General features: G+C 40.0%; 1 protein-coding gene across 2 annotated transcripts; it reads left to right on the top strand.

Moving 5' to 3' along the window:
* Positions 1-112840: 112840 nt before the first annotated feature.
* Positions 112841-251791, top strand: LOC110083896 (bifunctional heparan sulfate N-deacetylase/N-sulfotransferase 4). 2 transcript variants are annotated; one of them, XM_078376626.1, is made up of 13 exons: positions 112841-114189; positions 162187-162274; positions 174040-174194; positions 187668-187853; positions 189787-189915; positions 224279-224461; positions 227947-228043; positions 237850-237973; positions 239652-239826; positions 244526-244696; positions 246923-247032; positions 248846-248948; positions 250961-251791. In XM_078376626.1, the coding sequence occupies exons 1-13, from the start codon at positions 113209-113211 to the stop codon at positions 251078-251080; spliced, it is 2622 nt and encodes an 873-aa protein (XP_078232752.1). In that variant the 5' UTR covers positions 112841-113208; the 3' UTR covers positions 251081-251791. The 2 variants fall into 2 exon arrangements, with proteins under 2 accessions (XP_078232752.1, XP_078232753.1); XM_078376627.1 differs by lacking the exon at positions 187668-187853.
* The last annotated feature ends 36567 nt before the right edge of the window (positions 251792-288358 follow it).

The raw sequence follows: 288358 nt of genomic DNA, 5'->3' as shown, positions 1-288358 counted from the left end.
GCAGCACCTGACAAATAGGTCTTGAAGCTTTTGCTTACATTTTTGCTGTGACAGGGGAAATAGGATGCTAATATGAAACAAATCCTAGAAACTTATTTGAGTCCCAGAAACAATTATAACCAGAACATGTGCTTTTAGGATCTGAAAGGTGCCTAAATTATACATTTCAAAGTATAGTGCATTCTTATTTATTCCAGAAAATATTACAGGAGTCATTTGAGGACTCTAATATTAATTTGTTATGCTAACATATTCTGTTTCCCCACACTTCAGATTGCTGGATGTTTCCTAAGACCATCGTTTCACTTAATGTGCTGTTTCTTTCCTATAAGTTGTTAAAAGCTGAGAGACGTTTCTGTTTAGACCCACTAGGAAGATCCCATTCATGTTTCATCACAAAAGCAGCCTCTTTTTTTAAAAAAACATTTTTATACAGTTCCTGTTTTTCTCTCCTTTCTTGACTGTATCTGAACTTTGGCTCCACTTAAGTGGCATACATTCATTTATCTAAAACCCAATAACTCAACACTACCTTCATTCAAAATGGGTTGCCATGCTTGTTAAATATGAACAATCGTTCTGTCTAAAGACATTCCATCCATAAGATAGCTGCACTGGGAACTTAACAAAACCTGGAACTGGGGAAACATTAGGTAAAGGTAAAGGTTCCCCTTGACAATTTTTGTCCAGTCGTGTTCGACTCTAGGGGGTGGTGCTCATCCCCGTTTCCAAGCCATAGAGCCAGCGTTTTGTCCGAAGACAATCTTCCGTGGTGTCATGGTCAGTGCAACTTAGACACGGAACGCTGTTACCTTCCCACCGAGGTGGTCCCTATTAATCTACTCGCATTTGCATGCTTTCGAACCGCTAGGTTGGCGGGAGCTGGGACAAGCGACGGGCGCTCACTCCGTCGCGTGGGTTCAATCTTATGACTGCTGGTCTTCTGACCCTGCAGCACAGGCTTCTGCGGTTTAGCCCACAGCACCACCATGTCCCTCTGGGGAAACATTAAGCATGGTTTTAAATCAGTAGGGTTTGTTTTTTAGATAAAGATAATGTCTAGTGTTTTCAGCCATTTTGCTTACCGTACAGGAAATCTTTAAGGTGAACTTGGGAACAGAGCGGGTGAATCTGTTTTGTTTTCTAAAGCTTTTGCACATGTTGGCTAAATCCCATTCCCACATCAGTTTGACACAAAGTATTTAAAGTCCACCTGGACACAGAAATTCACACACATTTTCTGTGATCAACCTCTTTTGATGCACAGACTTCTGCAAGATGTTTTCACTAATGTGTACCTTTAAAACTGTTTCACAAATGCTGGAGAAGTGAAGGATAATTGAATTCTGGCTCACTTCTTAACACAGAAATTATATATTCAGTTAACTCTAAAATGCTGTCTAAATAAAACTCTTCTCCATCCATATTTTCCTTTTAATTAAAAAAACTGAAATAATTTTAAGGAAAAGAATCATAATAACATTTTGGACATTTCTCAAATGCATGCATTGCTGTTGCCTTGTGACATCTAAAATGCTGGAGCCGTGGCTGAACCGTTCTTCGGCAGCATGGCTCAACTTTGTCTCCCTCCCTGGATAATGCGAGACTTGCTGTCCCACAAGAACAGTGTGGGAGGAGAGGGGAAAACATTAGGTTATTTAAGGGATGTTCCCCCCATCCCCTCCCTCTTCCTTTGCTGGCACCATTTATTAATTTCACTAAATCCCTTTGTGCTGTAGTCTAAAGAGAAGTCGAAGATCTTCCAACCTAGTCACCTTGTGGTTTTCTCCATCCTTTTCCTTTTCCATCCACTGGGCAGGGGAGGTCTGCAACTGGCAGAAATCCCTTCAACTTTTACTTATTTTCCAGTAGGAGATGGGAAATTCCAAGCAAATAGTTATGCCAGTCCTCCCCTCCCCTTTTTGGAAGGCCTCCTTACTCAGTCTTGAAAGTACAGTAGTTACAACAAAAGAGCCACTGTAAATGGACTCAGAGGGGCTTATGGCCAATTTGCCCCTTTGTAAAATCCTTATCCTTAAAAGGGCCTGAGGAAACATGTCTCTTGTAAACATTTCATTGTCTAATTCAATTTCAACCTGCCCTGAAGAGTGGGGATGATGGGCCAACCCCTCCAACGGTCCATTCCGGAGTCCTGTAACCAAATTATCACAGGCAGATGCTACAGCCTCAGTCAACGATGCAAACTATCAAGCAATGCAGTGGCCTCTGCATGTGTGCGTCTATGGGGTCCCCACAGAAAGTGCCTAGCTAATGATCCTGGCAGCACAAGCAGGCCATCCCTGATATGAAACCAACCCCCCCTGCTCCACAGGTCCCTTTTCCCCCAGTATCTTACAGTTCTGCCACTTTGTGCATCCTGGGGGAGCAAGGAGGAGGATGGCTGGAACCAGAACAACAGCCAAGGCTGTGTCTGGAGGTGGAGTGTTCTTGGCAGTGCTGTGTGCCATCTCATCCACTAATCTATTCCCTTCTCCCATCCTTAAGTCCTCTTCCTTTCCATTTCCCTCCACATGCACCACTGCCACCATAGTTGGCAAGTGCACAGCTTCCAACAGAGCCTTGACCTCCTTCAAATGTTTTATCTTTTCTCTCTCTGCTGTCCTGAATCTCCTATTTTTCCAAAGTCCCCCCAAAACAGGCAACACCTCAAAAGCATAACGGGAGTCTGTATAGACATTTACTTTCCGGCCCTGGGCCAATGTTAGGGCGCGGGTAAGTGCGACCAATTCAGCGTTCTGGGCTGAGGCCTGCGGCAGAAGGGCTTGTGCTTCAACCATATCAGAGTCTACTTAAGGCGAGAGCAAAAGGGTGGCAGAGTTCAAACATCTACTCATAATGAGTCGTAGCTCTGGGCTATCCAGAAGCAATGCTTGGTATTTGCTAAGGCAAGCATTTGAAAGCCAGACCCCCCCCCCATTTTTGCTCCAGCACCGTCGCTACAGCGAGGGGCACATGTACTGTTACCAGCGCTCCCAAAGAAAATTAGTGCACCTCCTTTGTGAGAAGGACAGCGACTGCCACGGCTTAAAAACATGAGGGCTAGCCCTTGGTCACTGTGTCCAACAACTTTGAAAGGTAGGCCACCGGCCTCTGCCAGCTGCTGATCCCTTGCATGAGGACCCCAAGTGCCATGCTGTCTCACTCATGAACAAACAATTCAAATGGCCATTCTGGATCAGGCAGCCCGAGTGCTGGAACAGAGAGCAGCTTCTGCTTTATGAGCATAAAAGCCTTTTTCATGCATGGAGTATTTTCCACTCTGTCCCCTGGCCCTTGATGTGCCTCATGGGGGGGGGGGTGTGCCAAAACAGAAAACTTTGAAATCCAGATTTTTGCTGAATCCCGCCATGCCTAGGAATGTACGCCAGCCCCGCTTATTGTCTGGTAGGGGAACTTGGCAAATTAAAAAAAATCCCAAATAATTCACCTCTGTTCTTGCAACTTGTGCTTTGTCCTCGAAACTCTGAAGTCTTTGTATCCCAAAAAGCTGAGGAGGTCAATAGAGGCTTTCAAACACATCCTCTGGTCCTCTGCTAACAATAGGTCATCTATATCCTGAATGACCCTGCATGTGTCTGTGGGATTCCATAGTTTAAAATTTTTTCCTAGCGTCTAACCCCCCCCCCCCCCGGAATGTGAACTCATGTGCCTTTCAAGACTCTCCTTTTTCACTCCTGGCAAGGTTTCCCCTTTCTTTCTCACCTGCCTTGTCTTTTTCTGTTTCCTTATATTCGTTAAGAGCTGCCACTAAAACGTTATAATATTCTTGCAGGTTCGGTGTCAGTGGGGGGGAGCTACATAATCCATAGAACCATACAGGCTCTTGGTCTTCTCAGAGCGACTAACTTTAAATCTCCCTCGTGTCTTTCTGGCTGAGCTGCTACTGAAGCAAAACATCCTGCATATTTCAAATGGTCCTCTTCCCCCTTTTTGTTGCCTCCTCAGCCCATTCCACCAAGGGGAAAATCTCCCATCTGAGGGCCGCTGAGGTGACAAAGAAATTGCAGTAGGCCAATTTCTTTGCATTACAGTCCTGCATTTTAGGATCAGGCCATCTGCCAGGTCAAAAGGAGGATGGGCAAAATGAAAGTGTTACAATGACATCCTATACTATGTGTGAATGTTCCTCTATTTGCCTAAGCTATGTGTGAATGTTCCTGGGCCTAGTTTCTCTGAGGCCTGTGTTTTCTCTGCTAAGGGTTATACTAAAATTTAGTTTGATTCTGCTCCGGTATCAGCCTTGCTGACAGAGGTCAGCATAGTAAAAGCTATGGTTTTTCCAGTAGTGATGTATGGAAGTGAGAGCTGGACCATAAAGAAGGCTGATCGCCAAAGAATTGATGCTTTTGAATTGTGGTGCTGAAGGAGACTCTTGAGAGTCCCCTGGACTGCAAGGAGAACAAACCTATCCATTCTGAAGGAAATCAACCCTGAGTGCTCACTGGAAGGACAGATCCTGAAGCTGAGGCTCCAATACTTTGGCCATCTAATGAGAAGTGAAGACTTCCTGGAGAAGACCCTGATGTTGGGAAAGGGTGAAGGCAAGAGGAGAAGGGGATGACAGAGGACGAGATGGTTGGACAGTGTCATCGAAGCTACCAACATGAATTTGACCCAACTCCAGGAAGCAGTGGAAGATAGGAGGGCCTGGCGTGCTCTGGTCCATGGGGGCACAAACAGCTGGATACGACTTAATGACTAAAAAACAACACGAGTTAGTAAATAGTATCAAACTATTCCAGAATTAAATATGCAGTAAACTGTTTGAAAACTGTTTCTGAGTTGCATAAAATTAAAATAGTAGATATAAGATAGACATACAATAGCTTCTGAGAGGTAAGCAGGCAAAACAAGTATTAAGGTTCCACTTTGCTGAGTTCAAGAACTTCAGCTTCATAGTTATTTCTTATTCACTGTAGTGTAACTAACATAGATGACTTACTATCACCCTTTCATTACATTCAGTATGTAGTGGTCCTAACTGTGAAACCTGTGTCAAATAATAATAATCTTAGAACTGCAGAGCTGGAAGAGAACCCTATGGATCACTGAATCCAGCTCCTGTCAAGGAATCGCAGTGGGGGAACTGAACTCCCAACCTCTGGCTCAGCAGCCATATACTTAAATCATTGAGATATCCAGCATGTTTGATTAAAGCACAACACATGCAAAGTTCAAACTCTTTGGAAATTTATGCTAATATTAAGGAGTTCTTCCCCTCTATATCTGCCACAATGAAGACATCACTAGTGGCAATTATGTTGTTTCAGCTCTGACAATGTGACATTTCCAAGAGAAACACCTCTGTCATGTATGAACTATTTGGCTTTCCTCAACACATCAGCAGATGTCAACTTTTATTTCTCTATTTGCCTTAAAGAGTGCCTGCTCTATGCCAGGACTTTCACATAGTGGTCTGTGAATGTAACTCACATGCATTTCGTGTTTTCTTTATGTACATGTGCACATGCTTTAATCCTTGCCTTCACATTCAGTGGCATTTACAAGCCTACAAGCAGGAGGAGGGAAATGCTCAGAACATGAAATTTACAGCCCAAATGCAGACCGCCATTATGGACTCTGGCAAATGTCCACCTGGAATGTTCTGAAACTTTATAATAATAATAATAATAATAATAATAATAATAATAATAATAATAATAATAATAATAATAATAATAATAATAATAATAATAATAATAATAATAATAATAATAATAATAAAAGGAAAAGGAAAAGGAAAAGGAGGGGAAAGCCTTATGAACACACTACTTAAGAATATACTGGATATTTTCTGCCGTCACTGCCATCAAAATTTGTTGTTACAGTGGTGCCCCGCTTGACAACGATAATCTGTTCCATTAAAATCGTTGTTAAGCAATATCATCGTCAAGCAAAAGAAAAAACCCATTGAAATGCATCAAAAACCGGTTCAATGCATTCCAATGGGTGAAATACCTCATCGTCTAGCGAAGATCCTCCATCGGGGAAGCCATTTTCGGTTGCTTTCTTCCAGAAATAGGTCCGGAAAACAGTGGGCGGCCATGTTGAAACCCAACAATCAGCTGTTTTTGATTGTCGTAATGCAAAGAATTGGTTCTCGAAGCAGGGAACCGATTGTCGTAAAATTGATTTTCCCCATTCAATCATCGTTTTGCGATCACAAAAACCTCATCGTGAAGCGATTTCGTCATGGAGCGGGGTAATCGTCAAGCGGGGCACCACTGTATTATGTGCCATCAAGTTGAAACTAATCTACAAAAACCTTAGCAGGGCTTCAAGGTAAGTGAAATATTCTTCATTTATTTATTTGTATCAGAATGTTGCACAGTTTAAAATTATAGACACATATGAAGTATAGGTAAACTTGAAAACAAATTGGAATGTTAGGATAATTAGAATATTTTTTAACTAAAGTTGAGGTACTTCAATGCGATTATCTCAGCCATTTGCTAGATCTACTTTTGTACATGTGGAGGGGCATAAATTGCATACAGCATACTTTTTCTTCATTGATTGATTTTCTCCACAGTCACATAAAATATGTCCTGCATCCAAGTAGCCCATTTTACTTGATTATTCTGTGATCTCTCTACATCACTTTCTAGTTGATTAACAGACTTCCAGATGGTCCAACTAGAGTCTTCTCCTGGTGGGAGACACACTTCAGTATCCATCATAATTCTTATAAAGATGTTCCTGCTATGTTTGCTGAGACCTCCAAATAAGTGGACTAAAGTTTTCAGTCCTAGATTTCAAAAGACACAGCACCTTTGTGACGTTTACCCTCATGGCCAGTTTGTCTCCCCAAACACAGAGCTCACGAAGGCAAACTAAAAACCTCTTGACACGCTGCCACCAGTTGATCTCTTTATCAACTTATTTTCCTTAGCAAAGACGAAGGTCTATTCAGTACTGACTTTTTAATAGAACAGGTTTATTGATTACAGTTGGTTTCTGGAACAATTCATAAGCGCAATCTTCAAGTTTCATCAAACTTCAGTATTAACCATCTATAATAATTATCACAGTTTACACTCAGACTAATCACTCCCCAAACTATCCTTCTCTCTCTCTGATTCCTAACACAGACCGAACTCAGACTCTGACTGACTTAACTCCTCCTCTCAGGCTATGCCTTTTAACATTTCTTATGGTTCCACCTCTCCACCATATTAGCATAGAATGTGAATAATACATGACTTATTGCGTAACAAGGGTGAATGCTACAACCCTAATGAACCATGTTTCTTTCTGTAATTGAAGTTATTTTCCTAAAAAAAAAAAAGTATGTGCACTGATCTTAGCAACAGATTTTAGATTTTAAAAGACCCCTATCTTTGGGAGATAATGTTTTCCATCGGTCAAGTTTGGAGAGAAAGAGTTAACTACAATAGTTACATTTAGCTGGGTAGATATAGACAACTATTTACTGATCAGTAACTATCTACAAAATGGCTTAGCAAGGAATTGCAGAAAGTGATTAATTCAGTAGCATCCTTCCTGTCAATGGGGGGGGGGGGAGAAATTAACCATTCGTATTATTTTCCAAACATTTCATTTTATCTACTATAAGTATGCAATGCACTGATAAAGTATATAATACAACAAATTTCTTTCATGGGTAGATAATGATTTAATTCTTTTAAAAACCTCTGGTTTGTGAATGTGGGATATTGTAATTCTGTACCCATGATTCAAAATGCCAGGGAATGGTTCAGTACTGTTGCACAATATCATGCCCATTTTGCCGGTAGGCAGAATTGATGCCGAGCTTTACATAGCCAAGGGCAGCCTGAATGTTGGCACCACCAATGGCAGCAGTCAAGATGGTCTACAAGATACCCTCTTCTGTTCACTATCATTCACAAAGTGACACACACACACACAGACACACACACACACACAAACCACAGAAAATCCCAGAGACTGACTTCTTTTTGCATTAATTACTTCTCATCCCAACAGAAAGCAATTGCCAGGGTTGTTTTTCAACAAGTATAAAAAAATTTAGTTTAAAAGGGGGGCTGTTTATTTTAACTTGATTATGAATGTGATTTAGTTTGCATTGTGTCGGCATATGTGAATGCTTCTGTTGGAGCAAATTGTCTCTGTGGGGCTTGTATTGCAGGAGCACAGGATTCAGACTTCAGCTATCCTGCAGTCTGACCTCTTAATTTCTTTTCCCTTTCCATTTCTGTTTTATGTCTGAGTCGTGTAGGTGCTGAAAATTGCTGACAGCTGCCTTGCTGATGTTTTATTGTACTTTGCCATTCCCTTAGGATCTAGCACTATTCCAATTTGAAATGTAATTTTTTTTAAGTAAATAAGGTAAATCATTAAAATTACTGAAAACACAGCAGCGAAAGAAAAAGCAGCAGCATGAGTCCTGGGGGGGGGAAGTCCCCTCATCACCTGCCTCTTTCTGCATGATGCCACCTGCCCACCTGCTCTGATGAAGGGCTGCTGAGTATGCTTTCACACACACACACACTGATGAGGAAAATGGGAAGAGAGGGGGTGACTAGTGACAAATACACAAATACAACAGATTAAAACTAGTCCCAATGGGAAACATATACTTACCCCCAAACCACATGACTTTAAATCAATTTCGAATGCCCTGTTTCACCTCCCGATTCATTTTCATAGTGTAACCAAACTCATACTAAGAGAGCAAAGGAAGTTGGCATTTATACCTCTTTAATAATGAGGCCAATCATGCATCCTGCTCCCTGATGAGCAGGTGGTGTTCTGCTCAAAATATCCTCCCAGCGATGCACATTCAGAATAGGGTATGTTCCCTGGGTGGGGGTAGAAACCCACAATTTTCACCTCATTTTTGCCCTTCTACATTGCCTTTCTACATAAAAGGCACAAATAAAGACTTCAAGTTTTTGGCAGGCTCGAGAGATGAAACTGCTGTATCAGGGATTAACAGATATAACAAAAAGAAAACTAAAAAACACAAACAAAACTGTGCCTGTTACCTTGAACGAAGAAGGTAACAGGAAAACCTCTTATTTATCAGAATTATACCGTGAGTAGAGTCAATTTGGTGTATCCATTCAGTGTAGTATAATGGATAAAGTGATGAACTAGAACTCAGGAGACCTAGATATTCGGATTCATTTGTATGGCTTCAGGACATGCCCTTCAGACATGTTCAGAAGCACATGTTTCTTTTTAATTACCTTCCGTGCTCTACAGCAGTTTCTAAATCTTGGAATTCCCACATTGGCCTTATAGTTATCTTTAGGTCTCAAGACTGTCTGTCTGTTTGTCTTTATCTCTCTCTCTCTCTCTCTCTCTCTCAATCACACACACCTTTTTGTCAATGGTGCTGATGAGGTTCCCTCTGTGGCATCACAAGGGATAACTTCCTATGGTATCACAAAGATCTTCCCCTTAGTCTCAGACGTTGACTCTGATATCTCAAGGTGTGACATGCTGATGGCTTGGCAACCCTAGACACTGTCATCCACCTGTTGAGTGTAGATGTGTGAATCTGGAAAGACATATGTAAACCTCTGTACTCTTTGACAAATGTTTCTTAGAGCACGTTACACAAGTGTGAATGCAGTTGCACTAGCTTCTATTCTATTTCTGGGCCCTGCCTGAGGCAATAGTAATTAGCTCTAAAGTCTTAAATGGCTTCATGTCAGATTGCATAAGAGAAGACTTCCTCCAATACAAAAAAATTCAAAGGTTATCTTTAAGTTCCTGTTATGTGGTTTGGATGGTAGTAAATGGCAAGGCCTTCCCAGAGGCAGCACCCTGCTTATGGAATTCTGTCACCGAGGAGATGAGAATAGATCCACTCCTGACAGCTTTCAGCCAGACAGTGAAAACCATTGTGATTTGCTATAGCTAATTTTTTTTGTAACTATGTAGGAATTCAATCAATGCAGCAATTATGTGCATGCAATTTATGCCCCACCACAGATGCAAAACAAGATTTAGCAAAAAGCCGAGAAAATGCTATTGAAATAGCATGCCTCTGGTCAAAAGTAGTCTAATTATCTTAAGATTTTAATTTGTTTTTAATTCTCACATTTCATATTTCATATACAGCCATAATTTTAAATTTTCCAACACACTGATATGAGTAAAGAAAGAAAAATGGAACTGGTATATGATCAGAGATATTAATTCGGTTCTTCTTTATTGGAAGGTTTTTGTTTGAATCCTTGTTATTTATTATCATCTGTTTTGATGTCATTCTCTTATGTTCACTACTTTGAAAGTGGGGACTTCATTAGGTACAAAAGTTGGAATAAAAATGCTTACTGCTGTTTGAAACTTCTGCTTAAAGGTTGTAGCTGCATTCTGTTCCAGTGATGTGCAAACACTCCTGGCAGGAAGCGGTAGCTGTCAGCAGGCGAGCTAATCCCTTCTTCTGCCCTTTTGCTTAGAGGTAGAGCATAAGATTAAAGGGTTATTTTAGCCAATCCTAGTTACGATTAGGTAACTAATACCATATCTGTTTCTCTCATAATATGTAACCATGCTAAGTAAATAAAAGAACTCTCAGTGCATTGCCAGTAGGCTCCGCTGGCTTGGACATCCACTGTTGACACCTTTGTTCTAAGACAATTAGCCTTCCTTTGTTCTGTGATCTCCCACATACTGCAATTAAAATAAGTTAAATTTCAGCATCTTCTAATGATAATTTGAGAATCATGATGTCTCCAATATAAATTTCCTCAGTTTCCATGCTAGTACACAAGAGTATTATCTCTTAAGGAAGGAAGGAAGGAAGGAAGGAAGGAAGGAAGGAAGGAAGGAAGGAAGGAAGGAAGGAAGGAAGGAAGGAAGGAAGGAAGGAAGGATATTAAAAAGTGTGCATTCCTGATGAGTATTCCTTCTACAAATGATCAATAGTTATGCTTGAGGTACCTATATGCACTACAAGGATGGCACAGAGACTCTGTAGCATTTGCTTTTATGCAGTTATTGGACTGCTTGTTCTTATCATGCCTCCTGCCCCTGGAATTTTGAGTGTTTTGATATACTTATTGTATGAAAATGCTCTATCAGTTTTAAGTGCCTCTCCATGGAGAAACACACACAATTCATTCCCAGCCAGTGCATTTCCCAGCTATTGATTCTTCATGCTGAGAAGCCGACCTCCTGGTGTTTTCACATCCAAAGCACCTGTTAAGTGCACTTAGTGTTATTTCTGCTTTTGTGGTGTTCAGAACCTGACTTGCCTTCATATCCTCAGACCTGAGGCTTAGATTCTCAGTCTTTTTTTAATAGACTGACTGAAGTTTTTTATAATCAAATAAATAAATAACATGCAAAAAAAGGTTCAGGAAACTGAGCAAGTGTACTTGCTAGGTCCTTCGTGCCAATTTAAATAATCCCTAGTCCTCTAATGCTATTTTCATTTGCTTTGATCCAGGTTATTGTCACTGTCTCTGACACATATGGCAGCTTAACAGTGTTAAAGGAGCTGCACCTTAGAACATCATTATGGAATCTGGTTAGCTGTGATGTGGAAAGGGTTGGCTCTCAGGGGGTTGTTTCCTGAGGGAAAGGACCAGATAGCACATCTCCCGGTCACTGTTCCATGTATCAAAACAAAACACACTCAAGCTATTTGTATATTTTCATCTGATATAAAGGGGAGGGAGCTAGAATGCTCCTCTCTATGTGTGGTGAATATACAGAAGGAGGTAATACCTAACTATACTGCACTGACAATGAAATTTATGTTGACATTGGTCACGGCGTCTACAAAGCACCAGCAAAAACAAACTAGTTTAAGATCTCAGTACAGTTTATTATTATTATTATTATTATTATTATTATTATTATTATTATTATTATTATTATTATTAGTAGTAGTAGTAGTAGTAGTAGTAGTAGTAGTAGTAGTAGTAGTAGTAGTAGTAGTAGCAGTAGCAGTAGCAGTAGCAGTAGCAGTAGCAGTAGCAGTAGCAGTAGTAGTATTTCTTAAGGAAGGAAGGCAGGAAGGAAGGAAGGATATGAAAAAGTGTGTATTCCTGATGAGTATTCCTTCTACAATAATAATAATAATAATAATAATAATAATAATAATAATAATAATAAAAACAACTGAACTGAGATCTTAAACTAGTTTGTTTTTGCTGGTGCTTTGTAGACACTGTGACCAATGTCGACATAAATTTCATTGTCAGTCAAGTATAGTATATCTATGAGAGAGAGAGAACACAGGGGGTTGCATTGATGTGCAGGTGCATGGATCAAGATAAATAAGATCACATGCTTATCTGTGTGTTTTCATGAATAGATTATGTGGTGGAAATGAGTGGATGATGGAGGGGAGAAAGTGCAAGAAAAAATGAGTAACTGAAAAGGATAACAGAAGGCATCTTCCGGCTCATTTTTCATATGGCCTTCCCCACCAATTTTAGCACTGCCTACCACTAGTACTTGGCCCCAACCAATCTCCCATACTGGAATCTGGGACCACAACTTCGGAAGCATTACCCACACTCCTGATGCACCAGAAGCCTGTATCAAAAATAGAGACTCTTTCCCCCCACATTTGCTCAAGGTTTAAGAGCAGTCACCTTGAGTGCCACATTGACTTCTAAAGTTAGCTTACAAACAGCCAGAATGCTCGAAAATGCAGAATACATCCTCTCTTGTAAATAATGCATCACATAATGAGTTTGACAAGTTCAGTCTGAGGAATTATTTGTCAGGTTTAAATTTAGCACGTAAAATACCACATTGCCATTTAGCAAAATCAAACCTATTTTTGTTAAAAGTGTGGTTGGATAATAGCACAAGACACAAAACATGACTTTTGCAATGAAATGAGGAAAGACAGAGGCACTACGAGTCACAATCACTTCACATCAGTCAGGTAAATGCACAGCACTGGAGGTTGCAATATAATTTTACACATGTGTTAAATTGAACTTTGAACACTCTTTCAAAAGAACTACTGCATATCTCTCTGAGTTCTGATTTAGCCCATGATAAGACTAGAATCCTATAGTCCCTCAGAACATCCTGGGGTCATAGGATTCTTTTTGATCACCTCCTCTGAAGGTGGACAGAGAGTCCCATATACAGACTAGAAGTTGTGATCCTCACCAATTTCATGTGCAAAAGTGAGCAAAGACTACATGTATCTTTGTCTGCAAGTCAATGCAACATTTTCTGTCAGTATTAAGAAGACTTATCACATTTGCAAGAAGCATTTTTTTTTAAAAAAAAATGCACTGTTGCATAAAAAAGGGATGTGGTGGCGCTGTAGGCTAAACCGCAGAAGCTTGTGCTGCAGGGTCAGAAGACCAGCAGTTGTAAGATCGAATCCACACGACGGAGTGAGCTCCTGTCGCTTTGTCCCAGCTCCTCACCAATCTAGCAGTTCGAAAGCATGTAAATGCGAGTAGATAAATAGGCACCACCAAGGTGGGAAGGTAAAACAGCATTCCCTAGTCACGCTGGCCACATGACAATGGAAGCTGTCTTTAGACAAGCGCTGGCTCTACAGCTTGAAAACAGGATGAGCATCGCCCCCTAGAGTCGGACATGACTGGACTCAAAATGTCAAGGGGAACCTGCAGAAAGTTATGTCAGCTGCTTTCTTGTTAAATAGACCTTCAAATATTAAAATCATCACATGGGCTGCTTGGAACTTTTTGTTCAACCAGCCAGACCTTCTGTGCTTCCTATGTGTCTGCTTCACAGAGGGAAAAAGACACTTGGATAGGGATATTTTGCTCAGGACATGGACATGTCAATGGGGAAGCAGCACTAAGAATTTTCATTGGGGTCTCAAACGCATTTCTAATGAGTCTGTTTTTATTTGTTGAGCTAGTCAGTCTCATCAAGAATGTATCATTCTGTGAGAATTCATCACACCAGTATCAAAGTGATGCCCAGTCTAGAAGTCTATCAGAAGCAGCAGATCCATGGCTGGTGATTCCCTAATATAAGAGGTCAAACATCAGAAAGCACAAAATGGGACCATTGTAGCATTCTCTGGCATGTCAAGGGAAGCCTCCTGTGTCCCCAGCATGCTTTTGGAAGCTGGCAATAACTACCTTAGCAATGAAGCTGGTGTACTGTACTTCACTTCTCTGCCCCTGGCAACAATGTTTGCAAAGCTGTTTTAAGAAGGGAAGGGAAAGAGGGATGTGAAGAATATGACACTGTTCTCTACCTTCTACCCCTGTGACTATGAATCCCAGAGGGCTTTTGTGGAACTCTAATATTGGAGCACCCCATCACCAGCAGAACTCTCTGTGCTTTTATTGTTTGTTTGCATCTGGGATATGTCTGGGACAGCTCAGACTCTAATCCTAGCAATATAGAAGCACAGGCCCGGGTAATGCTCAGGAGTAAGGAGGTACCAGCACAGTCACAGATCAGACAAGAGTCTCCTAAAAAGGGAAAAGGTGAATTGGACCTGGACCAATTTACTGGAGGGAGGGGGACATGCACAGCCCGGTGTATATTTACAGTATATCAGAGGAGTACACCCCCTCATATTTCATAAATATTTTAATATATCTTCTTATGTGACAGCACTGAAGAAAATACATTTGGCTACAATGTAAAGCAGTGAGGATACAGCTTGTATAACAGTGTAAATGTGCTGTTGCCTCAAAATAATGCAACACACAGCCATTAATGTCTAAACTGCTGGCAACAAAAGTGAGTACACCCCTAAGTGACAATATCCAAATTGGGCCCAAGTAGCCATTTTCCCTCCCTGGTGTCATGAGACCTGTTAATGTCACAAGTCTCAGGTGTGAAGGGAGGGCAGGTGTTATCTCTTTCACTCTCTCAGACTGGTCACTGGAAGTTCCACATGGCACCTCATGGTAATGAACTATCTGAGGATCTGAAAAAATGAATTGCTGCTCTACATAAAGATGGCATAGACTATAAGAAGATTGCCAAAACCCTGAAACTGAGCTGCAGCATGGTGGCCAAGACCATACAGCAGTTTAACAGGACAGGTTCCACTCAGAACAGGCACTCAAGCTGAGTGCCCATGCTCAGCGTCATATCCAGAGATTGGCTTTGGGAAATAGATGCATGAGTGCTGACAGCATTGCAGCAGAGGTTGAAGTGGTGGGGGGGTCAGCCTGTCAGTGCTCAGACCATACACCGCACACTGCATTAAATTGGTCTCCAGGGCTGTCGTCCCAGAAGGAAGTCTCTTCTAAAGATGATTCATAAGAAAGCCCGCATACAGTTTGCTGACACAAGCATACTAAGGACATGGATTTCTGGAACCATGTCCTGTGGTCTCATGAGACCAAGATAAACTTATTTGGTTCAGATGGTGTCAAGCATGTGTGGCAGCAACCAGGTGAGGAGTACAAAGACAAGTATGTCGTGCCTACAGTCAAGCATGGTGGTGGGACTGTCATGGTCTGGGGCTGCATGAGTGCTGCTGGCACTGGGGAGCTACAGTTAATTGTGGGAACTATGAATGCCAACATGTCCTGTGACATAGTGAAGCAGAGCATGATCCCCTCCCTTCAGAGACTGGGCCGCAGAGCAGGCCAACATGATAACAATCCCAAACACACTCCAATACTACCACTGCCTTGCTAAAGCAGTTGAAAGTAACGATGATGGACTGGCTAAGCATGTCTCCAGACCTAAACCCTATTGAGCATCTGTGGAACATCCTTAAATGGAAGGTGGATGTGCACAAGGTCTCTAACATCCACCAGCTCTGTGATGTCATCATGGAGGAGTAGAAGAGGACTCCAGTGGCAACCTGTGAAGCTCTGGTCAACTCTATGCCCAAGAGGTTTAAAGCAGTGCAGGAAAATAATGGTGGCCACACAAAATATTTACACTTTGTGCCCAATTGGTACATTATCACTTAGGGCTATACTCATTTTTGTTGCCAGCAGTTTAAACATTAATGGCTGTGTGTTGTGTTATTTTGAGGAGACAGCACATTTACACTGTTACACAGGCTGTATACTCACTGCTTTATATTGTAGCCTAGTGTCATTTCTTCGGCGTTGTCACATGAAAAGATATACTAAAATATTTATGAAATGTGAGGAGGTGTACTCACTTCTGTGATATACTGTATTTCTTTGGCAAGAAATGCAAGCTATGGAGACATTTCTCTTTCTTAACCAACAGCAATTATATTTTTGGAGAAAATGAGTCATTAGCTTTTTGTTTTTTCTTTGAGAGATTACTAGTATCCCTTTGCCCCTTTGGTCTTTTTTAGTTAATTGCCGCTATCCTGCTTTTACTAGATAACAACTCATTATTTCAGGCAATTTGTTGCAGGATCTGCTGAAAGCCATCCTATCTCTCTAAAAGAAGAAATTATTTCATTAAATGGCTAAGGTAAAAGGAAGACTCAAACTTAGTTCAGGATTCAGCAAAGAAGTTGGTCATGAGTATAATTCGAAGACTGAATACAGAACTAGGTAGACTTTCGCCCTCAATTAAGCATGGACTGCATTGTGTAAGTTGCAGAATATCCTCGATCTTCTTAGAACTTAATGAGACAAGAGCACCAAGAATAAGATGTGGAGTGGGCAAGGGGCATTGTACATTATCCCCAAGCTTTCAGTGAGCTCCACCTCAACTTTCCTATACTGAGTTAAAAGGACTGAGAATCAAATCATCTTGTTTTTGGCTGAACATGCCAAGAATCCTTCCAAGACCAGGAGACGTGCTCAATCTAGTTTTTCTGTAATAATCACTTTCATCCTCATCACCATCAGTGGCATCTTCGCTTTCTATCATATGGTGCAGGCAGGGTAAACATTTCACTAAAACCACAACATGTGAGGAATTGGGTTGATGCATGTAACACCACCAAGATGCATAGCATAGTTAACAAAGGGGTTAGGGGAAAAATCAAGAAACATCTACTTCTAGGGCAGACATTCTAAAATGACAGAACAAATAAGAGGAAAAGGAAGGGACAGTGGAGAGAATCCTGTTGGTGATTATCCCTGAGTAAGTTATATTGTATAACTTGTTGCAGTGAATTGCTACTGACTAACAAAACACTGGTATCTTTACCAAGCACATGTCTAATTACTCAACATGCATTTATCTAATAATGGTACAGTACTTCATTAGTTAATGCCAATTCACTGCAATGCTGTATGTATGCATAAATTATCAATAAGATTCTGGCTATTAACAGAACAAAACAGCACAAATGAAACCAGTAATTTAAAGTGCATAATTCAAATACAAGTAAAAAAAACATTACATATTATAACAAAGACAGCAAAATGAAAAGTTCAGAAACAGAGATGGTCATGAATCACCAGTTTGGGAGTTGCCAGTTTGTTTAGCAGCCAAACTGGTGTTCAGCACTTCAAAGCCTCTCCTCCCCTGGTGGGCGCCCAGTTTTAGGCAGTGCACGGAGGAAGTGGGGCAGGGAAGCCAGGTGGCTGCCACCAAGCGGGCAATTGCCAGAAGGGGTGAGGCTTTGAAGTACTGAACACCTTTATCTAATTTAATTTATTTAAATATTTTATCCCACCTTTCTCCTTTAAAAGAACCACCTATTCGGATGGGATAGGCAGCTCAGCCCCATCTCTATTCAGAAAATAATAATGCTTCCTAGACGGTTTCTGTGTTGCACAAGGAGCTAGTAGAGAACCACTATTTTGAGGGAGCAATTTTTTTAAAAAAATGGTAGAGCCCTTACATCTGTGCCCAATGTCTTTCCTCTGACTTTTATATGTAACATCCTACTGTCATTCCCCTTTAAACAAAATGTTTTATTTAATTAATTCTCTTTCCTCAAACAAAATGATGAAACATTAGTGAAGATTTTTCTGTAATTTGAGCAACAGAAATAGCTTCACAAACACCCACTCTACCAACTGGATGATACGAGAGTAGATGGAAAGGATTAAATTTGAAAATGACTGTTCCAGGAATAAATGATTTCATGTAATAGCAACAGAGTAAATTTTCCCCTGGAGGGGAAAAAGAGGGGAGGGGTGACTTTGTAGAAGAATACATTTGGTAACATACACTTTTTCCTGAATCGGTCCATGGTATAATTATCTTAGGTTCCTCATTAAAAGTTCCATATTGCTCACTTCAGTAGATATTGAAAGGGTGTGTGTTCTTTACTTCCTGTGTAAGTGCACACATTAGAATATTTTCATCAATTCAATGTCTTTCCTAATCTCTAGTGTGAATACTTAATTCTTCAACATAGTCAATGAACAATGATGTAAACATATTAATTCAATTGCATTCTTTTGACTTATATGGCCTCTGTGAGATTTGATTTTAAACCATTTTCTGCCATCTGATCTGACATGTGACTTTAAAAAAAAACCTGTTTCATTGAACAAGTGATGTATGATGGTAACACTTTCTTATTATATAAAAACTCTCTAAAGCATTAGTCAGAAGAAAGTCCACCTTACTTCATTAAGCTAACAAATATAATCAATTTGAACTTGATTTACAGATTTTACTCTGGGAAGAAGACAGTCTTTAACTTTATTTTTAATGGATTTAAGATGTACATCATACAATATTAAACCTCCTTTGCACAGTGTGTGAGAGACAGTAATCAAAGTAAGAGTTCTTGTTAAATAATTCTAGCCTCAACCTGATCTGCGTTTCACATTATGGGTATTAATTTCAAAATGCACTTCGGGCTCCTTTTGCATGAAAGCACTAGGTAGTTATAATTGGCAGGGAAGAGTAACCCTTGGTTTTCTCTGTGATGGGACCTTAATGTATCAACCTTATTTGAGAGCTACAGGAGTAGAATACAAATCCTGCATGAGTAGACTGCTAATCTTAAAAGTAGTCTTCTTCTGGTCAGGGCACCCTGTAGAAAAAGTAAGAGGACACTGTATTTGTGAAGGATTTCACTCTGTGCTGTCCTCTGAAGATGCCGGCCACAGAGATTGGTGAAACGTTAGGAAGAATAACCTTAAGAACACGGCCAAAGAGCCCAAAAAATCCAAAACAACCTAAGAGGGCACCTCAGTCCAAAATGGTGGGATGGATGCTCCTCACTGGACCACTAGCAGGGATTGGCATTGCTTTATTTTCAGTTGCTTAGAACACCTTGAGTAACCCAGGTATTCTTGGACTCTAGTTTCCAGAATCCTTTACCACTGGATGTGCTGGCTGGGGTTCCCGGGAGTTGCACTCCAAGAACATCTGGGTTACCCAAGGTTGGGAACCCTTGGCTTAGAAAAATCCTGATTAGCCCACATGGCCAAGGGCCAGCTGAACTGACAGCTGGTCAGTGAATGTGGTGCTGAATCCAACATCATCCCAGCCTACTGGCAATATTAAGAAGAAGAAAAGATAGAGAAATATAAAATGCTGTGGTACTATAAAGACTATTAGATTTATTTCAGTGTAAGCTTTTGTGGATCAGAATCCACTTCTTCAGACAGAAGGTTGGCAGATATGTCTAGAAGACGCTTGGAAATCCTAGCCTACAAACATATGGAATTACTTAGAAATATTCTTGTGCCACCATTATGGCTATGTCTGTAGGTTGGGGAAGATATGGATTTGGCAGACCTCAGCTCCCTTTTCACCCTAATCCTTCTTTACCTTTTTTTTAAAAATATTTTTGACTGTTCTGCATATTTTGGTCAACAGCACAGTTTTGGCAGCAGATTGCAACCATTCATTTAGTATCTCTCTTTGGGGTCCTCAAATGCAAAGTACATAATGCAGTATGTCCATGGTGAGATGCATTTAACCATAACTTGATACTGGTGGTCTTCTGCATGGTTGCCCAACACACAAAGAGTGGACTGTGTTCCTTTGTCACTCATGTCCCATGAAAATAGACAGATTTGAAGAAAAGCACTTCAATCTGTTGAGGGTCTTCATATAAGTAAGATCAAGTGGGGAAAATCATGGTTCTGGTTCATGTGGAGAATCTCCCTGGATAGATTTTCAAGAGAAATTTAGACAACTAGATATCTTTTGATTTGAATTCCTGCATTGAGCAGGAGGTTGGACTCGATGGCCTTATAGGCCCCTTCCAATGTCATTATTCTATGATTTTCTCTTGTTCACACCCATTACTTTTCACATCAGCAAAGTGTCAGTGAAGAGGGCAGAGCTGAAGCATTCTCATCCTTGTGCTATGTGCACCACTGTCCATTTTATCTACTATCTAGGATGGGCACATAGAGATGGCACTGTGTTGGAAAATGCTGCTATTGAACCCAGGAACAATCTGACAGCTATATTTGCAATGTGAATGTGAACATATTACTTACATTTAACCCTCGTGCATCAGAATGGATATTTGATTCTCCCAATGGCACAGTTGGCTGCCAAATCCAGACAGAACTAGATCTGCCATACAGGCACTTTGTGGCTTTGGAACTGGCAGAACCAAAGTGAACCTAAGAAAATAGGCCATTTGCATTAACACAATTCTTGGCAAGTACCTAGACGTGGTGGCGCGGGTGACGTGGTGGCACTGTGGGCTAAACCACAGAAGCCTGTGCTGCAGGGTCAGAAGACCAAGCAGTCGTAAGATCGAATCCATGCGACGGAGTGAGCTCCCGTCGCTTGTCCCAGCAACCGCCAACCTAGCGGTTCGAGAGCATGCAAATGCAAGTAGATAAATAGGGACCACTTCGGTGGGAAGGTAACAGCGTTCCATGTCTAAGTCGCACTGGCCATGTGACCACGGAAGATTGTCTTCGGACAAAACGCTGGCTCTATGGCTTGGAAACGGGGATGAGCACCGCCCCCTAGAGTCGAACACGACTGGACAAAAATTGTCAAGGAGAACCTTTACCTTTACCTTTTTACCTAGAAGAAGTAGAAGAAGAAGCTTCCCACCTATGTCAGTTTACCCTATCCACCTTAACATAAACTATGGAGATTTTAATGGATTCTAGCTTCTCCAAATGCTATTGATGTTGCACATTTTGGAGCAAAATTATTTGATAAATTTATTATTTGTTCTGTACTTTTCTGACACAAAGAAAGAAAGAAAGATGGCTTTGTCACCTGATGACTCGTAACCAAGGTTCCTGACCTTCTGCCAAAGGCCACCTATAGGTCTTGGGCTGATGTAGTTGCTGTTCTTGTTCTTGTTGTGATTTTTATTGTCATTGTTGCTGTTTTTATCAAAGAGAAAATGGCTGGGGAAAAATTGTCCCAACAAATATTTTTGCCACTGGGGTAATTTATTGTCCCAACAAATCTTTATGCCATTGGTGTTTAGGGCTACGCGCGCACACGCACGCACACACACACACACACACACACACACACACACACACACACACACACACACACACACACACACACACACACTCAAACACATAGACATACACACACATGCAATTTTTTGGTGAACAATGATGTGATAAGCAGAAACGACATGGTTGTTGTGGGTTTTTCCGGGCTCTTTGGCCGTGTTCTGAAGGTTGTTCTTCCTGACATTTCGCCAGTCTTTGTGGCCGGCATCTTCAAAAGACTGGAGTAGGAATTTTGTCCATGTTCTGTTGGTGTTTGTTGGATAGTATTTATAGCTGTGGGAATGGCTTTTTTCTTTTTTCAGGAGATAGGGTGATCAGCATGTTTTTGTTGTGGTGAGGGAACATGGAGATCACTGTCTCTCCTGGAAAAAAAGCAAAAAAAGCCATTCCCACAGCTATAAATACTAGCCATCAAACACCAACAGAGCATGGACAGAGTTCCTACTCCAGTCCTCTGAAGATGCCAGCCACAGAGACTGGAGAAACGTCAGGAAGAACAACCTTCAGAAGTTGGCCAAAGAGCCTGAAAAACCCACAACAACCATTAGATACCGGCCGTGAAAGCCTTCACGAATACAGAAACGACATGTTCTGGTTTTTATTAGCTTGGCCCCATTGGAGAAACACCAGAATTCTCTGTGGATTCACGAGACATAAGATGGGGACATTAAATCCTAACTATTGCATTAAACCCTAACCATCACCCTAATCCTACAGCTAATCCTCAATAAAATGGAATTCTCATGGGATCAGAAAATACCCCACAACATATTCAAAGGGCAGTTTATGTGTTTGTCTTGATGGATGAAAGTTTTAAAAGTCTGCAATCCCCCCCCCCCCCCGCTTAAAGAACTGCAAATGCACCATAAAACCAACTTTGGATGAGACTGCACTTGTAGATATGTTACAGAAACGTCTCGAAACAGGTACCCCTCAAACAGTGTACAAACAGAGACTTCCTCTAAGTGTTTTAGTTTGGGGCCTGCTGCTTCTGTTTCAAACAGAGACAAGGAAGCAAGTGACATTGATTGTTGGCAAAGCTTTCTGTGCAGAGGCTTAGCAGCTGCATCCCATACAAGCACTCTCAGGATACTGAGAGAGTGAAAGCTGAAGTGTAGCAGGAAACAGGCAGCCGTAGAGCTTTTCCAGCTGGTCCAGAATGGCTTGATTGCTTCTCATCTGCCTTAATATTTCCCTGATGACGAGCCGTACTTGGGAGTAATAAGTATAGCATGAACTAAATACATCACAATTGACTGCCAGCATTAGTGGCACTGGTGAAAAAGAATAAAATGGACTTAGGCTTCATCAACTTCCTGTTATTGTTTTTTTTTTTCTTTCACCCACTAATAAAGGTGAACTTATGAAAAAAGAGAGAGGCTTTTTACTTTCAAAACCGCTCTGTATGGTGTTTTTTTTTATTTAATGGTCCATTATACTTAGTAGCACTTGGTTGTTTTAAATGCTATAACAGCCAGTAGCATGACTCCATATATATGTATATAAGTGGTAGCAAAGAAAAAAAGCCCTCCTTTTAGCTCTAGAAGTAAAGCGTTACTTCTGACATATTTTAGAGGAAATAGTCAATCCATCAAATTTGTACTAAGTTGGTTGCCTTAAAAAAAATACTCAAGAAGTGTAGTGGTGTCCAGTGTGATGTAGTGAATGCGGTCATGGACTAGGACTCAGGAGACCTGAGTTTGAATCCCTGTTTTGCCATGGAAACTCAGGGGGCTGTGGCAGAGCTAACCCGCTGCTTAAATATCTCACTTATCTTGAAAACCCTATGAGGGTCACTATAAATCAGCTACAACTTGACAAATAGAGAAGTCTGATGTATGCCATTTCCTCCCAAAAAGTAGACCCCATTAATAAAATGCATATCTCTTACTTGGTGATCAGACAAACTCATACAGAGTGAGAAATGGACTTATAAAATTAAACAATTCCCACACAAAACAGGTCAAACAAGAATACAATGTGCAAAGCAAAGCTGTCCCAAGCAGTGAAATAATCTACTGAACATTTTCCCATCTGATTCACTCACATGGGGGTGAGGGTGGGGGTTGGGGGGGTCAGTAGAGCTATTTTTGAAAACTATAGGCATCCTTCAGTCTCGAGAGACTATGGTAACATGCTCTGAATCGAGGAGTGTCCTCTCCAGAGCATGAAGCCCGGGTAAGGTAATATGGAGGATAGGCTGTTACCCAAGCAGCGGATCCCCCTTTCCACATTGCTGAAATGGTCCAATGGAAAGGCAAGAGCCAATACAACTGGTTCCAGCAACGTCGCAGGAGTTGGCAGAATGACACAAACTGCCTTCGGGACTCCAGCTCCGGATTTTGCCTCAAGGTTAACTCCTGAAGCCTTTTCCATCAGTGGATATAGCCACAAGGCAGTGGAGGTTTGAAATCAGAGTTTTCCTTCTCCTAGATGGGCTGCCTTCCATGGCTGACGAGTCCCACCTACCCGGCCTGCTCTTTAATAGTGCAGAGGTATGATCTTGAAAAGACTGGCTTGAATAAAGAATGTTATTTTATTTGAGTGTCAATTTGGTTCAGAGATTGTTTCATTCAGGAGATCAGCCGATTCCTTCATTTTGGTACTGTTCAAAGTCTTGCTCGGCAGGGTTAGAGCGGCTGAAAGAAAACAACCATCTCTTGTGTTCTGTGACTAAATTGCAGGTGAGCAGTGTTTAAAAGTTACTTGAGAGTGTGGAATTGATGTTTCTCAGCACCGTCCATGACCATTACTTTTCAAATGTATTTTTTGCCCTTCTGTTTTCTATCAATGGTGTGTCACCCTCAAAATGTACAGACCCAGGCCACTTATCTCTTCGTTTCAAGCTTATCACTCAGAATTAAACACCAGAATCTGCATAATTAGAAATAACCTCAACCTGGAAAATGGCATAATGACAGAGTCCTTGAAATCAGTGAAGGTGAAAGCTGTATGTTATTGCAGGTTTCTATAAGCTTGAGAAGGAACACTGATGAGGGCTTTGTCTCAGCATTAGAACCACAAAGTTGTTTATTCCTGTAAGTTTATTTTGAGCACTGTATGATCTTACATAAAGCCGTCGTTGCCAAAAATGAAGTACAAAACACTTTGTTCAGCTTTACCTTAGATTCATGCAATTTTTACAAGCAATCACCCCAGGCTATTAACTGCTTCTGAGAATGTGGTAAGAATAAACATTTATAATGCCTTTTGTGTGCAGCTCAAGAAGCCCAAAGGTTTCCAGAAGGTTTGACAATGTGACTACTTTCCCCTACATTCCAGAGAAAAAGAAAAGATGCTTTATACTGGGTTAACTAAGGCCACCAGTTATTAACTTTTAAAATGAAGGAGATGTCAGAATCCAATAGACGAAACCATGTGGGCATTTGCTCAGGCAAGAAGACTCGCAATACTCAGGCAGAAACTGGAAAAGTTACTATTTTGGACTACAGCTCCCAGTATAACGATAGTCTATATGGTCATTGGCCAGGCTGGCTGTTTATTTGGTTCCCTCTAGTCCAAAAGAGTAATTTTTCCCCATCTCTCTCTACACCTGACACATTTGTTGGGTGTGTATTTTAATGAAGGAGGAGCCAAAAGTAATTTAATATCAGAAATTGGTACACTTCAAAAATTGTGGTACAATTTTTTAAAAAAAGGAAACCCCCACAGACTTATGTATAAACTTCAGTGTGCAGAGTGAATGAACTTGGCACTGGAAAAATTATAAACTTGAAGAGGCAGAAAATGAGAAATTCATACATCCCTGAAAATGTCTCTTCACTCTTTACTGGATGATGTGAAGCTGAGCCTATAGAGCATGGACATACTACGTTGGTGTGAGTCTCACCACTCCTGCCCAGAGATAGGGCAATTGTGGGAGTTTCGGTAGATGGGACCACCATAGGCTCAGTATACCTTGTAAGGTGCAACAAAGATTTCATTGTGGAGCTTAATCGTTCCAGAACAGGGTTTACATCACACACTCCTGGCCCATCCCCAGGTTAAGTCTCTGTTACAAGCCCAGAACCCCTCCAGTAAATCTAGCCATCTCTAATTAGTGTGACTAGATTTGGCAGTCCACAATCCTGAGTCCAACCAGCCCTTAAGGATGGGTGGCACTGTTGTGTGGCTAGGTCTCTCAATGTTTTCCTGGAGACATCACTGGCATTCTTTCTGGTGCTTGCTCGTCCAGCATCTCTTTTGGGTAGAAGGGGGGCAGGGAGGTAATCAGTTGCAAGGGTTTGTCTCCAATGATGTCAGGCATTAAGCCAAAACTGACAAGCAACCTAATCAAAGCCCTTTCTTCCATCCCTCCCATGAGGTAAAAACTCCATGAGCCCACTGATCCAGGTGCCTTCAGCTGGGCCATAGTCATAGACCCCCTTCCCCCAGCAAATCCTTTTTCTGTTCCTCCCCAGTGCTCTTTCCTCCTTGGAGCTGCCCTGGCCTGATCCTGACCTCATAGCTGCTATGACACCAGCCCCGCTTGGCCTTTTGAAATTCTCCATCTCGTTTGTAGGAAGAGAAACTGGTTGTTCAATTTCACTGAATTTCTCCAGGGAACAAAGCTTTCTGTAACAGTTTCTCACAGGTTAATCTCACCATGAGTAGTGGTTGCAGGATGGCATGCCCCCCCCTACAAAAGAGCAATGGCACCTAACACGTATTTATAGTCCCCTTTACTCCATTGGTTAAAGGCATAACCCTGAAGGCTATATTGCAGGTCTACAACAAATGTGTCATGTTCTACTCTTCACATCTACTTTTTAAAGGTATCATATAGAATAAACAACACCAGGATGGATCAGATACCATGACCATCACCCCAGTCTCTGCTCCTGTTCCTTTTGGGGATTACCAACTCCAGAAAAACTTCAGAGGAGTGTTATGGGTGTGTGTACGAAGGTGACATTTCTAAATCAGCAGTAATATATTTGAATGTGCTGTTGTTATCCATCACTTTCAGCTTATGGCAACCTTATAAATGAATGTTAGTTATGTAGATCATGTAGTTAACAGCCCTGCTTGGGGCTTATAAATTCAAACCCAGCTTTTTAAGAGCAATGTACTCAAAGCCCTGCATGGAGGTCTGGATGTCCATCGCACTCTTTTCTATGTCTGATTTTTTAAAAGAAAAAAGACACATTTTCCCTTCAAGCCAAATGAGAATGAATTTGTGAATTTTAAAAAAATATTATTATATTCAACAGAGTTGAAACAAAATTTTCACTCAAAGCCATGCCAGATGTGAAAATAATGGGGAAAATATGTGGAATCTCCAGAAAGCAATGTCCTGATGTCATTTTATTACAAATGTAACATTCTCAAAAGTCAAAGTCTTCCCAATTGCACACTCCAATCATGGTAGTGAGGAATATCTGCAGTCAGTATGTCCCATTATAGCAAGAAAATCAGATCAGTACTTGGAAAATGGTCTCAAGTGCCCTGTTTTGTCTAGTCCAATGGAGTCTCTTGACTTTTTCTTGACATCTGTGATTAATTGTCAGGAGTTGCTTTCCACTCAGGTTCCCTTTCACTTACATTGTTCCTACTCTGCTCTTGAGCTGCCACAACACATTTCTCTGAAAAATTGAAATATGTCTTTGTATTTCAAGTAAAGCCTTAGATCAAACATAACCTATCCCACACCAACTAACAATGGCTAATAATAGCACAACCCCAGTGAATAACGGAACTTATGGGTGGATCCTGAATCAATCTTCCCACTGCTACTTTTTCTCAACTTAAAACAATTTAACCTTTTTAATTTTGGTGGGCTAGTTTCACCAATTATCTGACAAAACCTGTTCCATCCAATGTATTTCCAAAGTCCCTTATATCTAACCCTCTTTTAGAAAAGGTAACATTTGAAATGCAAAGACTTGTTTGTTTGTTTGTTTTAAATCATCTCTGGCAAATAATTATACTACACAAAAGGGTTATCTGCTACAAAGCTTTGCAGATAACACAGAAAATAGAAAAGTACAGTGGTTGAATACATTTAACCCTCTCCCTTTGAAATCAATGGAACTGAAACGTGCTTAACTTTAGTTGCTTACAGCAAGTCTTTGTAACTCCAGAAATATTGTACATGATTTTTTAAAGAAATTCATTGTTAGCATACAGATTTAGTTATATAAGTTCTGGTTAGATCATTGTTTGCATGATGAAGAAATAAAATGGACTAGAGAAACTCTCCTCCCCCCCCCCTTTATTCCTCTCTTCCCCTCCACACTCAAGAAAAACTGCACTATCTTGGTACATTTCACAAAATGTGCAGTATTGGAAAACAGGACAACTCTTGCCTTAGCTATGTGAACCAGAAGCATTAAATGTATTTTGCATACACTGTCTTTATTGAGCCTATACTGAGTTGCCACCGGTCTGAGAAAGTGCACTTGTCCACAAAAGCTCACATATGTAGCAGTTAGTCTTTTAAGGTGCCACAACTTTTTGTCATCTTTATTTTTAAATTATTTCTTTTGTTTTTGGCCTGATATATTGAATCTTCAAACTACACTATAGGAAAATCCTGGTCTTAACATCTAAAAAGTAGCCCACTCTTATTTTCTGCATCCATGACAGTTTTGTGCAAATTATCTTTAACATTTCTGCAATTCCATAAAAAAAAAAATCATCACACTCATGCATACAGGTTGTCAACTTGCTTTCACTTCTGAGATCTTTTAAGGAGAGTTTATGAATGACTGAAATGCAATTTTATCATGCCTATATCAACAAAAATCTTAGGAGCAGCAAGATTCTTTCATATCCAGTACTTGGGTTTGCTAAATCTCAAGATGCTGGCTGAAGTCTCAGGGAATATATTTCTCTAGGTCCCCAGGCAGAATAAAAAAATCACAAGGCAAACAAAATTACATGGGGGGGGGGAGGTGAGGCTGAGTTTTGTGCTAGTGAAATTAAAGCATCTTCACCCCTCCATAGCAGCAGATGTCTGTATGGGTCCTGTCCCTGTTTCCTTCCCAAACCTCATCTGTGTGAAGAGTGTTTCAGGAAGTTCTTCAGATTAATCTTCCATCTTGATACTTCTTTGAGAATGCTTATGTTATTATTTTAAAGCACTTTGAACTAGGGTGGCGCCTTCCTGATGAGGTGGCCTCTCTCAAACCTCTCATCCTGTGCAGGCCAGGCTGGCATCATGATCTGAAGCCATAAACCTGGGTGTGTCTCATCCTATTGCATGTTCACATGTATTGAACATTTATATGAACATTTTTATCATAGGCCAACCAGGTGTGACCCAGGAAGTCAACATAGGCCCTGTATCAGGTCTAGATACTGCACTAAAGACGGAGCATACCAGGGTTGTGACTTAACTATTATACCAAAGTAAATTAAAAATCCCAGTAACAAGTTAGCCCATTTCGCATTGGGACAGCATCTATTGTAGTCATGCTTGGGTACAGCCCAGACGAGATCAGGAAGGTAGGGAGATGGTCGTCTCATAGATTCAAGCTTTACATGCACAAAATGCCCCAGTTGTAGGCTGTCACCTGACTGTTTGTCTGTTATTGCAGGTTCAGAGTGACACAATCGGCAGTGGAGGATCATGTTGCTGGGTCACAGCTTTATTCATTGTGCAGCTGAATATACTGCCAGGATAGCATGAGGCTGTGGTTTGGGGCTTCATCCCACTGCAAGATTGGAATGGTTTGGCCAGAGGGGCATGCTCTGAACCAATTTTCCCAGCATGGTAGATGCAATGTTGGCAGGCGCACCCCCAGATGTTTTGTTGCTTCATCTGGGGGGGGGTAATGATTTGGCCAGAAGAAGTGGCAAGTCACTGGTGTTGGGCATCTTGGCTGATTTGAGGAGCTGGAATGCCAAGTTTCCATCTTTGAGAGTTGTTTAGTCCATGATTATTCCATGGCATACTTGCAGAGCCAACGGTGATCCCAGTTGTATAGAGCACGTAGGAAGGTTAATAAGGAAGTTTGCAGAGCAGTAGTTAAGGGGATGGGTTTAGTTATAGGACACCCAGAGATCTGTTTGGACCAACCGGAGCTATACAGAGGTGATGGAGTCCATTTATCTGATGCTGGATTAGACGTTTTCTTGAATAACTTATATAGGGGCCTGCATGCCAAAATTTTTGCCTTCATGGGGGGAATGGGGCATAGCTATGCTTGCCCATTCAGTGGCAGGTAATGTGGGAGAAAACTGATTCGGTGAGTGCCCATGGAGTTCAAGCAACTGGATAGTGGGTCTAAACTTTTGGCACTGTGGATTGTGAGGTTACAGTGCCGAGAGGAAAGACCTGCTGGGGCCCTACCCAGGCTGAAGGCTACCAATCAGGGCGCTTGCAGGCCCGGGGGGGACTTGATATTTTGCCAGCTGGGGTATGCTGTGTTAAGGACAGTGTGACAATGGGGCATGGGATTCACCCATATAAGATAGGTGAGGGGGTCTTTGAGACCTTTGGCACCAAACCTGAAACCGCACTACCGCAGGGCCCTGGTTACAAAAGTTAACGGCATGTAGATTTAATAAAGTGTGGCCCTAATTTAACCCATCACCTGCCTCTTGCCTCTTTATTCCAGGGTGGGAGGGCAATAGCAGCTCCGCCTGCACTCGTCACCATGTGGAGCTCCTTTGCCCTTCCCCCGGGATAACGCGAGATGCACTATTCACATCTTTCCCCAAGGGGAGGGGAAGCATCCTTAAAAGGACGCTCCTCCATGTGTTCAGCCTCTTTCAAGGCTTTCATCCTACCCACCCTCTGTATATCCAGTGTGAATCTGACTGGTCGTCCTGTTGGGGGCTGGATAGGAATTTTTGACCCACTAGTCAATGGGCAGAAGTAGGTACAGGGATCTTTCGCCTATCCCACATTGGCACAGATTTATATTGTCCCCACAATGTTTCTTAGCTAACTTTTAGGTCACATGGTGGTTAGTGTGGAAGGAAACTGAATTGATGAGTGCCCATAGCGTTCAAGCAACTGGATAGCAGGTTGCTATCAGAGCTTTTGGAGCTGCAGATCATGAGGTTACAGTGCCGGTTACAGGCCCCTGGTTACAAAAGTTAATGGCATGTTGATTTAATAAAGTGTGGCCCTAGTTTAACCCATCACCTGCATTTTGCCTCTTTATTCTGAGGTGGGAGGGCAATGCTTTTTCTTTCACAGCAGATTCATATTGGTTGCAGATTGTTTTTCCAATCCTTTGGGTTTGGCAGGTAGGTCTTCCAGCAGAAGTTACCAAAATGTTTCCAAGCAACATCACCAGGCTGCCTTGGCCAGTTTTTGGGGACTGCATTTCAGCAGTGGGCATAGCATATAAGCGGAACCTAAAATACAAATATGAGACAATTATGGGTGAACTGACTCCCGTAATCAGGATTCCATCAACAAGAAATCCCTGCTATGTGTGGTAGTCCTCACAGTCCTGCTGTGGCAACTAGGATACAAAACAGGGAAAACTGAGAAGAAAAATAGCATTGAAGGATCTGGAAAACTATAGTCCATCTGCAGTTCTAGATGTGTCAGTGTTGGACCAGGTGGTCATTTAAGTACATGGTTCAAAGCCAGTTAGAGCTTTCTGCTGTTGTATTCCTGCAAGAACATTGACACAGCAGCAGCCTCTAGTGGAGAAGATATGCTGGCATAATGGCTAAATTTGGGTACAATCATGGTTGTGTTATTGGTAGCTCAGGGAAAAGGCACAATTACACCTCTGTTTCTTAGAATGAAACATTACAATATTCTGACTTTAGTTATCAGAAAAAGAAGGATACAGTTGTTGTGGATCAAATTACACATCGTGCAGGGTGCATAGAGAATAAATCATACTAGAATTGAGGTTATCCATGCGAGATGATTATTAGGTGATTAAGGATATATGAAAGGAAAGGCAATATGAAAGAAAGACATTATAAAATCGAAGCACATTATTCAGTTATGGAATTAATTGTTGCAAGATGTGATCGAGGCCAACCATATAAACAGCTTTAACAAAGAAATAAGACAAATTAATGGTCTATCTAGCTATATGCTACCTTCAAAGAGAGAGGCAGTATATCTCTGTGAATACTGCCAGGAAACAACAGTAGGATAGAGTTGTTCATTTTTCCTACTGTCCTTCTGGGCTGTCCATATGCATCTTGTTGGCCACAATAACAAACAGGATGTGCTTTGGGCTGATCCAGCAGCATTTTGACTATTCTTACATGCTCTGGACAATATACATTCTTTGGCATATCCAGGCAGAGAGCCAACTACCACTTGATTTCTTGTAGGGTTTAATTTTTAATTTTGGCATTTGAATTGAAAATGCCACGTGTCTCCGCCTTCTAATGCATATTTCAGCAAACTCACTGTTCCTCTCAGCTTTGTGGCTCCATTCTTCAGCTCTTCTGGCAGCTTCACTGTCAGCCTTTTGCAATCCCAAGCTGTAACAGGTACATGGTGTGCATTTTAAAAGTCATCACTAACTAGGTCAGCATGAGCTTGTTGTAGGAATGCGCAAAAGCATTAAGCTCTATGGATTTTGTTTTTTATTAAAGGATGATAGTCAAAGACTTAGAAAGTCATCTTAACTGAGTAAGAAGTCAGGAATAAGGTTGCTTACCTGGAGTTTTGATATATGCATCTTGGATCAAAGTGACTTTTGATTTCAATAGAATCTTTAAAAATATATACATATGTGTGTGTGTGTGTGTGTGTGTGTGTGTACATATACATGTGTGTACACACACACACACACACACACTTTCTCTTTCTCACACACACACACAAAATCAGATTGATTCTTGACAACAAAATTCAGATATGAATTTACATTCTAATGCTGAGCACAAAACCAGGATTGATGAAATGGACTTGTCATTCCCATGACCCATGAAATAATTAAATTGATAGCATAAGAATTACGTAAGATTATATTTTAAAGTGTGTGTTATTTTTCCCCCCCAATATATATACATTTTCCCCATCATGAGCAAGGATATTTTTCTGACCAAATGCTGTCTATTATATGAAAAAGCCTAACTTGTCTGGGAGGAGAGTGGTTAAAGATCTGTCTCTTCCTCAGGGATATAAATTGTCACTTGTCTCATGTTCACAGATGAAGATGAGGGATCAGTGCACTCTTCTCATTAACTGCGACAACCAGTTTGCTGGTGCTTTCAAATCCCCCTCTCAGTTTTTGTGTGTGTGCAAAACTGCCTGCAATTTGCGTATTAAACTAGAAAGACCACTCCTTAGTTTTAGGAATATTTCCCAATTCCATATGTTGAACTGGATTATTTACATTGTTTTTGCAATCAGCTAATCTATCCATGCTTGCTGTATTTGCACACTTTGCTTTTCAAGGAGGAAGGATACTAAACTATGTAGATGATTTTCACTCAAATTATTGAGATTTTAAACCAGAGAGAGGCAAAGCGCAGCCCACCACCTGTATGTGAATTTGAAGAATATTTATAAAGTGCCACAAATGAAAAAATTAAACACAGTTATTTGGAGAGGTTTAAACATTTTTAATGGTTTTCCATCGCAGAGTCTTTAAAATGCAGTTGTTTTTTAAATTGAGACTCACGGTGGTGCCTGCAAATCTTTCATCTACCTAAAATAGAACACAAAAGTGGTTATCTAAACACTTCTATATATTTTTGTCTCTATTTGAGGGAACAATTTCTAGGCATACAATTTCTAGACCATAATTTGAGGGGGGGGGCAAATCTGGACCTTGGACTCACTAAACATGACCATATGTCTTAAAAATAGCAGGACCCCCCTTGTATTGCTCTTGAAAGAAGGTGAGGAATCTTTTGTAGCTGTTAAATTCTTCACAGAGACAATCAACACCAGATGGGCAGTAGAGAAATTAAATTTAATTAACAGTTACAACAACAACAATGGTAAATTGTGAATTTGTGTGTATTAATTACATCCTTGCTTTTGCCACATGAACCTTCCTATCAACTGCACCTGTCTTCAGAAGCACTTTTCTGCATTCCACGACCAAGACACATATAATTGACTAGAAGACAGACCAAGAGTGTCTTTGTTGTGTTGCAGAAGCACTTCCCAAAATAGGTTAGATTTGCTCCCTTACAATGTTTTGGTGCGTTGGAATTACTCGGTATTTTTACTTCCATCATGCAGATGCCTGGTCCTAAGGTTTCGACTATTGAAAATGAATATTTATTATGTAAGCTGAACAGAAGATTTGGGAGGTGATGATGACAGCCTTCTTCAAATAGTTTGTCACAAGGAAGATAGAGCAAGCTTATTTCCAGGGGCTTCAGAAAAACAGGATGGATTTAAATTACAAGATGGGAGGTTCTGACTAAGTATTAGTAAGACATTCCTGATACTAACAGCTGGTCAATAGTGAAATGGACAACCTCAAAAGATAGTTGTTTTTTCATTGGAGGTTTGTATACAGAAGTTAGACAGCTATCTCTCAGGAAGGCTTTTCCTGAACCTTTCTTGCTTCAGCAGTGGATTGGGCTCAATGATCCACATGATTCTCTTCTACATGTATGATTCTATTGTTACATCATAATAAACCAAAATAGAAAACTTATTGATCAGGATCTGTTTGATTCAAACTACTTATACAGTTGATGTAGCATACAGTAAGCAGCTTAACTCTTTTAGCACTTGAAAAAAAGTATGCAGGTCCTTCTAGTGCAAATATAAACTCAGTATTCAGAGTAGGGATCTCAGCTTGCATAAGGACAACGGTTACAAGAGCTGGACTTCTTATCATCCTGGCTATTGTTTACTGACTTAGAGAATCCATTGTAGGATAATGCAGTAGGGGCAAGGATCACAGCATTTGATTACAGAAATCTCAAAGCTGAGTACCATGCATGTAATACCTACTGGAAGCTATTGCCTGACTTTCTCAAGCTGGAGAGAAAGCAGAACCAAAATGCCTCCTTAGAAGCAAAAAGGAAGGAAGCCTAAGCATATCAATCTGCATGTAGAATCAGAAAAGACATGGAGAAATACATTCAAGATGTCTGTGCCCCTATTCCTACCTACCCCACTGGTTACATGTATTGAAGCTGTACTCCAATAGAAAATAGGTTTGTTTTCCAGAGGCACCAGATTTCAGTTTTGTGTACTAAAATCAGTGGTGGGAGTGTTGAAGGCCATCCAACTGGTGGGTGGTGGGGATTCTAAGGAAGCCCCAAGTTATGGGTTGTTCTATCACTTCACTACTGCTTTACACACTGTCATTACAATTTTAAAAAGATATATTCCACAGTCTGCGGCAGTCTGATTAAGATTTAGTGGGTGCTGGGGAGCTATAGCAGGGAAGGAATTTTTGTTGTTAATGGTGGGCTTCTGAGTATCCCTGGCTACTGCAGGAAGCAAGATGGGAAGACAGTGAATTATTCTCCTCAACTCATAGAGTTTTGCTGATGTACTTGTACCTCATGGAGTTCCCAGTCTAAATTTTGACAAATAGCAACATTTTAGGCTTGCTTTAGCATGTTCATATGGTGTCAGGAAAAAAATTACAGCCATATCATATCAACTTCTTAACTTTAATCACTGCAAGATGAATCAGATGTAGACTCACTGTGATCCAGCATTGCATAAAAAGAGACCTATCACATGAGAGTAATTCATCGACATTTTGGGAGGCTATAATTCAAGAGAGTTTTCATGTAAATGAAGCAGGGACTACCAATACTTCAAAGAATATTGTAATGTAAGAAACGTGGCTGGCTCGTATAAATACCTGTTGAGAATTTAAATGAATAGTATCATAAAATGCTCCAACTTTCTTTTGGCAGGTTCTGCTGCAAATTCTATAGCTAAAAGTTCCTTCAAAGTCTTGGTGAAATGAGATATATTTTACATGTAATTGTTTCCAAGCAACTTCTCTTTCAAACTTGAGTTTAGAGGAGAGAGAGCTGGAGGTACAGGCTCTTTTGCAGAAACACATTTAATTTAGCATCATTCTAGCCTAAGGAATTGGCAGGTAGAACTCCTGCTGAGGCAATCACTGTAATAGGTTTGGCTGCGGCCCTAGGTTTTTATATTCGTTAAGCTTATGTCATGGTTTGGAATTTAAACCTTTTCCAAGCAGTGACCAAATAGGCAGACAAAGCTATCAATAAAAAGGCCAAACCTCACAGACAAGCTTATTGATGAGGACATTAACCCAGGCAGCCAAGTTGCTCAAGGTAGATTTAAGAGGGCTCTTGGGAATCATATGTGGATGTAAAAAATGGCTGTATTCAGGCATTCACCTGAGCACAGGTAAGGGTTAAAATAAGTATGAGGATGTATGTATATATATGGCCCACCCATTAAATGGGTTCACACACAGGGTGTAATCAAATGGGTGTTAGTCCAGTGGTTTGATCTGTATCGAGGATGAGCTGGTTCATTCATTTTCTTGACAACCACACAATGTACAGTAAAGCCTCCATATCTACAGGGCCACTATCCACTGTTTCATTTTCCTGAGGTTTACCACACCCCAATATACAACATACAACAATGCCCCCTTGTGGCCTTTGTCCTGCTACCTTATGTGTTACATATATAGGGCTCATATAACCATGGTTTCATGTGTCCACAGTAGATTGTTTCGGAAGAGGTAGCCATGCTGGTTTGTACTACCATGTCAGGCGAAAACAAAACAAAAATTAAAAAATAAAGACGACAAAAACATTGTGGCACCTTAAAGACTAATTGCTATATTTTAATGTGACCTTCTTCAGACTTGTCCAGAAAAGCTCACATGATCTCATGATTGTTAAGCAGCTTAAGCAAAGCATGGAAGAGACAGGAGAGAGGATTATTGTTGCGATGATATTCTTTCCCTTTAAAAGGAAATAAGAAGAGTCTAGAATAGATCATGTTTGAGATGTAGTGTGGATGATCCTTGCATAATACTTCTCATAGTGACCTTGTTTAGCATGATCTTCTCAATCCAAGACGGGATAACTGCACCATCTAGTCCCATCCAATGTGAGAATCCTTTGTTCTTTGAGGATCTTCTCAATGTTTTTAACGGCGTTTTAAGATATTGTATCTTTAATTGATTTTAATATGGTGTTTTTAATTGTGTTTTTAAACATCAAATATGATGCTTTTAATTGTGACTATTGTGTTGTTTTAAATAACTGTGAGCCACCTTCAGTCACCTATGAGGAGAAAGGCAGCATATTAATTCAATTAATCAATTATCTTACATATGAATACTTTCTGAAAATTTTGCTTAAATATTTAAAGAAACTTAGAGTTAAAGAAAAACTTGGGTTCCTCACCTACGTCACTTGCCACCTATTCAGGCATAAAGCCTAACACCTGAAAACATGTACAGTAAGGCTTCAGTCATAGATGGACACAGCAGTCTGCTTCTGAGCCGTGCCCCCATATCTCCACCCTGCCCCAAAAATGTGGACTCTTGGGTGTTCACAACAAAGTACAGCAGAAGTCTCTGTAAGCATATTCAGCTGAACATGCCTACAATGTTCCCACGTTCGCAAGATCTGAGGAGACAGAGATCCCAATCTCCAAAATGCTGGAGGCATGTTCCTTGATTGTGCTTATAAGCAGAGATAGACGCAAATATATAAAAAAAATGAACCAGGAAATTAATCAAAAAATTGTGATTTGTCGATTCAGGTTGGTTTGGGTTCATCCAAACTGGAGAACCTGAACTTTCTTGAGCCAATGATTTTTTTCTCAACCTAATGAACTTCCTGGTTCATTTCCTTTCCCACACTGCCTGCCTCTGCCCCTTCCCACTGCCCCCCATTGCTTCCTTATTTTGTCTTGCCACTTCCTCCAGGGAGGAAGTGGCAAGACAGGGAGCCAGCTGGCTGCTTAAAATATATATATATTCTCAATGTTTTGTTAGCTGGCTTGTCAGCCCACCAGGGAGGCCTCTACACAGCTCCCTGGGCGGGTAACTGGCTAAAGGCCCCCTGGTGGGCTGACAGGGCCACTAGCAAAACAGTTTTTTTTTATTTTACTTTTTCATTAACCAGCCTGTCAGGCAGCCTCTGTGATGTCCCTGCCTATCAGCTGAGAAGTGGGAAGCTGTTCAGAGGCTGCTGGCCTGCAGGAGCCAGAGCCTTTTCAAGATGGCGGCAGCATCAGCAGAAGGAAGAAAATGTAGAGAGGCAACAGAGCAGTGGGAAGGGGGTAGGGGCAGGCTGCGGGGGAAGGGAGGCAGCTAGGCTGGTTTGTTTTTTTTTTTTTTTAGTTAGCCACTAGGCTATCTTTTAAAAAAAAATCCTGAATGAATTGACGGCTCAATTTGTGGTTCATTTGGGAATAATTCCTAAATTTGTGGTTCGTGGATGTCCAGAAACCACAAACCAAGGTGAACTGCCATTGTGGTTGTTCATGCCCATCTCTACTTATAAGTGGTCCTACAGATCTTTATGTTACATACACAAAGGTCTGCCTGCTTCCAGGTGTGGACATGGAGATGTGACTTATGTGCACACCCGTCCCTCCCCATTATGTTGTTTAGTCGTTAAGTCATGTCCAACTCTTCATGACCCCATGGACCAGAGCATGCCAGGCCCTCCTGTCTTCCACTGCCTCCCGGATTTGGTTCAAATTCATGTTGGTTGCTTCAATGACACCATCCAACCATCTTGTCCTCTGACGTCCCCTTCTCCTCTTGCCCTCACACTTTCCCATCAGGGTCTTTTCCAGGGAATCTTCTTTTCTCATGAAATTGCCAAAATACTGGAGCCTCAGCTTCAGGATCTGTCCTTCCAGTGAACATTCAGGGTTGATTTCCCCATTATAACATTTGAACTGCATTGTTAGACGAGACCCTATGTATCATTGAGTCCAGCTCCTCTCAAGGATGTGCACTGAGGAACTTAACTTCCAACCTCTGGCTTCACATCTGGAGATCTGAGCCACTGAGCTATCCAGCAGTTACATGCCTTCAGGTTGAACCCCCACACAAGATTTGTGTTTTGCTTCTTTTCTTCCTAATAGGTCCACAAGAACTATAATACACCCTTTCTTCCCCACATGCACTGATCATAAGCAATTTTTTTAAAAAATCAATTTCCCATACTTTCTGCCTGCCTGTCTTATCTGCTCCACTGTATTCAGTAACCTTGCTGTGAATGTGTTTTAATTAAGGATTTGAAATCATAGTGGGGCGGTGCTATTATAACATAGAGGTGTGTGGGTCTGGAGAAAAATAGCACAGAAAGGAATAATTATTTTCAAAAGCTCAGCTGGAATTTTAAAAAGCCCTTATGGTCTTTCTGAACCCCCCTCCCCTCGTCCAATTATCATTACCTTTTCCCATTCTTGCATGCTTGTTTTGTGAAAGGTTAGGTGCTGAGCTTCAGATTTTATGAGGCTTCCTCTAGTTCAGGACTTATTTATTTTTTAATAAACTAAATTTAAATGGCTTTTGCATAGAGGGTCCTGTCTGGACTATAATATTTCACTTTATTTGGAAATTACACTGAAACAGAGGGGAAAGTAGTTTAATTCATAAAGATTTTGCAAACTCAATGTGTCTGCTTCTGTAAAATAATATATAGTATGAAAACAGGCTTTGAGTCCAAAAGGTTAAAAAAAATCCATATGTAACCTCCAGCTCTAGCTTTCTCTAACAGGGTCATGCAGAAGCATGGTGAATGTCAGAATGCAGCATCCCAGTTGGACATGTTCTGTCACAGTGGTTGGTGGCATGAATGTGGTCAGGCTGTCAGAATATAACAAGCAGATCCCCTTGGTAGTGCATGCAGAAAGATCCAAGAAACAGAAGGAGTCTCTTCCTTAAGGGAAGTGTCCTATACAGTATTAATGGAATGCCAAGGGTTGTCTGTCTAGCTTTCGAATTCTTTTGTTGACTAGTGTCTAAGTTACAGTCTTTTTGGTGCACATTAAGACAAGTTGGCCAGAATCCTATTGGTAATTTAAGCTGGTGTAAGTGCTCTGTTATCCATCTCAGCAGCTAGCTACCAGTAGTTAATGAGTCACTGCTTTTATTCCTCATTGTTTATCAATGAGGTGCACAATGAGGAATACAAGTTAACTTACTAACTCGTGGCAATGGACTGCTGAAATTTATCATTGCACTTATGCTAGCATAAATACTCAACAGGATTCTTGCCTTTATTTTAACCCTGAAATTTTAATTTGTGTAGTGACACTTCCGTTAGAATTTAATTTTTAATTGCTCTTTTTTATTGTGGCTGTTGGGTACAAATCTTCTAGTGAAGGTAAATCCTTTTTAAAAATACAGGCAGTCTTTGTTTAACTGGCTGGATATGAAAAAAGAGTTTTAATGGATACGTCTGTAACTTTTACAAAGTATTTTCAAATATTATTTTAATAATGAGAAAAATCCATGTGTGTAACCTTACATGCATAAAACCCAGACTAGGCACCAGGAACATTTAATTCAAATTCATTATGCTCACATCATGGCTCTGTCCTGGGTTAGAGGAGGTTTGGGTCTGGGTCTCTGCCCTAACTTCGCTTCCCCTCTTTCTGCTTCTTTGGCCTGTCTATAGATCTTAGCCACCAGAGCTGTTCTGCCAGAACTTTGAGATCAGCTAGCAAAGGAGGATTCTGGTAGCAGAAAGCCAGTTATTTGGGCAAAATTCATTTATTTATTTAATTTATACCCCACCCATCTAGACCAAAGTCTACTCTAGCAGAGTATTTGCTGACAGAGTATTTCTGCCAGGACAAAAAGACTTCTGCATATTTTGACCGTGCTGCAGCTGGCACACCTGTGAGTCAAGATTGTATTGTTAAATGACTGCCACACACCACTGTGCACTGGCAATTTAGGATATGCATTTTGGGGGAGTTTGTACAACAATTGGGCCATAATACATTTCTGTGATATTCTGCCCCTGTTAAATGAAAATGGATTCAGAAATTAAATCCTGAGAACAGACAGGAAAGGCAGACATGGGGACCCTTGAATAGGAAGAAGCATAACTACAGTGTTTGTTCATGTGTGAAAGGAAAGTGGCAGCTGTATCTCAGTGGTGGCAAAGAAATATGGTAAGGGAGAGAAGTGTAGGAGCTTTCCCTTACACACTGGTGTAAAGGAAAAGAGGGAGATTAGAAGAGGGAGGTATAAACACCCCACTGTATCTCATATTTTCTTTTGCTTTGTCTCAATAAGCTGTCTTAGAGCAATTTGTTAGCTATTGGATCAGTTGTCTTGAGGTTTTGGTGGGAAGGTCAGACATGCTTTGGAATATGCATGCCATCCTGAATTTAGACCTGTTTCCCACTCTTATTAATGGTCCCTCAAGGTTTGCCTATGATTAGAACTGGGGGGACAAATTTATATAGACTCAACTCTGCCTGAGCTAACATAATCCATGCCTGGCAGCTGTTGAACGTGACTGACATCCAAGAAAAGCGCCTCAACCTCTCCAACCATTTTTGAAAGGATGAGATTCTTCAGAGCATCAGTTGAGAGGTAGCTTGCAGCTGTTGTAGCACTCCGGTTGCAGCATCTGTAGGAAAGAGAGAGAGAGAGAGAGAGAGAGAGAGAGAGAGAGAGAGAGAGAGAGAGAGAGAGAGAGAGAGAGAGAGAGAGAGCACTTCACACCTAAGGCTGTGCCCCTCGACAACATAGATGTGACAGCTGCAACTTAATGTATGATATAATTAGTGTGTGTGTGTGTGTGTTTTAAAGGAGGCTCAAGCATGGCTGTTTTCTGCAGCATTATATCAATGACTTAGAGAAACATTTAGCTTTTGTCAGGGTGGGATTGTTTTACACTGAAAAAGAACCTGGGGTTAGTAATCCTTGAAGAATTTGATATTCCTGGATTCTGACATGAAATGGTCAGATTAATCATAAACCAGCTTGCTTGTCAAGTGCTCCATGTTTTATACTTCACAAAGTTCCAGTATAGTTCTTAGCCTGGAAAAAAAAGTATCAGGATGTGTTTTTATGTTTGTTTAGAAACGATAAATAGACCCTCTTCATCACTGAAGGATCTGAGGTTGCTGTATAAAACATTTTTAAATAATAAACAGGGCTTGGAAATGTTATTTTTCCAGACAACTGTAGCGTTCCCCTTTATTAGGTCAACGGCTCATATTTTGTTATGTAATTGTTAATGCATATTCATGTTGCTGAGAGGCGGAGCCGAGAAATATGCTATAAGAGGCGGAGTCAGAGAGTCAGTCAAGAGGTCAGAGAGAAGGAGAGAGAGTAAGAGTGAGAGAAGGGAGAAGGAGATACTGTGTGGTGTTTGGGGAAATCTGAGAGGTGATTAGAGTAAGGAGTGTATTGTCAAATAGAAGATTGTTGTTAATAAACTTACTTAAAGAAGATACAGTGGTGCCCCGCTTTACGACGATAATGCGTTCCAGCAAAATCGCTGTTAAGCGAAATCGTCATCAAGCAAAAAAAAAATCCCCATTGAAATGCATTGAAAACCGGTCAATGCATTCCAATGGGGGAAATACCTCATCATCCAACGAAGATTGCCCATAGAGATCCGCCGATCAGCTGTTAAAAATCGCTGTACTGCGAAGTTTCCATCCGGAAAGCAGCCATTTTGAAAAGGGAGGGAAGCTATTTTGTGAAGTCGGAAAAAATAGGCTCCTAATCAATATAAAGCAGATTTTCCCCATTGGAACCATCCTTTTGCGATCGCAATAGCGATTTTGATGTCATGTGGGGTAAGCGTCTAGTGGGGCACCACTGTATTCATGAATCACTATCAATTTCTGTAATCAATAAACCAAAGTTACATTTAAAAGACTTTGAAGTGTGGACCTGAATCTTCATCTTCCTGAAGTAATGGTGATTTAGTGATCACCTGGTGGCAGCAGTGTAAAAGAGGGGATTATTTGCCTTCATGTGCTCTGAGTCTTGATGGTCAAGCAAGGGGCATGAGGGGTGAAGGCCACAACAACTCCCAAGGTACACTGGCTAGCACGTTGTAATATTTAAGAAAGGATTTTTCTTTTCAAGCTCTGGGACACATCCTGTATATAAAAAAAACACCTATATATACACACACCTCGGTTTACGAAATTGATACATTCTCCAGAATGTTACATAATGCAGAATTTTGTAAACCAAAACGTGGATTACCGTAGTAATGGCGGTGACACTACAAACCTCCAGACATGGGGAAACTTCCTTCGCAAACCAAAAGAAACCAAAAAGCCACAAAAAAAAAAACATAAACTGAGGCATAATTTCAAATGGATTTCCGTTTGTAAACTGGAAATTACGTAAACCAAGGCATACATAAACCAAGGTACTACTGTAAATTTAGAAAGAATGAATCAAGAGTTGATGTCATGCCTTCCTCATTTGATTAACAAATAAAGAGGAGTATGCATCTTGAAAAAGTGTGGTTAGATAGTTAGTCAGTGGAGTAGTGGAACCATGGCTCACAAGTATTATAATCATTATAGCACATGTGGTCCAAAACCCCATTCCCATACAATTCTTAGGAAAATGTGCTGCAAGGCAAAACTGATGCCCACAGACTACCAAGAAACTAAATTTAATAAAGGGGGAAAGGAAAAGCTTTCTTTATGTCTCTTGGCAGCCTACTCTGTTGAGTATGAGTGATTTTGCAATTATTATTTTGTTATTTATAGCTCTGCGAGTTAGATATCTGGCTGCAGAGCCCGAGGTTGCAAGTTTGATTCCCCGCTGTGCATCCCTGTGTGGCCTTGGACAAGGTACATACTCCCAGGATGTCCCTAGAAGAAGGGAATGGCAAACCACTTCTGAGTACTAGTGCCTAGAATGCCCTGAAATGAGGGGTACCATTAGAGATGGGCAGGAACTGCCAGTTCAGAGATTTATGCCTGTCTGTCCTTCAGATTAAATTGTTCAGCATTTTCAGCACTGCTTCTTCTGACAGATGCCCACTCAGAAACAACACATGGAGGACATGGGGCAGGAAAGTTGGGGTGCTATCTCTGAGTGGGTGCCTGCCAGTGGAGACAGGACTGGGAACACCTGTTCCTTAAAAGAACAAACTGGCACGAACCACCAAATCAGCAGCAGTTCATGCCCATCTCTAGTCACCATAAGTCAGAATTGCCTTGATGGCACAAAATTATTATTAATATAGAATGGCTTGGACAAATTGAAGTCTCTTTGGACTCAGATGTAAGTTGGGAGGACAACATGAAAATGAATTTAGCCATTGGCTGGTCTTCCTTCCTTGTAGTCTTTGAGATACTGAGTCAGCAAGAAAGACAACAGAGTGCAGTTTTGCAAGAATCTAAAGTAGTTAATGCACCAAATGGGTCAATGCCTTCCCACTGAAAGCTTGTCTTTGGGCTGGGGATAGTTTGGCCCATTGCATTTGAGTGGGAATAGCTGTAAGCCAACAATGTAAGACCTTGTACACAGAAGGTCACAGCTTCGGTCGGTGTCAACTTTGATTAGATAGATAGATAGATAGATAGATAGATAGATAGATAGATAGATAGATAGAGAGAGAGAGAGAGAGAGAGAGAGAGAGAGAGAGAGAGAGAGAGAGAGAGAGAGAGAGAGAGAGAGAGAGAGAGAGAGAGAGAGAGAATATCCAAGGCAGCAGAAATCTTTTCTGAATCCCTAGAACTCTGCTGCTAGCCAAATTAGACTATACTCCACAAAACATATGACAGTTACTTCTTTTTATTTTACTTTTCCTTCCATTCTTCCCTCACTGTGGCCAGAGACCATGATGGTTGAAGAATCCGAGTCGCTGTGGATTCAGAACTCCATTTTACAAGCTCTTATACTCTTCTAGATGTGCAGAGGGTCTCTCCCATTATAACGTAGCATCTTGAGCACATTAAATATAGGTACTATTTGGCCTTTTCTCTGGTGGATGAATGCAGTAGAAGGATTGCTGCGGAATCCTTTTTTACATTCTTGCTATTACTATATTTTTGGCTAAATTAGAATGCAGGAGATGAATGCAGCTGCATTCATAGCCAAAGGGAGAGGGAACTTTTTTTGCATATGTTTGATATGTGATCTTATCACCAGACCACTTTTTCCCCTTTTCTTTTTGGCTCTGTACAATAAATCCTTGTAATTCCACAGTGCAGAAACCTGACAGTACAGAAAGTAATCTTTATGATTGCTACCCGTCTTCGAGCAGTATATATTGTAGATCACAAGGGCTGCCTATTACAAGCATAATCATTACAGAATGCTTAATTTGCTTCTGGACAGTGGGCAGGAGTAGGTGATATGGAGGAAATTATAAAATGAATGCAGGTTAGATTTCAGTGTTGCAAGGAAGATATAATATTTTCTCTGCAACACATTAGAGATCTTTTAAAAAATTTAGCAACATGGAAGAATAACATATGGCTCTTGGGATTCATCTAGTTAAATTTATCTGCCTAGAATTTTAACAACCATTGAAGTCTAAATACTAGGGTTTTTAAACAGAAGAGGCTTAAAAAAATATATTAGATTTCCAATGTCTTACTGCTGCAAAATGGCTCCCTAAAGAATATCTTCTAGTACTGTCTTCCTTTACAGTATTTCCCCTCTTTTTATTTCTAATTTTCATTTCATTGCCTTACTATGTAACAATGTCTCATTTATTTTCCCTGGTTAAATTATTCCATTGCCCGATTGACCTGAAGATTAAGGGAATTTAAGATTAAGTGGGGTTGGGAGGTGGGATTTTTTAAAGCTAATGATACAGGTGAATTTTCTCTCCTACCTACAAGCCATCACGCCTTTTAAGTATCCAACTTTACTCTTACTACGCCTAGATACTAATGGCCCCTCTGTCTTACCACCTTTAGGTGAGGATATAAAATGACAAACCCCAAAGTCATATTATGATTGGAAAACATGTATACAATAAAATTCATTGCATGATCCTATATTGTTTTATTTCTGAATACATGCTTCTCCTACTCAGACACTTAATTGATTTACTTAAAACATTTTATAACACCTGTCGCATGGAGAAAACATTTCAAAACCCATTAAAAACATACTTAGTCCAGAATCTTCACCTGTCCTGTGTGCACAGTCTGTTGGAGGACTGGTTGAGTACACTATTTACATTTTAAAAGGTTGTTATGGTTAAAGTTTTTTTTAAATTAATTTTAAAAATTTAAATTAAATTTTAAAAAATAATTGATTTTTATTCATCCTGGTTGAGTTTTTCCAAATCTTGTTCTAGGAGTTATCCAGGATTTCTTCAGGCAAGGATAATCCCTAGGCAATCTCTAGTCTATATAATAGGAGGCTACAGATCATTATCATCACTACCACCACCATCATTGCCTTAGAATTGCAGAGCTGAAAGGGGCCCTACGGATCATCAAGTCCAGCCCCTGTCAAAGAGGCACAATGGGAAACTCCCAACATCTGGCTACCAACACCCACACCCAGATGCCTAAACCACTGAGCTATCCAGCATTTCTGCAGACCATTATGCCAGCAGGACACTGGCTTTAGTACTACAAGATCTGAATCAGGATAGATGTTGACAAGTGTCAAGAGTGGTAGGATTATTACAAAGATATCCAAAAGTTTAGAAAGCAATTGGTTGGACTACATTGTTGGCTCAAACCAGGGTCTACTGATTTTCAAAAGTCATGCACTTACATCATAGTAGTTACCCTTTTTCATTGCGGATATGCTTCGCTGGGTCTCCAAGGCAAGGGGAAAAAATCTCAAGTTGAAAGACAGTGGAGGAGGATAAAGTTTGATTTTTGATTTTTTTGTAGAGTTGTTGTGGATCCTCTCTGGCTTGGTACGGAGGTGTTTGTATGTACATTGTATATGCACAACACAGGAATACCAAAATGTTAGCAAATGGAGTTGGTGACTTCACTTGGTCCCATCATGGCTTTTGGAGTAAGGCAGGAAATCAGTTGCACTATTGGAGTTTGAGAGATTTTTGATTGCACAAGCCCTAGCTGGAATACCACAGGGATAAAGAGAAACAGCTTAGGAGCTGGTAGTAAACTTTCCACAAGCATCAGCAAGACAATAATGGCTGGAGAAACTATTTGCTTGTCACGTGTGCTATCAGGAAGGCCTCATAATATGTGAGCTCCAGCAGAATTGGAAGCAACCACTGCAACCTCTGGATGTATTTTGATACATTTCGTTTTCTTGGCTCTGGGTTGTCATGTTATCTCATGAGTTGGGTTTAATCCAGATATTGGGTCCATTTATTGAGATCACTCAAATATCCATTTCCACAATGAACTAGCGCAGATGCCATTCTGCACCTCTCCCAATGCTTGCACACCTCACGCCTCGGTATTTCAGAGCCTGGCACCATGGCATCCCCAAAAAGGATGTGAGAACCTCTGTCATGAAAACAATGGTAGATTAATGTTAATTACACTGAATGTTAATTATACTGAGGTTGCTAATGAACTTTTCTTTATAGGAGGTTCTCTAGGGTAATTCACACATCACAATGGATGACCACAAGAGCACTGTTTGCTGTCCTCTGAAGATGCCGGCCACAGAGACTGGCAAAACGTTAGGAAGAACCACTTTCAGAACACGGCCAAGAAGCCCGAAAAACCCACAACAACCATTTGGAGATATTGTTCCAACCTTAACTTTTTTTGCCTTTAATAAAAATTTGTTTCTTTGTCCTGTTTTGGAAATTTCCTTGCTTTTTAAAATATTGGAACATTAACGCTGCGAGAAGAAAATCTTTTTTTACTGAACAGCCTAAGAGAAAAACTTTTAAAACCCACCATCAATGTAATAGCAGCAGCATAATATCTTAAACTGGCTGCAAATAGCCAACCAATTAGTTCTATATCTATATTTTAAAGGAAATTACACCCATTTTTAAGAGAAGGGAGTTGGCATTTAAATCTTTCTCTTAAAGAAATATGTTCTGAATACTGCAAGTTGTTAACTCATTAATCTGTTGCTATAGGGTATTGGTGTGCTGCCCAAGGTATCCCCCAGGAAATGCATTGCAGGATCAAATTTCTCTTTCCAAAAGCTAATATGAGTGGTGATAGAAAACTACAATTTTCGCCCTATAATTTTCACTTTTTATTGTTTGCTTAAGTAAATGCACAAATAGAAACTTTATAGTATCAGAACTTGTTGATACTAGTTAGGTAGTTAGAAGTTAGGTATAACTGTAGTACTAGTAAATAAAGCCATAATAAAATATTGCCGAAAGAAAAAAAAATCCACCACAGAGGAGACAAGAAGGAAACCTTTTGTTCATCATAATTATATGATGAAATCAGCCATTGTATAGTAAAAACCTTAGCATAACCTATCTTTGAAGGGTGAGATCTCTCTCTTTTTGCCAAGAATATGTCCTTTTTAAATGTCTGGAATATATTTCCTAGGAAAAGGATACAGAAAGTCCAGGGGATGCTGTTAGAGCCTTAGAACCCTCAGTGGTCATTCTGCCACTTCAAATGAAGCCAATGAACATTTACTGATATTCCTTCATTCCTTCATTCCTTCATTCATTCTATACCATCCATCTAGTGGCCTTGCTACTACTCTGGGCAGTTTCCAACAATGAACTAAACATCAAGTCTATAACTGTACCTCACCCAACCAACAGAGATAAAAATATACAATTATGTATTTATTTTATCTTTTAAATTTTTAATTTAATTTTTAATTTAAAATATTAGAAGAACTACAGAGATAAACACTTAAGATGGCAGGAACAGACAGAATATAACTACAAAATATAACCAAAAATACAACCGAGTAACAAACTGTTATAAAGGGAGGATATCTCGAATGTCTCCCTGAAAAGCAATGCTTTAATATTTCAGAGAAATGGTCCTTATGCATTCTTCTGATATCCAATTGAATATCAGGAAAAACCTCCCAACTGTTAGAGCAGTAAGACAGTGGAATGCATTACCTTGAGAGGTGGTGAGTGTTCCAACACTGGAGGCACTCAAGAGAAATTTAGACAACCACCTGGCAGATATCCTTTAATTTGTATTCCTGTATTGAGCAGAGAGGTTAGACTTGATGACCTCATAGGCCCCTTCCAACTTCACTATCATATGATTCTATGATCTCCACAGGCAGAGCATTGCAGCACAGAGAAGGCCTAATAGTAAAATACTTCCTGACTTCCCTCAGGGTGTTCCCTTGATGCCTGAGATTTGTGAGTGTCACAGGAAGTTGATCTTAGGGAAAGGTGTTCCAATAGTAGTGAGATCCCAAACCATTCAGAGATTTATAGGTCAACATTAGTACCTTGAACATTAGACCAGATGGGTGGGATATAAATCAAATAAATAAATAAATAAATTGAATTTGGACAAAAGCAAACCAGCAGTCAAAAGCAGGTTAGCCAGGGTCAGGGAAATATGACTCCATCCCAATGTTGCTGAATTTGCCTGGCTCTATTTGCTATAGCTTCTGTATTGCCTTCAAGGGCAGACCCACATAGACGGCATTGCAATAGTCAATCCTCAAGATTATCAATGTGTGAACTAATGTTAACAGATACTCGTTAAACTAAAACAACCTGGGAACACACCTTGTTTTAGAGGAGAATTGCATCTCCTGTAGGTATGCTTCCTCTGGAAGGTTTTGAGGGAGGGAATCCAAATTTGTGGGGAAAGGATCTGGAGAAGGCAGCTACAGGGGATGCAAAAAGGGCTTTATAGATATAGACACTGCTAGGCTGCAGTGTTCCCACTGCTCTCTTAGACAAATGGCTTTACTGCTGTAGTATGACTGCTGGCTTGACTAAGATTGAATCAGAAATGATGATGTTATGATTAAGTTACTATTATTTTATATGTCTCTGATGCCTGATTCAGAGCAAACTCGCACATCATTGCTATCCTTCCCACATGTTGCTTCTTTCTGTAAAATCTTCCACACATACAAGCAGTTAACTTTCAACAGGGGGAAAAAAAGCTCCATATGAATTGATTTGTGGACCGGCCTTCTTGAATCTGCTCTAAAATTACACAAATTCATGCAGACCTTGATTTGCTTCTCAGCCAAGTTTCCAGTTCTCTTTCATTTGCTTATTTCTTTCATGAAATTTAATATTTTCCCTCAAGCCATGCATACACCATTCAAGGTAGAGCTTTTAGGGAGTGGGAAGCCCACTCTGGAGAACATTTTAAAAAAAAAAGAATGTGGAAAGTGAAAAGCAAATCAGCTGAAAATATGAGATCAGCAGCAGCTCATCAGTAAAAGCAGATGGAAAATTAAAAGACCTGGGTAAATAACAAGGTCTTTGCCTGGAGCCAGATGGATAAAATCCCAAGTATGTTTCTCTACATCAGTGGTTCCCAACTTTGGTTAACCTACTAGATTGCAACTCCCAGAAGCTTTCACTACTAGCTGTGCTGGCTGGGGTTTCTGGGAGTTGCAGTCCTGGGTTACCCAAAATGGGGAGCCACTGATCTACACAGAAAAGTCCATCAGCAATAAATCAAATTGAAAAGCTCTTTTCCTCTTGTTGCCATCTTGGAGATAAAAGACCACAACAGTGTCTCAGAAGATGATCGATTTCATGCAAATATTTGTTGTTGTTTAGTCGTTAAGTCGTGTCCGACTCTTTGTGACCACATGAACCAGAGAACGCCAGGCCCTCCTGTCTTCCACTGCCTCCCGGAGTTGGGTCAAATTCATGTTGGTAGCTTCTGTGACATCATGTAGATGTAGGGAGGGCTTTATCAACCAATTAACTGTCACTGTTGATTAACATTAACTAGCAACTGTTTTATCACAGAAATGATCAACAACAACTTAGCATGACTGCAAAATCAGCTTCTGATGAGCAAAAACGATGGAAATTGGCTTTTTAAAATACATACTATACAGTCAACAGTCATGTTTCCCAAATATTGCACACTCTGTTGCTTTTGTTAGGAGGCAAAAAGTGCTTCTGACAAGACTCAGGGCAATTTTGCTGCTTTGCCATTGTTATTAAATAACTAGCTTTTTGAAGCATGAATTTTAGTGTCTCTATTAAGTGACACAGTTATAAGCAGCAGCACTGTTTAATGGGAATTTTTCTTGTAATGTATCTTCCAACCTGACAGTGACATTTAATTTCTTTGGGTTGACAAGCTTCCTCATGTATATATTCCTCCTTTAGTTAACATAAGGGATAAGGAGTGGGGGGTTGGCTGCGCCATGCATATGTGCTGGTGCAAAATGACAAAAATTGTGAAATATGAGATTGTTAATCCTAATTCATTTCAGTGGAAGCAGATTCCAATTAACTGCCATTGAATGTGTTAATCCAGTGGTTCTTAACCTGAGTAACCCAAGATTAAGAACCACTGTGTTAATCCATAAAAATATATATACAAGGGCCAAAATCCTGTTGCTTCTTATAGTGAACTGTGCTACAATAGGCCCACTGAATCAATGGGAATTCTATGAATCAATTTCTCAATAAGTTCCATTGATCTGAATGTGATTTGCTTTTGTGATTTACTTTAACATAGCAAGATGCAGTTAGAGTAGATCCATTTGAATCAATGGAATTTATGGAGAATTTGACTCATTAAACTCCCATTAATTCAATGGTCTTACTCTTGTGCAATTTACTGCACTAAGCAATTTGGGCCAATACCCGAACAAAGCCCATTCTGCTTTAAAACTTGATTATAGCACAATCATATTTCTTTCACTCATATGTCTCTACAATCCAATATAATCTGTAACATGTTACTTTTGATGTAATGTGATAAACAATTACAGGACTATCTGGTAATAGCTGTGGGTTTTTCGGGCTTTTTTGCCATGTTCTAAAGGTTGTTCTTCCTAATGTTTTGCCAGTCTCTGTGGCCGGCATCTTCAGAGGACAGAGACTAGCGAAACATTAGGAAGAACAACCTTCAGAACATGGCAAAAGAGCCTGAAAAACCCACAACAAACATGAGATCCCGCCTGTGAAAGCCTTTGAGAATACTGTACATATCTGGTAATATTTTGTATAATTCATAACACTTGCTGTACCTAAAATGTTACTGGGAGGTGTCATTTGGAAGCATCTTTGGCTATTTATATTTATCTGTCTATCCATCTATCTTGTATTTTAAGTAAATTTTTTAGAAGTAATAAAAACACAAATTAACATGGTACTATCAAGTGATGTAAAATGCTACTTTTATGTAATAAGTAACTATAGAAAGTTACCTTTTAAAACAAACAAGTACAGAGTAAAAAGTCCCTTTTTAAAAGTCCTTTTCCCAGCTTTAATCAAATTATTAAAACTAAGAGCTGATAAGAGATACGCCAGAATAAAAAGAGATGGCACAGATTAAAACGAAACACAGTAGGCTGAAGGCAGAGAGCCAGAGGCCTGCAGGCACTGGAATATATTTGAAGGTTGGAAAAACGCTAACAGAGATGGTGCCATGAAGGTCCAGATCCTTTAAAAGCTGCTCTTTAGAACTTGGTGGGACACTCCGGTAGCTTGCTCTGCTCTGTACTGTTTTAAAATACAGCTCTGATTTTACATTAAAGGCTTATTGGAAGGTGTCCATCTAACTGTATCCATGGAGAGGGACAATTGTGTGTTTGAGGCACTGGCCTCCCCATCTCCAACATTCCTTTTTACTGGGAAGACATGATAGCAAAATATAATTGCATCTACCTCAAGCTCCACATGATTGAGAGCATTGCCTGATTAGATTCCATGGCCATCTGTAGCCATATTAACCTAAATTATGCTTAAATTTCCTTTTATGCCTTCCTAGTAAATCTGGGAAGGCTGCAACTGGAGGGGGCATGGTTGCAGTATACACTGGGTAGAGCTGAAGTAAACATAAATTGCCCATGACTTGCCCTCAGAATTTCAAAATAACATCCACCAACATCTGAAATATTAGGATGAGCTCTGCATGATGACCACTTAAGGCCAGATACCATGTTTTCCCCCAAATAAGACAAGGTCTTATATTAATTTTTTGCTCCAAAAATGCATTAGGGCTTATTTTTAGGGGTTGTTTTAATTTTTTTTCCATGTTCAACAATCTATATTTATTCAAATACAATCATGTCATCTTCTTCTGGTTGCTGCACAATGGTGGAGGGCAGAGTTTCATTTAACTGGGGCTTATTTTGGGGGTAGGGCTTAAATTACAAACATCCTGAAAAATCATACGAGGGCTTATTTTCAGGGTAGGTCTTATTTTTTGGAAAAACAGGGTATGTGCTTTACATCTGCATGAGGACTATGAACAAACTACATCCTCCCCACTATCTATTTATTGACCTGCCTTCAAGAGATCATAGGACATCAGCAGAACTCTAAGGGACAGAAAAGGACCCTCCTGAAAGAGTGGAAAGCATTATGAGCTCATTGGGTGTCTTCTGGGCAATGCCATACAGGCAGCCTATCCTTCACTTGCAGAAGCATTACACTGCAAACTTGCTGATAAGCAACATGACCCAATGGTCCGTTATAGGACCACAAATGACATTGATTTCTAACATTTTAATTTTTTTAAAAAAAACTACATATATTTCGTATACATCTGTAATTTTAATAGTACAATGCTTGATGCGAATGAAGCAAGAAAGCAGAACTAAAATATAACAAAGGTAGTGCATCATACTAATATTTTAAGAAGGTTCTGTATCCTCAAAAAGCAAAAGTAAGGATGATTCTAAGGAAGGAGATTTTTTTTTCCAGTTCAGAATACTGGGACTGCTTGTAAACGGAGACAGAGGAGAATATTTAAAAACCTGAATGAAAGAAGTGTACGAAATCTTTATTCATTACCAGACGGTCGGAAATTAAAGTAATGTTGCTGTTCTCCCAGCACCAAATAGAACCCAGGCTCAGAAAATGAAACAAACAATTTAGCACGCATTACTTGGTGAAATTAAGGCCACAGCTTTATTAGTTAGAGCAAGAGCCTTGGAGGATGGATCCAGCACAATGGAAGAAGCAAGTATCAACCTAATGTAGCCTAATCCCCAGCTTCCAGTCGTAAATAGCTCAGGAATGATAGTCTGGTGGAGACCACATAAGTGCATAGCTACTCTGTGGCTCTTTGTCACCCGGGAGTAAGGCTGAACCTGCACACATACATCACGTTTTAATGCTAAAGCAGGGGAGGGGAGGAAGGCCGAGAAAGCCTGGAATGCTAGCAATATAGCCACGGTCTATTTATGTGCTGAGCTGGTTGACTGGCATGAAAACTGCCTTTTTCTGGTCCAGATGCCCCTAGTATGCCCCCCTTGTTTCAACTGGCCAATCAATGGCTGGAGCTGGCATGCTCTCTGCCAGTGTGCCACATAGTGAGGCTGATGGAGGACAGTCATGTTGCCTTAGTAGCTGGCCACATAGCATCTTCTGGGCATGAAGCCCATGCATGGGGCTCAACAATGAATTCACCAGGCAAGACTAGGTCCTGTATTTATGCAAGCTACTCCATTTGGCACTCCTTGCAGGATGAACAGATTATAAAAGTGAGAAGTGTACAGAGTCCAACAGATAGCTGTTTTTCTTCATAGTCTTCGCAATATATCATGGGATAGCTGTCTAAAAATATTTCTTCTTCTTCTTCTTCTTCTTCTTCTTCTTCTTCTTCTTCTTCTTCTTCTTCTTCTTCTTCTTCTTCTGATAGATAGATAGATAGATAGATAGATAGATAGATAGATAGATAGATAGATAGATAGATAGATAGATAGATAGATAGATAGATAGATAGATAGATAGATAGATAGATAGATAGATAGATAGATAGATAGATAGATAATTCTTCAGCTTGCATGTATATAATACTGTTTTTCCTGAGCAATCATCTTCCATAAGGACACAATCCTTGTACTTAACTGTGATTTCACTTGTTTGGTGAAAAACTGAAGTTAAAATGTGAATCTTTATTTTCTGTAGTCTCCTGGTGACTAGTCTAGAAAATTAATTTCCTTCACCTTTAATGAGGCTCTGTTATGTGGTTATTGTGTGCATGATTGTATGTATTAGTCATAGCTTTACTGAAGGGAAATACAGCATCAAATTTATTGTCACAGCAATTTTCCTTAAAGTATATTAAAAGACAAATTGGCTCATCCCCTGTTCATTTGAAGAAGCCAATATTTTATGCAATATTGCCCTCTATGGGAGCTCCAGATATTTTCTGGATCAGCCACACACGCCGCGTCTATGATGTTTAGCTTTTTGTCATGTTGCTGCATTTGTCTCATTGTAATTGTCAAGTTGCTCTTATTTTTGGCACCCATTTGGAAAAAATATGCTAGTAAAAATGCTTCTTTCTTTCAGAGGTATTCCTTTCAAATCTATCACGCTGCAACAAGTGATCTGTGTGGCTGTTCATGAAGCCCTGTAAGATTTTGTTCAGTCATGTTTGTTTTCTGAAATCACACCTCCAGTGATGGTGATCAGCATACACGGCATCATATACAGGAGAAAGGTCTCTGCTGCAAGAAGCCTACAATGTGAAAGGAACAGCTGAGGGGATGTGGATAGCCAAGTGTAGCAAGGGAAGAATGCAGGGAAATAATCATCATCATCTTAGAGCTACAGAGCTGGAAGAGTCCCTATGGATCATCAAGTCCAGCCTTGTATGACAGCATGCTGGATAGTTCAAGGAACTGCTGGATTCTCAGTGGTTTAGGTCTGCAGAGCCCGAGGTAGGGAATTTGATGCCCCACTGTGCCTCCTTGTCAGGGGCTGGACTCAATGGTCCATAGGGTCCCTCTTCCAGCTCTGCAATTCTAAGATTATATTACCGTATTTTTCTATGTATAAGACTATACTTTTGTCTAAAATCTTTAGACTAAAAATTGAGGGTCGTCTTATACACAGAAGTAAGCTGAGGAGAGAAAAAAACAAGTGGAGGGGAAAGCAGGGATCAAAGCAATCCTGCAGTGCTTTGATCTTTTCACCCCTACACTTGCTAAACCCCACTTAGATTTCTTAATTTTGCATTAGAAAAGTGGGGGTGTCTTATACAAGGGAGCGTCTTATACACAGAAAAATACAGTATATTATATTTATATTGTCACAGTCAGAAATTAGGTTTCAGTGGCTAAATCACAGGACATTTTTCAAATGTGGATCTGGAGGAAGAAGGAAAGGAGCAAGAGTTTAGTGTGGCAACCATTCTTTCACAATTACTTAATGGTATGATTGGCATGGGCCCCATGACTAACAGAGTATATAGCAAATGATACAAGCAAAGTGTTGCCTGTGTGAGGACACTGAGGAGGAGGCAGTTGAATGCATGCAAATGGAATGGTGCGAAGCCCTTGCCTCAATTGGAGTGAATGGGGATCTTACCGCTGTCAGCACTGGAGTGAATGGCGATGTGAGCTGTGTATGTGAAAAAACTCTGAAATTGGATCAGGGTGAAAAAAACAGAATCAAGCAATATGATAGATGGATTTTTTCCCCTTTAATCCCAGAACACTTTCACGTTCATGCAGAAGTTTAGTTAATTTAAATATTATTCATACGCAGTTGGAAAACCGTGAAAGAACATGGAATTATACCACAGTGAATTGAATCATTTAGTGGCATGGGGATATATCCTGAGAAGCATATTGTGATCCCAATAGGCCACTTATTCTTGCTACACATGATCTGATAACTCTAGTATCCACGGGGAACAGGCTACTTTATCAAGAGCCAGATATTTTTAATATCAGACGGAATTGATGTGGCATGAGACTATAGCCCTCTCTTTCCAAGCATGATGATTTCTCTTGATCACATGTACATTTTGTCTACAAATAATAATTTCAGTAACAACACTTCTGGATCCATCTCCAGTGTTTGTGAATATTTATGCATGGCCCGCTATTATTATTTTTATTTAATTGTGCCTTCATTCTTTTTAATGTCCTGAATGCTTTGGAGATTTTCTTCTCCTCTTTCTTCTTTTTCCTTTCTTTCTCTGAACATAAATAGATTTAGGTCATGGCACCCATTATTGCCCAGGGGAGAAATTAAGTCAGTCCTTGGAATAAGTGGCTTATGTTCAAGTTCCCAAAAGAATGTGGGCATTCAAAAGTTTCAGACGTTCAGGGTGATATGAATGGGAGGCTGTCACGATTGCGTCACGCAAGAATTCTCTGGCTTTGTTCTTATGCTGGGTGGAATTCAGTGGTATTAACTGGAAGTAAAGCTTGCTGATGGTGATTGATGGCCCTCCATGAACAAACACATCAACACCAAGACCTTCTGCTGCTCACAGATTTTTTTTAAGTTGCTTGTGTGTATGTGTGTCAAACAGGCAGACGGGGTTTTGCTGTACAATAAATTTATGAATTGGGTTATTTCATTCTCCCTCATGAAATTCAACATGGTAGGTGACTCATGAACCATTTGGGGCCTCTTGGACCTACAGGCAAAATTTCAAAATCAGTCTGTTACTGTGGGAATGAGAGAGGGAAGGATATTTCTAAGAATGTACTGAAGTGCTTCATCTGAGATGAATTTTGAATTTCCCAAGACTCAAAGAAAAAAAGAGCACAATTTGGCCTCAGAAATATATACATCTAGTACACTTCCAGTATGTTTCATATCTATAAAAGTTATGTTTATTTTTTAATGTCACAGGATGGAAATGTCTGCCATTGAAAAATACACAGAGACATGATTTAGCCAATAAGGAAAATATATATAATGGGAAAATATATATGAAAAATAGGTACAAATGTCTGTATAGCCAATGGTACAAAGTCTTGTAAGATGCTACAACATGTAGAGTGAGAATATAGGTAGGGTTAGAAGAAACACAAGACCAAAACAGAGAATTTTTACATCCCTAGAGTGCTTAAATTTATGGGAGAGGGGGCACCGTGCAAATGGCACATTAGAGAAAAGAAGTAATGAATGAGATGCATTGTGGTTTTACTTACAGAATACATACTGGAAAAAAACTATGCCAGGATCCCTAATACATAAAATGAAATGAAATAGCTAATAACAAAGATTTCAAAGTGGTGCTACTTAAATGGATGTGACTAGAGATGAGGATGGCCTGCTGATTGGGTGGTTTGTGCTGTTTGTTACTGGTGTTTGGAGCTCCAAAGCCCTGCCTCCCCCAGCAGGAGCCCACTCAGAGGCAAAACCCAGAAGAGGTGGGGCAGGGAAGCCTGGGCACTGCCTCCAAGTGGGTGCCTGCTGGAGGTGATGGGATTTTGAAATGTCTGGCCACTAAACAAACTAGTAGAAACAACCGAATCAACAGTTTGTGCCCACCAGTAGATGTGAAGCAATTTAGCCATGGTAGGTGTGTGCGTTTTATTGGGGAGACTGGCCAAAGGATTGTACTGTGGATATTTTTTTTAAAAATTCTCAAATTAGATTGCCACCCTTGTAAAAGCCAGCATGGAGGGAAATGATCAATAAAATTCAATGGAAGCTTGATATCTGGATTGCATCAAAAAAAAGAGGAAAGGAAATGATAAACGCTTTTGTAGTTTCACCTTTGAAAAATGCCTTTTGTAGTTTTACCTTTTATTAGGAAGAGGCTTGGACTGGCAAAAGATCCTCCTCCATGGATACGTTAAAGGAGTTTCCCTTTGGAAGGACTGTCTGTCTCATTAAAGCACTTTATAAGCCCTTTAACATGTTTGAATATAACATAGGAGAAGAAAGAGGAGGGGGAAATTAGAAAGAATCACTTAAGCTCTTAAACCAAGAGCTTACAATGCAGAGCTCTTTGATTCTGAGCCATCAAGGAGTGAGAGAGAGAAAAATCCCCCAACTGGTGTCTGCACGCCTTGACTTGAGTTACAGAATGATCCTGTCTGATGTGGGGATTGGTTTGCCAAAGCTGCTTTTGATTTCTGTTTATTAGAATCTATGTGCCTTTAGGCAAGTTGTGAGCCAAACTAGGCTTTGACTCTTTAGGCCGTTTGTTCTCTTTCATGAGCCTGCTGACTGTTGGCGCTTCAAAGGATACATCTGAAGCATTGCCATCTTGCTTTACCCACTTTTGGAACAATGTGCTGCAGTGATACTAGCAATCTGTCTCTGTCTCTCTTCCTGCCTTTACTTACAAAGCCCTTTTGATTGGCACATGCAACTGATGAACATGTCAATGAGTGATGCTACACTCTCCCATTTCTCCCCCCCCCACACACACACACATTTTAATGTAAATGATCGGCACTAGTTATGGCCTCATCTTGAGTCCTTTGTCCACTTCTGGATACCGCTCTTCAAGTAGGATGCTAACAAATTTGAACAAGTTCAGAGAAGGGCAACAAGGATGATTAGGGGTATGGAAACCAAGTCTTATGAAGAAAGATGGAAAGAACTGGGCATGTTTACCTTGAGAAAAGAAGAAAAAGAGACATGATAGTACTTTTCAAATACTTGAAAAGCTGTCATACAGAGGAGGGGCAGGACCTCTTCTCAATCATCCCTGAGTGCAGGACATGCAATAATGGGCTCAAGTTACAGGAAGCCAGATTTTTATTGAATACAGTGGTGCCTCACTTAGCGAGCACTCCGTTTAGCAATGAAATCACATAGCGATGAACTTTTTGCGATCGCAACAACGATCGCTTTGTGATGTTCCCTATGGGGGAATTTTGCTTTGCGATGATCGGTTCCCTGCTTAGGGAACCAATCATCGTAAAGCCACCATTTTCACACAGCTGATTGGCTGTTTCAAAATGGCCACCGGGAAAAAAACATGGCCACCTGCTGTTTTCTGGGACGGATTCCTTGCTTAAGAGGCACCAGAAATGGCCGCGCTATGGAGGATCTTCACTGAACTGTGAGTTTAAGGCCCATAGGAACGCATTAATCTGGTTTAATGCATTTCTATGGGCTTTTTTATTTCGCATTGTGACGTTTTCGTTCAACAGCGATTTCACTGGAATGATTTAACGTCGCAATGTGAGGCACCACTGTATCAGGAAAAACTTCCTAACTGTTAGAGTAGTATGGCAATGGAACCAATTACCTCAAGAGGTGGTGAGTGCTCCAACACTGGAGGCATTCAAGAGAACTTTAGACAACCATCTGGAAGATATCCTTTGATCTGGATTCCTTCATTGAGCAAGATTGCCTTATAGGCCCCTTCCAACTTCATGATTCCATGATCTCAACAGGATAGAAATGACAAGCATGACTAGGAAGAGCTTCCATTTTGCACTCTGATTCTATGCATTCCAGTTTTGTATAATTGATTTCAGTGTAACATTTTTTATTTTTTTTATTTTTGGAAACCTAATATAATAAGAATTATGATGGAGACTGTGATGGTGGTCAGAATCCAGTTAGTGAAAGCCAACCAATGTAACACCATCAGCTACAAATCAGTGCAAATTAAGAAGTCAGCACAGGCATTTGTTACCACATATCAGTCACATAACTCCACATGCATTAGGAAATGCCTATGCTGACTTCTTAACTTGTAGATTCCCTTTAAATTACAGTAGAATAACAGCAGCATAAATATGCAGTGAGACACTGGGCAATTATTATCATTTATTTGCATATCACATTTATATCTAAAAGACCCCCCAAAATATATTCAAATATAATGGCCAGAATCCTATTGGCTAGTTATGGCAACATAAGTGCAATAATGTGAACTGTAGCCATGAATTGCCACTAGTTAATGAGTTGTTCCTTGCACCCTTCATCATCCACCAGTAAATGCAACTGGCCTATAATGAGGAATGCAAGGAAATCGGTAATAAGTGGCAATTCACTGCTGCAGACTGTACCATTGCATAAATGTATATCTAGCTATCAGGATTCTGATCTACACAAAAAAAGGCACAGTAGAATAAGTCATTGGCTAAAGTCCTGTTGCTTATCATAGTAAGTTACATTAGAGTAGATCCATTGAATCAGTGGAGATTCAGTGAGTCAACTCTTCTTTAAATTCCCATTATTCAAATAGGCCTACTCTAGTGGTGACTTATTACTCAACAGGATTTCAGCCAATGAAATAAAAATATAAGACTAGGAAACCAAAATATTGGGGGACTTAAGAATAGTCACTATAATCGTGGTGCTTGTAACACACCCTTGAAAAAGGAGCATCGTTTTCCACAAATGGATGTGGAAATTAGTTATGAAGCTTCTCTTTCACACCGACTTCTACAAAGGTGGTAACAAATGTGCATTTCCCTGACAGCATGGAATACCGTGGAAGATGCCAAGAACCCTACGTGTGTTCTTCTTGGGGTTTTTTTGGACTCCAACTGCCAGATCGTTCCTATAATTTCCCAAGCAGAATTCTGGGAATTTAAGCCTTCAAGCACACATCTACACATGCCTACATTTTGCTCATCTGGGGGAAGAGTTAAATCAAAAGATTTATGGCCTTCTCCAGCCTTGCTTTCTGATGTTACTGTAATAAAAAAGCGAAAGAAACTGCCACGGTACTTCCTGGGAATTGTAGTCTCACTGCCCATTAAATGGCTCTATAGTGGGTACCTCTAAAAGAACTACAACTCCCAAGATGCACTTTGGCAGTTTCTTTCTTTTTTAAAAAACAAACAGGGAGTTGGGCTCCCCTGTATCTATTTGCAGTGCTTCTCCTTGACTAACAACAGTGGATGAAAATATTTCATATATAGGGGAGAAAGTCTTCACATAGTTGAGAGATTAGTGATACTAAGCCCTGGAAGAGTACATTTGGGTCCTTCCCAATGAAACTTTGCGCTATCAGTCTTTCTGTCACTTGCCTCTGACATTTAAAATATATGGAAAATATACACAAATTTGAGGAGCAAACTCAAAACAATATCAGGTACTCTGACTTATTTTAGAATAGCATACAGTATAGAGAAAGCAAATCAAGAAATAAAAGTGTCCTTCAAAACATTGCTGCCTGAAGTGGCTTTTTATGATTCTTGACTCAGGATAAAGCTGGTCCTCTATTTATCATTGGTTACCAGACCTATTCACCCTCATTGTGCAAACAAGAAGACACTTGCCAGCTGTGTTTGCCGTTTTTATATCAGCCCTTCCCAATGTGTCTCCCTCTTGATGTTTCAGATTAGAACTTTATTTTCAGCTTTAGCCATCATGACCAAAGTCGGGGGATATGTTGTTGAAAACACATAGAGGGTAGTAAGCTGTGAAAGGGTTCTCTACATGTCCAAATTTCAAATGCTGGAACGGAGGCCTAAACACAATTTTAATTCTTAGTTTCTGCTTAGTTCCAGTTGGTCACAGAGACAGTGCAGGAGATACTGCAATTCGCAGACAAACTGCACTTCAGAAAGTTGTTTTTCTGGAGATCACTTCTCCCCCATTAGAACTCCATAATCCTTTCAAAATCCATTATTTTGATTATTAGTTGATTATTTTCAAAAATCAACTTCCTGCCTATGTTTCTCTTCTGGACCTTTTCCCTTTTCTTTTCTTTTTTTCATTCTTTTAAAAATGATTTTGCAACTAATTTAAACCTTCTAACTAGGGCCATTGATCAAGCTGTGAACATTTGTCCAGTTTCGATCCATTACTTCATCTTCAAAGAACACCTTAAATTCTTTTTAAGGTCAAAAAAGCCTCTGCAGGGGCTTCAACACTGTTTTGTTTGTTTTGCTGCCATTGCCACAAATATATTGAAACCTTCCAACCGTGAAGCTTCAAAAGCACTAAACTGCTTCCACAACAAAGAACCATGTCTTGCAGGAGGGTCTAAAAGTTTGGAAAGTCTTGATTTTTTTTCACTGTCTTTCAGTGTTGGTATCATGACAAGCCTTCTGTTGTCTGAATGGTGGGGAAAATTCAAGAATCATACTTGCATTGTAAAATAATTAATGAAGAAAAAATGCTCCATTTGGAAGACTGTTGAATAGTAGATCAACACTTGTATAAATCCCACAGATTCAAGAGGTCTACTCTAGGTGGGACTAGTAATGGTCTTATGGCCCATTTATACTGGTGTTCAACTTATCCATTGAGAAACCTGCAAACTTTGAGATACAAATTGTATACAGCAGATTTCTTTAGATTCAAGTTATATAAATGTAGGTTCTATGCTGACCCTGAATGAATTTGTGGATGTTGTGGACGGGACAACAGATATGTTGAAAATATCAAAGGCTTGGTTTGTTTTTGTTTTGTTTTTGCTTCTCTGGATGGTAAGAGTGTATCCAATGGTCTTACTATAGACAATATGACCCATTTTTACAGATAGGCAGTAGATTCACTAGATTATGTAGTTGAGTGGCCTCCATCTTGATGTGAATTTTTAAAACATTTGCTGGCTGTGGATTCCCCCCCCCATCAAAAACAGGATTGGGCTAGGTAGCCCTTTAAAATGCTTAGTATATCTATGCCCCCCATTCCGTGTAAATTTTATGTGCACTGGCTGTGTGAAGGGGGCTCCTACTGAGATAATATCAATATATCTGTACCTACTGCATGTTAAGACATTTATTTCAATAGTGCAAGTGAAGTCATTGAGCTCCCAATGCTAAAGCACCAATATATCTCATGGAATGAAATCAATAATTGTAATTTTGAAATCTAGGACAGAAGGAATCTGTCATCCATATATATTTTCAATGATTATTTAATTATGTTAAGGGAAGGAATGGAGGGGAAGTAATCATATACTTTAATGTTAAATAGTATGAAAGCCTTTTGTGGTTTGCATGCCTCATTCCTCTTTACAGCAAGAAGGATTTGTATTGACTTTTGTCAAAAGCAAATATATCCTATAAAAAGGGCTTTCATCATAGAAAAAAACAAAACAAAATGGAACGGAATACTGAAAAATTAATGTAAAATATACAGTAAGGCATTTCAGTAAGGAAGAAACAAAGTTTTATTGTGGAATGCAGAAATCCACATTTGGCATCTAAATGAGCCATAAGCCAGTTTATGCTGCTACAAGAAGCAGCAATAAAACCTTTTTGTTAAGTATTATGGTGGGTGTGAAACTGTAGAAACACACGTCTGTTGCTAGTCTAAGTACAACGTTAGTGGATCAGTGGCTTGTCCACATATAACCCAAGAAGAAAAGAAAGATTTCTTGTAACAGAATAACTTTCTGCTACTTAAAAAAATAATTAAAAGAGGGAACAGTGCCCTAATTTATCCCCTCACCAATGTATCCCCCTTCACCCCTGCTCTTGGAAGAGGAAAAGGTAAACATTGCAGATGTTTCCACAGGAGCTGGAAAAGAGGTTCCAATGTTAAACCTTTCCAGTCATTGCCAGATCTCTCTTTCCATTCTCCAATTTCGCTTTCCATCCACTCCTTCTACCGCCAGTCTGATCAACTTTATCAGGCCTAGAACAAGCATTGTTATTCAGAGCTGAATTTTAGCAACCCTAATAGGGTTTTCAAGATGAATGAGATTTAAGGAGTAGTTTCACCAATTCCAGTGAGCTTCTGTGGTTGAGCAGGGATTCAAACCCAAGCCTCTTGAGTCTCATCCATCACTGTATCATCTATACCACTGGTTCTTAACCTTGGGTTACTCAGGAGTTTTGGACTGCAACTCCCAGAAGCCTTCACCACCAGCTGTGCTGGCTGGGGTTTCTGGGAGTTGCAGTTCAAAAACATCCGAGTAACAAAGGTTAAGAACCACTGATCTATACCACACTGGGTATCCTAAATAACCATTGCATAGACATTCTATTCCTGTGTGTTTAAAAAGCAGTAAATTAAAATTTTATTTGTGAGTTGGGGTAGGGTTGGATTTACAGATCAGAATATTTTCACCATCTGATTGTGTTACTGTTCCACAGTTCCGTCTAAATTCTGTTCTTTCTCAGTTGTAGTTTAAATAACACAATTGGGCAACATTCATTCCAGGATATATGTGTCTACCTGTTTACTTCCTTTATCCTCTTTGACATTATCGATACACACATGCACACAGAGAAAACATTGCAAAAAGAGCAACAATAGGAGCAGCAAAGAAATCTCAGTGTGTTCATTCAGAAGACTGTACTAGCATTCCCCCTCCCCCAATGTTTCAGTAATATGTACATGAGTTTGTGCATTGTGGAAAAACCACGCAAAAAGAATTTTGATTTTTTAAAAAGAATATAATCTTAGAACTACTGAGCGAGAAGGGATCATCAAGACCAGCCCCTGTCAAGAAGGCATGGTGGGGAATCAAACTCCCAAACTCTGGCTCTGCAGCCAGAAGCTGAAACCATTGAATTATCCAGCATACATACACAGACTGCTCAAAAGTCCTTGTGGCCCTCTTTTCTAGCCACCTTATATCCAAATGGCTTGAAGAAAGGCAAGATATAAATATATTTTAAAATACATAAACAAATGGAATGCAGAGGAAGCTGAAAGAGGCCAATCGTCTGAAGGAGCAGCAAATGATGGTAGACCTTGTATTCACAGAAACCGATGTGCTATTTAAATGTTGAAAACAGCAATACAGAACAACTGAGGTTTTCTATCGCATTGGTTCTATTTCAGAAACAGGACCAAGTCATTCGATACTGCCAAATACACTGGAAATTCTTGGATCTCCTTTTTAAACATTATTTGGAGAGGTGTTTTTTTTAAACAACAACAACAAATGTTTAATTGTAAACAGCAGCTCACAATAAGGTAAGACTGAATTTGAGTGTCATCCTGCCACCCTCCCCACTGTGTACAGAATGTTGCGTGTTACTTTTATGCATATATCAAAGTATGTGCCTTTCATTACAAAAAGATTTAGATGGATTGCACAAGCATGCGGGTCTTCGGAAGGACTTATAAGCAACCTGTGCATGTTTCTTGAGATATATTACCCTGAACCACAATCAGCTATCTTACTGTAGGCCATCTCGCGTGAAGGATTTGTGGCTCAGAGAAGAGAAAAGAAAAAAGGAAAAAAAATCCCAGCACAATATTGGAATTCCCTGCTACTTATTCTTAAAGGTCATTGTGAAACCAGCTTGCTCGCTTTCCTCCAAGATTTAAGGTTTTGCTCTTGTTTTTAAAAATGAAACTAATTCCCTCTAGTACCTTCTGGGATGAGATAATGAAATTAGTCTCCCTTAATTGGGCAGTGTCTGTATGCGTCATCACACTACAACTACCATCATTCTCAGCCAGCACAGTTATGATGATAGCCTGGGATAGAAAATGCTTCAGCTATCCCAATGGCAGATGCAAGTGATAAACCAAAGGGTATTAACAACAACAACACACCATAATTCAGGTTAAAAAAAAATCTTTTTTCTTTTTTTCTTTTCTTTCTTTTCTTTCTTTCTTTTTCTTTTCTTTTTCTTTTTTCTTCTTTTTTTGGTGAAAACAGTGCCAGTGATCATTTTGGGAAATTAGCCAAAAATAGTATGGAATACAAAAGAGCTCATCAAAAGGTGACTCCTGTCTATGAGCCTTCCTAAATAATATTCTGCTTTCAGGAAGACATATATCCTTAAAAGAAAAAGACAGTTTATTCCAACAGGAGCTTCTCTTAATCTGCATTACGTATATCCACTTGACCAAGAGAAGATATTGCAAAGAGACATAATTCTAATTTTTACTGCTTCATGTATATATAGCAGTTTATGAATGCAAAGAATATAATCCCACACAATGTACCACTCTGTGGTTGCATCAAAATAGGTATGTTCATGGAGCCACTCATACAAGCCATTTTCAAGCATTGGAGAGGTTTTTTTAAACCTCTCCGATGGTTTAAAGGACACATCCACCATGGTGGCAAAGTGCCATTCTCAGTCCACAAGCTTGTCATGTCACCTTTGAAATAGTTTGTGCCTGCTCAATGCCTTGTAGAGTTATTTCAGCTATGGAAATTGAAGTGCCTAGGAAAAAGGGGGGAGCCTCTCACAGCGATAGCTTCTTGACAGGGCTTCCTGCCTGCCAGTATCTGACTCCTGAGGTAGCCATCTCACTTTGTCTAATCTGGCCAGCAATGAATGAACCTTTTCCATTTTGGCTGCTATCACCACCAGACTTTAGAACTGGTACATTTTTGGACTATAGCTCCCAGAATCCCCACAGGTGCCCCACCTCATGACTTGGACCCATACTAGGAGGAGGATTTTTGGACTTTTCAGAAGGAAGCTCTGAACCACAGCTGTTCACACCTAGTGAATCTTGACCCATTGATTCCCCCCTGGCTCAGACTCCTGCACCCCCACAAGAGCAAGTCAACCCATGACTGCTTCCTGTCTGTGGTCACTTCCTGCGGAACAGTCAGCCTCATAATATGTGGAAACAGGAAGAAGAGACTGAATGTCCGTGCATAAGCTAGCTACTGTGCTTTGAAAAAGAATACAGAGGTAGGTAGGGATATTTTAAATTTTGGGTGTGTTCTTCTGCTGTCCAGTGAGTTCTAGAGTGAGTAAATGAGGTGTCTGTAAGGCAGTGTCTTTGCCTTTCCCTCTCTCTCTCTTTCTCTCCCTCTCTCTCTTTCCCCACCTCTTTCTCCGTTTGTGCACATAGATGAAAATGTGATCTCTGTCAAATATTGGTTCAGCCCAAAGGGGTGGGACTAAGAAAGAGTGGGGTAAGAGATTTGAATCAGAAAGAGGTGAAGACTGAAGAGGCTAGAGCTGCTCTCGTCACTTCAACTGCTGAATCTCTTACCATTTTGGTCTAGATATAATTCCTATATGTTTGTGTTAGAGGGGTAAATCCAAATAGTGAATTCATGAATTATATGCAATCAAAATGATATTTTATTTTAGGGTTTTGAAGATTCCACATGTGGAGCTGATTCTTCTAAGTATTGGACACTCAACTCAGTTGAGGAAGATGTCTTGGATTTTTATCTGAATTTGAATTCAAAAGGACACTAGAAATTTGCAATTCTATAAGCAACTTCTATATTGGTCCTGTTGCCTAGGACTTGAGTGCACAAATTGTAGCGTTTTGTTGTCGTGATAATTATTCATCTTGTCTATTACATCAGTGGTTCTTAACCTTTGTTACTCGGATGTTTTTGAACTGCAACTCCCAGAAACCCCAGCCAGCACAGTTGGTGGTGAAGGCTTCTGGGAGTTGCAGTCCAAAACTCCTGAGTAACCCAAGGTTAAGAACCAGTGTATTACATAACTGTGAATTAAAAAAAACTTTGTGCCATTGTGTTCACAAGGTTCATCAATAGATATCTAAGTAAGCAAATAGCCCCACAGAACTTAAAAGTCTTACACAAACTTATACACAGACACTTGCATGAGAATACTTTCTTGTTACCTTCTCACTTGGATGTGTGTGAGCGCCTACTTTTGCCTCTGTCTCCACCTTTCCAAACAGATCTATTTATCATTGCTCTTTGTGTCTTCCATTGCTGGAGCCCTCATAATCAGAATGGGCACCAGACAACACAGCTTGTGAGCACACATTCTTTGATCCATGCATTAGATCAGCAGAGCTAGGTTTATTGCTCAGTAGTCTCAGATAGCTGCTTGCTGTTGCTTCTGATTGTTCCCCGCTTAGGTTCTCAACAGGACTCTGTGACTTCTTTTTATTCCTTATCAAAGTGTTGATGATTGGTTGCTATTTCGAATGGCACAACATTGCTCAAAAGAGTGAAGTACAGTATATAATTCCCTTTTCTATAAAAGAATAGATCAAGTGGCTCTAAGGGAGTGTCTGGGTGAATCTTTGATAAACATTTAATTGTGTCATTAGTGCCCACTTTCCCATTGTTGGCTGAATCCCCAAACATCTTTTGAGATTCATTTTCTGTGTGTATTCAGAAATGATATTATTGCACAGTAGTACCCCTGTATCCCCGGGGGAATTGGTCTATCGATCTACCGAGGATGCCTGAAAGCAGAGATACGAAGGAACCCTATATACAACATACAAGGGGCAGGACAAATAGCACAAGGGGGCACTCTTTTGTGTTGTATAGAGCAGTGGTTCCCAACCTTGGGTGACCCAGGTGTTCTTGGACTACAATTCCCAGAAGTTTCTGGGAGTTGTAGTCCAAGAACACCTGGGTCACCCAAGGTTGGGAACCACTGGTATAGAGGGCTGCAGCAAACTGTATATACATGAAACTGTGGATATTGATCCCACAGATACAGAGGTCATACTACTGCTTTATTTGAATATAACTTAGAATGTATGATTTTCACTCTGAACCTGACAATCAGTTTATTACAGTCGTCCTTGTGGGATTCAAGCGAATTTCCACTTGAAATTTATTTGGAAGACTGTAACACATTTCACATATTGACACCAGTGTTGAGTGTTCAGATTGCCAATCCCACACTTTCTCTGCCAGTATCCGGTGCCTTCTAGTGCCTTTGTGATATCACGGTGGTAAACTTGCAAATGCAACAAAATACGAGACTCCAAAATAATGAGGTTACATTATAACCTGGGTTGGTATGATACACATTGAAACATAATCAGTAGAAAAAAGCAAGTTTATAGGGGGGAAAAATCAAGATCCTGAAGTGACAATCCACAGTTTATTGTAAACAAATCTTCATGTAGAGTTCCAGTTCTGTTTTTCCTCCACTGAGAGATCAAAAAGGTGTATTATTTCTGTAGGGCAGACTTCTGTTAACAAAATGTAGAGAGATTAATATCCTGTGGGTGTTGTGTTCTGAGTGATCATGTGCTTACAGCTGCACAAGCCAGAGTGAGTTCTGTTACAAGTATAAGGGCTTCTCTTGTGTAAGGTGGTTGTGAATACCTCTTACACAAATCCTGGCGGAAGAACAACAGCATATGCAGTATGTAATTGTACATATAGAAAAAAAATAAACAGGATTCCGCTGCTAGTTGGTAGGTTTGCTTCTTTGTTTATTTTCAAATGACTAAACTATGCTTTATCGTGACAAATTTGAGGGCAGCACAGAGTGGAATAAAAGTAATATATTATCAGATACAGAAGTAAGAGACAACAAAACCATAACATTGTAGGCACAGAAATAAAATACTGTAGTTGGACAAGTAAGAATTATGTTCTGTAGTGGTGTGGAAAAGAGCAATCCATCGTAGTGCTACTTGGGGTGCAGTTCCATTAGTGGCAGGGAGTGAGCTAGCGTAGGCTGTTTTGGAATGGTTGAGCTTGATTAGAACAATCAAATGAAGCCCGAGAGGTCACATGTAAATTGCTCCTGCAGTCCATCTTTGTCTTCTCTTAAAAGGCCAGTCAAGAAACTGCCTGGACCCAAAGCCACTGTCATGGATTTGACTGCAAAATAAGGCAAAGAAAAAGTATTTTTAATATAACTGACATAGCACATCAGCAACAGTCCACTACACAGTCTTAAGCAAGAATAGTAGAGGAAGTAGTTAATTTGTCAACATCCTGAACTGGCTCACTTATTAAACCACTTCACAAGACTGGTGAATTCAAACTGGAAGGCTTGCTTTGGATCAATTCCAGCCAACATTCTCTTTAATTTCGAGCCTCAACGGGCAGGGCTCCATCCCTCGTGCATGCAACACCACCCCCTGTGAGGTTTCATCGTGAGTGAAACCAAAGGGGCTGTGGGTGCGTAGAGAAGGAGGAATGGTGGAGTCGCACACAGTTGCACACCTTGGAGGGAATCTTGGTTCCAGTGATCACACAGGCTGGAGCTGATCCAAGTCATAGCAATCCAACTGCCACACAAAAAAAGTAGAAGCTCAGGGCAGAGGCAAGACTGATGAATACCCTAAGATTTTTTAAATATATATTTTTTCTGAAGGCATCCCAAAATTCGTGTTGGGGTGCTTTGCATCCCATTGAAGCTGGTGTAAATTCTGGACAATATAATTTGCATAGTACAAATTACTACACAAGCTGCTTTGTGTTTGAGTCTTCTTTCCCTCCGATAAGCTATTCTGCTAAGAAATAAGGCTTTTGGCCAGACTTAAGTGCATTGATTTTAGCATCCAGACTAACACAAATTTTAGAGGGCAATCTTAAGCATTTGGCTGAAATCCTTCAGCAGGAGAACCTGTGCTCTTGCATTCTATTGATGTCCCATTAAATTCCAAGGATGAGCAAGGCAGATATTTAGCCAAGCATGGGAGAAGGGGTGGAGGAACCTGACAGGTCTTGGAAACCTGGTTTTCTTACAAAATAGAAAATGTTGATCCACCCACAAGGGTGTCAAATTGTAAACTTCAATAGAAGGGAACAAGAGATTAAGTGTTGGGAGACAGGAAAATTTCATATAGGTGCATTTTGCATTGTGGAAAGAGTTTGTTCAGACGAAATGTTGTGATTATTTTGTTTTTCATACAGCTTGTAAGAAACCATAGCGCTGCTGATTTGACACACTCCCTCTCCCCTTCTTGCACATGCGTGCGCGCGCGCACACACACACACACACACAGACACAAAATTTGAATTAAAAACATGTTTGTATTTTATAGGCACATTTCAACTCTTTACCGCTGCGTGTTTTCAATCCACACCAATATATTCGTTGAGGAAACAAATCTACTAGAGAACAATGAAAGAAAAAAGGATTGTACAGAGTTTTCTCCAGTCCCTGCATTTTCCAGAGAAAGGAGTGGTGGCAAAGATTAACCTCCTGCTGGTCCATCCCAAAATCTGAGGGGTCTGATTGAAAGCTTGAAAGCAAGTCTGAGAATGGGCGACTCATATTTGCAACCCATTGTCTTTGTTATGAAGCTCTTTTGAATTAGGTTGCCAGTTGCCTGTGACAGTTTTATTACTTGGGTCCCTGAAGCCATCCTGTTTTTGTTCGGTTTTGCTTTTGTTTTTGTGAGGTGATTTATCCCCAGGGACTGGCCTTGACAAAGATATTCAAAGGCAATGCCAGGTATGGAAACAGACTTTAAAAATTGTGGGATTATCCTTCATTAGGATACATAAAGGATAATCTACAATAGTGTTATCTATACACATTCATGAAAAGGAACACAAGGTTGTACCCCATTGCCTGAGGAATAGGCCTAAGTGACCTCAAGATATTACATTCTGGAGTTCAAATTGTATACTGAACTTCAATTTAATTTGTAGGGGAGTTTGGATCTTTGAATTTCTGGAGATGCTGCAGGAACTGGGGAGGGAAAGAGGGTTTTCTATCACATATATAACAGTCACACAATTAACTATGCTATCCCATGCATCTAATTGCCTAGCACTCAGAATTATGCTAAAAATACAAGCTTGAAATTCTGTTCCATCCTACTTTTAATCAGTGGAACTTAAAAGTGAAGCCACATAGCTGTTTTGGAAATAAATAAAAGGACTCTTCCGGGTATACTTTAAAGGTTCTAAAAAGATACAGACAGCATGTAGATGGAATACAGTTCACCCCTTCTATCATGAACCAACAAGGAACTTGATCTACATTGTTGTATATTTTTTCCTGAAAACCCATCCAAAGGAATTGAGAGAGAAGAATATTGGCTTCATAATAACATGGTTAAAACACATCTGTTTCATCAGGCTTTTCAACATCTGCCAGTTTAAGAATTGTTGACTTTCAGCCTTTTATTCATCTGCCACCAATTTTTAATTTGTCTAAGATTTGTTTCATTTATTTAATTAACTTAATGTGTTGATTGTGTTGTTTTATGCCTGCACTTGTTGTAAATCGCCCAGAGCAACCATTGATTAGATGGGCAGTATATTAAATAAATAAATAAATAAATAGATAGATAGATAGATAGATAGATAGATAGATAGATAGATAGATAGATAGATAGATAGATAGATAGATAGATAGATAGATAGATAGATAGATAGATAGATAGATAGATGGATGGATAGATAGATAGATAGATAGATAGATAGATAGATAGATGGATAGATAGATAGATAGATAGATAGATGGATAGATAGATAGATAGATAGATAGATAGATAGATAGATAGATAGATAGATAGATAGATAGATAGATAGATAGATAGATAGATAGATAGATAGATAGATAGATAGATAGATAATAGCAATCAACGGAAAAACAGAATAAAACATAGCATTTTTATTTGAAAATAAAATTATCAAAGATGTCACTGAAAAGACATCAAGATAGGCACAAGTCAGAAGAAAATTCTAAAGCGAGGTGCCACAACTAAGAAGGCCCTCTGTTCAATCATTTGCCAACCAATTAAGAAATTAGAACCAAGGCTATGAAGAAGACCTACATTCTTGAGCTGGTCTATGTCTATTGTAATCCAATTAGAGTTTACCCTTTTCTTGTAGGAGAGGAGTTAGAAAGTGTTAGGAAAAGGTTAGGACATTTCTTCCATGAGAAACATCTGCCCTGCTTCAGGGAACAATATGTTGCATCCATTTTTGCAACAGTTTTCAGAAAGATAGCTACATTGGTCTGTTCTAGCATATATAACAAAAGCAGAAACAGAAGTATTTGGGCACCTTTACTAGTCACAGTATGACCTTTTGTGCATTATAGTCCATGTGAACTGTAATCCATGAAAGCTGTTACTGAAATAAATTTGTTACTCTTAAAGGTGTCACATGACTTTTCATTATTTGGTTGTTTATATACTTTTCTGTAATACGTGGAACAAGTTGCTCTGAGCAGTCTGAAAATGCTGATATTATGATTGTCTATACATTTTGGTAGGTATTTGTCAATGTCTTCATGATCATCTGAAGGATGAGAAGAGACTGTTTAAAAAGTATGGCAAATAATTGATGAGAGCACGTAGGAGAGGGCGGAGTTGGTTGTAACTTTCCTAGAGAAAAGGCTAGATAACTTTCGGATAAATAGCACAACAGTTTCTGTTTTGAGCCATTCAGATTAAGTCAACAGCTGCAGTGCTGGGTAGTACATAAAACCATGCTTATGTAGACTTTTGCAAAAATGTGTGAAATGAGAGGGTAACAAATTGCACAGGAACTCATTATTAAATCTGAGTGTGTATTCCTTCTGAGTATTTCCAAGCTTTCTTACAGTGCTTCTGACATCATGGGAACCGAGATTAAAATCTAGTACTTTTGCCTACTCAAGTATGACACATGCACAGGTTGTGATTGTGTATGCTTTGGAGAATCAGTAAGATCACATAATACAAATCCACCAGATCCCAGGAACTCTCCTATAAGGAGTTGTCAGTATAACTTCCAGATTAATCAGACACGTTCCTTCAGCTGTTCAGACATTCTGCTGTGAAGTGGCATATAGATATAATAGTTAAAGCCTTCTACTGCCATTTTCTGGACTTATTGTATCAAAGCTAAAGCAACACCCTCTGCTTGGCATTGAATATGGTTCTATTTTATAGTAGATCAAAGTTAGTGTATTTTCATTAACATTGTAGAGTAGACCTTTGGTCTAGATGGGCAGGGTAGAAGTCTAATAAACAGACAAATAATAAATAAATAAATTATTGTAGCTGCTCCAGCAGATAGCGGGATGGAATGGGGACTTATTTATTCAACTTATATGCCACACTACCCAAGGGTCTCTTGGCGGCTTACAACATTCATGCTGTTTGTTACCCCCCTCACAGTGAGACAAATCATACTGTATATCCCATATTACTGGGTTGTGAGTGAACCAATGGCAAATAAAATTCTTTCTAGAAATTGCACACGCACGCACGCATGCACGCACACACACACACACAGAGGCATTGGGCATGGGAATTTTTTATTCTATCATCTTGAAAATTCTATCATTTTGAAAACCTTTGTCTTGTCTTGTCTTTTTTTTAAAAAAGACAAAGGTTAAGATTAAGATTTAAAAGATTAATTTTAAGATTAAAAAGCACAACTGGAAATCTTTGGTAGCATCTGATGAAAACTCAAATGCTGTCAGAGGGACACACCAGGAGTTGATCTAGTGGTCTCTTCTTATGCCCACACAACCTTATGTATGTTTAACCTACTGATTTAAATTGGACTTACACTACCATATGTGGGTACAAATTTTGTACCCAAATTTTGTACCCAAAGAGAAGAACAAATTATTCTGCTCCCTACCCCATTCTGATTATTTTATCAGAGCCACACAGAATTTAGGATTTGTTGGCTCATAATTTAGGAGAGGCTGAGCTTTTGTACAGAAAACAGGTGGACAAGGAGGATGTGCGTGGATGCATACACACACATGCGTGCACGCATACACACACTGTTTGGAAACCTACCCCCTTTGTAACTTTTCTGGATGAAAATGGTCCCCAGGATTTGTTCTGAATTCTCTGCAGGAGAAAGGTGAGACCGGGCCAGTTCTTCAACAAGTTCGATTTTCCTATTCTGCTTTCCCCTCATGCTTTTCAGCTCCCTTTTAACGACATGGGGAAAAAAAAAACACTTTTCAAACTTTCCATTTCGCTCTGATTTTATTTGCACAGGTTCCCCGTCGTCAAAAGCTGCAAGTGGCCTTTCCCACACCTGGAGGGGAACGCCGGCAGGTTCGGATGGAAGGGGGTCCAATCCGTACAGTGACAGATCGTGCAAATCCTTCAGGAGGAGCGGATCAATCAACTGGGGTGTGAGCCGAATGCAGCTGACCTCGGCATGAGCCGCCTCTGGAATGTGCGGCGTGTGTAACCCCACACACAGCAGGGTCGGGATGACATCACAACCCACTTCCAGTCCTTGAAAACCTTGAGGATGATTAGCTGGAGGAATTGGCTGCTTCTGCCAATCATAATCCTGCAAAGCCGCCTTGATAGTTCTGTAGACAGGAGGAGGGAGCCCGAGAGGAGTATACACTCTGCTAGGCAAGACTCAAAGCAACAGAAGCAGCGGCGGCGGCGGCAGCAGGAGCAGCTGGTAGCCGAGTGATTAAAGAGTTCTCCTAGCCTTTTTCCCCCCTTCTTCCCCGACTCCTCTTTTTCCCGGGTGTAATTCGGACGTTCGAAAAGGATGCTGCATTTTAAACAGAGATTCGGATCGTTCCCACTGGCAGACTTGTGAAAAGGACCAGGTTTATACACAAAATGTGACTGTTCTGGAGGAGTTCGGTGGACAGAGAATGGAGTAAAACAGTGTTTTTCTTGGGATGCGATTCAAACAGCCAGAGTACATCTCTTGTTGTTTTTTTTATGCAAAAAAAGCAAAGGCAAAATTCCTCCCATACCTGGGACTAAATGAAAAAAACATCTCAGTAACAGACTCTCTTTCCCCCTCATGGACCATTACTTGAAAGGAAAATCTTTGGGGGGTAAGTTTATTCTACAGTTTGCCCATCATGTGGCTTGCGATGAGTTATTATGACCCTGTATTGTATATATTTACATATATCTTCATCTCTGTGCTTATTTGTGGACCACATTGACTTACGTGCCTAATGTTTATTTTAGATGAAGGCTACTTGAATGGAAGAGGGGGCAACTGCTATTGCTCACAGTTTATAAAGTGTATTGTGGAGGAGGGCAGAGGCATGCATCATGCTTTCCATTTCAGTTTCAGAACTGGAATATTCCCACAGGGTAGACGTAACTGTGTTGTGGGGAAATAAAATATCTTCCCATTGATTGTTGATGAATGTCTGGAGAGAGAAGCCGGGAAGGTAGAATTAACTTGGCAGTAAATTAGAGAACGGAGCAAGGACTTGGAAAGAATAAAGTTGATTCTCTTCTGGAGTTTTGCTTCATGTTCTTTGCTTTCCTCTTTCCAAAAGAAGAGCTCAGGAAATCTCTGGCACAAGGAGAGCCAGAGATTGTGATTTCCACATCAAGGTCTTCTCTGAAAAGTAATGTGGTTGGAGGACAGAGTAAGCACCAGTGTTCTGTTTCCTTTATTTTGCTGTTGAACAACATCTGCCCAGGATGTTTATGGCTGTACCTTGTTTACAAGTGCCAGTTGTTTTTGACTGGAAGAGACAAGGGGAATTCAACAAAAAGTGAAGGGGAAATGCCTGTTGGTACAGAGTTAGAACAAGAGGAACAGGGCAGCACAGCTGTTTTATCTTCTGGCTCCAAGTCGCTACTGCCAGGAATAAGTACTCAAAGCAGAGTTGTTCCTAGAAATGAACCAGGTTCTTCTCAGGAGCCGGAGATCAACATAATTATACAAAGGCAGTGGCAACTATTTCAGTTCTATCCCCCACCCCCATGCAAGCTTCTGTGCCATCCTCATTCAGAGAAGTTACTTTACAAAGATAAAATCCAAGCATTGTACTTTTTTCTGTTAATTGTATAGCATGATGTGAGACAGGTTTTTTTAGAAATAATCAACATGTGTTTCAGTTGCGGCTACTTCCAGTGCTGCTGCTGCTGCTGCTGCTGCTCTTCTTCTTCTTCTTCTTCTTCTTCTTCTTCTTCTTCTTCTTCTTCTTCTTCTTCTTCTTCTTCTTCTTCTTCTTCTTCTTCTTCTTCTTCTTCTTCTTCTTCTTCTTCTTCTTTAAATCCTTATTGTAGAAAACAAATTCACAGCAGAACCTGCAGGACTGCTAGAAGTCACAGTGTTAAATGCATCAGGTAGCACCCTTTGATATCAATTATTTGGTTACAGCCAAGCATTTTGTTCAAGTCCCAAAAAGACTAATCTGTTACTCCAGAGCCATTTCCCATGCTGGTAATGGGGCTGAAGAACAGGAAGGGATTGGTGGACTGTAGCCCAAACCTCACTCGAATCAGAAGGAAGAGACTGGCTTTCAAATTACTTTGAATTCCATCAGGGGAAAAAAAAAACCCTGTATTGTTACACCTCAGAAGATGCTCTCAGTAGCTCAGTTCTGCACAGAAACGTATAAGGTTATGTTTCAGCATTGTGTGCTATTTTTCTTAGGCATAGAGCCATTCTTTGATTCCCAGCACATGTGTAATGCCTTATAGTGTTCAGCAAGCCAAGTATCTGCCATTCAGTGCCAAGCTGGCACAAGTTGAGCACTTTCTGTCATGCTGCTGAATATTTCTCCTCTGTCTCACCAAAGTGACAGACTAAAACAAAGCTTGTGAATTAGTTTTAAATATAAACACCAACAGCTGAGTCACAGCCCACTTGCTTGTCATTAATGCCAAACTTCCAATACAAATTATATACTAGTGCGCTTGAAAAGGCTATAACGTCAGCAGCTCTGATTGGTGTTTTGAAACTGCCTAGATACCATGATAATAGCTGGGTGGCTAGGACAATGTGGCCCTGAACGTCCTTGGTTCATTTCATTGTGCTCAGGGAAGCTTATACTATGGGATTTATGTAAAGAGCCAACAATTTTCTAACTCAGCCAAAAGCAATATAGCTTGATTGACATATGCCTTGTGTCACAGGGCATCATCCCAATTGCTGGCTTGCTAGCAATATGACTTCCATGACAAGCAGGAAGCCCAGATGGTTTACCGTGGAACCGAGCAGTTGCTACAAATTGAGCTCCTGTGAAAGTTATTGGAATTTAAACAACAATATACTAATCAGTTTGTGCACTGATATATTTATCTGGCTCTTTGAGTGGATAAGTTACGAATTGAATGATATTCCTTAAATTGAGGACTACAGAAGTTGTTGGGTGGGCGGCCATGTGCCCTCTAGCAACATGTAGATAGGTACATGCTCAGAAATACCAATGCACCGTACCATGCATATATGGACACATGTATCATATGCATGCACTCTTCTACTCCAGCTCCTACTTCGGATTGCTGGAATATGGGGAAGCCTTTATATTAACTCAACTACTTTTCCCTGTTTTAAAGCCTTGCACACACACATTGCAGATCACTGGGATAGACAGTTGCTTTAACCTCCAAGCATTACTCTTTACTGAATAGTGTTGTTGAAATGGGAAAGAGGTTTGAGCCTCTCCTGTATCACGGGGCTGCTCCTGAAGATCATACGGCCCCATCCCAGTGATTTAGTATTGTGCTCTTGTTTGCAGTTAAGAGGCAGAAAAGCGACAAATGCTTCTGTAAGTTTTTTTCTTTTTAATTCTATAAAACTGCATGCATTTGCATTACACAGTCTAGCCAGCTAGAAAGAGATGAGTTGAAAACAGAGCCTGGAACATAGGGTGGGGGCAGGTGGGTGGGAACAATATCAATTTCAAAAATAATGTAACAGCTATTGGAGTTATTCTAGGGCATATTAGAATGTTTATATTTTTAGTAGTTAAAACCTTTTAAAAGCAGCAGCTCTGATAACATGATTAATGATTAGCACATTAATTTTTTTAATAATTATTTTTAAAAAATAAACTAACACTAACACATAATCTTGCATAGTGACATTTTGCATCCTGGTTTTAACCCCACTACAATGCTGGAATCTTCAAGTTATTCTGATCAAGTCAATATTTCTTTTTTCGAGTTCATCCTTATAAAACTATCAGAACTTTCTTCCAGGGATTGCATACTATAACTTGAGCTAAATCCAGTTGTTAGTCCCAATTAGAAGGAAACAACCAAATCAAAGAGACTTACATAAATGTTGGTTTTAACAAGTCTTATCCACTCAATGGGTCTATTCTCATTAGAATAACAGTTGGATTTAAGTAAAACAATTCCACTGAAGAGAGTGAGGCTACATCACTGTAAATATCTATTGAATCACCACTCTGAAATGAACATATTAAAAAAACAACACAATAGGTCATTCATTGGGTTTGTACAATACTTAATATTTGAATGCCTAACATCCTATGATCTAAACCATATATTTTCTTTTTCCTGCATGGAAATAATTGCCATCAGGGAAATACAAGATGAATATAAGAGGTAAATTTTCACATGAGTATTTTAAATATTGCAAACACAGGGATTAGGGAGCTGATGAATGAGGATCTCACATATTATCAATTAGTAGTTATAACTACGCTGAAGTTACATTGGGTAGAAAAGCAGTACTGTATGTATGTAGATAATAGAACACTTTGTTTCCTGTGGATATATGGAATACATCACAGAGCTGAACTTCTAGGTAGCTCACTGGTGCCTGGATCATCATCTCTTCCTTTCATATACTAACAAAATCTGAATGTTAGTTTCTGGCAGGGTTCCAGACCAGGCAAGAATTTCTGCTGGAAGGAATGTATTCTGGGCTGAATTTCATTAAAACATTATGTAAAAGTTCACCATTATACCTGGGCTTTGTCTCGGAAGAGTTTTTATTTCATATTGGCCAGTCTTCCTTTTCTGCTAATGAGAAGCTAACAGAACTGTATTTAAGAATACTTTTTTTAAAAAAGTCTTCAACAGCATTGAGTGAAAGACACTGACAACAGTTATATTCATAAGAAAGAAGGAAGAAATGTCCTTCAGATTAGGCTGTATGATAATAGAACTATAAAAATGGGCGAACATGAAGAAGAAATTGAATATCATGCATACTAACTCAAACATGAGATGAATGTTCAGCCACTGAAACATTTCCTTAGTTTCCAAATCATTAATGGGCTATCTTCATCACTGGATTTCTGCTTCCAACACCATAGATGTTGGAAGAGACAGTTTTGCCTTCCCACACAAGCTCCCCATGCACTCAAAAAGCATGCTGTGGAGAATTGGCAAACTATCCCAAGAGCTTACAGCTGGAAGGCTGGGGAGAGGAAGGAAAGAGCGTTCCACCATGCGGGCATGTCAATTGTGACATTGAATTTAGGCCGATGTAATATTTCATCTTTTTGCTCCATCAGCTACTTACTTCTTTTGACAGCAACTTCAAAGCACCTGCTTTCCTTTCTTCTGGTTCCGATATCTTTAAACTGGATTTGGATTGGACGGCCCTTCAAATAGTGGACGTCTCCAAACGGAGAACCCATCTTTGGTAAAGTGGAGCACATGGCCATTCTGTGAACTATGTGTAATATTTTTCCATGCTTAGTGTGGAAGTAGTGGATCAGAACCTTGAGGGCTTTTAGCTTGATATTATTGCTGTAGAAAGTGCTGTCCATATAACAGACAACCCTACTGTGATTGTGCCGCTATAAACCAAGCGAACTGGGGGGGAAATTAGGTGATTCAATGGCAGGAGGCCTATCTCAAGGTTTTGTAAACAAGCCACAGTGATACTGCTACTATAAGCCATGCTGGCCAGGTGATACTGGGGGTGAGGGTCTTATATTTTAAAAAAATCAAATGCCCAGATCTGATTCCTATGTGTGCACAATTGCATATAACAGAACATCTGAACCAGGCACGTGTGAGTATCAACATAACAATTTTCCATTTTCTTTTTTGATGCTGTCATGGTTATGGATATACCTGCTAGCAGCACACTAGCTGAATCCAAGAATGTCCAAGAGTGGTAACCTCTGACAGAGGAGCAGTTAATAATGCCAATTATTAACACCCAAATAAAGGTCCACAGCACCCCAAACTAATCTGTTTATTTTACGATAGGTAAAGGTAAAGGTTGCCCTTGACATTTAGTCCAGTCGTGTCTGACTCTAGGGCGCGGTGCTCATCTCCGTTTCCAAGCCATGGAGCGAGCGTTTTGTCCGAAGACAGTTTCCGTGGTCACGTGGCCAGCACAACTAGACACTGAGTGCAGTTACCTTCCCACTGAGGTCATACCTATTTATCTACTCTCATTTACATGCTTTCGAACTGCTAGGTCGGCAGGAGCTAGGACAAGCGGCAGGAGCTCACTCCGTCACGTGGATTCGATCTTACTACTGCTGGTCTTCTGACCTTGCAGCACAGAGGCTTCTGCAGTTTGATCTGCCATGCCACTACATCCCTTCTCTTATTTTAGGATAAGAAACAAACAATTCCAGATTCCCCCTCTCTATTCAGGACAAGGAAAAATTCAATAATCATTAAAAAAGTTAACAACATTGTGTTCCATGCTATAGTGCTCCCACCTCACCTTCTATAATGCAGCTTCCCCCACTTATGTGTGGAACTGAAGTAGCTACCATGCTGGCTAGGAATGACAGGAGTTGTAGTTCAACACTTATATAGGCAGGGCCAGATTCTAAGGTAAGATGACTTAATAGCTAGGCAGGGTCATCCTAATACTCTGTTTGTATGCAGTGGCCTACACAATATAATATAGCTAAAGGAGCAGCAGAGATGTGACTGTACTAATGTTCTGCCGTCCTGATTGCCATGGAGAGTTGGGTAGATGATAGCTTCACATTGTACCAATGTGATACACTTAGTACATATTTAGAAGAAGCGCTCCCTCAGATGATGAAAGATGTCTGTTTGTCACAGCTAGAGATGGAGGCATTCATATATGAATATGAATACCCCCCACAGATGGACATAATGAGGGTCCAGCCCCCTAGGGCCGGACCACCCACTCACTGTCTGCTGCCGCCATGAGCTCCACACTCCTTTCCTATCACTCCAGTCAGCGAGCCACACTTCAACTTGGCAGAGGGGCTTGTCGTCCCACCTCCTGTCATCAATGGCTAATCCGTCGTGAGCAACGGAGTGATAGGAAGAGAGCACGGAGCCTGCAAGAGCAGCAGACAGTGAGTGGATGGTCCAGCCCCAGCCTCGTTATGTCCATCTGTGGGGGGGTATTCATATACGAATACAAATACCCTCATTTCTAGTCACAGCACATGATTTTCCTCAGCTATATATCTTTCTTTGTTTCTGATTGGTCAGTGCAAGGTAAATATGAGCTTAATTTGTAAGTGAAATGATGATGCATGCAAAAAAATCTCTGTTTAAAATATATTAATCAAAGGGAAAATGCATCCTTCTGGTTTTATCCTGAAGCGATGGTACACTAGGGAGTTACTGGGAGAAAAAAATTACTAAACATTTCAACTGTTTCAAAGAAGTAGTCTCAGAAGGTCCCAAACACATCTCCCAAGGTCTGAGGAAGACATCCCTCAAAAGAGTCTTTCCACTGCATCCGTTGCACTGACATAAACTTTTGGTTCTGTTCTGAAGTGGCTCAAGATGTTTTGCTGCTGGAAACAGAAGAGGACCTCAAGCCAATCAACGTCCCATACCATATAGGATATATGCTATCTATCTATCTATCTATCTATCTATCTATCTATCTATCTATCTATCTATCTATCTATCTATCTATCTATCTATCTATCTATCTATCTATCTATCTATCTATCTATCTATCTATCTATCTATCTATCTATCTATCTATCTATCTATCTATCTATCTATCGAGCTAATGAGCTAATGAGCTAACGAGCTAGCAAGCAATCAGATAAAATAAAATGAACTGCTGTTCTTCTTTTATACCCCCAAACCTGTTACCGTACCAACTCATCTACCTCATGATAGGCATAGCCCTGACTTCGCTCACTGACCTTGGCCACCATTCCTTTTGATGATTTGAAGCTACCGTGTGTCTATTTTCTGGTATGTTAGTTTTGTATTGGGAGTCAGTTGGAATTAACCAACCGAATATGGGCTATCTTGTTTCTGACCTAATGCTTCATTAAGGGGGGACAGGGGGGAGAAGGAAACATATACTGTACCAATACTTTGTTATTGTTTTGTGGTCATAACACTGCTAGCAAAATTAGCCTATAGCGCAAGGCAACAACTGAACTTGTTATTGCACTGTACACAAACCCTGATTTTTGAAAAGGAGACAAGAGAACAAATCATCAGCTCTTGGACGCCACTGTATGTATGAGGAAGAACATTTGGCATCCTCTAACAGCACCCAAGAGTGTGCTGGAAAACACAGCACTCCAACACAGTGTTGATGCACTGAGAATGACTCTATCATTCAGGGAGTTAAAGTGTAAAAGGTGTGCACAGACATTGGCAGCAGGAAGGTGCAGAACATGAAAAGCTAGTCACTCATGCCCCAACACAGAGGGGAACAAACAGGCAGTCTCAGTGGCACTAGCAAGATTCATCTTGTCCTGGAGGAATAATTTTCAACCATGTGTCTGAGCCTCTATTCAGGCACTGCTCTGTTGCAAGTATATATGTTCCCCCTCACGCACCTGTAATGGGCAAATACATATTCTTTACAGATAAATAAAGGAAAGAGTCGCTAAATCATAAGGTACCACACAATTGTGGAGTTGGATGCCTTATTAGCTGTATGGTTCAACTCCCTGCTGCTCATTTCAGGAAAACAAGAACTAGAGGAGAGACAGGAAATGTCTGGTCCTCCAGATATTGCTGGATTGCAGTTCCTATCAGCCTTGGTAGCACAACCAGTGAGTTGGGATCATGGGATTTGTGATCCATTGTACTCTGGACCTGCACATGTTCTCTGATGTTGGACTAAAGTTTTCCCAATGAATAAGTGTCCACTCCAGTGATTGCTAGTAGGCAATGGCCCACTAAACTCTAGATAATTCATTTGCTTGTCAAACTAATCAGGCTCCCCTTACTGGGATACTTCTCTGCTGTGGGACACTGGTTGTGAAATGCACTTCCCTTGGAGATCTAATTAGTATTGATCTCATTTTGGTGCCAAGCTGAAATATGGCTCTTTGCCAAATCCTTTGAGGATCTAAGGGTCCTGCGTTGCTAGCTTGTGAAGCTGTGCTGTAAACGGGGCTTTTTTAATGCTGCATCAAGTGAATTCCCTCATGGCAGGACTATGAATTAGTGACCTCCAAAAGGACCTCCCATTAACAGCCCTGCTCAGATTCAAGGCTGCGGCTTCCTTTACTGAGTCAACCCATCTCATATTCAATCTTCATCATTTTCCTGGTGTCTTCAACTTTTCCAAGTATTATTGTCTTTCCCAGTGAGTCACACCTCTTTTGAGTTATGTTTTTCCATATGCATTTCTGAAACAAGTTTGGAGAAAAATTAAACTTTAGGGCCAGCATTAGATGCTAAAGTTGCCAAAAGATGCGCTACTTAAAGGGAAGACTGTTATGTAATTGACCTTGTGGGTATTGTTTTTGTTACCAGGATTTTGACCTAAGCTTTGCTGTCTATTGAGGATGATTATGTGGCATTACATATCATGGTTGTGGTGCACTAGCTAAGGGGCAAGTTGCTCTCAGTCAGAGAGTTTGTCAGGCCGCCTATCTACCACCTTTGCGCTAGGACAAGTCCGAAGACTTCAGCAGTGTGTAGCGTAAGCCCTTTGAACAAGTATTACCTTAAAAGAACACTTTACTCTTAACCAGTACTTTGCAAGTACAGACACATGGGCTTTGTGATTCCTTAGAACTCACTAAAGCTCAGTTAGGTGGGACTCTTAAAAGATAGCTAGTTTGTGGCCCTCTCCACCTCCTGGATTTAGCCAGACCCTGCTGTTCAAGAAACCAGTCCTTTTGTAGAATTTGTATAATTAATTTTTATCTGAAAAATAGAATTTCCTTAGAATCAGTTTATATTGCACAAGCGTGAGCATCAAGAACATATTCAAAGATCATTGCAATTAAATAAAATAACTATTTCCCATTAAAATAATAAACACTAATAAGCTGAACTATACTGGGCTAGCCCCACCTCCTTCTTTCTCTTTACTTATATCCTCTCTCCTTCATGGAATCGAATCCAGATCAGAACAACACACAAACCTTCAGAATCACTTTCAGTTACTCTCACATAACCTATCATCCATTTTTCTACATTCTCTAACTCCTCCCTCTTGACAATTCTGGCTGTTAACTAATTAACCTTAAGAGGCTGTACCACCTTCCTCCTTCCCTAACTTTCATGAGAGTCCAGGTGTTGTTTATCTCTTCTCCAATTAGCTTGGAATATTGAGTCTTCCACGGGCCTCTCAATTCAGCCTTTATACTACCTCGAACCAGGCTGTAATGGTCTTCAAGAAAACACTCTCACGGCACTTAGAAAAACACATTCAAATGTCTCTCAAATCATCTTCACACAGAACCTGTCTGACTCCATCTTAAATTTCTCTGACTACATATTCCATCATCATGAAAATGGTTATGAAGAACCACTTTAAATTACAGTGGATTCAGAGGTGCCTGTCACACGTTATCAGCTATATACCACAAACTCTCTTCTAGTACTTAAGCACAGATTAGCATATTATGCTACCCAAAGCACAGATAATTTGGTATCATTAGGTAGTGTTTTTTCTGTCACCAGAAAGGACTAAAAAAAACCAGAACTGGTAGATCCTTCAAGTTTAACCATTTAAGGAGTTACATTTCATCAAATTAACATGGTTACCCTTCCAGGTATGGGTGGTGGAAATAACTGCTTTGGATGAGTACTCATATTAAAAGAACTCTGTGCTTGTCATGTTAAATATATTTTCAAAGATGCATTCACTTGCCACTACTGTTTAAATTAATAGCTACTTTTCCTTTTGATTGGGCTTTCTCCTTGTCTTTGTTAAGTCACTCTGCAGCTGCTAAGCACGAGGTGAATTAATTATCCTGGGCCATACATCATTGCTAGTTACTTATTTTGACTTCTTCTTTGCCAACAGGAAGCTATTGTGTATCAGGAGGGAGAAGGGATTTTATAAATAAAAGCAGACAGAATTTAATCTCATAGCAATTACTTTTTCCTTTCCTGGGGAAAGACAACCTAAAACAAAACAAAACCATCAGTGCAGGGTTAAAGTTTATGTTACTGGCCAATGACAAGATGGATAGGAGTTAAATTCCCTCTTTTCTATGGAGTTGCATATCAACTGAAAATTTATCTCCATAGGGTTTCCCATCCCTCCAGAGAGCACATGGAGCTGTAGGGGTGGAGAAGGTCCAGACCTTTTTTATTATTAGTTTTTGGCTCTGATAATCAAAGCACTTCTGGTTGGAGGAACAACCCAACATGGTTCTAGCCAATCAGAACAAAAGCATCTATTTAATAACAAACAGTCATAAAGTTGTTAGTTCTGATGTGCATAGGCCACCATACCCTACTTGGGCACACTGCCTGGGGTCAACCTCTCCTGTGCCATGTTGGTAAAACTCCAGCCTGATCTTTGTTCATGTCAGAAACATTATTAGTGCTGTTTTGGATCTCTGGTGGAATGAGCATACCTGTGAATGAGGAAAACATGAACAGCTAAGGGGTGAGGGTTATACTGTGTCATTAGTTTGGAAGCCTCCACTGCCTTGTGGCTATATCCACTGATGGAAAAAGCTTCAGGAGTAAACCTCAAGGCAAAATCTGGAGCCAGAGTCCTGGAGGCAGTTTGTGACGTTCTGGCAACTCCTGGGATGTCACTGGAACCAGTGGTATTTGCTTTTGCCTTTCCATTGGACTACTTCAGTGACATAGAGGGGAGATTTTCTGCTTGGCTAATAGTCTATCTTCCATATTATTTTACCCAGGCTTCGTGCTCTGGAGAGGACACTCCAGCTTCACATACAGCATTGAAACAACACAGGATGTAGCAGGTACCGGTAATAAGTCTTTGCTTGATTGGCGTAGAGTATGACGCCAGAGGCTATGTCCGATGGTGGGAGAGGTCATTGCACCTCACTAGGTAGCTATTGCCCACCTTAAGCTGGGTAGCCCCCAGCCAGTAAAGTGCTGCCTCATCACAGTCTGTTAACTTCATGGGGTGCATGGGGTGTAGGATGAAAGCCAACAAGCAGATCAATAAACCTGCACCATGCAATAATCATAAGAAAACTTACGCCCTAAAGTTGGGCACCTGGAATGTTCAGACAATGACCCCTATCTTTTCTGACAACCTCCAGGAAATAGGCAACATGTGCAAGACAGCTGTCATCGACATGGAACTGAGTAGGCTGCAGATGGACATTATTGCCCTGCAAGAGAGGAGATTGACAGACTCAGGGTTCTGTCAAAGAAAAATATTTCTCATTCTTCTAGCAGGGAAAACCATTGAATGAGCCCAGGGGAATATAGTGTTGGCTTTGTGGTTAGAAATACTCTGCTGAGATCCATTGTTCCAACTACTGCAGAGAGTGAAAGAATCCTCTCTCTGTAGCTCCACTCATCAGCAGGACCAGTCACCCTCATTAGTGCATATGCACCAACACTGTCATCTACAACGTAAGTCAAAGACAAAATTTGATGACAATCTGGCAGCTACTATAAAAAAAATCCCTGAGAGAGAGCCACTGTTCATTCTTGAGACTTTAACGCTAGAGCCGGTGCTGACCACCATTCCTTGGTATTGGGAAGAGGAATGAAAATGGCCAACGCTTGCTGGAGTTTTGCTGTTATTATGGTCTTTGTGTCAGCAACACATTCTTTAATATGAAGCTTCAACACAAAGTCTCTTGGGGACATCCAAGATCAAAACATTGGCATCAGCTCGATTTGATCCTCACTAGATGCTCTAGCCTTCCTAGTATTACGATTACACACAGTTATCAGGGTGCTGATTGCAATACCAATTACTCCCTGGTATGTAGCAGAGTAAAACTCTGAATAAAGAGATTGTATAACACGAAAAAGGAAGGAAGACCACGTATTGACATCAGCAAGACTCACGATCAAAGAAAAGTGGAGAAATTTGCCCAAGTGCTTGAGGAAACTCTTCTGGGCCCAGTTGTTGCAAATGCACCTGAACGACGGGAACATTTCAGGAATGCTGTTTATAACTCTGCCTTGTCCACATTTGGCAAGAAGACTAAAAAGACAGCAGACTGGTTTGAAGCCCATTCAGAGGAGCTGATGCCAGCCATTGAGGAAAAGAGGAGAGCTCTAGCAGCATACAAAGCCTGTCCTGTACAAATTGCACGTTCTTCGAGTTGCTTGTAGCAAAGTCCAACATACTGCCAGGAGATGTTCTAATAATTATTGGTGTCAGCTCTGCTCTCAGATATAGATAGCAGCAGACACAGGTAACATTAAGGGAATGTATGATGGTATCAAGCAGGCTTTAGGCCCAATACAGAAGAAATCTGCTCCTTTGAAGGCTGCTACAGATGTGATCATCCAGGACGGAGCACAGCAGATGGAGCGCTGGATGCAGCACTACTCTGAGCTATATTCTAGAGAGAATGTAGTAACTGAAGAGGCATTAAATAACATCAAGTGCCTCCCTGTCTTGGAAGAGTTGGACAGCGAACCAACTTTAGCGGAAATAAAAGCAGCCTGGGATCTTTTTTGCTATCATGCTGAAGCATGCGTTTGGAACTGCAACAGAAGGTAACTATCTGCGGACTAGATCAGATGGAAAGCTCTTTAATCTCTCTAGATTGAGAGCGAAGACCAAAGTCCAGCTGAAATGCACGCAGGACTTCCTCTTCACCGATGATGCAGCCATTGTTGCCCATTCTGCTGAAGAGCTCCAACAACTTATGAATCATTTCAGTAAGGCCTGCCAAGATTTTGGACTAACAATCAGCCTGAAGAAAACACAAGTCATGGGCCAGGATGTGGACTCACCTCCCTCTATTACCATCTCTACACAAGAATTAGAAATTGTTCATGACTTTGTGTACCTTGGCTCAACGATCTCTGACACTCTTTCTCTAGATGTCATGCTGGATAAACGCATTGGTAGAGCAGCTACCATAGTTCTCTAGACTCGCAAAGAGAGTATGGCTTAATAAGAAGCTGGCACCATATACCAAGATCCAAATCTATAGAGACTGTATCCTGAGTACACTCCTGTACTGCAGTGAGTCCTGGAGTCTTCGTGTACAGCAGGAGAGGAAGCTGAACACATTCCATATGCGTTGTCTCCGACACATTTTTGCTATCACCTGGCAGGACAAAGTTCCAAATCGAGTAGTCCTAGAACGAGCTGGAATTTTTAGCATGTATACATTACTGAAACAGTGATGTCTATGTTGGCTTGGGCATGTCGTGAGGATGGCTGACCGTCGGATTCCAAAAGATCTCCTGTATGGAGAACTAGTGCAGGGAAAGTCCCCCAGAGGGAGACCACAGCTGCGATATAAGGATATATGCAAGTGGGATATGAAGGCCCTAGAAATGGACCTCAACAGATGGGAAACCCTGACATCTGAGCATTCAGCCTGGAGGCAGGTGGTCCATCATAGCCTCTCCCAATTTGAAGAGACCCTTGTCCAGCAGTCTGAGGCAAAAAGGCACTCCCAAAAGCAGCAAAATCAGGGAGCTGGACAGGGGACAAATTGTATTTCTCTTCAGTGTGGAAGGGATTGTCACTCTTGAATTGGCCTTCTCAGCCACACTAGATGCTGTTCCAAGTCGTCCATACAGAGCACGTTACTATAGTCTCTTGAGGATGCTTACAACAGTTTGGAAGGCATTGTAGATTAGAGGAGTTTACTTCTCTCCACAGGGACCCTCCCAGCAGTTGTACAAGAACCAGCAGGCAGTGAGATTTGCACCACTGCAAGGAAAGGAAAAAGATACACTAGTTCTGGCCTAGGTAGTCAAAGGCCACACAAGAGGAACACACATATTCAGTTATAGTAGAAGGCCCATGTCCCATCATGCTTAAAGCACTCTCTGGGTGATTAACAATTTAATTATGCGGGCTACACATTACAACACACACACAAGCTGGGTATGAAATTTATCAACCTTGGAAGGATGGAAAGGTGAGTCAACCTCAAGCTGGCTACCTGAACTCAGCATCAAACTCACATCATAAACAGAGTCTTCATTGCATTACTACAATTTAATCACTTCACCATGAGGCTCAAGAGATACGTAGTAAGCAGTAACTTTGGTCTCAGCGCTTCCTAGCATTCTGGCATCTTGGCCTTTGTTGAGGGGTTCAGACATCCTCCTACTTCTGTTTTGATGCCAGCATGTCAGTCTACTGATGTATTATTTCAGATTTTCCCCATCAATTTAAATTACTGAGCATTTTTGGTTAAAAAGTTTCTAACCCCACTGATACAGGGATCTGTGGAGATATTGCTGGTGTCTGTGGGAGACCAGAGGCTGTTTGCTCCACCTTGTGGTAACCTCAAAATCAAACAAAAAAACTCTTAATTGGATTCAGTTTTGCACATTTGTCTCGAGGCAGAGCACATTCCAAATTTTTAGCTGTCAACATGATTCAGCAAGAGGCTATGAGATACATTTGAGGCATTAGAAAATATAACCTTCATAAACATCTTATTTTACCTCCATGTCATGTGCCTCCCACCTACACCCCTGAAGCCCAAATGGGAAAGGGAAGCCAATTGCTAATTGACATCCGCCTCCTTTATGTACTACTTCCTCTTGCATTCATACTGCTGGCTCCAATTCTGACATGAGATGGCTACCCAGGCTTACATGCTAGGCACAGATTTCTGCAGTGCTCACCACACAGACATTGGGGATGGGTCAAGGTGAAAGCATGCAACTATAGAGAAGGTGTATTGCATTAGGGTGTGTTGCTGCCTCCCCTTAATTTTGTGAGCACCCGTTATCTAGCTAAACAAGAAAATTTTCTACCAAGGGAAGGGGAGACACAAACAATGCAAACATTATGGTGTACATTTGCTATTCTTTTATAAAGACCCTCAAAATCTTTCTTCATCTTTCTTGTGACTGTCCCTGATCTAACCATTTTGGAAATGAATGCATAAAAAAAAACAGTAAGAGTGATCAAAGAAAGCAAACAAGTACTAGATAGGCAATTTTTCTCCACAAAGATTATGCACTCCACATATCCTTCACTAGAACTTTTTGACATTACCATTTTTTTTTTTTGTTTTTCGAAAATATAAATTCAACAGAAGTGAGTTTGCATTTTTCACTATAAAGATCAGTGTGGAGGGTAAATTTCCCACAGCTGTAAGGACAATTCATTTATGGAACTGTTGAACTCCCCCGAACTCATATGATTGATATTGATGAACTGAGGCTAAATCTAATGTTACAATATTTGCTAGTCCCAAATAATGTAAATTCAATTGATAAACCTATGTTAACCCCACATACGCTATACCCATTGAAAACATATGCGAGGTTCACATAGGTTTATCCTCTGACTGCAAAGATTTGTCTCAATCATTCAGTAACAATTTGCTTTACTTTTTTTCTCATGAAAGAATGGGTGGGAAAATAAGAAAAGGGATATTGGCTTGTATCCCACCTGTGTTCTTCCATTCATTGATATGAACAAGACCCCAAGGCCATATTAGTCATAAGACTGACTAGGCTGAAACCTTGGTGCTCTGAAGGGACTAGGGGCCTGTTGCTTCAAATACTACAGTACTGAACAATTATAATTCCAAAATGTGCTGTCCTGAAGAGTTTTATTCATGTGATAAAATATTTTTAAATTTGTGAGTTGAAGTCTTCAGGATGGATATAGGGCTATGTAATGCAGTCTAGTGTGAGAGACATGGTGGCGCTGTGGGTTAAACTGCAGAAGCCTCTGTGCTGCAAGGTCAGAAGACCAGTGGTCATAAGATCGAATCCACGTGACGGAGTGAGCTCCTGTCGCTTGTCCCAGCTCCTGCCAACCTAGCCGTTCGAAAGCATGCAAATGCAAGTAGATAAATAGGTACCACCTCGGTGGGAATGTAACAGTGTTCCGTGTCTAGTTGCACTGGCCATGTGACCACAGAAACTGTCTTCGGACAAATGCTGGCTCTATGGCTTGGAAACGGAGATGAGCACTGCGCCCTAGAGTCGGGCACGACTGGACTAAATGTCAAGGAGAACCGTTACCTTTCAGGGTTAGGCTGTCAGTTATAGTGAGATGAAAGACTGAAGTGCTGGAGACAGCCTGAAATATCTGAAAGCCTAGGGGCCCGCTATGGTTTGATATGGCCCTACAAGACCCTCCAAAAACTCCTGTCAATAGAAGCAGAAAGTTTTCACTGATGCAGTCTCTCCCTACTGTTCCAGAGTGTCTTCCAGCACTCTGAGCAGATAGAAAGTGGGATGAATTTGAACAGGCAAAAGTAAACAGAGGTAGTCAGTGAATGTAATCTCCTTCCATCTACTGGTGGGACCATTCTTTGAATGGAGCTTAAGGGCCAAAAAAGGTGTGCATCTGATTGCATTGGAAAGGGTCACTTTAATGGGATCAATCTCCCTTAAAGTGACCATTGTGTCCATCAGGGAGTGGTTCCAGCCTGGTTGCAAAAATTAGTAGCCCTACTGCTGGACAAAAATGTCCAGCTTGTGCATAAATCAGGGTTGGGCTGGAGTGCTATTCTACATACATCACATAATCACTGGGAAATAGCTCACACCAGAGTGTACCACAAGGAGTCCAAAATGTGAGTTACAGTGGTGCATCACAAGACGAATGCCTTGTGGGACGAAAAACCCACAAGACAATTGGTTTTTGCAATCGCTATGGTGCCTCGCAAGACGGTTCTTCTATGGCCATGCTTTGCAAGACGGGTTTTTTCCCCTGAGACCGATGCCTCGCAAGATGAATAAATTTCATTTGTCTTGCGAGGTTCCCATCGGGAACCTCACGAGATGATTTTTTTTGCAAAACAGCGATTCTCGCAGAATGAATTACATTCGTCTTGTGAGGCACTAATGTATATGCCCATGTAATCACACCCTTACACAGGACTCTTCCTATTCCTCTTGCTAGCAGAATATTCAGGCATGAGGCTGGAATTTAAAATCTATGCAAGTTTTGTTTTTGTTTTTTTCTATGGAAAAACTTTGCAGAGGAATCTAGGTTTCTGGTCAATGACATTTCTTGGAAAAAACCAACATAGAGTTTCATAAATGTCAGAATTTTCCTTCCTAAACTGTGGACAAGGCCATCACTGTACAAATTGATTACATTGGAAGAAAACAACTCTACCTTCTTAGAGTTCTGTACAACTGGAAACACACTGTAGCTGGAATATACTGTTGCTTATGTACTGAGACTTAAATATATTAGATTTATAATATCCATGTCTTCAAGCAATCATTCCAAGATGGAAAGCCCAAATAGTGTTGTCACCTGAAATATCACCAAGCTTGTAGAAGTTGGGGTAACTTTGTGTTGTAAAGGGAAATACAGCCCTCTGGTCCCATAAAATGTTTACTGGATTATGGTGTTTTACATTCACGCTGCCTTCATGATATTTTTACTGCATTATGAATTTTTATATTCACATAGCCACATCCATTTTACACTGCTACTGTGTACATCAATCGCATGTAATCTTGCAATATTGTTAGATTCTAGTGAGCCATAACAGAATTAGGTGCTAGAATCCATGCATCAAATCACGCTCTCTCACACACATCTAGACACAGTCCAGCATGGATCTCTCCTTCCACTACTCCCTTTCCTCTTTCCTTTTTTATATGTCTTATGCATTGTAAGCTTGTTGGCAGGCACTGTCTCTGCACTGTGCTTAGAAAGATATAGGCATTTCATGAGAAATAAATTACAACCAAAAAAGGAACAGTGTCATACCTATGATCATCAATCATCATCATTCTGTGGATCATTGTGCTCATTGCACAGGGGTTACCTGACATTCACTGCTACCTCTTCTCTATGACAATGGAACAATGTAAGTGAAATGTACAGAGCTCAGAAGAATAGAAACTCATCAGTTTATATGTTATCCCTGAGGTTTGACTTTCTAGAAATTAAGTAGAAGTAGTCCGACAAAGTTGGACCTCAGGAGTGAAATGCACATGTGGTCCAGACCTGAGGCTCTTAGCTCTTGTTTTTCTTTTTTTATGGGTCCATAAATCAACCTACTAGGAAGTTATAGAGATGGTGAGAAAATGCACAAAAGAACAATTTAACTTCTTGTTCCATACTGTAGTTTTCCAATCACTTGGGTTGAAGTAGTCCATGAAGGACTCAAAGTGATGTGGGACTACAACTCCCATCAACTGTGAATGGCATCACTGCCAGCTGTTGCTGATTAACGTGAAATTCCAGCAGCATCTTGAAGGCTACATATTTCTAGCCTCTGAACAACAGTTGTACAGTATAGTCATATACTGTTTTATCTTAAAGGACAATTCTTCCCATAACAAATATATTACATTTCTTGGCCAAACAGTTTTATTAATCTCTCTGAGCACTGTAGAGCTTGTCCAAAACCATACAGGATTGTACTGCTTTTAATGCAGTTTTGTGAATTGCCTTATTACTCTTTCTGATACAGATCATACAGTACCTTGGCTAAAATGAAGGAATAACCAAATTCCTTAGAAATAGCTGGCCAGCTCCTGCCAATGTCAGTGTCCCTCTACATGCACACAAGAAATGCCAGAATGATGTGTATGCCAGTTTGTTTCGTTTAGTCGTTTAGTCGTGTCCAACTATTTGTGACCCCATGGACCAGAGCACGCCAGGCCCTCCTATCTTCCACTGCCTCCCGGAGTTCAGTCAATTTCATGTTGGTTGCTTCGCAGACACTGTCCAACCATCTCATCCTCGGTTGTCCCCTTTTCCTCTTGCCTTCACACTTTCCTAACATCAAGGTCTTTTCCAAGGAGTCTTCTCTTCTCATCAGATGGCCAAAGTACTGGAGCCTCAGCTTCAGGATCTGTCCTTCCAGTGAGCACTCAGGGTTGATTTCCTTTAGAATTGATAGGTTTGTTCTCCTTGCAGTCCAGGGGACTCTCAAGAGCCTCTTCCAGCACCACAGTTCAAAGGCATCAATTCTTTGGCGGTCTGCTTTCTTTATGATCCAGCTCTCACATCATGCCAGTTACAAGGGGAGAAATACATTTAGTTCCCATTTTAATATGAACCTGTGAAGGAATTATGAAGAAATCCAGAGTAAAGCCCTAAATAAAACCAGAAAGGTAATTTATTGCAGCTTGGCCTCAGAGTATCAGGCTAGTTCCATCTCAAGGTGCTAGAGCTTGGTTAAGGATTTACAAAAAAGAAAGATACAGACCCATTTGGACTGGGAAGAGTTAAGCTCAGATCCTCAAAGATCTTTATTTCAAAGTACTAACTTGCCCTGGGAAATTGACACTGGTGCAAAACTTAATTTGATTGGCTATAGAAGGTCAGCTGATAACAACACGGTATAAAGTTAGTCCAATCCCAGTTATCTGGAGTTTCAGCATGATAGCAAGAAGAGCACTCTACATCAGCTCAGAAACCTTGTTAGGTTGTTCAATTAGGTATCTCAGTGTTTAGCTTAGACCAAACTAGTTTTCTTGTTTTATAGTGCAGATGATTCTTGTGCTTGCTGTCTTTTTATCTTGAATTTGTTTAGACATATTCCAGGGATGCTGGCAAGTCTTTGCATCTGAGGCCCAAGTCTGAGCCCAAGTCTTTGATACCAAATCCCAAGTCGCAAATCTGAGTCCGTATTTAAAATAAACTGGGATTCTAAGTCATGAGTTAGTCAGAGTCATTGGGGGGAAAAAACATGTTCAGTTCAGGATGAGTCACCGGTGCAACTTAACTCTTATTTATTTATTTATTTATTTATTTATTTATTTATTTATTTATTTATTTATTTATTTATTTATTTAGATTTAGATTTAGATTTAGATTTAGATTTAGATTTATACCCTGCCTATCTGGCCCACTGGGCCACTCTAGGCAGCTTCCAATATAAAATCAGATAATAAAAAATAGGCAAATACATAATAATCAAACAACAGCAGCAGCAAAATAAAGAAGGAAAAATAAAAGAGAAATTAAGAATTGGCTGGAGGGAAGGCCTGGATAAACAGCCATGTTTTTAGTTGGGTTTTAAAGATGCCCAGTGTGGGGGCCGCGTGAATCTCCAGAGGGAGATTGCTCCAGAGGCGAGGAGCCACCGCCGAGAAGGCCCAGTTTCATGTTTTCTCCTTCCGAGCCTCTCTTGGCATCAGGCTCCTCAGCCTCACCTCCTGACTCACGCAGGTGATCCAGGTAGACCTTGGTGGGAGGAGGCGTTCTGCCAAATATCGAGGTCCTAAACTGTTTAGGGCCTTATAAGTAAGCATTAAAACTTTGAAGTTGACACGGAAAAAGATGGGCAGCCAATGCAATGCAGCCAGCGTTGGAGAGATGTGTTGGTATTTCCTCACTCCTGTAAGGAGCCTGGGTGCCGCATTCTGCACCACCTGAAGTTTCTGTGTCAGCCTCAAAGGCAGCCCCACGTAGAGTGCGTTACAGTGATCTAATCTGGAGATTATGAGCGCATGCACCAAGGTAGTGAGGGCCCTCGTGTCGACAGCAAGTCCTGTGACTCAGGTCCCCCCTCCTTGGCATATTCCATTCTTTTCTCTTTTTTTATTTATTATTTCCCTTCTTCTTCTTCTTCTTCTTCTTCTTCTTCTTCTTCTTCTTCTTCTTCTTCTTCTTGCTCCTCTTCATCATCATCTCCAAATCCCGCAATTCTCCATTGTTGCCAGACCCACACCTACAGACATCTAAATCATGGTCACCTGGAAGAAGGCTGGGCTGGAAGGCTTCATAGCTCAGAATAGGCTGAGGTCCAGATACCGGTCAGAAAAGGAAGCTGCCCTAGTACTTGCTACTAATTCCCTTTTCTAACAGGAAGCTAGCCTGGAGTCTACGAAACGGCATGTCCCTAAAACATTTTTACTAAAAAGTATTCTGTTCTTTTCACTTAGACTTGTCTTCTTCTTGTTCTTTAAATGAGGTTTACTACTCCACCTGATATATTTCTTGTTTTTGAAGCTGGTGCTAAATTCTCTTTGGGCTGGAATTGGGTATACTAAGATTTTTTCTTATTTTCGCAATTTGGATTGATAGTCCTTTACAGGGTTGGTGTTCCTTCTGTAATTACAGAATTGCTGGGCTTGTAGTTCCTGAAATGAGGGAGAATCGACTGCTAGTACACTCTTTGCTTCTGAGCATCAGGGGAATATGATTGTACAGTATTTCTTGGTGGCAATTCTAATAGATTTTGTAAATTCTGTAAAAATGAGTCTGATTCTTGCCGCTCACGCTCTGAAAAACAATATGTAGACCAAGTAACAATTATCCTTTGATTTCATAATACTCTCCTATTTTATAATTACATTCCTTTATCAAAATAGTTCCATGGAAATGTGCATATTAGGAGAAATTGCATATTAAAATGAATTTTCCTGCCAGTGGAGATGGAAACAGAAATGCACATGGGTTATTTGTGATGGCCTAAAAAATTCAATTAAGATTGCCAGAAGAAATATCAACAACCTCCGATATGCAGATGATACAACTCTGATGGCAGAAAGTGAGGAGGAATTAAAGAACCTTGTAATGAGAGTGAAAGAGGAGAGTGCAAAAAACGGTCTGAAACTCAACATCAAAAAAACTAAGATCATGGCCACTGGTCCCATCACCTCCTGGGAAATAGAAGGGGAAGATATGGAGGCAGTGTCAAATTTTATCTTCCTGGGCTCCATGATCACTGCAGATGGAGACAGCAGCCCTGAAATTAAAAGCCGCCTTCTTCTTGGGAGGAAAGCGATGACAAATCTTGACAGCATCTTGAAAAGCAGAGACATCACCTTGCCAACAAAAGTCCGAATAGTCAAAGCTATGGTTTTTCCTGTTGTGATGTATGGAAGTGAGAGCTGGACCATAAAGAAAGCAGACCGCCAAAGAATTGATGCCTTTGAATTGTGGTGCTGGAGGAGGCTCTTGAGAATCCCCTGGACTGCAAGGAGAACAAACCTATCAGTTCTAAAGGAAATCAACCCTGAATGCTCACTGGAAGGACAGATCCTGAAGCTGAGGCTCCAGTACTTTGGCCATCTCATGAGAAGAAAAGAGTCCTTGGAAAAAACCTTGATGTTAGGAAGGTGTGATGGCAAGAGGAGAAGGGGACGACCGAGGATGAGATGGCTGGACAGTGTCTGCGAAGCAACCAACATGAACCTGACACAACTCCGGGAGGCAGTAGAAGACAGGAGGGCCTGGCGTGCTCTGGTCCATGGGGTCACGAAGAGTCGGACACGACTAAACGACTAAACACACACACACAAAAAAAAATCAAACTAACACACAAATGAAAAAACATGTGCCTGGTAAAGTGAAAGCTTGTAGAATATGAAATAAACAGTTTCATCATCATTACCACCAACCCAATACAGTGGTGCCTCGCTTAACGATTTTAATTGGTTCCAAAAAAAAAAAATCGCTATGTGAAAACATTGTTAAGCGAAACACCATTTCCCATAGAGATGCACTGAAAACTGGATAATCCGTTCCAATTGGAACAGATTACCATCCTTAAGTGAAAATCCCCATAGGAAAAAATGTTAAGCGAAACCCATTGAAATGCATTGAAGCCTATTTCAAAGGGGGGAAAAATTCACAAAAAATTCAAAAAGACTCAGAACAAAGCCAAATTAAGTTAACGAAGGTTTTATTAGGTGCACTAATGATTCCAAGCATTTTAAACATTTTTAAACATTTTAGAATATTTTGAAAATAGCAAAAACAGGGCTGTAAAAAAAACGTTAAGCGAAACAAGGTGACCTAAAACAAAAAACGTTAAGCGAAGCATGGTCCCGAAATCGTTAAGCGAAAATCGCCCATAGGGAAAATCGTTAAGTGAAGCACAAGATTGCTCCGAAAAAGCCATCGTTAAGTGAATTTTTCGTTGTACGAAGCAATCGTTAAGCGAGGCACCACTGTATATGTATTACTCTATCCCAGCCCAGTTACTGAAAGTCCTAATCCCATACTCTTGAAATCTACTTGATAATGGCTGAAATCCAGTTGCACTATTCTATGTGCACAACAGGAATGGAATTATGAACAACAACAGTGTTGCAGAGTTTTGAATTTCTGGTAAAATCCCTTTTGTTACCCAGTAGAAGTACAGAGATCTACAGAGGAGAATAGCTGCAAGTTCCCAAAAGTGCATCCCTTTCTCATTAATTTAACTGGCACTCTGAACCATTTGTAGGAGAAAAAAATAAAAAACATTACTTACAATTGCTTGAAGTTACAAACTTGTGTATACTGCTTTGTTTACTCCACTATACTGTATATTGGCAATCAACTGAGCAGTTCAACAGCAAACAAATAACTGTCATTAACCCAGGAAAGAGAAAGAAAGGAAACACTCAGCAGAGAAGTGTGTTCTCCTTGAATTCAAAGGCTGGAAGCAATGACTGATTAATGCTGGATAAATAGACAGTTACCCCGGCCCAGGCTCTCCCAGTCAACAAACTACAGGCAGCACAAGAGGTTGCAAATAAAAGACTAATAAACAAATCACTGCTATTTAAAGATTTCCCTGGCAAATTTGGTGTGCGTGCAATTTGGTTGCATTGTGTCTGAGCCATGTGTACCCCAAACTCATATTTAATCACTAGTCATTTGCCATTAATTGGTACAATAGGATTGTGCTGCTGGGTCTACCTTGGCCTGTCTAATCCTGTACAGTTGAAATTGAGTCCCAGTAGATCTCCATGGAAGGATTCAGGAAAGATTCTTTCCTAGTCTTACCTGAAGGCCCCTGGTATTAACTGATAATCTTTGGAAATAATAACCTGATCTGGTTAGCTTCTGAAATCAGACAAATTCAGGTGTATTCAATAATTATGCCAAACATATAGCTTAGGTTTTCTCTACCAATGTACACTTTTCTGTTGTATGAACTTTTTTTCAAGGATGAAGCCTTCATTTTGGAGCCTGAAGAATTAAAAATCTAGAGAAAAACAGAACAAAGGAGTTATCTTTCACATGGATAGCCCCACCCCCACCCCATTTTGATTTTAGTTTGCTATAGCTGTTCAGGCACCAGCTGTGGGCTATAAAATCCACAAGGAGAACGTGTTCAAATCAGTGGTACTGTTGGAGGTTTTGCATTTGCCTCGCCTGCCCCTCTTTTGTTTTTAACAGAATAACCTTAATGTTGCATTAATGCAGGTCTCGGCTGAAAGTGGGAAGCAAATCGTACCTCAGAAACTTGATTGTGTTGTTGGCAGCGGTACAAAACCCAGCAGTAAATGTAATATATATGGACTCCACTGAAGCACTTGATAGTGTCTCACAAAAAGTTACTCGCAAAATTCAATTAAATCAAACGGGTAGTGGAGTAGTGATTTGACACCTGGTTCAAAAACAATGCCAAAAACATTTTCAAATCCCAATGATACATTTTAATGTACTGGATTATAATATCAGAGGGATTGTGTAGGTGCTGGCCACAGTTTGGTTTCGTTATTCACTCTGTATCTGTATTGCTTCTCAGGAGAGAGGTGGCTCTTGAGACTATCAGTAGATCTGCAGGATTTTAGAATCACAAACCAGGACATAAAAAGGAATCATGAGAACAGAGAGAAAGAGATTCAGGGACTCTGCTGGATGCCATGTTTTGCTAATCATCCTATGATCTCCTGTCACAAGGCTTCAACCAGTTTGGTGGTACCGGCTCCAGACATTTCAAAAGGTGTGGTCCAAAGACATTTTGTGCCAAAGACACTTAGTGCAATTAAAGGACACACCCATCTGTTTTGTGTTTTTATCACAAAAAATGAACAGTTAACTGAGAGCAAGCTCTACTGAACATTGTGAGACTTTCCTTCCACTGAGGTAGCCATGCAGTGGGTCCTACTGATTTTGGTGTGATAAATCATTTCTAGATGAATTCATAGAATCATAGACTCATGGAATAATTGAGTTGGAAGGGGCCTGTAAAGCCATCAAGTCCAACCTCCTGCTCAGTGCAGGAATCCAAATCAATACAGAGCTTACAGATGGTTATCCAATTTTCTCTTCCAGCATTGGAGCTCTCACCACCTCCCAAGGTACTAAATGCACGGAGGGGAGGGCTAGAGCTACAGGCCCTGATTAACCCATTCCCAGAGCCCATACATACAACACTGAAAAGAGTGCATATTCAGGTATAGCTCAATCCTTGTAGACTGTCCCAGAGTATGTCATCTTCTGTCCCTTTCCAAACTCTTCATATATGATTACATTGGAAAGAGGTATGTGGCACAATATGCTGTCTAGATTCATCATGTTGGAAGATAGGGAACTTGAGAATACAGAAAGCTATGCAAATAGAAATCCAGCTGTAGAGGACTTATGTTTAGATAAAAAGTCTAGAGCCCTTCAGTTGTATGACTGTACAATCCCCTTTTAAAGTGTTGCTTGAAACATGTACACACGTGGGTAGGACTGACAAATGAGTAATCAGGGGACTCAGTTCTGCTTTGTCTTCCATCAGATCACTGCATGCATTGAGTGTGAAAAAGGCTAATGGATGCTTATAGTCTAAATTGTGATTTGAGGACTATTCAGAGACTATGCCAGTGGAGTAAGAAGAACCAGCAGCAAACAAATCTGCATAAAAGAAAATGCAGGTTTTATTTCAAATAACTCTTAAACAGAGCTTTAAATCCCCCGTCAACAGGGTCGATGGTCTTGATGACTGTGGCGATTTGGGAAGTTATAGTGTAAAAAAGTAACTTTTCCAAGTTCTAATCTTGAAGAATCTAAAATCTTAGAGGGCTAGGTTCTTCCCCTTCCTCCTGATTTTGTATCATACATTCCTGAGGAAGACTTTTGAACTCAAATGCTTACACATTTGTGCCATTTTCGTGATCCAATAAAGGTATTATTCTATCCTGGTTTATTAACTTAGCTTCTGACTGAAAGGAATAACAATTCAACCATCAACATGACCACCCAGAACAGCCCCCATTTAATCCAGATTTAAGACCATAGTATGCTTCATAGAGACAATGGGTTTATTACTGAAAACCAATAGGGTCGCAAAAAAAATGTAAAGAAGACAATCCGCCCCACAGCCATAAAAATAAGAGAGCAGAAATCAACTCAGTTGTTCCTAAGGGGCTAACCCAAGGTTCAGACTCCCTTACAAGAAGGAAAGAAAATATTAAACCCCCATCACCCACATCCTAATGTAACACAGAGATGGTTAGAGTAAATAACAGGAAACAGAATGTAGCCCTACATTTCAGGCAGATGCCCTTTATGACTTGGAGACTGTTCTGGAAAATTTGAATTCTTGCTCGCTCATAGAGCCCACACATTCTTAGGTTGTTCATACACATCAAAGCTCTTGTAAACAAAGTGATGAGGAAGGGGGCGGGGCTAGCCATCCCACTCTATCCCTGCTGAAGATACCAGATTCGAGAAACACTGAATGGGGAGGACGACTGAATGGGACTGTAATCTCAGCTAGTGATATATCCGTGCCACATAAGGACCCCAGTGTAAAGGGGGTCACTTCCTCCAGAGTGCTGTCTCAGGTAGTGCTGCCTCTACCTGGAGCTTCCTTTTCAGGGTGCTGTGACTCAAAACGTCCTTATCAGACGAACTCCAGCTTGGTAGTGTCAAGGCCTGATTACAGTCCCAGTTCAGTATCTCTGTATTTTAACATTGCTGATCTCCTTGATTTAGCTTCTCCTCTCTACCATGGCTAATATTCAGGATCAGCAGAGTAGTGGAAAACTAGAAGTGCAGGTGCTCACAATGACAGTCCTCTTCACTGGCTTCCAAACACCAGAAGGACAGCTTTAAAATACAGCTAGCTAGGTTGATCCATATCAACAAACCAAGAACAGGTCTTTTATAAAGTTTATGACTCTTTATTGCTAATTTGAAACTGAGCATCCTAAAATAGTCTACATTGCAGCAGGGATAGCAATGGAACCCTACTTTGCTCCTGGAAAAACTCTTTCTCTTCCACCTGTTGGGAAGATTGCAAGAAAACTCAGGACAAGAAAGTCTGGAGGGTGGGCTAGGAAATGATCTCACAGTCTCTAGGACCTTGACCCTGGCTTTGCTGTAGTACCACATAAGGATGTAGTCATGATGGCAAAAGTGAATGATGTTGAGAGCTCTTCTGAGTGAATTGCCACACAGCAGTGGAAAAGCTGAGGAACAATGGAGCAGTGAATTCAAGCTGTTGCTAAAATAATGACTGAGGCTTTTGATAGACTGCTTTGAGAGGCTAATGACAATAAGTCCAATTCTGATTATAGTAGTTGCTCCTCTCTTCAACATCTGTCCTGACCCTTCCATGAGGAAGATTTTAAGAGTTACATATTATCCCTGCCCCCCATCTTCCACAGTTGCTTCTTGGCCTCTGCTTCCTTTCCAAAGTCCAGAGATGTAAGGTAACATGCTTTTGATTACAGCTCCCAGTATTGTAGTCATCCTGTGATTCTAGGATTTGTCATCCCTAGAGAAAACAATCTCCCTCATCTGTGGCAAGATCAGTGGTGCACTACAGGCAACTGATGTTGAATGTTAATCTTGGGTCCCCAGTTGTTTGATAGCTTCCATTTCTTGGCCAACTGTTATGATTCAGGGTCAGGAAAGGATGGAGCTCATGCAACATAAGCTTGTTTTCCTCTGTGGTAGATTTGCAGGAACAGCATCTTCACAATTCTGCTATTTGAGAGCACCCATTAAGTCTGAGAAGTGAGTGATCAGTGGTTATTTTCCATTTGGCTCTTGAGGTATCATCAAAGTTTTAAGAAGCTTGGGAAGTTTATAAATAGAGTCTAGATCACGTCGCTTACTGAAAATGGCTAAAACAGTTTCCTCATCTTCCATAGTGGTGACATTGACAAGGGCTTTTGGTTTTCAACCCTTGAAGTGGAAGGGCTTCCTCTAACCTTTTGCAAAAGGAGTAAGAGGGAGCAGCTTACCTGTTTTAACTCTTGCTGCTCTTCACAGTCTTGGCAGGCACACAATTTTTCCAGATTAAGCAAGGTGTTGAGAGGTGGTAAAAATTATCTGCTTGAGTTGGGAGATCCTGTTAACTGTCAGAAGGCCTTTTTGATGTAATCAGTTTCATTAGTTAGTTAGTTATTCAATTTATATGCTGCCCATCTGGCTACTAAGGCTACTCTGGGTGGTTAGAGGGTAAGAAGAAGGAATTTCTAGAATATGTGTGTTTTGTAGAGAAAGTCTTGAGTACAAGCCGTCCCGAAGACCACATCTACCTTTATGAGCCTGTCTAGTTTTTAAAATAATCAGGGAACTCTTTCTCTCAGTCCCATCATCCGCACAGGTGCACTTCATGAGGACATGAGAGAGTTCCTTTTTTGTTGCTGCTCCCAAGCTGTAAAACTCCCTGCCACAAGAGGCATGGCTGGCCCCATCTTTGCTGTCCTTCCACAAGCAGGCAAATACCTTCCTCTTCAGGCAGCCTTTTTCCTATTGACTGGCTAAGACTTTTTTTAAAAATGGGACATTTGTGGTTTCGTTGTTTTATATGTTTTTAGAACTGGTTTTATCTACATGTTTAATATTATACTTGTTTGTTTTTAAATACTGCAATTATTGTTATTTTAAGCTTTTAATGTTGTTTGTTTTAATATTGGGACCCTCCTGGGGTCCTCTTTAGGGAAAATGTGAGAGTCTATATATTTTAAATAAATCTCTAAGTAATAGAAACAGTTCAAAAAGATAAAATCTTCCATGTTGTATATTGATCTTGTTACACAGTAATACAGTGTTGCAAGAAGAAACACTTTTGCTTAAAACAGGGCACATCTGCTTATGCACAGTATTATGTGCTATGTGTCATCAAATTAATTCCAGATTATGACCAATTTAGTAGGGTTTCTGAGGTATCTGAGATATTTAAGGACTGGTTCAACTTCGTGACAATTGTTACAGGTGATTACAGTCCAGTCAATGTTGTTACCGTATTTTTCCATTTATAAGACAACCCAATGTATAAGACGACCCCTCCCTTTCTAACCCCAAATTAGAAAAAGCAGGGATCAAAGGGCTCCCTTTATGCTAAGCCCCGTGCCTTGGCAAAAGGCAAGGAAAGCAGCTGTCAAAGTGACTGTCGCTTTTCCTTGCCTTTTGAGAAGGCACAGAGCTTAGCAAAAAGGAAGGAAGCGATGTCTCCCCATCCTTTTTGCTAAGCTCCGTGCCTTTGCAAAAGGCAGCAGTAAAGAGCTGCCTTTTGTGTATAAAACGGTTCTCAATTTTTCTCAAATTATTTAAGGAAAAAGTGTCATTTTCTACACGGAAAAATTTGGTAACTCTCAACTAAAGCAACCTTCTTTCTCCAGTATTAACCGCCTACACTTCTTCTCTCTCCCCCTCCTTTTTTTCACCCCACTTATCTCCACCCCTCAGCAACTCCTATTGGTGCATGCAAATATAAATATAAATATTAATGAGCACGGTGAATGCTACATCATCATTGGCCAGAATTTTGCTGAGCTTCCTCTGAGCCAAAGGTCCCACTACTGTAGTAACATGGGATTGTGCTGGTTGTGCAAACATTCAATTCCCGTTTTAATATGAACCTGTGTAGGAATTATGAAGAAATCCAGAGTAAAGCCCTAAATAACACCAGAAAGGTAATTTATTGCAGCTTGGCCTCAGAGTATCAGGCTAAATCCATCTCGAGGTGCTAGAGCATAAGTGGGAGAGCTTGGTTAAGGATTTACAAAAAAGAAAGATACAGACCCATTTGGACTGGGAAGAGTTAAGCCCAGACCCTCAAGGATCTTTATTTCAAAGTACTAACTTGCCCTGGGAAAGAGACACTGGTGAAAAACCTAATTTGATTGGCTATAGAAGGTCAGCTGGAGCATTCCAGAAAGGCTTGGAGTGCGTGGAATTTTGCCCATTCTGGGATTGCTTCTTGGTGGCAACTCTACTAGATATTGTAACTTCTGTAAAGATGTGAGTCTGGTCTTTGCCACTCACACTCTGCAAAATAATATGTGGACCAAGTAACAATTATCCTTTGATTTCATAATACTCTCTTATTTTACAATTACACTCTTTTATCAAAATAGTTTCATGGAAACGTTCATACCTTAGGAGAAATTGCATATCAATATGAATTTTCCTGCTTGTGGAAATAGAAGCAAAAATGCACATGGACTTTGTGATGGCTTAATAAATTCAAACTGACCCACAAATGAAAAAAAAAACTTGTGCCTGGTTAAGTGAAAGCTTGTAGAATATGAAATAAACACTTCCATCATCATTACCACCAACCCAATATATATATTACTCTATCCCAGCCCAGTTACTGAAAGTCCTAATTCCAGACTCTTGAAATCTACTTGATAATGGCTGAAATCCAGTTGCACTATTCCATGTGCACAACAGGAATGGAATTATGAGCAACAACAGTGTTGCAGAGTTTTGAATTTCTGGTAAAGTCCCACTGCTGTAGTAACATGAGATTGTGCTAGTTGTGCAAGCATTGCTACTGTGCAAGCAATAATCCCCACTTTTTCAATAGCAATACTCGCACGAGCAGCTTCCATTAATTTCTATGCAGTAGAAGCTTAATAGAATATTGGACAATTTTTTAAAAGTATCATCTTGCTGTTTCTTCTGCACTAGTTCTTGGTTATGCATTCTAGATGCAATCCAGTCAGAACTGAAACCTTTCAAATGCTGTATATTTTAATAGGTGAGATTTCTAGCGCAACCTCAGCATTCCATTAATATCAATGGGACTTCGATGTCTTGCATTTTGGCTCATTCCTGTCCTTGTTTTGTTTGTTCAGTCGTTTAGTCGTGTCTGACTCTTCGTGACCCCATGGACCAGAGCACACCAGGCCCTCCTATCCTCCACCACCTCCTGGAGTTGTGTCAAATTCATGTTGGTTGCTTCGATGACACTGTCCAACCATCTCATCCTCTGTCGTCCCCTTCTCCTCTTGCCTTCACACTTTCCCAACATCAAAGTCTTTTCCAAGGAGTCTTCTCTTCTCATGAGATGGCCAAAGTACTGGAGCCTCAGCTTCAGGATCTGTCCTTCCAATGAGCACTCGGGGTTGATTTCCTTTAGAATTGATAGGTTTGTTCTCTTTGCAGTCCAGGGAACTCTCAAGAGTCTCCTCCAGCACCACAATTCAAAGGCATCAATTCTTCGGCGGTCAGCTTTCTTTATGGTCCAGCTCTCACTTCCATACAACAATACAGGAAAAACCATAGCTTTGACTATTCGGACTTTTGTTGGCAAGGTGATGTCTCTGCTTTTTAAGATGCTGTCAAGGTTTGTCATCGCTTTCCTCCCAAGAAGCAGGCGTCTTTTAATTTCGGGGCTGCTGTCTCCATCTGCAGTGATCATGGAGCCCAAGAAAGTAAAATCTGTCACTGCCTCCATATCTTCCCCTTCTATTTCCCAGGAGGTGATGGGACCAGTGGCCATGATCTTAGTTTTTTTGATGTTGAGTTTCAGACCATTTTTTGCACTCTCGTCTTTCACCCTCATTACAAGGTTCTTTAGTTCCTCCTCACTTTCCGCCATCAGAGTGGTATCATCTGCATATCGGAGGTTGTTGATATTTCTTCCTGCAATCTTAATTCCAGCTTGGGATTCCTCCAGTCCAGCCTTCCGCATGATGTATTCTGCATATAAGTTAAATAAGCAGGGTGACAGTATACAGCCTTGTCGTACTCCTTTCCCAATTTTGAACCAATCCGTTGTTCCATATCCAGTTCTAACTTTTGCTTCCTGTCCCACATATAGGTTTCTCAGGAGATGGATAAGGTGGTCAGGCACGCCCATTTCTTTTAGGACTTGCCATAGTTTGCTGTGGTCCACACAGTCAAAGGCTTTTGCATAGTCAATGAAGCAGAAGTAGACGTTTTTCTGGAACTCTCTGGCTTTCTCCATAATCCAGCGCATGTTGGCAATTTGGTCTCGAGTTCCTCTGCCCCTTCGGAATCCCACTTGTACTTCTGGGAGTTCTCGGTCCACATACTGCTGAAGCCTACCTTGTATGATTTTGAGCATAACCTTGGTGGCGTGTGAGATGAGTGCAATTCTCCGGTAGTTGGAGCATTCTTTGGCACTGCCCTTCTTTGGTATTGGGATGTAGACTGATCTTTTCCAGTCCTCTGGCCACTGTTGAGTTTTCCAAACTTGTTGGCATATTGAATGTACGTAGCACCTTAACAGCATCATCCTTTAAGATTTTAAATAGTTCAACTGGAATGCCATCACCTCCACTGGCCTTGTTGTTAGCCAGGCTTTCTAAGGCCCACTTGACCTCACTCTCCAGGATGTCTGGCTCTAGGTCAGCAACTATATTGTCTGGGTTGTCCGGGATATCCAAAACTTTCTGATATAATTCCTCTGTGTATTCTTGCCACCTCTCCTTGATGTCTTCTGCTTCTGTGAGGTCCCTTCCATTTTTGTCTTTCATCATGTCCATCTTTGCACAAAATTTTCCTCTAATATCTCCAATTTTCCTGAACAGATCTCTGGTTTTTCCTTTTCTGTTATTTTCCTCTATTTCTTTGCATTGTTCATTTAAGAAGGCCCTCTTGTCTCTCCTTGCTATTCTTTGGAAGTCTGCATTCAATCTTCTGTAACTTTCCCTATCTCCCCTGCATTTTGTTTCCCTTCTCTTTTCTGCTATTTGTAAGGCCTCGTTGGACAGCCACTTTGCTTTCTTGCATTTCCTTTTCTTTGGGATGGTTTTTGTTGCTGCCTCCTGTACAATGTTACGAGCCTCTATCCAAACTTCTTCGGGCACTCTGTCCACCAAATCTAGTTCCTTAAATCTGTTCTTCACTTCTACTGTGTATTCATAAGGGATTTGGTTTAGATTATACTTGAGTGGCCCAGTGGGTTTTCCTACTCTCTTCAGTTTAAGCTTGAGTTTTGCTATGAGAAGCTGATGATCAGAGCCACAATCAGCTCCAGGTCTTGTTTATGCTGACTGTATAGAGCTTCTCCATCTTTGGCTGCAGAGAATATAGTCTATCTGATTTTGATGTTGCCCATCTGGTGATTTCCATGTGTAGAGTCGCCTCTTGTGTTGTTGGAAAAGGGTGTTTGTGATGACGAGCTTGTTCTCTTGACAAAACTCTATTAGCCTTTGCCCTGCTTCGTTTTGAACTCCAAGGCCAAACTTCCCTGTTGTTCCTTTTATCTCTTGACTCCCTACCTTAGCATTCCAGTCCCCCAGAATGAGAAGAACATCCTTCTTCGGTGTCAGTTCTAGAAGGTGTTGTAAATCTTCATAAAATTGTTCAATTTCAGTCTCCTCAGCAATGGAGGTTGGTGCATAAACTTGGATTATTGTGATGTTGAAAGGTCTGCCTTGGATACGTATTGACATCATTCTATCATTTTTGAGATTATATCCCATTACGGCTTTTCCCACTCTTTTGTTGACTATGAGGGCTACTCTATTCCTTCTACGGGATTCTTGCCCACAATAGTAGACATGATAATCATCTGAGTTGAAATCACCCAGTCCCATCCATTTTAGTTCACTGATGCCCAGAATGTCAATGTTTATTCTTGCCATCTCCTGTTTGACCACCTCCAGCTTCCCAAGGTTCATAGATCTTACATTCCAGGTTCCTATGCAGTATTTTTCTTTCCAGCATCGGACTTTCCTTTCACTTCCAGGCACGTCCACAGCTGAGCGTCCTTTCGGCTTTGGCCCATCCACTTCATCAGCTCTGGAGCTGCTTGTACCTGTCCTCTGCTCTTCCTCAGTAGCATGTTGGACGCCTTTTGACCTGAGGGTCCCATCTTCCAGCGTCATATCTTTTAGCCTCTTGTTTCTGATCATGGGGCATTCTTGGCAAAGATACTGGAGTGGAATTGCCGGTTCCTACCCCAGGTGGATTGCGTTTAGTCAGAACTCTCCACTATGACCTGTCCGTCTTGGGTGGCCCTGCACGGCATAGCCCATAGCTTCTCTGAGTTACTCAAGCCCCCTCGCCACGACAAGGCAGCAATCCATGAAGGGGCATTCCTGTCCTACACTGTTTCAAAACAGTGCTCAAAACCTGAAAATGAGTCATTTTCTCATATTTCCTGAACCTTAAGATGAAGGAATAAAAAAATCTGCACCACTCAAGGCATTTTCTCTTACAAGTATTTTGTTATGTATGCTAAAAACAGACCTTTCTTTCCCCTTTTCTTTTCTCAAGATTACACTTTTGGTGTCCAAGTCACTCAGGGGGAAATACCAAGTTGTGACTAAGACCCAAAGAGGGAAAAGGACAGCCATCTATATTTATGGTCTTCACCGCTTCTACAAGCTCAGACTTCTAAATATTGTAAGTATTGAAACAGTATCTTATTTATAAGCACTTAAATTATATTGTTTTAACACTGATGTCTAGAGCAGGTGACTTTAAATTGTGACTTCTGGGGTTGATTACATGTCCTTCCTTTGGCCTGGTGGATGAAATTTTGTTTGGGAATACCAGGAATACATTGCCCTCTAGTGTTGAAAAAAACATATACCTGATCTGAAAATCAAATGGGATTCCATGCCAAAAAAAAAAGGGGGGGGTCTCCCCAACAACCAACTACAGTGGCAAAAAAAGAGAAAAAGGTTTCTTTTCCTGGAATGGTTGCTTATTGATTTGTTTAGGGACAGTGCATATCTCTAATGAGATTGTAAGCCCAGTGATGAGCATGTAATGTGATAAACTCCAGGAGTTAAGTTGCTGATATTTATCAGTGTCAACAAAGCTTCTAAACTGAGATGCCGCCTTGCAGATAATTTCACACAATCTGGTTTTATCTTTGGATAAGTTCAATAAGGAATCTATAAACATGTTAGAATAATTGGGATTTTTAACTGTGCAATTAAACTGCTACTAGCAGTAGTAATTTTGCTGATAATAGCAGTAGATTGGTTATCTCTATTTATTGTCGCTCATTAACAAGGTATTGGTATTTAATAAATTACTAAAGCTAAATTCTCACCATTTATTGCCCTTGTATTTCTACAGTTATCTCCAAATAAAATAAAATAAAACTGGATTCTATAAAATGGGAACAACTTATTATCACTGCAATGATGAACAAGCTCGAAGTTTAAAGCATCTTGAAAATTATATTATACAAATGATTAAAATTATTAAAGGCTTAAAGGCTCTTTACTGACTAAAACATAGTCTTTGCCTTATAAGTGATAATAACCCTGAAGTTACATAGGTTGTTCATTTGTAAATGCTGTAAAGTTATAATGGACATGATCCAGACACTTGTAATAGTAGAACACTGAAAGTTGGCATAATTAATACTGGGAAGAGAGAGAGAGAGATGATTTAAGTAGCAGTACAGATGATTTATTGTGGAAGCATCTGACCTAAGTGACAACCCACAAAAGCCCTGTCTAAGAATATATTCCATTGACATTAAATCGAAAACGTACCACTGATGTTGGTTTATTCACATGACATGTTCTACTTGTATCTGATTTTACAAATTTATACTCATTTTATAAGAATAGGTCCTGATGGATATATGGTTTGCTGTTCATAATCTCCCTGAAGGTCACCCCCTGGCTATTGCTGGATAGATCAGAGCCCCCACTCTCCATGGTTGAAAAAAACAGTTTCAGCTTTGGAGAAGAGAATTGATCTTGGAAACCATCTCTCAGTCCCCATTGAAACATTCAAAGTCCTAACGTTTTTTTGGTTTTGGAATTCTAGTGTCAGCGTTGGGAGAAGAGGAAAGGTCAACAGATGGTGAGGGTGACTTCCTAATATATCTCAATGGTGCTGCTAATAATCTCTTCCTTCTGCAGTTGGGAGGGAGGTGAAGACATATCATCCCTCACTTCTGCTTAATTGACAAGAGCCTAGTAGAGCCTTCAGTTGTGTCAGAGGTTCCAATGGAAGAGAACTCGGATTCTTTAGATAGGATTGCTGTGTTACTTTTCTAATTTGCACACCCTGGTCTGTAAATGGGAATGATTAAAAGGATCACAATCTATGAAAGGAACAAATATTCTCCCTCCCTTCCACAAGTGTTATTCCATCCACTTAACTTAGAGGAACACAAGTTTTTTAAGCAATTGTTAAAAACGTGGCTTTTCCGACAGGCATTCCTGACTTTACAACACCTTAATTACAGCACTTAATTGCAGTTATGGTCTCAACATTTATACTATCAGTCCTGCTGTCTTGTTTTATATAATAATAATAATAATAATAATAATAATAATAATAATAATAATAATAATAATAATAATAATAATAATAATAATAATAATAATAATAATATTATTATTATTATTATTATTATTATTATTATTATTATTATTATTATTATTATTATTATTATTATTATTATTATTATTATTATTATTATTATTATTATTATTATTAAAATTGTTGGTTGTTTTATCTTTTTTTAAAAATGTATATCATTAAGTTCATTGTTTGGAATTGTGTATGTTTATTTGTTTAATATGTAAACTGGCCAGAGTGTCCTAGTAGCCAGATGGGCAGTATAGAAGCCAAATAAATAAATAAATAAATAAATAAATAAATAAATAAATAAATAAATAAATAAATAAATAAATAAATAAATAAATAAATAAATAAGCAAGCAAGCAAGCAAGCAAGCAAGCTAATGGCCAACAAAACTGAGGTGAAAACAATTGTAATGCTTCTGGTCACTTGGAATCTTTAAAATATTATAACGGTTCCTAGAAACATAAACATTTTTAGTCTACACTGATATAAACAGTTTTATTCTACACAGATATAGCCCTCTAATGTTTAATGTTGCCTTACTGTCCCTTGAAATATTTTCCAGCATTGGCTAATATCATTGGATATATCTTATGCTGGTGTAAGGAAATGTGTGACTTGTAAGCCAAAGACAGTCTCTTTAATTGGTAGCTTTCTAAAAGATCCTCTACTTGTATTTCAGGTTGCATGCAGAGGTACCTGACTCATGCATAATGAATAATCACATGAGCACAATAATTAGCAGTGATCTGCCATCCTGGTGACATCATTTCCCTTACACCAGTGTAAGTTACAGAAGGCAATCTGGCCACTCTTACAAAAGAAGTCATGGGGGGGGGGGAGGAATAACAGAAATGTGCAAAATGAAATGTTTGTTAACATTGGTATTAACACAAGGTATTTTTTTGCTTTTCATTCTGTTGCCCTTTCAAAGAACCTTTACAATAACATTAACATTTAACTTTCACTCTCCTTTTATGTGCCATCATGTACTGTAGGTAGACGTTAAATTATATCCACAAGAATTTTGCAGAACAATCTTAAATGATAAGTATTTTTTTTCCACTAATAGTTTTATGCTTGTAAGTGCATCCTACTCCCATCCTTCACAGTGGAATCTATAAAACTTTTCATGCTCAGGGTTTTTTTTAATAAAAGCACTTGCTTATTTAATTAACACATTTTAATTGTGTTATGGATTTTCTTAACCTACTCTAATTTCTCACTTTGTTACAGATAATGTTAAGTGTCTCTTCCATTGATTATTGGCAACTGGAGCTTTCAGGGAAGATTGCTTCCAATATAGATTTCCAACTCTCTGGACTTCCAGTTCTCAAAGTTTCCTAACCTCGTCGACCCCCCTAATAAATGAATTGCAATGGTCACATGAATGTTTGAAGAGTGGTACTGATACCAGATCTTTTGGTCTGTCTATAATGGCACTTTAGAAGGAAGAAGCCACCTGTTTAAAAGAAAGAAAGAAAGAAAGAAAGAAAGAAAGAAAGAAAGAAAGAAAGAAAGAAAGAAAGAAAGAAAGAAAGAAAGAAAGAAAGAAAGAAAAGAAAGAAAGAAAGAAAGAAAGAAAGAAAGAAAGAAAGAAAGAAAGAAAGAAAGAAAGAAAGAAAGAAAGAAAGAAAGAAAGAAAGAAATTGACTGTGCTGCAGAAAAATGAATCTTATTGTGAAACTTCGTAGAAGTTTCCGAACACTTGTAATACTCTTAGCCACTTTCTGTTTAGTGAGTATAGTCATTTCTGCTTATTACTTGTATGCAGGTCACAAGCAAGAAATGGTTCTCATTGAGACCACAGGAGGGGTTGAGTGTGAACATCTTAAGCTCTTGCCATACAGGTCAATAGAGCTCAAGACAGTGAAGCCCATTGATCCATCAAGGACTGACCCAACTGTCCTGCTTTTTGTTGAAAGCCAGTACTCTCAGCTTGGTCAAGACATTATAGCCATTCTGGAATCTAGTCGATTTCCATATCAGATGGTGATTGCATCTGGGAAAGGAGACATTCCTCCCCTGGCAGATAATGGCAAAGGAAAATACATTCTTGTAATATATGAAAATATTCTGAAGTACACATCCATGGATTCATGGAACAGAGAACTCCTGGAAAAATACTGTGTGGAATACAGTGTTAGCATAATTGGTTTTCATAAAGCCAATGAGAACAGTTTGTCAAGCACTACACTCAAAGGATTCCCATTACACCTTTACAATAATGTTGCGCTGCAAGACTGCTTAGTAAATCCCCAGTCTCCTCTTCTGCACATAACCAAAGCCCCAAGGGTTAACAAAGGTCCACTGCCTGGTGAAGACTGGACCATTTTCCAATATAATCACTCCACGTACCAACCAGTGCTTTTAACAGAATTTCAGACTTCCAAACCATTCCCGGCTTCACTGCCAAAGGTTTCTCTCTATGCTACAGTGGTTCAGGACTTGGGACTTCACGATGGGATTCAAAGAGTCCTTTTTGGGAACAACTTGAACTTTTGGCTGCACAAACTCATTTTTATAGATGCCATCTCATTCCTGACAGGGAAACAGCTTGCCTTGTCCTTGGATAGATACATCCTTGTTGACATCGATGATATCTTTGTTGGGAAGGAAGGGACAAGAATGAATGTAAAAGATGTGAAGGTAAGATAAGAATTAATGGTGAGGTCTCCTCTTGCCGCTATATTTTCATTATATATAGTACTGGAATTCTTAGGAATCGCTCTCAACATTGTGTTTTCCTGCATTTTGCGAACACCAATCTGCTCTGAAGATTGTTTTCTTCAAATTATTGTTATATTAAATTGCTGCATTTTTCTAACAATAGTCTTTCCACTAAGGTTTTCATGGCCCCATAGATGACACATCTCCACTGCTCGTATTATCACAAGACTATCTGAGAAGGAACTCTGTGTGGACACTCCATACCCATTAATCAAATATGACATTCTAGCTGTTACACTGTGCTGGCTCTCCCATCCTAAAATGTACAGAACAACCTAGACTTCCTGGATTATCTGTAATCAAATAAACACACCTTACCAATTTCTGCTTTGTCAGATAACTAAGGGAGGAGAAGTTGAAAAAAAAATCAAGTGGAAAGCCACAATTAGAGTAGGCCCAGTGGGGATTTGATGAATCGTTTCCTTCATAGGTTCCATTGATTCTATGGGCCTATTCCAGTTGGGATTTTCCACTGGATTTCAGCCAATATATTCAATTGGCTGGTCCTCCACACTTTAGCAGTAAACCACCTATAAGGCTTGTGGATGGACCATGATTACACATCAAAATACCATCAGAACCATAACTTACAAAGAAGTGAGTGACAGAATCAGCACCTTACCTGAGGGAAGATTGAACCCTCCAAACTCTAGATGTACAGATCATTGAGAAAAATAGTTAAGGATGTGGGTTTGTACTAACAGAGTTGACTTCCTGCTAGGATCTAATGACTAACATGAACATAAATTGTTTTCAAGGTTGTATAAATTAAATAAATTAGCAGCACTAGCATTATTTCTAATGAAATCTTGCCTCAGAATTGTCTAAATAAAAGTGGGCAGCAGTTACAGTGGTGCCTCGCATTACGATGTTAATTCGTTCCAGCGAAATCGCTGTAGAACGAAAACGTCGTAAAGCTAAAATTAAAAAGCCAACTGAAATGCATTAAAACCTGGTTAATGCATTCCAATCGGCTAAGAATTCACCGTCCAGTGAAGATCCACCATAGGGGTGGCCATTTTCGGGTGCCTGTGCAGCGAAACATGGCTCCTAAACAGAGCGGGGAGCCATTTTGAGCACCCGGTGGACATTTTGAAAACCTGACGATCAGCTGTTTAGATCATTGGGAAGCAAAAATTGGTTCCTGAAACAGGGAACCAATCATCACGCAGCAAAATTCCCCCATTCAAAACATCATTTTGCGATCGCTTTTGCAGATTCATCGTTAAATGGAGTGCCCATCTTGTGAGGCACCACTATACCTTCTGAAAGATTTTGGATTGAAGCTCCTGTAATCTCTCATCATTGTCAATGCTGGCTAGGGATCATGGGCATTTTAGGCCAAGAATATATGAAGGAACACAGTTCTTCTTGTGGGAGAGAATCATAAGCTTTTCTGTCTTCAAATTGTTAACCTTCTCTTTTTTGTGATGCTTAAGATATAGCTTGTAACTACTGGAATTATTCCTCAAGCCCTAACCAAAAAGCCCAGTTTCAATTTTAGCAGCAGAGGAAGGCAACTGCCTCAGGTAGCTTTAGAATATCAGTGACAGCCCCTTGATAATGATCTACAAACTCTCTAGCACATTGCTTGAGGACCAAACCAGCTATTCCATAGAGAGCTTTCTAAACAAGCCTTCTTGCTTCAGGGGAGCAGAAGGTGTTTTCTGGTGACCATTGCTGAGGTAAGATTCAACTATGAGTGCAATTGGCTTCTGCTCATGGAATGGAGAGCAAGCACTATAATTCATCCGTTCGTTCGTTCGTTCATTCATTCATTCATTTATATCCCACCTTTCTCTCCAAAAGGACCCAAGGTGGTTTACATCATTAAAACAGTATTTAAAAGTTTAAAAGAGTAAGTATACACAAATAAAAAAAGAATTTTAAAAGTATTGTATTAAAATGGTAACTAAGATCAATATTAAAACACATTTAAAACAACAGAGCACAACAATCCATTTAAATCATGCCCTGTGATTACAAACCCACATGAATCACCAAATCTCCTGAAAAAGACAAAAAGCTGATCCCACAGTTACAAATAGTCAACTATCCCACACACTACACCAGAACACAGAGTTCTGACTCCTGTCCTCTGAAGATGCTAGCCACAGAGACTGGCAAAATGTTAGGAAGAAAAACCTCCAGAACATAGCCAAACAGCCCGGAAAACCTGCAACAACCTTTGGATCCTGGCCATGAAAGCCTTTGAGAATACATTGAATGATAGAAATCTCTAAAATTGTTTTTCAGCAAGCTATGGTGCTAAGAAGCAGGAGTGGCATGTACTAATTGTCACTAGCTTGGTGTCTTTCATCGGGACTACAACAGGTAGAAGCCATATGCTTCAAAGTCCAATTATTCCCTCATAAATCCAGTAAAAAGATGCTATAAGTAATTAAAGTCAATGGAAGAATGGGAAACCCATTGCCTGTTGATGTTACACACAGCAGAAACCATTGATGTTACACACAGCAGAAGCCATCCAATATTTGAATGAATTGTTTGCTGTCTGGTATTTGTAATCAGATGCAAACCACAACCCTTTATTTCTGCTGAGTTTTCAGCTTTACTGTCCCTTGGGCTCAATTATTGACAGGGTCTCAAATATCTTTGCTTTTACGATAAACATCCAAATCCAGATGGCATTTTTGCTTTCAGTTTGGAGCTCACCATTTCTTGCCCAAATGGCTCCACTTAGAACTCCATCTAGTTATTTTTCTTCAAAGATAGAGTGATGCAGAATCAGGGAATTAAAAGGATCATACTCTTCTTCAGGTCTCTTCCCCAATAATCAAAAATATCTTCTAAGATAGGCAGTTTGAAAGACAAGGGCTTTCTCATGGTAGCACACACATTGTGGATCTTTCTCCTTAATCTCTTTGGCTTCTTCATGCAGGACTTTATATGGTTTTAGCATATATACATGCATAGGTATTTTTAATTGTTACAGTTTAGGCTCTAATCTTAAAAGTTATGCCTCCTCAGCAGAATGCCAAGAACTGAGACATTTCCTACTTGCACAAGCAAACATTTATATTTTTAAAAAATATAGATTACACATATAAATCTTTGCTTGTCCCACCTGCATTTTCTCCCCAAGTGGGAAAATGGTGAGGAATTTCCTGGTGTTCTTGCATTAGAATCCTTGCATTATCAACAGTGATGTTTTGTACAATATTAGACATTTGCACCAACCTGTAAACTTTGTACAATTGCAAAAAATTGTCCCAAACTAGAATGACTGTTGCTTTGTTTAAGAATTTGAAGCACTGGATTGGTTGTTCACGTCTCATCAGTCAGCCAGGTCCTTTGGAAATGTAAACGTTTCTATTCTAGACTGATATCAGGTGACCCTCTCATACCTGATGTTGCCCTCTTTTCTCTTGAAAGCTTGTTTTTCCCCCAGTACTTTTCAGCACTGTTGCAAGAGGAATGGAGGTGGTGTTGGTAGGAATCACAGAAAGCTTCAAAATTGTTTTGCTTTGTTTGTTTCAATAAGCCATGATGCTGAGTAGTAGACGCAGCAAAGGTTCTCCTTTGGTTGTCTGCTTTCAGGAAACCGTGTTCCAGAAATATAAGACCCACTAAGCCTAACTTCATCCCTAGCCCAAACCCAAATCCTGACCCTTCTACTAACTCTCTATACAATTAATGTTTGCTCAGAGTGAGAAAGTACCTCAGAAGTCATTCAATGCAAGTCTTTTTTTCAAAAAAATAAAATCTGTCTGGATGAGGGCTAGCACAGTGTAAAGAGCTTAACACCACAATATATCTTAGCTACTAATAAGGGCAAAAGGGAATTTTGTTTGACAGGCAAGGTTGACTTCAATGACTGCATTTTATTTACCAGGGATAATTTTGGCTACTTCTGTTCAAGCCACTGTTTAAGGTTTGTCTTTTAATGAACTCATGAAATGTTGTAGCTTAAGCATTACAGCCAAGTATTTGTCCCAAAATGCATTTTGCTGTGGCTGCTGTTATTTTTAAATTTACATTTGCAACTGATTCTAGACTATAACATTTTTTAGTACAAGGAATGGGAATCTTATAAATGGACTCTCTTGTTATTCTGGAGGATCAGGGATCTACTGTATGTTACAGGCATATGTACAAGAAGTCCATCAAAGAAGATTACATGTGGCAGAAATTTATCAGGCAACTATTTAATTATCACTGATTTTTTTTTAGGTGAAAAATTCGCAAGTTTGGATTCATTAGCATTACTGTATATATCCATCTTTGTCATGAGACTTTCATGAGATGCTTTTCAGAAAGATTCTCTTAAGACATTAGTCTTATTCAGGCTTTATTGATGCAGTTTGTTCAATACACTTAAAGAGGAGTTGCTAGCCCTGGAGCATCTGTCATCATTTTCTTCACTTGAGCAATGATGAATAAGTCATAGAATCAAAGAATGATTGAACTGGAAGGAGCCTATAAGGCCATCGAATCCAACCCCCTGCTATATAAAAGAATCCAAATCAAAGCAGATCTGAAGAGAAGAGGTTCCTATTCACGTGTAGGCTCTTCAGACAAGGAAGAACCTTGATTTTCCAGGGTTGAAGAAACTGCAGGATAGAATAGGGCAACCAATTTTGTTGTTCAGAAGACAATTTACCACAACAAATGTGGTTTTGATTTTTGGTTTGAATCAATTATGTGATGTGCCAGAAAGGCAGACAGTAGATTACATTATAACTATACCATGGAGCAGTAGAACCCGAATTTCACACAGCGTAGGGATTCAGATGCAGAAACAGAATGCTGGGCCTTACCTTATGTCAATTAAGTCCCAAACTTTCCAACACATGGCCCAGTTCAAATGTTTCTCACCTCTGCTATTTTACCCTCAGAAATATCATGGAAAGTAGGTTTGACAGAGTAATTATGACTATCTGATAGGAATGTAAATCCTTGCTTGACGTACCCTTGCGTGTGAGGACAAAGAATAACAAAATTATTATTGCCCTATGAGAGAGCAAGCTGTTTTGTGGCATTCTTAGCAAGAGCAGAGAATAAAGATGACAATATTTTCATGCTAAGTAAACAACTGTGAAAACAGTACATTACAGAGAAGTAATGCTTTAATGTGAATAATGTGAATGAAGCAGAATGACTGCTGCTCTGTCAGAAGGACTTTTAGGGAACAGAAGTATCAGAGTAGTTGTTGGTAATTTTTTTAATAACGAGTCAGTTGTTCTGTGCTTGCTATTTGTACATGCTTTAGTTCTCAAAATGAAATGACACTAGTTGTGTGTAGAGACAGTTTATGCAAATTGGGGAAACCCTACTGCGAAAAAATTGTGCTCCCTCTCTCACTTTTCCCTGGAGGCCAGGAACTTCACAAGTCATGAACATTCTTCATTCTGGCACCCTGTCAAGTTGAAACAGCCTAAAGTAAACCAATGAGAATGAAAATTTATTGAGAATTCTTCACATCTCTAACAACTCCAGCTTGCACAGTATGTCATAGCAGCTGAGGGTATGAACCCAGGTTTGCTGTCTCCCTCAAATCCAACCACTCAAGACTATAACTACGCTACAACAACTAGGGATTTGCCTCAGGGCACCAAAATTTAGAGGTACTGGTGAGTTCTGGGAAAATTAAACTTCCTAGCACTATTCGTTTTCCTTTTTTTGTTTTGTTTTTTGTTTGTTTTTAGAGCAACATTTTTGTATTTCTTTTCTGGGGATCAGCACTGTCACACCCTTCTTCTTCTTCTTCTTTTCTTGGAGGGTTTATGCACATGTGTCAGGCCAGAGTGGCTGGAAGAAGGTACCAACTGCTTTGGTTGCTAATTAAGCCTCTGTAACCATAGCACCACAGTAGCTGGTGTAATGATTGCCAGAGAGATAGTTAGCATGAATGATATTGAAATACAGTAGGTACCAAAGTTGTTCCTCATGATTGTATGGAAGAAGGCAATTCTATAGATGAACAATTAATGAACAGGAACTTAAAGCCGCCTAGAGTGGTCATAACTGACCAGATAGGCGGGATATAGATTAAATAAAATAAATAAATAAATAAATAAATAAATAAATAAATAAACAAACAAACAAACAAACAAACAAACAAACAAACAAACAAACATGAATATTTGGGATGTGTGAGATAGATATCTATACCCCTTTTTAATGTGGACTTTCCCTCAGCTTGCCCCATGAGAATTATTTGTGGACTTGTTCTACTTTGCATTCTAGATTCTACACATTATTGTCCAAAATCCTTTTCCCATAGTTATGCTAGCAAAAGGGAAATGGCATAATGTACCGTGGTAATTTGCTACCGCTTAAGGAGTCCCCACTCGGATACCACAATGCACACCAGGTGGCAGCGGGGGTGTCTTGGTGTCTGGCAGGAATCCAAGTGGAGACTGATTAATTAGCATCAATTTGTCAGCTCAGTTTAAATTGTCCCCTTACTGCAGCAGAATTTTGATATTCGACGGCTTAAGATGTTTTAAAAAATCTTGCTTCGCTATCTATAATTCACAGTGGGAGCGCAGATATAGAAAAATTGTGATATTCTACACAACCTGGCCATTTGAAACACATCTTCCACATAAGGCCAGCCCAAAATTTTTTGTCTGAGAAAGAAAGAGAGAGTGAGAGAGTGTGTCATCATCATTATCATCATCATTTTAGAACTGCACACCTGGAAGTGATCTTATGAATCATTGAGTCCAGCCCTTGTCAAGGAGGCACAAAGGGGAATTGAGAACTCCCAAGATGCTTAAGCCACTAAGCTATCCAGCAGAGTCCTCTCTACTTTTCTCAACTTAGAGACATATTAAGTGAAAAACAAAGAGACAGCCTTCTTGGTAGCTGCTTCCATTCCTCAGAATTCCTCCAAGGAATTCTGGAGAATAGGCTAGCTCTTTTTCCATTATCCTTCCATCAGCCAGGAGAAATGCTGCCTGAAGGACTATGGGAATTGTAGACCAATAAAGTCACATTTCAAAGCTTTGCTGGGGGGGGGAAAGACATTTTTTATTCAAGCAAGACTTGGGTTTTTAAGCTGACTTGCGTGCAGAAGTATCCAAAAGCAGTCATGGAATCTACATGGGGCTGGGGGAAAAGGGAAGGTCATGAATGCAAATTCAGTAGGTTTGCTCATCCCTATTGGCTGCATTAGGTACTTGGTTTCCCATTTGCACCAGGTTTCCACAAAAAAATATACCACAGCAACTGCTGCTTTCTCCACACTAAGTGGATACAAGCCATAGGCACAACCTTTACATGCTGTGCTACCTTTGATCAATTTTTCCCTACTGGGGAAAAATATGTTTTCTGTCAGTGGGGATGGTGTCAGAATATAAAATGCCTTGAGATTAACCAGTATCCTTCATTTTGCTTTTAGCAGGAGCTTCTGGACTTTAGAGTTACCATATATTTTATTTGCTTTCAGAAAAGATTGGCTTTTCAGTGTATTTCTTAATGAGCCATTTACAAGCTATAGAGTTTTTAGGATGCATTAGTATCCAAACCAAGGGTTGTATGATGATGATGATGATGATGATGATGATGATGATGATGATGATGATGATGATGATGATGATGATGCCCAAAAAAGGGGGTGAATGGTTCAGAGGATGAGCAAACTACCCAGACTTTATCAACACCAACAAACAATTGAAAGTCAGTGAATGTGGCCTTCCCTCCAATGAGTTAAAGCAGCCTCTTCAGCAAGAGAAAGAAAAGGTCAGATGGAGGCAAGGGGAATAGATTCCAGACTGGTGGTTTATATACCTCAGGTTGCCTAATGGTTTTGTGACAGTGCTATTCTGCTGTGCTGAGACATTAAATGTCTGATTCAAATGATCAGGAGGTGGCTGTGGTGCAATCTGCACCGGCCTCTGTTATTTCAGAATGCAGAAGGTATGTGAGAAACTGCTTGTTTTGGGGTGTTTTTCCTTCATCAGGAAAATATCTCCCTTCTCAAGAGAAAAACAGCAGGGAGAATTTTTTTCTCTCCTGTAGCAAATACACACACTCTTTCTCTCCCACACACGAGACACCATTTCATTACCTCTGTATTCCCATAATTCCTATTCACATACTATGTACAGCTCAGTTTCATAATGTTAAATCAAATCAGTGGAATTTTCTTTCTCCAGTGGAGCACAATTAGGATTGAATCCTTTCTCTGCCTTCTTCATATTGGTACAACTGCTGAAAATAGTACGAGTTGCACTGTTACCATAAAATGCTGTGCTTTTTTCCCTTTCATCCCTTGGGTATATGTTAGGAATGTAAATCTTCACTTATTATTACACACAAAAACAAGAAACTAAAAACAAAACAAAGCACCTTGTCTACAAAGAGGCAATATTTTTTTTCTGTTGCTTTTCTTAAGGGTGCACTCAAGGCAGTTAAAGTTTTAAAGGTCCCATAACAAAAATACAGTGAAGCTATAAATAGAGTAAAAGTGCAGTAAAGGGTGCAACTACACCGGAGAAAGGAACTGGGAGCTGGAATGGGGGTTTGAAGTCAGTTTAAAGCCATGTGGTTTTTGTGCTGATGTGTGCATCCTCTTGGGACAAGTTTTTAATTCGGTTGTAAGCTGTGTTTTATATTGGCCAAGGGGCTACACAGATTTTAAGACCGTCACTTTTTAAAGCAAATTGGCCACTCAGCAGTCCACCTTCTGATTTTTCCAGGCCCCTTCAAATGCCTAAAAGAGCCATTTTCTTTTGTAGACGATTGTTATAAATTGTCTCTTTGTTAATTTTACTTATTTTAATATTTGTTTTAAATTTTTTATATATTTCAGAGTGGCATAGTGCTAAATTGATGTTACAGAAAATATAAAACAATTCAGACTGTAGGTTACCCACAGACCAAAATCTGTGATTCTGGCATTCAATACTTAACAAACCCCATAGACACAGGCAAACACACATGTGAAATGATTTTTTTTTTTTTTTTTTAAAAATCACAATTGGAACCAATTCAAAATAAATGACCCAGTTGTGGGTGTTTTAAAAAAAAACTCACCTTCCGATAATGTGTGCTTAGCTGTGTATCACGTAGGTAAATCTTTTTAAATTGATTTCAAGCATGCTAAGCCCAGTGTAAAAACAGAAGAATCAAAACACTGAGCACTAAGGTAAGTTGAAAAAAGGAGCAACTGACCCCTTGTTAAAAACTCCCTAGTAATCCAGCTGAGATGCCAAAGGGGTGATATGAGTGAAATATATATCACTTTAGCAAACAATAGTAATATTCTTCAAGAACATATGTTTAGTAGTGTGCATTTTTCTTATACCTAATCTGAATTTTTCAGTTTACTACTTCATTCTTGTTTCATACTTCATAAAATTAATACAGCTCAATAAAACCATATGTGTGTTTAGAAACTGGAGTATAAGTATTTTCTCTTTATTAAGCTGGAGTATTTACCTCAGATTCACCATTTCTGTTTTATTTTGAACTCATAGAATTATGTTAGATGCTTGGAGGTTGCTTCTTTAAGATTATTTGTTGTTCTTTATAATGTAAGGGAATAAGAAGTGATGGAACAAACTTTGGTATCAGCCTCTGTGCATTTGTTACTTTTTCCTCTGGACCTCATGACCCTCAAATGTTCAGCTTGGTTCACATATTTGAAGCGCTGATCTTCTTGCTTTGCTTCTCAAATGGTATAAAAATGCCTTTAGTCTTTGACATCTCCTTAAGTTTTTGAAGGTCTCTATTCCATTCCCTCTCTTCCCTCCCTCCCTCCCTCTCCCACACCCACCCACCTGATCTTTGTGCATTAAAAAGCACTTTGAACTCTGAAAGAGAGCTCTTATTTCAGGGCCATAAAGACACAAATACGTATAAAAGGGCACACAGCTCTTTTGATCATCTGGGGGGGAAAGTAGCACTGTAACATCAGGGGACTGTATCCTACATGTGTTCAAGAGAAGGCGTTAGGTGTGATAAACCTAATTATAGAGCTTCCATTTGGTAAATTCTGTGATCCTTTTGAAAGGATCATTGATTATATACAGAAGAAGACAGAAAAAAATGTGCATCTCTGGCCAAACTTTGAGAATAAAGTTAACAAACATTTTTTCAGAGAGAGGAACCCCATACAGATTACATCAGGATAGCTGTCATAATTTATTGTGCAAAGTTAATTCCCCAGAGACATTAAAGGCCTTTTTAAAAAAGCCCACTATAGGCTTTAAAAGAGAACAGAATGAATGTTATGAGGAGGGGGGAGAACAGCATTGTGTCAAGCAGTATCATGGATATAGGTTATCTTCAGATGATTATATCCATACACATTAGTTGGTATCATAGCCTGCTGTTAGAAGCGTGCTTATTATACCCAGCTTGTATACCTTCAAAGGGTTCCGAAGAAATAAAAGCAAGGTTATCAAGACTAGATTACGATAAACCCACAAAAAGTAAGCCTATGATTCTCAGCTCATACATGAGCCAAAGAATGGTTGCCATTCACAAAGTGATACCACACAGGGAAAAACCCCAGAACCTGACTGCTTTCTTCATCAGCTAAATATTTCTCACCCAAACACCAAAGAATTGTCAAGGCTATTTTTCAACATGTGTGAATGGTAGAAGAGGGTATCTTGTAGTCTGTCTTGACTGTTCACATTGGTGTTGTGAACACTGAGGCTGCCTTTTGCTATGTAAAACTTGGTGATCTTTCCTGCTGGCAATGTGCACACAGTAATAGCAGATCTTTTCCTGGCATTCTGAAACATAGATGCAGAAGTAAAATATACTGCATTCACAAACCAGTTTTTTTTAAATAAAATTGAATTTCCTGGCTTTTTAAAATGGGAGTTTAAATATACATATGCTGCCCACAAATTCAATCAGAAATTTCCCTTATATAGAATTAACCAGTGGTAGAGGATTCCAGAAGATGAACATATGATCTGTTCTATGGTTACTGGGAGAAGACAGAGACATTACCTCTCTGAGCTGCACTCTGAAGATGGTCCTCTAGGAAGGAACAGAGCCAGGACAAAGCCGGACAACCAATCCCCAACCCAGAGAGCCTTCCTGCTGAAAGGTCAAGGCTGCTGAAAGGTCAAGGAGGACCAACAGGGACATTTGCCCTGTCAGTCTCCCTCAAAAAAAAATCATCTTGCAGGGTGACCAATGCTGTTTCCATGCCATGACGTGGCCTGAACCCAGACTGGAATGAGTCAAGAGCACTGGTCTCCTCCAGGAGTGCCTGTAGCTGACTGGTCACTGCCCTCTCCACAAGCTTGCTTAAAAATGGGATGTTAGCAATGGGTCTAAAGCTGTTAATGTCATCAGAAGCAAGATTTCTTTTTGCGTGTGTATGTGGATAGGCCTAATGAGCATCTCCTTGATGGTATGGAGAACCTTGGCCTCCTGATGAGATCCATTAATGATGGTCATGGAACACTGTGTCATTACAGCTCTAGCTGGGCAAGGGTCTAGGGAGGTTGCAGTGATCTTATAGTGATCAAGCACCTTGTCAACCTCATCTGACATCCCAGGCTGAAATTGTGTTAACATCACTGAACAAGGCAGTGCAGTGGACATCTAACATGAGATGTTGTTGGTTTGCAAACATTGAGCAGAGCTGTTAATATTATGACATTTTGGAAGTCATTAACTCATCTAGTCATCTCATTTCAGAAGCGACTTGATGGCACTTTTGGAATTTTTAACACAGTGAATTATAATATTATAACATTGTATGCTAATTCCTTGGAGACACATGGCAAAATTTTGCTTTCTGTAGGATTATCACTGTGTCACTTTCTTTAAAGCAACTCTGTTTTTTAACAGTTTTGACTGTTTATGATCTCTCAGAAAGACTTTCTATGTTTCAAAAAATATCCACCTCGACTCCTTAACATCATCAGGTCCTTTCATGAGGAAATGAAGGGCGCTGTAGTTTTTGATGGCTCAACATCAGATCCCTTTGACATCCAAAACTGAGTGAAACAGGTCTGTGTCCTTGTTGGGATCCTTTTTGCTATCATGCTGAAGCACGCCTTTGGAATTGCAACAGAAGGTGTCTATCTCTGAACTAGATGAGATGGAAAGCTCTTTAATCTCTCTAGATTGAGAGCGAAGACCAAAGTCCAGCTGAAATGCATGCAGGACTTCCTCTTCACCGATGATGCAGCTGTTGTCGCCCATTCTGCTGAACAGCTCCAACAACTTTTGAATCGTTTTAGTAAGACCTGCCAAGATTTTGGAGTAACAATCAGCCTGAAGAAAACACAAGTCATGGGCCAGGACGTGGACTCACCTCCCTCTATTACCATCTCTACACAAGAATTGGAGGTTGTTCATGATTTTATGTACCTTGGCTCAACGATCTCTGACACTCTCTCCCTAGATGTCAAGTTGGATAAACGCATTGGGAAAGCAGCTATCATGTTCTCTAGACTCTAGCTACCATGTTCTCACAAAGAGAGTATGGCTTAATAAGAAGCTGACGGCATATACCAAGATCCAGGTCTATAGAGCCTGTGTCCTGAGTACACTCTTGTAATGCAGTGAGCCCTGGACCCTTTGTGCACAGCATTGTCTCAGACACATTTTTTGTATCACCTGGCAGGTGATATAGAGTTCTAAATAGAGTAGTCCTAGAACAAGCTGGAATTTTTAGAATGTATACATTACCAGAACAGTAATGTCGACATTGGCTTGGGCATGTTGTGAGAATGGCTGATGGTCGGATTCCAAAAGATCTCCTGTATGGAGAATTAGTACAGGGAAAGCACTCCAGAGGTACAGATCTGAATTCCAGTTTCAAAGATGTAATTTTTATTTCGGCTGCCCCATTTTTAGAATTTTCTTGTAGAATGTTGATTTGTTCTACCAGGACAAGAACATCACTGCACTCTCATACAGTGATCAGTTAGTCTGTATTTAATTTTATTTTTATCCATCTTGGTGACTACTACTAGTGGAAAGGCAGGATAAACACAAGATAAATAAGTAAAAGAATGACAACAACTTGCTCATCCTCCAGGCCATAGCTGGTCAAGTTCTTCTCAATAAGCCTCCAACATGAAGCATGTGTTGAAGAATGAATCATCTTGCCCTTAACCTTTAAAAAAATAGAGCAGTCACTCAAGAATGACGCTGTCATATTTGCTATAGCTCTGTATTAATGTACAGTGGTGCCTCAAGTTATGAAAGTCCCTACTTGCGAACATTTTGACTGGTGAGCGGAGCTTCGACGTAAGAACAGAAAAAGGCAGGGGGAAAAGGCAGGAAATTCTGTTGGTGGCAAAGAGGCTGCTACTTTGTAGCTCTTTTGCCCCAATGGTTAAGAAAGGGAGGCTCAGCCTCCCGGGCTTCCACTGCAGCCATGGACTCCCGGGCTTCATGGCACAGCTGCGTGTTTTGGACGCTGCCTTGCTGTCACCTTGGGTTTCTCCGGACACAATTACTTCACGTGGACACCCACCAACTTGGAAGCCTGGGAAGCTGCCACACGGTGTGGCGGTCGGGGTGGCGTTGGAAGCCCGGGAGGTGGGGTGGATTGAGAGTCTGTGTTGTTTTGTTTTTTGGTGATTTTTTTGCAGTCCCACAATGGGACTTGCTCCAATGTTTATTTTTGGATTTGTTTTTTGTTGTGTTTTTTGGTATTTATTTTTTTAAAAAAAAATATTGGCATGGATTAATCTCGTTCCCATGCATTGCAATGGAAAATGGTGCTTCGACCTACAAGCATTTCCACTTACGAACATCTTCTGGGATGGATTAAGTTCGTAAGTCGAGGCACCACTGTATGTTGAAAATTACAGTACACTCTACTCAACAGCCAGTTACTTCCTTCCCGTTTTAGAAAATAGTGCATTAAGTACTGAATCAGTCCTATGACAGAAAGGCTAGCTACTCCATGCTGAATGACCAGTCATAATTATTGTCTTATAAGCACTTCATGAGATAATAAACACTTCACAAGAAATGTCAGATATAATGCATTTCCTCTGGTAACAGTATTACTTGTATTGACTTTCCTTAAGCATGTCTTTGTCATCCAAACTCAGGGAGAAGAAATAGCTTTCAGGCCAACAGAACAACTTAGTATCATTAATATTATACAAGAAATTTCCAAGCAGCTCAGTACAGACAAGGGCATTATTAATTCATTGAAGGTCCTTCACAGCAGATGGATGGGCAGGGAAGGAAGAAGAGTGTGTTAGAAGATGTGGCCACTAAAACCTTGTTGCAGAAACCTCCTCACAGTTTATTTTCTAGATATTCTTGTAAAGAATCTGAAATAGTCAGTGCTAAGTGGATGATGGAGATAATATAATTCAATATTTGGCACCACCAAGTTTCAAGTGCAACAGATGCATTTTATTGTGTGTTTATAAATGAAAGGAACTGTTTGAAAATTTACCTCATCTTCTAGTTGTGCAGTCTACACCACTTTTGAAACAAAGGCCATGTATGTCACTGGAGAAAGTCTCAAGGCTACATAAGAGTGTTGCCCAATTTAACCTACAGCTGTAACAGCAATTTAAAAACCTGTGCTGGATCTGACCAAAAGTTTATCTCATCCAGCATTTTGCTCCTCAATTGCCAGACATCTCCTTGTGGGAAAGCCACAAGGAAGACATGTACTTAGCAGCCCTTCCCCCATGTTCCTCAGAAACTAGTAGTACAAGAAGCACACTATCCAAATGTGATACTAGATGAACGTCTAGCCATAATGACTAGTTGATCCTTATAGCCTTAGGCTTCATGAACTTGTCTAATCCTCTTTTAAATTTTTCCATATTGGTGGCTGTTGCCACATTTTGTGGCAGCTAATTCCATGATGTGATGAAGTACTTGCTTTTATTTACACACATTCTTTAGCAGTTCAGTTGAACCCAGTTTTTCATATGATGCGAAAAGGAGGAAGACCTGCACCTTGTCCACTTTCTGTATAACATTCATAATCTTATGCACCTCTAACGGTAAAATCCAATCCATATTTTCCTAAATTATGCCGCACTGGAGCATGTGGTGAGACTTCCTTCTGCATGAACATGCATTGGTTTGTGTTGCAAAAATATAATGCAGTGGTTTCCTGATGTGCTACATAAAATAAGCATGTTGCCTGGAGTAACTCCTTAAGGAAGTGTTTGCTCTTCTGAATGGAGCCAACGTCTTGAGAACAGGCATATGTCACTTTTGCTTCTTGACTTCATGGTCTCATAAAAAAAGTCATAGGACATTTTCATTCCCAGTATGTTGTGTTGGGTGGACAAAAATGCATCTCAGTGGCAAAATACAATCGATTTCTTGGAATAATTCCTTTCTTAACATTTTGTTTGTTTGTTCTCTGTCTTTGAAAAAAAAAACACCTACATGGGAAGCAACTGAAATTCAGAGGTGATGGCTGAAATCCTGTTGCCTAGTATAGTACTTGACACTAGGGTGGGCCCACTGAATCTGTGAGGATTTGGTGAATCAGCTCTTCCATACGTTTCATTGATTTAAATTGCAGAGTCACAATTAGAGTAGAGCCATTTAAATCCTGGAATGTATGGAGGAATTGACTCACCAAATTCCCATTGATTCAATAGGCCTATTCTAGTGTGATCTACTATACTGAGAAACAGGATTTCAGCCATTGTTTGAACTATTCAGATAACAATGCTTTAGAATAGTTTGTTTGGTCTCAATAGCTTTCAAGTTATAACTAGAGATAGGAGTATTCACATTCGTATATGAATATCCCTGCTCAGCTGGACTTAATGAGAGGCCAGCCCCTGAGGCCAGACTATCCACTCAAATGTCTGGCAGTGGCCTCACTCATCCTTTGAGTCACTCCCAGAGCACTGCTCTCTTCCCGCTCGACTAGCCACTCAGCAGCCATGCAGGGAGACTCGTCTTCCCTCCCCCTGCCTGGAGTAGCTAGCCAAGCAGGAAGAGAGTGGCCCTTTGCAAGTGATTGGATGAGCAAGGCCACTGCCACCACCCCTGGACATGTGAGTGGATGGTCCAGCCCCAGGGGCCGGGCCTTCATTAAGTCCAGCTGCACAGGGATATTAGTATACGAATACGAATACCCCCATCTCTAGTTACATATAACAACTAACTATTCATCACTAACCATAATAAAGAGATTGATTGATTATGAAAAATGTGACTCTGGGGGACTTCCAAGTGCATGGAAGTTAAGCTGTTTTTGTTGTGTATTTCTTGAACTGCATAGCCTACAGAAGCGCTTATATCTAGTCCTCACCTTGCAGGAAGGTGACTAAGCTGTTAAGAGTTCAGGACTCTTCCATTTTTATTCCTCACTTCATTTTTCCAGGGTCTTCACAAAATGTTTTCAGTTTTCTATCAACAGGAGATTTAAAAAATATATATATAAAACTTTCCGTCAATGTATTATGCATCAGCCAGATCTATTTATTTACTGCCCTGCACATCCTGTTTCCAACACAGGCTGCCAAGAGATTAAATTCTTGCTTTTTATTGCAACTCGATTCTCAATTCAGCAGCTCAACACCAGGATCAGTTTTAGCTTAGCCTTCACTTCCTGTTTGTGTGCCTTATATCTTATTCATGGGTTTAATAGCTCCGCTACCTACATGTCCTTTGAACGGATACAATTCTAGTATCGCTATAATGTGCTTTTGAATTATCATTTCTTAGAGAATGATATGTTCTGGAAAATAATGCGAGAGAGCCTTGTACAGTCATGTTCTACAGAAAGACAGAAATAATTATTATGATATCCAGAGCAGCAGCTGGGTTAGTCTGACACAGAAAAAAAATGGCCAAAACAAATCAAAGAGACAATTGTTGTTTTAATTGCCTGCCAAAACCCCCCAAAAAAACCCTACAAAAAATCCTCAAGGTACTCACTGTTGAAAGAGTGAATGTACCTTTCTTGTTGATACATTCAGATGATTCAGCATCATGTCTGTGAAGCAAAGTAACAATTCCTTAACTTGCCATTCCCACAATGGCAAGCTTTTTGCTTACTTATAATCATGTCCAAAAAAATTTTTAAGTCACTTTAATCTTTATTATCCAATTTACCATTTTGATCCATTTCATAGTTCCATGGGCACATCGGCATCTTAACACTATATGCACCTCAATCATCAAGCTCCAATTTATAATTGTTAACCACAAAAACATTTAGCCATGCCACTCAAAGTGGGCATTTGGTAATAATACCTTCTTCCAATGAATTAAGCTTCATTGCAATATTTTCTGATTTTAAGAAAAAAAAGACTGTGGAGTCTAAACTGCATTTTATAGCCTGTCTGCATCAACAGCCAGCACAGCCCCTCACAGAATAATTTCTGATTTTAAGAAAAAAAGACTGTGGAGTCTAAACAGCATTTTACAGCCTGCCTGCATCAACAACCAGCAACCATTATTACAGCAAACAGAACCCCAAAGGAAAAAAAAAGACTTTTTAAACCCACACATTTTAAAACTACAGAGAGGTCACAGTACACAAACCCTAGAAGCCACAGAATGCAAAAATAAATAAATAAATTTTACATTTTAAAATTACAGTTTAATTTTCACATTTAATTTTAATTTAATATTACAGTCTACTTTTCACATTTTAAATCCACACTGCAAGACCCATCAGGGCACAGAAACATAACCCCCCACACCTAGCCCTACCCCCCAATCTGCAAAAAACCTGTACAGTACAGTAAATACTGTACAGTGTATATACTAACCCAGAACAGGCAGTCTCTCTGTTAAAAAAAAAAAGTAAAAAATCCAAAAATAAAAAATAAAAAGTCAAAAAAAATGCAGTCCGTACAGTACAGTACCAGGCAGTCTGAAGACTCTCTCCCTATCCACTCTCTAACCCCTTGGACGAGCAATGTTGCAGACAAACAGTCTCTTTGCTGGCCAATGGTGAAGTGAAAGTTCAAATTTCACACTTTCCCCGCCTCCCCCACATTTTTTGTTCATATCTTGAAGCTTCGTTCGCAAATAGAAGCAATATTTTGTGACCTGAGCTGTTCGTACGTTGGATCGTTCGTAGCTAGGGATGTTCGTAAGTAGAGGTTCCACTGTATCCTTTTGTTTTTATTTTGTTGGCTGTAGGTGTTATTCTTCCTGCTAATGTCCCATAATATCCTCCAGAACATGCGTAGGCCCAACTGTCTCCTATTGACAGTCAGTTGAGTTTGTCCCAGGGACTTAAAATATTAAATGAAACAACAGAAGGGAAGTACATATCATGGTGCTGGGCTGAGGTTATACGGATGCTGAATAAGAGTGTTATGCTGAACATTGGACAACCATCTGTCAGATCAGCTTTGTTCTGGATTCTTGCATTGAGCAGGGGGGTCATACTCAATGGCCTTATAGGTCCCTTCCAGCTCAATCATTCTATGGTTCTGTGAATGGACTTTGATTGTTCCTGTAGTCAGGACCCTACAGGAGCAATGTAAATGCATTCAGCACAACAGTCTTACAATCTCCTCTTCAAACATGTTGTGCTCTATGTACAAAGGCCTGTTTGATCTCCTGTGAAGTAAGACATCAGCAGGGGTTTATGCGAGTACCCCATCCCCAAATTCAAACGTCTGTTCATGCATTTAATCGTATGTCTGAATAGGCTTATTAGCTGACTTTTCACTTTGGTTCACATAGTAACTTCTTCCCCTTGAAAATGCTTTCCAAGACAATAATTGGTGTTTATCACTTCAGACACCACTCTTGATTTCACTTGGTTCTGATAATGCCATAAATGGCAACTGTGAATTAAGTATATCTATTATTTTACTTCTTTGTAGAGAAAAATATCAAGGAGTCTTTTAACTGCACTCTGTACAGGCAACAGATTAGAGGCTGGGTCTCAGAATAGGCTCATTGATATTCATATAATTTAGTTTTAGTCATGATTTACTGATTTGAATGGGTTTCCTCTATATAGAGCTAAATCTGGATCCTGCCCAATTTGTTTTAACAATATGATACTTTAAAATGCTGTGATAAGAAATATCATCCAAGAACGTCTTCTGAAGTATCATGAATATTTCAGTATATGCCTGAAGGGGGGAAAGTAAGACAATAAAAGAAATGTCTGCTTAATTTTTTCCTTAACATTGTCAAGAATCAATGGCAAATTGTGGATGTGTGTGCGTGTATACATACATACATACATTTATGCACAAATATATAGTGTTCAAGTATAACACTAATATCCATATCATCCAGCAGAAAATGCTGGATTTTGTTGTTGTTGTTGGAAAGTTTCTTATTACTTTGAGGGTTTCTCCCCATCTTCAGTGGCATACTCTACAGATATAAATTCTCTGGGTTATGCGTTCCAGAATTTATCGCTTCACAGTTTGGCATAACATGACAAAAATTCCTCAGCACTTACAGTTGGGAACAGCTCAAAGAAAATGAGAACTGTGTCAGTTGTTTCTGTCTCAAAGCAGAAAACTTTTCTGTACTTTTGCATCCATATCCACGGTCTCTGCACAAAATAAGTTTTGCATTAGACCTTCCCATCCCATCTATGAAAAATGATTGCTCAAGGACACCAGTCCTATTCAGGCATGGAATCCAATTTCCTGAACTCACTTAGAGGGAATTGCTAAGCCCCTCACCCCTTTGCATGCTACTTTCTTCTAGTCCTAGCAATGTGTAGGGCTTTACATGCCAGGAAGTGTATGAGAAAATGTAAATTCTTGCTCACATATAAAGCCTAAGCGCAAAGAAGAATCTCTCCAGCCTTGCATGGATAGTGTTATGAGAACAGTGGAAGAAGAAGCACGGCTAAGCACTTACCTCTAACTGTGTTCAGGAAATTGGATTCAATAACACCAATAACACCTTCACACAGTTAAGCTGTGGTGCAATCACAGACCAGTTTTCTCTACCTCCCATTTTTTTATCATTAATCTTATAGAATATTCTATGCATATTCACATGGGAATGATTTAACCTCTGTTCAGATTACTGGTCAACCTATGTAAAATATTTCCAAAGTGAAATACAGTGTGAATGACAGGATGTACATTTGTTGAATCCAGAATTGCTCTAGTTCTTGTAAATCCCTACATTAAATCTGTAATTTTGTAGTCCTTTGGATAATGTAGGCATTTTGTGAACAGTGACTAGTATCCTGTAGCAGAGCTGTGCCAGTGCAGTGGGAATGACATCACTGACAGCAGCAGACTACCATTAATTAAACAGTTTATTCTTCGATTTCAGAGTGCATGAGACTTGGGTACAACAAAGCAAAGGAAACACACACATGGACACAAAAAAAACACAAACAAGTGTGCTGCTTCTATACCATCCCATAATTCTTAAAGCATTCTCTGAGTAGTTTACAATTTAATTATACAGGTTAGACATTGCCTTCCCCCAGCAAGCTGGATACTCAGTTTACGGACTTCAGAAGAATGGAAGGCTGAATCAACCTTGAGTTGGCTTCTTGAGCCTGTTGGGATCGAACTCAGGTCATGACCTGATTGAACTCAGGTCATGACCTCCACAGGAAGTCAGGCTGGTCCCATCTTTGTTGTCCTTTCGCAAGCAGATGAAGACCTTTCTCCTCAGACAGGCTTCCCGTTAGTGCTTGGTTGTCTGAGAAGGGGTTTAAATGGAGTGTTGTACCTTGTTGCTTTGAATGTGTTTTTGGTATTGATTTTGTTCACCATTTTTAGTGTAGAATTTGTTTGATTCTTTTTATATATATAAAAACTGCCTTGGGTCATTTTAAAGGAGAAAGACAGGATATAAATATTTTAAACAAAGAAGTAAAACAATAAATAGTACACTAGCCATGGAGATAAAACATAATATTTTAGATAATACTAAATAATTTCATTTGTCAGGCAGATTTTTTGTTACTAATATGGATCCCTTATTATATCCTCAGTTATAACATAAATGTATCTATTTTTACATTTTCTGTTTATGAATGAATGCAATGAAAGTTAACACCACTTTTAAAACAATAATGAAATGTCCGCAACACATTTTCTTTAGTGTTAACTATTTTCTTTTCAGGTAAGCTCCCACTGATTTTGCTCTTTTGCAATGAGTCTCCCCTAATATCACTGCACATTAGCAAGGTTGTACTGAATCAGTTAATAATACATTTTATCTTTCACCTTCCCACCCTTTTAAAAAGACTCATCCATCCATCGTGTGAGTTCTTTAATATTAGAGAAGTTCTGCATGTTTGCCTCACAATTCATCCTGAGATACAAGAGCGCTATAAACACATGTCTGTAGTATTATAAAGTGTAATTTCACTGTATTTGTTATTAGGAAAGGGAATACGGGTTCCCATATGTTTTCATCATTATTTCTGCTGTAACTGGAAACACGTTGCTAGTACATTATCTGGAAATAAAAGCAACCCAGAGGTACTGTAAATAATTCTGGGAGGCCACTGTAGATTGGATATCCATTAACAGCTGGCAAAGATTTCTTCTGAAAGCTGAGAAGGACGTTTGTCTACCCAAAGCAAGGGAAGCATGTAAATCCTGTGACTAATGAAACCTACCCCGGTATCTTTATGTAGTGCAGAAGGACATTTCCAATTCATGGCCTATAAAATGGTTTCAAAGGCAACTGAAGATGCCAGTAGAAAGTGCAGATGTTGCAAAACATCTAAGATAACTGACAGGAGGAGTATGTGGCTAGAAATTCCAAATGGAAGGAAAAAGGAAAGGGGGCTAACCCATCCCCCATTCCCAGGCATCCATTGTTTTCATTTTAAGACTAACGTAAAACCACCATAAGCCAAGCAAGAAAACAATTGGGAGATTATGAAGATGCCTTGAGACCTGGAAGGGAAAAGATGTCCAGCTTGATGCTGCTTTAAGGTCCTCTTAGTCTTCAATTTGGGGATGCATGAAAGTAGAGGTGTGCTTTGGGTTTCTTTTCTCTCTGACATGGAGTGGAAGGCTTGCCCTCCCAGGGATGGGCCACTGAACATCCAAGTGATTAAAGGTAGACTCGTGTTAGAAGAATGGTGAACAGATGTTTGAAGGCTGTTCACTGTTCTGGGATTGCAACCAGCTGTCAGTATTGAAGTAGCCAGATCAGCCGAACCTCCACTCTAAAACTGGTGCTGTTGGATATCAGGTCTGTATCTAATAAATTCCAGATTATTTATGATCTCATTCTGGAGGAGGATGAAGACTTGGTGTGCATAATGGAAACTTGGATGGGCAGGGAAGGGGGTCCACCTAGTTTAATGGTCTATCCTTGAAAGCTATTGGATCCTATAGGATTCCAGGATTCCATGAGAGGGATTCCGGCTGATCTGACTGGTGCTCCTGTTGAGACTCTGGTTGAAGGCTGGTTTACCGCCGCCACCAGGGCTGTAGACACAATTGCTCCTAAACGCCCTCTCCAACGCAGAGTTTGGCCTGTGTCTTGGTTCAATCAGGACCTACGAGCAATGAAGCAAAGTAGGAGAACGCTAGAGTGCAAATGGAGATGGAGCCCGATGGTTTACAATTGGAAAGCTGTCAGGGTTGCAACTAATCTTTACCTTGCTAAGGTAAGGGCTGCTAGTCGAGCTCACTTCGCTGACCGAATAAGTGAAGCTTCAAATCAGCAAGCAGAACTTTTCCGTATAGTCTGCAACCTATCCAGAATTGGTCTAAGTGATGGGCCTCCTTCTAGTATCTCACCCGACCAATTTGCAGCATTTTAAAAATCTAAAGTGGAGACCATCCGCTGAGAGCTCTCTCCTTTTTTTGGATACAGTGGATCGAGCAGAGATGCCCAACGCTCCACCTTGCCCAGTGAGTCTTGATCTCTTTCAGCCTGTGATGCCAGATATTGTGGACAAAGCACTTGATCGCTGTCGGTCCACCCTCTCATCCCTTGACCATTAACCAGCCTGGCTAATCAAAGCAGCCAGGCCTATAACAACTGAATGGGCCACAGCAATAATTAATGGGTCTTTCCTTGAGGGCAGGATTCCTTCTGCCCTCAAGGAGACATTCATTGGGCCCATTAGGAAGAAACCAAACTTGGTGATGGACAATATTGGCAATTATAGGCCTGTCACCAATGTTTCTTTCATTAGTAAAGTGGTGGAGAGGATGGTGGCCGATCAGCTTCAGGTTCCTTTGGATGAAACAAATGCCCTGGATCTGTTCCAGTTGGGTTTTGGGCCGTGCCATGGTACAGAAATGGCATTGGTCACCCTGTTAGATGACCTATTGAGGGAGGCCGACAGCGGTAAAATGTCTCTGTTGATCCTCTTCGATATCTCAGCCACCTTTTATACCATCAACCACAGTATCCTCCTGAGGAGGCTCTCTGAGCTGGGAATTGGTGGCGTGGCATTTGCCTGGCTCTGATCCTTCTTGGAGGATCGTCCTCAGAGAGTTCAGCTTGGGGAGAGAGTTTCATCCCCATGGAGCCTCAATTGTGGAGTTCTGCAGGGTTTGATTATCTCCCCAATGCTGTTTAATATCTATATGAGGCTGCCTGGTGGGGTCATCAGGGGGTGTGAGGCATCGTGCCATCAGTATGCTGATGACACTCAGCTCTACAGCTCCTTTTCTCCCACCACAGTGGATGTTTGGAGACTGTACTGAAATGGATGCAGGAAAATGGGCCGAGGCTGAACCCGGACAAGACGGCGGTCCTGAGGGTGGGTGTCCCCATCATCAGCAGTTTGGGAAACTCCCTCTTTTGGGGGGGTGACTCTCACCTCAAAGTGTGAGGTTCGCAGCTTGGGGGTCCATCTGGACCCGGCGCTCACCATGGAAACTCAGGTGGCGTCAGTGGTCCGCACTGCCTATTTCCATCTTTGGCAGATTGTCCAGCTGTGTCCCTATCTTGATGTTGGGGTGCTCACTCTGGTCCATGCACTTGTAATCTCGAGATTAGACCACTGTAATGCACTCTACCTGGGGCTACCTTTGAGATTGATGCGGAAGCTTCAAATGGTGCAGAATGTGGCGGCCAGACTTCTCAGAGGGGTGAGAAAACATCAACATATCTTTCCCACTCTGGCCGCCTTGCATTGGCTGCCCGTTCACTTCTGCATTGATTTCAAAGTCTTAATGATTGCATACAAAGCCCTAAATGGTTTAGGACCTTGATCCCTGGCGGAATGCCTCCTCCCAGCTAGATCTACTTGTTCCAGCCAGGAGGGGCAGCCGAGGAGCCTAACGCCGAGGGAGGTCTGGAAAGAAAAAACAAGAAACCGGGCCTTCTCGTCAGTGGCTCCCCATCCTTGGAATAATCTCCCCTCCAAGATCCGTTTGGCCCCTTCGCTGGGTATTTTCAAAAGCCAACTTAAAACCTAGCTATTTAGGCAGGCCTTTCCTCCGGGCACCACTTAATTTATCTTTTTATCCTCCATCTTGAATGAGTGTTTATTGTTGTGAAATTGTTGTTACATTTCAATTGTTTTTACTCTATTTGTTGTGAGGGGCGGCATACAAGTTAAACAAACAAACAAACAAACTAGGCTTCTCTAGCTTCAGGTTCAACCTTCAAGATGAAACTTGTGCATGCTATAGCATTTGACCCTTTCCTTCCACACTATGATACTGTTCGGCACAGAAAGTATGGCTCATCAGTGTTGGTTGGAGTTTCCCTCTGGCATAAAAGTATCAGCTGCAAGAGGCTATTCTCACTGGGACTCTAACACAGGATAAAAAGTACTGTACTTCTTTCATTAGTCCTGGTCCCAACTGAAGACTACAGCTGCTGTTGTTTACAATCTTCAAAATGCAATGTCACGCTAATGCCATGTGTAGTTTGGCTTTGGGATGAACCTTATATTCTGCAAAACAAAAGTTGTCCCTAGCGTACTCATGACTAGACCATTACTGCAGAAGTCTTCATCTGGAAAACAACTTTTTATTACCCAGTATATGTCCTGAGGTTAATGCATTGTTTTACAATGCCCCAGCTGATTGAAACCCACAATTCACTTTATTATGTACATTCAAAGCCATTACAGAGATGGAAATAAGCTATAAATAATTTTCTGGACTAGTCACTTATATCAGAAGTGGGTTTTCTCTCAGAACCAGTTAAAACAAGAGGCTACCTCTGTCAACGGTTTGGATTTTAGTGGCCTCAGATTTTCATAAAAAGATAATGTGTCTTCTGCTCAGTATTTAGTATGGCTCCAGGAATCATCCATTCAGGACTGGAAACTTGCTTTCTGCTCTACATGGACCACTGCAAATGTTCTGAAATGAAACACAATTAAACTCTTTAACTGTAATAGATCAGTTAGATAGAGGGATTGCCCTTCCCTACAAATTCTTGCAGCTATTCTACGGAAATTTTGCAGGTATCACATTCTGTGGTGTCTGTCATTTACAGAAGAGTTATCCATAGGGAACTTACAGGAATGTGTCCTTATGTTTAGACCCTACAAAAAGAAAGGCTGCTCTTACACATAAATCCTTGCACCCATTCACCAAAAAGTCAGCATCTTATATTTGCAAATTATTTCTAAGTCTGCCAAAAAAAACCAAAGCTATCGGTGATTCCCTTTTTAAAAAGTCACACTTTAAATGCATGCAGTTCAAAATGTTCCTCACCCATTTTTCCTTATATTCGCCAATTTTCTAGTTCCATTGTCTCACTCGTTGAGGTAGTCACTGACTTTCTAAAGAATTGTTGGATTGCTCAGTGGGTTAACCATCTGGCTGCAGAGTCAGAGGATGGGAATTCAGTTCCCCACTATGTGTCCGTGACAGGGGCTGGACTCAATGGTCCATAAGGTCACTTCCAGCTCTGCAGTTCTATGATTCTAAGAGGGGGAAACTTTAAGCAAGATTTGTGGATGCTGGAGTGGCCTGGTACTGTTGCAGATGCAGCTGGAGGTTGTTATCTCTGGAGAGCCCATAAATCAGTGCACTGGCAAAATTTTCAGATCTGCTGGAATCTTGGCCAAAACATGGGAGCTTCACCTTGTATAAAGGGATGGTAACTGACAACTGAATATAGACAATGGCTCCAGGAATTGCAATTTTTTAAACAACAGAAAGTGGTCCACAGTGGCTGGAGCACCTGGAGCTGAGGTCCTGGGATTCCACAGTTGGTGCAGTGCATGTATCTAAAACGCCACACAAGTCTCACCCCATTATAGGAATACAGCCTGAAGAACTGCAATACTTGCATTCATGCAATACTTAAAGAATCTGGCAATATCAGTTTTAATTCTAGATATTGTACTAATATAGACAGCAGTGACAAGATATAAACACCCACGTCCTTTGAGTGGAACTGCCTCCATTCTGCCACTTTATAAAGCCATTGCCCTTCTTTTCTATTTAAAAACTGCTGAGCAAATGGTTTCAAACTATCTAAGTGACCCAAAGCTCTAGTAGTTATAGGGAGATTTTTGGCTGATTCAGGATTTTTTTTTCAGATGCCACTTATAGCTCTTGCCAGCTACATTAGACAGCATCATGCATTATGCTACAGTGAGGAAATAAGTCTAGAAAATGCATATGTTACAGAAAGAAAGGGAAAAAACCTAAATAAAAAACATCACCACCACCCTGGTTGAAAAGCACTTAGCCTAGTTATAGGAAAAGCAATAATCTGCAGTTTAGCAACTCTCTGAGACAGATTTAAATTTCTGCCATTAATCTTTATACAAACTGTTTGTTTTTTAAAAAAATATCTTACATCAAAAAACTGGGATTCAATTACAATATTGTTGCATCTGACATATGGGAAGGAACTGGACTACAATGCCGAAAAGTTAAAAATGCTAGTCTCAAAAATGTATAATATTGTTTTCTAGTCAGACTGAACTAATGCTTTATGTATTAAACCAGCAGAAGTGTCTGGCTTTGCTGTTGTTGTTGTTTAGTTGTTAAGTCGTGTCTGACTCTTCGTGACCCCATGGACCAGAGCACGCCAGACCCTCCTGTCTTCCACTGCCTACCGGAGTTTAGTCAAATTCATGTTGGTAGCTTCGATGACACTGTCTAACCATCTCCTCCTCTGTCATCCGCTTCTCCTCTTGCCTTCACAATTTCCTAAAATCAGGGTCTTTTCCAAGGAGTCTTCTCTTCTCATGAGATGGCCAAAGTATTGGAGCCTCAGCTTCAGGAACTGTTCTTCCAGTGAGCACTCAGGGTTGATTTCCTTCAGAAGGGATAGGTTTTCTTTATGGTCCAGCTCTCACTTCTGTACATCACTACAGGAAAAACCATAGCTTTGACTATTCGAACTTTTGTTGGCAAGGTAATGTCTCTGCTTTTTAAGATGCTGTCGAGGTTTCTCATCGCTTTCCTCCCAAGAAGCAGGCATCTTTTAATTTCGTGGCTGCTGTCACCATCTGCAGTGATCGTGGAGCCCAGGAAGATAAAATCTGTCACTGCCTCCATGTCTTCCCCTTATATTTGCCAGAAGGTGAGGGGACCAGTGGCCATGATCTTAGTTTTTTTAGACTGTTTTTTGCACTCTCCTCTTTTACCGTCATCACAAGGTTCCTTAATTCCTCCTCACTTTCTGCCATCAGAGTGATATCATCTGCTTATCTGAGGTTATTGATATTTCTTACGGCAATCTTAATTCCATTTTGGGATTCCTCCAGTTCTGCCTTTTGCATGATGTGTTCTGCATATAAGTTAAATAGGCAGGGGTACAATATACAGCCTGGTCATGCTCCGTTCCCAATTTTGAACCAATCAGTGTTTCCATATCCAGTTCTAACTGTTGCTTCCTGTCCCATGTATAGGTTTCTCAGGAGGTAGATAAGGTGGTCAGGCACTTCCATTTCTTTAAGAACTTGACATAGTTTTCTGTGGTCCACACAGTCAAAGGCTTTTGCATAGTCAATGAAGCAGAAGTAGATGTTTTTCTGGAACTCTCTGGCTTTCTCCATAATCGAGCACATGTAAGCAATTTGGTCCCTAGTTCCTCTGCCCCTTCAAGATCCAGCTTGTACTTCTGGGAGTTCTCGGTCCACATACTGCTGAAGCCTACCTTGGAGGATTTTGAGCATAACCTTGCTAGCATGTGAAATGAGTGCATACTTATTGTTCTTAGCTTTAGTTTTGCCTTTTAATGTTGTAAGTTCCCTCTTTATACTCCTTGTTCTTAGCTTTAAATATTGTCTTATATTTATGTTAACTACTATTGTATACTCATTGTTTTCAACTTTAAATATTGTCTTTCAAAGTTGTAAGCTGCCTAGGGCCCTTTTCAAGGAAAAAGGTGGGATGAAAATAAATAAATAAATACTTTCCCCCCATCCACCCTTAAATTCTTTCTTGCATACGGCTTTCTCTCCCCCTCGCCACATATTGCTACTTATTCAGCTTGTACCCAGGTTGAAAACCACCTCAGATCACACACACATGACACTGTCTCTCTTTTTCCCTCTGCAGCATTTTCTTTTTTTTATCTGTAAAATGTCAACATAGCGCTCAGACGAATATTCACACAGAAATGTAACTTCTGAGGATGACAGCTCCCAGAAATTTCCATACTGCCTAGTTAGTCAGGATATGACTTACCCAGGTATGTCAGTTTGGAAGTCAAGAATATCTGCACCAGATTTCATCTTTCTAGTTCTTTCTGCTTTACAAAATTTTAACATTTTAATTAGAGGACTAAAGCTCCTAGATTTTCCTACCCAGCAGTCAGTCAAGACCGTTTCTTAAGCTAGAAAATCAGTAGTATCTGTACAAGTAGTCATCATTGCAGATGATATTATTTTAGAAATATGTCTGGTTTGGTTAGAGGACTACGACTCCCAGAATTGGACAGCTTGGATTGCCAGGGGACACCCTCGGTAGTATCCATGAGAAAATTCATGTTTCCAGTTTTGAAAGCTATTTCAGGACAGAAACTCTTAGTTTTATTTACAAGATCAGATAAGGGTATATTTGTTGTGGGGAAACAGCATGTTGAAGAATTGAGAATTATATATTCATAATTATAATTATTGTATGCTAGGATGTTGATGGGAGGGACGTGGTGGCGCTGTGGGCTAAACCACAGAAGCCTGTGCTGCAGGGTCAGAAGACCAAGCAGTCGTAAGATCGAATCCACATGACGGAGTGAGCGCCCGTCGCTTGCCCCAGCTCCCGCCAACCTAGCGGTTCGAAAGCATGCAAATGCAAGTAGATCAATAGGGACCACCTTGGTGGGAAGGTAACAGCGTTCCGTGTCTAAGTTGCACTGGCCATGTGACCATGGAAGATTGTCTTCAGACAAAACGCTGGCTCTATGGCTTGAAGAGCGGGATGAGTGCTGCCCCCTAGAGTCGGACACGACTGGACAAAAATTGTCAAGGGGAACCTTTACCTTTAGCATGTTGATATGTACTATGCACATAACTATAACTGTGGAGATACAAGCAGCCCTTTGGTGAACTGCCACTCACATGCCAGTTGTATAGCTAGTCACCTGACTGGTTGCATGTCCAGGCCTGTTACCACCATGCAACTAACATTTCTGTCTATATAAAATTCGTTGTGGAATCAAATGAACTGATGGAGAGAGAGAGAGGGAGAGAGAGAGATGTATATAATTGCAGAGGGAAATACAGAGCAGGAAATCTGACTGTTTACTTTTATAGTTGTTATTGCAAAAAGAGGAATAGACACGCTGATATATTTTGCTGAACACTGTGTTGATTTTTTTCACCAAAGGTTCGAGAATACCTTGATTTAAATGGGAAGAAACATGCTCCTATTATGTAAATCTACTCCAGAGCAAACAGATACATCAGGAAGATTGAAGGACAACTAGACATGTTGAATGTCTTCACACTTCCAATCCCCACCCCCACCCCTCATAACAGATAGTGTGACAGCAGTGAGGTGCTAAAACACTTAATGTAGCTACAGGCCATGTACCTCCCACTGCGGCTGGTTTGTGAGCAGCACTTTTTAAGAACAGATTTAAGATTTCTGAGTTCAGGAGTCTGGTATAAATGCAGCAGACAGTGAAGTAATTTTACAGAGATTTTTAAAAACAAGGTTACCCCAATAAATAATTTACAGGGATAATAAAGAATCAAGGGGAAAGACTTGATTATATCTTAATGCAACTGAAAGTGAAATTTCTTTTGGGTCCAGGAAACAACCCTCAAGGATTCCTAAAGGATTTTAGTTTGATACACAGAAAAACTTAACTCGTTGTCCTCCTTTTAATGTGTTCTCAGCATGGAAAAAATGAAGCAGGAGACTAAAAGCTATGTTTCATGCATTATTAGAAGGGTTCCCCCTGTTTTTGTTCTGATTTTATAAGACAGCTCATTCCCTTATCACATTTTTAAAGTACCATGGATATTTCAGAATTATTTTCATGTCTCTCTCTCTCTCTCTCTCTCTCTCTCTCTCTTTCTCTCTCTCTCTCTCTCTCTCTCTCTCTCTCTCTCTCTCTCACACACACACACACACACACACACACACACACACACACACACACACACACACACACACACACACACACACACACACAGACCCAAGAATATACAGTACATAGTTTTACCACTGAATTTCAGAACAGTAGATCAATTCAGTCCAGAACAATAGGCAAATCCTCCTCAAAGCTCTGGGCCAGCCAGAACTGCAGAATTTAATACAGTAGTTGGTGTAAATGTTTGCCTGGTTGTTGTGGCATTTTGCTTTGATAATGAGGCTGATACTTCAGTATTCCCACTAGAGAATGACAAGAAATTGGCTGCATGTTGACAAAACTATCTGAACATTTCCAAAACAAGCATAGCTTCCAAAATTGCCTTGGTTTTGGAAGTGTTCACACAAATACACAATGTAGAGATGTGTACAAATGAGTATACTTTTTAAAAAATGCATTTTAAAAAAAAGGTAACACAAACTTCTTTGCCGACTCTCCCAACTTACTACAGAAGTAGAAATGGAATAGGATTGGTAGTGGAAAATGAAGGAACTCTATAAGAATCAGACTGATTTTCATTTGTAATCACCACACATCTGTCACAGAAATCATTGTGTGTGTGTGTCCTTAAACCCACTTTTGGAATGCAAAGATTGGAGATCACCTCCAAAGTATTCAAAGAATGGTGAATACATTCAACATGATTATTTAAGTCCTATTTAGGCTTTACCAAAGTTGTATACTATGTACACCATATAGCATCATATTAGGAAGGGAGCACTTTAGCCTTACCCTCTCTTCTAGCACTGTCATAGCCCTCCTATTGTGATGATGTTACGTTTGGAGAGCCTCCTGTACTCATAGGGGCTCCACACATGAATCAGGAGTTTGTATCAATGAATTAGAGGTAGTAACAGAACTGTGGATGGAATAGGGGCAGGATTAGAGGGTTCCTTCTCACAATTTGCTATGCATGGTTTGATAACACAAAATTAGTTAAATCTATTGAAGGCACACTTAAGGCTGCCTTGGGGGGGTATCTGATTGTGTGCTTTGGCGCACAATTTTGTATTCACTCACACTAATACAGTGGTGCCTCGCTTAACGACGATAATCCATTCCAGGAAAATCGCTGTTAAGCGAAAACGTCATAAAGCAAAATTTAAAAACCCATTGAAACGCATTAAAACCCGGTTAATGCATTCCAATGGGCTAAAAACTCACCGTCCAGCGAAGATCCTCCATACTGCAGCCATTTTCGGTGCCTGTATAGCGAGGAATCCGTCCCTAAGCACAGCAGGGAGCCATTTTAAGCTCCCGGTGGCCATTTTGAAAACCCAACGATCAGCTGTTTTTGATCGTCGTAAAGCGAAAATCGCTTCCCGAAGCAGAGAACCGATCATTGCTAAGCGAAATTCCCCCATTTAGACCATCGTTTTGTGATCACAATTACGATCACAAAAGCATCATTGTAAAGTGGATTAGTTGTAATGTGGGTAATTGTTAAGCGGGGCATGACTGTACATAAAAAATAGAGAATATCATTAATATTTTGAAAACTGTTATAAGATCTTGTTGTATAATTCCATCAATATGCTTTAAACACTTTAGATAAAATACTACAATGTAGTGATGTGCTGGCTGAAGGATTCTCAGACTTCTTGCCCCATAAAGTATGTTTCCAAAGCTATGGAGTTGCTCTCCTGCATAACAAGCCTTGATGCTACTATATACTGTGAACATACAGTTTTGTCTTCAGTGTGGAAGGGATTGTCACTCTCGAATTGGCCTCCTCAGCCACACTAGACGCTGTTCCAAGTCCTCCATACAGAGCACGTTACCATAGTCTTTCGAGACTGAATGATGCTTAACAACAGTTAGGACCACAGAACTTCATATACAGTTCTAGATTGTAACATTTCTTGTACTAGAAAAGCTAAGAGGAGGTTGTGAGTTTAGGAAGATATATTAGTATATCTGAACATATGAAGCTGAGTTATATTAAGTCTGATCGCTACATCATCTAGTCCAGAATTATCTGTTCCCAACAGGTGGCCTTTGAAAAATCTCAAGTTTCCAAGCCCACATTTAGAAGACAGTTACACCTCTGCTTCCCATCCCATTGGATAAATAAAGGGAATATGCTTCATTTGTAGAGTTGTCTTTGTCTAAAGCTTAGTTTTTTAAAAAATCCTTTATAGGTTTTTTTTTACTTTTAGCAACCAAGGAAGTCCCGTAGCTGAACATGGCACACTGTAGCATTCTACATGAAGCAATGTTAACTCTGAACTGCAGTTCTTAATTAGGATAGGCTCCTCCCTCTGATGTAGATCACCTGGCTTCCTGCGAAAGTGACAGAGTTTTACAGTTGGCCATTCAGCTTTTTAAGATGGTGTTATCAGCAACATAACACAAACAGCCCATTCAAATAGGTCACTGCAGTACCAGATGTACTGACGGTCAATAACTCTTGAGTAATTGGTGTATTTGTAGCCACATTACACCATTCATCTCACTCAACTGAAATTGGTTACCTGTAGACAAACGGTTGCAGATCTGTACCCTGAATTATAGGCAATTAGATTCCAGACAGTTTTCTGATTCTTAAAGTTAGAAAAGAGCAGGACAAGGCATTTTTACTAATGCTTCTCTTATTGGTGTGCACATCTGAGGAAGGTGTAGATGTTGTTACTATCTTTCCAGTCTTCATAATGCATACAGGTGTTAAATAGGATGTCAATTAAACACTGTTCTCCAATGGATGTTGCCAGTTTTAGAAATGTACTCCATGTTTGAAAATACATTTACAAAGCCGCCTAGAGTGGTTGAAATGATTAGATAGGCAGGGTATAAATAAATAAATAAATAAATAAATAAATAAATAAATAAATAAATAAATAAATAAATAAATAAATAAATAAATAAATAAATAAAATAAAATAAAATAAAATAAAATAAAATAAAATAAAATAAAATAAAATAAGTATGGCTAAATGTGGCCGTTGCAAATGCTTCTTGTTTCTAGTCACTCTTTGATCTACTCCCTCCAAAGTGCAATGAAAGTTCAAACTCTGTCATTCTGGATTCAGATAAAGACATTTCAAACTCATATACTATCATGTTATTATTTCCACAGTTTGTATCCAGTTCTCCAGGCTCCTGTCCTACCTCTCAAAATTATTTCAAATATCCAAGCAATAAAGTAAAATGAGCAAAGCAGAAAGGGTGGAGTCCGACATGCACAGGTGGATTTTTACTTCCACATTGTCATCTTCTGTCTTGTATCCCTGACTCCCCCCCCCAACCCCACCCACCCACACGCACAAAAAGCCTCAGAGACCTTTGTAGTGCAATTTTAACACAGTTAAATATGGGTTTTCCCATATTCAGGTTTTTTTTAAGGTCAACTGTTTTTCATTCTGAATAAGAACAAATGTTTCCATACATCGTCACCAGAAACAACCTAAAATGCTCACCTGTCCCCAGTTCTGAGGAGTTTCATATAAGAATGTACAGTAGTACCTCAGTTTATGAATGCCTCGGTTAATGTAATTTTTGGTTTACGAATGGAAATCTATTGAAAATAATGCCTCGGTTTATGATTTTTTTCCGCAGTATGAAGGAAGTTTCCCCAGGATGCATTGTGCCTGGAGGTTTATAGTGGCACCCCTGTTCCTATGGCAATCTGCATTTCAGTTTATGAATTTTTTGCATTATGTAACGTTCCGGAGAATGCATTAAATTGGTAAGCCAAGGTACTACTGTACTGGAATGAAGTAGCACAGATGACAAGCTGGCCCAGGTGAAAGTATAGACTGGACCCACGCGTGTAACATGAAAACAGAGAAATGCAATTATTGGACAATTTTGGATGCACTGCATCGTGCATGCTTGCTGAATAGCTCAGTGAGTTAAGTATCTACCTACAGAGCCAAAGGTTGGGAGCTCTATTCTCCACTATGCATCCCAGAAGAGCCAGCCTGTGTAGCCTTGGGCAAACTGCACAAGTCAGGGTGTCCCTAGAAAATAAAAATACAATGTTACATGTCATTATTACTACAAAACATTTCCTAGAATTTAATTACAAAGCTACCTACTGCTCTTGTTCCATTACAATTGACTAATGATAAAAAGGGGGGAAATGATCACATGGTGCTCTCCACTTGTATCTCAAGTTCTTTTTTACTTGGCAATAATGCACACCTTGTAGACCAACGTTCCTGCAGGTGCCTTGGTTCAAAATAATCATATAAACATTCTTTGGAACTAAAGTATACCATTGTGTTACTTTCAGCAGCTGAATTGTGAGTTGACTTTGAGGCCAGTTTTTACCATCTAGTGCTCACGCAAGACAAGTGTGGTCTAAGGCCAGTTGCTTTGTAACTTCTTTTAACAACAAAGTGGTACAAGCACAGTAGCTTCTCCTATGTTTCAGTCCCGTTCATCCTAAAACATGAGAAGCAGATGGTAGCAAGATTTTCTGCTTCCTGTGAAACCAAGGGAGTAGAACCACCATAATTTGTTGTTGCTTTTTTTTAATTACTATAACAAAAGTGTACAGAACTGTGGTCTGAATTGAGGAGTGAAGATTTAAACTCTTCTGTGGTTGCTTATTTTCCCAAATCATTGGGGACAGGGCATTTAAAAAAATATTCAGTTGGTCTCAAATTACACAAAAGGCACAACAGCCTTCTTGTGACAAGTATGTGAATGAATGAAGTCCTCTTTCTGCCCAGGTATAAACCGTATAGTCTCCCTCCTTCTCAAAAAAGTAATGATCCCTAATTCCAGAAAGTAACTTTCAAACTGCACTATTATTATGTATTATGCTATTTGTTGTTCATATGTGCCATTAGTTCACTTCTGACTTATGCTGACCTTATGAGTGAGGGACTCTTTATTATTATATTATATTATATTATATTATATTATATTATATTATATTATATTATATTATATTATATTATATTATATTATATTATATTGTATTGTATTGTATTGTATTGTATTGTATTGTATTGTATTGTATTGTATTGTATTGTATTGTATTGTATTGTATTATACTTATAACTATTTGTTACTATTTACTGTACACTATTTTGTAGCAATCTATGTAATAATATATTGTTATTCCATAATATCTAAATAAGAGGTACAGTATTTTGAAGTAGACTTTGCCTCCAATGTCTCAAAGTGAACTATTTCTATAGTTCAGGAGCCTGTAAAGGATGCTTTGTTTTTGGAGCATAGAGTTGAGCAGTGCAAAGAAATATTCATAAAATCCTCATTCTTATCCTCAGGCTGATTTCCCTCCGACTGGAAGTGGGATGTCATCATAGCTATTATGACCTTGGAATGAGGCAGCCCTAAACAATGCTATTGTGTCCCATCCAAACAAATTCCCAAAGTTCATGAGCCAATACGTTTTTCTTCCAGCATTTCTTTTCCCATATCTTATTTCTTGAAGTATATTTATTCACTTGAGTACTAAGGAAAATGAAATAAATTAAACAGTTTGCCAGAAATATTATCAGGGAGGAATATAGAAAGAGTATTCCTGTAGTGAGAATCACAGTGTGGATTTCGAGCTAAGAGATCCACCACCGACATGGTATTTTCCCTCAGACAATTGAAGGACAAATGCAGGGAACAACAACAGCCACTCTTTGTGGCCTTCATAGATCTCACAAAGGCCTTTGACTTGGTTAGCAGGGACAGACTTTTTAAAATACTTCCCAAGATCAGATGTCCACCTCAACTCCTTAATATCATCAGGTCCTTTCATGAGGATATGAAGGGCACTCTAGTTTTTGATGGCTCAACATCAGATCCCTTTGACATCCGAAGCAGAGTAAAACAAGGCTGTGTCCTTGCGCCAACCCTGTTTGGGAATCTTCTTTGCTGTCATGCTGAAGCAGGCCTTTGGAATTGCAACAGAAGGTGTCTATCTCCAGACTAGATCAGATGGAAAGCTCTTTAATCTCACTAGATTGGGAGCAAAGACCAAAGTCCAACTGAAATGCATGCGGGACTTCCTCTTTGCTGATGATGCAGCCATTGTTGCCCACTCTGCTGAAGACCTCCAACAACTCATGAATCGTTTCAGCAAGGCCTGCCAAGACTTTGGACTAACTATCAGCCTGAAGAAAAAACTAGTCATGGGCCAGGGCGTGGACTCACCTCCTTCTATTACCATCTCCACACAAGAATTGGATGTTGGCTCAACCATCTCTGACACTCTCTCCCTAGATGTTGAGCTGGATAAACGCATTGGGAAAGCAGCTACCATGTTCTCTGGACTCACAAAGAGAGTATGGCTTAATAAGAAGCTGCCGGCACATACCAAGATCCAGGTCTATAGAGCCTGTGTCCTGAGCACACTCCTATACTGCAGCGAGTCCTGGACCCTTTGTGCACGGCAGGAGAGGAAGTTGAACACCTTCCATTAGCGTTGTCTCTGATTCATTTTTGGTATCACCGGGCAGGACAAAGTTCCAAATAGAGTAGTCCTAGAATGAGCTGGAATTTTCAGCATGTATACAGTATTGAAACAGAGCCGTCTACATTGGCTTGGGCATGTCGTCAGAATGGCTGATGGTGGGATTCCAAAAGATCTCCTGTATGGACAATTAGTGCAGGGAAAGTGCCCCCGAGGGAGACCACAGCTGCGATACAAGGACATCTGCAAGCGGGATCTGAAAGCCTTAGGAATGGACCTCAACAGATGGGAAATCTTGACGTCTGAGCATTCAGCCTGGAGGCAAGCGGTGCATCATGGCCTCTCCCAATTTGAAGAGACATTTGTACAGCAGCCCGCAGTCCCGAAACCAGCCAAACCAGGGAGCTGGACAGGGGACAGATTGTATTTGTCTTCAATGTGGAAGAGATTGTCACTCTCAAATTGGCCTTCTCAGCCACACAAGACACTGTTCCAAGACCTCCATACAGAGCACGTTACCATAGTCTCTCGAGACTGAAGGATGCCTACTACTATTCCTGTAGTCAAAAGAAAAGAAAGTCTCAATAGATGACTGAAGAAACTCTTAATTACTGAGAAGCAGAATTTTAAAAAAATATTTAAAAAAATTAAAAATAAATGAAAGAACAAGGGTCTGAATCTTAAATGCAAAATTTCAGTGACTAGCACAAAGAGAATTGTTACCATAATCACTGCAAAGCAAGAAAAGAGAAAAATAAGAGTTCATTTCTCTAAGATCCAATAAATAAGAGAAGAATTTGAACAAAAATTAAGACTGCTGATAGTTCAATAGGGACTTATATTATCTGACCAGATCAGAATTTTTTAAAAGTGGAAGAAATATACTGAAGAAGTATACTGAAACAAGGGTGACAGATTCCTTTAAGAATCATGGGATGAAGAACTTGTATTTTTAGGAAGTGAAGCTACACTGAAAGCAGTTGGGAAGATATAAGTCACCAAGAATAGATCAGTCAGTTGAATGATTTCCAAAACAATGGTCTACAGAATGGAAAAGTCCAATTATTGCTGCATGTATCTTCTCTCAGATACAGACAGCAGCAGACACAGGTAACATCAAGGGAATGTATGAAGGTATCAAGCAGGCTTTAGGCCCAATACAGAAGAAATCTGCTCCTTTGAAGTATGCTACAGGCGTGATCATCCAGGACCGAGTACAGCAGATGGAATGCTGAATGTAGCACTACTCTGAGCTATATTCTAGAGGGAACGTAGTAACTGAAGATGGCATTAAATAACATTGAGTGCCTGCCTGTCTTGGAAGAGTTGGACAGTGAACCAACTTTAGCAGAAATAAAAATGGCCTTGGATTCCCTCACCTCAGGCAGGGCACCTGGGAAAGATAACATCCCCGCTGAAGTGCTGTAAAGAGATCATCACTACTGAGCTGTATGAAATCTTTTGTCCTTGCTGGAGGAAAGGTGGACTAGCACAGGACATAAAGGATGCAAACATCATCACATTGTACAAGAACAAAGGCCACAGGGGCGACTGCAATAACTACTTCCCTACTCTTCTCAGCGTTGTAGGGAAGCTGCATGCCTGTGTTGTGCTGAAGAGGCTCCAGGTGCTTGCAGACAGAGTCTATCCAGAATCACAGTGTAGATTTCGAGCTAATAGATCCGCCATTGACATGGTATTTTCCCTCACAGACTTGCAGGAGAAATGTAGGACACAACGACAGCAACCCTTTGTGGCCTTCATAGATCTTACAAAGCCCTTTGATTTGGTTAGCAGGGGACGGCCTTTTAAAAATATTTCCCAAGATTGGATGTCCACTTCGATTCCTTAACATCATCAGGTCCTTTCATGAGGAATGAAGGGCACTGTAGTTTTTGATGGTGCAACATCAGATCCCTTTGACATTGGAAGCGCAGGGCTGTGCCCCTATGCTGACTCTGTTTGGGATCTTTTTTGCTACAATGCTGAAGCACACTTTAGGAACTGCAGCAGAAATTGTCCATCTCTGGACTAGATCAGATGGAAAGCTGTTTAAGACCAAAGTCCAGCTGAAATGCATGCAGGACTTCCTCTTCGTCTGTTGTTGCCCATTTTGCCGAAGACCTCCAACAACTTATGAATCATTTTATCAAGGCCTGCCAAGATTTTGGAGTAAAAATCAGCCTGAAGAAAACACAAGTCATGGGCCAGGGCATGGACTCACCTCCGTCTATTACCACGTCTGCACAAGAATTGGAGGTTGTTCATGATTTTGTGTACCTTGGCTCAACGATCTCTGACATTCTCTCCCTAGATGTTGAGCTGGATAAACGCATTGGCAAAGCAGCTACCATATTCTCTAGACTCACAAAGACAGTATGATTTAACAAGAAGCAGTTTTTGAGTTTTTAAAAAGTGAAACTGTTTTATCCCCTGTGCAGACATCAGCAACCTTTTCTGTGTGCAGATTTAAAACAGATCAAATACATTGAGAAGACTAAAGTTGCTTATCTTGAAATAGGATGGTTAATTCCGACTGGGTTGTTTTTGTTTTTTGTTTGTTTGTTTGTTTTAAATTTGGAAGGAATCCAGACTTTGGGTGTTGGAGTTAATATTGGCTTTGAAGAAAGCCATTTGAGAGGGAAGAAACCATAGACTTTCTGGCTTTTTCATCACCAAGAACCTTGTAAACATAAACATTGTTGCAAGGTTGAGAACAGGGAAGGGAGACATTGACCCTGCCAATCAGGACCAAATTAAATGAGTCTCAGGAAGATAATATTATACCTCCTTGAGAAACAGACACTTAAAAGAGTTTATATTTCTGGTGTAAAAATATTTTATAAGATCCCTGAGAAGTGAAACAGAGTGTATGTGTTACAATGGTGTTACACTTACTCACACCTTTTCTTCAGCATTTCATTAAAGTCCAAAACAGTACTTCAAACTATTTTGGCACATAGAAACTACAGTCATATTCCAGCTATTCTTGCTTCTGTTCTCCCCCCAGCAACCCTAGTAAATGTCATGTGTATGTATACATATACTTGCTTTAAATGCCAGGGAAGTCAATTCTTTAAAAAAAAAACTTCTGGTTTATGAATGGGGGATATCCTATTACAAAATGCCAGGAAAAGGCCTGAATATATTAAAGACCTGCAGAATATCACACCCACATTGCCAGCAGGAAAAAGGACATTAAGCTTTAAATAACAATTGGCAGCCTGAATGTTGACAACACCAATGGCAGCAGTCAAGATGGTCTACAGGGCACCCCCTTGTGCTCACTGTCATATATGTGTGTTGAAAACAGTTCCAACAATTGCTTTGTGTTTGGGTTAGAAGTGGTTAACTGATGGAGAAAGAAGGCAGCTTCTGGGATTTTCCTTTGCTTGGTGTCACTTTGTGAACGGTGAGCACAAGAGGGTTTCTTGTAGACCATCTTGACTGCTGCCATTCATGTTGTCAATAATCAGAATGTCCATGTGTAAAGCTTGCCATTCCTTTTTGCTGCTGGCAATGTGGACCGAAAATTATGCAGCAGTATCAGACCATTTCCTGAATAAGGGATGCAGAAACACAATATCCCACATTGATAAACCAGAGGGTGGTGTGTGTGTTTTTTTTTTCAAAAAAAAGAATTCAATACTTAATAATACTGATTAATCTCCTGAATCATAGGCACGCAATACACATCATAATGTGCTACCAAAACTGTGCAGGTTATTGATTATCCTTGCCTCACTTTTTCTGATAAAAAAAGATGAGATTAGTTTTTGTTAGCTCAATTAATCTGGCATCTCTCTTCTGCACTTTTGCATACCATTCCTGTTAGAAAGGAAGGATCCTGCTGCAACAGGAGTATTGATCCATGTTAACCTTTGGGTTCAGAGGCAAGCCTTTTTAATTACTTCAGCTGAATTACTTTTTACCGCATCTTGAGAACTCTAGCTCCCACATTTTAGTGTTGTTAGTGTGTGTGTGTGTGGGGGGTTCTTCCTGTCAGACTAATAATGCCCAATTGAGCCTGCCTTGCCTCTACTTGAAAAAAGCTATTTCTTTGGTATCTCTAAGGACTTGATAACCTCTTCACTCTCCTTAGCTAGAGGTGTTTTGACCCTTAATTAAAAGGCAAATTTGTTGTCTCCCATTCAGAAGACAGCAAATAATGATCTCATTAAAATGAGGTTAGTGTTCAGGCCTTAGAGCAATAAGAGCTGAAGTCTCATTAGTAGCTAACAATCCAGAACACAGCACATAAATAAAGCTAATATGGCAGAGGAAAATGCCTTGGTGCATTAAATTTGAGCAGAATCAAATGTTTACAGTCAGTGATGTCTAGGGCATGAAGTTTTAATGTACTTAATAAAGAAAAGCAAATTGCTTCCTATTAGCCATGAAATGTTCCCGGAGAACTAGCTCCCCAAAAAGTTTATTGTGCAAATGAAGGAGATAGCTGTAATTAACATGGACATTGTGGGAAAATATCACTCCTGCTTAATAGATGCAGCAATTATGAAGAATAAAGAAAGACAAAGCAACTCAAACCTTCGAAATGTAACTATGCAGATGAGTCTAAAATCCAGCTGAGTAGAAACACTATAAATAAATAAAAAGACGTATTCTTTGGGTACTGAAGAGAGATACATACTCTTGTGAACAAAGCCAAGAAGCAATTAATATAATGAAACTTGCCGTTCCACAAAGAAACTGAACTGCTTAATTATATTACTTTTGTGAATGCAAGTTATGAAGTTGGACATTCTAAAATGAATCTTTAAAGATCTAAAGAATTTAACTACGTTTTTAAAAATTAACTGTTTCTTTTTTAAAAAAAATTCAATAACAAAACAACAGTGGAACTATGGTGAGTTCCAACATGAGAGTTAATTGCCAAACTACATAGATTGCCTAGGGTTGAAATTCCTCTTTTTTTAAAAAAAAAAAGCCAGTAATTACCACACATATTTAAATATAAAGAAGTTCCAAAGTCTTTAACCAGCAACAAAACATTTTGCAATAATTGCCTTCCCTTCTGGGTTTCCAAATAGCCTCTTACAATTATGCATAATTAAAAGTGAATATAAATATGACTTTATAATAAGGAAAGGAAAGTGATCATTTATTCATTATAGTTTTTTTGTGCAGCCTTACTTTGGGGCATTTGGTGGTGTTTTTATTGAGGCAGTGATCAGATCCACCCATCTACTTTCATAGCTGCTTGCTTTTAATAATACTACATCATCATTACACATTCGCATAATAGAGAATCCAATAGGCATTGATTTTTCACAGTTCATTTGTAAACTAGTTATAACTATTTCTTTAATCTGTGTTTTTGTAAATTACATTTTAAACCACTGGCTGTGCTATGCATCAATGCACTAACATGGGCAATCTTGATTTTGCATCCGCATCTACTGGATGTACAATTTGGCCCTGCAATAAAATGTTGCAGTATATTTACATTGTTTTGCATCCTTTAGCAGGTGACAGAAATTTCTGCCCATGAGCTGCATCTGGCTAACAGAGGTTCTTGAGAAACCCTTTCCAAAACCCTGCTCCTGGAGTGTAGTGAAATTGGAGTTCTTGCTGACAGGGAGAACCTGCATGTGAGCAAGAACCTTTCCTCTTGAGACACATTACTCTCTACATGAAGGAAGTAGGTAGGGAGAAAAGAGGGGCTAATTGCTTTTCACGAAGCGTGTTGCCAAGATCCATGTAAACAGCAACTGAACAGGACTACCACTAACACTATCCTGTGACCAAAAAGCAGTACAAGAAACTGCAGGGTGTGCTGAGGGACCTCCCTCCAATTTCTGCTCCATAAAGTAAACCCTCCCTCATACTGTCCCAATTTAGAGGATGAGAGCACAGTAGGGAGAAAATCCTAATCTCTAGCCATTGATCTGAATTTAAGAAGATCTGAGCTATGCACCACTTAAAATGGCTTAAGGAGCAGTTGAAAGATCTCCTTCATGGATGTGTCAGATCCTGATAAGGATTCCTGACTCCCCCTGGAGTCCTATAGAGATTTATAGACCTCCTAGGCACAGATCAGAAGCCTAGAGCGCAGGTTCATCATAGCTGACATTGTCTCAATAAAAGGCTAATCCCAGAATGAAACCAGGCAATCATTGGCAAGCATTTCCAGAATTGTCCGGGCATCTCATTATAAGTCTTCTCACTGTTGCAATCATTCCAGGCTAGAGATGGGATATTTGTATTCTTCTCTTGGGGGACGGGCTGACTGGTAGAGTAGCAGACTGCCATGAGACTTGAGGGCAGTCCCAGTGAGCTGCGGATCTGACTGGCATAGGTAGCCAGCTCCCTGCAATTTAATTTAATGTTGTTAGATGGTACTGTAAGGTAACATATATTTGCTCTTACTTACTGTAAGGCTGTAACACAAACCTCATTTTACACCAACACATTTTCTTCTTCTCTTACCACTAAACAAACAGCTTAAAGTCACATCCATCCTTTGCTCCTTTTACAACATTCTGCAAAAGCTTCTACTATTTCTTTGTTTGTTTGTTTGTTTGTTTGTTTGTTTGTTTGTTCTGCTTTTACCCTGCCCATCTAGATTCAAATTATCTACTCTGAGCGGCTTACAGTCTGAGCAATATATAGTGGACCCTCGACTTACGGAATTAATTCGTATTGGAATGGTGGCTGTAGGTCGAAAAGTCTGTAGGTCGAGGCTCAATTGACCTACAAAGCATTGAAAACCGATTAATTCGTAACAGGCGTTTTTGTTCCATTTTGGGTTTTTTTCCGGTCTGTAGGTCGATTCTCTGGCTGCAAGTCGAAACTAAATTTTGCAGCCAGAGAAGTCTGTAACTCGAAAAGTCTGTAAGTGGAGCCGTCTGTAAGTCGAGAGTCCACTGTAAAACAAGAATTAAAACAGACAATAGCCAAACAAAAAAGAGAAGTAAGCAAATTCCAAGATGGGAAAACACAGGAAACTAAGTGATGGAAAGGAGGAAAGCCTGCCTGAAGAACCAGGTCTTCACTATATTTTTATTCTCATTTATCTAACACAATTATCCACATGTATCTCTTTATTAATTACTATTATAGATAAAGAGGGACGTGATGGCACTGCGGGCTAAACCGCAGAAGCCTTTGTGTGCTGCAGGGTCAGAAGACCAGCAGTCGTAAGATTGAATCCACACGACGGAGTGAGCTACCGTCGCTTTGTCCCAGCTCCTCACCAACCTAGCAGTTTGAAAGCATGTAAATGCGAGTAGATAAATAGGTACCACCTCGGTGAGAAGGTAAACAGCGTTCCGTGTATAGCTGCGCTGGCCACGTGACAATGGAAATTGTCTTCGGACAAACAATGGCTCTACGGCTTTGAAACGGGGATGAGCGCCGCCCCCTACAGTCAAACACGACTGACTAAAATGTCAAGGGGAACCTTTACCTTTATCTATAGATAAAACACAATATCAGAGGCATTTTAAAATGCACTTCGTTTCCCACCCCCCCTTGTTCTCTGTTCACATTGTCTCATTGTTTATGCTTTGTCATGGAAAGTCGCACTCACTGAACGGGAATCCTCTGCCATGCTATCTTATCATTAGCTGTTACTAAACAAGCTAGATGTGTTGGTATTGTAATGCAGTGGTCCCCAACCTTGGGCCTCCAGATGTTCTTGGACTACAACTCCCAGAAGCCTTCACCATCACCTCTGCTGGCCAGGATTTCTGGAAGTTGAAGTCTGAGAACATCTGGAGGCCTAAGGTTGGGGACCACTGGTGTAATGTAAGCTATCTACCAACCTGTAGTTTTTGCACATCCTTTCACTTTTAATGTACCTTTGACTCACTTTTTAAAGAACCTTTTTGAGAACCTTCCTCTGTCTATTCCCTCTCACTAAGCTATTTAGATAGACATGTGCCCTAGAAGGTACAGAGGAGAGGAACAAGACCATATCTACTGCTTAAAGGAACAGGAAAGGAAGCAAGACTCATCAACAGACCCACAGGAATATCAGCCTAAGATGGGGGTTGTTAGAGGTTGGTAAGTCTAAAGGACTGATCAGCCTCCCCAGCTTTCTGCTTTCAAATCCCTTTGTGGACATCTGGGCTGAATAGGTGCTAAGAGGTAATGCTTGGAAAACGCTCGGCCGACAAGAGTATGATGTAGAATTGTGGAGAAATTAAGCACAATTGTACAAATATCACTTCAATGCAATAACACCTTAACACAAATTATACAAGATTATTATAGCTGCAGCTTTATTGCCTGACCTTTTATTTATTTATTTATTTATTTATTTATTTATTTATTTATTTATTTATTTATTTATTTATTTATTTATTTATTTATTTATTTATTTATTTATATGCCGCCCACTCTACCCAGAGGTCTCTTTTAAGAGGTTTCTTTTAAGGATTAAAAACACTGGAGGTGTTGTTTTTGTCTTCTTCTCCCTTAAAATTAGCCTGTTATTCTATGCATGCTTCCTCAGTGTGTTACGTGTCTCAAAGGAAAGGACACTAATTCTAGTTTTGATCAGAAGCAGTTTCTGAAAATTATAGATACTGATGAGAGAGAAAAAAACATGACTCACTGTTTCACTCTCATTTGGAGGCCTGGAATTTGGTAGGGCTTAAAGATTTCTTCTCTATGCATTTGTGCCAAGTTGAGAAAGCCTAAGCAAAGGCTAACAATAACAAAGAATCTAGCCAGAATTCTTTACATCTCTGTTTACTGCACACTGTTAGAGGCCATCATCTCATCTGTAGTAGCACCAATGCCTGAAAATACAAAGCACCCAGCTCTGCCAGATCAGTTAGCTTTGGAGAGCAGGTAGAAAACTCCTGGCTGAGGTTTTTCAGTAGTCCATCTGAAAATTTGTTCCAGTAGGAAGTTGCTTCAACATGTGTTGCAGTTTGGCAATCTTTGGCATTGGTCAATAAGAGATGAGAGGTGTCTAAAATGTGAAGCTGGGGAGTTGTTGCTAAACTTCCTGTCTGTCCTCCAACCTGTCCATAACAACTGCTGTTCCCTTGCTTATACTTTGGCAGTATTATTTCTGCAACCACTATGTTAGCACTTTCTTTGTGGCTGAGATTCTTGTGGTGAATGGTATTGTTTTCTGCACAACGGCAGAAGCACTCCGTGTAATCGTCTAATCTGATGTCATGAGCATCCCAAGAGGGACACAGCCACAAGGCTGACAAAAAGTTAGGCCAAGGTGACAGTAGCCCTAAGTAATTTCCACAGCTTCTGCATTGGAAGGGGTTTGGATTCAGCTCAGCTGACCTATTACCTCACTGGGCCCTCAGCCATCCAGCTAGTTAGAGATGGCACTCTAAGTCACCACAGAATTCTATGTGTATTCAGTGAGGTGGGAGGGCGAGTCCCATTAAAAAGACTTCTGCGTGGTTCAGTATATGTCTGTACATGTTTGTAACACTGTTAGGGTGTTTCTTTATTTCTTTTTTTTCTTTTAGACAATGGGCTGTATCCAGTACTTCAGCTAGTTTTGTTCTTTTTTGAGAACAAACTGTTTACAAAAGATAATTTACCTTCATTTTGGAGAATTTCTGCATGACTGTGTAGAAGGTTGCTTTTTCAATAAGCTAGTGATCCATAGTCTCCCAAGATTCGCCTTGCCCATTAGTAAAAAGCTTTCCGTTGACATTTGTCTCATTAGTATTATTTGAATTTCTGTTCCCAGAAGAATGAAAAGTACTTTTTCATGGTTTATCACCTCATGGTTCAGTATCTCTCTGAGGCACATTGGTAAAAACTATCAGTATAATTCTCAGGTGAAATCTGTTCCAAATGAAGGCAGCAGTTCCTTTGCCCTTCAATGTTTGCTATTCTTAAATATGTTATATACTAATACCAAATATGTTCTCTGAGCACCAATCTTCATATGGATAAAACAGGATCATCACAAGAGGTCACCTCAACAGACTTGGTGATTCCCAATTCTTTTGCAGCACACAAAAACCCACAGAACAAAATCCCAAGGAGGGAAGGAACCTGGACAGCCCAATGAGGAGTGTCTAAGTACTTTCACTAGCCACAGAACAAGGGCCAAAATTATACTGCTTGGTAATATTTGCACACAGCGCTTAGTTGTACTCACGGTGGGACTTCTTCAGATCATGTGCATGGATGCATCTAGTCCTGGTGGAGCCTTCCCACTGCCCGAAACAGTGCATCCTGGTGCCCTTCTCCGAGTCACAATCTCTTCACATGCTCCATTGTTGGGTTTCTGTATTCATGTTTGCCTGCTGTGTGCTTTGTAGTGGGAAGATGCTTGCCACTAATATGCCTGGAGGGACACACAGCAGATAAGCAAGGAAGTCTGAGATTAGGGGAAAGGGGTGGCCCTATTGTGGAGAAAGGGGAAGGTGAGGTGAGGTTGATGTGTCTTTTTGCTGCTTATTGTTGAGGAGGATGTATAGAAAACTAGGAGAATGAAGAACTGAATGGAGTGTCCTGGAAATATGTGGATACCTGACCCTAAACTGGAGTACTCATGTTGCAATTTTTTAATTGCAGATCACACTTATACTGTATTTAAATCTAAGTTAAAGTAGGGTTCTGTGGGGGGGATATAAGTCACCAGAGACAGGGGCTGGGTATCAGTTGGCAACAGATTTCAGAAGGATTTGCAAATGGGCAATAAATAAACTTTTTAGATGGAAGCGGGTGCCATACAAATAACATATGCAAACCAGAATTTATATTGCCATAACTTCTTTTAACGTTACCAGTTTGTGTTTATGAAAGCTGAGACTGGAACCTTAAGAGAGTAGATACTTTATCATAAATATGAGCATCGTGAGCAATGATAATTCAAAAGAGAACAGATTTGCTCATGTGTATCCTGTTCTTACAAGTACCGTACTGAGATTTGGCAGGTTCTGCACCATATAAAAAACCTGGCAAATCTGCTAGTTTTTCTTTTCTGATAATGCAGTTGACAGTACCATGTCATTCATAACGTTAGTTTTCTTTAACCTAAATCCTACTGTTATTACCAATATTCACTGTTAACATAATCCATTAGGTCATGTAGGAAGAGAAAGTTACTTGATACTATAATATATTTGTTAATATTCTTAACTTTTTAGAGCTCAAGAAACATTAGGCTAAAAATGAGGCATTATTTTTTTCCCTAAAAGCATGCTGTTTCTTATTTGTTTCAGGCCTTACTAGAGACTCAAATTTTACTACGCACTCAGGTTGCAAATTTTACCTTCAACCTTGGATTTTCAGGAAAGTTTTACCACACAGGTAAGAAGGAATTATATAGTTTCAGGTAGCAGTTAAGCAAGCAGACGATTGTAAAGTAGTGCCCTCCTAGCATGGTTCATAAACAGCAATGCAATAGTGAAGTTAAACCTGACCTACAAGCATTTGAAATTCTTGAAGTTTTTAAAACTGTTGTCAAGAGACTTTCCTTCCCAAACTTTCCTATAGCATTAGAAGTAATACTAGAGCTGCGCCCAAACTACACTTAAATATTTCCTCATCAGAAACAAGTTTTCACAACTGTATAAATTTATTCCCTCAGGAGTGGGGGATTAAGAACAAACTTTGGCCTTATAAAGGACTGTTTGAGAAAGCTGAATGTCAAATTTATGTCATGCCTCCAAAGGTAGCTTATCAAACATTGAAATGTGCACCCTCACTCCCCATGGGAATGCCCTGTGGATGTATAACAGGCATACAACTAGATAAATCAAAATTCATATGCCAAAATTTGTGGGTGTTTAGTTATACATGTACATATTTAATATTTTAGAATCCAATTCCAAATGTTCACATGCAAATTTAAGTCATGGGAATTTCAAGCCCTCCAAATGGTGTCAACATTACTGAGCTGATGGCAGAGCAGCAAATTGGTAGATTCATTTCAAAAGCATACTAACGTAAAAGGTACACCTAGATCATTTTCCTGGGCAGATAATGTCAGTGGAGAGATTATAAAAGAAGTAGATGTACTGCCAGGTACTTAATGCCAGCTCAAGACAAGGTAAAGTTGGTGCCATCTTTGCCTTTCTTATCCTTTCAACTAGAATAAAGGGCAAAATGTTGAAAAGTGAAGTTTCTGCCTCCCTTTAAGCAGGAGTCATAGATACACAATGCATCTCCCACTGTATCTTCACATGGTTAGGAATTGAACTTACTAAAATAAAAATATATAATTGAGGATGCTCTGTGGAATCTTCGGGAGGTTTTTTGTGTGTTTTTTAAAACTGTATTGCTCTACCCAAGGGAGAAAAAGATGTGGATTAAAGGAATTTAAATTAAATGAAAAGAGGATTACTTCACCTTTTCGGTTCTAAGTAATTAATTGATTGTGCTCCTCTCCTCATGCCATCATGACTGATGCTGCAGATTAGCATTACCTGCTTCCAGTCACATTTTTGGATTTCCAGTCTCTATCCGAGCCCTGTTTAAAGCCTTCTCTGTGTTTAAACTTTATTTAACTGCAGCCTTATATATCTTCTTCATTAAGAGCCAGCTTTAAAGGTTAGCAGAGATTAGGGGCAGGGAGGTGCTCAGTGTATCCCCCTTATGTCGCATCCTACTTCCAGGCTTTAGCAGAACCCATACTGAACTGTTAAATCGAAGAAATGAAGCTCTAAAAGATTAAACGGGGGTTGTTGTCATAATACAAATAAACACATGTATGTGTTATTTTGCCTCTTCAGCAATTGTTTGCACCTCAGCCTGTGGGACATGAGGTGAAATGCTAGGAACTCATTGCTCATTCTATTGAACAAATAGCTGACATTTGTGGTCCTACAGGACAGGATACATGCCTCCAGAACCAGCTTATAGCTGGTGTCTTTCAATCTTGACCTTCAATCTTGACCTCCTTTTCATAGATGGCCAATGTGTGGATCAAGAATGACACCACATTTTTAAACCCACCCTTGACATCTGGACTCTGTGTGACTATAGTTTCCTGTCAGGTGAAGAGCCCCTTCTTTAAACTGCTGTCTAGTACATGGAGGTCTGGTAGCAGGGGGTGTGATGTTGTGGGAAGGGTAAATGGCTGCCATCACTGCACCCTTGTATTCATGCATTATGGACTTAAGACAGCATTTGTGTACAAATTTATGACTGAGTAAATCCCATTGTATTCAGTGAACTTTTTAGGAGACATACTTAAGTTCGGAATGCAAGTGTTCCATATCTCTTTCTACTATGATGACTTAGTAGAATAACTAGTTGTTATCTCAAAGCCATTTGAAGGACATTTAGAGTCCTACCTTTTGGCTGAAGTTACACATACTTGGTGGTCTCAGCTTCATGTGCCAGGAGAGGTATTTTGCAATGCTGTCAACAAGATAACAAAACCAAGCTTTTTTTTCTGAAGAAATTATGAAAAAGTATGTAAAACTGCAATAATATGAACTGGACTAAATGATTATTCATACTTCATCACACCAGTTCTAAGGATTATAAGCACTAGAGGGCTTCTTTGGTCTTTTTTTAACGAGGAGCCACTCATTCCCTGTGGACTGTCTGTGTGTTGCACTTCTCACAGGAAAATGACAGTAGTTTTGCACATAGACAGTTTGCACAAATAATGGAGACCTTGCTAAGAAAAAAAATCACTCCTTTTCTTGGGTCTCATCTAGAAGTAAATAATTTTGTGGAGCATGACAATTCTTTGCTGAGGTGTTTCACCAAGGTGAGACAGCCTAAATTTGTGAGAACAAAGAATTTAATTGAAAGAATTAAAAATTCTTTAATTTCCCTACCTATGCCAGCTTTTGGAAAAAGCCAGCCTAGTACACATACCTCTAGCAATTTAAGCTTGTGCTAAGTCTTAGGTACAGTGGTGCCTCGACTTATGACCGATGGATGTAACTCGAAATGGTCGTCAAGTCAAAGCACCATTTCCCATAGGAATGCATTGAAATGCAATTAATCCATTCCAGCCAAAGAAAAAAGTCACCAAAAAAAATCACAGCAAAACTCATTGGAAACGCAATTAATCCCTTCTGTCCGAAGGGGGGGGGGAGAAAAGCAATGAAGCGTACATGACCCATTGGAAATGCACAGAAAACGAACAGAGCAGATCGGGAATGCACTAAGAACAAAGGGGACAGGTTTGTAAATGCACAGAAAACAAAAGAAAAAACAAGGGAAGCATGCAGGACCTATCGGAAATGGGGAAAAACCCAAAAAGCAATCAAACCCCCCAAGACCCATCAGAAATAGGGGGAAAGCCAAAAACAAACAAATTCCCCAAGACCCATTAGAAATGGGGAAACCCCCCCCAAAAAAGCAACCAACCCCCCAAGACCCATCAGAAATGGGGGGAACCCCAAAAGCATCCAAAAAACCCCAAGACCCATTGGAAATGGGGGGGGAACGAAAAAGCAAACAAATCCCCCAAGACCCATCGGAAATGGGGAAACAACCAAAAAAGAAATCAACCCCCCAAGACCCATTGGAAATGGGGGCGGGGAAACACAAAAAAAAAACCCCAAGACCCATCAGAAATGGGAAACCCCCCAGCTCAAAACCACACTGCAAAAACACCCAGAACAGTTTTTTAAAAGCAGAAAACAGCACCTTACCTTACTAGGCAGCCTGAAGCCTCCCTGCAAATACACACACATGCTGACTCAGAAGCAGAAGGAGGCAGTCCCAAGCCTCATCCGACGCACACTCTCTAACTGCTCGGGCAAAAGAGCTACAAAGAAGCAGCCTCATCGCCACCTACAGTTAGAAATTTGAATTTCCCACCTTTTTCCCTGCCTTTTTCTGTTCATAAGTGGAAGCTCTGGTCGTAAGTAAAAGCAAAATTTTGCAGCCGGAGCTGGTAACTCGAAATGGTCATAAGTAGGGATGTTCATAAGTCGAGGCACCACTGTATATGTATTGCCATAACCTATGTTCTTCTCAGGTTTGACCTTTTGGCACATTAGCACCAACCAACTGGAGAGTGTAATCTACTCTGTGTTCATGCAATGATTACAGCCAGGCTGAACGACTGTGATAGGCCATACGGGGAACTGTATTTGAAAAATCACTCATAAGACCTCTAATGATGCAGAATGAAGCCCAGGTTCTTGTAGGATCAGCATGGTCTTGAATGGCATACTTCCTGTTTTGAGGGATGATATGCAAGTGATCATCTTAGTTAGAATGTCATCTTATAATGAATGGAGTATGGATAGCACCACGAAGACATAGAACTTTACTCTCAGGTAACTAAATTTAGCATTTTGGATGATTTTTTATTTGTATTCATTCTATGGGATGAATCATCAGAACATTCGGGCTTGTTCCACTTTATTTATTTGTTTGTTTGTTTGTTTGTTTGTTTGTTTGTTTGTTTGTTTATTTATTTATTTATTTATTTATTTATTTATTTATTTATTTATTTGCAAATTTGGATTTACTATGCCAATCAGTTGCCATGACTGTGAGTCATAGTTATGTTGTTGTTTTGTTTTTCTGGGGAGTGTTCCCCCTCCTTTTTTGTATGTGGTAACGAAGTGAATTTTTTATTGTGAAAAATATGTTTATATGAGAGTAGAGTGTCATGATGCCCAAGAGAATACGTGAACACAAAAAGTAGCTGGTAATAAAACATATAATAATAATAACCAGTCGTAGCAATTAACATTCTTTTCTTGCAAGTGTCACTATCAAGCTTTGGACTTCACAAGGACATATCATACCTATAGTGGTTATGTCAGTTCTAGGGCTGCAACTCTATCAGGAACTCTCAGGAACCTTCACCATTGTCTGTGCTTACTAGGACTGCTGGTAGTTTCAATTCATCAACACCTGGAGAGTGCAATGTTGCCCAATCATGCTTTGGAGCTTAATCTCAGCAAGCACTAACCCAGACCTTGCCCTGAAGTATTCTCAGTCCTAACAAGCTGTATCATAAAATATGTGAATTAATGTTGTGGAGGGAGTCCTTGTAAGTAAGTTCATCATGCCTTGATGTCATTCTTGTGTCATCACCTTCCATATTGCTAAAATAATAGGACATGATTGCCCAATCATCTCTCCATAACCTTGAAACCTGGCATTCGGGAATGCTAGAAAAATAGTGACTTCTGTTTTCAAATTCTGTTAATCCATTGAGCTTCTTAAACTTGTGGAATCCAGCATTACAATCCTCAACAAAGTTATCTGTATTTCATAGGTTCATACATTGGATATTACTGATGACTCTTTCTCACATTACTTTTTGATATTTCTATTCTCAGAATGTAGACAAGAAAGGGGGAAACACACATATTCTAGTTTTCCCAACACCTGTAAAGTCTTGTCAGTCTTCTTCAGAGGAAGCAGATTTCATAATTCCTATCTCTTTCAGCATGTATTTCATATAAGTATGCTGTTATGTTCACTTCGAAACCGATCTTTCTTTTCTTTTTCTTCCTCCCATTTGGTATATATACCTAGGAGATTGCCTGAGTACCTTTTCAATCTTATTCATAACATTTATTTACATATTATAAATGGGATTATTTGGGATGAAAACAAATCCAAAATCTGAGCACTAGTTCAGATTAAATGAAATATACAGGGCCAAACTTTTTGTACCTCTTCTTTTATGGACAAATTTCAAGATTATGTTGGAAAACTTTAGGGCTGCCAGCTACAAATCCAGGGAACCAGAGCTTAGAAACCGCACATTTAAAGAAGAACTTTTCTCATAATATGTTCATTTTTGAAGTAATGGTGGTAGATATTAATCTTTTCGCCTTCAAAACAGGAAGAATCCATGGACTTATTTACAAGCCCATTAACTGTCCTGGAAGGTTTTCCAGAGTGCGATTCAGCTCATGAAGAAACCGAGTATGTCCCCTGCAGCTTCCATGTAGGTTTTTAAAAGAAACAAAGGCAGATTTCAGTAGTGCTGCAGTAGCAGGATTTAGGGAGACCCTTTTGAAAGGGCAGAGCATTAGAGGGAAATAAGTGAAATAATACCTCAACACTATATTATTAACATGTTACATCACTAGTTAGGGACAGGTTGTAGGTAATGAACACAACTTATAGCACATAAAATTCAACAACAAAAGCAGTGACATTATTTTTTTAAAATTAATGTTTCCAAGCTCTGCTTGGAATGGCCTAGACCAGAACATGATGTAGTGTTTTTCTGAAGGGGAAGGTAGGCGCATGCACACACACTCAAATGAACGCACAGGTGTACACACTTACAATAGAACAGCAGTCCTCAACCTTTTTTGGGCCGCGGACTGGCTGGGGGAGTGAGCTCCATGCGTGGGGGGTATGAAACCCACCACGCAAGCATGACACACCCATCGTGAGCATGACACGCCCCCCACATGTGTGCGGGGGGTGGGTGGAGATCAGTATCCATGACCCAGTTCTGGCAAGCCCATAAACCAGCACTGGGCTGTGGACTGGGGATTGATGACCCCTTCAATAGAAAACACCTTTGTCTGACCAAGGTGGAGCTCCTAGTTTTTGCCAATCTCCCTTACACGGTGCAATCTCCTGTAACCTACCGATCCCACCAGGAAAGCTACTGATGAGCATTAGGGAACCCGCTGCAATATCACATAGAGAAGAAGAATAGATTTGGAATATGAAAGCTGGCAAAAGCCAACTGACTGATGAGAAACCCCCTCTTGTCTAGCATAAAGCCACCATTGGATATAACTGAAAGAATTGGATGTCTACAAAAAGATGAAGAAAGTTTACTTTGTACCACATTGATAAAGACCTCATCCTAAGGGGTTTTTTTTCGGGGAGAGGGGGGTTGTTTAGTTTTTGTTTTTTCAGTGCCAGGATTCTGTTGTGGAAAGTGGTGAATAACACAGTTCATGAAAGCATACACAAAGTGCAAAAAAAGCAGAGTAGGTCTCTTGGAAGTGAGTGACTACCTATCAGACCACTCTGCATTCAAGACTGAAAATTGTGCAGTGCTCTGTAATGAATGAATGAATGAATGAATAAATAAATAAATAAATAAATAAATAAATAAATAAATAAATAAATAAATAAAGCCCAATAGTTGTCATGTTACAATTCAAATGGTGAAAAAATATAAGTTCCCTCTTGAGTAGCATCAGTAGTCTTAGAAAGGCATACAGAGAGTGGATTATGTGAATGTAACCCTAATCTTCCCAAATACATGCACATTTAAAAATGGCATGTCTATATAAATGATGGGGCAACTTCTATTTTTAAAATGCTGTCAAATTTCCTAATAAGAAGTTTTTTCCTACTTAGAGCTGTGAAAATCTGACTTGCCACTTTGATTATATTTTGCTTGTCTGTCCCTGTGTCCTCTGGGAGCTCAATGGCAAAAATTTATATCACATGCCAACTGTTCAAGTTTTCTATTTCCCAGTTGACTTGAACAGTATCAATATTGAATTTGTGACGGTGCCAAGACCGAGATAGTGTCCATGTACCTATGACTGTGTATTCCCCGGGGTTTTATAAGGCTCACTAAAATAATGTGAAACTACTAAATATGTTGAGGCATGGTGGGGCCTTCCATCAAGGGAACCACTGTAATGTGAATTTAGTCAAGCATTTTAGAGTTAAAGTGAGCCTTACTTTTAAATCTGGTATGGTGGCTTTGTCGCTTGAACGTAGAATGTCAAAATATTCCCCATGCAAACATGCACTTTATTGACTCATTATAAATAAAACATGGTGAGGTATTCTTTAATTACCATAAATGTGGCTTGTTTACCCAAGGAGGCTTTTATTGTAAGAAGCAGAACATGTTTTATTAGTGCATTGAAATGACTGTGCCTTATTGACTTGTGCTTTCATGGACAGTTATTTTCTCCATCCTGAAACTCAAAAGTGAAATGAGCATTCCAGAAGGGCAAAAAAATCAGACATATTTATAAGTGACAGGCTGAAATCCAGTTGCTAGTCTCAATAAGTGGAGACCCTCTGAATGGTGAGCCGACACTTTATATAGTCCTGTTCAGTAGAGCCATTGCTGGCCTACTTTAATTGGGACTATCAAGTGCCTTCAGACGTTATAGACTGGGCTTCATATAATCATCACATTCTTCATTATATTCTCTTATCACACCCAGGTAAAGATAAATGTTCCCCTTGACAATTTTTGTCCAGTCGTGTTCGACTCTAGGAGGTGGTGCTCATCCCCGTTTCCAAGCCATAGAGCCATCGTTTGTACGAAGACAATCTTCCGTGGTCACATGGCCAGTGCGACTTAGACACGGAACACTGTTACCTTCCCACCAAAGTGGTCCCTATTTATTTACTCGCATTTGCATGCTTTCGAACCGCTAGGTTGGCGGGAGCTGGGACAAGCGACGGGAGCTCACTCCGTCGCGTGGATTCGATCTTACGACTGCTTGGTCTTCTGACCCTGCAGCACAGGCTTCTGCGGTTTAGCCCACAGCACCACCACGTCCCATGAGCTTGCAGAGCTTGCAGAAATAGCTTTTTGGGCTTCAACACCCGGAATCCTGTAGCTAGCATGACTGGGAGATTCCAGTGCAGAAAAAAAGTAATTTTTCCAAGCTTTGATGCTGTTATCATGATGCGACCCCTCCCTGTTCAGATTAGCAAAGAGTGAATATCCCGTTCCTATACCCAGCAGGCAAAACGTTCTACTAAGGTCCTGCCAAGTGATCACCACTTGCTCTATCCTGGGGCACTGAACAAGTTACTGGTCCCTTCGGAAAGAGGATCAATGAAGGAGAGGTGCTGCTTGCAAAATTAAGACAAGCTGTGATGGGACTCTGCTCATCCTAATCCTGTTTATGGGCTTCTGAAGAGAGGCATCTACTTTGGGGGATATTTCTGTGCAAATGGTTATTAAATCCTTATTTCAGAGGCAGAGTGTCACTGAGCAGTAATTTAAGGAGCAGGGTAAAGAGAGTGGAGGGTTAATGTCCTCCTCCATTGCTTAACAGACTTTTAGGAGGAAAAGTGTGAAGCAGGATGTTGAGCTAGATGACTTTGCTTTGACCTAGCAGGGGTCTTACATTTGTAATTTCAGAAGCCCAAATAGACTAGTGAGGTACACCATTCCGGATGCACTGAAACTGAAATTGCCCACGAGCAAACTATATTTATTGACCAGAAGAGCAGAATAAGAAGACACTAAAAATAGCAAGATAATGTTTTCTAAACCATTTAGGTTAATATACTGTCTCGAAAACGGGGGGGGGGGAGGGACTCTTCTATGTGGTAGAGTTCCACTGGCAAGACTGTAAATTTCCTACATCCTCCTCCTCTATACATAAAGGCAGCATGTTGTATCTCAGTTGGTAACCAGTGAAACAGCAAGACTGCTCATTTTGCTAGAACAATTAAATACCTCTTAAAAGGTATTGAATTAATTAATAGGAGTCTAACAATAAGGTTGAATCGATTCCTCCTGCATGCTCCTTCATGTTACGTTACTCTTCCAATGGCATGACTCTGACATGTATAACACTCCACTTTGGATGTAACAGTGAGGCTTGAAGATCAGTTATAGTCCATGTCTAGTTTTCCCCAGCAGAAAACTCTGAAACTTTTCAGTTCCATCCCTTCATCTATGATTTTGTGCCCCCCCAATCCAGGTTATTGAAGTCCACCAGCAATTATGTGCATTAGGCAAATATGATACATGGATGTATCATGATGTATTTACCTTTATATCAAGTATTCTCTTCATGCTGTATTTTATTACTATACATAACTGCTTGTACACATTAGTGATTTGGACAATAAAGAGATTATCAGAAAGAACTCAAAAAAGTAAATGATGCCCTCTAGCACAGGGCAACTGCTAAAATCTGGAGATCAAAAGCAAAGAAATGGATTGCTTAAACATAGGTCCTGCTCCACAAACAAAACCAGGCAATATGGATGTTGCAAGTCCGGTGAAAAAACCTTTAATCTTTCATTATTTTCATTAGTGAATTTTACAAAGAATTGGAACCTGTTTACAAAGCATTGGAGACCACTGTTGTTGTTTTCAGATGGAAAAAAGGTTCATCAAATATACTTGTCTTGGTATACTTAGATAACAACCCTATGCCACCATCACAGTTTAAAGAACCTTCCTTAACCTGGAGCTATTAAATGTTCTGGATTTTGGCTCTCGTGATCTTTCCTCATTGGCCATGTCAACTGCAGTCCAAAACAACTGTAGAGCAGCCAGTAGAGGAAAACTAGGTAGATTTGAGAAAGATAGATTCAAAAAAGAAGCAGCCTTACTAGGGTTGGTTGCATCTTAATCATTGCCTTCATTCCTTCTGTTATGTTTAAAAACAGTACTTCAAGACTGATTTTACACCAATGAAAAATCTGGTGTAATTTCAGCCCACTGTTTCTACGTTCTTAAAGATCAAACAACTGCATTCATGGTGATTGAAACCCCACCTTTCTAGCTAACAGATCTTAGTAGTTCTGCTGGCAGCTCCTTCTGTTAGCAAATCTCTAAAACGACAGGAAAAGGCTTGTGCCTAATCCTATCCCCATATCCTCTGGACCACCTCTCCCTATATGAACCCCTGTACCAATTGAAGTCATCCAGAATGTCAGTTCTAAAGGTCCCAACCATTAAAGCTGTCCTGTTTAGGAAAACATATTTTCATATTGCTCTTACGCTTTGGAATTCTCTTCCTGCAAAATACGACATCCCTGCAGGAATTCAGGAAGGAATGTAAAGCCTTTGGATGTTAGGAAACTGTAATTCCATCACCTATGTGACAAATATTCATTATATGGTGATGCAAATAAGATTAAACTGTAGACTTTAGGCTATGGGTAACTGAAATATTTTATAATTTGTTGTGTTTGCTATTCTTTGTTATTTACGTAATGGTATTGTGGTCTGTGCCATTCTGGGTGTCTGGGTGGATAAATTAAAATGATAGATAGACAGACAGTCAAATGAGATGGGGGATGGGCAGGCAGGCAGACATATCTTTTGAGTTAGGATTGCACTGGGGCATTTCTCAGGCTGCCACCCCCACTCTTAGCCAGCATGGACAACAATAAGAAAAGGTGGGGGTTGCAGTCAAACAGCATATGGAAGAGACTGATTTATCAGTATTTTATTAAGGACAACATCATGAGTAGATGGTAGACATGAATTGGTAACATCTTGATTTGTAATCTCATAACTGCTATGCTTGCAACTGCTCACTGTAGCTAGGAAGTATCAGGGTGGGGGGATGAAACAGATCTCCTGAGATGTGATTTTTACAGGCTAGGCTCTGCAGCGAAGAAGGCTTTCATACATCCTTGCCCACCAGACTTCCTGTGGTAGTAGAAGGCTTCACAGGGTATTTCCTGCTGATTGGATTGGATAGGTACACTCCATATATGATAACCTAGTCTATAATGGTACAAGTAGATTCCAGTGCTGCAGCTCTTTTGCTAGGTTAATCTTTAGGAGCAAATCAGACATAATGTTACGTTTAAATACTTCAGTATCCTGGGTTCTCTGCAGTTGGCATTGCATAAAAAGTGGCTGTTGGTGTAAAGCATCCATGACTAGACCCCCATTCAGATGTTATTGGACAGCATAGAGGGGGCAGCATGTTTAAACCATTTCCCCATGATTAAAACCCCTGCTTCAGTAGAGTTCCCAGTCATGAAAACTCTGTATGCACATTCAGCTCAGCTCATTTACAGATGCCTTTGCAAACTTTTGTAATGAATAAGTGAAATGTCTTCCTTCTCAGTGGGGATGGGGGGTGAGGGACTCAGCTGCATTTCTATGTCACCACCACAGTCCCAGTCCCTCATGCTTTCAGGTTAAACTCCTGAACAGCAGTTAGGCTACCAATTCCTGATGTTCAAATGCTACACACGTAGGTACCAGAAACCCATTTATATATGACAGCAAGTGCATGGAATCCTACATGAGATTACTATTAACCATACTTCTTTGGTAAAGTATAATCGTTAAGCAGTATACGATCTTTCATTAAATATTTCTGGTTTTTTTTTTTTAAAAAAAACAATCTTCAAGCATTATTTCTGACGCAAATCCCACGGCCTCAAAAGCCCTGATATTACCCACGCCTTTCTTCATTTCACAGGAACTATTGAAGAAGATGAAGGTGATGACTTGTTGTTGAGTTCTGTGGATGAGTTCTGGTGGTTTCCTCACATGTGGAGTCACATGCAACCTCATCTCTTCCATAATGAGTCATCGCTAGTGGAACAGATGATTCTCAACAAGGACTTTGCATTAGTGAGTATCTGCAGTCTCCAAACAGCTTGAAGAGCAGATCCATGCTGAATATTTAACAATGGCCACAGTGGTCGTAAGACCAGATAGGCTGGAAATAAATAAATAAATAAACAAACAAACAAACAAACAAACTAACTAACTAACTAACTAACTAACTAACTAACTAACTAACTAACTAACTAACTAACTAACTAACTAACTAACTAACTAACTAACTAACTAACTAACTAACTAACTGTCGCTAGTCCTAACAGAATGGACATTCAATTGCTGTTAGCTCAAAACTGGAAGACATTAGGGAAAAACACTCGGACAGGCAATACGGTCTATTTTGTTTCGCTTTATTTACACACTTAAAGCAAGCTGGAAAAACACAACCCTCTCTGTGCTTGGAATAGTTACATTTGTCAAATTTTATTTGTTCTGAAAATGAGGGTGAATTTTACTTCCATTTATTCCTGATCAATATTTATTTATTGTTGAACTGTTAAATTGACAGCTAACCCAAGTTCTTTTGGTAGTTTGTAGCATGCAATGTAAAAAAATGTAACTGCAACAATAAAACAGCATACAATCCAACCATTATTAAAGAAGCAGAATACAAAACAGAAAGAAATATGTCAGTTTGGTTTGGAGTTTTTTTAATTTAATTCAGAAGATTGAACCAGGAATAGGAATTTAGCACAAGGTCATTTTGCAGCTTTAGTGCTGATGCACTAGTCAACAGGTTAACTTAAAAGACCTGCACATACACAACTTTCCTTCCCATCTTTAGTGACAGGCAAGCGACCAAAAGATGTATCACTTGCCAGTTAAAAACAAAGCTGGGAAGAAGACAAGTAGGAGAAATCATGCACACACCAAGATGGAATTTGCAAGAAGCCATCCCAAAGTCTACTGAGATGTTAAGAAGGGCAAAGCAAAGGCAAAATGGTTTGGCTGCTTAGTGGTGAGTGATGGAGATGCAATGGAGGGGGGGAAACACACTACAGCTGCCTCTATCTAGCTCTCTTTCCCTTCTCGTCATTTTGGACATGCGCCTTTTGCTTTAATCCATGCACAGCAGCCACTGCATCCCCTCCTCCTTGTATTTGCATTTCCTAGGAACCAACTGCCGAACCTGATGCTCTTTGTGCTGAAGAGATTTAGGTACACAATGGTTTGCAAGCAAATCCTGGTAGATCTCATGCTTCTTGGTAAAGGTAAAGGTTCCCCTTGACAATTTTTGTCCAGTCATGTTCGACTCTAGGGGGCGGTGCTCATCCCCGTTTCCAAGCCATAGAGCCAGCGTTTGTCCGAAGACAATCTTCCGTGGTCACATGGCCAGTGCGACTTAGACACAGAACGCTGTTACCTTCCCACCGAGGTGGTCCCTATTGATCTACTTGCATTTGCATGCTTTTGAACCGCTAGGTTGGTGGGAGCTGGGACAAGCGATGGGAGCTCACTCCATCACATGGATTCGATCTTACGACTGCTGGTCTTCTGACCCTGCAGCACAGGCTTCTGCGGTTTAGCCCACAGCACCACCACGTCCCTATCATGCTTCTTGGGAGCCAAGCAAATAAAGGGGTGGGGTGGGGACAAAGCAGCTCAAATGCTCCATCTTGGGGGGGGGGACTTCAGAGAAACCAGAAACTGACAGTCCACTCCTAGGATAAAATCAGCAGAAGAAAGGAAGCCTCACTGAACCCCATGGGATTTACTTCAGAGTAGAATTGCATTGCTAATGTCCACTCTGACAGCAAAACCTGAAAGTGCTTTTGTCACTTCATAGGGTGTAGGCATTCTCCTCACTCTCTAGCCTGGAATCATTACATGATTATTAGGATGCAAGAACATGATAATCACCATGTTTTGCTGATCCCAGATATTTAAATAGACTTCAAATCACTGCCCCCCCAATCAAGAAAAAAAAACTGAAAAAGTTTAAAAGCCTTCTAAATACATCATTTCTGAGAAATCTTGCCATGGCCGTTGAAAGTATTTCTGACACATGGTGTAACTGTAAGCTCCCTATTTGCTAGTGACAGGGTAATAAGATTCAGCATGGAAGAAAAGTAATATTTACACCTACAGCCCAGTCACGGGGAATGTTTTGTCTCTGCTGTAGCCGCTCAAGTTGTCGTTTAGTTAATTGTTCCCTCTAAGGAATTAACATCAGAAATGGTGCGCGGTTTGTACTGAGCACTCAGTGGCAATAACAGAAGGAAACAAACTCTCTTGTCTCCCAAGCAAAATGTATTCATGCAGTTCTACCTGAATTTGCAGGTGTCTGTTTGAGACAACATACTCATATGGTGCCAATGCAGAGAGAGTATTTGCAATGGTAGTGGCAATGGTGGTGGTGTTTTTAAAATGAGTGCTCTGTGCTCAGACTCTCTGCACCTCACACTGATAAAGTGGTCATAATGCAGAGAACTGTGAATGTGAAGCTGAGACACTGATGATAAGGAACATGAACATCTGTCAGTTTCATTGTTATTGTATTCTTCAGAATACCACCATACTGTCTTGACTATGTTCTGTATCAGGTTGAAAGGCTGATTTTTTTTCCTACATTGCAATTCACAGCAGGGCATCAAATATTTTAATAGCAGACTAGCTGGTCGGAATTCCATTGGCATTCCTGTAAGTTGCACATCATTTGCTGTAGCTAATTGCTCTTAAGATGCCAGGGTGCATCTCAGTTGTGCTGTTTGCCATATAATCAGGCACATGACAGAGACACACCCCAGCCTTCATCAACTGGCTGTGGCAAGTTACACAAACTTTCTGTGAACACCAGTAGGATTCTGACCATTTTCTGGATACGAAACCTCATGTAGCCAAAATGACTCATTGTGAGCACAAGAGGAAGATATCATGGAGAACCCAAAGTCTGCACAATATACAAATAAATAAATAAATGGAGTATACACTCCAGTAGCTTGATGAGACTGAGCACATTTATTTGCTATGGTTCACTGTTAGGTGGGAAAGAGAGAAGGGAGATCTAATGGAAGGCCATGAAAGAGATTGCAACTGGCTCGTTGGAGCTGACTGTTCTATACATTTTGTTGCAAGTCCCACTTGCCCACTATATATTTTTAATGTTATTTAAAATCTGATGCTCTTATACTAAAAGAGAAGGACACAGATGTGCTAGGAGAAAGTTTGATTTCCCACTATGCTTCCTGGGAGAAGAGACAGCCTTCATGATCTTAGACAAGCAACACAGTCCCAGAAGACTCTAGAAGAAGGGAACAGTAAACCACTTCTGAGCATTCTTTACATTAAAAACCCAGGAAAGGGCCACCACAAGGCAGAGCCAACTTAACAGTATATAGTTATTAAGCAGAGATAAACACAGAGATTTAATCAACTTTCTTTCTTTCTTTCTTTCTTTCTTTCTTTCTTTTCTTTCTTTCTTTCTTTCTTTCTTTCTTTCTTTCTTTCTTTCTTTCTTTCTTTCTTTCTTTTTTTCTTTCTTTCTTTCTTTCTTTCTTTCAGTCAACATTAGGTATACATTATTTTAGGAGGCTAATGAAATTTAACAGCTTAAACAAAAGCTTGTTAGGCATATTAATGTGTGTTGTTTTATATGTATTGATTGATTTTTTTTCTCTCTGTTTGTTTTTACCTCATTCATAGCTTTTTGTTATGGCTATTGGTCCAAACAAATAAACCAAATTAAATTGAAGAGTTTCTTGGCAGTGTTCCTAGTCAACCCATTTACTAAGTATGCCCCTATCCCTCCTTCATTTTGGCACTGGACTTCTTTATAGAATTCTCTTGATAAAGCAGGCATAATGCTCTGGTCTTCCAGATAATTCTTGAAGACATCTAGAAGTCTGCATTTATGATGTTTCTGAGTGGAACGGTGTGTTAGAAACTGATCACTGACTGAAATCTTGTTACATAGTTCATTGCCTATTATTAAAAACTTTTGCCACCAGATGACATTACCATCAGGGTGCAATTTTTGGTAATTAAAAACATCCTCCCTCCATCCCACAGCTTCCATATGATGAAAGGGATTGCATGCGGGTTGGAAAAGCCATGGACAGAGGTAGAAAGTTTTCAGTTACTGAAAATTGTTCCCTGCCTGTGACCCCATCACCTTTCTTCAGGCATAAATTACGCAATAGCATTTCAGCCATTGAGAGTTGCGAAAGAACAATACCCCTCCCAGTTAAATATTGATTGTGTTCCACCTAAAAACAGACTAGGGTAAGATCTAAAACTACCACAAGACTTCTTCAATAAACTCAACTGAGAAAAGAGAGATATCAGTAATGTGCCTTTTTAGTACTACATTTACTGTAGCCATGGTTTATTGCATCTACTTACAATGCTATAAAAATTGTTCATGCAAACATAAGGGTCATAATTCCCAAACCTAAGCTAAAATGATAGTCGAATGTGATGCTTGTGTGTGATGCTGAGGTAGGCACAAGGAAATGGGCTGGAGGAAAAAGAATTCCCACCTTTCTCTCCCCCACGACAGCCAACCCAACCCCCAGGAAACACTATTTAGGGCAGACAAACTTTCTGCACTGCAAAAAGCAGGGAGAAGAGGTGGCTTATTAAGAGTGGATAGCACCGGTGAAGGGTATACTCTGGACCCAACTGTTGGTATTTATCTCTGCCTATGAACCTAGCAGAGGGTCTATGCCATGTGCTCCAAACGCAGATTTGGTTGTAGGAGGAAAACAATTTAGAAAAGATCAAGAAGTGAATATCTGAGCTAACCTAGAGGCCTTTTAATATCAAGTTGACTAGAGATCACATTAACATTGTTTGGAATGATTAGGGATCACTTGGTTTGGTTGCAGACTAACCAAAAATGTTTTTTATTTACAAAAAAAAAGCCAACAAGAGCAGGATCTGCTCTCAACTACTCCTCTATTCACTCCTGATTGTGGTCGTATAACCCTGTAAAATGTCATTTCTGGCAGGAGACACACATATTCTTCTGTACATGCACAGATTGCTGCAGGGCCTGAGCCTGTGTTGATTCTAAGAGCATTTCTGAGAAGTTTCTGGGAGGTGATGCTGAGAAAATGGAAATAAAGTCATGTAGAAGACTTGAGAGAGGGAAAGTGCTTGAAGAGCCGGGATGTGCAGAGTTCCGAACCCACTCTTATAGCTGAATAAAGGACACATGGATTGGAACTGAGCTACCTTATGTCCTTTTTATGACACTCAGACCCAATTCTTTACCAGGTGCTTGATTTTCCCATGATTGGCAAAACACAACATAACAAGGCCAGATCATCAAATCTGATGTTTTAATTAATGACTTCACAGGAGAAGAGACAAGGAAGAGTCATATCTAAAGTATTGAGCATATTCTCCTTTTTCCAGTGTTTGTTTTTCTCTTTCTTTCCCCACTCCTGATTGTAATGTATGAATGTTAGATTTAAGATGAGAGATCTGCAGAGGTGTTGCTTCACTCCTTCAATAATTGGTGGGTTTTTTCCCTTCTTCTGTGGTTTGAAATGAACAAATATGCCAATTCAGCATTTACAAATTCATCCAATACAATGCAAGGGCCTAGTATAAAGAGAAGAAATAAAAAGTGCTATCCAGTGAAGGAGATAACATCAGCCTTCTGCTCTCATGCAGCTGTATTATCAAGCAGCATCTCCACAGCTTCTGAATGGCAGTCTCAGGCTAGCACCTAAATAGGTCTCAAGGACTTAAAATCACTTGCTGTGTAGATGAATAATTCAATTAATCAGCAACCTTTCAATTTAATACATATAGCTAAGAGCTTTCCATGTTTACTCAAGCTACAAAACATTCGGAGACTACAACTTTTGAGGGTTGCAACATTGAATGGTAGATTCAGGTACACAGACTCCATGTGTCCATTCCCACGTACAGACAAATCTGGTAGCCTGCTCCACTATGCTGCCACTGGGAATTTGGCTCCACCACTCCAAGTGGAAGGTGGTGATGAAGCTGGAGTTCACCAAAGCATGCTGCTACACCCATATGGCCCAAATAATTCATTACCCAAGGTTGTTGCCCTTAAAAGTAGCAGTTTCCTGGCCTTTTGGAGCTTGAACAAATCATAGTATTCTCCTAGAAAAAACAAAAGCTTGGTCCTTGTACAAAATGTCAGGTTCCTCTGAGGTATCTCCTGCAGAGCAACCTGATACATCAAGCTGGTTCTACCGGTTTGGATTTTATGTTAACTAAAGCCTCTACCTTTGGATTTTATGTTAACTAAACATTTTTGAGGCCTCGGCATCTCACCAGGATGATTTTTGTGCTTTTCTCTTTTTTTCCTCCTCCCGCAACAATACAATGTCTAAAGTGAAAAAAGTTCTATAGCACTTGAAAGCTCATCTGTTTTTCATATTTTAATGTTATCCATCCTAGTTTTTGTAAATTACTGCGGAACTCATCACACTTTATTCCCTGCTGGAGATGTTGCCCTCAGTGGAAAATGAAATAGGGAAAAAGCAGTAGGTAACTTAATAAAATAGGAAGGCAATAATGAACCTTTGTTTAACGAGGGAAATAGAGGAGAAAAAAGCAAGATAAATAATCCATATTAAGTAGATTTATTTTAGGGGAATCCCTAAATTCACCCAGAACTAGGGATTGTATAACAGACTAATCTCTTTGTCAGAGAAATGCCAATTACTCTAAAATCACTGTTGGCTATCTTTAATATAAAAACAGGAAAAGTTACTTTTCTAGATTATATATGGCAGCCAACATAGTAACTGGTATTGGCTGGATAGGTTTAGGTATCTGGCTTTGGAGTGAGAGGCTGGGAGTTCAATTCCCCACTGTGGTCCCTTGACAGGGGTTCATAGAGTCCCCTTTCATGGTTCATAGAGTCCCCTTGCAGTTCTGCAGTTCTAAATTCTAATCTGTAGTCCAACAAAGCAACTTTTGCCATCTTTGGTCAATTATAGTCAAATTCAGATATTTGTAACCGTGTTTATTCAGCATATGAGGAGGACAGCATACTAATCCTATGAGCTCTACTATTGCTTTCATCACCTAAAACACAATGAACATGAAGAGGAGAGATCTATGCATAGAGGAAATCCATCCAGCTACTGTAGAACTCTGACCTCTTCTTCTGCAGATGTTGTTCTTCACATTTTATAAAAAGCAACAGTGGAAGGCATACTTTTCACATGTTGCATAAAAATAGAAACTCTTGGAAAAAGTGTGCATGTCTTCTGATCTGTAGGTAAAGATATTCCCACATAAGCTCCCTCTAAATAGCCAGTGTTTAGGACATCTAGAGTGTTCTCCAGCCAGATTGTTTGCAAGTTTACTATCCTCATAATGTTGTTCATTCCCATTTTATAATAAAATACAAAGCTGTCTTTTGCCAGGTACAAAAACCTGTGGGGTGAAAACAAATACATCACACCCTTAAAATACGCAACAGGAATTAAACACACACAGCTAGACTATTGGTGGCGTTTTCCAAATGCCTGGGCTGGTATACTGCAGTTAGCGCTATTAAAGGCAATCTGTCCTCCCAGGTTTTCCCTTTTGACATATTTTGAGATATAAAGCGGTAATAACAACAGGTGCTCTTAAAAAGTGCTGCAGTCTCTTTGAAATTTAAACTTGGGTGTATCTCCAAGAGCTACCCTTTGACTCTTGCTTTTCATCTTGTAAGCTCACTTCTATAGAAACTGCTTTGCCCTCCCTTTCCCCAGCTCAAACCTCATCTGTCACCGTAGAAATACTGTAGATTATAAGAGCCTCGCCACATGCTTTGATTTTGCTTCCATGGTTGTTGGGCACCCTAACGTCTTTCTTATAGTCATGCATAAAGCAAGGCAGCGCCATGAAAATCAATTGGAGTTTCTCCTCCATTGGCTTCAGTTGAAACTGGATTGTGCCCAGAATTTTCACAAGTCAGAGCCTCTCGCGCAATCATTAACAATTTATGCAGAAAAGCTGTAGGCTTGAATTGAACACGGCAGGATGAAAATGTAATCCTTTAAAATACGAAAAATTGACAGCTGGAAGGATGGCTGGTACATTCACCAAAGTGAGACATCAACTACACTCCATCTACAGAAAGGAAAAGAAATGTACAAAAATAAAATAAAATAAAGCATTAAGCTGACGTAGTACAAAACAATAATAAAACAAAATAAAATTCTCTAACAGGAAGTCTCAACGTACCTGAACAATAATCCTAGGGAACAAAAATGTCCTAGCACTAAAAGTAGATAAGAGCTTACGTAAATCTTTTAATTCAGCAAGGTGGCAGCTTAGAAAGTGCTGAGAGCCGACTTATCACCACTCTCTTTGTGACAAAACTGAAAACAATTCAGCAGAGCTCACTTCTTCATATAGCTTTGTTATGCCAACAGGAGGACAAAACTCTTTTATTTATTTCAAACTCTTAGAAAGTTAAAATTTGCTGTAGCAAACCTAGAGCTCGGAAGTTTTACATTTTCTGACTAATTGCTAGAATTCGTCAACCACTGGTTGTGTCTGATTCTAAGCTGTGGCTGAAATAGGCATTTACTTTAATTAGCCATATTTGGAGGCACTTCTCCAGAATATCCAAATCCAGGCACCACCTTCAAAATGCAACTTTCATCATGGAAAGGATCATTGATGGATCATGGGGCAAATGTATTCCTCACGATTAAACTGTTTCTCCTTCCATAATGGGATGTTCTCAGAGACACATGCATTGTTCCTCCACCTCACACAATGAATCTCAAGTTGTTTGAGATATTACTTGAAGATTATCAAGATTCTTTTTCATTCCCCACAATAGATCTCAGGATCCTATAATCAGTGTAGTCAGCGGGCATACTGGCTTTGAGGTGATTTTGGAGTAGTGGCACAAAAAGATTCATATTTTCCTATCTCCGCTAATATGCTCCATAAAAATTACTCCATTGTCCTAAATCAGGGTTATGTATTCCTGAATGTAAAATCTTAATGCATAGTACAAAGTAGAATTTGAATGTGCTCCCTTATGAATTCAAATAAATATACTAAAATGTGGAGCATCAGGGTGCCACTAGCTAAAGAAAACTGCACTATTTCATTTTTGCAAGATGTAAACATATGACAGGGGATCTTTTTACATTGTCCATAGCTACCAAAGTTAAATCCAAAAGTGTTAAGAATTTATCATTCACATTTCAGGGGTAAATATTGCACTTTTTAGCACTTGTGAAGATGATGGGTGTATAATGTTGCTTTATAACAGAAGCAGTGGCAGGTGCCATGAGGAAATTCAACTGAGGCTAGAATACTGTATCTGTCTTTGAAACTCTGCTATTGCTTGGGGGTGGGATGTAGCAAATAAATGTTCTTTTTTACATTTACATTTTCAATATGGAACACAAGGATTTCCTTTTGACAAAGCAGCCCTCCAGTTTATTACATATTGAGTATCATGTCCAGCAGGTATGAGAGGAGGATATTAAATTTCCTTTCAATAATATGCTGCATTCTTTCCACTGTCTGATTTTATCCTGCTGACATCAATCCTAATGTACAACTAGAGATGTTTTCTTTGTCGAGTCACCTGCTGACAGTATTTTCCTACAAAATCTTGATGCAGACTCTTGTGAACTTTCCCATTTCCTTATAATTAACATCTTTCCTGGTTAACCATTGTCAGCATACTTCTGCCATGTATTGATATTTCAAATGGAGAAACAACATTCTAGTATGTTTGCTTGGATTGCCACACAACGAAATGCTAACAGAACATAGCCCTATGGGTTTTCCTTTGACACAGTACATCAGTTTTGCAATGCCAAAAGTGATTTCAAGGCCAACTGAGGTTTGAGATTTTTATCAAGGCATGGAAGTTCATGCCAATCTCTGGCTGTGTGACCACTTAAAGCAAAGAGACCCAATTTCTGTTTGCTTTAAGTGGCCAGGCAGCTAGAGATGGTGTGACTTCATAGCAAGTGAATGTGAGTGAATTTGCATTTCCCTCATGCTGTAGTCAAAGGGATGTGATGGCGCTGTGGGTTAAACCACAGAAGCCTTTGTGTGCTGCAGGGTCAGAAGACCAGCAGTCGTAAGATCGAATCCACGTGACGGAGCACCTGTCGCTTGTCCCAGCTCCCGCCAACCTAGCAATTCAAAAGCATGCAAATGTGAGTAGATAAATAGGGACCACCTCAGTGAGAAGGTAATAGTGTTCCGTGTCTAGGTCACCCTGGCCATGTGACCACGGAAGATTGTCTTCGAACAAATGCTGGCTCTGTGGCTTGGAAACGGGGAAGAACACCTCCCCTAGAGTTGAACATGACTGGACAAAAATTGTCAAGGGGAACCCTTACCTTACATGCTGTAGTCACACCAATAAGCATGTTGCCTTATTTATGTTACAGTAAATGTGACAATGTTGCATTGCCAGATAGACCAGCAAACCAAATTTTGGTTGTTTAGTGTCAAGTTTTGACATATAGGCAATCATGATGTTGCTCTCCATAGCCATGAACCCAAGGAAAATATTGACAGCTGTATCGATCCCTATCAACAGACAAATGCTAACCATTTTCCTCTTCCTTGGAAACAGGTCTTTTGTACAGCTAATGAGTTTTAATCACCCATTGAAGGCAAAACTACTCCTAAATACTTTGCATTAAAAGCAGGGTATTTCTCAGAAACAAATTGCTGTAAAATCCATCTCCTCCTCACATCTTCTAAGAGTATTATAGCTAAACATAAAGGTAAAAGGAAATCCTGTGGTTGTTAAATGATTGCTAAATGATTGTTTCATCCCCGTTATCTGAGAGGTACCAATACTCTCACACTGTAAGCTCAGATTTCTCTGCACTGCTAATAATGGCAGATGCATTCCCTAAGGCTCTGCTTAGGAGTTCAAAAGCCTGGAACTTTATAATTGGTTGTTGTGGGTTTTTCAGGCTTCTTGGCCGTGTTCTGAGAGTGGTTCTTCCTAACGTTTCGCCAGTCTCTGTGGCCGGCATCTTCAGAGGACAGCAAACTGTGCTCTGGGTAGGCTTGAGAGTGGGTGGAGTATTTGTGGCTGTGAGAAGGCTAGTTTGTGAGGTAGGCTATTGTCCTAATCAGGAGATGGTTGATTAATGTGTTTTGTTGTGGATGTATTGTTTTGATAAGGAGGGGAGATTATCTGTCCCTGTGGTTGATGGGTGTCATTAGCTGGTCTTTTGTGTGCAGTAATCCCCTGACCTTGTGGCTGGGTAGAGTTCGTTGACCTTTTGCACTCTGTGTTTTTGAGAGCTGGGAGCCAGGTTTTGTTGAGTTTCAGACATTCCTCCTTCCAGTTGAAGTTTTGTTGATGCTTGTGGATTTCAATGGCTTCCCTGTGCAGTCTGACGTAATGATTGCTGGTGTTGTCCAGTATTTCAGTATTTTGAAGCAGAATTTCACGTCCAGTTTGTTTTATGGCATGTTCAGCTACTGCAGATTTTTCTGGTTGTTTTAGTCTGCATTGTCTCTCATGTTCTTTGATTCTGGTGTGGATGCTTCGTTTTGTGGTTCCAATGTATACCTGGCCACAACTGCAAGGTATCCGGTATACTCCTGCAGTGGTGAGGGGGTCCCTTCTGTCCTTTGCTGACCGTAACATTTGTTGTATTTTTGTGGTGGGCTTGAATACTGTTTGTAAGTTGTGTTTTTCCAGAAGTTTCCCCATGCGGTCTGTGACCCCTTTGATGTATGGCAGAAATACTTTGTTTGTGGGTGGGTGTTTTTCTTCTTCAGTTTGGTGTTGTTTTCTTGGTTTGATGGCTCTTGTGATTTCATTTTTGGAGTAGCCAAAAAGTAGTACATTGGAACCACAAAACGAAGCATCCACACCAGAATCAAAGAACATGAGAGACACTGCAGACTAAAACAACCAGAAAAATCTGCAGTAGCTGAACATGCCATAAAACAAACCGGACATGAAATTCTATTTCAAAATACTGAAATACTGGACAACACCAGCAATCATTACGTCAGACTGCACAGGGAAGCCATTGAAATCCACAAGCATCAACAAAACTTCAACCGGAAGGAGGAATGTCTGAAACTCAACAAAACCTGGCTCCCAGCTCTCAAAAACACAGAGTGCAAAAGGTCAACGAACTCTACCCAGCCACAAGGTCAGGGGATTACTGCACACAAAAGACCAGCTAATGACACCCATCAACCACAGGGACAGATAATCTCCCCTCCTTATCAAAACAATACATCCACAACAAAACACATTAATCAACCATCTCCTGATTAGGACAATAGCCTACCTCACAAACTAGCCTTCTCACAGCCACAAATACTCCACCCACTCTCAAGCCTACCCGGAGCACAGTTTGCTGTCCTCTGAAGATGCCGGCCACAGAGACTGGCAAAACGTTAGGAAGAACCACTTTCAGAACACGGCCAAGAAGCCCGAAAAACCCACAACAACCATTAGATCCCGGCCGTGAAAGCCTTCGCGAATACATTAAACTTTATAATTAATATTAACAGGTAGAAATGAGTGAACAGTGAAATAAGCTGAGAGCAGGATCCCAAAATAAATATCAAATTAAGGAGTTGGAGAGAGAGAAAAAACACTTATTGCACATTGTGCAAAAATTGATTATACTGTACATCATGCCAATCTTTAAAGGTGAAAAACAAAAATCTTACATGTAATTTGTCTTAAACCACAGGGATTTGGACCAAAAATTAAAGGAAGAAGGCATAGATGAGGTTTGTGGTGACTTTGCCATAAATTTAATGATACATTGCCAAATATCACATGATATCCTAGGTAGAAGCAAAGAAGTAAACATTATTGCATCTGAAATATGTTGTAAAATCCAGGGAAGGCAAGCAAAATGGTGTCATTGTGTTCGCGTACCTGAAAACTGGTATACAACGCACTTTAGGACAGGCAGCTGGAGGCACACACTGAAGCATCTGATGACTGCAACAGCTCTGGACAAAGCCCGCAATATAGTGTTGGATTAGATGGCATTTATACCTGTGCTTCCACTCACTACCATGCGACTCACTTTTTATTATGGAACATATCACAAGCCACATGCATTTTCCAAAAATGAAGCAAAATAGGTAAGAACACAGGAAGTTGCATCACACTGGATCAACTCCATGAACCAAACTATTGGACCAGTATGAACAACTGGCAGTAACTCTCTCCTTTTCAGGCAGAATTCTTTGCTACCCCTACATGGTGGTCCTTGTTAATCCCTGATGATCTGCTATCCATGTATGAATCAGGCTAGAAGCTGGTTAGCTTTTAAAATCAGATGAGATTAAGTGTGATTATATTCCAAACTAAAGGAACTTTGAAAATGGGACAAATCCCTACTATTCAGTTGATGTTCGCTCCCATTCCTGCATGCTATCGACCAGAGATAAACGTTCCAAAGACTTGTTCATTCTAAATTTGATGATATTTATCATCATTCTCTATCTTGTAATCTTTTGTTTGTCCGTTTGTTTGTTTCGATCTCTCTCTTTCTCTCTTGTGCTTTATCTCAGGAACATGGCATTCCAACTGAAATGGGCTATGCAGTAGCTCCGCACCATTCTGGTGTCTACCCTGTTCATATACAGCTTTATGAAGCCTGGAAGAAAGTCTGGGGTATTAAAGTCACCAGTACCGAAGAATATCCTCATCTGAAACCAGCACGGTACAGGCGGGGCTTCATCCACAATGGCATCATGGTACATTGCATTTCCATTACATCATACTTGTGTTACTGCTAAGTAAATAAACAAGCAAATAAGTACTGAAAGCATTGCTATTTCCCACATTGCTTGGAGTTCTAAAAGCAGCCTTTTAAAAAACAAACATCACTGACATAGCAAATTTAATTTGTCTGTCTTAGACAGAATGTTTGGTGACAATCAGCTGCCCCAGTTGGTGGCCTGGTCTCTGTACATGTATTTATTGGAAGCTAGAGAGGCAACTGCAGAAAATATCCAGCTGGTGAGCTTGTTTAATTAATAGGTGCAAACAGTTTCGATTGGGTTAACGGAATCATTTTACAGATGTCTGGTGATGGACAAAATTCCTGATTACTTTTTCATAATATCTTAAGTACAATTAGAACATGATTTACAGAGCAAGTGAGCATTCCAATCATAAGCATCCAGATGAGAAGTACATATAGCTTAAACTAGTTCTGCTGGTTGAATCTCTGCTTTGGATTGCAATATGCTTTATCCATGTTCTCAGCTATCTCAGAGTGGCTTACTTATTTCTCCTGCAGTTATGTTGTGATGTACTAAAAACTGCAGTCACCATAGTAGACAAAGAAGAAGAAGAAGAAGAAGAAGAAGAAGAAGAAGAAGAAGAAGAAGAAGAAGAAGAAGAAGAAGAAGAAGAAGAAGAAGGGACTATTCCTAGCCAATATAGAGTCCAGCTGTTTATATTTTTCCACTGAATGTCATGGCATGAGGTCAAAGCTCTTGGTCCAGGGTCATATCTATGTAGGATTAACTTGGCCTATTACTGCTATGAAAAGCTCTGGCTGGTTGGCAGCTGTAACAACCAAGACAGCAAGAAGGAACAGATGGGCCCAAAAGGCAGAGATAAACATTTTTTTTGTAAAGGAAATGTCAAGGAAACTTGGCAGATGGGAATCAGAAACATTTGCAAGAGGGCAATCAATATTGTATCAGTAGAAAAAGTTAGTATACAGTGTTGATTTTGTGGCCTGTTATTTCTTTGCCTCCCAGATTAATTTCACAATTTTGAACATTTGTCTTGAGTGTCTGGTTGATTTTTTTGAGAGGGAAAAATTGGGGGCCACAAAGACCCACACCAGAAGTAGGGACTGCGTTTCTCTCTTGATGTTGCTCACGTCAGTTCCCATTAGTCCTAGCCAACATAATTGGCAGAGAATAAGTTTAGGAGCTGCAGTCTGGCTACATCTGGAGGGCCACACATTTGCCCTTGCTTGCCTACACTAATACTTCTTGGCATATTTCATTGGATGAAAGTTTTGAATCAAAGAAGAGGCTCAAAGGCTGTCAATGTAAGCAGTATTCTCTTCACATGAGTGATCATGTGAAGGTATTTTTTTTCCATTTGTGGCAGACACTAGGATGGCACTTACCACCCTCATTTTGTATATTTGGTTTATACTGGGGAAAAGAAATTCACGTGTTTTTTAAGAATAGTCCATTAACTTATTAATCGATGGGCATCTTTTCAGCTGAGCAAACTTAATCAAATTTTCTAAGCAAGTGAACAAATAGCTGTTGCGACCTTAGAAATGACGTCGTAACATTTTCAATGAAAATACAATAAAAAGAGTTTTTAAAAAAGACAAAAACATAGTAGCACTTGATTTGCCTTAGCTGTTCATGTCTTTTTTATTTTTTATTTTTATTTTGTTTTCTCCTATAATCCTTGCACAGATTAACACAGCTACCCCTTCTACAACCATAACATTTTCATATTTTATACAAAAATATCTATACTGTACCAAGGTGTACTTACTGGTATGGTGCTAGACAAGTTTCGGTCTAAAATTTCTTATGGAAAAAAATCAGTGACTAAAAGCAGAAGAGATTCAGCTCTCGGGGCATCTTGGAACTAAAAGAACACATACACACATCAATCCCTATAGATCTGTTTTCTCTTTCTCAGGTCCTCCCTCGGCAGACATGCGGACTTTTCACCCATACAATTTTTTACAAAGAATATCCTGGAGGGCCTCAAGAATTAGACAAAAGTATCCAAGGAGGTGAACTGTTTCTTACCATCCTTCTTAACCCAGTATGTACCTTTCATTGATTTTACAATGGTAACAAAACAAAATGTGAGTGTAAAGTAAGAACATGATGATTTTTTTTAAAAAAAAGTCTATCTAAGCTGAGAATAAAATATGTTTGGTGAAAGAAACTGCTACATCCAGATTAATTGCTGTATAGTAGCCATTTTAATCATATTGGTGAATGGAGAGCTTTACTTTAGGGAAAAGCTGAAGCTGGTTTTACCAAATCAATATGATTTTAAGTGATTTTTATGAGGTCTGGATTGAAGCAAGATGGCCAATCAGCTCAGGAGTAAAGGGAATTTACAAACTGGCTGAAATCCTGCTATGTGGGAACAGGAAGTGGGTGGATATCCCTTTGAACTATCAGAAAACTTACATTTGTTTCTCCCTGTGTCCTTTGTTTTTCTTATTTCTTTTCTTAAGCCAAACGAAGTGTGCAGGGGGTTGGTTTAAAGGAGAATTAGAATAATGCTTTCTTGTCATGATTCTCTGTGTTTTAATCGAATTGATGACTAGGGTGGGTATAAGCTGGTTGGGCATGAGCCACATGTTGACTATGTGGCCAAGATTAAGAATGGGTGAAAAAAGTTTGGTTTATTTTTTGTTAACATGTTCAAATTCAACAGCTTTATATAAATTCAATAGAAAGGACTCATTTTTTAAAAAAATTGTGATACTGTAGAAACAAAGTGCACATATTTACCTAACTAGGCAGATAGTTTTCAATGCTTGGCCCTCAAAAATCTGCCTTTTAATCCTTATATGTTCAACTCCAGGGGAGTTCAGGGCCTGTTTTCACTTTCAGAATAAATCGACAGAGGGGGACTGGGGTTTTTGGATTTAGGCTAAAGTCAAGTGGACTTTTGCTTGTATCTAATATGTTTGTGATGGTGTGCATGTCCTCACCACGACTGCCACAGCTGCCACTGTCTCCACCTCCAATCAAGTTCATCTGCTAAGCCAGGATGGGGGCAGCAGTGATGAGAATGGAAGGGAATGGGGGGGAGAGGAGAGGGGAAGGGATGAGGGTGGGAGGGCACAGGAGGAGTGGGCGAGTGAGGGTATGGGGTTAAAGGGAGGTGAGAGGACAAGAGGGTGGGAGGGCATGGGGACAAGTGCCCGAGTGGTGGACAAGCAAGGGAGTGGGCGCTGGCTTTTCCAGCATGCCTGCTGCTTTTTTTCCCTTTTAATCCCTGCTTTCTGGTAGCAGGGTTTTTTTAAAAATTGGATGGAGTGTTCATATACGTGGAATCGATTCCAATGAATCAATTATACATCAGCCCCCAAATAAACAAACTTCTGGCAGGAAAGCAGAAAAACTCACTTCCGAGGCACAGTGCTCTACATGTGCACATACCTCATGTGTATGCTACAATTTAAATTGTTTTTTTTTTTAAGAAAACCTGGTACAACAGTGGGTTTTACTGTCGGTGAAATTGAGCCCTCAGTTAGGTTCACCACCTCTTTTTTCAGAATTTCCTCATCTTTAACAGCTACACGGCATAGCTGTTTTAATCGAACCAATGCTGGTGCCTAATAATGTTAATTTGTTTTGGTTTTGTTACCAAAATATGCACATTTCTTAATGATCTTGGTGGGGAAAAAATATTTTTTTCAATTTCTGTCTAAAGTCAACTAATGAGCTATATGGATACATGAATCCAATGCAACCTGTAGCCTGTTTTTTTCCCCTTCCCCTGTTTTTTTCTGCACTGCTTTCTCTTCTCTTACGGAACTCGGTCTTATGCCCCACCGGATGGCCTAGTTTCTACTGGTCCAGACTAACGGTGCACAGTAACTTTATTGTAAAGGGAAAGAAGCACCACTGGGAAAGGAAAAAAATTAGTTCCTCACGAAAAGAAAAAAAAAGTAGGTCATTGGGGGTTTTGTTGTGTTTTTAAAATCCCAAATAGAGTTGTGGAGTCTAGTTTTATACACTTAGGTATTAAAAGTCATGGCTTCTGGACCTCAGGAGTAAAGCATAGTTTGACTTCAAAGAGATTTAGAGTAGATTTAGACATACAGAGCAATGTTATCAAAGAATTGTTATGTATAATATGACCTACACTTCAGTGTAAAAAAAAGAACGGCCCTTTCTTAACTCTGCTTTTATTATTTAGAAGATATTCAGTTTCCAGACTTGCTTATCACTGTCTCTACATTATGATTAGAAAATGTTCTTTCCTTGACCATGCCTTCACTTCATTTTAATCCTTTCCTGTGTACCTCCACCACCTACATAAGCTTCTTATGATTTCACTGAACTACTGCTTGTTAAAATTTACAAAGTTCTGAACTCTGAAAGTAGGTGTTTCACATATTTCACACAGTAACTTACTGGAACCATTGACTGATGTAGCATTTCAAGCAGTGGCATTGCCATGCATGCCAACAGTGATATGTGCAAAGAGTGTGCTATTAAATGACAAGATTGTTTTCTTTCTTTATTTATCTTTTTCTCCCAGGAATTTAAGGCTATGGCTCTCCTGTACAAGTCCTCGTGACCAGACTTAGACTTTTTTAGGACTTCTGTATTAAAGTTCTCCTTCAGTCAGATGGCATGATACAGACTTCTCAAAACTACAGTGGTGCCCCGCATGACGACGATAATTTGTCCCATTGAAATCGCTGTTTAGCAAAATCGTCCTCATGCGAAAACCTTTCCCCCATTGGAATGCATTGAAACCCGGTTTAATGTGTTCCAATGGGGAAAATACCTTGTTGTCCAGTGAAGATAGCCCATAGGAAAGCCATTTTGCGAGCACTGATCAGCTGTAAAAATGGCTGCCCTGCGAAGCATGGGTCTGGAAAACACAGGGCAGCCATTTTGTGAAGCCGACGATCAGCAGAAAAAATAATTGTCTTGTGAACAAATGTTTCGCGAAGTACGGACCTAATCAACGTCCAGCGAAAATCCCCCATTGGAATGACTTTTGCGAATCGCTATAGCGATCGCAAAAAGTCACCGTTATGAGGATTTCGCGAAGACTTTCACGGCCGGGATCTAATGGTTGTTGTGGGTTTTTTGGGCTTCTTGGCACAGTCTGCTGTCCTCTGAAGATGCCGGCCACAGAGACTGGCGAAACGTTAGGAAAAACCACCTTCAGAACACGGCCAAGAAGCCCGAAAAACCCACAACAACCGTTATGAGGATTTGTCGTTTAGCGGGGTCATTGTCTTGCGAGGTACCACTGTACCTGCTTTGGGATGAGGACAAAACTGCACAGTAGCATGCTTTCCCTCTGTAAAGTGCAGTGGACCAAATCCTATTACTTATGCCCACAGGTATAGGTCCTTTGGTGTAAATCTTAGCAGGAAATTGCCACTAATTAAGAAATCACCATAGGCATTTGGTGTCACACCCCAGTCATGTAACTTGGCATGCAAAAACAAGTGGCTGCACTCACTTCTCAAATAGCAGCAATTTGCCACTGACACTTACACCAATGGACTCACACCAGTTGGATTCTGGCCAGTGGCTAGATTCTGTTCAGAAAAATCATGTGTGTAAAGGCAGTCATAATGCATTTTTTCACTCTAGCAACCCCACCTGTTGTTTGACCAATCTCACAACCAGTCATATGATCATTCTCACAACCAGTGCAAGACAAGGATGTGAAAGGCAGAGTGCTGGGGTGTGTGTGCTTGGGTCCTTTAGCTTTGTGTTCCCTCTGTAGGATTCTTACCAGGGTGTCTATTTAGATACATTAAAATAGCAATAAATTTAGAATATAAGCAGGGGCCAAGTATCTCCCCCTCCCAGTGGACTCCCACAGATAGTTTTATAGAGCAGGTTTCCAATCATATACAACAAACTACAATTTCAATTTTAAGAATCTAGTGTACTGTTGAGGTTTCTTGATTCAGGAAAGAGACTATTTGCATTACTTGTGTGCCTTAACATCCTAGCTCAGCTAATATGAAGCTATAAAGTAAAACTTTTATTGTGATCAAAAAGCAACATAAAAATATAGAAGCTGGGAAAATGTAAGGAAATTGATTTTGTTATATTATGGAAAATGCAGCTTAGCTTGGAAGAACACAAGCACTTTGAGGAGAATAAATGTTCTGTTAGGTGTAGCCAAAAAGATATGCTGAAAAGAGCTAAAAAGCAAAATTTTCTACATGGATATAAGGATACATCCCTATCTGCTTCTCTCTATAGCTTTAATGCAGGACACCAGATGAAGGGTGCTTGAGATTAGATAGCCTTATACATGGATATAAAAGCATTAGATTTGTGCCTGGATTTATCTGAAATGTTGCTATAAAAAATTAGTTCCCCTCATGCATGATTAAAAAGCATCTTTAAGTCTCCCCACCTTATTTTTTGTGTCTTAATCTTAATTTATGAAGCAGTTGCAACAAGATAAAAAGAGGAAAAGGCTTATAGAAGCAGGTTTTCATGGCAATGTATCTTTTGGGCAGTATGGATTGCATATTTCCATTACAGGCAAATGGCAAATGTGGGGTTTTTGAGCTGTGACTCAGAAAACCACCCAGGTAGCATTGGTCATGCTGGTTGCAGAATTCCAGGAGTTGTAGTCTAAACGTTTCCACCCACCATATTTTAATTAAAAGTGCCGTCCTCTTGTGGGTCCTCCTAACCAATCAATTAATTGCATCTCAAGATCTGAGAATACAACTCACACTTGCAGTGATGGTAGAGAAAATCATGCTACTGGTTGTAGAGCAAATGTTGCTTGATATGTGTGTTTTATGATATGATTTGGTTCAAAATAGTACAATAGAAATGTTGAGGCATTTGAAGGAGCCTCCCATATATTTCTGGAAGGAAGAATAGACCTATTAATAAAAGACAGAGATATTTGATAAAGTCACTAACTCTGTCTAATTAACAAGAGAAATTCCTAGTAACAGTTCTCTTGTGGCATGTGTCATAAATCTAGAGTGTCTAATGCCCAAGAGATTTTAACCATTCACCAATAGACGTATTGATATTACGGCGTCTCAGTTGCACACGCTGTGGGCGGAAAGACAATTTTGGCCGAGTGAAATAAACAGCCAAAGAACTTCTTGTTGTTGTTGCTGCTGCTGCTGCTGTTGTTGTTTAATCATTAAGTCGGGTTCAACTCCTTGTGACCCCATGGACCAGAGCATGCCAGGCCCTCCTGTCTTCCACTGCCTCCCGGAGTTGGGTCAAATTCATGTTGGTCGCTTTGATGACACTGTCCATCCATCTCGTCCTCTCTTGTCCCCTTTTCCTCTTGGCTTCCCACTTTCCCAACATCAGGGTCTTTTCCAGGGAGTCTTCTCTTCTCATGAGATGGCCAAAATATTGGAGCCTCAGCTTCAGGATCTGTCCTTCCAGTGAACACTCAGGGTTGATTTTCTTCAGAATTGATAGGGTTGTTCTCTTTGCAGTCCAGGGGACTCTCAAGAGTCTCCTCCAGCACCGCAATTCAAAAGCATCAATTCTTCGGTAGTCAGCCTTCTTTATGGTCCAGCTCTCACTTCCATACATCACTACTGGAAAAACCATAGCTTTGACTATGTGGACCTTTGTTGGCAAGGTGGCGTGTCTGCTTTTTAAGATGCTCTCTAGGTTTGCTATCTCTTTTCTCCCAAGAAGCTGACATCTTTCAATTTCATGGCTGCTGTCACTATCTGCAGTGACCATGGAGCCCAAGAAAGTAAAATCTGTCACTGCCTCCATATCTTCCCCTTCTATTTGCCAGGAGGTGATGGGACCAGTGACCATGATCTTAGTTGTTTGGATGTTGAGCTTCAGATCATTTTCCCCCTCTCCTCTTTCACCTTCATTACGAGGTTCTTTAATTCCTTCTCTCTTTCTGCCATCAGAGTGGTATCATCTGCATATCTGAGGTTGTTGATATTTCTTCCAGCAATCTTAATTCTGGTTTGGGATTCATCCAGTCCAGCCTTTCGCATGAAAAGCAGGGGGACAATATATAGCCTTGTCGTACTCCTTTCCCAATTTTGAACCAATCAGTTGTTCCATATCCAGTTCTAACTGTTGCTTCCTGTCCCACATAGGGATTTCTTGGGAGATAGATAAGGTGGTCAGGCACTCCCATTTCTTTAAGAACATGCCATAGTTTGTTGTGGTCAACACAGTCAAAGGCTTTTGCGTAGTCAATGAAGCAGAGGTAGATGTTTTTCTGGATCTCTCTGGCTTTCTCCATGCATGTAAGGAATTTGGTCTGTAGTTCCTCTGCCCCTTTGAAATCCAGCTTGTACTTCTGGGAATTCTCAGTCCACATAGTTCCAAAGCCTACCTTGTAGGATTTTGAGCATAACCTTGCTAGCATGTGAAATGAGTGCAAGTGTCCCTGCACGGCATAACCCATAGCTTCTCTGAATTACTCAAGCCCCTTCACCATGACAAGGCAGCAGTCCGTGAAGGCACCAAAGAACTTAACGGGACTCAATTTCGGAAAATGATTTAGGAAAAAAAAAACCAAATATTTTGATCCAGGTCTGTAGCTTAAGATTCAATTCCTATATCAGCAGTGTTGATTTATACACTGACAGCGATTGGGAGAGAGGTACAGTATATGCTAATAATTTTTACCAATCTAGAAGTCCTTCAGTGTGGACAATAGTAATATGATAAACTTATAGACAGATATCAAATAATGCTACAATTATTCACATAAATAACTCTTCAAAATGTATTCCTTTAGTAACAGTATATTAAGAGTAAGGAAACCTAGAGTTGTATGCACATATTATGATATATATTATTCTTGGGGAACAGTATGTATGTAGATAATTTAACTGACAGAATTGCACTTGGAATGAAGAAATACCCCAGAGAAATACAGCTGTAGATGTTGTCAAAGCTAAATTCCATTCTCCTTCACCAGAGGATAGTATGTTCCACAGTTATAAAGGTATTGATCCAACAGCCCTCTTTTCAAATTACACATTGAATCAACAGGTCACTGGGCAATTATCTTTAAGCAAATGTGTTGACTGAGTCAGACATGGCACCCAATGGAGTTTAAAAAGTTGTGATGCTGTTCATTGAATAGGCATACCTTTTACATTCATCCTCCAACATGCACTGGAAAATTACAGGGCTAGATGGTTTAGAATATAGGTTTTCAAAGCCCGAAGTAATGCTTTGATTTATAGTTGTGTCTTAAGAGAATTTTGAAGAATCAGCAGTGCAAATTATAAAATGGGGACCAAGTGAACGATCTGTTCTTCCAAAACTGCTATTATAACCAGTTAAACTCTGCATGACATCTCCCAGATGGAGTGTAAATAAAAATGCTGCCTATGTGAAAATCACTACAGCTCTCAATTTCTGTCTCCGCTGTCCAACAGAAACTTGGTATTTCAACAATTTACCCAGGTCTTGCCTTCACTAACATCCCTGTCTCAGTTAAGTCAATTTTAGGTCTACATCTGGTTTACAGATTGTTAGGAAAACATCCTCCATGATTTAACACAGGGTGAATACAATTTTCCATTTGCCAGATAGTAATTTACTACAGTGCGTCAATTTGCTGGACCATTTGTCTGACTGAATAGGATTTTTAAAAAATTTCTACAGCAAATTCAAAATTAATTTTTTCAGCCAAGTCTTTGATAAATCTGAGCAAGTCCTTATGCCAGATTTTAAATGATGAACAATTTCACTCTGTCATTCTGTGAGGATACATTTACATTAAGATTTTTTCAAGGGGTGAATTATCAAAATTTTGGAAATTATTTTTAAAAGGGTTTTTTAACCAATTAATGAAGATACAGAGGACTCAATCCAACATTACTTAGAGTAAACCCATCAAAATGAATGGCACCTGGCACTCCAAACTCCCTTAAGTATCATTGATTTGAATTGGTCTGCTCTAGGAAGGAACCTGCGGGCTTAGGCTAGAGTCAGATACAAATGCATTCAAAAGAATTATGAAAGCTGATTTTTGTACATTATGGAGTTTCCAATACTTTTATTTCAAATATTTCAACTATCACACATCACAGATGAAAAAAAAAAAAGACACTTGATGGTAATAGGCATTATGCATGGGCAACTGAACACAGGGTCACAGACTGATCGTTTCACTGAAACTACACAAGGACAATTTTCTATAATTTTTCACCACACCAGCTTGAAAACAAAAGGGAATGGCCCTGTGCTTCTTGACCGCTACTCTTCCTTCAGTCAAGCAGAGAGGTGCTCTGGCATATTTAAAGCCTCCTCAGAGACAGGGCCATATATCACATGTGTTCAGTGTCCACAAGGTCTCACACTATCTGTTTTCCAGTTCATCTCCTTTACTCCCTTGCTCCATGGACTATAAAGAACAGACTCATAAATGTTTAACAGAGAAGATAAGCTAATAAATACACCTCTAAATATTATCCCCTTGCAACGTAAGAACAGAAGAGTTATGTGTCCTGAAACCATCCTTTATGTCCATCAAGGCTAGCTTCTTAATAAGCTAGAAAGATCAGAGACAGTATTGCAAGATGCTGTAACTGCCAGAAAACAAAATGGCTACATCCATTTTGGGCAGAAATTGACATAATTATTATTATTTCATTCTGGAACATATTAGTAGCCAATAAGCCTCTAGTTTGTAGTTAATTTTGCATCATCTTTGTCCTGCCCTGGCCTTCTCTTCGTTAAGTAAACAATTAAAACTAGTGTTGCTTAGCTTATCTATTCATGTAGTTGTGGCTCTAACCTGTTTCAGATACTCTTCCTTTGAAAAGATTTTACATTGGTGCTTCCTAATAACTTGTCTCTAATAAGTCAGGTTTCTGGGTTTCAGATGATGCTTCTGCTGGGCTTTTAAATGATGAAAGGCTTCAGTTATACACAATGATTAGATAAGATAGGGGGGAAAAGCTAGGTGGACATTTGGGTGGAGGTATGGACAATAAGCTTTACTGTGCCTTTCCCCACATCCAGTGAAGCATATTTATACATTAAGATACTAATTACTAAGATATTACTGGGTTTTCCCCCAGTGTGTCATAATATGAGTGCATGTGCCTTTAGCTTTTGGCTCATGGCTACAAGCAACACTGTTATAGAGATACAGGCCTAAGGTCTTGGAAAGCTGTTTTTGTTGTTGTTGTTGTTGTTGTTGTTGTTGTTGTTGTTGTTGTTGTTTAAGGGTGGGTACAGCAGAGCTAGATGGAGTTGACACAGTATTGGCAAGCTTTATATGGTTCTTTTTCAAAAATAGTGGCTACATGAATTTTCCATAGCTGTATTTAGTAAAAAATGTTCTGAGCATGTTTTCAGGAAGTCAGAAATATCCATAAATATAAGCACTGCAACACACTCACCAAGTGCAATTTTTAGAATTTTAATACTGACTTTAGCCCTTTTTAGGCTTTTAAGATATGATTCGTCTTAGTGTATGAGTTGATAGAGTGTTCTAGCCACACCACCTCCATCTTAGCTCTCCCTGTGTGGAGGGCTAAAGCTAAAGAGGAGCACCATCTCTGTCCGCGAGAGTTCTCCCAAAAGTCGGCAACCAGAAAAAGTCAAGGTGCTCCCTTCTGCACACAGTGTATTCAGTTCCCTTCATGGGAAGCCTGAATAGGGCTTACTGACTGGACGCCTTTTTATATTAGCCAGAGCTAATTCCAGGTTTCCCCAAATGCTTGATATGTGCCTCCATTGTTGGCTGCCTCCTCTCAGTGTCAGCGAAGGAGGGGGATTATGTTTGGCAGCACACTTCAGTCCCTCTTCTTTTCCCACATACTGTGTTGAAATGTAGAGACTGGTGAATAATGTTCTATTGTCCTAGAGGGGGAAAAGTCAAATGGCAACATTGTGTACAGCAATTCGAAATGTGTGTTGGAGGCACCATACTTTTTCAAGCTCTAGTTCAGTAGTGTCCAACCTTGGCCCTCCAGTTGTTTTTAGACTACAGCTCCCAGAAGTCTTCACCACCACCTCTGCTGGCCAGGATTTCTGGGAGTTGAAGTCCAAGAACATCTGGAGGGCCAAGGTTGGACACCACTACTCTAGTTTATCCTTAGCAGCTGATGAACAAAGACACATCATGAGAATTTTGTTACATTGACAATATGAGCAGTATGGGATATTAGCCAGGCAAATGTCAATGTTTATGACATTGCCTATTTATCTCTATTCACTCATTGGCAAATTGAATTGATCTTTTCCTCAGCAAAGCTAATATAATAAAATTTAAAATAGCCGGAATTTCTAAACCAAACAACTGTGGAACTTAAGACCTAGAACGATCAGAAATAATTTGAAGTGTGATTTAATTTTTAGCACACCTTGGGGAGAATTTTGGTATATTTAAGTATGAAAGATTTGTCGTTGGCTTCAGTCAAATAAATTTTCCCTCTAATCTATATCAAGAATATTTCTATTATTATTATTTGAAAATACTAGACATGGTATTATATAACAGATAAAAGTTTTAAACAAAAAAAGCCAAAGTATCCATTAAATATTGGTGTAATACATATGCTACTCCTAATATTGCAACGTTTTGCAGCCCTGATGGTCTTATTTCAGAGATCTGTAGCTAATAGTATTTTGTTAAATTCTTGGCATTATTCCCAATGCCATGATGACTGTGGGAACCATTGAAATGTGCTTCGTTCACAAGAGAGTTATTTCTATGGCCAGGTATCTGTATTTTGTCATTTCCAATATTATTATCCCCAATACTTTTCACATTGCTTTGAGATGAATGGTGCCCTAGCTGAAAAGGACAAAATCCATATGATAAAGTTACAAGGGATGCTATCTCTCATAGCCAAGGAAAGCTAAATACTTTGTCATTGCTATGGGACAGATTTATTTTTCGAGGTCACTTTATATGTTATACATTACAAACATTTCTATGTATCAAAAAGGTTAGTGTTCATTACCAGTCATTACACCTAGATTATGTAATTCCCACAGGTAACCTGCTTAGATTGCCTTGTTTCCTTTTTGCTTCTCATCATCAGACAGAAGAGAATTTTGTTACAGAATATTAAAAAGTTGTAGAGAAGGGTTGTGTTATGCTTTCTGTAGGAAACATGTTCTCCATATTCTCCACATAATAAAAATTAGCATTAATTTTAAACATGGGTCTTTTTTATTTGCTTTGTTTCTCAGAACATACCTGGGAATGCGTAAAAATAATCTTGGACATAATAAAAAGTGGAATGTAACATATGAAGCTGGTCCAACAAAATGTTTGTAGGTAGAACTGCATTGTGTACTTAAAGGAGAATAAAGCATGATGGACCAAACACTCTTAAGTAGTATGATTGTATCAAGGATATACACATTACAGATTGCATTATACATTGTGCGTTTTATGCCTTGTTTCCCTGAAAATAAGACAGAGTTTTATATTAATTTTTGCTCCAAAAAACGCATTAGGGCTTATTTTCAGGAGATGTTTTATTTTTGTCATTTACAATAATCTACATCTATTCAAGTGCAGTCAAGTCATCTTCTGGTTGCTGCACAATGGTGGAGGGCAGGGTTTCACTTAACTAGGGCAACTAGGACTTATTTTGGGAGTAGGACTTATATTATGAGCATCCTGAAAAATCATAGGGCTTATTTTCTGGTTAGGTCTTATTTTACACTAAACAGGGTAGGTGAATTTCAAAATTGCAAGGGAAAGGTATTAATTGTAAGATGAATTTTCCACAGTACTGGTGTGATGGTCTTTTGCCTGAAAATCCCATTCTTTCCCCAAATATGGAGCATTGACTATGGAAATAAATAAATAATAAGGCAATAATAATAATAATAAGACTACTGTGTTTTCTGCACAGAAAATATTGCTAGAAAAGAAACATTGATGTCAGAGATGCTTGACGAATTGAGTCATTTTTGAATTTTATATGGATTAACTTCATATACGTTACTACTTATATGAGTTAAGTTACTAACTTTCTCTATATATGTACTGTATATATGTTACTAACTATAGGACCATTGCTTTAATTTCCCACCCAAGCAAAGTTATGCTGAAAGTGTTGCAAAAAGGCCTTTATCTTATATGAAGCTAAAAGTGCCTGATGTTCAAGCTGGATTTGAACAAGGACAAGACACTTGAGATTATACTCCAAATATTCATTAGCTACTGGAGCTCACCAAAGAATTCCAGAAGATCTGTCTATGCTTTATAAAATTCAGCAAAGCCTTTGACTGTAGTAATCATGAGAAATATGGGCTGTTCTGGGTGAAACGGATAAGCATCAGCACTTGATTGTCCTGATACATAATCAGTACTGTGGACAAGAATCTACCATAAAGATATAATATGGAGAGACAGAATGGTTTCCTATAAGCAAAAGTGCCAGACAAGGGTAAATTGTATCCCCTTATCTGTTAAATTTGTATGTAGAACATATGATATGAAATGGCAGACTAGATTCAGATGAAGGAGGAGTGAAAGTAGATGGGAGAAATATCAATAATGTTACACAGATGACACCATCTTAGTGGTAGAAAGCAGCAATGACTGGAAACAACAGTGAGTGAAAGTGAAAAAAGAAAGAGTCAAAACAGGACTGCAGTTGAATATTATGAAGACAAAAAAAACATGACTGCAGAAAAATTACATAACTTTAACATTGGCAATTAATAAATTCAAATAGTTAAAGATTTTATATACCTTGGTTCAGTCATCAATCCAAAAAGAGACTGCAGACAAGAGATCAGAAGAGTGAGACTCAGTAAGGCACCAATGAAGGAATGAGAAAAGATAATGAAATATAAGAATGTTTCACTGGAGACCTAGACCATCCACATTCTTGTGTTTTCTACTACTGTGTACAGGTGTGAAAGCTTTACAGCAAAGAAAGCTGATGGGGTGGGGAAATGATTAGTTTGAAATATGTTATTGGAAAAGAGCTATCCTTGACTGCCAGAAAGATGGACAAGTGGGTCCAAGAGCAAATGAAGTCTGAACTATTTCTGGAGGCACAAATGATGAAATGAGCCTCTTCTGCTTTGGGCATATCACGAGAAGCCAGGTTTCTCTGGAAAAGACCATAACGTTAGGAAAAGTTGAAGGCAGCAGGAAAAGAGGAAAACCAAATAAGAGATAGATAGATCCCAAAGGAGGTCACAGACTTGAGTTTACAAGAGTTGAGCAGGGTTGTTGAGGACAGGATATTCTGAAGATCATTCATTCATAAGGTCATCATTAGAGATGGACATAACTGTGGGGGTGGAAGGAATGAACCAGAAAGTTCATGAAATCACCAAAAAAAAAAGTTCATGGTCAGTTCAGGTTCACTGGTTTTGATGAACCTCAGCTGACCCGAACCAATGAACCAGTGATTTCCCACAAATTTCCTGGTTCATTTTTCAGTTTGTGCCCATTTCTAGTTGTCATATGTTGGAGGTGACTTTATGGCATATAACAAAACAACATGGCTCACTTGATTGACTTCTTGTCGATAATCAGAAGCTATTAGCAGCATTGAAAAGAATAGGGTTTGTAGTTGTGAAACCCACATGTTGCTCACAGAGTGCTGCATTGCTCCCCTGAACTGTCTCCCTACTGGACAGAATTCAGCCAAAAATTGAGTACCGTGTTTCCAGAATCCTCAAGAAAGATTATTCACTATTTAATGGCTGTTCCCCAAACAGCTAAGCAGTTGCCTTCCTATTCTTCATTTAATCTACTTTACGTTCTTTGCAAATTCTTTTTCATAACATTTTCCTCCATGGAATACTCGGTCTGCATCCAGGTCCAAGGCATTCATCAGAATTAGTCCTGAGTAGCTTAAATGATGACAGATATAATAATAAATGGCCATGCGTCATCTTGAGGGTTGCAAAGGAAGAGTGCAGAGGGGAATCAGTTATGTCCAGCACTCTCTGTATGATCATTTATTAAAGTGTCAGAAGAAAATCTAAAAGGTTATATTCCAAAAAAGGAGAAAGCTGGCTCATTTTTTTCTGATTAACAAACATGAAGCTATAATGGGCAAGAACAAAACACTTTTGCATTTTTCAGCATTCAGTATTAATTGGAAAATGGGCAATGTGAGTATATTATATCCTTTAGCAAAAATGTGGAAAGTATTGTTATTGGAAAAACCAAGAGAGAAAAAGATGAACTCAGTGGTTTGTGTGCTTGAAGATGTGCACCAAATTTGACAAATTAATCATCATTTATGGACTATGTGTGACACTAAATAGGCAGCTTTTCATAAAACTGCTAGAATTGCAACCTGGCAGAAAAACAGTTATGAAAATGCATGATATATTTTCTTTATCTCCAGCTTCCACTAACACACTTCTTCTTTTCCAATAGGGTTTTTTTAGTTTAAAAAACTTGCTCTATTTTTAAAGAGTCATCTGATTAAAAGAACTGATTTATTGCTACATTCAGTTATCAAAAGATCTGCCCAGGTAGGACCAAAATTAAGGCTATCAAATGTCAACTCAAGCTCCACAAAACCAGGAAATTGAAAGTCAAGACTTATGACTTAACAAATGTGCTCTGAGATGAGGAATGATGTTGTGCAATATCACAAATTATGCTTGCCTGCATCTTACTCTCTATGCACTCACACTTCACTTGATCTTTCAGATCCAGATGGGGAAGGATGGAGTGCCTGGGAACAGCATATCCCACTTTGTCCTGGTACTGTATTGCTTTATGAAGCATCAGAACCTTACTGTATTGCTAGTGGAATTCCCCTGGAAGACCAAGAGTCTATCTGCATGTTGTATTTGCTCCATTGATTTGGATTAGTTTAATAGATCCATATGATGCTATTTGAGTCTCAAACCAATCCCTCCTACTTCCCTTCCATTTCAGGATTATTTTTGCTCTCATGGGACCCTTTTTAAAAAATGCCCCAGGTCCTTCCAGACCTTCCATCTCTGTCTGTTCCTTTGTCTTGAATAAGTGCAGGTCCTGTGAGGGCACATACAATTATAACTCCCCCTAACAACAGCTGTCAGAGTGCTCCTCACCATGGAGACTTTTAATTGTGAAAAACAAATGACTCTCTTAAGTAAAGGTGCACTCCTGTGCTTCTTTAATAGATCTCTAGAAGAGAGAGAGACACACACAAATGAAGTATATATGCTTCAGTAAGCATTACTTACAAATCCATAATATAAGCCCTATGTAGACTTAATGCATAAAAAGATATCACTTTTGTTATTTTTACTGAAATGTAAGAATAACATCGCAGTATCCCCTAATCCTATTTTCATTGTCCATGGATGAGTCTGTGGATTCGAATGCTAGTGGTTTCTTGACTGGCCCTTTAAGACAATGCAAAGAAAGTATATTTTAATATACTTTAAATATAACTGATGTACTGCATCAGTATATTTAAATATAACTGATGTACTGCATCAGAGATAGTCTATATACACTCCAAAAATATTTCATTTCCCTTGCCCTCTGCCGAGCAGAGGAAGTGATTAACTTGCCAATACAGGTATTCTGAAGTGGCTTGTTTATTAATCCACAATATCAACAAATTCAAACTGGCAGGCTTGCTTTGGATCGGTTCAGTCAATCACATGCACTGGAACTGACCCAAAGGGTGTGGGCAGGAATGCTCCGTGTGTGTGTGTGTGTGTGTGTGTGTGTGTGTGTGTATGTGTGTGTGTGTGTGTGTGTGTGTGTGTGTGCTGGAGCACCCAAGTAAAGGTGCTGCCTGATCCCCATCTTTAAGACTACACAATCTCATCCCTGTAGTGCTCCAAATGGGGAGCTAAATGCCCATGTAGTCTGCTTCTAATTTCTCCTTTTCATCCACTTAGCCTACTCAAGTCGTGAAGTTATGACTGATATATTTATATTGAGCTTCCCTTTGTGATACATGCTTCTCACAACTTCCCAACAATATATTATTTTTCCAAAAGAGTGAACTAAGGGTCATTCTATTACCATTTCTTGATTTACAACCCTTGTTGAATATAATTATAAAGTTATAACATGACATAGTTATGCATTACTTATGGCAAAAAAGAGGAATTGTATACAAAGCACAAATTATCCTTTTCTATTTTCAGTCTCTGACTGATCTTCAGCATGAGAGTGGCGGCTGAGTGGGATGGAATGACAATTGTATTTCTATTTTTCTTTGTAAATTTTTGGAAGGGATGCATTAGCCAGACAAAAGTCATTTACTCTAGGTTGTTGCACATACGGGCAAACAAATGGCTAGATAGACCTTCCTCCCCAGTAAATGGCATTGGAAATGTCCTTCCCAAGTCAAACACAATTCTGTTGTTGCTGTATGTTTTTTATGGTGCACACTCTTGTTCTTATGCAAAATTATAAGCATAACAGCATTACATGCCTTCAACAAATGTGCACAGGCAGTTATTTATCATTCAATCCTTCAGGGTTTTCACAACTTTGAGATGTAATATTGCTTGACACTTAGATGTCATGTTTGAATTTCTCTGCAGGAAGGAAAGTTCAGTTTGTTGCCAGCTAGGTAAAACAAAAACTGGATGGAAGATTTTATTAAGTAGAGAGCAGAGATAAAAGTCAGCAGTTAAACTCTGAAAAGTATCTGATGATATTTCATATTTTTCTGAGCCACACAGATGGGTTCTGGGAACAACAGTAGATTTCTGAAAGGCTGAGGTGGAGACAGTAGAGCAAGGATGCAACAAATATTCTCATTCTTTATAATAGCTATCTTAGCACTCTAGTTCCTCTTGGTACAAATTAGAAAAGGGTCCTCTTTTGCCACTAGCTCCAGCTTCTAGGACCTACTATAGATATGTTGCCTTTTCCTCTGCCACCTGGCACTCAGTAACTTCATTATCTGCCATCTTGGTCATTTTTCAAAGAAAAAAAGATATGAGGTTATAACGCAAAATCATCTCATCCCTAGTATTCACTTTGCTTTGTTCACTTCACCTCACAGTCCAAAGCTTCCCCCACCCATATATTCTGTGTTTCAAGTAGAGGCAAGCTTTGGACTGTGAAGTGAAGTGAACAAAGTGCCACAAAATAAACCAAGGAAGCTGGACAACTCATGCAAAAGGGACTGTATTAGGGATGGGTTTGACTGTATTAAAAATGGCAGTTTATCTTGGTTTGTGGCTCATCAAGGTCAAATCCCCCCCAGTGAACTGACAAATTATACACGGGGCTGTCTTAAAAAAGAGAAACTGAGCCTCCCCCACCATCACAGTCTGCCCCCCACCCCTTCCCATGCCCAGTTGCTTCCCTACCTCGTCCTGCTGCCTCCTCCTGCTCCACCGCCACCTCCACCAGAATGGAAGCAAGAAAGCAATTTTAGTCTATATTCCAGAATAGACATACTGTAGAATTTACACAATGGACTCTAAAACCTATATTTCTGTCTATTTGGTAGATAACATTTCATATACATTGTGCATTCACCGTAATTTTTCAGAGTAGCTACTCCTCCCAGATCTCAGTCATATAAGGTATGTTAAGTATAAACTCCTTAAGTAAATCTGATCTCCTGAAGCTAAACCTAGGTAGAATAGTGTGGAATTTACAAGCATGAAAGGTATTGACAAACTTATGTTGGTAAATTAAAATGCCATTGCTTGGATCATAACTGTAGCAAAGGCTATATTTCTTCTACTCCCACAGAGCCTGCATCAAAAGCTAGGTAATTCAGCTGCAAAAGTAATGAATGCTCTGGGGAAACTTTGATATGAATTTCCTCATACAAAATTGAATTTATGTTTTCATTCAAGACAACAAATAATTACATTATATTCACAAATTTGAAAAATAGGGTGCCTTTTGAAAAGAGTTTTCAAGGCAGCTTACAACATGATCACAGAATCTCTGCTGGGATTTTCTTTTCTTGCCACATTTCTAGGAAGAACAGTTTTTCACAGAAGAGGTTGCACTGCATGACTCGGTCAAATGGGACTAGTAAAGGGGAAAGACTATTGACAATAACTAGAATCTGTGCAGTGGGTAGGGTGGTTTCTGTAATTTGCTCTAAGCTATGAAATCATATGCTTTGGGATTACTCTTTACTTTTCAGCAGCCCCTTCTACTTCCAGTATCTGACTTGTTGTTTTTTTTTAATTCTTCTTCTTGAGCACAAGAATACCAGAATGGTGGGTGATCATAACACAGACCTCTTTCAACTAGCATTCTCTTCACACAGTAGCCAGCCAGATGTCCATGAGATGCTACTTACACAACTGAGAGCAATAGTATTCTCCCACACATGTTCTTTGGAAACTGACATGGACAGGCATACCTCTCTGTATCTTAAAGCAATATATAACTATCATTATAAGTAGCCATAGATAGCCTGGTTGTTGATATATGCCATCAAGCTGTTGCTGAAATAGGGTGATCCTATAAATTAGAGACCTCCATAAAGTCATAATCTTAGAACTGCAGACTTGGAAGGAACCTTACGGACCTTATCACCCCTGTTAAGGAGTCACAGTGGGGAACTGAAATCCCAACTTCTGGCTGCACAGCTAGATATCTAAATCTGTCCAGCAGTTAACGGCTCTGCTTAGGTGTTGGAAACTTTATCCTCCAATAAATTCCCCTTTAAAGGCCCTCACTTTGACAACCACCACCTCTAAACACAAACATACACAAAAACACACAAACTCCCCTTTTTAGATTGACATACGTTTAACCAGCCCTGCATTATAGTTTTAACTGTATGCTTATTAATTTTAATTGTGTTGAGGTATTTACTCAATTTGAATGGTTTTACAGTGGGATTGCTCATATAATTTTATTACTTTTTTTAGCTAAATGTGCTTTGTTATTCTAAGTTAGTAAGCTACCGTGAGCACTACTTTTAGTGGAATGGTAGGATATAAATACAATATGTATATTTGTATATACATACATTCTTGGGTAGCAAATTGCACAGCTCAGCTATGTACTATGTTAATCTAAAAAGTAGTGGGCAGTTTTCTTATTAAACTACTACAAAATCATAAACAGAAAGTTTTTGGGTGCTGAGGAGTCTTCATCAGGCAGAGCATTGTGGTTTTATCGGATTGGGGGTAGTTTAGAAAAGTACAAAAATCATTCTGGCTAGGTCTTGATGTTTCCACAGCTATAGTTAAACCAAAGTTCCAACATGAAGGCTACAATGCATCCTAAACTGATGTTCTAAGTTTTCCACATTTGTTTTTGAATTTTGCTAATGAGTCACATAGCTACTGTGTTTGTTTTCTATGTGAAAAGATTCTCTCTTTCTCTCACTCTCTGCTCTCTCTTTTTGTTCATTTTTTGTTTTGTTCATTGTTGTTTGTCCTAGCCGCTTAGAGTGGTCCTGACCCGACCAGATAGGCGGGATATAAATAAAATAAATAAATAAATAATAAATCTCCCAGCATTTAGTTTCACTGAATGACCCTGGGTTCTAGTATTGTAAAAGAGGGTGAAAAATGTCTTTAGTCATATATTTCTATTGTGTTCCCTCACACACATTTTTCCAAAGTTAAAAAACCCACCACATAATTTTTTTTCTAATAAGACAGGGAGCATGTCAAGAATCTAGTCCTCACTGCCAATCTGAGGAAACTTGCAAAGAGAACTTCCACATCCCCATGACTTCAGGAGGGAGACATTCATTGTATTTCAGTCCAAGTCAAGGTTCCCTCTAAGCTGTGCGTGTACGGCTCCACCTCCTTCTCTTCCTCCTCTGCACAGTGATCACGTTCAACCCCTTTGGTTCTAGTCATGATGGAACCCCGTGTGTGGGGTGTGTGTGCAGAGTTGCACACTCATGCAGGGGTGAAATCACAACAGAGAGAAGCAGAGCCCCACCTAGCGGGGCTGAAAATTAGAGGGTACATTGGTCCAGGTCACAATTACCTCTTTCCGTATAAAGTATTTTCATTTCAGTACATTTTCTAAGAAGATATTCTTATGCAGCCAAAGAGTGGCTGGCCTCTCTGTACCCTCAACCCATTAATTTCATCAGTAGCACCTGCTACAGGAAATGCCAAAGCAAAGCTGTGAAGAACAGCCAAGGCACTAGCAGAGAAGGAAGATGGAAAGACGTGGGTGGCATTTGGAGGACAAAAGTCACTCTGGGACAGGAGGGGACTTCTGCTACAGGAAAACTAACAGATTTGACAGAAGTCTGTGTTTTCCCCTTGAGTGACATCAGAAATGCATATCCTGAGATAACATACCGTTGTCGCTCCATGCTTGAGGCATCAAAGAGTAGAGGACTAATGCATATAAAGAAAATGACACAAAATGTTATAGCATGAAAAAGTCCTGTTGGCTCCGGTTGATGTAACAGGTGCAGAAAAGGAACAGGATATCATGCAACATTTTTGCTGGAAGAAAATTCTAAATTATTAACTCTAAGTCGTTCTCACAGTTCAGCAACCAAGGGCAAAGCTTGTCAGTAAAGACAAAGATAGCATGCCAACATGTGTGGCAGAGAGTTTGTTTAAAATATGTAGGTAAGGTACAGATATCAGACATATTTCCTAGTGCTGTTCCATAGCCAGTTTAAAATCATCAATGTGATTTCCTGTCCATAAGTATCACTTTCTGATTTCTTTCTCACTAACAGCTCCTGGGAATCAGGCTTACACTGTGCACATAGCCCAAAGTTAATTTCTTTTTCCAGGTCTTACTTAAGCATGGTAACAAAACGGAAAACAATACTGGGCCCATCTTATCTATAAAGTTCAAGACTTGGATTCTGGTCACCCATAAGTAAGACAACAAAATCTTAAAACTGAGCCTGCTCTTTTCTACTTTATATGCGTGTCATTCCGAGTTACGGTGTACCTGCACTGCACAGGTATATCATTTCAACACCAATTGAACTGTCATGGATCCATCCCAAAGAATCATGAACTATAGGAGAGAAGTCAATAATTTTACAAAACTACGAAACACAAAATTCTTAGAATGGAGTCATGGTAGTGAAAGTGGTGTTGAACTGATATAACTGTGGAGTGCAGTTCAGACAGAAGTTACAAGTAAGCCTACCCCATCTGCATAGCCTCACACACAAAGGTATATGACTTACTACTGGATTTTAGACATTAACACTTAGCTGAGTTTGGGGATGGAACAGAGAAAGTGTCCAAGTATTTTCCATGGATCTTTCCTGCAAGGTTGTACTTGCAAGGTTCAAATCACATTGCTTCTGCTTTCACAGATTCACTTCTGGAATCAAGAGTTTATCACATCTTAGTAGCTGATACTTCTTTGTCAATAAACAGTACTTTAAGACTGCAATAATGGCTGAGAAAGCACTCAGTATGCAACCAAGTGCTGTCTAAATATGTTTAGCCCAGAATTAATCGTACAGTGTTTAGCATGTATTGCCTTTTTAATGAATCAAGCCTGTGCCGGAAGGAAAAGAAAAATGGTTTGTCAGGCAGTCTTCTAGTTGAAATACAGCAAGAACCTTCTGTTCTTTTTTCCTACCAGATGCCTTCTTAGAGCTATTTTAATGAAGTCACTGCCCAAACTCTTCTTTCAGAAAGATTAGCTCATATATCTCAAGTCAAAACAGTTTGTATTTGTTAAGAATTCAATAACCAAATATTATGAATGAGGCCCCAGGAAGCAGCTAAAGCACCAGAGATGTAGGTACAATTTTCGGGTAGGATTTTGTTAGTTAAAGGAATTGTACATAATAAAAAAGCAATCCAAGTAGCAAATAGTAATTAACCACCCCCAAATAACACACTAAAGGTACAGGTGACCTAAGAGCTTCTGGAACATGCTATTGCTTTAAAAGAAAGAAAAGCTGTCATCAGATTCAGAGTGCAATTCTGTATCTCAGGGATGTGGGAAATCGATCCACCATCCACTGTCATATATGTTGTTAGGCTCCAACTCCTGCCAATTGTGCCCCCCCCCCAAAAAAACAGAAGATGTCCCAGCTCTGCATTTTATGTGGTGCTTCCCTGTGCTGCTGACCACTCAGCAGCTGAGCAAGGAAACTTCATTATTCCGCCTCCTGGCCGGAATGGTCAGCAGCGCAGGGAGGGAGGGAAGCACCAGCTGGCTATTTCCAGGATTGGCACAATAGCCATGCTCAGTGAGTGATATGTGGACCACCTAGTTCTAGGGATGGGGTCCAAATACGCCAGGCACCTCTGGTGCTGATACCCGCATTTGTCTCCTTTGGGAGATGAATACAAATATGCAATGTCTAGGCTAGTCCCTGTCACAAGCCGAAAGCTGTCTTCCCACTGGTGAAGAAAGACAGCTTCTGACCTCCTCCCACACATCCTTTGATTGACTGATTGATTGATTGATTGATTGATTGATTGATTAATTTGATTTGATTTGATTTGTATCCTGCCCATCTGATCTAATAGACCACTCTGAGCGGCTTCAAATAGACAGACATATATAAGAATATAGGAAATAATAAATAAAGAAAAAAATTAGGTATTGACAGGAGGGAAGGCCTGGACATACAACCATGTTTTTACTTGGCTCTTAAAAGTACCCAGCGTAGGGGCCGCCCGAATCGCCAGAGGAAGGTTATTCCAGAGGTGAGGAGCCACTGCCGTGAAGGCCCTATTTCGTGTTCGTTCATTCCAGGCCTCCCTCGGCGTTAGGCTCCTCAGCCTCACCTCCTGGCTCGAGTGGGTGATCCGGGCAGATCTAGGTGGGAGCAGGCATTCCACCAAGTATCGAGGTCCTAAACTGTTTAGGGCCTTATATGTAAGCATTAACACTTTGAGGTCGATGCAGAAACGGATGGGCAGCCAATGCAGGATGGCCAGAGTAGGAGAGATATGTTGATGATTTCTCACTCCCGTGAGGAGTCTGGCCGCCGCATTTTGCACCACCTGGAGTTTCCACATCAGCTTTCAAGGGAGCCCCACGTAGAGCACGTTGCAGTGGTCTAATCTGGAGATTACAAGTGCATGTACTAAGGTAGTGAGTGCCCCCGTGTCTAGGTAAGGATGCAGCCGGGCAGTCCGCCAAAAGTGGAAAAAGGCGGTGCGGACCACGGACGCCACCTGCGTTTCCATGGTGAGTGTCGGGTCCAGATGTACCCCCAGGCTGCAAACCCCACTCTTTGCGGCAAGAGTCACCCCCCCCAAATGAGAGAGAGTCACCCAAGCCGCCAACAACAGGAACGCCCACCCTCAGAACTTCCGTCTTGTCCGGGTTCAGCCGCAGCCCGTTCTCCTGCATCCAGTTCAGTACGGCCTCCAGGCAGCGCTGGAGGGACAGGACGGCATCACCTGCAGTTGGTACAAAGGAGATGTAGAGCTGGGTGTCATCAGCATATTGATGACATGACGCTCCACACCCCCTGATGACCGCACCCAATGGCCTCATATAGATGTTAAACAGCATTGGGGAGATAGTCGACCCCTGTGGAACCCCACACTTGAGGCTCCACGGGGCCGAGACACTCTCACCAAGCTGCACTCTCTGGGGATGGTCCTCCAAGAAGGAACGGAACCAGGCGAGAGCCAAGCCACCGATACCCAACTCGGAGAGCCTCCCCAGGAGAATACCGTGGTCGATGGTATCGAAGGCCGCTGAGATGTCGAGGAGGACCAACAGAGATGTTTTACCCCTGTCGGCCTCCCTCAACAAGTCATCATACAGGGCGACCAATGCCGTCTCTGTACCGTGGCGCGGCCTGAAGACCGACTGAAATGGATCCAGGGCATTTTCTTCCAAGACAGATAGTGACCTCTTACCATCCCAGTTCTGCTCTTTTATTCCTCTTGAACCTGCCTTCTCCAGCTGTCTCTCATTAGGAAACTGCATCTCCTATAGCTGCGAAGACTTCAGCCAGCTAGCCTGATCCTAAGGGAACTCATCCTCCTCCCAACTGCAGGCCACCTGTGGGTTGGGGCCAGGCGGCTCCCTAGGGATATGTGCCTACACCTCCTCACAGTGAGCTGTTCTAGAAACTAGATAAGCTAGAGGTGAGGGGAAATGAAGATCACCATAAACTGTTTATATTTTAATTGTATTTTCAAGTATCTGGAACAGGGGTGGGCAATTAATTTCTAAACGGGGCCACATGAAAAATCTGAACTGTGTTCGGGGGCCGAACCAACTTTACTTTCAAAACAATGAAACAGTGATGTTATGATTGTTTTTATTTTAAACTTGTTAATCTTCACAACTACTAGTTTTTGTGGTATGTTAAAGATAAGCAACTGATCAGCTTTAGACAAAAAGCTATAAATGGTTTTGATGTCCGGTGGGCCAGGACAGGAGTGGTTCGCGGGCTGTATGTGGCCCTCGGGCCACACTTTGCCCAGGTCTGATATAGAAGAAGGATGGGGAATGTGTGTTCCTCCAGATGTTTTAGATAGCAACTTCCATCATCCCACAGCCTGAACTATGTTTGCTAAGACTAATGGTATTTACAATCTGGCAACTTCAGGCAGATTCATGTTCTCCCTCCTTGTTTTGAAAGTCACTTTTTTAGGGCAGATAAATCAAGGATGTGTAAAAATGAAAATAACACAAGTTTCAGGCTCATTTGCTCATTATGCCCTTTTCACTATAGGGTTTTAAAGAAATAGTGAAGGGAAGAAAGAGAGAACTAGTTATTTTTATTGGCTTAAATATTCCAAAATGTTACAGGAAGTCTTTCTCTGTGCTGCTGTCAGAAATGCTTGCTATGAATATTTTTATCACTATTCAGTGAGAATGTACAAAGCTAAGACCAAAATTATCCTCACTTGATCAAGCATTAAGTATCGCACCCCCCTGCAGTACAGTGATTTTTAAACAGGGGCTGTGCCTCACTCACATGATGCGAGAGTTCGCCAAATCTTGCTCATAGGGAGTTTAGAGAAGGGCAACAAAGCATTCTGAATGACCTTCTGTGAAATAAAGTGAATCCAGTGCTAACACAGCTACAGAAGGGTTGTGAGGGAGACACCCTCTCAAGTTCTATCCATCTTCACCTTACGCATGTACTAAAAGCTTGATAAATAATTTAGCAAACTAATGGACATGTTTTTAAACACTGTGAACCCACTGTTAAGGAAGTGGCACATTGGCAAGCAGCTGCAGGGGTGAAAATAGAACATAAGGAAATGGCTTCTATATGGTGATGGTTCAGCCTGCAGAAGGGAACAGTGTGAATGCAGCTCTAGGTCACACTGTAAAAAATGGAGAAAAGTTACTTTTTGGGCGGCTACAATTCCCAGGATGCCCTAGCCAGCATGGGCAGTAGCAGTTCCAAGCCTGATCATAGTAGGCTTTTGAGATCTCAATTCAGCTGTGTGTCAAATACAATCAAATGAAATGAAATAAAAACTTAAAGGAGAACTACATATTATTTGAAATATGTAAAACTATTCCCCTCTAAAGCCATCATTCAGTATCAGGCAGATGTTTCCTCATCCAAAACATAATGTAGCTTAGCTCATGTCCTGATGTCCTTTAACCGTTTGTCTCTCCTCACACCATGTGGATGGGTCCATTAGTGGAACTGGTTGGATATACGTTGATTCATCACATAAATCTGTTCCTCAACCAACCAAATTTTTAGAATATAAAAGTTATGTATAGACTGGCCTCAACTCTCCCAACTTTCTATGACCACACCAAAATGCTTCCTCATTGTCCATGAATGTGAATGGGAAGAGGCACTTCAGATTGAAGGTGCAAATATTACTTCCTAAATTGTTCATTCGTGGTGGCAGTTTAGGCTGTTTTGACTTTTCAAGATGCCTTGATGTAGACTGTTTAAGCCCTGTGGATTTCTGTATCTTTTCACATTATGGTCTCTGTAGTTTACACACATTCACAAAACATTCTCCTTTCCCTTCAAAAAAAGCACAGTGCACATGCATACATGTGTACAAACGCAAGAAGCAAGCATAGGCAGCAAAGTAGCAATCACATCATTTTGCAGATTTGGAGTTATCTGGATCATTTTGCTTCACTTCCACACAAAAAAATAGAATTTTTGTTCCCTTTCTGATGGTGTCACTCTTTTGCATGGTGTAGATGGGCAATTTTGCATTTCATTATCCCCCTGTGCAAAGAAAAGGCAATTGAGGATTTATATCTGTATTTCACATAGACTAGTTTGGGCACATTAGAGCCTCTTCATGTGAAGGGGGATCCTGACCAGTCTTTCCACAATACTCATTAGATCCCTTTCCTATAGCATCTGAATGGCTTCTCCTTGTGTTTTCCTTCAATGCAGTGTATGTCTCTGTGTGTGTGCTATTTAGAAACATGCAGTAAGTTTATTAGGGATTATGGAGAGGATGGCACATTATACAGGAGTGCCATTTTCAGCAGAAGTCCCACAATTTATTGAAAAAAAAGATGAATGTAAGCAAGACGTTTTGCCTATTCAGGCAAAATAGTTCTGATGTTACATATATGCTAATGTGGTCTGAACAAGCTGCAGATATCCTGAAATTGTGGATAGCCTTATGAAAATATTTATAGTCTATATACCTCTGCAGTGAAAAAAGGCAAGGACCATATTACTATTTGGAAAGGAAAATTATGGGAACTATAATATCTTTATCCCTGTCATGGCAACATATAGAATGGTATGTACATTTCTTGTTGCTGGAAGAGATAGAAACAGAGGCAAGCAAGTTGTGCACAGGATTTTAGGGTCTTCTCTATGAGGACAAATCATATTATTGTGTTGGGAGTGCAATACATGTGGCAATGTTTATAACCTTTATGGAACTTGAGTACTACTGCATGCACCCGCATTGGAGATGTGAAGAGTACCTGTTTGTTCTCATTGATCTAGGCCACTGGTTCTTAACCTTGGGTTACTCAGGAGTTTTGGACTGCAACTCCCAGAAGCCTTCACCACCAGCTGTCCTGACTGGGGTTTCTGGGAGCTGCAGTTCAAAAGCATCCGAGTAACAAAGGTTAAGAACCACTGATCTAGGCCATCTCAACAGAACAAGACATTTTCACAAAACCTTCTCATGCAAGGTTCACCACCTCCGGTCAAAATCTTCACAATCTGTGCAATATGCCTATGTGAAAAACTATTGTCCTTTCCTTTGGGAAGCAAACCATGCCCATACATGACACACTGAAAAACTGGCCAGTTCTTCAGAAAAGCACAAGTTTTTGCATTATTTGTGCAAATTCGCACATCTGCGTCATGTTTGTGAATATGAAAGCTTTCATCAAGGGAAAACTTTGCTGTTTTTGCTGACAAGAAGATTAAGTTTGTGGCTTCTTGTTCTGATGCAACAGGATATAACAAGTAAGGACTGGCATCCCTAACGGGTAAAGTAGTTAGTCTGTGGAATTTGCTGGCTTCCCAAAAACATATAACTGGCTCCTGGTGGAAACAGGTTTCCAGAGCTGAAGAACTATCTTGCAAAATGCTTAGCTATTCTCATAGATGCAGAGTTGGGATATATTACTTATTAATACTATATTCCATGACAGTACTAAAATTCAGAATTGTGGAAAAGGGTGGAAACCAACTTGTCCAGTTGAGAAAATGATGGGTACTATAACAGGAAATCTTTGCTCCCTCAAAGGTTTTATGGGGTGATATGATCCATCAAATAGCCTGGACCCAAGCTATATAGTGCTTTATATATAACAACCAGCGCTTTGAATTGGGCCCAGAAACAGACTGGCAGCCAGTGAAGCTGTTGTAATGAGGGAGTTACATGCTCCCTATACCCAGCACCAGTCAGCAGTCTGGCTGCAGCATTTTGAACCAGCTAAAGTTTGTGAACACTCTTCAAAGGCAGCCCCATATACAGTGTGTTGCAGAAGTCCAGATGTGATTTAACTAAGCCATGTGTTACACCGTGGCCAGATTGGAGGTCTCAAAGATGGGCACAACTGGTGCACTAATTTTAACTGTGCAAAAGCACTTCTGGCTACTGCTGAAACCTGTACATCCAAGTTCATTGTTGAGTCCAAGAGCACACCAAAGCTGCAGACCTGACTTTTTAGGGGGAATGTAACCCCATCCAGTACAGGCTGATTCCCTATCCCCTGATTTTTCTGGATTTTTAAAAACTTAACCAATACTCTGTGCTTGTCTTGCTACACAAGCCCACCCTGTTTTTCTTATCCCTTCTGGCTTCAGTTGCAAAGAGGAGGAATGAAGGAAGTGGGGGAGAGAGCAGAGAGGCTCCGATACAGGTGAGCACACATGCCAAAATGATTCAAAATAAATTTCATTCACAATCAAGTTAAAATAAACAACCCCCTGCTGTTTAAAATACCTTGCTTTCTGAACCAAAAAACACACTTCCCAGTTTTTTTTAAAAAGTGCACTTAACTTTATTTCATGTAAATGGAAATTTTAAAATTGATTTCAAACATGCTAAACCTGATGCAAACCGAGGAGTATTTCAACATGTAACCGATTCCTAAGATGCCATTAGCTGCCTGCAACAAAATGTTGCTCAAGAGAATTTAATACCAAAAGATCATTGTATTTCTGAGACAGGGAGTGGGAAAGATCTTGGCTTTCAGCTTTCCTGTTTTATGACACCATCAAAGGCATGCCCAAGTGACTACAACTATTAACCATGTATTTTCCTAATTGCAATGGTAGTGTAAGTAAACATACATTTTTGCAAATAAAGTGCTTATTTCTTGTTAACTTGGGAGTGATTCTCCTGGAAACAAAGCAAAATATAATAATTTGTTACTGCTCTTGTTATCTCTTGATAACTGTGTAATTAACTAATTTTCCATGTACCTTCTAATGCCGGTTAATCCAGTGTATACACATAGCAAATAACAAATCCTTAAATAGAATGAATCCACATAAAGCTAAATAAATAACACTTAGTGATAAAATACTGCCTTTGTACTGATGAAAAATCACTGTTATATCTCTGTATACATTATCATTTATTACACATTCATACTTGAAAGAGATGTCACTGTCTGAAAAACCCTAATCATGCAAAAAATAAAAACAATAAGAATACTGTATAGGGAAAATAGTAAGAGAAGAAATCCTATTTCCTTCAATAAAATAATATGTCAGTAAATTATATGATGATTTAAAAATCATAACTTTTAATGAGCTATGATACATATAAAGGCTACCTATGCATTATCATGAAATTTTAAGCAAATAACTTCTGGAAAATTGGACAAATCACACATAGGGACAGAGATACGAGACTGAAACAAAAAGTGACTTAATAGTGCTCTTTTTAGGAGTTCAAAGTAAGCTTTTTCTGGATAGGAGACTAAAGGTCTTACAGACAACCTCCACTCACCTTTTTTTCACTGCCTTCTGAGATGATGCTTACTCTCACGCTACCATTTTGACGTCTTCAGGGTGGGGTGGGGGAATCTCATTTTTAAAATAAGACATTAGAATGGCAATGTATATATGCATTAAGGCATAAACATTCTTATGTGATACCCAGTATGATGTAGTGGATAGAGTGATAGACTAGGACTCAGGAGGCTTGGGTTAAAATCCCCACTAAGCTATGGAAACTCACTGGTGGTGTGGAACTGGTAAACCTACTGTTTAAATATCACAATTATCTTGAAAGCCCTGTTAAGGTCACTACAAGTGAGTTCTGACTTGGCAGCATGTAAACTTTCTAATATAAATTACTACCTATTTATAAATTGTCCTATTCCAGTTCTATGTGTCTCTTCATCTTAATTTTTGTCTGACTATTTCCAGTCCTCTAAAAAGTCACTGTCCTGCCAATTTTGTGGTGCTTTAGCTAAGATCCAGTGTTTTTTAAACTTTCTCCCCAACTTTCTCAAAGCCTTTATTTAAAACTGAAGGATCTGCCAAAGATGTTTATGGGGCTTCAGTTGGAAAAGGAATCTCACTGGTACTGAATATTAACATGCAGCATATGAGCATGTGGTATCTATGCCACAGCCCTTGTGACTGCAAAACTGAAGATACCTGACATATGGGCAGAAATCCAGTAGTAAGTCACAACTAGAGTAGGGCCCTTGAATCAGTGGGGATTTGGTGAGTCAACTCCTCTGCAAGTTCAATTGATTCAGTGCATGTATCCTAGTTGAGACTCACTACCAGATTTCAGCCATGATGTGAATTCCAAGGGGACCATGAAGAGTTCATCTAAGGGGTGTTTTGTTTTTTTCAGTTTAAAAAATTAATTAATTAAATGTAATTAATGCAAAATCATCTGCAACTTCTGTTAACATTGGTAAAGTCACTATGACAGACACTAGGCTGTGCAAAAGTAGGAATTGTTTACAGAGCAGGAAGTCTTCAGCTTTCTGTCAAACATTGGCAACTATTTTCAGGTAGGAATAAAACGAGCCCATTTAAACTTTCTGACCTGATGTAATTTCATTGCCTGACATGTTTTGGGAAGTGAGAATAAAGGAAGACCTAAATAGGGGAGGAAAAACCAATGATAAGGAAAAGGAATGAGAGCTGTAGTGGCTTTAGTGCCCCATTGGCTGGGTATTACTTGAATTCTAGCCATACTGCCTATAGTTTGTTTGGTACTTCCTCTGATTACCTCGGCAGAGTATAAATCCCAAGGTTCCTTAGAAGGAAGCAACAGAAATTAAGGGCATTGGATATAATTGTGGTTTATATATACAGCACACCTCTTACAAGGGATATGAAGAATACTCAAAACATTCTGAGCAATTTTCCACATTTCACCATTCAGAAACTTCTCACTGAGACTTCCTGCACACAAGCGAAATTTATTTCTTACTTCTTCTTTTTTCTTGGAGTGTGCTTTTTACAGAAGAAATGGCAGTATTCTGCCATTTATGAAGAATCATGTTCAAGGAAAACACAATTTTGTCCAGATGCTATGAAATAATTCTGCATAGTGTTTCTCCCATAAAAACATGGCTATGAATTACCCCAAAAATCTTGTGAGATATCTTTCTCTCTCACTGTCAAAATAGAAAATACTTAGAAATCTTATTATGGAGAGAAAAGAGAGATTTTCTTGCCAAAAATTAGAGTGTGAGAAATTCACCTCCCTTCAATTTACTCTTTCTTATAAGGAAAGCTGGGAATCCAGCTATCTAAAAAAGCACCAGTTTGCATGCTTAAAATTCAGATAAAACCCAGTTGGACAGCATTTTCTTTCTTGCAAATTTCTCTTTTCTTCCATCCTCACTGCTTATTCATTCTTCTTCTCATTTTCCTGTTCCTACATATTAAGGAACGGAAATTCTTGTCTTTTCTTGATACACAAGTCTGTTTGTTTATACATACACAACAACACATACATACCTATATAGACACATATACTTATTCACACAAACAGGCTATATGCAAAATCTTAAACAATTTAGTTCTAGCCCAACTGAAATCAGATGTAAAAAATATGAACTAAACCCACAAGAATTTTCATATTCCTGAGCAAACGTTGCACTTCTGAGGAGATAGTGTCTGCCACTCAGTGACTCCAGCAGTGGTACAAAAAACTACAGTCCCCACTTCCACACTAACCTCTCTACACAGGGCAAATGATGCATCTACAGAGAACTGATCCTTACTTGTGTACAGGCTCCACACATCAGCAAGAACCCTGCAAAACTGGGGTTCCTATTCCTATGAAGACCCTACGTGTGAGCAGGGACCTCTCCTCTGCAGACAAATCATTTTCTATTTGTAGAGAGTGACAACAGAGAGAGGAACCACACCTCTCAAAATCCAGTGAACCTGTCTATAAAGGTAATGGCTGAATAGGATTTATCTGTCTAGAAACTGGGGATCAGGCATGTTAATATGCACATCAGCCAGATTTGTCACCAGCTCTGCTCTTTGCCTGATGCGCTCACTATAGCTGCTGATTCGTTGCATATTCTGTTGTATTTTCTATACATATTGACTAGACATGGGGACGAATAAAAAAAATGAATTGTGATATTCGTTAAAAATCACTAATTCATTAAACATTCATCCCTTTATATTTGTGAGTTCCAGAGACCCCGACAAATATGAAGGGATGGATATTTGGCCATTTTTATTAGTCCCCCAAATGAAGAGAAGGAAGGCTAGTCTTCCCTCTCTTCCTGTGGCCTTCCCATTCTGCCTATGGGCCCGCTGTTCAACTGATTGGCAGGCTGATAGACAGACAGACAGCCACACAACCGACCCCTCACCCCCTTCCCCTCCCTCCCTTAGCCGCTGTCACTATCCGACACTGCCCAGAGCTGCCGTCACCCATTGCAGCCCACTGCTGCTGCCATCTATCACCACCTCCTGTGGTGGCCTCCAGAGCCATGGCCTGCCTTAAGGGAATCCAGGCTCCCTTTGCAAAGACGGTGGCTGCAGCTTCAGTGCCCTAAAAGAAGCCACAGCCACCATCTTTAGAAAGCCGCCAGAAGGGAAAGTCCCTCTCTGCTTATGCCTCTGAGGAACAGCTGATCCACGGGGGGCATAAGCAGATAGGGAACAAAGGGACAAATATAAAAGGGTTATATTTGTTGCTTTGTATTCGTGGGGGTCTCTGGACTCCAAGAGTATGAAGCAACGAATATCTGGTGAATCAGGGATATTTGTTGAATATCCCTGATTCATTTTTATATTCGTCCCCATGTTTAATAACAGGAAATGGATTTGTCCACAAAAGCTCACATTAAAATATGACAGTCTTTAAAGGGCCACAAAGTCTTCATCTTCTCAATTTTTTTTATTTTTCATTTGTTTTCGCCTGATACGCTACTGTTACCTCTTCTAATTTCCCAGTCCAGTAGTACCTTGTATCTTTTTAAAACATATTACTGCACTTGTATCTTTTTAAAACATATTACTACACTTATTTCGAGGAATTATTCAAAATTGCCTGCAACTGAGCAGAAAATAAGGGCTCCAATAATGACCATTTTATATGATATATGATTCACTCTGCAAATCATTAGGAAGTCATGAAGGTCACATATGGGCAAATCAATGTGTTTTTATTTTGAAAGCACACTTAAGCAAGCAGCCGGGAAAGGTCAGCCCTCTGGTTATCTGTATTTTGAAGGGAGAAAAGCCTGAGAATTCTGCTTTGTTACTTTTTAAAAAACGTATTGCTGTGTTTTGCACTTGGGAATCAATTCATAAATAACTCTTATGAAGCGGTACAAGCTTTCTCTGTATGCATGTATTTCCATTGGAAATGTGCTTTATTTGAGTGAGTTTTAGGACATAAGGTTTCGTGACTGGGTTAGGCGTCACCCCCAATATCACAGGGGTCATGCACAGCTGATTCTCTCCACCCTCCTTTTCCCTTGGAAACAGTGTAATGGGGACAAATCTCTTAACTGGAACTGCTGGAAATGAGGTGGGGAGAGAGAAAGTGATGTCTGTGCACTTCTCACCTGGAGCCCACAGGAGCCCACGGGAACAGTGGATGTGAGCAAATGAGTCTCCTTCTTTCTTCCCCTCATGGAAACAGGTTTCTGAAAGAACTGGTTGAGAGCTGGATATGGAATCCTCACTTCCTCTATTCAGCTATGCTGGCTAGGGGAAAATGGGAGATATCATCCAAAAAACCCTAGTTTTCTAAGTTCTTTTTAATTTGTTTTGTTTGTTTTGTTTGTTTTGTTTGTTTTGTTTGTTTTGTTTGTTTTGTTTGTTTTGTTTGGGTGGGTGGGTGGGTGGGTGGGTGGGTGGGATTGGGGGAGGGTTGGAGGGGTTGTTTTTATCTGTTTTTCAAACTCAAACCTGCCTGGCAAGTGGAATTGTTTAAATTTTTATTTTAATTGAACTTTTATCTGAAAGCCTTAAGTTTATGCTGATTCTGCCAACCCTATACTAAAAGAAAAGTCTTGTGATATAGCTATAAGTGAAAAATAAGGATTGCGCATGGTAGAAAGCAATATGGAGTGCTGTCTTCCTCATGGTACATAGGGATGCAGCGAAGAAACCCATTTCCCAGGAGATATTAAGCAATATTTACTGTCAACAACTGAAGTGAACAATTAGAAATGAGAAGTACCTATAACAGTCTGGTTTCATTTCCCGAAAGAAGCATCTGTGCCTGAGGAGAATAAGTCCATGTCCTGCCTTTCAAGGTTGTAAACAAATTATAAGTATGTCTAGTACCTGATGACATTCACCAAACCTTGTGGGGAGCTTCTAAGTGAATGCATTAGGCCAAGCTTAGATGTTTATCTGCTAAAGACAGCTGTTCTGAATGCCCAGCTCTCTAATGCTTGAAAGTGTGACAGGCTTTCAAAAGTACAGATAGCCAACAGACCACACCAGTGAAATTAACTGAAAAAGCTCAGGGAAATCCAAGCCATATCTTGATACTGATAAAGACAGTACAATTGCTACTATAGTCTTCTCTTCTCTTCTTTCTTTCAGTAAACCAAAATCTGCCCCTGCAGGCAATAAATTTGCAAGAACAGAGATAGGCATAGGGTGGAAGTCTTTGAACAACAACAGCTGGTCTAAGGCCAAGTTAAAATAAAGCTGCTGCCATCTAGTGATAGCTTCCTGTGCCTGCAACTGACAAATCCTTTTCTGTGTTGCCTTTTTCAGATCAGCATCTTCATGACTCACTTGTCTAACTATGGGAATGACCGTCTGGGTTTATACACATTTGTCAATCTGGCCAGTTTTGTTCAAGGCTGGACCAACCTGAGGCTGCAGACGCTACCTCCACTCCAACTGGCTCAGAAGTACTTTGAGCTCTTCCCGGAGCAAAAAGACCCCCTGTGGCAGGTAATACTCAGCTGAGCGCACAGCATGAGCCCAGCCTTCATTTGCAATGTTGTTGCCAGCAGGACTGTTGAGGAACAATTAGAAGAGCAATGTCTACCAATTAAGACATTTTAATCTGTTTTAAATGGCTTGCTAGATTCATTTAATTTCCTTTTCCGAAGTCAGCAATTCAGCCGAGCAATGCCTTAGTGAACAGATAAGGAACTGACTGTCACATTACCTTCATTAACACCTGCCTAAAGCCAGGCTGCAAAGGATCAGCTATTAGCTTGCTTGTTGTTTATTTGACAGAGAAGGAGATTGGGGCTGTGAGGGATGGATTTCTTTTCTCTTTTATGTTCCTTGAGCATTTCTTGCATTAATTTCTTCTGATGCACAGGCAAGGCTCAGGCAGACAATGCAGACAGTCCGTGCTGTAGTCTGGAATCACTGAACTTCAGTTACATATTACAAAAAAAAAAAAAATATGGGGCAAGGTGCTTATTCGGTCAAACTGGAAGGCACCAAAAAGAAGTGCAAGCTTTCAAGATCACTGATGTCTTATCAAGCCCATTTGTCACATCCTGCACATCTCTGCACAAAAAAATAGGTTGGCCTGTTAAATGTAGCACCACATGTACTTTGCTACCTGAGGTAAACAAGTTGTCTCATCGGCACCCATCTACTGTAGCTGAATAGGATGGCAGTTGACGATTGCGGTAGAAGACGAAGACTGCCCACTGTACCTGAGGCAACAGGCTGCTTTAGCAGGTGTGAACTGGTTGTGTTGCACAATTAGCTGTGCTATCCAAGCGTGGGGGATGACCCAAGGAATTAGAAGGTATTAGTAGCCTGTAGTTCAAGCAAGGTCGGGGTGCCTCATGGCATCATGGTTGAAAGAGGTGCCTCCACTTTGTACCACTTTGAAAATCAGTGAGGTCAGCCCCTTTCAATGTTCCAGTTCTTAAGGAGAGCCTTCAAACAAAGACCCATCAAACTGAAATATATACTTCACGGAAAAATAAAACCTACCCATTTGGGTCTTGCACAGTTCAATCTATACATTACATCACTTACTGTACATAGCACAGGTCACTCTATTTTTCCCCTTGAAGAAAACCTGCAGGGTTTTAACTTGGTCTGAGATTATCATGTGTGACCTTCCCACCCAGTTGCTTCTATTTTAAATTTAATTCCTCCTTCATGTTGCTTCCCCTCCCCCAACAAACTGTGTTTAAATAGAGGCCCCACTAAGTTGGCTGAGTATCTTATCCCTGTACATCACAGGATGGTTGTGGTGAGAAAAGTCCACTGGCACATATGTGTCTGAAACTTCAGGGAGGATAATCTCTCTGGCCATTCTTGTGTTTCACTGCACTGCTTGGAAAAATATTTAAAAATCAATACGTCTAGGGAATATTCTGTGGGAAAGAGAGAAGTCCGAAGAGCTGTGAATGGGACAAGGCATGAAAACCTATTTAAACTGCAGCACCTGGAAGCTTAGAGGATACCAATCACCTGTTTGGGCTTATAAAATGGGTACTTTTTTGGTCCAATCTCTCTGAAATGGAGCCGCTCTGATGCCATGGCAAAGTAGTGTAACATCTGAAAAGGTCATGACATTTGAAAGGAAAATTTCAAAATAACACAAACATCAGGAGATATGCTGCGTTTCCATTGTAATTAATGTAGACAGTAACAAGGAAAATCAAAGAAACTATAATTAGATAAAAATGAAATAAATGAACCCACCACCACTGATTTAGGTGTTAGAAATGCCTCTGTCAAAAGCAAAACAAAATGACTGACTAACAGGGACAGTTTTAAAGTCTACTATTCCTCATCAGTAGATAATATGGAGGAAGACCCAGCAATGATCAGATTTAATACAGCATCTCCTTCTGTTAGTAAAAGGGAAATTCCATTACAATTTACATTGCTGTGAAAAAGGATTATCCCTTTGCTTTAAGGCACAGTAATAAAGCTGTTTGATCAATACCATCTGAATATCTAGCCCAGGGTATTTAACACACAAGGATTCTTTACCAAGGCAGTTCCAGTGTTATGGCTCTTTTGAACCGCCTTCTTTTTCATTTTCTTCCTCATTAACACATGGTCAAAAGATAAATTGCTAAATAACTTCAAGCTGTGATTCACTGTTTTGTCTTTTTATGCACTCATGCAAATGTTAAACAATTTGACTTAGAAACTTATTTGCCACCTGTGTTTGAAATAAATAAATTTAAATTTATATGCTTATGACCTTCTTCAAAAACAAGAAAACCAGCAAACATGCAGATTTGTAGCAATCCCAAATCAAAACTGGTAACGCATGAATCTGAATGACACATTAGGTATGAATTGGCCTGAGAATAAACTTGAATCATCGAATCACTGTATCATTGAGTTGGAAGGGGTCTATAAAGCCACTGAGTCCAAATCTCCTTGTGAATGCAGAAACCCACATGAAAGCAAATCTGAGAGATAGTTGTTCAATTTTTTTCTTGAATGCCTCCAGTGTTGGAGAGCTCACCACCTCCCAAGTTAATTGGTTCCACTGTCATACTGCTCTAACTGTTAGGAATTTTTTTTTCTGATATTCAACTGAAATCTGGCTTCCTTTAACTTGAGTCCATTGTCCTGCACTCTGGGATGATCAAGAACAGACCTTGCCCCTCCTCTGTATCTTCCATTTCAAGGAAGATAACAGGAAGCCACACAATGTTGCTTAATAGGTTAATCCTGTGATTCCAAATTTTAGTCCCCAGATGCTCTTGGACTACAACTCCCAGAAATCCTGGAATCACAGCTAGTGGTGAAGGCTTTGGGGAATTTTAGTCCAAGAACATCTGGGAACCAAGGTTTGGAATCACTGGATTAATTGAACATGCTCACATCACAACTCAAAATATCACAATATTCCATAAATTGCTAGTCAAGTTCAGTTTATATACTTTAGGGTGTTTTTTATAGTCAACCTCTATTATTACTGAGTAATTTTTGAAAAAGATTTGCAAAAAACTAAGTACTATGGATCTGTTTCCTAGCCTGTACATATTGACCAATATGCAGCAGTAACTACTTTGGTGTAGGCACAGAACAGAATCTGACAGATTGATATGCTGGTTCAGTGGTAGGTTCTTTGGCACCAGAAGACAATTCCTCGAGAAGAGCAATGAATTCACCGAGCTAAGCAAATCCAAAACAAATAAAAAGATGGACTTTTATATGGTGGAGAATGAGTCTCAGTGCTCTGACTTCAGTTGAGTTGATCAGTTGTGGGCCATCAAGCAAGCTATTTGTTTATGTTCAATCTTCACTTTAGTAATCATTATGATTTTTCAGCCTGCACGTATTAAAACCAGTTCTGTCTTCACATCAGATCCCAAATCAGGTGATGGAAGATTGCAATCCAGCACAGGAATAAACAACATTTGCTAAGCAGGACAGAAGGTTGACTATTTAGATGTCTTCCAAAACTAATTTGCTTCTTTTCTGGCAACCAGAATCCATGTGATGACAGGCGCCATCGGGACATCTGGTCTAGAGACAAAACATGTAACCACCTACCAAAATTTCTTGTGATTGGACCCCAAAAAACAGGTAATCAGATGGTGCATTGCATAATAAAAATAAATATTTCCCAGATGGTCTAGAAAGTGGTCGTCTGAGGGTCATGCTGTAATTTATGAAATCCATGGGGAGCAACTATAATCATAGATCTTTTCCTGTCTCCCCTACATTGCCAGTGTTTGGCTGAGGGTTCTTGAACCAATCTGTGTAATCCTATGGCTATAGACAAACTATTCACCATGCAATATATGAACCATATTCTGTCACAGTCAAAAATATTTTTTTAACTGCATGACTTTCTTGAGTAGCAATTTTTCATGCAAAAAAAAAAATAGAATGTAGAAATATAGAAAGTCATTTCTCTTTTTCAATTTTAACCTATAAGCTTATCCATTTTGCCGTTTTGTCTCCATCTATGCCATTTTCAAAGAAAGACCCAAAAGTTACTCCTGCCATTTCCTTTATCAGTGTTTCTCCTCATCCCACGTGTGGAATTGTCTCAGGTCTGCAGACTTGAAGAGACATCTGATGATAATGTTGAAGATGAGAAACATTACAAACTATTATGCAAAAGGAAGAAACACTATGCTCTGAACGATGTCCCCAGTAAATAAACTGGATGAAATCCAGCTGAATAAGGAATAGGATATCATCTGCTGTGGCTTGTTTTTGGAAATTAAAAATCCCTGATTCCTCCCACCCTACCCAGTATCCTGAGGCTCACATGAGATACTTTTCATCATGGGTAAGACATTGGGTGGGGGTGTCCCAGAATTGGGAGGGGTGTTAATTTCCAGAAATCACATTCAGCAGGATGACTTTATTGGTGTGGAGATTTTCAGAAATTAAAGACATTCCCCATCCCTTGCCCCCGAAAGCATGGCTCCCAAAAGCTTCCCCATGATGAAAGGGATTCAATAAGAGTCATGGGATTTGGGGTGGGTGAGAAATCAGTCATGTTTATTTCCCAAAAACCTGAGTGGTTGCTAATGTCATGTGATATAGCTGCATGAATAGGATTTCAGGCAATATATCCCAAGACAGAAAGAAAATAACCTGCATCTCTTTCAGCAACAAATAAGCTCAGGAAGGAATTAAACATTCTGCCAAAGGAAGAGTTCTTGAGCCAGCAACTGAAATACAGCAATGCAATGATGAAAGGGTTGAAGCACATTTTAATGTACACCCAAATTTATTAAGAATACATTTTAAATTGTTATAAATGAATAAGAGAAATACATATTTCAAAACAGGTAGATGCACCTCTTATCATACAGGTATACACAGCAGAAAAGCAGAATTTGCTTCAGCTGGCTGTCAAGTGCAGATGATGATGATGATAGTGATAATAATAATGATAGCGATAATAGTGATGTTCATTATGATGATGATGATGATGATGATAATGAAGAAGAAGAAGAAGAAGAAGAAGAAGAAGATGATGATGATGATGATGATGATGATGATGATGATGATGATGATGATGATGATGATGATGATGATGATGGCCATTAACCAGTTACAATATCTTCAACAGCAACCTGGCATAAATAGCATATAAATAAATAAATATGTAACAGAAAACGTATTTGCCTTTGTGTGGAAGGGCAATAGAAATAGGACCAACTTAGTTTCCAGTGTTTAGCAGGTCATTTTAGAGCTTGAGATTAGCTCCTGTAAAGGACCTCTATTGATTTCCCACCAAACATGCTTTTAAGGATGACACAACTGTGAGAAAGGCTACCCTGAATATATTAACATTCAAGGAACTTATATGACCGAATATAGCTTGTCCCCAAAGTAGATAAAGGTCATAACTAGCACTTTTAACTGTGCCTGGAAACATACTAGTTGTCAGTGGAACTGTGTCAAGCTAGTCCCATGCTTACTGCAACCAGCTCCTATCAACTTTCTGGTCATAATATTTTTGACCAGTTGATGTTTCCAAGCGATTGGAATGGATTGTACTGTACCTAAGACAAGTGTCACTCTGACCAGATTTGACATCTTCAGGAACAGGTATTATAGTACACTAGCCTTGATTATGTAAACACTCTTTTGGCCAATTCTGAAACCTGAGCATGTAAATTCAGTGTTGAATCTGGGAATACAACCAAACATAATAACTACATCTTCAAGAACAGTTTGATCCTATCAAACACAGACTGAATCCCCATTCTTTGGGTCAAATTTTGACTGACTAGAAGTGGCACCTCTGGATTCAGCTACAACATTGTAAGCCTCATCAGGTCAGATCTCCTTATTGGCACAGATACTAGTTCAGAGCCAAAACAATTTCTTTGGGTACAGATGGGGGCATATAAAAGGACTGGAATCTTGCGATCACCAAGAGTTGGAAAATGGCCATCAACGGTTAATAATTCTGGAGCCAGGTCGTTTAAAAACAGGTTAAATAAGGTCGGAGCCAGTGGGCATCCTTGCTTAACTCCCTTATTTGTAGGGATCTCTTCAGTAAGAAGGCCATCCCAAGAACATCTTATTCTGCAAGAGGTGTTAGAGTACAGTTGCCTGATGGGGTTAATCAGATTAGAAGGAATTCTGGTTCTCTCCAGTTTGGACCAGAGTAACTGCCTGTCAACACTGTCAAAGGCAGCTTTTAAGTCAAGGAAAGCTACAAATAATTTTGAGTTGACTTTTATGGAATACTTATAAGCAAGATGGGACAGGACAGCACAGTGATCCAAGGTGGAGTGGCCTGGTCTGAACCCAATCTGTTAAATGCCTAGGATGTTATTCTGGGTGATCCAAGTATTAAGATGGACCAAGAGATAGTTGGCATACAACTTGCCTACTATTGAAAGAAGGCTAATTGGCCTGTAATTCTCCAGGAGACAAGGGTCCCCTTTTTTGTATATAGGGGCAACGATGGCTTGCCTCCAGGATTCCGGAAGGATTCCGCTGGCAATTGCCGTTGAAAAAAGTCCTGCCAGAATAGGGGCCCAGAAATCAGGGTTGGATTTCAACCATTCTCCCATAATCATATCAGGACCAGCCGCCTTACCAGTCTTGAGTGAGGCGATTAGGACTTTAATTTCTGATGTAGACACTTGCGGCCAATTCGGGGTGGCAAATAGTTCGGAAGCCTCTACAGACGAAGAGGCTGTGTTGTCAAAAAAGAGGTTTGAGAAGTGCAATTTCCAGTCATAGACAGGGACTGCCTTGGGATCGTGACCTTTCGCTTTGAAAGACCCATTCGCTAACGCCCAGAAGGAGCGAGGGTTAAAGTGAATTGTGGCCTGATAAAGTTTTTCCCATAGCGCTTTCTCATATTTGGTCTTCTTACATTTTGCTAACATGTTCAGATGGAGGTTTAAAGAGAAATATTCTTTAAGAGCCTGCTGAGAGTTTAGTTGCCTAAACTTTTTAAAACAACTTCTGGCCGCCCTTTTGTATTGTTGGCATTCATAGTCAAACCAGGTCAGGTTGCCCTGGCATAGAGCAGAATGTGAGGCATTTACAGGCAGCGCTAGATTAGAGGTGATAAGCTCTATTAGTTGGTTATACAACCTTACCACTTCCAATGGGGAATTCGCCAAAAGCATGGCGGAGCTGAGTGCAAAAAAGTTAGGCTCCTCCAACAGGAGGGCCAATTTTGACTGGGTTAGCCTGTCCCACCGAAATTTAGGGGAACAGGACTGTACCTTGACAACCTCAGCTGTTTGGCCCTTGCTCGCAGGGGAGCCACTCAGACTAAGTTGGAGAGGAAGGTGGTCACTCAGTTTGAACGCATCCACTGCGAAGTCAGATACTCTGGTAAGTAACGATGGAGACACTAAGACATAATCGATTACGCTGCAGCCTGCCTCAGAGATAAAGGTGAATTCCTTGGCCTGCTCAAATGAAACAAGTCCATTAAGCCAAAGAAGATTTTGTTGGATACTGAAGCTGACAAGAGAAATACCTGCGGAATTATATTTTTTATCTTTAGAGGCTCTAGGCCAGCTGTAATAGAATGGCAGCTCAGGCAATGATCCACCGTTCGGTGTCTTTTGGAGAATTTCAAGGCCATCGCCTACCCTGGCATTAAAATCTGCACCTATAATAAAGTTGGCCTGGGGGTATTTGGTAGACAGGTCAACTACGGTCTGTTCAAGATACTCCCACGTCTGCAAGGCAGTATGTTTATAGGAATTTGGAGGAAAATAAATATTCATAATCAATATTGAGAGGCTCTTAACTAATACACGAACAGTCAGAAGGCTACTGTGTTTTTGGGAGGACAATACCAGCTCAGATTTCATAGATCTTTTTGTCAGGCTCGCAAGACTGGCAATCATACGGCTATGCATCACCTTTAGGGAGAAAGGCAATGTAAAAATACTTTACATGAATGTAATAATTTTTTCGTCTTCTATGGACTCTGTAACACAGAAGGCAATTATGACTGGGAATACTATACTGGATCAAGGTCTAGGAGGGATTTAACCTATTCCACTTCCAACTTTTCCATCTGACATTAGCTCTTACATGTGAAGCTATTATGTGCCGTGAAGGAAAAATGCCTATAAGGCTTTCCAGGACTCCAAGCAGGCCAGCATGGGCTATTGTTGCTTGGAAGGATGGAAGGGAATGTTTACTTTATGGCATATTTGTTTGACCAAAATTTAAAGTCAGTTCAACAAGTCATGCCTTGGAATGTCAAAATTTTTTTGAGAAGAATCATGGCTATGCCAAACTGTGTCCCCTATGAGGCTTTATGTCTCGAAACGGGACAACTTCCAGTCAAGGATGTTGCTTGGTATAGAACTTGCAAATACTGGCTAAGAATGTATTTTGACACCTCTCAAACAACCCTACTTTATCACCTAAAAAAAGATAGCTGCCCCCCCCCCCCCGTTGATGGTTGGCTAAGGAAGATCAAACAGATCGGTTTAGACCCGGACATCTTAGGATCTCTCTCGTTCCAGGCTGCCCTAAGAACTGTCAAACAAAGATTGGCCGACATCAACTCACAAGACTTATTAAGAGCCGCTAATAGATCTTGTTCACCTTTGTTCTGGAATCTCCCCTTGGTAGTAGGCAGCCCACCGATTTATATTTCTACACTGTATAATCCCGAAATTAGAAGGGCGATTTCTTTGGCCCGCTGTAATTCAATCCCCTCGGCGGTGCTAACAGGCCGATTTAACAATACTCCCTTCAATAACAGACTATGTCCCTGTGCGATGAATGTTGTAGAGACGCTACCCCACATCTTTTTCCACTGCCCATTTCATTTGGCTGCGAGGGACCAATTCTGCTTCTCTACCACAACGAAAGCCCTGGCTTATTTATTTATTTATTTATTTATTTATTTATTTATTTATTTATTTATTTATTTATTTATTTATTTATTTATTTATTTATTTTATTTTATTTCTATCCCGCCTATCTGATCATATTAGACCACTCTAGGCGGCTTACAGTAAAAACAACAATGTAATTTTAAAACTTTACAGCAGAAACGTAAATAAAAAATAATAATAATAATAAAGAACAGAATAAGAAAATATCGTCAAGGGTTTTCTGTTGGGAAGGCCCGCCTATACATCAATGTTTTTAGTTGTTTCTTAAAAATGCCCAGCGAGGGAGCCACGCGAATCTCAGGGGGCAAGTTGTTCCAAAGGCGAGGAGCCACCGCCGAGAAGGCCCGGTTTCTGGTCTTTTCCTTTCGGGCCTCTCTCGGCGTTAGGCTCCTCAGCCTTATCTCCTGGCTCGCGCAAGTGACACGGGTAGATCTAGATGGGAGAAGGCGTTCCGCCAAGTATCGAGGTCCTAAAACGTTTAGGGCTTTGTAAGTAAGCGTTAACACTTTGAAATCAATGCGGAATCGGATGGGCAGCCAATGCAATGCGGCCAGAGTGGGGGAGATATGTTGGTATCTTCTCAGCCCACTGAGTAGTCTGGCCGCCGCATTCTGCACCACCTGTAGTTTCCGCAGCAATCTCAAAGGAGCCCTACGTAGAGCGCATTACAGTGGTCTAATCCCGAGACTACAAGCGCATGCACCAGAGTGGTGAGAGACCCCACATCAAGGTAGGGCTGCAGCTGGGCTATCGGCCTGAGATGGCTTACCGATGAAGCCTATTTTAGTTCTATTTTACAGCGAACCGATGAGAATTCTCTTAATATACTTGGCAAATTTCTGTTGGATATAATTAAAACTAATACAGCCCGAGATCCCAATTTAAAGTTTTAGTGTTTTAGGGGCTGTTTCCATAAGCTGTACCCTGTACCCTTTGTATGCTTGTATGTATTTATTATGCAAATAAAGGTATCTATTACTATTACTACAGATGGGGAAAAAGAGATGGAGCTAACTATACTCATAATGAATCTCATAATGCTGAATAGCCTCTCCCAGTGTTGTTGTTTTTAATATATGTCAGCATAGTGGATAAGATAGAACTCTGAGGGACATTGTAGTAATGGCCACTTTGTCAAAACGGCCTCCAGCACTATCTTCTGAACCTGCCACTCTAGGAATGTCCAGAGGCATCATAAAAAGTGCCTCCAGTTCCCACGCAGGAAAGATGATTCAGAAGCATACAGTGGTCAATGGTGTAAAAGCCTCAGAGAAGTCCAGAACAACTGACAAGGACACATTCCTGCACTTCAGTTCCCATCTTAGACCATCCACCAAGGCAACCACAACTGTGCCTGAAGTCTGGCTGAAGTGGATGTGGGAAATTTGTCTTGTCTGGAAAATCCTAGAATTGTGAGCTACTGAATTTATCTATGAACAGCATGTGTCTTCTCCCTTCGTGAATCTAATCCCACATACAACAAGCACAAAGGGGCAGGCTGAATAATCACCAAGGCACAAACTAAGGTCCAAAGGAACCACTTTTGAATATATCATAACTAACAAGCCTACATGCGTATTACACTTTTAAATATTCCGATTTACAGAGATTTGCAGAAGTCCTCAGCCACCTAGTGCCCTTTCAGAGAGAAAGGTGGAATAGAAATATTTAAAATGAAATGAAATAACAAATACTGTAAACTACCTCATAGCAAGAAGAAAACTTCTTGCATTGCCCTGTTTACAGACTCCCTAGGGTCTAGTAAGATGATGACAAGTAACTGGTGGAATCTCATTCTTGATATGAAATTATCATTGTCTTAGAACCATTTCTCTTTTCTTCCCACCACAACATAACATGATATATTTAAGGAAACCTCATTGACTTGCTAATCAGATCAACTTGTTTACCAACTATGGTGAAAAAAATAAAGCTTTTAGATAAAACTTTAAAATCGTCTGAACCTAATTACATAAAACTGATTTAAAAGGTCACAGCTGTAAACAGGTTTGAAATCAGACATTATTTCATCTTCCCTTTCTGAGCCATGACATCTTCAACTCATTTCTCTTTGAGAGGAATCATAACATTAGAAGAGATCTGAAAGTTCCCTAGGCTCTGTGCCTACTAATGCAGCATGTTCAGTACTACAGAATGCTTGACAGATGACCGTGAAGCATCTGATGAAAAAGTCCAACTAAGAAGAGCCAGCACTTTTTGTGACAGTCTGTTCCAGAAGCCTTAGCCAATGTCTTCACTATTTGGGTGTAGAAAGGACTACAGTCTGTGGGTTTGTGGCCCAATATGGTGATTCCGATTGGGCCATAAGTTGCTCTAGGGCAATTTGGACTGAACCTACATCTCAAATCCAAAACTTTGTGCTTCATGTTGACTTACACTGAGAGATGAAAACTACCATAATTTTTTGCATGAAATTGAATGAAGTTTGGAGACATAGCAGTCCTTCAAATGGGACTAAGGCTCCAAATTGCAGAGAGGTGGGTCCAGAGGCGTTTGTACTAGCCACAGCTATTTTCTCCCTTAATTGTTTTAAGATATGTGGTATAAATATGGATTTTCTGCGCTGTGGCAGTGTTTCTATGCACTTTGTGCCTTTAGACTGACACACACTCACAGTATACACAGACAAACACAACCTCGCCCTCTCAGAATTGGAGAGGGGCCCAGGTCACTTCCATTTTTTGAGGAGCCAAGGATAGAAGGGCCTTCTCAGTGGCTCTTCCCAGGCTTTGGAATAAACTGCCCCAAGAAGCGAGGTTGGCTCCCTCCCTCTAGTCCTTCTGTCATCAGGCAAAGAATCTTTCTTTTTTAGACAGGCTTTTAAGCAATAAGTGCAATAAGTGGGGGTCTATAGAGCACTCAATTTATGAAATCAAGTTATATTCAAGTCTTTTAAAAATTGTTTTAAATATGAATTTATGTTTTTAATATAGTTTTACGCAGCATTTTAAAATTGCTATAATGTACAGTTTAAATTGTTGTGAACCACCCTGGGTCCCCTATAGACAGAAAGGTGGCATAAAAATAAAATAAATAAATAGTAAATAAATTATAAAGCAAAGCAAAGTGTGCTGCTTATATACTGCCCCATAGTGCTTAAATCATTCTCTAGGCAATTTACAATTTAGTTATGCAGGCTACACATCCCCCCCCCCCACTCCAGTGATCTGGGTACTCAATTTACAGACCTCAGAATGATGGAAGAGACAACCTTGAGTTAGTTACCTGAGCCTGTTGGAATTAGGCTGTGAGCAGAGGCTTGACAGCAGTACTGCAGTTTAACAATTGCACCACAAGGATCATATATGGAAGGAGAGGCAGTAAACAAATAAGTGCCACAGAACTCCAGCAAAGCTCTTGTTTCTGCTGCTACTCGTAACAGAAGACTAGCCATAGTGCAGAAGAGAGAAGATTGATTATTTATTCTTCACTATTCTTCTCTCCCCAGCTCTCTGATCTGGAGAGTGTTAGTGAGATTCCAAAGTCAAAATTGTCATTGTGCTGTCCAGAGTTCAGTAAAAGAGGAGTAACAACAAGAAGCTGAGATTGTTGCCAATATTTGAAGCTAGAGCTATTAATGAGGAACGTCCAGCTCTTGCCCTATCCCTGCCTTCCTCCCCACCCTAGGCCTCTTCCTTTTGTGTTGCTGTTTGCAGTATTTTGGAGACAGATGTGCACTTTTCCTTACTTTAATGTCTGGATTTATCAAACCTCTTTGGACCAATCTGACCGAGTTTTGATCCAATGCAGATCTACTCTGCATTGGATCAGATCTCAGTTGATGTTGCAGGGATCTAATTCAGTTGCATGGATCTAATTCTAATTCTAATCACATTTCTTTGGAGTAGATTGCAATAGATTCCATTATTTTACAGCAAAATGGATATATATTCCCTGTCATAAAGTGTGCCAGGTTACCTGAAAACTACTTCCTTTTAGCTTGGTCAGCCTCACAATATTATGGTGAGCATGGAAAAAGCTGTAGATTTACACCCACCATATGCTCTTGACAGCAGTTGGAAGAGATACTATTTTTAGTACGTGTGCTTTGGTAGACATTCTTTTGGACAAAAGGTGAAACCACTTAATAGTTCAGTTGGACATAGAGCCATAAAACCAGAAAAATACGTATACATCTTTACACATATATAGGAGTGTAGGATAGGTTGGGATGGGTGTAAAAGATCATGTCCATAAACTACGGTAGATTATTGTGCTAAAAATACTTTCTGAGATGCCTGGAAAATGTTGCCTTTAAACACACAGACAGGCTTGCCACTGAAGTCAGTAGGGGCCTCATTAGCTCATCAGAGAGCAAAATTTAAGCAATTTAATAAGTCTTTGCTAGGACTGATACTATTAACATATTTTTTCCATAACTGGGATTCTTTTCTTCACAAGGGAATATATTTCCTGAAAAAAATATTTCTAAATGCTTTCTACCCTTGTCCTTTCTTAAACTATGATATAATCCTACCTTCTGTTGATATTTTTTTTTTGTCCCTGTAGGAACAACAGCGCTTTATTTATTTCTCCTTATGCATCCTTCCATCATTAGTAATCTCCCTAGTCCAAAAACCTTTGAAGAAGTTCAGTTCTTTAATGGAAACAACTATCATAAGGGAATTGACTGGTAAGAAAAATTACAAATGTCCATTGTTAGCATATGCTAAACCACAGAGGAGCAATTATAGAAGTATTTGTGACATCTACATAATTTCCAGATGAATGTTCTGCACGAGAATGATTTGGAAATTAGTTTGAACTGAGGTTTGCAAGGAAGGGTCTCTTTTTTTCCCCCTCACTTGACATTATTATACCAATATTTATGTTTTCCCGTAAACAAATGCAGTTGATGAAAGAGTTGGGCTTTCATCTTTTGTTCCTTTCTTGTCTCTTTTAATTTGTTTTTAATTGGCTGTTCCAGATGTATTGTGAATTAGCATCAGGAGCAGAGAAAATGCAAAATCAACTTTGGGAATGATTATGTCAGTGAAAATAAAGCAGAAGTACCAGACAGACAGACAGATAGACAGACAGATGAGCAGATATTATACAGTGGGTAGAATCCAATTAAAAAATTACCCAGGCAAAACTCCATCAACATAACTTTCAACTGTGAATTGCCACATGTTGAGATGTTGATGTAGGCACATGCTGTTGCCCCCATCACACAACTGATTTCCAAAACAAATGCCTACATTGACCTGGGGGCAATTCATAACCAAGATTTAATGTGGTTTTATTCCAGTAGGCATAACAAATAGGACTGTGGCATTATGATAAAGACTTTACAGGAATATATTATACAGAAGGGCTCTAGTTGAATGGTTGCAACTAGAGATGGGGGTATTCGAATATTAATATCCTGGGGCTAGACCATCCACTCACAATGACACCACCACTGCTGGCTCTGCTCTCCCTTCCAGTCGCTCCAGAGCTCACAGTTGGTTATCCACTCATCAGCCTGGCAGAGAGACTTGTCTTCCCTCCTTCTGCCAGGAGTGGATAGCCGACTGCAAGCTCCAGAGTGATTCGAGCGGATGCATGAGTGGACTGGATCCTCATTATGTCCAGCTGTGTGGGGGGCATTTGTATACGAATACCCCCATCTCTAGTTGCAACCATACTCTGCATCAGTGATTCCCAACCTTGAGTCCCTTGATGCTCTTGGACTGCAATTGTTGGTGAAGAAGATTTCAGGATTTCTGCTGGCCAGGATTTCTGTGAGTTTTAATCCAGGAACATCTGGGAACCCAAGGTGAGAACCACGGCTCTACATGAATAAGTTTCCATATCCAATCCCTGGTATCTTCAGTAAATAAAATCTGGCCAGTATTAGCTCTCCAGGGTTTCAGGCTGGATTATCTCCTAATTCTATCTGGAAATCTCTAGCAGTCCTCAGTGCTATGCCGTGCTAGTATAAACCAGGCCTGATCCTGCATAACTTCCAATATCAGATGTGACTGGATATATGTGTGGTGGTATGCCTTCAGTGTGTTGGAGTTTGTCTAGCCAGCATAGTCGGTGGTCAAGCACAGTGAGAGCTGTAGTTTAGCAACTTATCTAGGGCCACTTGATCTCCTTTCCTTATCTTGGAGCATACACTGTAGTGCCTATAGGTGATGATATGTCATGGTCTACATTTGTTCATGATTGCCCCAATGTACATAGTTGACCTGAGACACACATATTTATTTCCACACACATGCACATCCAGTACATAGGTTTCCAGATTATGAAATACTTACTTTGTGGTTGTGTGGAGAAGAAGTGTTCTAACATGTTTTACTATTATATTTTACTTGTAGGTATATGAGCTTTTTCCCCACCCCTTCTAATACCACCACTGATATCTTGTTTGAGAAAAGTGCCAACTACTTTCATTCAGAAGAAGCTCCCAAACGGGCTGCCTCCTTGATTCCAAAAGCAAAAATCATCACCATTCTCATTGATCCATCTGACCGAGCATATTCCTGGTATCAGGTATGATATTGGTGGGGGACATCTTACTGCGATCAACTCACTTCCTATCTATTACTTTAATAGCCATTTTTTTAGGATTTACTAATGAAAAAAGCACCTTGTGTCACAGTGGCTAAACCATTGTACTGTGCTCACAAGCCAGGGATCAGTCCCAGGTAGCTGGCTCAAAGTTCACTCAGCCTTCATTCCTTCTGAGGTCTGTAATGTACACAGTTATGTGTAAACTGCATAATTAACTCCTAAACTTCTGAGAGAGTGCTTTCGGCAGTATATAAGCAGCACACCTTTTTGTTTACTGTTTCATACCATCAAATCTTTAGGCTCAGAGTGGGAAATCTCAGGCTCTGAGCCAAATACAGCTTATCTGGGACTTGAGAGCCACGCCCTCTTCCCTATAACATCATGGTTTACTAATTTCCCAGCCATTGTCAGCATTATTTTTCCATTCTAAAAAGCTAAAATAACCCTCTGTAGTCACTGGTGCCAAGCACTTAGGGTAACATTTGTCTCTACATTTGAATTTGGTTAGCCTAGAAGAGGCTCCCCAAACTCTAAATGGAAGGAAAAAGTAGGCAGTATAAATAGCATGATTTATGCTCCACAGGGATGGCAAATAGTGCAATCGGGGGGGGAGGGGGAGTCATCCTAAATGGGCAAGTTGGTGAACCCCCTTATTCAGACCATGAGCTACCAATATTTCTCTATTAACATGGCCATCTTGCCTCCTTATGAGAAGCCCTGAGCAGTAGACTCTGGTGTCAAAAGTTGCACACCTAGATCTGGAGTTAAACATGCTGGCTGGTGACTCTTTTTTTGATATCCACAGCTTGGTTGCAACAGTGGTAGTGAGCTATAGCCAATTAGAAATGGGCTGGTTGCATTCTCATTTTTTAATTTATTTTTTTTTTTATTTTGAAAAACTAGGGATAAGGTAAGGAGTACAAAAGGTAGAGGGGGATACCGGGGGGGGGGGGGAGAAAAGGGGGAAGAGAGCACAAAATGTACTGTCATCCAATCTGTTTGTTCATGTTGTAATATCAAGTCTACTTTTCACGTTTCTACAATTTGATTGCCCTCCAGGTTTCAACTTACAGTTACATCTTAGTTTAATTCTATGTTGTTCAAGCACTATCTGGTGACTCAAGCCATTTATATAATAAATCCCAATGTTCAGTTGCCTTTTGTTTTCAGTTGCAGGGAGTTAAACACACTGGCAGGTGACTCTCTTTTTTTCATATCCACAGCTTGATTGCAACAGTGGCAGTGAGCCATAGCCAACTAGAAATGGGCTGGTGGCATTCTCCAACCTATGGCATGTGCAATTGCCACCTCTCTAGGGCTGAGAGTAAAGTAATATTGGCCAGGACATCCTGTGGTGTAGCAGTGTGAGCGTTTCCTTGACCTTCCCCCTCAGATCTCCATGTCCCAGACATACATGACATAACTTATCAAACTTAGTGGATCTAAGTCAACAAACAATTCACTTTTCTATCATCTTTCCTCCAGCACTTTCTTTCTTTACATTCAACAGATCTCCTTGCAACAGGCATGGGATAGAACTAATGCCTTGATCCGGGTTTTACGTTTTGCCTCGACTCCTTCACCTCCATATTAAGGAGGAATAAGGGTGGTAAACCCGCTACCCCCCCCCCAAATGGCTTCAAAACTAGTGCTTGGGTCCAGTCTGAGATGAAGTTTGAAGGGACTCATCCCACAGGGCTTCCCAAACACTTCTATACATGCCTGCTTCTCTAGGTTTTGAGCTTCCCTTTCTTCTCTCTCTCTCTCTCTCTCTCTCCTTTCTACATCTCCACCTCTCAGAAGCCTGGCCCCAGTAACGCGGCTTTCTATACACTTTTCTGTTCCATTCTTGCTCCACTTCTTCACTAGGCACCTTAAAAAATAACCCATTCCCTGTCCAGGACTCTTCCTTAATTATCTCCACCCAGCCTTCTATATGTTTAATTTTCTCACACACCTCAACTGACCACCATCCTTCCTCTACTTCTTTACTTTCCAACTGCCTCTCTTCTTCCCTCACATCTTCTTTTAGTTCTCCCTCTTTTCCTGCTAAAATAGCTCCCCCTCCTGGTGCAATTTATCCAGGGTCTTTTACATTGATGCTTTTCACAGTCATCTTTCCCAGCCCTTCTGTCAAATCTATCAGGTCTGTTTCTTCATATTTTTCTTTTCTTACAGACGGCACACTTCTGTCTTCCGGGTCCATCATTTCTTCAATGTCACAAGCAGGTATCATGTCACTGTTGACAACAGATTGCCACTAATTAAAACATTCTTATTTTTTTTAAAAAAATCAAGATACATGCAACTTCTCATTGTGCACAAGTTGCATGCATCCCGAAATTGAAAAAGGAACTCCTTAATCAGCAGCAAGCTGCTGTTACCAGTGACTGCATTCCTAGTGCACTGGTGGAGCTTCACAAGAAGATACTGGTCACTAGAGCAGCATTACTTTAGGATCCATTGCCCCAATCCCTAAAGGGAGAACTAAACATGGACAGTGGATATTCTGTATCTACGTTGTGTATTCATTTGTGATATCTCCAGACAGTCATTCAAGAAAAAAAGATTGTTTGCTAAATATTAAACATTCAAGTAGGAAAGAACTTGAATTAAAACAGTGGATAAGGTAAAGGTAAAGGTTCCCCTTGACATTTAGTCCAGTCGTGTCCGACTCTAGGGCATAGTGCTCATCCCCGTTTCCAAGCCATAGAGCCTTTGTCCGAAGGCAGTTTCCATGGTCACGTGGCCAGCACGACTAGACACTGAATGCTGTGACCTTCCCACCATAGTGGTCCCTATTTATCTACTCACATTTTTACATGCTTTCGAACTGCTCGGTTAGCAGGAGCTGGGACAAGCGACGGGAGCTCACTCCGTCACCTGGATTCAATTTTACGACTGCTGGTCTTCCGACATTACAGCACAGAGGCTTCTGCAGCTTAACCCACAGTGCCACCATGTCCCAGGATAACCTTTAAAAAACATGAACGCAGTAGTAGAAAGTTTTGATCCTGTGTTAACTACATGACTGAGCACATACGTTTTCTTTGTCTACAAAAAAAGATACCAAGGAAAGTTACCTTGTCAGGGGACTTGTCAGGGGAACACACTTTAGATTTTCTCCCCACATCCTATTGTTATTATCCGAAAACTTTATACGTTGCTTTGCTTGTTTTTAATTTGTGTGCATTTTATTTGTAAGTTATCTACAGTCCTGCTGAGAAGCAGGCATGCAAGCTGTAGAAATAATAACAATGTTAGTAACAGTATTCTCCTTAGAGATGGAAACATGGAGCAGGGTCTCACTAGTTAATTTAAAACAAAGTTAAGTGGTAGGAGGCATATATGAAAAACTGTCCCTCCTGCTATCTGAAAGCTAGACAATAGAGGGTTTTAAAAGTGAAACACAGAATCTTGATTTCAACCTGAATGTGAAGTGTGTTAGCCAATGCCAGTTTTAGAATAGTTGTGTTGTTCAAACTACAGGAAGTCAGATTTAGGTTGAATATCAGGAAAAAACCCTTAACAGCACAACAATGAAACTAATTACCTCAGGAGGTGCTGAGTGCAGCAACGGTGGAGGCATTCAAGAGAAAATTGGACAACCATCTGTCTGATCTGCTTTGATTTGGATTCTTGCATTAAGCAGGGGGTTAGATTTGATGTCCTTATAGGCCCCTTCCAACTCCATTATTCTATGATTCTATACTCTCATCTGTCAAAAGGTGAGCAACAGCATATTATATCAGTTAGAGTTTATCAAGCATGAATGACAGTAGCTAGATTTCTTTAAGTAAAATGATTTCCAGAACAATTAAAAACAAGAGTCTTAGATAACCAACTGGGGTGGTTATCCTTAATTCCTGAGATCAAACTAGCCCTTTCAGGTGCTAGTTCAGTTCTCTTTGGTCCTTATTTCCCCTTTTCAATGATAGAATCACCTAATGACTTAGGACAGGATTTTTCTTACTCTAAATCAGTGGTGTCGAACTGTGGCCCTCCAGATGTTCTTGGACTTCAACTCCCAGAAGCCTTCACCACCACCTCTGCTGGCCAGGATTTCTGGGAGTTGAAGGCCAAGAACATCTGGAGGGCCACAGTTCAACACCACTGCTCTAAATAGTTCAAAATGCCTCTCCTAGGCCAATATACTAGCAGTAAGAGATTTGACCTTAAATATACTGGTATATCTGGTCCCAAGCTGTTGCCTTCAGCCCTGTGTTCAGTTTCTCTCTGTGTTGGAGGGATTGGATATTAATCTTAGAGTGAAAACAGTTTCCCACTTTTGCCTTAATAACTAACAAATTTATCATGAAATATGCTTTTGTAGCATCAATCCCACTTAATCATAAGTATGGAATGTCATCAGCCCATGCTCGTAGGGATGGATGGATGGATGGATGGATGGATGGATGGATGGATGGATGGATGGATGGATGGATGGATGGATGGATGGATGGATGGATGGATGGATGGATGGATGGATGGATGGATGGATGGATGGATGGATGGATGGGTACAATGAGAACAAAGACATGTCAGCAATTTGTCTGCAACTGTTTACAGTTGCCACATTAATCAGAATTGGGGAAAGACATTCTGGTAGATGTCTAGGGGACTAGGGTAAATCTCTACCTGGCTTGGGATTAATTTCCATCAAATTTCTTTCAATTAGCATCAGCGTTCCCATGAGGATGCTGCTGCTCTGAAGTTCAATTTCTATGAAGTTATTACTTCAGATGACTGGGCACCCCCTGAGCTAAGGACTCTGCAGAAAAGGTGTTTGATTCCTGGCTGGTACGCTATCCATATAGAAAGATGGCTAAGGCACTTCCCTACTTCACAGGTAATTTCCATTTTATTAAGTATTCTATTCCCCTCCCCCATGATAAAGGATCATCATATCTTGATAACCTGTTTAATACTGTAATATGCTTAATAATGGATTGTAATATTGTAACTTGCTTAATAATGGATTGAAACACCTCAAGCATACATTTAATGGCTCGTTTTAAAAGATTAAGTATTTGGCATACAGAAAAATGTTCATTCAATACTGAAAGAGTTCACTATAGGGGAAATTTGGGAAATCTCTTGACATCTACAGACTGTGGAATTTTTAAGAGGTCCCAGAAGATCAGTGATTTATATAAATAAATATGAATGTTGGAACATAACAGTGTAAATATTTTCCCAGTCCTTTTTTCTCCATAGGAATATTTTTGTGCAAAAATTATTTGTGTAAGAGCTTCTGGTATTGCAGAGATAACTCAGCAAGGCCACAGATACAATATTAAGACTACATTCCACTAAAGCATGGGATTCAAGCAAGCCTGGTGCTCAGAGGGTCCACCCATACCAAACACCTGGAAGAAAACTACTTTTTCTCTGTATCTTGTGACTGAGTAACCTGCAGAAATACTGTTTATTTCCAAGCCCCTGTGTTCAGTGTCAGGGCAGTAGAAATTTCCTCCCTTTTGTCCCTGAAGTCATGTTGATCCCACTCTGATAAAAGAGAAGTCCTCTGAGCAGGTTTTTCTTTGTCAGAATGAGTTTGTGCTTAGTTTTGGCAATTTATTGGGCATATAGAAACTGTTTGTTTTGTCTGCCTGTTTGTTCCATTTACATCACACATTTCCTCCAATGACATTATACATGGCTCTCCTCCTCCCACACTATTCTCACCACAATTGTGTAACATAGGCCAGGTTGAGAATATGTGACGGGCCAAGAACATGAGTTTCTCGGCTAAGCTGAGCTTTGAATCCCAATTTTGTGTATCCTGGTTGAACATTCTAATATGCTGTTTCTTAACTGTAAAGTATGGGATTTTCTTTTCAGAGGAAAAAAAAAAAGTAGGTGTGTGATGTATTGCAACCTAGCCCTCTAAAGGGTGTTGGTAGAGCCATTACCATCTAAAAGTATTCACCTGCACCACTGCTGCTTCTTCTGCGTGCTTGCTTGGTGAGATTCATTTTACAAGAGTTGTAACACTGAGCACTTAACCAAATGTACTAAAGTACATTGCAGTTGTTGTGCACTCATAATTAATAATGTGCACTCAAAACTTCAATTATTCAAACTAAGTTCACACACAAAGAATATCCAGTAAGGCAGCTTTTAAAACCATATACTGTTCTCAAGAACCACAGCAGCATCAAAATCGCTGTAATCACACACTTCCAGTATGGTACCAGAGCAGTTAATCTTGACATTTCCAAAATATAAGCAATGGTGGCAGAGCAGAATTTCAAACAATGTTCTTCATGCCTTGAATATGCCATAAATATAGATATATATACACAGTGAGCTCTCTCAATATAGGTAGCATGGTTGTCTGTAGAGATGTTTGTGTACGCAGGCAAGCACTAGGATTAAAACATTCCGCAAAGCATATAAATCTCAATCCAATTCCCAGTCCTAAATAAATCAATGGATCCAATTGTCCCTGGGAATCAATTGCTAAATAGAAAATTAAAAGGTCTGCTGTAGCTGGGACAAGCCAATGGATTTAGGATGTACATGTTGGTCTGGGACTAGTACAATGTACTGGGATAAGAGCTGGGGAAAGTGAAAGAGATGGGGAGTTGACCTATCTGGGGAGTAGACAATGTCAGGTTCATATGAAATCTTTGTTTCAGGGGGGGAAATCCCATGATCCACCAATTGGATCTAAGTGTTTGCACACAGGACAGACATACACTTAAAGAACGATAAAGAGTAATTTCTTCCAGATGCTGGTGGTTATGCCTTCCTTTGTGATGGTGCTGCAATCCAGATACATAAATGGGAAGATACTTCATAACCATTTTGATCTTTCACTGATGTATTTTTGGTGAGGACATCCTTGCCCATCACAGGCTGATCACACTTAAGGGTGATTTCAAGAGCTTTGCTAATATGAAGTGATTCTGATGCATTATAATAGATACATTTCTCACGTTATGTCACAGCAAACAGGATTTGGTGACAAGTCATCTTTTTTTCTAGATATATTAATCATGCAGCATTGCTTCATACTTCATCTGATTGACATGACATATATAAATAAACAATGTATTTGTTTATACAGTTGCTAATAATCGATGGACAGCAGCTAAGAAGTGATCCAGCTAGCATAATGGATGAAGTGCAGAAGTTTCTGGGAGTTTCTCCTCATTATAATTATTCTGAAGCCCTAACGTGAGTCTCTTTTATGTCATTTTCTTCTTTCCCTTGTTATAATCTTCAGCCCCTGCACTTTCTATTGGCAATCTGTTATACTGTATCATGTGAAGGCTTGCATAACAAATGAAACGTCTTTATCCACTTGATGTGTCCTACTTACCCATGAATGGGGAGTGTGTGGGCCTCCAGGTGTTGCCAAGCTTTAAGCCTCATGATCCTTCAGCATTAGCTCTACTCACCAGGACTTATAAAGGTGACAGTCGAAAAGCTTAAGCAGGCTGCACATTCCCCACTCATACTTAAAGGATTAAACATTGTGCAATCGGTGGTTCCTCCACATTCAAGTATGTTCTCATTTGTGCTGTGGGTGGGTGTGTTTAAATTGTCCATGTATTCGAATTGTACACATACATATTCCAATATGTTTTAGTTCAATGGACTCAGAATGTGCACTGAGATACACACACTGATCAGACACAACATTGAAAGAACCAGCAAGTGAAGTGAATAGCACTGATTATATCATTGCAATGGCAACTGTCAAGGAGGCAGATATATTAGGCATCAAGTGAACAGTCAATTCTTGAATTTCAGGCATTCAAAGCAGTAAATATGGACACACGAAAAAATCTGAGTGACTTTGACAAGGGCCAAATAGTGATGGCTAGATGACTGTGGAGTCCATGCCTTGGCACATCAGAGCTGTTTTGGCAGTACTAGAGGGACCTAGATGATATTAGGCAGGTGGTTTTAATGTTATGGCTGATCCGTATAAGAATAACATAGGGGGTTTTTTTTTGCTCCTACAGAGAGAGCCCATGTTAAGCCCTTTAACAATTTAGCAGCCAAAACAGGAGTGTCCAATGAAACCAAGGGCATGTAAAAATCCTTAACTGTGGCTGGATCACACCCATACTCAATTATCATGGCTATATTTGGCACCAAATACTAAAAAAATCAGTTGGTTCCAGCAAATACCTTTGGTGTTTTACAGGATGGAAAAAGTTCTTCCAAATTAACACTCTGCCTTGGTAAACTTAAGTGCATTTCTTTGAAAGCTGATGCATTGTTTGGAACACTGTTCTATGGTATTGTTTCTTTCCTTGTGCATAGCAAGTAATATCGTTTCTTCTCTTGGGAAATTATTGAAAGCCAGCAAAACCACTTTGCTATGCAAAAAAAATGAGATTGCGAAATCCAAGCTAGAAATGAATCTCTCCTCAATGTATCCATTTAATCAATGATTTATTTCATTTTAATTGATACCACTACCATGGGCAGATTGAATGTTGAAAATTAGCACAGTAACAGACAGAGCTGGAAAAGTAACCCTTCTTTGTCTGGAGTATGCTCACTTATGTATATGCAGCTGCATTGCTATGGGAAGTAAAAAAAGAAGCAAGGCAAAATACCGCCTGGATCTTTTTCGCTGTCACTCTTGCCCTGTCTGTATAGGTGTGTGTGTATGGTTGTATAATAGCTACTGCCATTTGTATTCCAACCAATTAGAGTTAGACCTTTCCAACACCTGCCGAATGGAATACACACTTTTCCCCATATGACCTAATGCAACCCTTTCACCATGTTTTATGTATGACTTAAGTTTGAAAACAGTATATTCAAAACCAAGTATGGCCTTTGCCTCATTCTTTGGTGTGTATTTTTAAAAGCATTACAACCACCCTATCTTTGACTTTTCAGGATAATATTACAAATCTCTGCCAGCATGGCTTTTGAGATAAGTTTAAATGGCTGCCTTAGATGGGTGAGACTGGCTTTAGCTGTCCCCTTATCCAGACTTCACAATAATCTAGGCAAACTTTTGTAGCTTTGATCCCCAGAAAGGATTTTGGTGTCAGCTGCTGGAAGGAGGAAAGACAAAATGTCTGGGGAAAAGCAAAGGTCGGAAATACCCACCAATGGATCAAGAGGTATGGTTTTTGTCATATACTTGTCTTAGTAATTAAAGCAGTGATCACAATCCTATCATGTTTACCTAGTGCAAATCTCAGATCATGTAGTGCACACGGTTGTACTGGCTATCTGTTGCATGTTCACACCCACCCTGGTCATGAGCTTCATTGTTCATTCAGTTGCACACTGAGGTGGGCATTGGATGCCAAGAAAGTGGGAGCTGCACCATTTCCCTTATGCATGTGTTATATCACAATAGGGTTTTGGCCTTTCTTGCTACTGAGTACAATTTTGCTGTCTCAATGAAGCAAAAATTAACAGCAGATCAATGCTGTAAGCAGGTTTGAGGTGGTCTATTGGTGAAACAGTGTTCCGTGTCTAAGTCGCACTGGCCATCTGACCACGGAAGATTGTTTTCGGACAAACGCTAGCTCTATGGCTTGGAAATGGGGATGAGCACCGCCCCCTAGAGTCGAACACAACTGGACAAAAATTGTCAAGGGGAACCTTTACCTTTACCTTTATTGATGAAATATCCGCCCCCCCCTTTTTTTTTTTTGGAATGGATCATCTTTGTTTTCACTGTTGCTTTTGTTGCCAATCCTTGTTTTGCCCCTCTTTCTCCAGGATCCAAAGCCACCCAACCAGCCTGAAGGGCAACATGGGCTACCCTTTCCTCTCTTTTCACACGTCACTGGTCACTTGGTCAGAAAAAAGCAAAAGCAATACCATTGTAGCACCTATAAATACCATCCATTTCTATGTGGGTTTTCATGAATTGCAAGCCACTTCTTCATACATATGAAGCACAATATTAGGGTGCAAGGATTATATAAAGTACACACAGCATATGTGTACCCCCTGCATGGCCAGGGATAGAAGTATTTGGACAGACAGGGAGGAAGAAGAGCAAAGCCAGAAGTTTTGAACATTAGCTGCCTAGAGTGGTCATATCGACCAGATAGGCGGGATATAAATTGAATAAATAAATAAAATAAAAATAAAGTTGTCCATTGTATACCCATGGAGCTCAGCAGGGAACCAAAACTGTTGACCTTTACTGGTGGCACAAAACTGAATGGGAGCTCAATTGTGCCTTGTGCAGTCTAATGCAATGATTTATGCTACATATTCTTGCTTACTGGAAAATAACATGTATAATGCCATTACATTGGTTCTGATTTAAGGTTAAACCTTTCCAGAATTTTCTAGGCCTACAGAAATGGTTTGCCATTTTCTTCTTCAGGAAGCACTTCGGGACTGGCCCCAAACTGCACAGCCTGGCTCTTCTACAAGGCACAGTGCAGAAATGAACTGCTGGCTCCAGTAGCTCCATGTCATCCAGTAGCTTCCATGTCGGCTAGCTTGTTCGTCAGAAGTATAGAAGTGTGGTCTGTATAGAAAACCATGTTAACAGCAGAGGCATGGTAGAGCCATGATCTTGAATGACCCCACTTGTTAAAATGCAATGTAAGGGTTCCAATATTGGCACGAAATATATTTTCTATCCCTTTTGCTGGCGCTAAGTTGACCTAGGCTTTTTACTAGTTGGCAAAGGAAAGCTCCTGACCAGTATCTTTAGGAGTTCCTATAGGGCTGGAAGGCCTAATTTCAGAGGTAGGCATCTTCTTGTTGCAAACATTGCACACCCTTTTAAATAACATAATTACACTACAATTACAGCTGTAGTTTCGACCAACCCTGTTAGATGACACAGATTATTATTATTATTATTATTATTATTATTATTATTATTATTATTATTATTATTATTATTATTATTATTATTATTATTATTATTATTATTATTATTATTATTATTATTATCATCATCATCATCATCATCATCATCATCATTATTATATAAATTGCTCAAGATGTAATAAATATGTATAATAACCTATATACTTTTTTTACTCTTTTGAATGTGGTGGATTTCTTTTCATGAGATTATTTAAACAAATCCTGTGAAGGACTCCCAATAGCTCTTAATTATTTGACATTTTTGTTTTGTTTCCCTTATTGCCAGTCTAGAGAGTTCCTTTCCAACTACTACCGAGATCACAACGTGGAACTGTCCAAATTGCTACACAGACTGGGACAACCTTTGCCATCTTGGCTAAGACAAGAGCTTCAAAAAGTGAGATAGCATCAAGAAGAAGACAGAGTACCTAAACCCTGCTTCCTTCACTTCACCATCCGTCACTTTCTGGCTCACTTGTTAGTAGAGGACCTCATGAAAAATAATTATTGAAGAGTTGTTTTTTAAAGGGATGCACAGGGGGAAAAAAGGGGAATTGTTATAAATGCACTTTGCTGGCTGTTTATTACTATCTTTGGGGTCAACTTCCAGGAAAGGTTACAGAGCAAGGAGCTGTTAATCTTTATTCAGTCTGGGACACATGCATATTCTGTTTAACCAGAAAAGTCCTAGGAACTATATTTTACAACTGATAGTCTTTATCATATATGATAAATTAACACCTGTCAAGACACAAGCAAAGAATGGAAGCATTTTTCTATGGATTGCAAGGTTTGTAATTTCCTTGACAACTACAGTTTTGGTTCAGTTTGCACAACCTCCCCCCGTTTGTTATTTTGGGGCTGGTTTTACAAACACCTGTATTCTATACTACTGCAACTAAAATAAAGGTTGTTACAATCTCCAGGGGGCTGTCTTTTCTAGTATATTTGATAGCTGCATACTGCTTTTTTCTTTCTTTCTTTTTCTTTTTAATAATCTAGTAAGAATATTGGATTCTGTACGAAAATAGCACAATATGTGACCCACGAGCTTCGGATGCTCCTTTGGCAATTTTCCTCGGTATGGGTATTTTTAATAAAATCATTCTACTTCCAACTTCCAGTAGAAATGCATGTGTTTATCCCTATGATTATAGAGATCTCTTGCTACTCTGTTTTGCTGTTCAAGACATTATAGTTGCTAAATAACAGTGCCTTTAAATTTTTCTATATGGGGGTGTGGAGGCTTGGGTTATTGCTTCATGACTATAAAGATATATGTAATATCACAATGTATGGATTTTATGCTTCCACTGTACAACACGGCATTCCAGATTTTGCTTGATTTCAACCCCTTTCACCTCTCACTGTTTGGCTTTGCTGGCAACTTGAGTGGCAATGAAAAATACTTAAGAAGAAAGAGGATTGCAAATAAAGTGAGATAAAGGAGGGGTGGCAATAGGTAACAAGGTGATGAAAAGATTATGCACTCCAGGATACAAATAAGAAGACAGAAAAAAGCCAGGCAAAAAAAGGAGGAGATTTCTAGGGACAACCAATCAAACATGATGCAAAGAGACCAGCCCTGATCCATGGCTAACAGATCTATGCTTGCAGATGAACCATAGTGGGAACTTCCAGTTGTCAAATATGAAGAAACTTTGTTTGGCAGTTGTTCCAAAAATGAATTACAGATAGATATGTTACCCTGTTTCAGAAAAAAAAAATAGCAAAGAATCTTGTGGCACTTTAAAGACCACATTACATCTGATAGACTGCAGTTTATGAAATTAAACATTATAGTCTTTAAGATGCCCCCAAAGGCAAGACAATGAACACAAACAAGGTTATCTGCCATCCAATCCACCCAAATTAAATAGGTAGGGACAGTTATTCTAAGCAAAGAGGAGAGACTGCATTGTATTTGCCTGCTGCACAAAGGTTAAAGAAGAGGAGGCTATTGTGCCCACATGGCCTACGATATAACTTCAGGCTCACCTGGACAACCACCCTCTCTTCTGACAGTTGCACTTCTATGATTAAAGAGATGTTGTCACAAAGGACCTCATCCACATGCCGTGAAAGATGACTGAGCAGGGCTTCAGACTTTTCAGAATTCAACATTAAAAACCCCAGTCCTAAATGGGCAAATCTTCTCACTTATCTTTCTTCCTTCCACTATTTTGTTTTTATTGAATGCATGTATTTCCTGAATAGAAAGAAATCTGCATATTTTAATCCAAACCCAATTTGAAATTAAATTCTTAGTTTACTGGGAAGGTGAGACTCAGAAACAGGTTTAACATCCCCAATACGATGTAGAAAAGAAGCTCGTTTAACCCGTAAGACCTACCTCTTTCTGATACAACATAACATATGCAAGTTATGCCCCAGATACCTTTCTAAACAGAGCAACCAAGAGGGCCAGCACAAAAGGCAGATGGGGCTCAGATCTCTGTATAATTCCGGTGCTACTTAAAACAATGAAACTGATTGAATATGTTCTATGTTCTGCATTTTTCTCTGCTCTTATTCTTAGGTATTAGTTGCTTTGTCATCCAGGGACGAAACTTCAGCAATTTTGTCTTTTATCTATACCAGTTCAGCACTGTTTGGGGAGGCCAGATCTTATTAAATAGTTTGTCATGATGTCATCAGACCTTGTAAAACAGGAATCAAAGAGGATGAAGGATAACCAGTCCATTTAGACCTACTAGCCCACAATCTAATATCTTCATGCTGAATTGTGAGAATTCTGCTTGGAAGCAACTATTTCTCTGTACTAAAATTTTCTCACTTAATTTAGTTTTAGAACCAGATGCCTCTAACATTCATAGGTAACACTAATAAAATATTTGTTCCATAAAATATAGGTATAGTTCTAAACATACTTCTCCAGGCAACTGCCATTGATATGTAGCTAGGTGCTGGAGATCCAATTTTCGTTTGGAAAAAATTGTAATAAAATCAATGCAGCTTTTTCCCACCATGGGTTTTGAACTCAGATGTCCTAAATCCTAGTCCACCACTATACCCCACTGATTTACTATGTTTTGGCAGACCACCAGATCAGGCCCTTTAATTAATATTTCTTAATAATTTCTCTATTTTTGTTTCACATCGTGTCATCATACATAAGCAACTATGCAGCTGCTCTAAAGGTATTTTGGAAGAATTCTCAAGGCAGAGACCAAATTAAGAAAAATGCATTTTTTTTGTCCTTGCAATATTTTCTCTCCAAAAACAGACTTCCTTCAAAGTTCTGTCCTAAGCAATCAGATTTTAAAATGAAAGCCCTGTTTACCTCCAGATGACCAATCATAAAATCAAAGCAAGTTCATATGCAATACAAAGAGGCAAGAGTCTAATGATGTCTATTGCATAGTTTGATAGTATGCTGTAGATACAAATTAATTTGGTAATTATTCCATTTCCTTTTTCCTGAAAAATATAGTCTGACAAGCAGTTCCATTAGGCATGATCTCACCTATAATTCTGTGAAAATGCTGAGATCATCCATAACTCTTTTCAGAAACCCATGATGTTTCAAACCTGTATGCATTCAACAATAATTTCTAGGGCAAAGATGCCATCAAAGGGCAAAATTACCTCTACAACTTTTAACTGTCATCTCCTTCTCTGCATCCAGTGCATCCTTTCCCTGCAGTTTCTCAAGTTATGGACCCAAGGATTGGATCCTCCCTGTTCTACAAGTATAAATAAAGAATCACAAACTTTTATGTCTGCCAAGTTACCAGGACTGGATAGTTTTTTACATATATATAAATATAGATTTTGAAAACATAAACATCCCATTGGGAAGTAATTTCAACATAGACTTTGATGTTAACTACCTTGAAAATGGATTGTTTTCTATCTAACCGTCGCAAATCCCATTTGCCTGGATATATACTTGATGCTGAAACTGAAGAGAATATAATTTTCAATCTCCCTCCTGCAGTATTTCTTGTTTATTTGGAAGGTTTGTTTGTTTGTTTGCTGAAAGAATGGAGATGAAACTGTAAATACACTGCATTTTCTCTTCTTCTCACTTCTACAGATTAAAAATATCTGCTGTAGGTAGCATCCCATTGTTTCCTTCCAGTTTTTAAGGAAATGTCCAGATGGTCGGTGTCCTCGTGCTAGAAGTTAGATGACACTGTGTAACTCTTACGTCCTTTTCGTCTTCATGGATTTTCTGTTTTAAAAATTGCTGGAAGAAAAGGGGACGATTACAAGTCAAGAATGGCATCATGTGAAGCTTCTGTAAAATTCACTAAACAAAGCAGGGCACTGGTGTAATAGACAACTAGGCTTTTTGTTGTTGCAGGTTTTTTAGGCTATTTGGCCGTGTTCTGCAGGTTTTTCTTCCTAACGTTTCGGCAGTCTCTGTGGCTGACATCTTCAGAGGGCAGGAGTCAGAACTCTGCGTTCTGGTGTAGTGAGTGGGATTGTTGAGTATTTGTAGCTGTGGGATCAGCTTTTTGTCCTTTCCAGAAGATTGGGTGATTATGGTCATCAGGGTGTTTTTTTAAATGGGTGTATTGTTGTGATAAGGGGGAGAGGATATGTCACTGTAATTGATGGGTGTTGTTAGCTAGTCTTTTGTGTGCAGTGATCACTGGTCCTTGTGGCTGAGCCAAGTTTGTTGACCTTTTTGCAGGCTGTATTTTTCAGTGCTGGGAGCCAGGCTTTCTTGAGTTGTTGTTTTGGGTTTTTTTTAAAGCTGTGCTGATGTTTGTGGATTTCAATGGCTTCCCTGTATAGTCTAACATAATGATTGCTGGCGTTGTGCAGTATTTCTGTGTTTTGAAATAGGATTTCATGTGCATCTTGTTTCAGAGCATGTTCAGCTACTGCTGATTTTTCCAGTTGACCTCTAGATTTTTCTTTGACCTCTGAGACTGTGGCTTTCTTTTCAATGTTTCAAGCTGCACAGTGCCACAATTTTTTCTTGTCATTTGCCCATCTCACACTGGAGAATTAACAGCTCAAGACATAATGATTCTTCTCCTTGCTCCACAACTAATGTTACCCACTCAGTATAATATGTAAACAACCATTGGCTTCAAATGTTGCCATGCAACTGCTGTATGAGTAACATCAGGCATACAAGTAATAATGTTAATTTAATGTTTAGTGATAGCACTGTTATGTTTCTCTGGATGACTGGTTCAAAAGATACTTCAGTTACATCAGTGGCATTCCCTGAAGAATGTGAGAACATGCCTGTGTGTCCCCTGGGAAATGATGGTCCACTATTGGCTGATGGATTGCTTTTGACACGAACAAAGAAGATGACATAACTCTAGACTCAACACTGATTTCCTATTTAATTTATTCAATACAACATGCCATTACTTGGACTCACTGCTACTTTGCTAAGAGAGAAATATGATGATGGAAAGATGTCTGAATATTGCTGCAATATCATTCGTTTAGCAATACTAGATATACTGGGAATGTGTTTTCCTTACTTTAGGTCCCATATAGGGACCTAAAGTAAGGAATGTTATGTGCCACCTGTTATGTGCCACCTGTTCCCACTGCTGAAATAAACCAGAAGAGGGATAGATTTGGGTTCAGGCTAAAGTCATATGAACTTTAGCCACAATCCAAAAGATTTGTGTCAGTGTTTGAATCCTCACACCATGTCAGGTGCAGGCAGGAAATGGGGTGGAGATTGGACATGTAATGGGGGCATTGGGCAGGTCATGGGAGTGGTCACCAAGGGACACATTTTGGGCAGGTCATGGGGAGTGATTGGGCAAATGTTGACTTTTAACAACCACAGCACTGTTTTTAAAAATAATTTCTGCTATCTCATATAGCACTGTATCCGATAGGACCATTAAAAAAAAGCAGCAGTTCACATATGTGGAATCAATTGATTCCACCTCCACCACAAAATAAATGGTCCTCTGCCAGAGGAACAGAAAAATTCATTCCCCTGGCACAGTAGTCCACCCATGCACATGCCCCACGTGTACGTGTGGATGTGGCCATCCCCCCAGCACTGTGGCCCTGGCAACAGCTGGGTTCCCCAGCACAAATTCAGGGTTTAAACATATGGACACTTCATTTATAGTTGCACTACAGCTTTGCAGAATCCCTGCAGCCTTGGAAGATGCAGGTTGATGGGTATACACCACTCCTTGGGCATCCTCTCCCTCAGGGGGATCCTCAGTTATCCTCATTGATGGTCCCCAAAGTTCAGGCCCCTTAACATGAGACTTTGCACAGCTCATAAACAATTTGTATTGTCCTTGATATGGACACCAGATGCCAGCCCTGCACTTCCCTTCCCCTGGGTCCTTGCCTTTCTAGGATGAGTACTGGGGGGGGGGGAGCAGGTAGGCTCCATCACCAGTCAGCAGTGGTCCTTTGAGTGGAGGAACATCATTCAGCCCTCCAGGCTTACTTGGGCGGCGGCGGCGGCGGCGGCGGCGGCGGCGGCTTACTTGGGCGGCGGCGGCGGCGGCGGCGGCGGCGGCGGCGGCGGCGGCAGCAGCAGCAGCAGCAGCAGCAGCAGCAGCAGCAGCAGCAGCAGCAGCAGCAGCAGCAGCAGCAGCAGCAGCAACCCAGGCCCCTTCTTCTTTTGCCCTGCACCCTCCTAAAGCCCTATCTCCTTTTTATCTAGCTCCTGGCTGCTTCAGATAGATGTTTCTCATTAGGCTGCTACATCTTCCCCAGCTGTCTTCTCTTCCTCTTTCCCTGTGCCTTAGCCTTTTCCCCTGTCTGAACTCTCTCAGCCATCTTAAAGGGGCCTGACAGCTCACTATGAGCACGCCAGCTACCTGGCATGCTCACAGTGTCACCGTATGCTAAAAATTAAACACAGGTTTTATTGCCAGTGGGATTGAGGAGCACCACGTAGCAGAGCAAATAAAGAGTTTTGAAACAAGACATTCACTGGAGCTGGATTGTCAGGCCCTTAACAAGATTTATTTTATTCCAGACTAATAATAAACAATATTCAGCATCTCACCACTGTCACAGCTAATAATTAACAGCTAATAACTTAACAACAAATAATAATGCAACTCCCCAAACTATTAAAAAAAGATAGGTATAGCAATCTTTTGATGACATACAATATGTAAATAGTTTTTCTTTTGTCTGACTAGATTTGCTTAAAGCATTTCAAACCAACAGGACGCTACATTTTTAACTCAATGACAGACTTTTGGAATTTTAATTACTTGATAATTAAATAACTCTTCAGTACAAAATAATCCTTTCAGCAGTGAACAAAAGAAAGAAAGGAAAGATGTTCCACTGCATTCTTGTCAGGGATGACCTTCAGAAATCCACCTCTGTGCATATACAGTATATATATTGAAATATTCAGTCAGTAGCATTAACCACTATTTTCATTTGTCCTGCTCCAGTTTACATGTATTCTATGCAAAAATAACACATTTTAAGTAATGTAAAAGAATTAATGTTATCCATTATATAACAATTCTAATTTAACTCACTTATGCTCTAGTTATTGAATAAAGGAAGAGATTAGAACTAGATTGTTATTTATAATGAGTTACACTAAACTCTGAGCCTCACCTTGGGGAAAGAGATTAGAAAGGAGGATGGATGTCTTCTCCTGACACAACACCTAGATCTGTGACACCCTGAAGAAAGTGATTTTTCCAGGCAAGAAGTAGACATTCCTGCGTCAAATGTAGTCTGCCGCCTGTTATTCAGTTTGCAGTATAGGGCTTTTGGGGGAAGTGGGGAACACACAGGAAGGACAAAGGGATAGCAGAGGTAGATTGCAAGCCAAATGTCACTTCAACTCAAAGAATACAGCTGCAATAGGCTGTCTGGTGACGTGGATGCCCAGGCCTTCCACGGGTGGAAGGACATTAGAAAGCCCTGTTGAAGTCATCATCCTTACACAGGAGAGTGACTTAGGTTACAACAAGATGATTTTTTTAATCCACAGGTTTGTCACCTTCCCCAAAGTATACCTTTGTATGGAACACCTCTTCTGTGCAGGGTAGTTAACTTCGCTGCCTGTCCTCAAGTCTGTGTGGCATTTGCCAAGTTAGTCCAGCTTACATAGTCCAGTTCACAGACTCCAGACTCAGTCCTGCCAGGCTCCATGGCCCCTGCCCTCCTGCCACCTCCTCTGTAAGCTTGCAGGTCCCTCTCTGGTTTGTAGAGCTGTTTAAACAGTGGCTGCCCCCCATGGTCTCAGGGCTATCCTCAAGGCTGTCCCTAAAAGGTCTCACTCAGATGGACTGGGTTCTCTGAAGCTGGCTGGTTGGGGAGCCCCCAGTTCCCACCCAAGCAGTATCTCCAAATGCTTGTCCCCAGGGCCAGAAGATCTGGGATATAACAAAAGTACCAGGGCACTAGATATCCAATATAGTTATCTAACTTGAGGTAAACAATCACAATCTGGAAAGTTTTCCAGCTGATGTGTGTTCCGCAGGGAAACACCAGTTGGTCTATGTAGGTTGGGAAAGAAGGAACCAGCTCTCCTGACTAGAGAATCTGAACATCTCCTTTAAAGAGCAGGACAGAGGTAATTTATGCATCCAGATGTTGGCTGTACTTCAGCACCCATCAGCCATAGTCCCAAAGGCCAGCGATTGTGGGAGATGTAGTCCAGCAATGTCTGAAGGGCTACCATTTCACAACCCCAGCTAAAGCCAGAATAATAACGCACAATGAATATGGTTAGGTAATTATAACAATACGATTTCTGAACAAACAACTTTTGGTCCCAAAGAGTGTGCAGTGAGACTGCAGAGAAAAGAGAAAAGGTTTTAGGGTTGATTTAGGTGCAAAAGAAGACGAAAGCAGTCATCATGCTAATCAAATCCTTTGTCTAGACAAGGTTATTCAATGTGCAAAGAATCTATTAGTCTAAGAGGGCTAAGAGGAAGGAGATGGTTATATTCTGGGCTGCTGCCACTGTCCTGGCTACAGGTGTGACCAACCATCTAAGCCAGTGGTTCTTAACCTTGGTTACTCAGGTGTTTTTGAACTGCAACTCCCAGAAACCCCAGCCAGCACAGCTGGTGGTGAAGGCTTCTGGGAGTTGCAGTCCAAAACCCCTGAGTAACCCAAGGTTAAGAACCAGTGATCTAAGCAACTAATTCACTGCAAGAAGCATACCAGGCAAAATCCAATTGGGGGGGGGGAAGCAAAAATGGAACAAAAAACAAAAAAGAGAGAAAAACATGTAGCACCAAAAGACTATTACTGTATATTGTAATGTGAGCTTTCGCATTTGGTGTTTCATCCTGTATTTCATTTTATTCTATATGTCTGAAGAAGTGGATGTGATCCATGAAAGCTCACATTAAAATGTAATAGTATTTAAGGTGCCAGATGTTTCTCTCTCTCTCTCTCTCTCTCTCTCTCTTCCCCCTTTTCTTTTGTTTTTGATGTTATTTTCCTTTGGATTTTGTCTGATAAGCTTGCACAGACTGACATAGTTCCCTATTCCAAAACTGCAAGAAGCACACATGCATATCCTCCTCCCTTGCCCATATGCTTTTTTATCCAGCCAGGGAAGCATATCTACCATCCATTTGGCCATTAACAACCTGGAGAGGAATGGTAGAATCTGTCAATCTGGAAAACTTTACATTATTTCCATCCCAAAATAGGAAAGCATTTGCAAATGTTGGTCAATTTTTCAAAACAAACAAGAAACACAAATGAAGTTGTTCTCAGTCTCTCCAAGCCTAATTCAGCCTGTACAGCTATTCCCAGTATAAGGTCATGTTATACCTGCCTGCCATACAGATGAAGAGCTACACAACCACAAAACACAGTTGAATGTGTTGGGAATTCATATTTCAAGTCTTGAGTGCTCAGTGTCTTAAGTCTGGGTTGAGGAATCTGTCTCTTTCTACTTTTCCCTACATTTGAAATAGCAAGCTCTTTCTGTCCCATAGGTGAAGAAATTTGTGAATTTTGGAAAATTCATATCTAAAATGAACTGAAATGATATTCTCACCCATCTCTTCTTTCATGCCTCTCTCTGAAGCAGAATGTGTATTTTTATAATTGTTATCACCCACTGTTCTAGTCAGCAAGTAACTGGATCTCTTTAGAATGCCTGTACAGAGAGAGGGTAAAATATGGAGAATATTTATTGGAGAAAGTGAGGAGCAGAATAAAATAAGAATTAAGCCCATAGCAGGCTTTTAAAAATACTATTATGTTGAAATGAACTGCTTTGCTTTTAATATCCCACTGTTTATGATCACAGTGTAAGCCTCAGTAACGTTACCTTTACCCAGCAGGTATCATAGAATAACATACGGTTTGCTGTGCAAGGTGCACTGCACTTTTCTCCAACTTTATATGTCCCTGTCACTAACGAATATTTTCTCCGCCCTTGGGAATATCTATAATTACACTTGTAAAAACCAGAGCTTACTCCAAACGGTATAGCACAGTTGGTTTTCGAAGGATAGCTTTATTCAGGACAGATCCCATGGGAAATGTATCCTCCGTTCGAGCAATGCCCATGGAATTGTTTTTGTCAGATTTTGCTATATTAGAACAAAAAATATATATCTCCCACCAAGATCCCTTGAGGCTCAGATATTTAGAGGTTAAAAATAAGATTCACCAGATGCACAATTCTCCCGTGTGTCGGCCTTAATTTCACCAGCTTAGCTGCACTGCCTGCATTTTTAATTAAGTGCAAGACAAGTATAGAAAATGGAATACAAGAAACAAGGGAAAGGAAGAGGATTATTATAATCCAATTGAGACATAATTAAATGCCAAAATCAAAGGCCCTTCATTGCACAGAACCTGTACGTTTCTCAGAAGTAGATGTTTGGGCTTAGACCTTCAGAATTTAGAATGGTTTGTCCCCCCCCCCAACCCTTGTATTAAAATAGGGAAAATGGAGGATGATTGATTAGTTAATCAGTCAAAATACAAACAGCAACTGAAAATCTATAAACTGACACTACTACGTAATGGCTCTCCAGTGACCCTCTTCAGTCCTTCTGCATATATTCTTCTCCTCCCTCACCCCAGACTCTTCAGCGCATCAATGTACAAGAAGAACTCTTGGTTGAAGTAAGCTTCCCTATGCTCCCTTCAGAATGGGATAAGTGAAACTGAATTAATTGGGTATCCATTTGAGTAGGAACCAAACTAAGCTCAAGGCTTTATCCTAATTCCAAAGAAGTCAACAAATGGTTTCTCAAAATCTGTAGGCAGTGAAAGGGGGAGAGGATTTTACCTTTTTTTTCCCTAAAAGAAGGAGAAATTCTTCAACATTTTCTCAAAGGTGGGGCATGCCTTTAGCATAGCTGGTATCAAAGCTTTGGTTCTCTGTCCACACTCAGGATATTTCCCCCCACTGGCACTTCAAATGGTAACAAACAATCATTTTGCTTCCTCCACAGTCTTGTGTCATTCCAGTATATTTATGTTGTGGTAGCAGAGAATCACTACCATTCACAAACTGACATCAAGCAAGGGAAAATTCCAGAGCTGACTCTTTTTTTAAAATCAATAAATCACTTCTCATCCAAATACAAAATAATTGTCAGAGCTGTTTTTGAACAAGTGTGAATGGTACAAGAGTATATCCGGTAAACCATCTTGACTACTGCCATTGGCGTTATCAACATTCAGGCTGCCCTTTGCTATGTAAAGTTTGGCATCCTGTTTCCTGCTGGAAACATGGGCATGATATTGTGCTGCATTATCAGCTCATATCTTTGTATTCTGAATTGTGGATAAAGATACACAATATCCCACATTCATAAACCATAAAAAGTTTTTTGAAGAATTCAATTTCCTTGCATTTTAATGCAGAAATGTAAGCATACATACACTACACACAGATTCTAACAGCAACCTCCCTCATGTAGAATTAGTCAGTGCTAGAGGATCCCAGAAGATGATCACATGATCTGCACTATGGTTGCTGGAATTAGACAGAGGCAAGAATAGATGGGATGTGGCTACACTCCCTTTGTGCTGAAATATTTTGAAGAGCTTTTTTGACTTAATGAAATGGCAAAGGAAAGGTGTAATTGCAACACACATACAATGGAGAAACTAATGCACTCTTTAAGAGGTACTGTCAAGGATTTGGCGACAGGAAAATGCGCAGAGTTATTGAAGACACTTACAAGTTCTTCTTTTGCCAGACGGTTGTATTTACAGTATTTACAAGTATTTACAGGCAGGCATCACATCAGCATGGCAGGACATCATTACACAAATGGACATAGTGGATTGCAGCAAATGGTGCAGAGAGAAGAGAATGATACAAAGACACTGCTCACTTATATACATATACATGGCTTCTCTAGTCCAATCAGAAGACACATGGCTTCATCTTCTGCACCTGGGTGTCTTCTTATTTCCAGACATTGCATCATCTTCTCAATAGTCAGAGTGACTCAGCATACACACATCTGTGCACAATGGCAGCTCGTTAATAATACATTTATCCAGGTTCAGGTCTATAAAATTTCTATATTCTGACAGGTACACTAACATTACCATGCCAACTCTGGAGAAAACTAGAAAATTATGTTCCGATTTTCAAACCCTCAGACAACCTGAGGAAGAAAAGCTATATTGCACCAAAAGCTCTATGAACATGTTGTGTCATGTTTTCCAAACTTTCATCTTAAAAAGCCAGGAAATTCAATTCTTAACAAAACCTGCAGTTTATGAAAGTGCTTCTTTATCCGCGATTCAAAATGCCAGGAAATGGCCTGATGTTGCCATTACAGGATATCCTTTTGTACTAAGGCTCCTGGTCATGATGGCTATATAAGTACCACCTAGGATCAGGGGCAATGTTCCCAATACGGAACCTACCATTAGGTAGAACAAAGGTGGACAACATGTGGTTTATAGCAAGCATGTAGAAAGCATTTTTTCTGGCATCTCCCCATTTTCCCTAAATCCACCGCTTCTTCAAAGAGGTAGAGGTTCCCCTTGACAATTTTTGTCCAGTCGTGTTCAACTCTAGGGGGCAGTGCTCATCCCCATTTCCAAGCCATAGAGCCAGCGTTTGTCCGAAGACAATCTTCCATGGTCACATGGCCAGTGCGACTTAGACACGGAACGCTGTTACCTTCCCACCGAAGTGGTCCCTATTTATGTAATTGCATTTGCATGCTTTTGAACCGCTAGGTTGGCGGGAGGCTTCTTCAAAAGCCAGACACAAAAAACAGACTGAACACAGACACGCATGCACACATGCACACACACACTCATTTAACATGATATTGTCCGTCAGTTGTGGGCCTGGTGCTGAAGATGGAAATTTTCCCTTGGGTCTCCCAAAGGTGCCCATTTCTGATTTTAACGGGTTTAAAGGGATCTGGCAGCAGGTTTTAAGAAAGAAGGGAAGGATGATGTGTCCCACCTTGATCTCAAGAAGACAGAAATGGCTCACATTGGGTTTATCTTCACTGCTCATTTTGGAATAGACTAATGCAGATAGAAGAACTTTGTAGCACAATGATTAAACTGCTGTACTGCAGCACAAACTGTGCTCATGACTCAGGGTTCAATCCTAGGTAGCCAGCTCAATGTTCACTCAGCCCTCCGTCCTTCGAGGTTGGTAAAATGAGTACCTAGCTCACTGCAGGGGAGGCATTATGTAGCCTACATAATTAATGTGTAAACTGTCCAGAAAATGCTTTAAGCACTATGGGGAGGTATATAAGCATCACACTTTGCTTTTTTTGCTTTTTGGTAGGGTCATTTAGGGTTGGATTTCTGATTTTGTGAAGTGGCTTAATAAGCAAGCCACTTCAGGACACAGGCAAATTTTTGGAAAAAAATTAAAACACTTTACATAATGTAATGTATCAGTGGTGTACCGGAGATGGAATTTTTCCCCTCTTCCTCTAGCCTTTCGCCAAGGGCAGAGGAAGTGTTCAATTTGCCAATATCCTGAAGTGGCTTGCTTATTAAGCCACTTCACCATATTAGAAATTCAAATTGGAAGGAGACTTGATTTCCTGATGGTTTGCTTTTGGTCCATTCTCAGCTATCATACACAGTAGAAAACGACCAAACAAGAGTGATCCTTCCGGCTTCCCCCTCCCCCTAAAAAAAGTGGAAGCCTCTTAGCAGGACCTCAAAGAGAGTTTGATTCATTTTAGCAATTATGACATGTGATCACTATAAAAAAGAGTGAACCAAAGCTCTTAGCTTGAAGCTCTATAAAATATTATTTCAAGAGGGTAATCTAGCATTGTTGATTCCTGCTGAGATCAAATCTTGATGAAACAATGCACAGTTATTTTACATTCAGAACAAAATTGTCAAATGATGTGTGTTTAAAAATGCAGAAACAAATGAAGGTGCTTTATTAAAATGAGTGTCCTGTATTTCCCTAAGGAAGAAAGAATGTTCTGAGCTCTAAAAAAATCCTCATCTGTCTGTTCAGCAGTACAGTGGGGTACCTTTCCCCAACAGCACATACCTGTAAGAAAATTACCTGCTGTGACTTGATTTTGATTTATTAATAGAACTTCGAGAGGAAGTTTATGTGCATGCTTTTTCTGTAAGTAGAATGTATCACCTTTCAGGTTTTGTAGCATGATGATTTCAAGAGGCCACCCAGAGCAATGACTTTTTATTGCCAATATTTGTAAATGCTTATCATATCTTAATGTTAGAATGATGATTTCAATGTATGTTTTTTCTGTATTTTGAGGGGGTACAACTCTGCATAAACCCTAAAACATTTAATTGACTTTCCTATTAGTTACCCTCAGTCAGTGGTTGGTAGCTGGCCTAGAAATCTTGATACCAAGGATAAGAGTATTCAAATATCCTTGCTTGACCATGGTCAGACAAAATGAAGCTGCTTTATCAACACAATGGATAGCTTTTTCCAGTTACTTTTCAAATTAATTTTAGGGATATTACAGTTCTTCTTTAAAATATGTTGATAAAGATTTTTCCAAAAAAGTAACAAAAAGTAATGGCCAATGCAGTAGGTGGCAAAATAAATTGCTATAATAGCATTGTAACAAGTCACAATCAATTACTTTTTGAATATTACAAGTAACAGCAGTGAATTATTTTTAGAAACAACATTCCAAGCTCTGCTTTTTATCTGTAATATACTGAAGGGATTGCCTGGAGGTATAAATTCTCAATACCTCCATTTTTGTGCAAAGTTTCATTCCTTGTCTGTAAGACAGTGAAATATTTTCTGCAAGGTGTCAATGAGAGTATTTGCATCTGGACAGGTAATTTTTATGGAAATGGAGCAATTGCACAATGGAGCAATTCCACAAAATTAGGATAGTGGGTGCTCTGTTGACTAAACATTTGAACCATTGGCTGGGTTGTTTGAAACTTTTAATCAAATTGTCAGTCCTTCTATGCTTGCTCTCTGTGTGCTTGTGTTTGTGTGTGTGCATTGCTTAATAAATGGAAAAATCAGTAGTTTTGTGCAGAGACATTTTGCCAATATGGAGAAAAAGTACCCAATATGGAGAAAAAGTACCCATTGTCTGGTTCTCATTGTGGGACCTTTTGTGGGAACCTATACTCCTTTGATAGGCTGTCACCAACAACAAAAAGTTTTGCAAATGTTCTCTGCATCCCTACTTTGTTCTCATTGGCTCAAGATCCATGATCGCCAGTCCACAGATATTTCTTCATTGTCCATAGTTGGTCTTTATAGAAAGCAGATTCAATTATTCTACTTTGATCATTAATGTATGAGGAACACTGGATGAAAGGGGTTTTGCTTCAGACATTCAAACACAAAACAAAAAGCAGACCCATAATTATCCTTTGTATTCCCATCTCTACAGCTTAGTCCATTCCCTGTTATTTTCTGATGGTTTGTTATAATAGGATGAGCAATGAAAAGATAATGAAAGGGAATGAGTATTTGTGGGGCATGTTTGTGAGGGGGAAAATGCTTGAAATAAATGACGAGGATAGGGGAGATGGTAATCAGCAGTTATTCATATGGACTTCACGAAATTCCACATTACGAAAAATCCCGCAATCAGTGTGCTACCATTAACAGTAATAATTTAACAATATAAACAATGTAACTAATGGCATTTTGATAGACTGCCTTCCTGCAGTTAAGGGAGCTGTCCTCAGATTGGTTTGCCTAACTTATATAACCATCATAGAAGTGCCTCACACTTATTTGAACACTGAGGACCTTGTATTGTTGTGTGTCATCAAGCTGGGACTGATCTACGGGGACCCTCACAGGATTTTCAAGGTAAGTGAAGTATTTAAGGGGTGGTTTTACCAGTTCAATCCTAAGTGAGTTTCCATGGCATTGCTGGGGAATCAAACCCAGGTCTCCTGAGTTCTACTCCATATCCCTGTCCACTACACCACATTGGGTACTCTCTGTTGTTTTGAGGACAGTATTTAATTGGAACCCTGCCCACACAAAAGCAGTGACTTTTAACACAGCAGGTTGTCTGTAGGAGGTGCCACAACCTATTGTTCAGTCACAACCCCAACAACTACGTCTTTCTGCTGTTTCATCCTCTTCATAGGTATTGAAACCATACTGCAAGGGGATTGAGACCCAAAAGCTTGGGAGGTATAATCACACCCAAATAATGTGACATGAAAAATAAATTGCAAACATTAAAACAAACCCATCCAGGCAGGAGATCTCCTACTATACATTTCAATGTATGACTTTCTATCTTGCTTTTCTCCCTTAGAACAATGGTCCCCAACCTTGGGCCTCCAGATGTTCTTGGACATCAACTCCCAGAAATCCTGGCCAGCAGAATTGGTGGTGAAGGCTTCTGGGAGCTATAGTCCAAGAACACTTGGAGGTCCAAGGTTGGGGACCATTGCCTTAGAGGACTCAAGGTGGCTTCTTCTAGTTTGGCAAAGGGGCTGGTGCTTTCTTTCTCTCTCCTCCAAGTTCTACAGGCCTTTTCAAGTGGATCTCCAGATAGCAAGATGGAATTTTGCTAAGAGCTTCCACCATCAATACACCATCATCCAATCATGCTGGTGTATTGATAAGCAAAGTCCCCAGAAAAAGTCTTATGCTCTGTTCTGATGCGTCTGTTGCTTCTCTGAAGGACATTGTTCTTATGTTTTTAATTCCTAAAACAGAGCTGACCAACCAACAACAAACCAAAACATAGAATTGCAACACAGATGTTAAGGAATCTTTGAAAACAAAAAGAGTGGAGAGCATGTTAAAGTAGAGATTTACAGCACTCCTCCACCCTTCAGGAAAACATAGGCACTGTAGCAGGCCACTCTCAAGCCTCTACCAATCCAGGCCTATAAGAGTGCTCACTACCCCTCACCAAAAACTGCTGCCACCAACCTATCCTTTAAATCAAAAGGACAAGGGTTTCTTTCAAAACAAATAAAGTGTTTATTGATTACAAGAAATAAAAGGAGTAAATCACTGTTATAAAATTAAGTTGACAATCACTGTTTCTCAGACACTAGCTCACACACTTTTCCCTCACTGACAGGCACTTTCTCACTCTATAACAATCTCTCTAATCACTCATCTTCCAAACTGATCTTCCAAAACTCCACACACACACCTTCCATAACCCAGCTCCTCCCACTTCTGCACCACCCTCCGTCCTTTCATTGGCTGAGGTTCCCCTGCCCAGCTGTGATGGACAGGTGAGACTAGAGCTGAGTAGAGCTGAATGCCACAGGCACCAATAAAGGAGACATCTCATTTGCCTTTGGAAAGACAGAGGGAGCACATTCTAGGTAGACTTGCTTTTAAGGAAATAATTTTGTTTTGGAGAAAAAACTGAAAAGGATATCTTTGATTTGTCAGTTCCTACTTTATTTATTTATTTATTTATTTATTTATTTATTTATTTATTTATTTATTTATTTATTTATTTATTTATTTATTTATTTATTTGATTTATATCCCGCCCATCTGGTCTGGTCGACCACTCTGGGCGGCTTCCAATAAGGTGTTTAAACTTACTTAGTGCAAGACTCTTTGTGTCACTTTTTTTCTTTTTCTTTCTCTCTTTTTTTTAAACAAATATTCATTGTTAGGGTGAAGGGAAAAAACTGAATGAATTGGTTTCACTAGATTTCAAAACAACATAAAGCTGTAAGACAAGCTGTTTTAATCACACCTTAGGTCATTTTACAGCTCATGCCCTCTTTAGAGCTTTTAAAAATGGTGCTACCTATATTGATGAGGTGTGAAGTGAAGATAATTTCCATATGTTGTTCTTTCTTAACAATTATTATAAAATTACCTTTACTTTGACACTTTGCATGCCTCTTCACAGCTAAGAATTTTATTTTGAAAGTATGTATTTCAGGAATGTAATGTTGACAATATTCTGCCTGTTCTGCATGGCAAAGTTTGTGAGGAGAAACTAAAGGCATGGGAAGTAACCAGGGGTAACTAGGTGAAAGACAGCTGATTTTTGCCCCACAAGAATGAGGTTTCAGGCCCCAAGCCACTGGACATCTCATAGGACAACCACCAATATTTTGAGGGTGGAAATAGGGATACATGAAATGGTATAGAATGTGGCTAAACAACTAGAAGTTTGGAATTTCCAGGTCCCAGAATTCCGGAATGAGAATATAGATCAAAGCAAGACTCACCTATCATCTCTGGGGAAAATCTTGGAGGAAACAGGACAGTTGGAGCATATGGGGAGTGCTGGAAGCAGAGAAGTATATTCCAGACTTTTATTGTGTGGGTGTATGTGGCAGGTAACACACCCCTGCCACATACACCCACACAATAAAAGAGACCATTAGCTGCTGCTTCTTTTTCTGGCTCCCCACCACAGTCTCTTTTTTCCCCTGTGTGATGAAGTGACAAGTGTTTGTTTGGTGGTGGGCTCCAATTTACGATTGTCAGGTCTCGGGCTGCCAGGTAAAGTCTGAGGGAATTGTTCTGTTTATTTTTATTTTTTTCAGGTCTCCAGGCAGACAAATCTCAGGGCAGATAGCAACAAAGGTGATGGTGGAAGAGAGTACACTTTTTAACAGCTTCACCCAGCTTTAATCCACAGACACCTACAATTCCCTATCTGCTGTCATGAGCTAATGCTTTGCAGCCAGTTCCATTTGGTGAGCCTCAGGGGTTTAGCAAAATATAAAGCATATCTTGTAACACTAAAGTCTGCTGAACCTGAGCATAAATAATCAGTAAAACAATGGACTTGGATACAAAAAAAGGATGAACAAATAAATGAATGCATAAACCCACAAACATTCTGTATAACACTAGTATCAGTAGAAAATTCCTAATGCAATCAATATTTGTTGAAATTATAATTCCTTTGTTTCTGAAAATGCAGCCTCAGGTTTCTAAGCAGGGGTGCCTGAACAACAGGGAGGAAGCTGACAACTGTTTCAAAAAAGAAGGCAAAGGATCCATGAATTCAAGTCATAGCATCAGTTTTCAACCTCAAACAGGGAAGTTAGTTTTGCCTATCATTTATTTACTGTCGTCACTCCTAGGCAGGGGGTCAGGAGTGTGACAATGGTAGGCTTCTAAAGCGATCTTCCCAAAAGGAGCCTGCATAATCGTGTCTTTGGCATTTGCTGGCTAATTAACAAAATAAGCGATGGAGACAGGCAAGTGGAAGTAATACATGCTCCTAAACGGCTTTGAAATGGAGCAGTCTGATGAAAGTAAAATGCTCTAGTCATCAGGAGGTTCTCTGCCACCAGGAAAACAAATGTGGGCATGTTTGGCTGGTGCAAGGAATAGAAATCAATCTCTTTTTGAAGGTCTTAACTGCAACATGGTCTTATAGTCTCTTGCCACCTGCAGAGTTATGTTGCAAACACAGGTAAAGACAGAAGTGTAATTTACAGGAATGTATCAAGCTATCATTCTGGGCAGATGTGGATCAATATACTTAAAACAGTGTTTCTTATTGATCCACAAAGTCTATGCAGCTTTTGCACTTGCAACAAAATACTGTATGCATAGACAGAGAGCAATGTATAGTAGACAAGAGGTTTTGTCAAGATCTCTATCTCTATCATCTGTATCAAGCTAGATTTCTGAATATATATTTTTTCCAGATCTCCTCAGCATCATTTTTCATTGAGGCAACTTATGAGTAGGTTTTACATCTGTGGAGGAGAAAATATGGGGCCCTCACCATGCTTGTCCATGCGCTCGTAGTCTCAAGAATAGATTATTGTAATGCTCTCTATGTGGGGCTTCCTTGGAGACTGATGCAGAAGCTTCAAATGGTCCAGAATACGGCGGCCAGGCTATTAACAGGAGTGAAAAGATTCCAGGCTTTAATGGGGCTGTGTTTCCTTGTGGGGGTGGAGCTCATGGAGCCAACGTAGTCCCCTTCCCTGCCTTTTCCCATGGTCATCATCCAGCAGGCTGTAGCGACTTCCCTTTTTATTGTTATTAAATAAAGTAAGTGGCGTATCAAAATGGCAATGCATCAACCCAGCATGGTACCAAATTTCACTTGCATCAGTTAGGGAAATACAGTTTAAAAAAATGAAAATAGAAGAGAGTTTTTTTTCTGTCCTCCCTTTTAATGTTGCAACCCACCTAATACTTCACAGGGCTGTCACCACAATTAATGCTGCACACAGTGCTATTTTGGTGTGAGCTAACTGTATGTGCAGGCCATACAAAGAGCTAATTGAGATCACACTGAATTGTGCGAAAAAGAATACATGCCCTACAGCTGTGTCAGAAAGGTGTGCAAACAGCTCTTAAATAGAAACAATATAAGTGGAAATGTGTGGATGTGTGGCTTGATCCAAAATGTACAAATAGTGATCCATATATTGATATATATGCCAGTGTGGACAGGCTCTTAATCAAGAGAGTCTGCTTTATATCCTGTGGCTTGAATAGGGATAAATGCTTTTTATCAAACCAAAAATGTTAACCTATTTATCAGTGCAAATTTGTCTATGTTATCACTCATAACTATTGCTTCTTAATTACCATTGTGTGCGGCTCTCCAATACACTAATAATCACTGTTTATACTCTTTTCCCCTTCAATTCCCTCTAGCCTCACTGATTATAGTCCCCTACATATCCACCTGCCAAGCATTTATGTAATGATCTGCCATTTCTCGCAACATTTTGTGTATATAGTGAAACGAGTTGCAGTCCACAAAAGCTTATGACAAATAAAATGTCAGAAAAGAGTTTGTTGTTAAATCTATTAATTGTTTTAATATATGACACATAAAACCCACCAGAGTCTCTCCTCCTCCAAGGCTATAATGAACAATTACCTCCCCTTTCATAATGCTCAGATCAGCTGAAGTGACTGCCTCACTCTGTCTAATGACAGAGCTAGTCCTTGAAATGTTACTAATCCACAAAATTATTATTTGACAAGAACCCTAACTCAGTTTCAGTTTTGTTGTGTAGCCAATATATAGTACACAGTAAATGTCAGTACAGTTTGTCGATTTTAGAAAAAATAAGAGAGATTAGTTCTTAGCATGGGAAAGTGAAAACATCAGAGCTCATACATGGGAAGGGTTGGTTCAAGGTCAGTGGTTCCCAACCTTGAGTTCCCAGATGTTCTTGGTTTAAAACTCCCAGAAGCCTTCATCACTAGCTGTGCTGGCTTGGATTTATCAGACTTATAGTCCAAGAACATTTGGGGACCCAAGATTGGGAGGCACTATTCTAGGTAAACACTCAAAATCTACTTTGAATCTGGTACAAAATAAGGTGTAACATCTAGAACTGCCCAAAAGCTGTCAAATAGGATAATGATAATAATAATTGTGTGCCATCAAGTCACTTACCTGGGGATTATTTTTGAGGTAGGACTTATATTACCATCATCCTGAAAAATCACACTAAGGCTCATTTTCAGGTTAGGTCTTATTTTCGGGGAAACAGGGTAATCAACTCCAGAACTTCCTTGTTCTATCCTGTAGGGTACTAGTAACAAAGCCCGCTTCTTCACTGTGTTCTCAATAGGAAGACAAATGCACGTGAGTCCCAATATTTTTTTCTAAGACCAATCTGCATTCCACTGTTCAGTTGTATAAAGAGAACTTGCAGGCTAGGTTTCCTAAGGGAGAGAGAGGTTACTTGCCTGTATTGTTTTATTTTATTTTATTTTATTTTATTAGATTTTTACCCCACCCATCTAGATCAAAGGTCTACTCTGTAACCATGGTTCTTCGAGTGGTCCTCTGTGAATCCACACAATTGGGTTTTTCCACATCTCCACAGGACCTCTTGGAAGTTTCTAGAGCTTTGGGGAGTTGTTTGCAGTGCTTGATTTTTTTGACCCATTGGTTGAAGATGTTTTCTAATGTGGACACATGTGGTATGTGCATGTGTCTCTGATGCTGTGAACACTGATCCACGAAACCTCACACCTCCGTGAAGCTCTAGATCTTTCAGGGTCTCCAACAATTGTCCTTCTTTGACAGGCTCATTGCTTACTGCTCATCTCAACTCAACTAGAGTAGATTTTTTTTCCTGGATATTTTAGATGAATTTTGTTGTGACTTTCTGAAGGTACCATCATCAGACTAAAAGGCAAGTAGGTATCTGTTGGATATATTACACCCTCATATGGTGCCTTTAGGAGGTTTTGGCTGGAAGAGAGCTTAAGTGAATGGTAATCAATTGAGAAGCAGCGAACTGTTCCCCTGCTACCTCAGATCCCTCCTGCCCTTTCTCCAGTCGAGGTTCAGTTAGTACAGTGGTGCCCTGCATAGCGACGTTAATCCATTCCGGATTAATCGTCGCTGTGCAGAAACATCACTAAACGGAACGGAAAAAGCCATAGGAACACATTAAATTTCATTTAATGCGTTCCTATGGCTCCCAAACTCATCGTTGAGTGAAGTTCCTCCATAGCACCGCCATTTTCGCGCCCTCGGTAAGTGAGGGCAGGGCGCGAAAACACTTGCGGTGGCCATTTTAGGCACCCAGCGGCCATTTTGTAACCGCCCATCAGCTGTTTAAAAAAACATCGCAATGTGATCGCATTAGCGATCTAAAAAATTAGATCGCTATGCGGATTCGTCATTAAACGGTGCACTTGTTATGCGAGGCACCACAGTATTCTGTCAGTGTGAATTATGGAGTCATAACTAAACAGTTAGAATGAAGTGTTCTGTCAGCAATGTAACCAGTCAGTTAGTTAACAATGAAGCAAATCAACCAATTAATCTCAGTAATGTAACACATTAACATTTCCACAAAAAATATTATGTTTGTTTTTATATAAGAACTGTAACTAAATAGAAACATTTTGTTCTTTCCAATTTACCAGCCTCTGGTATTGAAACAAATAAGTTGAAGTAAACTAACAAATAAGGGGTGGTCTACTAATGGAGACTGAAGTTTAATCTGTTATGTAGGTTCCCACACATATGCAAGCATTTAAATATAATCTTAGAACTGCAGAGCTTGAAGGGACCCTATGGATTATCATGTCCAACCCCTGTGAAGGCAGCACAGTGGGGAATTGAACTCTCCATTTCTGGCTCTACAGACAAATACCTAAACCACTGATCTATCCAGCAGTTCCCCAAACCATTTTATCTATTGCATAATAAGAAGATTTTATTATTCTTATTGATTAAGGCCACACACTTAATTTTCCTCACACCAAATCCACCAAACCAGACTCCAACAGTATCCTGGCAGAGTTCTATACAAATATAATTATTTCCTCTCAGTTCTCCTCAAAATAATAAAAAGAACAGCCAGTTGAAAAGGCATAGACAAGTTAATTTATTTCTTCAGTATTAGAAACTTTGTATTTTTGATATCAATATTTTTCTTTAGTTATCCGATCTTACAAATTGAAGTGTCTGGCAGTTCATTAACTAAATAACTGACAAAAACAAAAACCAAAAAAAACAGCCCTGTAGGAACAACCTACCATTTCTTCCTTGTCTAGATACAAGTAGTACTATGCTTTAAATAATGCATCAGTGCTTGGTTTGCAGAAAATCAAGTGAAAAGTACATTGTGAAGCATTGAGCCCAAGTTTGATTACCATGTCTGTGCCATGTTTTCTTTATCCTACCGCTGCTAGCTTCCCAGGAATTTCCAATTCTTTTTGTTCCAAAACAGTATTAGGAGCAGATGAAGTCAACAGAGGAAAAAGAAGTGACAACAGAACAATGAGAGACAAGAATATCTTGCTACATCTGCCTTGGCTTGGCCATCAGATGAGTATTTTATGTTGCTCAAAATGGAAGGAAACCTGTCAAAGAAGCCATGAAAGGTGGCAGTCTTACATGCGCTTCTAGAACAGAAAACTCCAGGGAAGACTGTTAAGACTTACTGAGTAACCACCAGTGCTGTGAGATTTGGTGGGAATTTTAAGCTGCAAGTCTCAGAATGCCTCAGGCAGTCATGTTCGCTAAAGGAATACAAGAGTTACAGTGAGAAAAAATTAAATCTCCAAGCCCTGATAACCATGCAATGTTGCCTATTGAATCTGATTATTTAGATGATTAGTTGGAGATCATAAATATTATCAAAGACTGTCTAAAGTCATTGTATGAGGCCAGTGCGAAATTTCTTTGATCACTGCTGATCAAATCCCAGGAACTACAATCTGTAGTTCAAGCATGCGACGGGCTTCTCAGGAAGGTTTCTTGGAGGAATGTAGGACTACATTTGGAAGCACCCAGACAATGAATGACTTGCTCTGTTTCAACCCAATTTCCAATTCACTTTTCCGTTACTTCTTTCTCTTAAGCCCCTGCCATCTTTGCCCTAGTTTTGATCTCTACAATCAGAAATGTGAGTCTGTAGTCCTAACTTTTAGATTAATAGCATTAGAAAACCACTGCAGGAGCAGACCAAGCAACCAGATTATAACAATATCATAATGGTATTGGGACTGGCAGGCCGGATTATGTATATGACCTGTTCACAGTCATTGTATCCCAGCTTGTCCTCCTGGACAGAAAACGGTTACCTTCTTGTTTCTCAAACAAAGGTTAGAGACAGGCATTCTGCGTTTCTAATCTAAACATGTACGAATGGCCTCAACGATCATGCCAGTGCACTGAGTGTATTTCTGTTGATTCCCATGGGAACAGGCCTCTCCACAACTCAGAGAATTTACTTTCTGTTGGTGTCCTTTCTCTTAGTCACCCAAATTCAGTTCTAGAAGTTTGTGGAATCCATTGTTCACTTGTTTTGTTTTGTCTGTCTCCCTAGGGTGAAGAGCATGTATAAGTACCTTTGTGCTCTCTGAATGGTATCAGTGTTTCTTGAAAGCCCAGGCACCCTACAATACATGTTAAGCTTTCTTATGCTTGATTTATTTATTTGCTGTATCAGCTCCCCATCCCTAGGGTTAATAATATTTCTATCACATAAGTGGCTTAGTTCTTCTTCCTGAAATCTTCAGATCTGGTTCTTTTGGGACCCCGAGTCTGTCAAGCACCAGAATTAATACAAATCTCTAACCAGATGCTTCCATGGAGTCCATAAAGAGAGCGTAAAATAGGAGAAATAGCACTGTGTTATTAAGAATCTTCCATGATATGAACCTTCCATTTAGCTGTTATCACAGCCAATAGCCAATCTTCCATGCACGTCCACATTTTCCTTTCAAAGCAGTCAAAATCAATGACCATTACTCTTATCTGTAAAGTAGTGGTGCACGGTGTGCAGACCTTGGGAAAACTACTTTGTTTGACTTACAACTCCCATAATCTTCCAGCCACGGTGGCCAGTGACTATAGTGAATTCTGTGTGTTGCACTTTTGAAGCTTTTATTTCTCTGGCCTGCGTCAATTGCTAGTCAGTTCAAGTTGATGAATTGTAGTATTCTGTGATACAGAGAATATTCCATAGACTTTATTACTGGTGGGCAGTTAGCAAAAAGTCTGTGGTTTCTTTTTTCTGCACTCTGCAGCATCTCTCTAGCATTGCAGACTTTTTGCAGACATTCTGAAGAGTAAAGTTGTCATTGGGTCCTTCTTCATGCCTCTAGCCATGTTTCTGAACACCAAAAGTTACAACATTAGGGTCTGTGTGTGGCCATGCCCTGAAATGAGAAAGAATGTTCTAAGCACACATTGTGGATTATAACATCTTAGTTATTAAAAGCAGAATAGCACTGACATAATTTGCAAAGGGGAGATCTTCATAGAATAGGGATGGGTGATTTTAGCCTGACCAAGGGCCAAATTCTAATTTGGTCAGAAACCTGAGTATTATACTTTGTATGGGGGGGGGAGAACCTGCCCCCACAAAAAAGTCCCTTTCCTGTTATTTTAAACTTGTACCACCTTATCTAAGCTTATTTGGTGGGTAACTGTTTTTCCACAGGATTTATTTTCATTTAAAACTGCAAAACCTAAGTGATGTGATTGTTTCAGGAAGGCTTTACTCGAACTAAATACTTCCTGGTTTCTAAATGGATTAAGAGGGGGTCAGGAAATAGGAAGTAATGAATCCAACTGAAGACTTCCTGTATGATTTTCATTGATTAAAGTTTTTATTATTATCAAAATATAGTTTTAGTTAACAATAGATGTGACAAACAAGAGTGGACAACAGAAGCAGCTGAAACAATATGGTATAGGTTCAAAATAACTGCAGACAAAATGAAAAATCAGAATGCATCCTTTGCCAGTAGCCTTTTAAAACAATGTGTGAGTGGGGTTGTCTTTGAGGTTGTAAGAACTGGCTTGGGGGACTGCATGTATCCCATGGGCAGCACACTGCCCACTCCTGGCCTAGAACAATTCTGGTTTCAAGAGTTTCCTATAACTGTTTCATACCTGAATAAAGTGTTGATGTTGTTTAGTCGTTTAGTCGTGTCCGTGACCCCATGGACCAGAGCACGCCAGGCCCTCCTGTCTTTCACTGCCTTCCGGAGTTGGGTCAAATTCATGTTGTTAGCTTTGATAACACTGCCCAACCATCTCATCCTCTGTCATTCCCTTCTCCTCTTGCCTTCACACTTTCCCAACATCAGGGTCTTTTCCAGGGTCTTCTCTTCTCATGAGATGGCCAAAGTATTGGAGCCTCAGCTTCAGGATCCATCCTTCCAGTGAGCACTCAGGGTTGATTTCCATTGGAATGGATAGGTTTGTTCTCCTTCCCTGGCTTATTTAACTTATATGCAGAATATATCATGTGAAAGGCCAGATTGGAGGAATCCCAAACTGGAATTAAGATTGCCGGAAGAAATATCAACAACCTCCGATATGCAGATGATACCACCCTGATGGCAGAAAGTGAGGAGGAATTAAAGAACCTCTTAATGAGGGTGAAAGAGGAGAGTACAAAAAAACGGTCTGAAGCTCAACATCAAAAAAACCAAGATCATGGCCACTGGTCCCTTCACCTCCTGGCAAATAAAAGGGGAAGATATGGAGGTAGTGACAGATTTTATTTTCTTGGGCTCCATGATAATTGCAGATGGTGACAGCAGCCACAAAATTAAAAGACACCTGCTTCTTGGGAGGAAAGTGATGATAATCCTCTACAGCATCTTAAAAAGCAGAGACATCACCTTGCCAACAAAGGTCCGCATAATTAAAACTATGGTTTTTCCTGTAGTGATGTATGGAAGTGAGAACTGGACCATAAAGAAAGCTGAACACTGAAGAATTAATGCTTTTGAACTGTGGTGTTGGAGGAAATAAAATTTACAGTCTGGCATTGAAGTGGTGTCAAAGGACACTTTTTTTCCCCAAAGAAGGAGCAAATCTCATGCAGGGTTTGTCAAAGAACAAGCAGTTCTATACGTTTGTTTCATGCAGCTCAAGATGCTAACGTCAGAGGATAATTTACCACCAGCTTAGTAGGATCAACTCCAAAGAATTTAGGTCAAAAAATGGCTCAAACACACAGTCTTTTTGCTGTCAGTTTAGATCAGGCAAAAATCTCCAAACTATCTCATTTTTCAGAATGCTACTATTGTTACAAAATAGAACACTGCTCACAAAAATCTCTCATTTGATACCTACTTGTTCATCCTCAAGATGACATTTGATTAGACATTTTTCCACCCTCTGTATTCAGGATTCTTAGACAGGAAATGCAGAAACCTTCCAGTGAGGGAACAAAATCTCAGAACATCTGTCTAATTGCTTCCTTCCAAAGAACCAAGAGAGAAATTCACTGTTCTTTTCAAAATTAGAGGTGCTAAATGTCCATGGGTTGGATCTATTAAATTTGAAATTCCTAAATACACAGTGATCCCAGATATTGATGTAATGAATGCCATTATTTTTGTAGTCAAATTTTAGAAATTCTGGGACACAATGAATGAAAATGATGCTTAAAATTGTTGATCATTTCTAGTTTTCAAGATATGCTATTGGGTCTCTATATACTGTATATGATCTTTGACTTGGGAATAGCGGAGGATAATTGAGCTAGAAAAGGAAGCTATCTCAGTTGCTTCCTTTTGATTCATAGATTCTCACTAGATCTATAAATAAATCTATGACTGGGTTTGGACAATACTTATTTTTCAGGCAAAACTACAAATGATGTGATCTGAAGCTGATATTGAGTCATATATTACCGGTATATGAATTGTATCATGTTACTCTTAGAAGTCATGGATGACAGTTTACAAGTTCAATGTAACTTGTTTTTCTGCTTCAGCACAGCTTCTGTGATAAAGCATCCAGCTTCTTCTTCTTTTTTCCCTACAAACTCTTAGTACAGTAAGCGCTTACTTTCTGAAGGAAGTGTACATATTTATTTATTTATTTATTTATTTATTTATTTATTTATTTATTTATTTATTTGTTTATTTATACATGTCTACTCTGGGCAGCTATCCCATTTGTAGTTTATATCCACATGGTAATATCTATTTATTCCTGTTGCTAGTCAGTAATTTTAAAGTTTGGATCTGAAACCTAATAATCCAATGAACACTTGGACATTTTCTGGTCTTCAGTGAAAAAAGATGTCTCAACACATCAAGACACCCACTGAAATTTTTTTAGCTGCTATGAGATTTATTATTTATTTATTTTAAATGATTTAATGCCATCTTTCTCCTTAAAAAGCATCCAAGACAGCTTATGCCATTAAAAGGTGGTGTTAAAGCTAACAACAGTGAGTATATGAAAACTAAAAAGGACAAAATGAATACCATGCTTAAAAAAAAAAAGAAATGTAAGCAACACCAAAACACATTCAAAGCAGTAAGGTACAACAATCCATTTAAAACCCTACTCAGGCAGCCAGTCACTAAGGAAAAGCTTGCCTGAAGAGCTAGGTCTTCACCTTCTTGCAGAAGGATAGTAAATGTGGGCCCAGTCTGGCCTCCTGTGGGAGGGAGTTCCAAAGTCCGGGAGCAGCAATAGAGAAGGCCCTCTCCTGTGTTTACACCAAAGGCACCTGTATATTTATCACTACTAAAAGAACAAAGGTATTTTTCCCCATCAGTAGTAGCATTAACCAAAAAAAGGTGGCTTTTGTGCAAAGAAACCCTATCCTGTATTTTGCCTTAAAACCCTGTATTTTGTGTAAAATGCAAGGTTTTGTGCAACAACAACAACAACAAACTCAATTACTGTTGTAATTCTGGCCAGCAGGAGAGAACTTTTGAATTTTTTGGTCTCATTTGCAAGAAAGAAAAAAAGTGAAGATTTTTCATCCAACAAACCCATGCAACAACCAATCACATCTAAAGAAACAGGTTAGATGCCCCCCTCTGGTCCTTCTAGTGCATCCTAGACACTCTTCCTTCTTCTTCTCCTCATTCTGCAGCCAGTGCCTCTACTTCGAGCAGCTCAATGCCACAGGAATGCTATAACAAACAAGCTTGCCTTAAAGGAATATATTAGCAATGTATGATACCGTCATGCATGACTTTGTGGAAACGACATTCTGTTATGCACATAATATTCTCAATATGTAATTTAGTGAAATGCATGGACAAAAAATATGGAAATTCAGCAGAACTTCAAATGAAAGGAGAATGTTCCTCTTAGCTTTAAGTGGTGGACATGCAGACCTAATTACAGTTCTGACAGGGCTAGTTCATCTGTCTGTATTCATAACTAAATCACCAAACTTCAATAAAGCCCCAGAAGACCTGCTATTTTCTTAGTGAACGGTTCTGTTTGCTAAGGCTTAAATGATATGGCATATATAGCATTTCCTCGTTTCAGAGATAAACCATATCTAATTCTGGCCTTTTAAAAATGTATCATATTTCTGTATGTAAATATTTGCTCCTTGATGGAACTGGAATGGCTCACCTTGATGATATAAAAGATGTGACTGACTTTCTTATGTAGTTTCTCCCTCCACTGCTCTCTCACACACACACGTGTGTGTGCATATGCACACCTATAATCTGTGGCAAATAAAGTGCCATAAACAGTCACAGCTGGAAATGGGATATCAGAAAGTTGTGGATTTACACTGATTTGCTCTAACTTCAGGGAGGGCTAGAAAATCACAGAAAATTTGCTTTTCCACCCTCCTGTAACACTGCTATATATAAGTTCAATAAGCACTCTTTTAAAAACCTACATGTAGGTTTTTAACCTACTGACTTTGGAGTTATTCCATCTTCCCCACCCCCCTCCCCCACTATTATCCTGACGGAGCTGAATTCATGGTCAGCCACAAAGATTCTCATGCATAACACTTGGAACTTGGAAAAATTATTTTTTTTAATTACAATTCTCAGAAGCCCCAGCCAACATACCCATGTCTTCTGGAGCGTTCTGAGATTTTTTTTTTTAAGCAAATTTTTCCAACCTCTGCTAACACTTTTGGTTGAAGACCAGTATAATCTCTTTTTTCCTGTACTGCTAGGATAAGTTAGAGGATATAAATTAATGGCCAAAATTCCATTTTATAGCTACCCCGCGGGAACCCAAAAGTGCAGGAGACATCGCAAAATTTGCACATACAGTGGAAGTTGTATCCAGGAAAACATTCCACAAGCACAATTGTGCAGTCAGTGCATAGTTAGGTGCATAGTTCATTGCACAATCAGATATACAAACTTGCTGGGTATAACTTCCCATGAACTTGTACAGATGTACCTTTATGCTACGCTAAGTACAACAGGATTTCAGTCATTAAATAAAATTAGACAAAGCAATGGAGAGATGCATGTTGCATATATAGTTGGAGATGAAGAGGTCCTTGGGAGGGAGGGCAAGCCTTACTCAGCACCAACATACTTGAATGCACAGGAAATAAAACCCTGCGCATCCAAACCATGCATTCTAGATGGATAAATCTACAGGTTTTGTTTTTTTTTCTACCTTCCAATTTCTCAAATCCCAGTTATTTTCCATTCCAAATATGCAGAAATTTGCGAATTTTGGATGCTCTTATAAAGGAATTCAAAATTCTCACCCATTCACACTCTCAACACTTCCTTTTGCAAGTGGCTGTACTTATGTTGGCTTCCTGACATTATAATAACAGTCAGCCAGTTTACGACCACTTACATCTTGCCTGTTAGTACACTTTTTAAGAAGTGCAAGTGGTAAAAGTCTATGGCTTCTTGCTTCTCCCTCTGCCATTTAAATCCTTAACTGGATGCATTTAAATATATTTACATATACATTGGATTGAGACTGAGAGAATAGTAAATTACCATTCAGTATTCCCTGGACCTTTTGAAAAAGCTATAGCTGACCTTCCAATCTTTAACATATACATAAGCTAACTCATTTAATTTCTATCACGCTCGGGGTTACTAATGTCATTTTACCATTTAGCACCCTTTGTCGGTGTGGTATGTCTTCAGAAATTTTGTTTTGGGGAAAAATTCAATAGTGCTATTTTGATCTTTCTCACACATACAGTAGCCCTTTATTTTCCAATATCTAAATTTAGTACCTCACTGGAGAGAAAGAAATGTGAACTTTCTCTATACATTATTTAGGAATCCTAACAAAAATAAATTAAGTTCTCACAGAATAAATGTTCTTTGGTGAATTTGTTGCAATACATGAAATAATTATGCTCAGCATTTAAACATATTTGCATCTTCATGCTTATTAAACCTTCCAACCATCAACTCCAAGCTTTGTTTTTTCTTAAGGAATGAAAGGAGCCTTGGAAATGGGGTGGGGGACCCAGACCCTGGCCAGAAATACATGATCCCTTCAAACTGGCATCATTGCAGAGTGCAGGACACATAATAATGAACTCAAGTTTCAGGAAGCCATGTTTCAGTTGAATATCAGGAAAAAAAACTTTGCAACTGTTGGAGCAGTATGACAAGGGAACCAATTACCTCAAGAGGTGGTGAGTACTCCAACACTGCAGACCTTCAGGGGAAAATTAGAAAGCTATCCTTAGATCCTATTTGCATCATTCAGTCTATGACCAGGCCTTGCTGTTGGTACTTTCTCATTATCAGTAATGGGATCTTTCACGGGGAAAAATAAACACTATCACAAATCTCAACAAGGATCAGGTTGGAGTATCAGCAAAAGGGGCCTAGGCAGCTGGGGAATCAATCTGCATGCCCATATTTGAAAACAGACCCAGTCAGAGGTCCTATGTACATCCCTAAATTATAATCCAACTTTGTGAGGTATGCTTACTCATCTGTAAGTCTCATTTATTTCAGTAGGATTTAGTAAATTGGTTTAAGATTTCTGGCTCAGTCGTCTTAGAACTGCAGAGTTATGAATAATTGAATCCAACCTGTGTCAAGGACGCAGAATGGGGAATCAAACTCCCAATCTCTGGTTCCAGAGCCAAAAACCAAAACCACTGAGCTGAGCTACCCAGCAGCTTTTGCCTGTATTAAACTCTTCCCTACATGTCAATTAATTGACAGAAACAGAAACAAAAGATGAACAGTCTTTTCTACTAGCATGTCTTGATGCTATCTTTGGGTATTAATGGAGTTTGCTATGTATTCGAATCATAGAATAGTGCATGAATCCAAATCAAAGTAGATCTGACTGATGGTTTGTCCTATTTTTTCATGAATGCCTCCAGCGTTGGAGCACTCTCCACCTCCTGAGGTAATTGGTTCTGGGGAGAGTCCTGTAAGATATCTGCAATCATTTCTCTACATGATAGAGAACTGGATTTTTCCCCTCTCAACCAAAGGTCTGGGGACAAGAAAAGGCAGTAACTGTGCTGCAGTAATAGTTAGCTTATTATTCGGTGGTAGAGACTGCATTCTCCTTTATGTTAGCATGCTTAGTGGGGCTTTTGGCCAATTCTCTTTGGTCTTTTTTTTTCTTTTTCAAACTGACTGTGATGCTTTTACAGAAGAGGGACAAGAAATGTGAGGAGATGATAGCTAGGGCTGAGCTGAAATTTCTTAGCAGATAATTTTTCAAGAAATGAGTGAATAATACTTTTATTACACTACTAAGTTATGAACCTTTGAGTCCTGCAGGCAACAAGACTGGATATTTTTCATATATTTTAGTGACTCAGTAATGGTCTTTCCGGATCACGTGCTCCTCCTTTTCTGGTCTTCTGAGAAAACTTCTGAGATTTTTATTTCTCTCAATGATTTTCTCATTTCAAAAAGGCCTGCTTTGCAGAAAAATGCGTATACAGATTTTGAGTATTCTTCATGGATGTGTGGTGAGTATCATCCCTTCTTCCCCACCTTCCATGATGTCCTGCATGTTTTGGTATCCTCCATCTTTGTGAGGAATGCAAAACAGGGGTCAAGCTGCCAGCAAAATTGATGTTGTTGCCTTCTGTAATGAGAGGAAAATAAAAACAAGAACTGCTGGGGAGGGGAAGGGTACTTGTGCTATAGCCAACTGAGATTGAGCCCTGCCCCAAGAAAGAGTTGCAGAACTTCTTCTTGCCCGTGGAAAATCAGGGATAAATGCTCCCTCCTTCATCCTATCCAGAAATAAGATGGGCTATTTTGAAAGCATATAGCTTTAACAATTTTTCGAGGAAGATTTTTGACAGCCTATTGAAACCTACTCCGGAGACAGAAGTTGACTATTATGTTCGTATATTGCTTTAACAAGAAGGATTTTTGTGATTTTATTATGGCTGACATTTTGAGAAAACTAGGAACATTTGACATACATGAAACTAAATTAAGGCAGCAGCATACAATTTTAAAACACAGGTTGAAATCATGTTCAATAACTTAAGCCCACATAAGGCTGATTATATCATCAACAGGAGTGATTTTGAAGATAATTACAGAAACAAAACCAAAAGGAATAATCATGGCAGCTGCAATTTTCAGTAAATAAAGAATTCTTTCACCCAACCCACAGTTCCCACGGCGTCCCAGTGATGAAAAGGATTACACAGGGACCATGCTAAAGAAGTAGGAAATATTTAAATGTTAAAAAGTTGTCCCTGCTGATCACATCATTAGCCTTATGCATGTGTAAATTATAGAACAGGATTTCAGACAGTGGTTTGCAGAGATGGGAAAGATTTTGAGAGGTGTGAACTACAATCTCATAGCCAACAAGGTAGTTGTGGTTGCAAATGTTTCTCATTCCTGCTAGTTTGTATCTGAGTCTGGAAACTTAGACTGCACAAGACTGCAACAATGATCTTGTGCTGGCAGAGCAAATCACCATTCACACTTGTTAACAAACAGCCTTTGTGTTTGGGTGAAAAATGATTTAATGATGAAAAAAGGAGTCTGCTTCTGGGATTTTTCCTTGTTTGGTTTTACTTTGTGAATGGCAATGAGCACAAGAAGGTAACCAATAAGTGGAGACCATCTTGACTCCTACCATTGTTGTCAAGATTTAGACTGCCCTTTGCTGTGTAAATCTTGACATCTTTTTTCCTGCTGGCAATGTGGGCATGATGTTGTGCAGCAGTATCAGGCCACTTCCTGGCATTTTGAATTGTGGATACAGATGCACAATATCACACAATCAGAAAATGTAAGTATTGAGGAAGTATTGAGGAAGCTGCTTGTCCATTTGGCAAGAAGACCAAAAAGATGGCAGACTGGTTTGAAGCCCATTCGGAGGAGCTGATGCCAGCCATCGAGGAAAAGAGGAGAGCTCTAGTAGTATACAAAGCCTATCCTAGTGAGTACAATTTGCAGGTGCTTCGACTTGCTCATAGCAAACTCCAACAGGCTGCCAGGAGATGTCCCAACAATTATTGGCTTCAGCTCTGCTCTCAGATACAGATAGCAGCAGACACAGGTAACATCAAGGGAATGTATGATGGTATCAAGCAGACCTTAGGTCCAATACAGAAGAAATCTGTTCCTTTGAAGTCTGCTACAGGTGTGATCATCCAAGCCCAAGCACAGCAGATGGAACGCTGGGTGCAGCACTACTCTGAGCTATATTCCAGAGAGGATGTAGTAACCAAAGAGGCACAAAATAACATTAAGTGCCTGCCTGTCTTGGAAGAGCTGGACAGTGAACCAACTTTAGCAGAAATAAAAGCACCCTTGGATTCCCTCGCCTCCGGCGAGGCACCTGGGAAGGATAACGTCCCTACTGAATTGCTGAAATACTGTAAAGAGATTGTCACCACCGAGCTGTATGAAATCTTTTGTCTTTGCTGGAGGGAAGGTGGGGTATCACAGGACATGAAGGATGCAAACAACGTCACATTGTATAAGAACAAAGGAGACAGAGCGACTGCAATAACTACCGTGGCATCTCTCTTCTCAGCATTGTAGGGAAGCTGCTTGCCCATGTTGTGCTGAAGAAACTCCAGGTGCTTGCAGATAGAGTCTATCCAGAATCACAGTGTGGATTTTGAGTAGAGATGGGGACTATCTTTGCAAAGGGTAGTCTGGATTCCCTTAAGGCAGGCTAAGGGAATCCAAGCCACCCTTGGCCAAGATGGCAGCTGTAGCTTCCCTAACCTAAATGAAGCTGCAGCTGCCATCTTTGCAAAGGGCAGTCAGTCTCCATTTTTACATGCATGTCTCTGAGGCCAGAAGACCTCAGCAGCAGCAATTAAGGTAAGAGGGTGTCGGTGGGGTTGGGGTGGCGTGGCGTGGGGTCTAAGGTAGGGAAAGGAAGGGGTGGAGTAGGCTGTGGTATTAGATGGCTGTGTGGGGTGGTGGCTGCCTTTCTGCCTCTGATCGGCTGATCAGCGGCTGGTAGGCGGAATGGTGGGTTTTTTATTATTATTATTATTATGAAGGACAAATAAAACTGGGTAAATATTCATCCCTTTGTATTTGTGGGGGTTTCTGGAACCCACAAATACAGAGCGATGAATATTTAACAAATCAGCTATATCCATCGGGAAAATGCGATCCGTTTTTATATTCGTTCCCATCTCTAATTTTGAGCTAATAGATCCACCACTGACATGGTATTCTCCCTCAAATAGTTGCAGGAGAAATGTAGGGAACAACAACAGCCACTCTTTGTGACCTTCATAGATCTCACAAAGGCCTTTGTTTTGGTTAGCAGGGACAGCCTCTTTAAAATACTTCCCAAAATTGGTTGTCCACCTCAACTCTTTAACATCATCAGGTCCTTTCATGAGGAAATGAAGGGCACTGTAGTTTTTGATGGCTCAACATCAGATCCCTTTGACATTTGAAGTGAAGTGAAACAGGGCTGTTTTCTCACACTGACCCTGTCTGGAATCTTTTTTGCTACCTTGCTGAAGCACACTTTTGGAACTGCAACAGAAGGTATCTATCTCTGGACCAGATCAGATGGAAAGCTCTTTAATCTCTCTAGGTTGAGAGGGAAGACCAAAGTCCAATTGAAATGCATGCGGGACTTCCTCTTTTCCGATGATGCAGCTGTTGTTGCCCATTCTGCTGAAGACCTCCAACAACGCATGAATCGCTTTAGCAAGGCCTGCCAAGACTGAAGAAAAGACAAGTCATGGGACAGGTGTGGACTCACCTCCCTCTATTACCATCTCTGCCCAAGAATTGGAGGTTGTTCATAACTTTGTGTACCTTGGCTCAACAATCTCTGACACTCTCTCCCTAGATGTCGAGCTGGATAAACGCATTGGCGTAGCAGCGACAACATTCTCTAGACTCACAAAGAGTATGGCTTAATAAGAAGCTGACAGCATATACCAAGATCCAGGTCTATAGAGCCTGTGTCCTGAGCACACTCCTGTACTGCAGTGAGTCCTGGACCCTTTGTGCAGGGCAAGAGGGGAAGTTGAACACATTCCATATACGTTGTCTGCAACACATTTTTGGTATTACCTGGCAGGACAAAGTTCTAATAAAGCAGTCCTAGAACAAGCTGGAATATTTAGCATATATATATTACTGAAACAGTGATGTCTACGTCAGCTTGGGCATGTCGGGAGAATGGCTGATGGTCAGATTCCAAAAGATCTCCTGTATGGAGAATTAGTGCAGGGAAATTGCCCCAGAGGGAGACCACAGCTGCGATACAAGGATATCTGCAAGCGGGATCTGAAGGCCTTAGGAATGGACCTCACAGATGTGAAACCTTGACATCTGAGCATTTATCATGGCCTCTCCCATTTTGAAAAGACACTTGTCCAGCAGGCCAAGGCAAAGAGGCGGTTCTGAACCTAGCAAAATCAGAGAGCTGTACAGAGGACAGATTGTATTTGTCTTCAGTGTGGAAGGGATTGTCACTCTCGAATTGGCCTTCTTAGCCACACTAGACGCTGTTCCAGACCTCTGTTCAGATCATGTTACCATAGTCTCTTGAGACTGAAGGATGCCTAATCTGAAGAATTGAAGAGCTATCAATGCAGAGTGGCTGACTCACCTCCATGAAATGATGCTACTTCTTCTGTTTCAATTTTCTTCAGATTATTTCAGGCAAGACTCAGTCAATTGCAGGATACAGAA

This window comes from Pogona vitticeps, chromosome 5 (assembly GCF_051106095.1).
Source record: "Pogona vitticeps strain Pit_001003342236 chromosome 5, PviZW2.1, whole genome shotgun sequence".
In the NCBI taxonomy this organism is placed as follows: Eukaryota; Metazoa; Chordata; class Lepidosauria; order Squamata; family Agamidae; genus Pogona; species Pogona vitticeps.
Note: the sequence above shows the minus strand (reverse complement) of the source record. Positions and strands in the feature narration are given on the sequence as shown.

Bases quoted from the DNA above. Each gene is read 5' to 3' on its own strand.
- LOC110083896 (XM_078376626.1), top strand. From the start codon at position 113,209: ATGAATCTTATTGTGAAACTTCGTAGAAGTTTCCGAACACTTGTAATA. The intron at 114,190-162,186 runs GTAAGATAAGAA...TATTTGTTTCAG, and splicing joins TGAATGTAAAAGATGTGAAG to GCCTTACTAGAGACTCAAAT. The intron at 187,854-189,786 runs GTACATTGCATT...TCTCTTTCTCAG, and splicing joins TCATCCACAATGGCATCATG to GTCCTCCCTCGGCAGACATG.